Source organism: Hemiscyllium ocellatum, chromosome 1 (assembly GCF_020745735.1).
Source record: "Hemiscyllium ocellatum isolate sHemOce1 chromosome 1, sHemOce1.pat.X.cur, whole genome shotgun sequence".
In the NCBI taxonomy this organism is placed as follows: domain Eukaryota; kingdom Metazoa; phylum Chordata; class Chondrichthyes; order Orectolobiformes; family Hemiscylliidae; genus Hemiscyllium; species Hemiscyllium ocellatum.
Genome location: NC_083401.1, coordinates 67,868,105 through 68,156,462, shown reverse-complemented (window position 1 = coordinate 68,156,462; position 288,358 = coordinate 67,868,105). Strand labels below are relative to the sequence as shown.

The window sequence follows — 288,358 nt, the reverse complement described above, 5'->3', positions numbered from 1 at the left end:
TATTGTACTCTTTGCTACCTTTTCCACCCCCCCCCTCCATTTATCTCTCCACTCTGGAGACTCCCTGCTTTTGCCCGAAACGTTGATTTTCCTGCTCCTCGGATGCTGCCTGACCTGCTGTGCTGCCTGATCACTCTGATCTAAACTCAGTCAGGGAGGTGGGCAGAGGGGGTGGGATTGCCTTGTTAGTTAAGAACAAAATTAAATCTATGGCACTGAATGACATAGCGTCGGATGATGTGGAGTCTGTGTGGGTAGAGTTGAAGAACCACAAAGGCAAAAAATACCATAATAGGAGTTATGTACAGGCCTCCTAACAGTGGTCAAGACCAGGGGCGCAAGATGTATTGGGAAATAGATAGAGCATGTCAGAAAGGCAAGTTCACGATGATCATGTGGGAACTTCAATATGCAGGTGGGCTGGGTGAATAATGTTGCAGGTGGATCCAAAGAAAGAGAATTCATGGAATGCTTACAGAATGGCTTTTTGGAACAGCTTGTGATGGAGCCCACAAGGGAGCCGGCTATTCTGGACTTTGTGCTATGCAATGAGCCAGACTTTATAAAAAATCTGAAAGGAAGGGAACACTTAGGAGGCAGCGATCATAATACGGCAGAGTTCAGTCTGCAGTTTGAAAGAAATAAGGCAAAATTGGACGTAATGGTGCTACAGTTAAATAAAGGTAATTACAGGGGCATGAGAGAGGAATGGACAAAAATCGACTGGAAGCAGAACCTAGTGGGAAGACAGTGGAGCAACAATAGCAGGAGTTTCTGGGTGTAGTTGAGGACACAGTACGGAGGTTCATCCTAAAGAAAAGAAAGATTATCCGTGGGGGGGTGGGGGGGATTGGACAGCCATGGCTGACGGAGGAAGTCAGGAAATGTATCACAGAAAAAGAGAGAGCTTCTAAAGTGATCAAGAGCACTGGGGAGTCAGAAGATTGGGAAGACTACAAATACAAACACAGGACAACAAAGAGGGGAATACGGAAGGAGAGGATCAAAAATGAAGGTAAGCTAACCAGTAATACTAGAAATGATAGTAAAAGTTTCTTTCAATACACAAGAAACAAATGAGAAGCAAAATTAGACATTCTGCGGTTCCAAATTGATTGCAGGAAGGCTAGTGCTGAGAGATAAGGAAATAGCTGAAGAACTTAATAAGTACTTTGCATCAGTCTTTACAGTGGAAGACAGGAGTAATATCCCAACAATTAAGGAGAGTCGGGGCAGAGTTGAGTATGGAAGCCATTACAAAAGAGAAAGTGCTAGAAAAGCTAAAAGGTCTAAAGACTGATAAATCTCCAATGGGCTACATACTAGAGTTCTAAGGGAGGTGGCTGAGGAAATAGTGGAGGCGTTGGTGTGATCTTTCAAAAGTCACTGGAGTCAGGGAAAGTCCCAGATGAATGGAAAATCGCTGCTGTAAACCCCTTATTCAAGACAAAAGATGGAAAATTATAGGCCGATTAGCCTAACCTCGGTTGTTGGTAAAATTCTAGAATCCATCATTAAGGATAAGATTTCTAAGTTCTTGGAAGTGTAGGGTTGGATTAGAACAAGTCAGCATGGATTTAGTAAGGGGGAGTCGTGGCTCACAAACCTGTTAGAATTCCTTGAAGATGTAACAAATAGGTTAGACCAGGGAAACTCAGTAGATATTATCTATCTAGACTTCCAAAAGGCCTTATATAAGGTGCCTCACAGGAGGCTGCTGAGTAAGGTGAGGGCCCATGATGTTCGAGGTGAGCTACTGGCATGGATTGAGGATTGGCTGTCTGACAGAAGGCAGAGTTGGGATAAAAGGTTCTTTTTCGGAATGGCAGCTGGTGACCAGTGGTATCCCGCAAGGTTCAGTTTTGGGGCCGCAGCTGTTCACTTTATATATTAGTGATTTGGATGAAGGGACTGGAGGCATTCTGGCGAAGTTTGCTGATGATATGAAGTTAATTGGACAGTTAGGCAGTACTGAGGCGGTGGGGAGGCTACAGAAAGATTTAGATAGTTTAGGAGAGTGGTCCAGGAAATGGCTGATGAAATTCAATGTGAGCAAATGCGAGGTCATGTGCTTTGGAAAAAAAACAGAAAGGCATGGGCTATTTCCTAAATGGTGAGAAAATTCATAAAGCCAAAGTAAAAGGGTTCTGGGAGTGCTTATCCAGGATTCTGTAAAGGTTAATTTGCAGGTTGAGTCTATGATTAAGCAAGCCATTTGTAGCCATTTATCTCAGGAGGGTTGGAATATAAATGTGCTTCTGAGACTGTATAAAGCTCTAGTTAGGCCCCATTTAAAATACTGTATCCAATTTTGGGCCCCACACCTCAGGAACGACATAGAGTCATAGAGATGTAGAGCATGGAAACAGACCCTTCGGTCCAACCTGTCCATGTCGACCAGATATCCTAACCCAATCTAGTCCCACCTGCCAGCACCCGGCCCATATCCCTCCAAACCCTTCCTCTTCATATACCCATCCAAATGCCTCTTAAATGTTGCAATTTGTTCAAGCCTCCACCACATCCTCTGGCTGCTCATTCTAAACGCATACCTCCCTCTGCATGAAAAGGTTGCTCCTTAGGTCTCTTTTATATCTCTCCCCTCTCACCCTAAACCTTACCCTCTAGTTCTGGACTCCCCGACCCCAGGGAAAAGACATTGTCTATTTATCCTACCCATGCCCCTCATAATTTTGTAAACCTCTATAAGGTCACCCCCCAGCCCCGCCCTCCAGGGAAAACAGCCCCAGCCTGTTCAGCCACTCCCTGTAGCTCAAATCCTCTAACCCTGGCAACATCCTTGTAAATCTTTTCTGAACCCTTTCAAATTTCACAACATCTGTCAACAGGAAGGAGACCAGAACTGCATGCAATATTCCAACAGTAGCCTAACCAATGTCCTGTACAGCCGCAACATGACCTCCCAACTCCTGTACTCAATACTCTGACCAATAAAGGAAGTGGAATGTATCGAGCGGAGATTCACACAGATGATCCCCGGAATGGTAGGCCTAACATATGGTGAATGGCTCAGGATCCCGGGATTGTATGCATTTGAGTTTAGAAGGTTGAGGGGAAATCTAATGGAAACTTATAAGATAATGCATGGCTTCGAAAGGGTGGAGCTGGAAAAGCGCAGCAGGTCAGGTAGCATCCAAGGAGCAGGAGAGTCGATGTTTCGGGCATGAGCCCTTCATGCCTGAAACATCGATTCTCCTGCTCTTTGGATGCTGCCTGACCTGCTGCGCTTTTCCAGCAACACATTTTCAGCTCTGATCTCCAGCATCTGCAGTCCTCACTTTCTCTTCAAAAGGATGCATGCTGGGAAGTTGTTTCCATTAGGCGGGGAGACTAGAGGAGGTCAATTTAGAATGGAAATGAGGAGACATTTCTTCAGTCAGAGAGTGGTGGGTCTGTGGAATTCATTACCACATAGCGCAGTGGAGGCCAGGGTGTTAAATGTCTTCAAGGCAGAGATTGAGAAATTCTTGATCTCGCAAGGAATTAAGGGCAACGGGGTGAGTGCGGGTCAGCCATGATTAAATGGCAGAATGGACTCAATGGGCCGAATGACCTTACTTCCACTCCGATGTCTTATGGTCTAAGCTGATGTCAAAGTGCTGGTCCATCATTGGAAGTAGTGTCAAGATTTTCCAATCAACAAGAACAACCATTGAGAAAGAACAGCAAGACAGACAACAAAAAGAATGGGCAACAATTTGTGTCAATGATCTGCCATTATCTTGGTTGATATCTGATGACCTCATGGTAGCAAAGCCTCTTTGACAATACAATAGGAGATAGTGAGGACTGCAGATGTTGGAGAGTCAGACTTGATAAAGTGTTGCGCTAGAAAAGGCACAGCAGATCAGACAGCATCTGAGGAGCAAGAGAGTCAATGTTTCAGGCAGAACCCTTCATAGGGCTCATGAGTTATTTCCAAATTCACAACAAAAGCTGACACTTCCCTTCCACCCAGTCATCTGCTAGGAAGAAACATCCTTGAAACAAGTGAATGCTGATGATGATAATGGAGGAGGTAAGGAAATTTTTGAAAGGTAGTTGGAAGGACTTCCTTGATCGTGTATGTTGTTGGTCCAGTTAGGAATGAGGTATGAATAAGGAATGTACAAGATTAAGTTAGGTTAAATGTTATAATGACCAAATAGTTTACAACCTTTTACTCAACTCTATGCAGAACTTCAAATTCAAATCCTGTCTACAATTAATCAACTGTATTAACCTCTTGTCAACATCTGCAGCATCGTGCACCTCTGCTTTTACCTCAACCCAACCTTTGGTTAAAGCTTTTATTTGTACTTTCTTTAGCATCAGACTTCAGTTATGATTAGTCTCCAGTGATTCACCTGACATAAAACTCCACTTTTTCCCCTAAGCTCTGTTGAACACATCCTATCCTGTACTATCAATCATCTTTTTGACTGTTTTCAGGTGCTTCTGTTTGATAGCTATTGCTGTTTGCAACAGTCCAGATGCACCATCTAGATGTAGAAAAATAAGCAATATTACCTCATGGTCCCCTGTTCAGAATTGCAACTTAGATTAATGGCTCCCATCATTATGCAATGACATACATTACAATTTGTTGAGGCAAGTTCTAAGTCTTTATAAACCATCTTCCCTGAAAGCTGTCATTCCTGGTTAATTATGGCATGACAAATGATATTGTGAATGAGCCCCTTGAAATGGGATATTTCCTTCACAAACATCAAATTATTTACATCCTAGCTGATAAACAATAATCCTGATCTCATCCTATTTCATAACTCAAACAGTCGTCACTATTGTAGAAGTCCAAACTAAGGTGGATTAATATACCACTACCTTGCTTATGGCAGGCATGGTGTCTCTTTCCCAAAACCAGAAATTATATTGCTGTAAAAATGCAAAAAAAAATTACTGTAAGCATGTGAAATTGATTTCTCCCATGGGATTGAAGCAGACAGAGGGATTTAAATGAACAATATCTCTGCCTGAACAAGTTGCCATTTGCTGCAGGTTGGTAGCTTGCCTCAGCAAACATTTTCTCCTGCTGACAAGAAATATGCAGAGAGAGTTGAAGCTAACACAATTGAGAATTGTATTCTCCTTCTGCAAGGAAATACATTACAATATTTTATCATCTAATGCAGTCAACCTACAACTACAACACAGTCTCAATTCTTTCATCCTAACATCTGTACTTCCACAGTATCTCATTTTTTTGGTTATTCTGTGAAACCAGTCAACAGCAAGTAACCACAACTGTACTTCTATTCACTGGATTTGCAACAACAAAAAAAATTGTCAGCTAAATTGTATCATGAAATATTAAACTCTTAAAAATTCTGGAATAGGCAACTTTATTTAATTACTTTTCACTATGGTAAAAATCTACAAGCCAACTATAAGCAAAGAAAAACATCTTCAATCAAACATGAGGGATTAAATTAAATCCTAATCCTATCAAAATACAAGAAAATTAGATTAGAAGATTGTCATATAATCCATCAAGTTTACACTACTATTCCACACCATAGATTTACTCTTACGTCAACAATTTCCTGCCCAATCACCATATCACTTGATTTCCTTTGTGGCAAAATCTATCAATCTCAGTCATGAGCACAGGAACAAATACACAAACATGAATAAACTACTCAGCCTGTCGAGACTGCCCCACACCTCAACACAACCATAACTGATCGACACATCAATGCGTTTTACTCACCCCGTCCAAATAACGCTACTGAAAATCAGAAATCTGTCAGTCTCGATCTTCAAAATATTCAAAATCTGGACCTTCACAACCCTCCTGTGATAGAGAATTCTAAAGATTCACTCTGCTGGTAAAATAATTTCTCCTCATCTAAGTGGCTTCCCACTTAATTTTAAATTATCCCCCCAGATTTTAGATTGCTGAACTAGGCAAAACATCTTTCTTGCAACTACCCTTTCTAGTCCTTTGAATATTATAGGTCATCTCTCATTTTTTGGTCAGTCTTCTCTGTGTGTGCATGTCTCCATTGCTGAAGATGGATTATAATTATTTGTTAGTAGAAAGTGAGGACTGCAGATGCTGGAGATCAGAGTCGAGAGTGTGGTGCTGGAAAGCACAGCAGGTTAGGCAGCATCTGAGGAGCAGGAGAATCGACGTTTCGGGCATAAGCCTTTCATCAGGAATAATCATCTACTGCAAAAAGATTCAACATGCTGCATGAAGAGCTTTGAATATCTTATCTTTCAAAACGTATTTCTGGCAGCAGAGGCCATCCTTAATGTCAATCAAATAAAACAAAGAACTATGTTTGGTTCAGATCTCCAGCATGCAAAGTGCCAGAGAAACTCAGCAGGTCTGGCAGTATCTGTGAAGAGAAAAACAGAGTAAATATTTCAAGTCCAGTGTTCCTTCATCGGAACTGAAACTGGGAAAGTGTGGTAATCATGCTGATGACAAGGTGTGGGGAGAGAATCAAGTACATGGAGACAGGGCCCAAAGAGAGAGAAAAAAATGGGGTATGCAAACAAAGAGATGGTTAATGATAAACCAAGAAAGATAGAAATATTAGGTAGAGTTCTAACAAGCAGCATTGCTACATGGTTGAAAATCGATTGACTGCGCTTGAAGCAACCCTACAGAACAAGACCTAGGATGTTAAGTGGAAAGTAGTGACATAGACAAAGGTATTTTTTTCTTTTTATTCACTCACGGAATGTGCGTATCACTTGGACTGACTCGGAGGGGAACTTGCTGGTGGTGGTATTCCAACAGATCTACTGCCCTTGTCCTTCTAGATGGAATTGGGCGTAGGTTTGGAAAAAGCTGCCTCAGGATCTTTGGTGAATTTCTGCAGTACATCCCGTAGATGGTAAACACTGCTGCTTTTGAGTGTTGGAGGTGGAGGGATTGGATACTCGTAGATGTGATGCCAGTCAAACAGGCTGTTTTGACTTGGATGGTGTCAAGCTTCTTGAATCTTGTTGGAGCTGCACCCATCCAGTCAAGTGTGAAGTATTCCATCACACTCCTGACTTGTGCTTCGTAGATGGTAGACAGGTTTTAGGGAGTCAGGAGGTGAGTTACGCACTGCAGTCATCCTAGCCTCTGACCTGCTCTTGTAGCCACTGTATTTATATGGAAGTCCAGTTGAGTTTCCAGTCAATGGTAATCCGCAGGATGTTGATAGCTGGTAATTTGGTGATGGTAATGCCATTGTGTGTCAAGGAGTGCTGGTTAGATTGTCTCTTATAGGAGATGGTCATTGCCTGGCATGTGTTTTCTTTTATTCACTTGTGGGACGATAGCGCTGGCTGGCTAGCATTTATTGCCTGTCCCTTCTATCACAAATGTTACTTGCCACTTGTCAACCCAAGCCAGAATGTTGTCCAGATCTTGTTGCATTTGAACATGGACCTGCTTTGGCATCTGAGGAGTTGTGAATGGTGCTGAACATTGTGCAGTCAGTGGCAACCATCCCCACTTCCAAATTTATCATGGTGGGACAGTCATTGAAATTGCTGAAGATGTCCTGGATTTGAGATGACTGACCTCCAACAGCTACAACAATCTCCCTATTTGCCAGATATGACACCAATCTGCAGAGTTTGCCCCCTGATTTCCACTTTCTGAGCTTAACAACTTTAATGTTGTGTCCTGAAGGTTGTAAGGTATCCAGGGAGGTGATTCAGGGCCATTTTTCTGAAGGAAGTGTTAACTGTTCATTCAGCAAAGCTGTCATCCAGTCTGTATTTTGTCTCCTGAATGCATAGAAGATCCACGTTGTAAGCAGCAAGAACAGCTGATGAAATGGAATGAAGCGCAGATAAATTGCTGCTTCATCTGGAAATTGTGCTTGAGGCCCTGAATAGAGAGGCAGGGAGGAGGTAATTAGACAAGAGTTGCACCTTCTGCAATTGCATGGAAAGGTGCATTGAGATGTTGGGAGTGGACCAGAGTGGGAATAGTCAATGGGAATAGTCTTTGAGGAGTACTGACAAGGGAAAGGAATATGTGTCTGTTGATTGTATCCCAATGGAGACGGCAGAAATGGTGGCTTATGATGTTTTGGATATGGAATCCGCTGATGTGGAAAGTGAAGACTGGGAAACCCTATTGTTATTGTGGGGGACTTAAAAGGTCAGAAACAGAAAAAAAATAATTTTGTTATTAAACAGATGGAAAATCCTAACAAAGATTATATAAACTAAGTTCATCATCTTCATGATAACATATTTGTAATTGAGGGTATTTTTAAGTTTTAATTCATCCGTTAGGTTAGTTGAGAACACCAACTAATTGTTGCCAACAGGCTGACAGCTTAACATAAATATGCTGACCAACGGTATTTGTACAGATGGTTGATCTATTTTCCATTACAGTAAACTGGAGTTGCAGGATGGCCACATATGGTATGACAACTCAGCCAATTTTTTTCTACAGAAAATCAAGGGCACAGCAATGTACATAAGATATTCCATATCTGGTAAAAATAAATCATTGGTGTTACACAGTTACTGAACACCCTAACTGTTAAGGTAAAAATGCAGCAGAGAAACAAATTTGAAGTCATCGGATATGAGCAGAGCAAATCTTTTGATAGTTTCATTAGTTCTGATCAGCTACTGTTTATGTTCGATACACAGTTGTTCAGCTATAAAACCAAAACATATCCCTATCTAAATTCTCAGCTTATAACAACTTTTCTAATTTTAGCTTGTTAAGTTGTTAAGATGATCACTATTTCTTCTATTACATGTCCTTGTAAATGCAAACATTTACTGTTGTAAATATATTACGTAGCATAAAGTTATAGAGAATTTACAGCACAGGCCCTTCAGCCCATCATGTCTACACTGGCCATTCAACATCCACCTATTCTCAACCTATTTGCCAGCACTTGAAAGTTATGAAATTTCAAATGTGCATCCAAGCACTTTTAACATGTTGAGATTTCCCACCTGAATTACCCTTCCAGGCAGTGTATTCTGGATTCCCCACACTTGGGTGAAAAAGAAATTCCTAAAATCCACTCTAAACCTGAACAGCTGAAGCAGATATTCCAAAGAAAATCCTCTGTGCAACTAGCAGAGGGCAACCTCCAGAGAGTGGAGTGTGGTAGTTTGGTATGTATGGGAGTTTGAATTAATCAGAGAATTTAGTACTAATTGCTGCTAGTTCCTGGATAACATGAGCTAATTAGACCTTAAGACCGATGAACAAAATTAGGCCAATCGGCCCACTGAATCTGCTCCATTCAATTAGATCATGGCTAACCTGATTACCTTCAACATCACTTTCTTGTCTTTTCCCTATAACCCTTGATTTCCTTACAAACTAAAAATCTGTCTATCTCAGCCTTGAATATATTGAACAACACAGCATTGACAGCCTCTACAGTAAAGAATCCCACAGATTGACTACACTTTGAAAGACTTCAAAAACAAAAGCTGGCACCTCAGAGTGGTCCAGGATGCAAGATTTAAGATAGATTACTTGATATTTAGTGCATAGCTTCATTATCTGGTTATTGTGGTAACAAATGATCTGTATGTTAAGGGAGTAGAATCCTTTTCTATCGATGGAAACCTTGAAAGAGTGCTTTGTCATGTATTCAATTGCATCCAGCCCCTGTGGAAAGGTTTAGTAAGGTTTACTTCTAAAGGATAGACAGCTTTAGGGTTGAGAAGCAAAAAACAGCCTCATCGTACTGCTGTAGCTGGGATGGATAACTGGGGTTAATATTTAATCTGGTTAAAACCAGTTCCTACACAAGCTGAGGTGGACCATTTTAAAAAAAGGCTCTGTACAACCAGCAAAAAACCAGAAGTCACATGACAACAGGTTATAGTCCAACAGGTTTAATTGAAAATGCACAAGCTTTTGCAGGAACTTTGTCAGGACAGACTTAAGAAAGCAACTTGCAGAGTGGTGACGAAGTTCAGTAACTGGGAGTAGCAGGTGTTTCTTTGTATCTGCTCTTCTGTTTTCCTAAATATTTTCACAGAACAGTCTGGGCAGGAGAAGACCAAAGGCCAAGAGCTGGAAAATTAAGGGATTAACTGGAAAATCACAAGATAGAAGTAAATGTCAGTGAATTAGAGATTACAGTTAATGGAAAGGGAGTATCCTGAAGATTAAGTCATTAGAAAACATAGCAAGACTAAATAAATTATGATTGGGGTCAGTTGAGTGCAATTTGTGACCTGTCACATGTGGGATGTCATGGCCCTATCAGAATTCTTGATAACTCTGTGTGTGTGTATGTATGTATGTATGTATGTATGTATGTGTGTGTATATGTGTGTGTGTATATGTATGTGTATATGTATGCAGTAAGTGCTCCTAACTGCAGAAATTTGAGCTCCATGTTTCGGAACTGGAGCAGCAGCCGGAGAAATGTGGCACATCTGTGAGGTTGTGAGTTTTGTGGACAGCACATTTAGAGAGGAGGTCATACTACAGTTCAAGGAATTGAAGGAAAGGTGGTAATGAGTGACCACTGGATAGTCAGAGAATCAGGCAGGTAGTTCAGGAGTCTCTTGGAATCCTGCTTTCAAATCGGTTTTCTATTTTGGAAGCTGACTAGGGCACTGGTTGCTCAAGGGAGTGCCGAGAAACCGAAGCTTCTGACACCGAGTGTCCTGACTGTACAAGCAGGGAGGAAGAAGGAAGCAGGAGCAATAGTGATAGGGATTAATTGGTTAATGGAACAGATAGGTTCCATGTTGGGAGGAATTTAAACAAGTTCAGCATGGGGAAGGGATGCTGTATTAGTACAATAAAGACAGAGCATAGTTTAGTAAAGGAATCCAGGCAGTCATGTGGATTCACAAGGGAGTAGGGCAAAGCTGGATGGCCTAATCTATAATACTCTTAGCGTTAAACTAAAGATGTCGATTGGTGCTTGTACTACTACCGATGTGTGGTTAAGGGAAGTGCAAGTTTGGCAACTGTACATTGAGAATCTAAGTACAGTCTTCTGGCAAGACAGTAAATCTACAGAAAAATGAGGGGGCGTTCAAACTGGAATTAGCAAGTACAACCCAACATGTTCCCTTTAAGATGAAACAGGGAAAGCAAGCGCAGAAAACCCTGGATATCGAAGAATACTCAAGACTGGATAAAAAGGAAAAGAGGGGCTTTTAGCAGGTATAATGTGAGCAAATCATCGGCCACCCTAACAGGAAGTGCATGTGGAAAATAGTTAGGAGAGCAAACACTAGGCCTTCTTATTACTGCATCTTTGGGTAAAAAATGAGGTCTGCAGATGCTGGAGATCACAACTGAAAATGTGTTGCTGGTTAAAGCACAGCAGGTTAGGCAGCATCCAAGGAACAGGAAATTCGACGTTTCGGGCATAAGCCCTTCATCAGGAATGACTCATTCCTGATGAAGGGCTTATGCCCGAAACGTCGAATTTCCTGTTCCTTGGATGCTGCCTAACCTGCTGTGCTTTAACCAGCAACACATTTTCAGCTTATTACTGTATCTGCCTATTGTACCTACAGAAGAATATTAAGATGTTGGAGATGGGTTTCCTTGACTAATACCAGGAATGAATGAATTATGGGGAAAGGCTGGAGAGGCTCAGCCTGTATTCTTTGGAGTTTAGAAGAGTCAGACAGGTCTTAATTGCAATATACAAGACCCTGAGTGGACCTGACCTGGTGGATGTAGAAAGGATGTTTACTCTTGTGGGAGAATTAAGTACTAGGCATCATAATTTAAAACTAAGGATAGCCCATTTAAGACATATGGAGGAATATCTTTCTCCTGGAATGCTGAGTATCTTTATAATTTCTTCACTGAGAAGGCATTGAATGCAGAATCTTTAAATCTTTTAAGGCAAAAGTAGGTAGATTCTTGATTAAGAGAGATGCAAGATAATTGGGGATATAGAGTCAATCTTAAAATCAGATCAGCTTTGCTTTTATTGAATGACATAGCAGGGTGAAAGAGCCAAATGGCCTACTCTTGTTCCTTGTTCATATGTTTGTCCAGAAGGTTACATTGGTTAAATGGCAAGAAACAGACTGTGTTCCTACCAAAAAAAACCATGTTGGCGCTGTCACTCCACTTGAGCCTCCTCCAGTAAATTGATCATCTTAACTTTTCAATCATTCCCTACTCCCTGTAGTTCAGATAGAAAACTCTGATGCAGATACAACCAATAGTGTTCTGTTGAAAGCTTTGAAGGTTAGGGTCCAAAACTGGATTGTTATCCAAGCTTTGGGCCAATTAACTTGGGTCAAGAAAATTGGAGAATTAAACACAATGTTCAAAGAATTGTGTTGGAAGTTGAGATTTTGATCCAATTGAAAGAGGGATACATTTTGACAAGATGGGCACCACTTAAATTGGGCTGGGATAAATGGTCCTGATGAATTTTGTCACGAGGAATGTGGAGAGGGTTTAATCTAAAAGAGCAGAGGGAGTTCAGATAGAGGAAATGTTCAAATTTAAAGAATAAAAGACAAGGCATTATTCGCAAAGCCTTCAGAAGGAGGGGGGCACTGCAGAGGCTAGAGTGCATTATTTCTCCCTTCAATTCCATTTTAATTTAATCCCTGTCCTCTTTTTCTCTACCCCATATTTGTTATTGCTGCACCGCCTTGGTAGTTCGTACTTGTTAACTGTTCTTTTAATTTGTAACACTGGTGATTTACGATGATTTGATTAAAATAGATCAAAGCAACAGATCAGTATAATGATGAGCAAAGCAAACAGGGACAGATATCAACAGCAATAGTACACCAGCAAATATCATCACAATGAGATAGATAGATCAATTGGTGACATGAATCAAAAGAAATGGTTTAGGTCAGATCACTGTTAGAGTCATAGAGATGTACAGCACAGAAACAGACCCTTCGGTCCAACCCATACATGCCCATCAGATATCCCAATCCAATTTAGTCCCACCTGTCAGCACCTGGTCCATATCCCTCCAAACCCTTCCTATTCATTTACCCATCCAGATGTCTTTTAAGTGTTAAAGTGGCTCCACCACTTCTTCTGGCAGCTCATTCCATGTACCACACTCTGAATGAAAAAGTTGCCCTTTAGATCTGTCTTCTATCTTTCCCCTCTCACCCTAAACCTGTGCCCTTTAGTTCTGGACTCTCCGACCACAGGAAAAAGACTTTGTCTATTTATCCTATCCATGCCCCTCATAAGTTTGTAAACCTCTAAAAGGACACCCCTCAGCCTCCGCGCTCCAGGGAAAACAGCCCCAACCTGTTCAACATCTCGCTATAGCTCAAATCCTCCAACCCTGGCAACATCCTTGTAAATCTTTTCTGAACCCTTTCAAGTTTCACAACATCTTTCCAATAGGAAGGAGACCAGAATTGCACACAATATTCCAACAGTGGCTTAATCAATATCCTGCACAGCCGCAACATGACCTCCCAACTCCTGTACTCAATACTCAGACCAAGGAAAGCATACCAAACGCCTTTTCACCATCCTATCTACCTGCAACTCCACTTTCAAGGATCAATACACCTGTACTCCAACGTCTCTTTGTTCAGCAATACTCCCTAGGACCATACCATAAAGTGTATAAGTCCTGCTAAGATTTGCTTTCCCAAAGTGTAGCACCTCGCATTTATCTGAATTAAACTCCATCTGCCTCTTCTCAGCCCATTGGCCCATCTGATCCAGATCCTGTTGTAATCTGAGGTAACCTTCTTTGCTGTCCAATACACCTCCAATTTTGGTGTCCTCTGCAAACTTACTAACAATACCTCTTATGGTCACATCCAAATCATTTATATAAAAGTAGAGGACCCAGCACCGAACCTTGTGGCAAACCACTGGTCACAGGCCTCCAGTCTGAAAAATAACCCTCCACCACACCCTCTGTCTTCTACCTTTGAGCCAGTTCTGTATCCAAATGGCTAGTTCTCCTTGTATTCCGTAAGATCTAACTTTGCTAACCAGTCTCCCAAGGGGAACCTTTTCGAATGCCTTACAGAAGTCCATATAGATCACATCTACCGCTCCGCCCTCAACAATCCTCTTTGTTACTTCTTCAAAAAACTCAATTAAGTTTGTGAGACATGATTTCCCACACACAAAGCCATGTTGACTATTCCTAATCAGTTCTTGCCTTTCCAAATACATGTACATCCTGTCCCTCAGGATTCTGGCTCACTGGTCTATAGTTCCCTGGCTTGTCCTTACCACCCTTCTTAATCGGTGGCACCATGTTAGCCAACCTCCAGTCTTCTGGCACCTTACCTGTGACTATCGATGATATAAATATCTCAGCAAGAGGTTCAGCAATCTCTTCCCTACCTTCCCACTGAGTTCTAGGATACACCTGATTAGGTTCTGGGGATTTATCCACTTTTATGCATTTCAAGGCATCCAGCACTTACTCCTCTGTAACATGGACATTTTTCAAGATGTCACCATCTATTTCCCTCCATTGGATATCTTCCATGTCCTTTTCCACAGTAAATACTGATGCAAAATACTTGTTTAGTATCTCCCTCATTTTCTGTGGCTCCACACAAAGGCCGCCTTGCTGATCTTTGAGGGGCCCTCTTCTCTCCCTAGTTACCCTTCTGTCCTTTACGTATTTGTAAAAACCCTTTGGATTATCCTTAATTCTATTTGCCAAAGTTATCTCACACCTGTCCTCTTTTTGCCCTCCTGATTACTCTCAAGTATACTCCTACTGCCTTTATACTCTTCTAGCTTGCAATCAGATCCTGCCATCTCTCAATCTCAACTGAAAAAAACAATGCAGAGCCTGCCCGTGGGAAGGATGGGTGTTCCACAATCATTTAGTTGGCTTTAGCTGGGATTTCTGCCCATTCTGCCCATCTGCCCATCAGATCTGCCTCCATTTGACTAGGTGGAAGCTGAAAAGCCCCAGCAGTGTCAGACAAGTACAATGACCACTGCTGGGACTAAAGAGAGGCTATTGGAGCCAAACACCAAGGTAAGGGGAAAGATGGTTTTTGCTGACTGCGGGCTGGCAGGACTTAGATGAGATGGATGGAAGGTTGGGTTTGAGATACCCTGGCATTGCACAGAGGTCAAAATGGGAAACCAAAGGTGCTAGCTTATCCAGTTGGCAAAGTTGGATCTCCCCTTGCTATAATAATGACAGAGGAAGGTGGTGCCACCATTTAAATGGCCAAATTAATTTTTAGATAGATATGAAAAGGAACTGTTTTATTTTCCATAGATGCTACCTGACCTGATGAATAGTTTTGTTTTATTAGATTAGATTCCCAACAGTATGGAGACAAGACCTTCGGCCCAACAAGTCCACACTGACCCTCTGAACAGTAACCCAACCAGACCCATTTCCCTCTGACTAATGCACCTAACGCTATGGGCAATTTAGCATGGCCAATTCACCTGACCTGCACATCTTTGGACTATGGAAGGAAACCGAAGCACCCCGAAGAAACCCATGCAGACAAGGGGAGAATGTGCAAACTCCTCACAGATGTTCCAGCCCAAAGCTGGAATCAAACCGGGTCCCTGGTGCTGTGAGGCAGCAGTGCTAACCCCTGAGCTACCAGGTACGGTACCTCTTTTTAAAAAAATAATGTTTTGTTCCAAAGGCTTACTAGTATTAATACCCTCCAGCACACCCAATTAAACACATGACCCTTTCAGTCTGTTGTACATTCGACATGATCATGGTTGATCTGTGTGTTTTGAATTCAACATTCCCATATACCCCAAGAAACTTCAATTCCCTTACATAATAAGAATCTACTTCTGCCTTAAAAATATTCCATGGTCCTGCTTCCACCACCTTCCAAGGTAGAGTTCCAAACTCTTGCAACACAAAAGAATTTCCCCTATTTAGTTCTTGAAGGGCAACCACTAATTTTAAAACTGCAGCCCCCTAGTTCTAGACTCACTCACAAGAAGAAAAACACTTCTGTTGAGTATCCTGTTGAGATTATTCAGATTCCTGCACATTTCAGTCAAGTCACTCCTCATGCTACTAAATGGAAACAAGCACAACCTGTCCAACCCATTTTCATAAGGAAAACCTGCTCATTCCAGATATCAATCGAGCAAACTTCTCTGAATCATCTTCAATTAATTTATTTGCTTTTATTTAAAATAAGGAGACTAAAACTGCACATAGTATTTGAAATGTGGTCTCACCTGTACTCTATATAACTGAAGACAACATCTTTAATTTTATGAAAGCATAATACAGCATACTCTAGAAATCTGAAATAAAAAGTAAATGGAGATACCTAACAAGTCTGTGGACAGTTATTATGTTGAGTTTGATATGACTTCAGAACTGAAAGCTGGAAAATTTATGCAGTTGACATGGGATGGGGGGGGAGGAGGAGGAGAGAGTGGAACAGATGGACAGAGTGCAAAGAGCAAAGGACAATTTTTTAACAACATAGATGATGACACAAACGCAGTGGGAAACTAAGTCATTAATGTAAATTGTAAAAGGTTGAGACTCATACTTTTGTGGGACTCCACTTGCTATATTTTCAAAGTAGTCTAATAATTTGATTATATATGTTGTGATTGTAACGAGGTGAGCCAGGTCAATGTCATAGAATGAGTTCCCTGATTGGACCAGATTAACAGCACCAATCGGGGAACCCTGGCTGACAAGAGCAGGAGTGTCAGATATCTTGTTCACTCTCAGAGTTGGCTTTCAGGGATCAGTGTATTCATTTACACCTAGAGTGGTTTGTTCACAGGATACCTGCCTCTGAATTCTCTTACTCGAGTCTGCATACCAGCAGCAACTACAATGCCTTGTTGGCCCATATCCTGAAGAAAATATTAACTGCTTGGCTTTGTTTTGGATTTTTGCTGTGGGCTAACCTCTAGTTCCTCTATCCAGGATATATCCGGAGTGAGGCTATATGATTGCTTTCACTCAAGCGGTGTTTCCCAAGTAAGAACCAAAAGAAATTGCAGCTGTTGTAAATCAGAAACAAAACAGAAATAGCTGTAAAAGCTCAGCAGATCTGACAGCATCTATGGAGTGAAATCAGAGTTAAATGTTTTGGATCGAATGACTCTTCTTCAATTAATTCTGAGGAAGGGTCACGGAACCCAAAACATTAACTCTGATTTCTCTCCACAGATGTTGCCAGACCAGCTGAGCTTTTCCAGCAATTTCTGTTTGTGTTGTTGGTGGTTCCCAAACTCAGTTGGATTGCTGAGGTTGTCTACTTCCATCAGAATACACTGCAACTCAGATGCTCCACTTGGCATATTTTCTCATGATAAAGTGAGCTGCAGTGTCTATTTGAGGTTTGTGATTTTTGAGAGAATTTGTTGCTCAGGTTGAGGTTCAGGTTCTAAGTTTGCTCACTGAGCTGGTAGGACTGTTCTCAGACATTTTGTCAGCATGCTTGGTAACATCAGCGAGCCTCCGTTGAAGCACTGGTGTTCTGTCTTGCTTTCTATTTATGTGTCTTGGTCTGTTAAGGTGGGTGATATCATTTCTGTTTTTTTTCTCAGAGGTTGGTAAATGGGGTCCAAATTGATGTGTTTATTAATGGAGTTTCAGTTTGAATGCCAGGCCTCTCGGAATTCCCATGCATGTCTCTGTTTAGCCTGTCCTAGGATGGATGTGTTGTCCCAGTCAAACTGGTGTTTTTCTTCGTCTGTGTGTAAGGATACTGTGATAACTGGTCACGTCCTTTGGTGGCTAGTTGTCTCAAAAATAAGAGGCAGCTTGGATTTGTAATATTCCTTAACTAAATCCATCAACTCTTGAAATGTTTTAGTATCTGGTGCCTCAGGGAAGGTTAATAACTGAAAATACTGTGGGTCCACAAGCTATCAGGAGAATTACTTCTTGCATTTCATCTGCCCCCAGTGTTATTTACCTGGAAAGAAAAATGCATTCTTTCCACAATTGATCCTGCTGTCTAAGACTGGGCCCAAAGTCAAGTTTCCCAAATGAGAGCCTGATGCTGGAAATGCTGACCCTAACTCAAAGATGGCTGTTGTGAGCAAATTTCTTCAGGATCGTGCTTTTCTCTTGTCGCTAGTGAAATAACTCCACAGCTGCTGGTAGCCTGTCACCAAGTCACCCTTATTTACATGTGGAGAGTCCTTGACACTGATCCAGCTCTCAGAATAAACAGGATGTCTGACACTCTGTTCTTATTTGTCAGTCTTGGCTCACAGCTCCAAAGAACTCATATTCTATAATGTCTATCTGGCTGACCTCATCACAATCATTACAGATGTCTCTTTCATTAAACCTCGCAGATTCTCCTCAATTGGCTTGAATGTTTCTAAGTGTGTGGCTATAATCTCATTAATGACCGATTCAACATCTTCCCAAAACCGACATCAAGCTCACTGGAATATTTTAAATATCCTCTTTAATGAAAATGGAAGCACAGTTTTTGTTCATTTCATCCACCATTTCCTTATGTACCATCAATCCCCCATTCTCATTCTCTACAGAGGCTAAGACAGTCATTTTACATAGTCTTTTTCTATTCACTTGTAAAAACTCTTGCTATCCATTTTTTGTTTCTATTCTAATTTCATCCTCTTGGTTAGCCTTTTAGTCACTGTCTGACATTCTTTAAACTCTGACCTGCCACTCCTCCATTGTGCAGTTATATGCTATTTCCTCCAGTTTGATGTTTTCACTCGCTATTTTAGCTAACCAAGGATGGTGGGTCCTTCCTTTAGAAATTTTTCTTCAGAGTAGGAATGTACTTCTGAAATAACTTCTTAAAATGTTGACCACAGCATCTCTCTGGATCTATCTTCTAGTCTAATTGTTTAACCTACTAATTTTAGATCTAAACTTCTCCCTTTCAACCAGTATATACTGTGATCACTGCTACTTTGAAGTGTCTTTATTCGAGGTTATTAGTTATCCTAATCACACAAATCTAATACAACGTGTTCTCTGGTTGGTTTCAGAATGTACCACTCTAATAAATTCTCTCAAAACATTGTGTAGATTGCTCATCCAGGCTACTACTGCTAATCTGAGTTTTCCAAGCTATGATGTTTGAGTCACATGTAGGCCAGATCAAGTGAAGACCGCAGATTTCCTTTGCTGAAGGATATTAGAGAATACATGGCTATTTCTGGCAATGGTTTCATGGTCATCATCGAATTAAATAAATATCTGTAATAAAGAATCTAAATTCCACTATCTGCTGATGTGGGATTTAAACGTGTGTCCTTTGGGCATTAGCCGAGTTTCCAGATTAATAATCTAACAATAATATCATCAGACTATTGCCACCCCATCACCATTGCTCCAGATATCCATTTTGCTTTAACCTGTTTCCTGCTTCTTGCTCTTTGCATATTTGAATAACAATCTCTTGGACACTGGAGTGATTTTATTTGAAATCTGTAATTTGTTTTCTTTTTCAAATCTTTGAAAAAGATTTATTTTATTTAATCACAATTACAAAATAATTTATTTATATAAACTAACTTTGTTATTCAATAAAATGAAATGTCCAAATTAAACTACTGTACTGTTGATAAATACAACTTAAGTTTTTGAAAAATGTTCAGTCAAAATGCAGTTTATTCTTTAAGAATTAAGATACAGATGGAAGTATTGAAACAGTCAACAATTTATAGGTTTGAAAAAGTATCCTTGTGGATTTTTCTACTTTTGAAAGTCTTTTTAGAATTAAAAAAAGTAATATGCAGGAAAAGAATTTCACATTTTTTTTCTAGCAGTACCTGTACTGCTTCCATTATTTTCCTACTTGTACAATACAATGGAATTTTGTAACCAAAACTAGTGTCAGCTCTACTTCTCATCCACAAAGTAAAGTGAGAAAGGCAGATTCAGAAAACTTATCCAGCATTAGCAATGCTCTCACGTTCTTTATAAGTATTTTTTTAAATGAATACTTAAAGAGACTTGCATTGCCATGTTTTACATTTAAACAATTGATTAGACATATAAAATGCAGGAAAAAAAAGGATGAAGCATTGCAAAACTTCTAGCCAATGCAGTTTGCATTTTCCCTTAGGAAGTAAATGTGGTTTAACCAAATGAGGATAAAGGAGGACAGGGGGATAGTAAACAGAAATGTTGCTTAATAATTTTGTATTTTGATGAAACTAGAAAATGTTTGTGTAATCCCCTAAAGAGATAAATTTACCAGATTATAAATGAAAATAATTGTTCCATTTAATGCAAAGTTTCATAGCAGCAGATATACTCAGCAAAAACATGCAACCCTAGAGTTAGAGTGCAAACACAAACACTTCCCCACAGCAATTTTTCAATATCAATTGAAGGGGTCCATAAGAGACCACCAAAACAAACCCCCTCCCTTGGCTCTCGCATGCTTACATAGCTTTGTTTAAGATTGTGAAACTGCACCAACTTTGACCATCAGAATAGCATAAACAAAGCACAATGCCCTATTTTAAAAAGTGATGTGAATTAGAATATGAGTTTCAGCATACTGAGAGCCAAACAAGAATAAATTGTTTGGCTAGGCTGCGCAGGAAAAGCATGGTACAATAATATTACAAAAACACTGATAAAATAATGAAGATGGTCAGTAATTGGAAAGTGAATATGAAATCTAATTTAATCATAAAATTTGTGGTGATGTTGGGAAAACTGGATGAATTTAAAATGTGATATAATTCAAATATTGAAAAGAAAAGGAGATCAAAAATGACTCATACTTAATCAGTTATTAGGACTGCAGTGACTGTTAGCAGAAAGTAGAAAATTTAATCATGACATTATAGAAAGGAACTCACAGAAGAAAATACAAAGTTGAACATTTGACATGTGAGAAATATTAAACGGAAATTTTTTGCAATTGATCAGAGGGTAAGTCAAGAGTATACCAGTTTTATTAAAATGCCTTAATGTAAATAATTTCAGCATTAAGAAACTTGGTTCAGTTCTAAATTGAGAAATTATCAGCCTCCAAAGCTACCTGTTCTGTTGCTTACAGATGACTTTACAAGACACTGCTAGTTTTTAGTATGTAAAATCTTGAATTGTGCACACAGTTTATTATTGTCATAACCAATTAGTTTAAAAACCACTTCATTTTCTCACTATTAATGGTATGCCAAATATACATTGTTTCAAATAAGCTTGCTTTTAAGGAACAATAGTTCCTCTACGTACAAGGGTTGCTTCTGCCTTCACTATTTTCATTGTATAGATCCAAATGTAATTCTGATTGCTGACTTAACCTCTTAATTTAACTCCTTGTGGAACAAGTTAAAAAATATAAATCAATACTGCTGCAAGTTTTTATAGCTTTACAAGACTTGAAACTTTTGATTCAGTGGACTTCTATCAACCCATACAGCTATTCCATGGTTCCAACAAGCCCCTACCATTTTATGGCACTGTGATGACTTGTGCTTCCAAACTACTAACCAGAGTTAATCTAGTTTAAAATTATTCAGTGTTTTTCTGGAAGAATAATATTTAAAGCTCATCTCTCAAACTGCCACCTCTAGTTTATTATGCAGGTACTTCAGTTTCTACATAATTACTCTATATTGACAAACCCAGCTTTAAAGATGTAGCACTGCACCATATGTTTTCGAATACAAACATATTTAAAATAGGTTTACCACATCTACACCTGCATACCCACCATGACAGTGGTGAATTTCAGTATGCATCAAGATTATTATTCCACTAAAACAGATTCAACAGTTCTTTTTCACACTTACCATTGTTATCATTACAAGGCTCAGCATACAAAAGAACTGAAATGCTCGGACTTAAAATAATTTTCTTTAAAATGGATTACATTATATTAGAAAATGGATGATCCTTTTGTTCTCCTCTTCGAACTTCTGGCACTGTATTAAATATTGCTTTGATTTGAGTTCTAAGAAATTGGAAGATGTTGCTTCAGGATTTCTTTTGTTGTTTGAGACATTTTGTCAGGAAATTTTATTTGAAACTCTGCTATATAGTCACCGCGTTGAGTAGGTGTCTTAGGAAACGGTAAACCCTCTCCTCTCAGCCTCTTCACAGTCCCAGGCTTGATAACATCATTGCAAGGTAGGGGAATCACTCTGCCATCAATTGTAGGAATATTAACTGTACAGCCACACAAGGCCTATGAAAGTAAACAAATGTTTCATTATACTAAGATATTAAAATCCACTTTTTTCTGACAAAAAACGTAATACAAACAAGTACATAAAATGGAACAGGAGAAAATCAATGTATAGTAACAGGGTCTTTTTTTTTGAACAGAAAGGGAAGTTTTGTGTTACATTACTAAACAAATAACAAGGCATCTTTAGTGATCAGGGAGATTTGACAGATATCAGATTCACATAAAACAAAATTTAAAAGGAGGTGGTTTGTGACCAGAATTATCTTTTATAAATCATTTTCTTAAAGCTCTGTATTCATAATCAGGCATACCTGTAGAGATTATTTTCTACATCATTTGACACAAGTTGGATCAAGGTATGCTAATGATTGTATCTGATAAAATGGTATAATCCAACCTGAAGTTATAGGTAATTGGACGATTGTAGATGTTATTAAAATAAAGTGCAAGAAGACATTTTATTTAAATTGAAATAACAGTCTTTGGATTGTTTAGAAAACAAATTAAACTCAAGAAAGACAACATTTTTTGCTTGGAGAAGAAAAATTTTGCAGCTATCCTGGATTTGATGATAAATTTCACTTAATTATTCTGAGCTGTGGGGACAGGTTAGGTACTTTCCCAGATAGGATGGCAATGTTTGAAAACTTAAGGGGAAAGTAAATTATCCCAAGTTCTTGTGAACTAGAGTACAAAAGATCACAATGCATCACACTATTTCCAATCTGGTTGGCCTTCAATAAGTTGAGATGTGTAGTTTTAGGCCAAAGAAAATCTAGTCAAATTAGAACAAATAACAATACAGCACGGGATCAGGCCCTTTGCCAACACATTTTGCCCTTCCATATTAAAACTGTCTTAATTTACAAGATCTCTATCCCTCTATTCCCTTTCTCTTCATGTATTTGTCCAAATGCTTCTTGAGTACTGCTATTGTCTGTTCCTACCACCTGTTCTGGCAGCACATTTCAAGCACTCGCCACTCTCTCTGTGAAAAATTTGCCTCACATATCTGTTTTAAATTCCTCCCCCACCGACGATTCTCACATTTTTTCCCCTAGTACTTGACCCCTCCATCCTGGAAAATGCCTTATACTGTTCACTCTATCCATGCCATTCACAATCTTATAAATTTCTATCAGGTTGTCCCTCAACCTCCTGCATTCCAGTAAAGACAAACCCAGTCTAGCCAACTCTTCTTCATAGTTAAAGTCCCCCATATCAAGCAACATTTCGGTAAACCTTTTCTGCACTCTCTCCAAAGCATTCACATCTTTTTTGGCAATCAGAATTGTACACAATATTCCGAGTGTGGCCTAACTAAAGTTACGCTGCACGTTTATAGAACTTTCCTATCCTTATACTCAATGCTCCTTCCAACAAAGGCAAGCATGCCATAGGCCTTTTTTACTATCTTATCTACCTGCACTACCATTTTCAGTGATCTGTGGACCTGCACACCCAGATCCCTCTGCATATCAATACAAGTGTTCTGCCATTCAATGTATAATTTCCACCTGTACTTGACCTTTCAAAAAGCATCACCACACATTTGTCCAGATTAAACTCCATTTGCCATTTTTCTGTCATTGCCATCAACTGATCTACCCTGCTGTATCCTCTGACAATCCTCCTCACTGTCCGCAACTCCAATCTTTGTATCGTCCATATACTTACTAATTAGACCAGCCACATTTTCCTCCAAATGATTTATGTAGATCACAAACAGAAGTCCCAGCACTGATTCCTGTGGAACACCACTAGTCATAATCCATCATTCCAAAAAGCAATCTTCCACCATGACCCTCTGTCTCCCATGACTGAGTCAGCTTTGTATACGTCTTGCCAGCTCATCCCTGATACCATATGACTTCATATTTTGTACCAGTCTGCCATGACAGACCTTGTCAAAGGCTTTAATGAAGTCCATGTAGATAACATCAACTGCTTTTCCCTCAATTATCTTTGTCACCTCAAAAACCTCAATCTGGTCAGTGAAGCACAATCTTATATACAAGTATTGTCAAATTGACTCCATGGATAGAAATCTGATGAACCATGTCACAATATTACCATGAAAAAGGCTATTTAGAAGTGTACTGGTAACTACCTAAATGAAAAAAAACTTTCCTAGGCTCACCAAGTTCTTAAATACTTGTAAAGTTCAGTACCAGTTATCAATATGCGAAGCACAGAGAAAGAAAGTTATTGTCTCCTATCCAGTTTTTTGATGCTATATAACTGAGCACTGAAGTGCCAACACCTTTATTAATATTAAAACCAGTCCATCAACATTCAAGTATCATAATATTTAATACAAACTGCATCATCAATTCTGAAGCCACAATGCACTGAATTCCTTTATTTACCATCCCACAAATAAGAGCAGCCCAACATGTAACTAACACAAATTTTCAACTCTGAAATAATGATGTGGGAGCAGAAGGCTATTCAGCCCATTGAGTCTGCTCTGCCATTCAATGGGATTGTGGTTAATCCAGCAATCCTCAAATCCACTTTCCTTCATTTTCCCCAAACCAATGATTCCCTCAGTGATTAAAGAGCTGTCCATCTTAACCTTGAATATACCTAACGACCCAACTTCAATAGCCCTGTGACAAAGAATTCTACATCTATCTGCTATGTCCCTGAACAATATTTCAGAAATGTCTCTTATTCTAAATTCCAATGAGTACAGGCCTGGCCTACTCAACCTCTTTCATAAGACAGAGTCTCTCCATCTGTGGTACAAACAGAATGCTGGAGAAACTCAAGTCGGCAGCATCTGTAGTGAGAGAAGCAGGGATAACATTTCAAGTCCAGTATGATTTCTTCAAAACAGGATCCTCAAAAAGAGTCATGCTAGACCCGAACTGTTAATGGTTTCTCTTTCCACAAGTACTGCCAGATCTAAGTTTCTCCAGCACTGAGTGCTTGTTTCAGGTTCCCATTATCTGCAATATTTTGCCTTCGTATGTATTATCAGCTTAGTGAATCTTCTCTGGTTCATTGCCTCCAAAGTCAGTATCTGATTCCTTAGAATAAAGGGACCTAAAACTGTTCTTCATATTTCACTATGGCCTGACTAGTGCCTTGTATTGTTCTAGCAAACCTTTTCTGCTTCTTTATACTCTATTGCCTTTGAAATAAAAGCTAACATTTCCACTTGCCTTCCCTTTCACCTACTTAATTTGGATGCTAATGTTTTGTGATTCATGGATGAGGATTCCCAAACCCCTTTGTTTTGTAGCTTTCTCCATTTAAATATTCAGCTCATCTACCAAGTTTTTGCCCACTTATTTAACCTGTCTATACCTTTTCAAAGACTCATGTATCATGCTCATCAATTATCTTCTAACCTATTTTTGTGTTTTCCGCAACTTGGCTATTGTACATTCACTTTCCTCAGCCAAGTCATTAATACATATCATAAATAACTGTGGCCCCAGCACTAATTCATGGGTCATACCCTTAGTTACAGGTTGTCATCCTGAACGATGAGCCCCTTATCCCAACTGTCTTCTATTAGTTAGCCAATCCTCTATTTAATGTTATTTCCAATACCATGGACTCCAATCTTAAGTAGCCTAATGTGTGGAACTTCATAAAATGCCTTCTGAAAATCTAAATATTACATCCACTTTTTCTCCATTATCTACCCCTGTTTGATACCTCCTAAAAAAAATTCCAGTAAAATTGTCAGTCATGGTTTCTTCTTCATGAAGCCATGCATATTACGTATTCTGAATGCTCTGCTGCATTTCCTTGTAATAGACATGAAGTGAACCAGCCTTTGGTTACCTGTTTTTTTGTCTCTTTCCATTTTTAAATAAAACTGCCAACACTAGCAGTTTTACAATCCTCTGGAATTTTTCCAGAACTTAAAGATTCCTGGAAGATTATTACAAGTGCATCCACTCTCTGCTGTTACTTCCTTTAATATCCTCGGATGCATCCCACTGGGTTTAGTGGTTTTATTAGTTTTTTAGCCCCATTACTTTTCCAAGCACCTTTTCTCTAACAATATCCTTTTACCCTTTGAATAAAAATTCAGACCATTTATTCCAAACTCTAAAATGAACAATGCAATTTAAAAACAGCGCAGAACATACTCCATATATTCAAGTGTGCAAATTAAGGTTTTAAATCCTTCTAGTCATCATTTACATGTGAGAGAAGAAGAAATGGTGAGAAGTGGACAAGTTTGGGATAAGAAAAACATTTCAAGCCACTAAAAGGAAAAATATTCTTATAACTGAAAAAATACAATTGTTAAAAGTGACATGGGCATTCCAATAAGAGTGATTTTTAAAAATTCATTCATGCGCATCACTGGCTTGGCTAACAATTACTGCATATCCCTAGTTGCCCAAACAGCAGTTAAGAATCAGCTGCATTACAGTGGGTCTAGAGTCTCATGTAAGCCTAGACCAGGTAAGGATAGTAGTTTCCCTCCCGAAAGAGTATTAGTGAACTAGACGGGCTTTTCCTGACTATCGGCAATGGTTTTCTGATTATCATTATACTCATAATTCCAGATTTTTTAAAAAAAAATCACTATCTGTCAGAATGGGAGTTGAACCTAGGCCACCAGAAAACCATCCGGGTCTCTAGTAATTATACCAGAAGGCCACCTTAAAAGATGAGCAAAAACGTTTCAGTCTTTAAAGAAAAAAGAATATGTCAGAGTATGTGGTCCTGAAATGGTTTAGAATGAGTTAAGAAGATTTTAACTATAATAACACCACAAGTGATTAAAATAAACAAAAGCAAAATACCAAGGTCTAGCAATATACATCCTAGGATACGGAGGAAGCTGCAAGGATCCTAGACATTGTATTTCAGGAATTGGAAGTATTGGTGTGTGCTGCTGGAATGGAAACAGCCAATGTATTGTTGAGTTTTGCAATTGAAGTACAGAGGGAAAGTGAGGTTTGCAGATGCTGGAGATCAAAGTCATGAGTGTGGTGCTGAAAAAGCACAGCAGGTCAGGCAGCATCCAAGAAACAAGATAATCTATGTTTCAGGCATAAGCCTTTCATCAGGAATTCCTGATGAAGGGCTTATGCCTGAAATGTCAATTCACCTGCTCCTCGGATGCTTCCTGACCTGCTGTGCTTTTCCAGCACCACACTCTCGACAATTGAAGTACAGAACTAACATCTCATTTACAAGCCAGTAGTTTAACAGTCTGGCAAAACTTGGAACATGCTTCAAAATATGAAATGCTCTTTTTCACTGGCAACACCTTATATTCATATAGAACCTTTAATGCAATGAAAGGTCCCAAGGAACATCACATGAATCTAAAAATTATGACATTGAGCCACATAAGAAATACAAGTTAGATGATGATTTTAAAACCTACTTCTTTAATCAATTTTTTGGAGTGTTTTAAAGGAGGAAGGCAAGATAGAAAAGGAGAGAGAGGCAGAGAAGGTATTCTTTGGAGCTGAGACAACTAATGATAAATAGAGAACGATTAAAGTTGGGAATGTGCAAGAAGCCAGAATTAGGGGTACGGATAATGTTTGGGATTTGTGGCTCAGGTGCTTGTTGTTGTGGCTCTGTTCGCCGAGCTGGGAATTTGTATTGCAAACGTTTCGTCTCCTATCTAATAATCTTGGAGGGTTGTGGGTTTGGAAGACATTAAAGAAAGAAAGAAGGGTTGGACTAGAAAAGTGAATTAAAAATAAGAATGAGAATTTCATAATCAAACCTTTGCTTGGGGGAGCCAACATAGTGAGCACAGGGACAACAGGGGAACTTGGAAGTTAAAACTCGGGCAGCTGAGTTTCAGATGACCTCAAACCTTAAGAGGGTAAAATGAGAAGTCCACTTGAGTAGATTAGTCTAAAAGCAATAACAGGCATGAATGAGTGTTTCAACATGGAAATGAGCTGAAATGGGGCAAAGTTCAGCAATGTTCTGGAGGGGAAAATAGGTGGTCTTAGTGATAGCAATGAAATGAGGTTGTAAGTTCATATTTGGATCAAATGTGACACCAATGTTATGAACAGATTGAATTCATCTCAGTTGTCAGGAAGAGGGATGAAGGCAGTAGTTAGGAAATGGAGTTTGGAATGTGGAAGTAAAATAATGGCGTGAAATTTTTGTTCATCCAGTACTGACAAGTTCGCTAAAGCAGAGAGGTGCTGGTGTGATAGAACTGGATGTCTTCTATATACAAGTGAAAACAAATGCTGTGACTTCAGATGATGTCACTGAGGGGGAAAAGAGTGTAGATCAGAAAAAAGGAGGAGCCAAGGCTAGATTCTTCTGGAACAGCAGGGATTAATGCAGGAGCAAAAAAGATTCCCTGGCTGCAATCAGATAGATAGCAGGTGGTGAGAAGCTAAGTTTATGATTATAAATCATTCAATACTGGACTAATGCTCTGGAGACAAGTTCAAATTCCATCAAGGCAGCTAGGTAAAATTTAAATTCAATTTATGAATCTGGAATAACATGTTCATTTTTTTAATAATGACTGTGAAACTTCCAGATTGTCAAACAAAAAGGCATCTAAAGTCTTAATTTCTTTCAGAAGGAAATCTGTCACCCTCACCCAGTCTGATCGATATGCAAATCCAGTTTTTCAGCAATTTGGTTGATTCATAACTATCCTCTGCAATGGCCTAGCAAACAGACCACACTATTCAAGAGTAATTTGGCATAGACAACAAATGCTAGTCTTTCCAATGACATATTCCATGATAGACAGTCAACTCCTTACTTAATAGTTTAACTGTCCAACTTCATTCATGATTGGATGTGGCAGGACTACAGAACTTTGATCTGATCCTAAATAAAAAAGTTCTATAGAAACTCTGCAGTATGGCAGCAGCTGTGGAGAGGGAAACAGAGTTAACGTTTCAATTCCAGTATGAAGTTTCTTTGTTACTCATTATATAGTTGAATATAATTTCATAGCTGGTAATAGCTGGCATTGAGTTGCAAGCTTCTAAATCTACTCCATATCTACATAATTTTATAGAGTGTTATAGAGTGCTTCTTCAGTCTGAAGAATTCTATTTCCCTATGGACTGTGCAATGATTAGTCTTACCAATATTGTCACAGAAAGATGCATGTTCAGGTAGATGGATGAAGGTCAAGAGGCTCTTTTTCTTTTAGGTTATCTTATCACCTCCTGCTAACCCCATCTGGCAGATGTGTCATTAGCAGATGTTTCAGTCATCATCAGTAGTGATGTTACACAGCAACTCTTGTTGTTGGGCATTAAAACCCTCCACCTGAAGGACATTCGGAGGCTTTGTTACCTTTAGCGTTTTTACGAAGTGAGAGTGGTCAACATGGAGGAGCACCGATTCATCAGCTGAGAGGACGGTAGATGGTAATCAGATTTCCTTGCTGCAAGTCTGACCTGAGGACTGCCAGAGTCCAACCTTTGAAGCAGCTTCCAAACGCACACCTGCGTCTGTACCTGCTACCCTTATTCTTCTAGGTGGTGCAAAAACATGATCTGCAATTCCCTTGCCATGTCACTGACACCGATTCAAAATTCTGAAACTCTGTCCCTAAGAGCCCTTTAGTCTACCTACACCTAATGGACTTCACGGCTTTAAGACAGCATTCAGCATTACCTGCTCAAGGCCAAATAGAAATGAAAAGAAATGGTTGCCTTACCAACAATATTGACATCTCAAGAATGAATTAGAAAGTGTCGGGATATCTCATCAGCCCATATTAAAACAAGGATAGAACCAGGTATGAACTAATAATAGAATTCATAGTGTGCACGTGTACAAAAGAGATGTTAAATAAAGTCCAAGCATTACTGTGGATCAAAGATGCACTGTTATGAATTAGTCAGCTCTTCAAAATGTGGGCAGACTTCATGTAGCCTCTATTAAGTTGCTATTGGGCAGGAGTGTTTCAAGTATTTGTAAATATTGTATACATTTTTGAACTCACCAATCTGAAGCTTTATAAGCAAAGGCAATTGTAATGATTTTAGCTCAAAACTATACTACTACCAATGCATTTAGGAGTAACTGACCTGTTAAAACAAAATCTGGTGTCAGATTCACCATTCCATGAGGAAATTCAACTTTTATAGATGTGTGAAATGTTATTATTAGGAGGAACACAGTCGATAACAAGTACAATTCTAGCTTTTTACTATAAATATGGGATAACTAAAACAACTAAAATATAGCTGCATTATACTTTAAAACTGCTATAAAAAAGCACAACAGTTTTAATTTTTAACATTATGCTTGGAAATAAACAAAAGCCAAGCAAATCAATAGGTGAATATCACCAAAAGGTAATAACCTAGCTTGCACATTACTTATACAATCAAATTTACAAACAGAAAGAATGATCACACTTACGAAACTGGGCAGTGAGCAGCCAAATTATTAAGCATTTTGGTTTACACAAATATGCCTTTATCAGCCAACTAAAACTGATACATATTAGCCTAATGGTTATATGAACAAGGAACAGGAGTCGGCTAGTCAATGACTTGAGCCAACTCTACCATTTATTAAGATCATGGCTGACCTGATTGGAAATCTACATTCTTGCTCTGTTGTCCCAATAAGCCAGAGTTGAAAGGTTATCACAATTTTATCTACCTTTTGTGATAACAACATTCAAACAAGTGGTAAGGACAAGCCAGGGAACTATAGACCGGTGAGGCTGACGTCAGTGGTGGGCATGTTGTTGGAGGGAATCCTGAGAGGCAGGATTTACATGTATTTGGAAAGGCAAGGACTGATTAGGGATAATCAACATGGCTTTGTGCACGGGAAATCATGTCTCATAAACTTGATTGAGGTTTTTGAAGAAGTAACTGACAGGGCTTCAGTAAGGTGTTTGACAAGGTTCCCCATGGGAGATTGGTTAGCAAGGTTAGATTTCATGGAATACTGGGAGAACTGGCCGTTTGGATACAGAACTGGCTCAAAGACAGAAGACAGAGGGTGCTGGAGAGTTGTTCTTCAGACTGGAGGCTTGTGGTGGAGTGCCACAAGAACTAGTGCTGGGTCCACTAATTTTCATCATTTATATAAATGATTTGGATGTGAATGTAGGAGGTGTAGTTAGTGAGTTTGCAGATGACACCAAAATTGGAGGTGTAATGGACAGCGAAGAAGGTTACCTCAGAGTACAAGGGTATCTTGATCAGATGGGACAATGGGATGAGGAGTGGCAGATGGAGTTTGACTTAGATAAACACGAGGTATTGCACTTTGGGAAAGCAAATCTTAGCAGGACTTATACACTTAATGGTAAGGTCCTAGGGAATGTTGCTGAACAAAGAGACCTTGGAGTTCAGGTTCATAGTTCCTTGAAAGTGGAGTTGCAGGTAGATAGGATAGTGAAGAAGGCGTTTGGTATGCTTTCTTTATTGGTCAGAGTATTGAGTATAGGAGTTGGGAGGTCACGTTGCGGCTGAACAAGACATTGATTTGGCCACTTTTGGAATATTGCATGCAATTCTGGTCTCCTTCCTATAAAAGGATGTTGTGAAACTCAAAAGGGTTCAGAACGTTGCCAGGGTTGGAGGATTCGAGCTCTAGGGAGAGCTTGAATAGGCTGGCGCTGTTTTCCTTGGACCATCAGAGGCTGAGGGGTATTCCAGATTGTGACCTTATAAAATCATGAACGGCATGGATAGGATAAATAGACAAACCATTTTCCCTGGGGCGGGGGGGGGTTCCAGAAGTAGAGAGCATGGGTTTAGGGTGAGAGAGAAAATATATAAAAGAGACCTTTAGGGGCAACTTTTTCACACAGAGGATGGTGTGTGTGGAATGAGCTGCCAGAGGAAGAGGTGCAGGTTGGTACAATTGCAACATTTAAAAGGCATCTGGATGGGTGTATGAATAGGAAAGGTTTGGAGGGATATGGGCTGGGTGCTGGCAAGGGAGACAAGATTAGATTGGGATATCTGGTCAGCATGGATGTGTTGGACTGAAGAGTCTGTTTCTATGCTTTATATCTCTATGACTCTGCTTCCACTACCTTTCACAAAGACAATTCTGAAGACTCATGACACTCAGACAAAAAGAATTCACCTTATCGGTTTAAATAGGTAACCCTTTCATCTTAAAGGGTGACCACTAGTTTTTGCTTCTCCCATAGAAGGAAACATCCTTCCCAGTCCCTCAGGATCTTATGTTTCTGGTGTTGATGAAAAAAAAGCATGACTAAAAAGACAAAAATTAAAAGTGGTCCTATAACATGGACTGGAAAGATAGATCAAAGCCAAGAGATCCTCTGTTATGCCTGTAGCAAATTAAAGTCTCTTAGTATATCTCCCACTGCCTCTCTTCCCAAATCTCTCACACTTGCTGACACTTCGACTTGCTATTTCCGTCAAATTAAGACCACAAGAAGTAGGAACAGAAATAGGCCATTCAGCCCATCGAGTCCACTCCACCTTGATGGCTGAACTGATTACTCTCAGTTCCATGTTGCTGCCTTATCCCCGAAACCCTTGATTCTCTTATTGATTAAAAATCTGAACACCTCCACCTCGAATACTTCATGAATCAGCTTTAACAGCTGTCCGTGGTAAAGAATTTCATAGATTCATAACCTTGCCCATTTTTATTTCTTCCTTTAATGCTCCTGCTTTCGACATTTCTTCCGACTTTGTCACTTGCCACTTGACCAATCTTATTGAATTTTTTTGAAAAGGTAACAGTAGACAACTGTAAACAACTCTTGCAATTCCTCTGAATTTTCAGAAAGTTGCCCCAGTTGGCAAATTAACAAGGTCAGAGAACACGCAGTCTGGCAAAGGATTGCTAGCTGGCTTCAAGAAGGGAAGCAGAGAGTAGGAGTACAGGTCAGTGCTCAGATTGGCAGAAGTTGAGAGGTGTCATTCTACAAGAATCAATGCTGGGACATCTGTTACTAAAGGAACAGCAATTTAGATTTTGAAATCAAAGACACAAATTTCTAGATCTATAGAAGAAAATATTTTTGCTGCAGGGATGTGTTGGAAGTCAATAAAAGAAGGAATCAAATGCATTACAGAGGAGAGTTTGAAATTTCTTTCAAGGTATTCTTGATTTGCTGGTGTGCTATTTTCTTGAACTGCTGTAGTCCCTTTGATGTCAGTAGGTACACAATTGCTGTTAGGAAAGGGAATTTTAAGTCAGTGATACTAAAGGAATGGCAAATATTTCTAAATCATGTTGGTGTGTGGCTTGGAGGGGAATTTACAAGTAGTGATAGTACCATACATCTGTTGCATTTGTCCTGAGAGGTCAAGGTTTAGAAGGTACTGTTGAAAAAAACCTTAGAGTTACTTCAGTGCACCTTGTAGATGGTGCACATTGCTGCCACTGCCACTGACTGGCTGGGTGCCAATCATGCAGCTGCTTTGTTCTGGATGGAGTCAAGCTTCTGGAGTGCTCTTGGAGCTGCATTCATTCAGACAAGTGAACAGTATTCCATCACATTTCTGACTTTGTCTTATGCAAGGTGGACAGGCTTTGGTGAGTCACTGGCTGCAGAATTCCTAGCCTGTCAGTTTAGTTTCTGGTCAATGATAACCTCAAAATGGTGATAATAGGAAATTCATTGATTGTAGAGGGCAGTGGTTAGATTCCCTCTTTTTGAAGCTGGTAATTGCAGGCTTGTATGTCAACATTATGGTGAAGGTCAATGATGAAGCAACTGCAGCTTTAGAATATTAGAGGACAGCCAAGTCCTGTGACTGAGATGATCAACTTCCAGCAGCTACAGCCATGTTCCTTTGTGAAGGATATAACTTGGACAAGCAGAGGCTCTCTATCTGTCTGTCTGTCTGTGTGTGTCTCTCTCTCTCTCTATTCCCACCTCAACCCTCTGCCTGATGACCAGTTTTGCTCATATTCATTGATGCTGCAATGATATCAAAGGTGGTCAATGTCACCTTTAGAGTTCTATTCCTTTGTTCACATTTGGACCAAGACTGTAATGAGGTCAGAAGCAGAGTTGCCTGGCAGAACTGAACTGACCATCAGTAAGCAGCAGGCAATATTGCCGAGTAAGTGCTGATTGATAACACTGAACAATTCCTCCCATGGCTTTGCTGATGATAGATAGTAGACTGATGTGATAGTAGGTGGCTGAATTAGATTTGTTCTGCTTTATGAGCAGGACATAAGTGGATAAATGTCTATATTGTCAGGTAGACGTTAGAGTTAGAGCTGAAGATGGGCTGGGAAAATACATTCTGGATCAGTGGTGCTGGAAGAGCACAGCAGTTCAGGTAGCATCCAATTTCGCTGCTCGTTGGATGCTGCCTGAACTGCTGTGCTCTTCCAGCACCACTGATCCAGAATCTGGTTTCCAGCATCTGCAGTCATTGTTTTTACCTGGGAAAATACATTGAAGAGTTTAACAATATTTAAACAATGGATCAAAAGTCAGTCAACCGTAGCTAACAAGAGAGTCAAGGAGTGTGAATGATTAGAAGAAAAGGCGTAAAAAACTGCCAGGAATAGTGAGAAACAAGACGATTAGTAGGATTTTAAAATGTAGAGCATTTTAGACCTAGAAACAGATAAATTAGGGGACAATAAAATGAGAAAATAAACTAGCAAAAAAAACTACAAAAGCTTTTGAATGCCTGCAAAAAACCTCCCCTTACACTCCTTTAGTGGGAGCATCGGGATTTTAGCTGGGGTGACAGATGCTACATTTAAAACTTGAAAGTTCAGAGGTATCTCCTGCTTGGGAGACCTGTTCAATGGGAAGGTTATGATGTCCTTTGAGCAGTTGCACCAGAAGTTTGGATTGCCTATCAGGGACCTTTCTTGGTATTTCCAAATTCAAGTCTATATACAAAAGAAGACCACACTGATAATTAATCCCTACAAATCAGATAGGGAAAGGAGAGTGTTGTGGCCGATAGGGCCCCCCCCTCGGTTAGTACTCTTTATCACTCATTATATAATAAAGTATCCAAGGACATGGAACGACTATTGAAAACCTGGAATCAAGAATTAGGGTTGGAAGTCTCATGAGAAATGCAGGAGAACATCTGGGAAAATGCCAGAAAGATCTCTATTTGTAATAACTCAGGCTATTCAATTAAAGATACTCCACAGGGCTCATATGGCACCTGAACGACCTGCAAAATTCAAGGGAGGAGCATCCCCAATGTGTCCTAAATTTAAAATTGAAGTTGGCATGGAGAGAGTGAGGACTACAGATGCTGGAGACCAGAGTTGAAAAGTGTGGTGCTGGAAAAGCACAGCAGGCCAAGCAGCATCCAAGGAGCAGGAAAATCGACGTTTCGGGCATAAGCTCTTCTTCAGGAATGAGGCTGGTGTGCCAAGCGGGCTGAGATAAAAGGTGGGGTTGGGGTGGGGCGCTGGGAATACAATAGGTGGAAGGAGGTGAGGGCGAGGGTGAGGGTGATAGGTCAGAGAGGTCAGGAAGAAGATTGCAGGTCAAGAGGGCAGTGCTGAATCCGGGGGTTGGGACTGAGATAAATTGGGGGGAGGGGAAATGAGGAAGCTGGAGAAATCTACATTCATCCCATGTGGTTGGAGGGTTCCTAGGCGGAAGAGGAGGCATTCTTCCTCCAGGTGTTGTGTGGCCAGGGTCTGGCGATGTAGGCGGCCGAGGACCTGCTTGGCGGAGTGGGAGGGGGAGTTAAAGTGTTCAGCCATGGGGTGGTTGGGTTGGTTGGTGCGGGTGTCCCAGAGGTGTTCCCTGAAACGTTCCGCAAGTAGGCGGCCTGTCTCCCCAATGTGGAGGAGACCACAGCGGGTGCAGCGGATACAGTAAATGATGTGTGTGGAGGTGCAGATGAATTTGCAATGGATATGGAAGGATCCATTTGGGCTTTGGAGGGAGGTGAGGGGGAAGGTGTGGGCACAAGTTTTGCACTTCTTACGGTTGCCATAAGATCTGCAGGAATTGAGATAGAGTAGCGAATGCCTTACAGAGATCTTGGGTACGGAGATTAGATTGGATCCAGTGTCCTTGCTTTTGGGCTCTTCAGATTTTCCCTCCCTGGATGTGTACGGGAAGAAATTATTTTCCATGCTTTCTTTTTGTGCAAAGAAAAATATTTTAGTGAATTGGGTTGTTGAAGGCCCTCCAGGACTTTCGAACTGGCACAGGTTAGTCATGGAATATACCCCCCCTTGACTTCCTCACAAATATGGTGCACCAAAAGACGGAATTATTCTATAAAACATGGCAGCCCTTTTTGAACTACATCGACACAGATATTTCGGCCGTACGTCCAGGGTTTTGTCTGGTGGTGGAAATGGTTCTACCTGGTTTGGGGACCCCCGGGAGGAGGAATCCCGTGTAAATACGGGTTTTATTATGACTTGGTGTAAATCTATTTTGAACGTTTATCTAGTTATTTAATTATTTTGTTGTTTATTGCTAGTAATGTATGATATTCTATTTTATGTTTTGTAAGATAGATTAGTAGTTAGTTGGGTTTTTCTTTCTGATTTTTTTGTTTTTTTAAATTATTTATTTAATTTTATATTAACATTTATACTTTTTTGTATTACTTTTGTAATTGTGTAAAAAAAATCTTAAGTTTTATTTTTTCAATAAAAATACCTATTTAAAAAAGCTTCTGAATGTATATGAAAAGGAAACATTTGATTAAGACAAATGTGGGATCCATTAAAAGGAGCGTTGGGAGAGAAGCTAAATGATTACTGTACATCTGTCTTCACTGAGGAAAAAGTGAGCACTGCAGATGCTGGAGATCAGATTTGAAAAGCGTGGTGCTGGAAAAGCACAGGCAGTCAAACAGCATCCAAGGAGCAGTGGAGTCGATGTTTTGAGCATAAGCTTTTCTTCAGGAATGGGGGTTGGGGGCAAAGGGGCTGAGAGATAAAAAGGAGGGAGTTGAGGCTGGGAGGCAAGGTAGGAATTCAATAGGTAGATGAAGGTCCCCACCTAGATGAAGTTAATGGTGATAGGTCGGAGAGGACAGTGGATGAGTAGGTGGGAAGGAAGATGGATGGAGACTCTATGGCATATCAGAGAAGATCTGTGAGCCTGATAAATTGTTGGAGGGGATTCTGAAAGATAGGATTTACATGATTTGGAGAGGCAAGGACCGATTGGGGATAGTCAGCATGATTGTGTGCAAGGAAAATTGTGCCACACAAATTTGGTTGAGTTTTTTGAAGAAGTAACCAAAAACATTGATGGAGGGAGAGTGATAAATGTTGTCTATATGGACTTTAGTAAAGCCTTTCACAAGGTTGTGTGTGGTAGACAAATTAGTAGAGTTAGATCGCATGGAATTCAAGATGAGCTTGCCAATTGAATACAAAATTGACTTGATGGTAGGAGAAAGTGTGGTTGTGGAGGGTTATTTTTTGGAATGGAGGACTATGACCAGTGGTGTTCCACAAGGATTGGTATTGGTCCATTGTTGTTTGTCATTTATATAAATTATTTGGATTAGTAAACTTGCAGATGACACTAAAATTGGTGGTATAGTGGCAATGAAGAAGGTTATCTAAGATTACAAAGAGATCTCGATCAATTGAGTCAATAGGCTGAGGAGTGTCAGATACGTTTAATAGAGACATACAAGATAATCAGAGGGTTAGATAGGGTGGACAGGGAGAGCCTTTATCCAAGTATGGGAACGGCAAACATGAGGGGACACAACTTTAAAGTGAGGGGAGATAGGTTTAGGACAGATGTCAGTGGTAGTTTCTTTACTCAGAAAGTAGTATGGGTATGGAATGCTTTTCCTGCAACGGTATAGATGCGCCAGATTTAAGTGCATTTAAGTCGTCATTGGACAGGTGTATGGACGTACATGGAATAGTGTAGGTGGGATGGGCTTCAGATTAGTACGACAGGGCGGCGCAACATCGAGGCCAAAGGACCTGTGCTGCCCTGTAATGTTCAATGTTCTATGTGTTTGCATCAGATTCCCCTTTATGCAATAATCCAGTTAGAATAAATCCATACTGTACGTACATATAGGGTATATTAAATATTGCAGGCTTATATCTAACTTTCTGTTTCCAAGGATATTAGATGGGTTTCAAAATGACCCTGGCAACCCTCAGAATCTTTTTGACTGCTACCCATTCCACTCACAAACTTAAGTCTTGGTGAATTTTATCGTTATTCTGACTGGCAGATGATTTAGAAACAAAAGCGAAAACCTCAAAAGGGGAAGAAGGGACAAAGAAAGCTCCAGATGATATACAAAATGAATGGGACACGCAATAGAGAAATACAAAGGAAGGAGTGTGTGAAAGAGAGCAAGTAGGTAGTGACTACTGAAAGGTGTCAACGTCAGAGATGAAAGTTGCAGAAATACATCTGAAGCTGCTGTCATGAAACAAGACTTTTCAGGAACGTTGTAGTGTCACTCCCTGCAGATGCAGCAGAAACGTACATGGTGACAAACAGTCCTGGCTTTGTCTTTTCTCAGAACGTTTTCATTGAGAAAATGGGGTGGTACGGTGACTCAGTGGTTAGCACTGCAGCCTCACAGCGACAGGGATCTAGGTTCGATTCCAGCCTTGGGTGACCGTCTGTGTGGAGTTTGCACAATCTCCCTGTGTCTGTATGGGTTTCCCCTGGGTGCTCTGATTTCCTCCCACAGTCCAAAGATATGCAGGTCAGGTGGATTAGCCATGCTAAATTGTCCATAGTGTAAGGTGCATTAGTCAGAGGGAGGTGGGTCTGGGTGGGTTGCTGTTTGGAGGGTCAGTGTGGGTGTGTTGGGTCGAAAGGCCTGTTCCCACACTGTAGGAAATCTTAAATCTAAAAAAAAATTTGGATAAATGGACTTGTTACTGCATTTTGGGAAAACAAACAAGGGCAAGACTTATACAATTAATGGTAGGGCTGAGGGTAGTGTTGTAAAACAGAGAGGCCTAGGGGTTCAGGTGCATAATTCTTTGAAATTTACACCACCCAGGTAGACAGTGTGGTTAGCACGCTTGCCTTCATTGCTCAGACCTTGGAGTGTAAGAATTGGGATGTCCTGGTGTGGTTGTGGAGAACATTGGTGAGGCTTAATCTGGAGTACTGTGTGTATTTGTAGTCTTCTTATTATGGAAAGACTATTATTAAACTGGAGAGGGTTTAGAAAAGAATAACCAGGATGTTGCTAGGAATGGTGGGTTTGAGATATAAAAATAAACTGGAAAGGCTAGGACTTTTTTCAGTGGAATGTAGAAGATTGAGGGGTGACCTTATCGGAGGTTTATAAAATCATGAGGGGCATAGATAGGGTGAATGACAAAAGTCTTTTCCCTAGAATGGGGAGTTCAAAACTAAGGGAAAGATATTTAAGGCAAGAGGAGTAAAATTAAAAAAGGATATGAGGGGTAACATGGAAAGTGGTTCATGTGTGGAATGAACTGCTAGAGAAAAGTGTTGGATGTAGGTACAGTTCCAACAGGTAAAAGCCATTTGGATAAGTTTATGAATAGGAGAGGCTTGGAGGGATATGAGCCAAATGGGAACATGGTTGGTATGACTAATTAGACTGAAAAGTCTGCTTCCACGCTGTATGAATTTGACTCTCAGAGATAGATGGATAGCACATTCAGAGAGGTCACATCATAGCTTAAAGTGTCGGGAGGGAGAAAGGGAATGGGTGACTACCAAACAGTTCAAAGGAAGAAGACAGGCACTGCAGGAGTTGCCTGGAGTTCGATTCACAAATAGTTTGTCTGTTTTGAAGCTGATGAGGAGGCAGTTAGAATCACATTTATGGTTTTAAGAATGCCTCAGTTGTATGGGATGGGAGGGAAAAAAAAGGAAGTGCAATAGTGCCAGATGTTTCAATAATTAAAGGGAACAGGTAGGTGTTTGTGGCAATAGACATCATGATCTCCCCATCAAATAAATCTTCCAAACAAGAGACTCCCAGAGCTTAAAGCCAGAGTCCATCGACCCTGGCTGGAATCCTAACATTCCTATTATGGGAGTGAAAGAGGAAGTTTTTTTGAAAGTTGCCCTCACCTTGTCGCATCATTCTCCATGCATTAACTGTGTTAAGGACAATTGGGTTTCTGCAATGGTCCATAATGGTCATCTTGTCCATAAACAACAAACTGATGAGGGGGCATTTTGCCTGGGAAGCCTCAATGTCCAACAGATTGGCTGCAGTCCTGTCAAGCCTGGTCAGCCACATAGGATAGTAAGGAACTCAATTGATATTTCTTAAAGTCTGGGAAATCCAAACCTCCCATCTCCTGCGGAAGCTGCATTTGGCCAGCTTAATAAGAGGCCGCCTATGGTGCCAAATGAAAGATCCAAGCCAACTATAAAGCCTCTGTAGTGCTTGCCTAGGCAGCATCAAGGAGAGCATTCGCATGGGATATAATAAGTGAGGAAGAACATTCATTTTGACCAGAGCTATTCTACCCAACCAAAATTCCCTCTTGTTGGAAGATCCTTCCAGCACCGAAAATCCTGCCTTATCTTCTCTAGCAACTGCACAAAATTAGCTTTATATAATTGATTGAAGGCTGGGATGATAAAAGTACAGGAAACCTTCCTGTGACCATCTGAAAGGGAAATGGGTTCCATCCCCAAGATCGGATATTCTAGTAAGGCCCCCCCACAGGCATGGCCTCTGTCTTCACTAAATTAATTTTATACCCCGAAAACGAACCAAATAGATTATTCACTTGTATTAAACGGGGCACAGATGTCATTGGATCAGTTAAAACGAGAATAATGTCATCATGTGAAGGGTGATCTTATGCCTGCCTGACCCTACCTTCGGAGCAATTATATTGGGGTCTCTCCGGATGGCCTCTGCCAGCAGCTCAATCACTAGTGTACCTAATAGCGACGAGAGAGGGTACCCTTGTCGGCTGCCTCTGCCGATACTAAAATGATCTGACCGTATACCATTAGCAAGAATCGCTGTTCTCAGGTCACTATGTAACACTGCCACCCACCTGGCAAAAACACCTTCAAGACCAAATCACTCCAGTACATAAAAGAGGTACAGCCACTCCACCCGGTCAAACACTTTCTCTGCATCCAGGGAGACTACCAAGCTTGGAATCAGCCCTTGCTGGCATATCTGGACTATATTTAATACTCTAATATTATTAGTAGACCTATGACTCTTAATAAAACCTGTCTTGTCCTCCTTTACAATGAAGGGCAAAACCCTCTCCAGCCTTAACGCCAGCATTTTTGTCAGAATTTTAAAATCCACGTTCAGTAACGATATGGGCCTGTATGAAGTGCAATCCTCTGGGGCTTTCCCTTTCTTGAGGATCAGAGAAATATTTTCTTCTCTCAGAGGATGGGAGGCAGTCCTGACTGTATGAGCAGTTGTACATATCCAACAGTAGCTCGGCCAGCATGTATACAAACTCCTTATCAAACTCACTTTGAAATCCATCTGGGCCATTCGCTTTACCATGCTGGAGCTGTCTCACCGCCTCCTGTATTTCTTGGATTGTCAGGGGGTATTCAGAACAGATGCCTGCTCTAAAGTTACACCTGGAAGGTCCAGGGTTTTAAAAAAGGACTCCATCTTCTTAAATCTGTTTTCACAGCCCTCCGACCGGTACAGCTCAGAGTAGAACTTCCTAAATGCTGCATTAATCTTTTTGGCATTGCAAGTCAGAGTACCAGCACTCTCTCTGATGGATGTGATAGACTGGGGGGGCATTCTTCTTTCTGGCAAGTTTGATACCATACTCAAATAACCTCAGTTTCACAACAGAGATTTCCCTCTTTGCTGTCTGGGTGAACGCAGCATTCAAAGTAGCCCTGAGGACTGTAATCCACTGCATTTTGGTTACAGACGGTCTGTCGAAGTATGCTGTCTCAGGTGCCTTCAGATGAGCCTCGAGCAAATGCTGCTGCTCTCCCCTCTGTAGTTTCTGGGTCACTGAGTAAGAAATAAACTGCCATGTGCATAGGCCTTGCCTGTCTCCCAGAGCAGACAGATTACTGGCTGTACCCAAATTAACATCCCAAAAGATTTTAAATTCCTGCAAAAAGTACTCTGTAAATTTGCTATCCTTCAAGAGGAAAGGATCCATGGGCCAGTGCCGCGAGCCTGTCCTGTTACTACCGGCCTTGACCTCCATGTACACTGCTGCATGGTCGGAAATGGCGATGTTCCCGATTCTGCGAGATGGCACCGAATTCAAAAAAGTCGATGGGATAAAAAGAAACATATCAATTCTGGTATAACATTTATATGGATTAGAGACAAAGGTGAAATCCCTATCTTCGGGGCGAAGACATCTCCACACATCCACCAACCTCAGCTCCCTGTTCAGGTCCACCAACTGCCTGGATTGCGGGGACATACCCACAAGGCCCCTAAGGCACCATGTTCACTGCTGGGTCAATAAGTCGATTAAAGTCTCCCCTTTAATTATATGACACACCCCAAGGCCATCAACCTGGAAAGCATATCTGTTAAAAATTTGAGGGGATTGCTGGGGTGTGTGTATGTGCGCGCATGTGTGCGCGCATGCGTGCGCACAGAATATACATTCACAATCCTATATTCCTCTCCATGTATTAAAGCTTTACAAATCATAGACCAAATTAAGGATGAATATGGGTGGTTTAAGAGTTGAAATGGGAGATTCTGGATGAGTGTAGTAATTCCTCTACTTTTCAAATTAAAGGATGAGAAAAACACCTCCCTGCTGTAACTTCAACTGCTCCCTATTGGTTAAATGTGTTTCTTGCAGCAAGGCTACATCGATCCTTTCTTTTCTAAGGCTCGACAGGATCTTTTTTCTCTTAACTGGTGAATGACTTTCCTCAACATTCCAGGTGCACCATTTAAATGAATGGCTAGCCACAGCCATCTAAAACAGTCCGTGACCCCCGGGAGGAAGAACCCCACTCATAGCACGCTGAGTGAAAACAGGAAACAATTCGTATAAATTTAAAAATACAACTACCAAAACTACCAAATCAAAATTTCTAACATCCATTTCTACAACAGACCAGCATATAACACAAATGAAAGGAGGGGGAGCTCATACTACCCACTAACCCCACCATGGCTCCTTCTAGCTAAAGCCGCGTCCCGGCCCCAGACAATATAAAGTAAGAAAAAAATTACACACATCTTATAGCAAATTAAAAGTGGGCACTCAACCCGTCCTATCTATACTGTAACGCTAGGAACTTCTGGTAGAACAGAAATATATAGCCTGCCACTGCCTTCCCCAACTGCAACAGCCCCCACCCCATCCCCTTCCAGGAGAGAAAAATGAAAAGAAATGATAAAAAAGAACAAAGGATAGCGGGAAGGAAGAAAGAGAAAAAGAAAAAAAAACAATTATGGCCCCCAAAAATATTTTAAAAAGTCCCCCGACAACCAGGGTAAACCAGGCAAATTATAGAGACAAAGTAAAAATTACTGTCCATATTAGTCGATCCAACCAGTCTATTTTAAAGCATCCAGGAAGTTCCTTGCCTTTTCCGGTGAGTCAAAATTAAACATGGACCCTCCGTGGGTGAAACGTAATGTTGCCAGATATCTTACGGAATACTGGATATTCAAGTCCCTCAACTGCCTTTTTACCTCAAAGGTCTTCCTCTTACGAATCACGACTGCAGAAAAGTCTTGGAAGAGCCATAATTTGTGATCCTTTTCATATCAGAGCCTGTGGATCCTTCCCAGTGTTCTAGAGGCTTCCAGCACCATTTGCTTATCTCTGTAGTGCTGGTGTCACACCAGGCTGGGGTGCTGGTCCAATCTGGGCCTGCAAACTGTGACCCGGTGGGCCCACTCGACCCACACCCAGTCTGCCTCAACTTCAAGCTTCAAAAGCTGCAAGAGACTGACGAGCTGGTCTTCCTCCTCTCATTCCGGAAGCCCCACCAGCCGGATGTTCTTCCGACAGCCTCAATTTGTGATTGTCAACCTGCTCCTCCAAGGCCCATTCCAGGGCCTGGACCCAACCCTGTCAAGGATTCCATTGCTCCACCTCCACGACAAGCTGCCAGAGACACAGGATCTCCTGGTCATGCTTCTGCAGCAATACAGAGATTGGTTTTGGCCTGGTCCGGGTCTCCTCTATCACTGAATCGATCTTTTGTTCTGCGTTTTCAGTTTCACAAACTCCGAGACCAGACCTTGATCCACTGGTAAGTCACCTGGGGCAATCGTGGAGGCCGATGCTGGACTGTGGGCCTGTCCATTCTTGCAGCGGGGGTGCCCTGCTTGCTGCGATCCTTGCGGTCCCTTCCCTTTCGTCAGTCATTTTCCTAACTATTTTAAACTATAACTGAATAATTCTGGGGGTCAAAAAGTACCTATTTCTAACACATTGGTTAATAAAGGGAGGGTGAGTGCACCACTCTGTCTGGGTTCCGGTTCAGAGTTCAGCAGTGGAGACTTACTAGGTTGCCACCATCTTGAATCCCCCATCCTGATTCCTTTTAAATGTCGCAATCATACTAGAGTCATACAAATGTACAACATGGAAACAGACCCTTCGGTCAACCTGTCCATGCCGACCAGATATCCCAACCCAATCTAGTCCCACCTGCCAGCACCCGGCCCATATCCCTCCAAACCCTTCCTATTCATATACTCATCCAAATGCCACTTAAATGTTGCAACTGTACCAGCCTCCACCACATCCTCTGGCAGCTCACTCCATACACGTACCACCCTCTGAGTGAAAAAGTTGCCCCTTAGGTCTCTTTTATATCTTTCCCCTCTCACCCTAAACCTATGCCCTCTAGTTCTGGACTCCCTGACCCCAGGGAAAAGACTTGGTCTATTTACCCTACCCATGCCCCTCATAATTTTGTAAACCTCTAGAAGGTCACCCCTCAGCCTCCGATGCTCCAGGGAAAACAGCCCCAGCCTGTTCAGCCTCTTCCTATAGCTCAAATCCTCCAACCCTGGCAACATCCTTGTAAATCTTTTCCAAACCCTTTCAAGTTTCACAACATCTTTCCGATAGGAAGTAGACCAGAATTGCACGCAATATTCCAACCGTGGCCTAACCAATGTCCTTGTGGCACTCCACTGGTCACAGGCCTCCAGTCTGAAAAGCAACCCTCCACCACTACCCTCAGTCTTTTATCTTTGAGCCAGTTCTGTATCCAAATGGCTAGTTCTCCCTGTATTCCATGAGATCTAACCTTGCTAATCAGTCTCCCATGTTGAACGCCTTGCTGAAGTCCATACAGATCACATCTACTGCTCTGCCCTCATCAATCTTTTACTTCTTCAAAAAACTCAATCAAGTTTGTGAGACATGATTTCCCATGCACAAAGCCATGCTGACTATCTCTAATCAGTCCTTGCCTTTCCAAATACATGTACATCCTGTCCCTCAGGATTTCCTCCAACAACTTGCCCACTACTGAGGTCAGGCTCACCGGTCTATAGTTCATGGCTTGTCTTTACCGCCCTTCTTAAACAGTGGCACCACGTTTGCCAATCTCCAGTCTTCCAGAACCTCACCTTTGACTATCGATGATACAAATATCTCAGCAAGAAGCTGAGCAATCACTTCTCCAGCTTCCCACAGAGTTCTTGGGTACACCTGATCAGTTCCTGGGAATTTATCCACCTTTAACCGTTTCAAGACATCCAGCACTTCCTCCTCTGTAATCTGGACATTTTGCAAGATGTCACCATCTAATTTCCTACAGTCTATATCTTCCATATCCTTTTCCACAGTAAATACTGATGCAAAATATTCATTTAGTATCTCCCCCATTTTCAGCGGCTCCACACAAAGGCTGTCTTGCTGATCTTTGAGGGGTCCTATTCTCTCCCTAGTTACCCTTTTGACCCTAACATACTTGTAAAAACCCTTTGGATTCTCCTTAATTCTATTTGCCAAAGCTAGCTCATGTCCTCTGTTTGCCCTCCTGATTTCCCTCTTAAGTATACTCCTACTTCCTTTATACTCTAAGGAATCACTCGATCTGTCCTGTCTATAACTGACATATGCTTCCTTCTTTTTCTTAACCAAACCCTCCTCCCCCACTTCCTCTGGCAGCTCACTCCAGCACACGTACCACCCTCTGCGTGAAAAAGTTGCCCCTTAGGTCTCTTTTATATCTTTCCCCTCTCACCCTAAACCTATGCCCTCTAGTTCTGGACTCCCTGACCCCATGTACCAACCTCTGCATCAAAAGGTTGCCCCATACATCTTCATTTTGATTACAAATGTGGCATCATTAATTATTGGAGCAAGTAAAACTTCGCCTTAAAAGTATCAAAGAACAGCGAGAATTTGAAGTGATATACTCTTCTGCAAACTGGAGGGTTAAACACTTTAGATTTACAGCATGCAGTTAGGAAAACAAATGGATTGTTGGTCTTCAGTGCAAGAGGGTTCAAGAACAGGAACAAGGAGGTACAGGGCCTTGATGACAACACATCTGGAACATTGTGTGAAATTTACATTTTTTATTCAAGATAATATATACTTGCCATCAAGGGTCCATAAGATTCAAGACTATTAGATATAGCAGCGGAACTAGGCATGCAGCCTCCTCCATCTTTTGATCATAGTTGATGTTTTTCAATTCTATACTTCTGCATTCTTCCCATAACGCTTGATCCCCTTATCAAATTAATGTACACTTTTCCTATCTTTTTAGACTGTTCATGTCTCAACTATTTATTAAGAACAACTCAGTAATTTAAAATGGCTCGAAATCTCAACAACCTACTTGAGTGATTTGTGATTCCCAGATATCTCTTCCAAGTCTTTTCTCCCTCTCCTTACTTAACACTGATGGAGACATTTGTAGTATTGCGCACTAAAAAGAAATCTAGTATCAAGTGAAGCTCATTGTAGTTTTCTATTTCACATTCTGGGTCTCAAAAGTATAAAGAAGTAGCAGAGAGTGGTTGCCTAAGATAAAGATTAGAAACCAAGAAAATGTTCTCTCGCCCATCAAAAGATACAAACTGTAACGAGTTACTCAAAACAAACATGGCTGAAAACAAGTGTAAATTGTTAGGGCATGATTACCCACCAATATTCTCCAAATTAAATCTTATGACTGTGGAACCATGAAGCATGTACAAGGACAAGGATATGGTTACATTCTTAACAAAAGGGAAAAGAAGGTATACCTTAGGCACTGTCACTTCTTAACAAAAGTTCAAAGTTTGTGAGAAGATTTGTAGCTCGGGTGTTCGTTGTTGTGGTTCTGTTCACCAAGCTGGGAATTTGTGTTGCAGACGTTTCGTCCCCTGTCTAGGTGACATCCTCAGTGCTTGGGAGCCTCCTGTGAAGCATTTCTGTGATCTTTCCTCCGGCATTTGTAGTGGTTTGAATCTGCCGTTTCCAGTTGTCAGTTCCAGCTGTCCGTTGCAGTGGTCGGTATATTGGGTCCAGGTCGATGTGCTTATTGATTGAATCTGTGGATGAGTGCCATGCCTCTCAGAATTCCCTGGCTGTTGTCTGTTTGGCTTGTCCTATAATAGTAGTGTGGTCCCACACACGCAGATGATAAGCAACATGAATTTGACTGGGACAACACTACTATTATAGGACAAGCCATACAAACAAAGGCCAGGGAATTCCTAGAGGCATGGCACTCATCCACAGATTCAATCAATAAGCACATCGACCTGGACCCAATATACCGACCACTGCAACGGACAGCTGGAACTGACAACTGAAAACGGCAGATTCAAACCACTACAAATGCCGGAGGAAAGATCACAGAAATGCTTCACAGGAGGCTCCCAAGCACTGAGGATGTCACCTAGACAGGGGACGAAACGTCTGCAACACAAATTCCCAGCTTGGCGAACAGAATCTTAACAAAAGTGAAATCAAGCATTTTGCCAGCTGGATACCAGTCATTTAGATGCTGGTAAAGCTTTGGATTTTCTATAAGCTTCATGGTTCAAATTTACAAGAAAGATGATCAATGAACCATGACTTTGAAACATGGTCAAACTTATATAAATATATCATGGACAACAGTAGTGCAGAAAAACCTGGGTAGGGTGGTGGGAACAAAAAAATCAATTTAGAGATAGCTGGTGTTCATATTTGCATTGCTGGATTATTCAGGTGTCACTTCGAGATCAGGTGCTGGTCTTAACTGCAGTGTCAGCAAACAAAAATAATTTCCAGCAGCCTTATTGGAGTAAATGGGACAGGTGGCTTTTCAAAATTTTTCAGGTAGGGGTTGGTGACATCAATTCAACAAAAAAGGTGACATACTGAATGAATCAAGATAAAATCAATTTTAAAATATGATAAGACAAGATTGGATCAATAAAAACAGACTAATAAACCTCAGGGTTGTCCATGGGACAATTGACAGGTGTTTAAATGTAATTCAAAATATGATTTTGAACATTATGATTTGTCCAAAGTGGAACAGCAGGGTTTTTGAAGTGATGCAAGACACAGAATTTGAAAGTTGATTATGACAATGATCAATGTTAAGGCATTATACTAGTTACAAGAAGCTTTATTCTGGTAATGACAGGATTAGTCATGGATTCATTTAATCTTGATATGGCTGTAAAAAGTCACAACCACTGCATGTGGAAAAGATCAGTAATACAAAGTATTATTTAGACTCCGTATTAAGGATCAAAGAAGAGATTTTCTAATTAACCTGTTCAAAGGTGGTAATTCACACCTCTGGGCCTCCTAGTGTCATTATCTCTAGTCTATTGCTGTATCACAAGAAATCCTCATTAAGGATCAAAATAAAATTTGAAGGTTCAATTATTTCAGGATTGGGGATGAAAACACACTGAAGTCATTAGGAGTGGGGATTCCATGCAAAGTATCTGGAGTACCCCACTTTCTTAGTGCTAATGTAGTCTATAGTGAAATGCCATTGTAGTCAAGCAGCTTTACATGGAAATTAGACAAAAGGACATGATAATATAATTGTTCTCTCAATCACAGCATTATTACAACTTTCAATAAAATATTCTAATATTCTAAGATTGTGACAAGTGTTAATGGCATTGGGTAAGAATGAGACTATAAAACACCGATTATCTTAATATCAGAGAATATTTTCACAGTATCACTAATTAAAAATTCTACTAAAATGAAGCAAGTGTGATTAGATTACTTACAGTGTGGAAACAGGCCCTTCGGCCCCACAAGTCCACACCGACCCGCCGAAGCGCAACCCACCCATACCCCTACATATACCCCTTACCTAACACTACGGGCAATTTAGCATGGCCAATTCACCTGACCCGCACATCTTTGGACTGTGGGAGGAAACCGGAGCACCCGGAGGAAACCCACACAGACACGGGGAGAACGTGCAAACTCCACACAGTCAGTCGCCTGAGGCGGGAATTGAACCCAGGTCCCTGGCGCTGTGAGGCTGATGAGTCTATGATGGTCATTGAAGAAATGACCTGGATGGGGCAACCACATTAAGATGATAAGGCATGGTAGCAGAAATCATTCATTCAGCCCATGGGGTCAGCTTGACTGGTAATGGCTGATCTGATAATTCTCAATTTTAATTTCCTGCCCCCAAACTCTGACCCAGTTATTGATCAGTCTGTCTCTCTCAGGCTTGAATATGCCGAATGACTCAGCCTCAACAGCACCCTATGATAAAGAATTCCACAGCTTCAGTACCTTCATTACCACCTTTGAACAGATTTCATCATTTATATTCAAATCTTAAATTTGTGACCCTTTGTTCTGAGATAACACCCTCTGGACCTGGATTCTCCCACAAGGGAAAGCAGCCATTCTGCATGTACCCTGTCTTTAAGAACCTTAATTCAATATGGTAACCTCTCATTCTTCAATGCTTCAATGAGTACAGACCAAATCTACTCAACTTCACCTTGTAAGATGGTCCCTCTATACCTGGCTTCAGGTCATCTAAACTTCTTTGGATTGCCTCCAATGTCAATACATTTTGCTTAGATAACGTGCCCAAAGCTGTTCACAATATTCCGGTGGAGATTTTTGGCAAAACTCCCCGACATTCATTCTCCATTCCCTTTGAAATAAAGGCTAATGTTCTGTTGCCTTCCTGTTAACCCATCAAACTTGGATTGTAGCTTTATGCGATTCATGAACTTTAACTGGCACAAGGTGTAATGAAATTCTAGACACTGATTTGAAGGTGGTAAATCATGCCTCATGAACTTTTTTTTTTAGATTAGACTTACAGTGTGGAAACAGGCCCTTCGGCCCAACAAGTCCACACCGACCCGCCGAAGCGAAACCCACCCATACCCCTACATTACCCCTTACCTAACACTACGGGCAATTTAGCATGGCCAATTCACCTGACCCGCACATCTTTGGACTGTGGGAGGAAACCGGAGCACCCGGAGGAAACCCACGCAGACACGGGGAGAACGTGCAAACTCCACACAGTCAGTCGCCTGAGTCGGGAATTGAACCCGGGTCTTCAGGCGCTGTGAGGCAGCAGTGCTAACCACTGTGCCACCATTACTTCTTAAAACCTCAATCAAGAGGTTTGATGAGGGCAGAGCAGTGGATGTGATCTAGATGAACTTGAGTAAGATTTTTGACAACGTTCGTCATGGGAGCCTGGTTAGCAAGGTCAGATCTCATGGAATACAGGGAGAACTAGCCATTTGGATACAGAACTGGCTCAAAGGTAAAAGACTGAGGGTAGTGGTGGAGGGTTGCTTTTCAGACTGGAGGCCTGTGACCAGTGGAGTGCCACAAGGATCGGTGCTGGGTCCACTGCTTTTCATTATTTATATAAATGATTTGGATGTGAACAGAGAAGATATAGTAAGTCTGCAGATGATCTAAAATTGGAGATGTAGTGGACAGCAAAGAAGGTTACCTCAGATTGCAATGAGATCTTGATCAAGTGGGCCAATGGGTGAAGGAACGGCAGAGTTTAATTTAGATAAACGTGAGGCGCTGCATTTTGGAAAAGCAAATCTTAGCAGGACTTATACACTTAATGGTAAGGGCCTAGGGAGTGTTGCTGAACAAGGAGACCTTGGAGTGCAGGTTCATAGCTCATTGAAAGTAGAGTTGCAGGTAGATAGGATAAAGGTGGTGGTGTTTGGTATGCTTTCCTTTATCAGTTAGAGCATTGAATTTAGGATTTGGGAAGTCATGTTGCAGCTGTTCAGGACATTGGTTAGGCCACTCTTGGAATATTGCATGCACTTCTGGTCTCCTTCCTATCAGAAGGATGTTGTGAAACTTGAAAAGGTTCAGAAAAGACTTTCAAGGATGTTGTCAGGGTTGGAGGATTCGAGCTGTAGGGAGAGGTTAAATAGGCTGGGTCTGTTTTCCCTGGAGCGTCGGAGGCTGAGGGGTGACCTTAGAGGTTTATAAAATCATGAGTGGCATGGTTAGGACAAATAGACAAGATCTTTTCCCTGGGGTGGGGAGGTCCAGATCTAGAGGGCATAGGTTTAGGTGAGAGGAGAAAGATATAAAAGGGACCTAAGGAGCAACTTTTTCAGACAGAGGGTGGTGCGTGTATGGAATGAGATGCCAGTAGCAGTGGAGGCTAGTACAATTGCAACATTTAAAAGGCATCTGTATGGGGATATGAATAGGAAGGGTTTGGAGGGATATGGGCCAAATGCTGGCAAAGGGGTCTAGAGATTAAGCCTAACATATGATGATCAGCTGAGGATCCTGGGATTGTAATTATTAGAGTTTAGAAGGTTGAGGGGAGATCTAATAGAAACTTACAAGATATAATGCATGCTTAGAAAGGGTGGACGCTGGGAAGTTGTTTCCGTTATGTGGGGAGACTAGGACCCATAGGCACAGCCTTAAAATTAGATGGGGTCAATTTAGAACAGAAATGAGGATACATTTCTTCAGCCAGAACAAGGTGGGCCTGTAGAATTCATTGCCATGGAGAGCAGCGGAGGCTGGGATGTTGGGTGTCTTCAAGGCAGAGAATGATGAATTCATGATCTCGCAAGGAATTAAGGGGTATGGGGAGAGTGCAGGTAAGTGGAATTGAAATGCCCATCAGCCAAGATTAAATGGCGGAATGAACTTGATGGGCTGAATGGCCTTGCTTCCATTCCTATACCTTATTGGGTTATGAGGTTAGGATATCACGTCAACATGGACCAGTTGGACTGAAGGGTGTGTATCTAAGCTGTACATCTCTATGTCTCTAAGGTGTGGAACAAAGACTAACATTTTCATTTTACACTTTACAGATATAGCAACTAGGGTCAGTTTCTCTACAGTATAGATGCCAAGGACAAAAAGGGTGATTATAGATACAGTCATAGCAAATAGATGGGGACTAGACTTGGAATACAAGCTAAATTTCTGACTAACAGTTTGGAGGTGGAGGGAACATGTTGGTTAGTGACACATTTGGAAACGTGAAAATTTGAACATTGTGGTCATAGAGTCATAGAGATGTACAGCATGGAAACAGCTTCTGCGGTCCAACCTGTCCACGCCGACCAGATATCCCAACTCAATCTAGCCCCACCTGCCAGCTGCCAGTCCATATCCCTCCAAACCCTTCCTATTCATATACCCATCCAAATGCCTCTTTAATGTTGCAATTGCACCAAACTCCACCACATCCTCTGGCAGCTCATTCCATACACATTCCACTGCGTGGAAAGGTTGCCCCTTAGGTCACTTTTACATCTTTCCCCTCTCACCCTAAACTGATGCCCTCTAGTTCTGGACTCCCCGACCCCAGGGAAAAGACTTTGTCTATTTATCCTATCCATGCCCCTCATAATTTTGTAAACCTCTAAAAGGTCACCATCAGCCTCTGATGCTCCAGGGAAAACAGCCCCAGCCTGTTCAGCCTCTCCCTATAGCTCAAATCCTCCAACCCTGGCAACATCCTTGTAAGTCTTTTCTGAACCCTTTCAAGTTTCACAACATCTTTCCAATAGGAAGGAGACCAGAATTGCATGCAATATTCCAACAGTGGCCTAACCAATATCCTGTACAGCCACAGCATTACCTCCCAATACCTGTACTCAATAGTCTGACCAATAAAGGAAAGCATACCAAACGCCTTCTTCACTGTCCTATCTACCTGCGACTCCACTATCAAGCAGATATAAACCTGAACTCCAAGATCTCCCTGTTCAGCAACACTTCCTAGGACTTTACCATTAAGTGCAGAAGTCCTGCTAAGACTGGCTTTCGCAAAATGCAGCACCTCGCATTTATCTGAATTAAACTCCATCTGCCACTTCTCAGCCCATTGACCCTGTTGTAATCGGAGGTAACCCTCTTTGCTATCCACTACACCACCAATTTTGGTGTCATCTGCAAACTTACTAACTGCATCACTTATGCTCGCATCCAGATCATTTATGTAAATGACAAAAAGTAGAGGACTCAGCACCGATCCTTATGGCACTCCTCTGATCACAGGCCCCCAGTCTGAAAAACAACCCTCCACCACCACCCTCTGTCTTCTATCTTTGAGCCAGTTCTGTATCTAAATGGCTAATTCTCCCTGTATTCCATGAGATCTAACCTTGCTAATCAGTTTCCCATGGGGAACCTTGTCGAATGCCTTACTGAAGTCCATATAGATCACATCTACTGCTCTGCCCTCATCAATCTTCTTTGTTACTTCAAAAAATTCAATCAAGTTTGTGAGACATGATTTCCCACGCACAAAGCCATGTTGACTATCCCTAATCAGTCCTTGGTGATGTAACCTGCAGCTGCAAATCCTTTCAACAATGTGCTTGTGAATGAAATCATGGGGCAACCCACGAGCTGGTCCATAGCCGAATAACCAAGTTACAAGTTAATAACTGTCTCGGTTGGGCTAGTGCAGGGAAAGATGATAGCGTATTGGGATGAAGCAAGGGACAGGTAACAAACCAGCTTCAAAAGGATGGGTTTGTGATAATGACCTTGTGTGCCTTACTGAATGATTGGGTGGCAAGTTATAATTCAGCTTCTGGCTTTTCAATTCACTGGCTCACGAATGGCTCAGTGGTTAGCACTACTGTCTCACAGTAGTCAGGGACCCAGGTTCAATTCCACCCTTGGGTGACTGTGCAAACAACAAACACATTCTTTCTGTTTTTGTGTGGGTTTCTTCCAGGTTTTCTCGCATAGTCCAAAAATGTGAATGTTAGGTGGGTTGGCCATGCTAAATTTCCCAGTGTCCAGGGATGGGCAGGCTAAGTGGATTAGCCATGGAAAATGCAGGCTTACAGAGATTTGGGGAGGGGTGGTGGAAAGCTCCTCAGAGGGTTGGTAAGGATTTGATGTAGCTATTCTATGATTTCAAGATAGCCTCTAAATCATAGGTTTAAAAAAGAAAGCGTATTTGTACTTACTTCCCTAAGAGTGACTTTCACGACATAAACTACATTGGATCCATCTCTCTTGAAATGGAGATGAGGTTTGTCTTTCAGAATAAAGACAATATCAGCTGGGATGTTGTTTGCTGTTTCATCACCTTCCCGGGGAAAAGTGATTTTTGTGCCCTCTTTCCAACCTTTTTTAATAACAACATTCAGAATCTTGTCTTCGGTCCTTGTGGTTCGGCCATCTGGGTTCAGCCGTCTACGTGTGATCTTCATTCTTTTAGTACAACCATGGTAGATTTCTTCAAGGGATACTCTAAGTTCATGAATGACAGGGGGATCCTGTATTTTTCTCCGAGTATGGAGGGAGCTTGGATGCCGCCGGTGAAATCCATTCATTCCATTGAAACCAAAATGGTTAAATGCATTGAAGGGATCATGGTCGTCATCATCATCATCAATGTCCATGTCGTCATGAATAAAGTCAGTAGTCATTCTAGAGCGTCCTGGAGCGCCGAAGAAAATATCAAACGGACTGGAACCACCAAAAAAGGATGCAAAAGTGGCATGGGGATCACCATGGAAAGTGTAGTGGAACGTATTGCCAGGGCCACCTGTGGAGGTTCCTCCAGCCTTCAGACCTGTCACATAAAACAGATTACAAACAAGTTAAAGACAATCCATAGATTACCTCATAATTACAATGTCATATAACTTAGAATGGATTCAGCAATGAGTAAATGATGCAATGCTTAAAGTACTAGAACATCCTACTGGATGAGTTATTACACATACCTTTGTGATTAATGGAGTAATACAGGAGGAGAATAGTGAACCTCATAGGAAACTAGTCTAATGTTCTATGAAGATAACAGGACATTCAGATGTTTTGTAGCTAAAAAAATTTTAATGAAAGGACTATGGAAAGTCCTCTTAAACAGGTAATTTAGAAATCCCTTTAACGCTCAAAACAGACTGCTAAATTCTAATTATTTGCATAATGTTTGTACATTTCTGTATTTGATTGTATAAATTTGGTTTTATGAAATTCAGCAGCTAACTGTGACATTTAATGTATATTTATGAACAAATGCCAAAGAGCCAAAATAATTGATTCTCAAAATTTTTCCAAAACAGATTGACTGCCCCACTTTTATATCATGAAATCTTTTGGATTCTGGACAGTTACTATTATATTACAATGTCTGACAACCTTGATTAAGAACAAATTAATTACACCATAAGCAAAGGATCACAAAGTCACTTTAAAGCTATACAGCTTTAATCATATCAACTGAAAGACTGACCAAATTGTTGAGTCCCTAAATGGTTTTACCGATTTATGCTCAGCACCCAAGTTCAAGAGAACCAACTATTCCTAATTTTATATGCAGAATTAAAACATTTAAGTTGAGTGAACACTAACACAGCCCACTCCTGCTGCCACGGTCAACTGGGTTATATTGTGAAATCCAAATGCATTTTGATTCACGCGCATTGGCCTGGGTCTGATCAACACTTCCAGTGAACTTACATTCAACAAATACACAATAATTTTTCAGATAAATAGCGATGATAATTTTTACCATCACAGCATAGCTAAAGTTATTATTTAAGGATTACACAACAGCAAAATTGAATATTTACATGACAGTGTATTAAATATAAAATATTGAGCAAACCTCTCAAAGCAAGTTAACTAAACCATGATTGAATATAAATGCTTTCCTTGAGCAGGTATGAACCCATTCTACATATTTATACTTCATTATTGGCTTAAAAGCTCTGACCAGCTTAATAAACAATAATACCAAAACTTAATATAGATTTACTTATTAGAATTAAATAGAAATTTAAAATTATGATAAAGGGAGCAATTAGTTTCATGGAGGAAAGACTAATTCTGACTCATTTCAACATGGGTTAACAAACAAATCATGCCCAGTGCAGATGGATTTCTTAAAAGTGAAACATCATTTTATTCTTTTGCATTAATTTTTCTCTTTTCCCTTTCATCTGAAATCCCTCTTCTACCTTTCTTTGAATTAGAGAGATATCTTTTCCTCAATATAAGCATTATGTAGTCCATTTTAAATTATCTGCAGCCTTCAAAAAAGAACTTTTCAAATTCTCAGTGATCACAAAAGTTCTCTAAATATTCGACAAATGTGGACAGTTTTGACAATTATCTTAATAATTTTAATGTTAAATTATTAAAATAAAAAGGAAATTCACAAGAGTCTGGAAATCTGAAACACTTTAAATAGAATGGGCAAGTGGTTATTGTGTATCTACAGTTTTGGGGGAGTTAAAAAGATTCTTGTCTGCTTCCTAAAGAAAAGAAAATGATTTCCATAAGACTCAACTTGTTGCATCTGTCAAAGGAGATCAGAAATTTCTACAAATGCTCAGTCTTCACTAATTAGCTGGCACCCAAATATAGTTCGTTAATTGCTTTCATTGAAAAGTCAGCTGAAATCAAGACTTACCCCTGTGGTGCAAGTGAAGTTTTATATAAAATTATTGGAAAATACAATCAATAACAAATATCAGTATAATAAAAAGAAAAAACACAAATTACAATACAACTACTGTCTACTAACTATTAACCTACCCTATAATCAAATCAAACCCTAACACTGTGCAAAGCAACACCAAATAACTAATAGATTAAAAAAAGCAAAACAGAAAACCCCAAAAAATAGAATACAGAACAGGTATAATCAGCACAAAGTCCCCAAACATAGGAACAGAAGCATTGTATATACCTGTATTAACTCGGGATACCCCCTCTAGGGCCCAGGGCTAAACAAACCTAACCATCCTGGTTAAACAAGTGCCCTAGTTAAGATAGCTGACAAATCTATATCCAAATAACTCAAGTAGGGCTGCCATGTCTTATAAAAGTGGTCCGTTATGTGATGCACCATGTTTGTAAAAAGGTCCAAGGGAATGTGCTCCATAATTAATTTCTGCCATCCCAGCAAACCCGGCGGGTTCTCAGACACCCAATTCATTAGAATATTTTTCTGTGCACAGTATGCAAGAATATTAAAATAGTTTCTTCTCATGCCAGTCTAAACATTGTAAATTCGGAAGACTTAAGAGGAGACATATTGGATCTACTTTGACTTCAGTCCTCTATACCCTTCCTATCTCTCCCGCTACAGTGCTCCAATAAACATGGAGCCTGTGGCACGTCCAGAAGCTATGGGTAAGAGTACCTACACTTATTTTACATTTAGGGCACACTGAAGATGCCCCTTTTTAAAACTTCACCAGACGGTCTGGACCCAGATGAACACTGTGCAGAACTTTTAATTGCGTAGCGCATGTCCTATTACAGATGGAGATCTTTCGAGCATTCTCCCATATACAGAAGAGATCTCCACTCCTAGCTCTTGCTCCCAGACCTCTCATAACCTGTTAACATTCTGCCAGGCCTTGCCACCCAGCAGGCGATAGAGGGCACTAACCAAAAGGGTGCTTGTGGAATGTAGCAACAACCTCTCTGTATCGGGCTTATAGGGTTTAGTGAGAAGCATAGTCTTCTTCTGGATGAAATCCCTAACTTGAAAAAAATGGAAAAGATCTCACTGGACAACTGTGTTTGCGGCTCAGTTGCTCAAAAGACATCATAACCTCCCGCTCAAACAAGTCTCCCAAACTAGAAACTCCTCTCGCTGCCCATGGTTTCAACCCTGAGTCCAATCACCCCTGGTCGGAACCCTGGCATGCCAACTATAGGCATAAGTCTTAGATAAGCAACCCTCATTCTGACGCATCGCCCTCACGCCTTGATTGGACTAATGACAATGGGGTTCCGGTAGTGGTCCATAACTGTCATCATCTTATCCATGAGCAACAGGTTAATAAGAGGGCACTCCATGTGGGAGGCCTCGATATCCAGCCATATTGAGTTCAGATCATTACCTACCGAATCACAGACAAAGGACAACACGGAACTCAATTGATACCTCCTGTTGTCTGGGAAATGAATTCCTCCCCCTCCTTGAGGCAACTGCAATTTAGTAAGTTTGATGAGGGACCGCCCACGATGCCAAAGGAACCAAACTACCCCATAAGCTTCCATAGCGTTGACCTGGGAAACATTATAGGGAGCATATGCATGGGATAAAGCAAATGAGAAATAACATTCATCTTAATGAGAGATATTTGGCCCAGCCATGAAATTGGAAGAGCCTCCCATCTCTGGAGATCTCGCCTAATATTGTCAAGCAAGTGAACAAAGTTTGTACGAAATAACAGATCAAACTTGGGGGGTAATAAAAATGCCTAGGTATTGGAGCCTTGCCTGTGACCACTTAAAAGGGAACTTAGGGCCACCTTCAACTCTGGCACATCCTTGAAGTTTCCCCAAAGGTTTAGTCTTGGATTTTGCAAAGTTGACCTTATATCCTGAAATAGCCCCAAATGAATTGATACATTGTATCAAATGGGGTACGGAGGTCATCGGGTTCGATAAAAACAGAAGGACATCTTCCGCATACAGTGTAATCTTCTGTGCCCTTGATCCCACTTCCGGAGCGGTTATGTGGATGTTCTGACGAATGACCTCTGCCAGCGGCTCTATCACCAACGTAAACAACAACAGTGAGGGGGGCAACCTTGCCGATTACCCCTATCAATCCTAATGGTGATGATGGCCACAGCGTGGCGATATAAAACCTCCACCCACTCAATCCAAACTGTTCTAAGACATAAAAAAAAGGCCATTCCACCCAATCAAATACTTTCTCTGCATCTAAGGAAATCACCAACTCCTGAATTGATCGTTGCTGAATATGGTCCAAATTTGTCAGCAACGTTCTAATATTATTAGAGGACCTATGCCCCTTATAAAGCCTGTCTGGTCCTCTTTAACAATATGGGGCAACACCTTTTACAATCTCAGCACTAGGATCTTGGACAGAATCTTGAAATCTGAATTAAATAGAGAGATGGGTCTTTATGAGGCACAATCCTCAGGAATCTTCCCCTTCTTAAGAATTAAGGAAATATTAGCTTCTCTCAAAGATGGTGGTAAGCATTCATGCATATAGGAGTGATTGTACATCTCTAACATCGGCCCTGACAGAATTCCTATAAACTTCTTATAAAACTCACCCGGGAGACCATCAGGGCCAGGCCCTTTCCCACTCTGAAGTTGTCTAGTTGCTTCCTGTATCTCCTGAACTGTGAAGAGGACATTAAGGAGAGAGGCCTGTTCCAAGGTTACCCCTGGGAGGTCCAGGTTCTTAAAAAAAGGCCTCCATTTTAGCCTTCCTGTCCTCGTAAATTTCAGACCAATACAACTCAGAGTAAAAACTCCAAAAAGCCTCATTAATCTTTTTAGCATTGTATGTAAGGACCCTGCACTTTCTCTGATTGCAGTAATGGATTGGGGAGCACCCTTTTTCCTGGTCAGGTATGCTAAATACTACTCTGGCCTATCCTCATATTCGAACAGCCTTTGTCTAAAAAAGAAATTCTTTCTTTGCGTTTTGTATCAGTACTGAATTCAAGGCAGCCCAGAGGGCCGTGATCCGCTGTAGCTTAGTCACCGAAAGCCACACAAAATGTGCCGCTCAGCAGCTTTCAACCGTGTCTCAAGTAGACGTTGCTGTTCCTCTGTCTGTCAATTCCAGCTAGATGAATAGGAAATAGTTAATCCCCAGCAAAGGCCTTAGTAGCATCCCATAGCATAGACGGACTACTAGCCGTGCCCGAGTTGATAGTCAAGAATTCCTGAAACTCCTTCGAAAAGTATTCCATAAATTTGGAAACCTTAAGGAGAAAAAGGTATAAACGCCAGTGCCGCAAACCTAGCCCCTCACTCTTGGCCTGAACTTCCAAAAGTACCGTCGCGTGTTCGGAGATAGCTATATTCCCAATTTTACAACCCATAATCGAATCCAGAAGGGCTGAGGGAGCCAGAAAGAGATCAATCCTTGTGTGACATTTATGTGGGTTTGAAAAAAAGGTGAAGTCCCTGCCGGTAGGGTGAAGACATCTCCAAATATCCACCAGCCCAACTCCTCACATAAGTCAGCCATCTGCTTAGCCTGTGAAGAAATACTTGGGGGCCCACGAGGCATCCTGTCCACTGTTGGATCCAAAAGACAAATCACCCCTACTTGTGACTAAAAGAGAAACAGAACAAATAAAAAATAAAAGGAGACAACAAAGGACATCCCCAAATTTTCCCGTTATAAAATCCAATTTAAAAAAAAGGAACTTATTCCAAGTTTCTCTCCCCCTTTCCAAAAAAGAAATTATTAGGGAGAAAGAAAGGGTTAAAAAAAAAGGGAAAACATGGGGAAAGAAGGGAAAAAGAACGAACATTAACCGTATTCTTCAGGCCAGTCCGTCTATTTAAAGTATCTACAAAGCTTTTAGCTTTATCCGCTGAGTCAAACGTATAAACGGAGTCCTCGTGGCTGAAATAGAGCACTGCAGGATTCCTCAGAGTACTGGATGCCCAGGTTCTTCAGCCTCTTTTTAAACTTCATGGAAGGACTTCTTCTTTTGAATTAAATCTGCTGAGAAATCCTGGAAAAACATGATTTTTGACCGCTTGTACAGCAGTGCCTGCAGATCATTTCCCAATAGTCTGGAGACTTCTATTACTTTTTGCTTGTCCTTATATGAGTGGAAGTGCACTAGGAACAGGCGGGGGTGCTGCACCGGCCCTGACCTGTGCACTGTAACCAGATAATTTTGCTTCGCCCTGAAGAGCATTTAGAGAACTTGGACATAGTGCTTCTCTAAGGCAGGTATATGGTTAAAGGCACCCCAAATAACCAACTTGGGCTCAGAGTTGACAAGACTGGATATATCCATTGGAAGATGAGGGCTATCAAAAGATGCTCCAGTTCCCATGTCGTCGGTCTTTCCTTAGGTCGGTGAATTATTAGGGAAAATTCATACATAACCTTGCCACCATCCTGGCATCCTTACTTATGCTATTGAAAAAGGGTCAGTCTTGGAAATGGTCTTGTAGCCAAGATGCAGTCTTTAGGGAAATGAAGAAGCACTATTGTCGTCAAAGGTGTTAGCACACTATGACTTCAAGTGAGATGTGGTACTGACATGCAATGCCTCCTCATACGGTATCAGGATAGTACTGGCTCACCAGTGGTCCATAGAGGAATGCTTCCTGGACTTTGGCTGATGCTGAACAAAACATGCCCAGATAGAGAATGTTGGTTTGGCGGTTATTTTTGGTGTAAGGAAGTTCCACCAATACCTTTATGGTTGTAAATTCTTACTTGTCATGAACTACAAACCCCTGTAAGGACTCTTATTCAGTGTATACAATTACAAGTTGGAACAGCATCTGGGAGGCTAAGTGGCAAACGCAGATGCCTTGAGCTGCCTCCCACTGGCGGAAACACCACCAGTGGTGCTGTCACTAGAAGAGTCCGTACTGGTATTAACCTTTCTGGATACCCTTATTGTTAGCGGTGACAATATCAGACTGTGAAGATCCTGGTCTGGCAAAACCGAAACAGCTGTTGGTGATAGGGGGAGCAAAACAGCTATCACAACCAGGATCTAAACCTTTCTGAATCTGGCGAGAACAGATCACTATAAAGTATGACATTATTATAGGGAGCATTAGTGATTGTCCCAAGCAAAGGTTACCACCAGATACTGGCTGAACGCCACCAGAGGTTTCCAAAATGTTGGTGAGAAGTTATATCTGGTGGCCAGGATTGGATTCTGAAATAGCCGCATTGGTGGTGCAATGCTAACAAGGATAAAAATTAACGCTAGCAGCTCCCCCCCATTCATGGAAATGGCTGGGTAAACCTCAGACTCATTTAATGTTTTTTAGTGAATGACACAAGATGCACAAATCTTTATTCAAGTTTCCACCACCAGGAAGAAAGGAATCACCCGAGTGGCCTGTGACAAGTAGTGCCCTTCACATCAAAGGGCAATGCTGTGTGATCAAACACTGAAGGGGAGGGCAGGAATCAAATCAAAATAGAGTTAGAGAGGGAAATAATGCACTCCACTCCCTGTGAGCAATTCCAGGGTGTTGGTGGACACCGCGTGCTCCTTTTCCAGAGATACCCGGACTCTAACATAACCGTGGAAGAGGGGCAGTCGGCCTAACGCACCCTCCACAGCCCACTGCCTGGACCTATTTATGGCCAGTCTGGCCAGGCAGCCTCGTTTAATTTTTTTTAAACTGGTCCAGCTCCCTCAGAGCCAGCTCTGAGTGAACAAATCTATGATGCTGTTATTTATTTTTTTTCTTGTTTAATTTTTTTTCTTTTTTTCCCAACACTACTGTCTAACTGCGGTAGTGCTTATTTTCTCCCCAGCACCCATGTTGTGTGTGTGCAAATGTGAGACACAGTGAAAGACACAAGGTGCACGAATCTTTATTCAAATTTCCACCACCAGGAAGAATGGCAACACCCGAGTGGCCTGTGACAAGAAGTGCCCTTCACATCAAAGGGCAATGCTGTGAGATCAAACAGTGAAGGGGAGGGCGGGAATTAAATGAAAATAGAGTTGGAGGGGGAAATAATGCACTCTACTCCCTGCAGTGTCCACCTCTCCCTGAGCAACTCCAGGGTGTCGGTGGACACCGCGTGCTCCTTTTCCAGAGACACCCAGGCTCTAACGTAACCGCTGAAGACGGGCAGGCAGTCGGCCCTAACGACCCCCTCCACAGCCCACTGCCTGGACCTATTTATGGCCAGTTTGGCCAGGCAGACACGTTTAAGGTTGACAATGCCAGTCCTTTCATTGGCTGTAGGGTCACAGTCATTGAGGACACCCATTCAATATGGTTGGACGTGCACAGACTTCATTCATCATTCATCTTTTTTCCCACCTATCTGCTCCACCCTCCCCTCCGATCTATTACTATCAGCCTCCACCCACATCTACCTATTGCCTTCCCACCTATCTATCTCTCAACGCCCCCCACCCCTGCATTCATGATGAAGGGCTCATGCCTGAAACAATCAATTTCTCTGCTCCTTGGATATTGCTTGATGTGCTGTACTTTTCTAGTGCCACACTTTTCAACTGTGGTCTCTAGCATCAGCAGTCCTCACTTTCTCCGTAGAGTTCATTCGTCAAACATGTGGACGATTGAAAAGTGATAAGCATCTTTTGCAAAACACGAACTGCTGAAAGTGTTGGTCACTGATAATGGGTCATTATCTACCAGTAGGGAATCTGAGTATTTCCTAAAATCGAATGGCATTTGGCAAGTAAGGACAGTTCCATATCATCCATCGTCCAATGGTCTGCTGCAAAAAGCAGCCCGAAGTTTGAAGGCAGGCTCGAAGAAACAGCCTACTGTTTACTCTATACCAAACAGTCCCAGTTCCTGTGTGATTGTAGGACTACCCCTCACACAACTATAGGGATAGCTTCACAGTTGCCAACGGGGAGACTATTCCGCACTAGGTTAAACCTGATCTTCCTGGATCTTTGGCAGATGGCTGAGTGAAACAGCATCAGAAGCAGGGTAGGAGCAAAACATACCTGGCGTCTCAGAATACCTGGCAAGGCTGTCAGAACCTAAGGGTTCACCCCTTTTCTAGGCATTAAAGAAGCCTCCTAGGATGCAGCCATCTCTGAGCTAGCAGGGTTAGTGTCATGTACTATGCACATGCAAATAAAGGGTGACTGGATGATGGCATGCCGGCCTTCGTGGAGTCATTTCAGGTCCAGGTCCATTTTCCTGTCAGTATCCCAAAACCCTTGACTGCCTTCTTATTCAAAAATCTAACTTAGCCTTGAATAAAATTTAAAGACTCAACCTCCATTACATTTTGCAGAAGATAATTCCACACTTAGCAGCATTCAGAAAGAACATCTCATCCATGTCTTAAATGGCAGAGCATTTATTTTTAAACTATTAACCCTAGTTTTAGTCTCTCTCACAAAAGGAAACAACTTCTGGGTATCCATCCTATTCTGTCCCCTCAATATCTTCTTTCAGTAAGATCACCTCTATTTTTTTTAACTCCAAATGGGTATAGGCCATCCAATTTTCCTGCATCAACCATCTCTGAAGTGTTTCTAAAGCCATTAAGGCATTTTGTTTCCTCCAAAAGGAAGACCAAAATTGTACAAAGTACTTTAGCCTCAGCAATGATCTGTACAGATGTAGAGAAATGTTCCTAGTCTTATATTTCATTCCTTTGCAATAAATAAGGAGATGATACAAACATTCGAGGTGTGCCTAGGACAGTGGTCACATAAGATGGAGTTAACGATGGAATTCGAACTGGAGACACAGTCACTTCAACCACTGATATTTAGGTGGAGGAAACTAGCTCTTTCAAGACTGGATGCTGAAGGAGCAGGCAGATAATACAGTGGAGTTAAGAGATGTACTGGATCTGTAAAAAAAGTGATGAAAATGAACAAAGACATTTTGGGGAGGCTCCAGCCTAGTGGTATTATCGCTGGACTACCAATCAAGAGACATGTAATAACCTGGGGACCTGGGTTTGAATACCACCGTGGCAGATGGTGGAATTTGAATTCAATAAAAATCTGGAATTAAGAGTCTAATGATGATCATGAATTCATTGTAAATTGTTAGAAAACCTTCCCTAAAAAGGACATTAGTGAACCAGGTAAGGAAATTGCTATCCTTATCTAGTCTGGCCTAACCTATATATGACTCCAGACCTACAGCAACGTGGCTGACTCTTAACTGACCTCTATGCAATTATGAGTGGGCAGTAAATGTTGGTTTAGATCGCAATGCCTCAGCCCATGAATAAATAAGAAAAATGCTCAGTTTGTTTTATGATAAGGAACCTTGTAATTATAGCACATTATGTAAAATGTCTAGGCCACCAAATGTTTGGAATTATAAGATATTAAGCAGGTAGAAACATTAGCATTCCCTTTACATATCTTCCATTACAATCAAGACTGAGGACTAATGAACATGTATAAAATCAAAGTGACCTTAGAATTCAATGTTCAGTTAGTGCATGTAATATAGATTGCAGTCTATCATAACTTGACTTTGAGGCCACGTGTACATGAAAAGACTACAGCAATGCTTCATCAAGTTTTTTCTAACGTAATCCTAGTTTAACTCTCCAGTACCTTTAAGTGTAATTAAAGATGAGCAACAAATGATGGCTTTGCTAGAGTACCCACATCCCAAGAATGAATATATTTTAAATATATTTTTTTAAAAAAAGTGTTCTCTACAAAAACTGAAACAGTATCATAACATTCAGTATATAATTAAAGTTTGTGTCAGGTCAACATTCATCATCAATATGAATTTTAAAATATTTTGTATACTTACACCATTTTAGTTAAGCTTTCCATATTTCCCGATGACAGAAGAATCAGTGAAGCCCCTCTGCCTATGTACAGATATAGGGTCCCCCTGCACCCTATATCTCCCCAGTTCACTCAGCAACCCCTTTACATGTTCCTTGCCCCAGGGTCTTTCACACTTTTGTAGTCTGGACTTTTTCCAAGAGCTATACAGCAATATCAGGTTTCTCTGGGAGACCAGAGGTTGCTTTATGGCTAGGTCCCCATGACTGAAAGCCACTGCTGAAACAATGTGACAAGGTGAGACTAAAGTCATCAGGTGAACCCTGTCAACAGATCAGACTTCAACATCTAATAGCATGAGATATAGGTCAAGGTTGAGATCAGAAAATCACTTCCAAAGGGCAGAATTCCATCCTTGGAAAACTGGAAAATCATCAAACGCTGAAAATCTATCATGCTAAAATTGGTAGTAGTGTGGACTGAGAAGAAGGTTACCGAAGAATACAACGAGATCTTGATCAGATGAGCCAATGGGCTGAGATGTGGCAGATAAATTTAGATAAATGAGAGGTGTTGCTTTTTTAGTAAAGCAAATCAGGGCAGGACTTACAGTTAATGCTAGGGTTCTGGGGAATGTTGTTGAACAGATGCATCTGGGGATGCAGATTCAGAGTTCCTTGAAAGTGGAGTCGCTGGCAAACAGGATAGAGGAGGTGGCTTTTGGCACGCTTGTCATCACTGTCAGATTATTGAGCAAAGAGTTGGGACATCTTGTTGTGGTTGAACAAGACATTGTGAGGGCATGTTTGGAATACTGCATAAAGTTCTGGCTGCCCTAGCACAGCAGGGATGCTATTAACCTTGAAAGGATACAAAATAATTTACAAATATGTTTATGGGATTGGAGGCTTTGCGCTATAAGGATAGTCTGAGACATTCTGCCCTGGATTGTCAGAAGCTGAGGAGTGGCCTTAGAGGTTTATAAAATCATGAGGGGCAGGACAGTGTGAATAGCCAAGGTCTTTTCTGGAGTGGGTGGGGGTCAGCTCCAAAAGTCGAGTGCATAGTTGAAGGTGAGAGGGAGAAGGTTTAAAGGGGACCTGAGGGGCACCTCTTCAGGGTAGTGTGGTATGGAATGAGTTGCCAGAGGAAGTGGTAGAGGTCAATACAATTACAACATTTAAAAGACATTTACATCAATACATGAGTAAGAAAGGTTTAGAGGGGTGTGGATCAAATGCAGGCAAATGGGACTAGTCGGTTTCCATGCTAAATGGCAATGACTAAATCTTGACGTACACAGACGTTTACCAATTGTCTGAAGATAATGCTAAGGGGTAACACAAAGTGTGGCCAAGGCTTAGTCCTTAGTAGACTCCAGAAGTTATTGTGCAGGTAACTATTTCTAGATCTGTTCTAAATACAATAGCACAGAACATAGTGGAAACTTATTGCCTACTCCCATCGAATTCAATGCATCAAAAGGTCCTGTAGAAGTCAAGAAAGGATAATGCATCATAATCAATACAAACAGAAATTGCTGGAAAACTATTTGCTGGAAAAGCAGCAGGTCTGGCAACATCTGTTGAGAAAAAGTAGAGTGTTTATGTTTTGGGTCCAGTGTACAGGACACTGGTTAGACCACTGTTGGAATACCGCGTGCAATTCTGGGTCTCCTTCCTATCGGAAAGATGTTGCGAAACTTGAAAGGGTTCAGAAAAGATTTACAAGGATGTTGCCAGGGTTGGAGGATTTGAGCTATAGGGAGAGGCTGAACAGGTTGGGGCTGTTTTCCCTGGAGTGTTGGAGGCTGAAGGGTGACCTTCTAGGAGGTTTACAAAATTATGAGGGGCATGGAGAGGATAAATAGATAAAGTCTTTTCCCTGGGATCAGGGAGTCCAGAACTAGAAAGCATAGGCTTAGGGTGAGAGGGGAAAGATATAAAAGACACCTAAGGGGCAACTTTTTCATGCAGAGGGTGGTACGTCTATGGAATGAGCTGCCAGAGAATATGGTGGAGGCTGGTACAATGGCAACATTTAAGAGACATTTGGATGGGTATATGTATAGGAAGGAAGGGTTTGGAGGGATATGGGTTGGGTGCTGGCAGGTGGGACTAGATTGGGTTGGGATATCTGGTAAGCGCGGACAGGTTGGACCGAAGGGTCTGTTTCCATGCTGTAAATCTCTTTGACCCTTCTTCAGACACAGCGTTTTTCAAGCAACATGATTTTGTTTCTGATTTCTAGCATCTGCAGTTCTGTTTTTATCGTTTTGTTAATGCATCATAATGTTCATTACTTTGGTTAAGATTGTAGCATATATGTTGCCGTCTCAGTTGTGCAAACAAGAGTTAAGAGTCATTTTGTGACTACTTTGCTGGAACCATCAACACCCTGTTTGGCCATGTACATCTTTCCTCCCAATAACAGCAAATATCACTATACTAGTCAATATGGACTAGGCGAAAGTGAAGACAGCAGATGCTTGAGATTAGAGTCGAGAGTACAGTGTGGAGAAACACAGCAGGTCAGGCAGTGTCCGAGAAGCAGGAAAATCGACGTTTCGGGCAAAAGCCCTTCATCAGGAATGTGGTTTGGAGCCTCGGAGGTGAAGAGATAAATGGGAGGGGGTGGGGCTGGGGAGATGGTGAGGTAGCAAAATTGCAATAGGTGGATGGAAATGCGGGTAAAAATGTGATAGGTCAGAGGGAAGGGTGGTGCAGATAGGTGCGAAGGAAGATGGACAGATGAGACAGGACATGAGGAGATTGCTGAGCTGGAAGGTTTGAAATGGAATAAGGTGGGGGGAGGGGAAATGAGGAAACTGGTGAAATCTACATTGATGCCATGGGGTTGGAGGGTCCAGAGGCGGAAGATGGGACATTTTTCCTCCAGGTATCGGGTGGCAAAGGGGTGGCAATGGAGGAGGCCTAGGACCTGCATGTCCTCGACAGAGTGGAAGGGGGAGTTGAAGTGTTCAGACACTGGGCTGTGGGGGTTGATTAGGGCAGGTGTCCTGGAGATATTCTCGGAAGCGCTCTGAGTAGGCATCCTGTCTCCTCAATGTAGAGGAGACTGCATCGGGGGCAACAGATACAGTAAATGACATGTGTGGAAGTGCAGGTGAAACTTTGATGGATATGGAAGGCTCCTTTGGGGCTGTGGATGGACGTGTGGGTGGGGGGTGGAAAGAGATGTGGGTGCAGGTTTTGCAATTCCTGCGGTAGCTGGGAAGGTCCTGTGAGGGGAAGGATGGGTTGTTGAGGGGGGGGGGGGGCGGGGCATAGACCTGACAAGGTAGTCACGGAGGGAACAGTCTTTACGGAAAGCGGATAGGAGTGGGGAGGTGGTGGGGTCAGTTTGTAGGTGGTGGAAACGGCAGAGGATGATGCAATATATATGGAGATTGGTGGGGTGGAATTCTGTCCTTGTTGCGGTTGGAGTTCGAATGTGGAGGTCCAGGAAGTGGATGAGGTGCGCTAGAGGGCACAATCAACCATGTGGGAGTGGAAAGTGCAGTTTAAAGAAGGAGGCCATCTGGTGTGCTCTGTGGTGGAAATGGTCCTCCTGGGAGCGGATGCGGCAGAGGCAGAGGAATTGGGAATCAATATGGAGTCAGCCACTTAGCTCACAAGCAAAAAGCACATCTGCTATTCAGAATCAGTGATGCTAACAGCACAAATCACATTTTTCCTTTGGGTAGCATTCAGAAACCACTCTACCCAACTTTAAATAAAGAGAAGACAAATTGGGGGAATACTACCTTCAATTTTTGCATCCTATTAACCTAGATCAGGTTTCCTGTAACCCTAGGAAATATTTTATTTTGCAGCCCAAGACTGATTCAATCATGTTTCTTTTCTTTACTGACTATAATTATGGTACAAATCAAATTCAGATAAAAATTGGCAATAAGCATTAAATAAAAATAAGGTTATTAAGTATTTGTGCATTTGTGACTAACACTGACACCAGATAGAGCACTGTACCTTATATACAAAATTGGAGCAACAATTGGTAATGACCAAACAAACATTAACAATAATTTCATTTAACTTACACAGCTTAATACGGTTAAAAGTCACAAGACACCAGATTATAGCCCAACAGGTTTATTTGAAATCATAAGCTTTCGAAGCACTGCTCCTTTGTCTGGTGAGGTGAGAGAAGTGTGCGAACACAGAATATAACGTCATTAACTCTCCACCAACATATTCTGTGCCTGTGCACTTCCTTCCATTTCACCAGACAAAAGAGCAGTGCTCCGAAAGCTTGTGATTTCAAATAAACCTTCTGGGCTATAACCTGATGTTGTTTGACTTCTGACTTTGCCCACTCCAGACCAACACCAGCACCTCCATATCATAGCTTAAATGGTAACAGTTGCACCATATCAACAATCATTTCCTTCTCATTATTATCGGATTTAAAAGGAAATGTTGATATCAGATTAGAACAGACCAAATGTGGCTGTAATGTGCACCTTGGGCTCAGTAGTGTCAACATTCACAGTGATCATGATCAGACATTTGGGTGGCCAAACTAATCCACTTGGATTAGTGATGGAATCAGATTGGCTGCCAGATTTCACTGCATCTGGACACTGCGTAAATTTAAAGCTTTATTAAATGTATGTTTAGAGCATTGAAGTAACTTAAATGTTTTGCAGGTGTTCCTGAAAATGTCTTTCTAACGAATGATTCTTTACAGCTGTAGAAAAGTCAATTAAAAACTACACTTTGTGAAAATAGGGTATGGACTTTCCATAATGTTCTTGGTTTCAGAAAAGTACACTCTTCAGAACTTTGCAAAAAAAAAAGCAGAGCCCACACCAATTGGGTGACATCACAGATGCAACTTCACATGCACAAAATGATTGTGCTGGCTGTTTCTAATGGCTGGGCCCTATCTCCTGTTTGTATAAATTATCAGAGCAATCGTGTGCATATTACATGACGTTTAACCACCTCTGTACAAGGCAATGTTGCCAAACCTGCAGAACAGTGTATAATTATGGTCATTGCAATACAAGATATTCAGGGAGCATAGCCACAAAAAAAAAACTACATTGATGCCTAGCTTAAAAGATTCAAGCTAGGAGCCTGGGTAAAATTACTGTAAATGACTTGGGGACTCATTTTAAAATAAGGTATTCTGGGACACAAATTAGATGGACTGTCTACTTCCAATCTCACTCCTGTTCCTTTCACATTCTAACTTACAAGCCATTCATTTTTCCCAGTCAGTTGCCCAGGACGTAGATATGATATTACATTTACCTCCTTGTATATGCAAAGCACTTTCAAATGTCTTTTCTAAGCATCTCTTCATTTTGATCAATGTTAATGTTCTCTTATCACATTTACCAGTTAAAAGATTACACTTTTGTAGCATATTGAGTTATTAAACTCAAATGGATTTATCGACAAATCTCATTACAAATAGACTTATAAAGGGTACGACTTAGTGATGGAATGCACAAGAGACCTCATAAGAGGGTGATAATGGACAGTTGCTTTTCAGACTGGAGGCCTGTGACAGAATTGGTGCTGGGTCCACCGCGTTTTGTCAATTGGATGTAAACATAGGAGTATGGTTAGTAAGTTTGCCCATGACACCAAAATTGGTGGTGTAGTGGACAGCTAAGAAGGCTACCTCAGTGCAATGGGATCTTGGTCAGATGGGTCGCTGGGCCGAGGAGTAACAGATGGCATTTAATTTAGATAAATGTGAGGTGCTGCATTTTGGAAATCAAGACATGACTTACGCACTTAGTGGTAAGGTCCTGCAGAGTGTTACTGAACAAAGACCTTGAAGTGCAGGTCCTTAGTTCCTTGAAAATAGAGTTGCAGGTAGATAGGATATTGAAGGAGGCATCTGTATGCTTGCTTTTATTGGTTAATGCAAAGAATATAGGAGTTTGGAGGCCATATTGCAGCTGTACAGGACATTGGTTCGGCCACGTTTGGAACACTGCATTCAATTCTAGTCTCCCTGCTACAAGAAGGATGTTGTGAAACTTGAGAGGGTTCAGAAAAGATTTACAAGGATATTGACACAGTTGGGTTTGAGCTATAGGGAGAGGCTGAATAGCCTGTGGCTATTTCCTCTGGAGCAGAGGCTGAGGTGCGACCTTATAGAAGTTTACAAAATCATGATGAAACTTGATTAACTTAGGTCGACATGGACAAGTTGGACTGAGGGGTCTATTTCCATGTTGTATAATTCTATGACTCTATAACCTGTACTTGCCAAAGGACGTCGATGAACAGCAATCAGCAAATGGAAACTGAAACAGTCCATGGCCAGGCTTGAAATGACAAGTAGCAAATAAATTTGTGCCATGCAAATGCCAAGCAATGACAGTTTCCAATAACAGAGAATTTGACCATCACCTCATGATATTCATTAGGCAGCACAGTGGCTAGCTAGTACTACTGCCTCACTAGTCCAGGGACCTCGGTTTAATTCCACCCTCAGATGACCGTTTGTTTGTGTGGAGTTTCCACATTCTCCCTGTGTCTGTGTTCTTTTCCTCCGAGAGCTCATGTTTCCTCTTAATGTCCAAAAGATGTGTAGATTAGGTGGATAAGCTATGAGAAATTCAGGGTTAGAGGGAATGGAATGGGTCTGAGTGGGATTCTCTTTAGAGGGTCGGTGTGGACTTGATGGGCGAAATGGTATTCTTCTATACTGTGGGATTCTGTGATTCGATGCCATCATTGAGTCACCTACTATTAATATCCTGGGAGTTAACAGAGACAGTACAGCTCTATGACTAAGTTAAGATGACTGGCAGAATATGTGATTTTGGGGTAACCCTTAGAGATACTGAGACACCATCTGGATTAATGAAATTGAACATGCCACATAAATGCTGTGGCTTCAAGAGCAAATCAGAGGCGAGAAATCACATCTACAAACATTCACTCTTCACCAATGCACAGTAACAGCAGTACGTACAGCAGAAATTCATGAAGGCTCCTTACCCAGCACTTTCAAACCTATCATCTCAAAAGATAGACTGGGACTGCCATAGTGTTAAGTGCTTGGATGGAGAGGAATTTGTTAAGTATGTACAAGAAAATTTTCTTTTTCAGTCAGTGGATGAACCTACTAAAGAAACAAAACTTGACCATCTCCTGGGAAATAAGGCAGGGCAAGCGATTGAGATGTCAATGGGGGAGCACTTTGGGGCCACTGATCATAATTCTATTAATTTTAAGTAGTTATGGAAAAGAACAGACCTGATCTAAAAGTTAAAGTTCTAAATTGGAGTAAGGCCAATTTTGATGGTGTTAGGCAAGAACTTTCAAAACTTGATTGGGAGAAGCAATTTCCACGTAAAGGGGAGGTTGGGAAGTGGGAGACCTTCAAAAATGAGATAACGAGAGTCCAGATGCAGTATGCTCCTGTTAGTATGAATGGCGAGGCTGGTAGGTGTAGGGAATGCTGGATGATTGGAAAATTGAGGCTCTGGTCAAGAAAAAGAGGGTTGCAGATGTCAGGTTTAGACATCTGAGATCAAGTGAATCCCTCAAGGAGTGGAATAACAGTAGGAGTATACTCAAGAGAGAAGTCAGAAGGTCAAAAGGGGTACATGACATACCTTTGGCAAATAGGGTTAAGGAGAATCTAAAGAGATTTTAGAAATACATTAAGAGTAATTAGGGTGAAAATAGAGAGAATAAAGATCAACAAAACCCTGTGTGGAATCCAAGGAGATGGAGAAGATATTAAATGAGTATTTCACATTAGTATTTACTGTGGAGAAAGATATGGAAGCTAGAGAACTTGGAGAAATAAAAGTGATATCTTGAAAAGTGTCCATGTTACAGATGGTGGGTGGTGCTGGATTTGTTAAAAATGCATAAAGATGAATAAATTACCTGGACCTGATCAAATGTACTCCACAAATTTATAGGAAATTAGGGAAGTGATTGCTAGGCCCCTTGCTGAGATATGTGTATTATCAATAGCCACGGCTGAGGTGCCAGGAGACTGAAGGGCGGCTAACGCAGTGCCACTATTTTAAAAATGTGGTAAGGAAAAGCCAGTGGTAAGGATAGATCAGCGAGTCTGATGTCAGTGGTAGTTACGTAGTTGGAGGAGATTCTGAGGGACATGATCTATATGTATTTGGAAACGCATGGACCTATTTGGGATAGTCAATATGGCTTTGTGTGGGAAACTGTGTCTCACTAACGTGATTCAATTTTTGGAAGAAGTGACAAAGATAATTGATGAAGGAAGAGCAGTGGACATTGTCTACATGGATTCAGCAAGGCGTTCAACAAAGTTCCACATGGTAGACCGGTTAGCAAGATTAGATCACATAGAATACAGGGAGAGATAGCTACTTCAGTTATCGGAGTACAATGACACCTTGATCAGATGGGCCAATGAGTGGCAGATGGAGTTTAATTTAGATAAATATGCATTTTGAAAGGCAAATCAGGGCAGGGTTTATACTGATAATGATAGGGTCCTGGGAGTATTGCTGAACAAAGAGATCTTGAGGTGCATGTTGATAGTTTCTTGAAGGTAGAGTTCCAGGTAGAGTCACAATTAGACTGAGTAGTGAATGCAGCATTTGGTACCCTTGCCTTATTGGTCAGTGCATTATGTATGTATAAGAGTTGGGATGTCATATCGCGGCAGTACAAGATATTGGTTAGGCCACTTTTACAACAGTGCATTCAATTCTGGTCTCCTTTCCATAGGAAAGATGTGAAACTTGAAAGGGTGTAGGAAAGATTTACAAGGATTTTGCTGGATTTGGAGAGTTTCAGCTATAGGGAGAGCCTGAATAGGCTGGGGCTGTTTTCCTATTTTAGCCTGAGATTAACTAATGGAAAATAGCTTAACTAAGGATGAAATCTGAGACTTCATGCTCTCTACATGGACTCATTTTGATCTTGATGGTTTAGATTGAAGATCACATCTGTTGGTAGGCAGTGCCTGGTACACACGGCATAAGAATGCAACCATTGTGTTATAGAAAAATTGACTGTATACCATTTGCTCATTGATGTGCTTATTTGGCACTGCCATGTTTTTTCAAAACAAATCCATTCAGAAAATGTTCCTCCTCATCTCTATCTTAAATAGGTGATCCCTCACTCTGAGATTATGTCCTCTAGTCTTAGAATCTCCAACTAGGGGTAAACAACCTTTCCACATATACCTCATCAAGCCTACTAAAAATCTTGTGTCTCAATAATGTCATCTCACATTCTTCTGAGTTGCAATGAGTACAAATCCAATCTACTCAACCTTTTCTTGTTAGAAAATTCTTCCATACCTAAAAATCAACCTAGTGAACCTTCTCTAGACTACCAATGCCAGTAAATCTTTCCTCAGATAAGGCCAAACTGTTCTCAGTATTAAAATGTCTTACAGCTACGCAACTCCTCCAATAAGGCGGCAGTGGCCAAGTGATATTGCTAGACTACTAATCCAAAAACTCGGCAAATATTCTGGGGACCTGGGTTCAAATTCTGCAATGGCAGATTTCATTCCAGATTCTTTATTGAATTCAAAGAGTCTAATGATGACAATGAAACCATTGTCAATTGTCAAAAAAAAAACAGGTTCACTAATGTCCTTTAGGGAAGGAAATCTTTCATCCTTACCTGGTCTGGCCTACATGTGACTGCAGGCCCATAACGGTGAGCTGACTTACCTGCCCTTTGGGCAGTACAAGATGGGCAATAAATGCTGGAGACGTCCACATCCATAAGTAAATTAAAAAATATTCAATTTTATTTTGAAATAAAAGCCAAACATTCTGTTTAAACTCACTATAACCTACTGAACTTGGAAACTACCTTTTTAGTGATTCAAATCCCTCCATGTTTCAACTTGTTGTGGTCTTTTCCATTTAAATAACATTCACTTTATCTGTTCTTCCTGCCAAAGTGCATAAACTCACATTTTCCCACATTATATTCTACCTGCCAAGTTTTTGTTTGCTTAACCTAAAGATATTTGTTGTAAAGTATTTCTTTCGTTCTTCACTTTTTTCACGTTGTTGCACACTTTACTGCCTAAATATCTTTCAGGACTGGTATACAAAATATGAACAAAATCATCAAATCAACTTTGAGACAGTCCAAATTTCAAGTGGGTTGATTCAAGGCCAAAACAAATAGGACTGAAAGGCAGCATCCATGTTATGACTGAAATTTAATCCTCTTAAAAAGCCCACATGATGCTATCTTATCACTGGCATGTGCATTTTAAACATCTTCACAATAAAACAAAATGTCCCCGCAAAATATCCCCTATGCAATGTTGATTTATAGTGTAATTATATTGCAAAACAATCCACTTAGAACCACCACAATTGTTTATAATACTAATTAGGAATGCTTATTTAGTTATGCAGTCTGCATCCCTTTCATGGTCAAAAAAAAACTTGCGTTTCTGGTTTTGTTGCAAGATCTCAAAATTCTATTTCGCTTGTAGACCAAAAAATCCTGACACTGAAAGTGCAAATATAGAAGGCTGCAATAAAACAGCATACTGAAACAACAAAATTGAATGATAGCAATAGCACTAATAAAAATGTAAAAGTAGGTATATGATTTTTTGACTATAGTCATTTGAATCATGAACGCACATATAACAGAATACAAGGTTTTTTTCAACTTCAAGCTTTCAGCTGTATCAGCTGTGCGATGAAAAAAATTGCCTTGTTCTACATTGTAAAAAAAAAACACATATTTAGAAATTTAAACCTGAAAAATAGAACTTTGGGTTATTAGTTTTTTTAAAAAAAGAATCTCTAAAGAAAAGTGGTATTGTTTTGCTGGAACTTGGATTTAGATATTTTTGTGGGAGAAGTGCATCAAAATGTGTTTGAGGAAAGAAAAGTAACTGCTCAGCAATAGCTAATGGATTAGTTGTAAGTAGAAGTTTTGTCACAATGCTACCAGGAGAGAAGGCAGATGGCAATCAGACCTACAAGCCTGCCAGCAAGTGAAATTGCAGAAAGTAATAACATTTTTTCCCAAAATAAATTAAAGTTTTAATTCAAGTGAAGAACTGATGTCAAACTGACCGGTTACCAAATTGAGAAGTAATGTGAAAACAAAACAAAATTCAGAAAAGAGCCACCTCAATCCACCCCTTTGGATTAGGCTTTCATTCAGACTCTGTACCTCTTTGTCTATATTTTTCACCCACAATATTCCGAAAAAGAACTGCTTGTCTGTCCTTTGCATGAATAAATGTACGTAAGAATTTTAGAAAAAGGTTTTGTTTAAGTTTTCATATTAGTAATTAATAATCTCTTTGCCATATTTTAGATGATATGGATATCTTTATTAAAATAAATAAGTTTTTACTTTTGTATGTGAATGAAACCTGCAGTGAGTTTATTTTACATAGCAGTCACAGTCTGACATTAACTATATTATAGATTATATTAGTCATGTCTCACACTTAGAACAGCGGGATTTGAATTTCAGGGACTGCAGATGCTGGAAATCTTTGTTTTTACATCGCTGATTTTAACCCTACTGCGAATCCTCTTGCAAGGAGGATTGCCTGCCTTGAAGAAGTTTAGCTCCTCTCTCTTCAAGAATCTCAGGGAGTCCCTCTCCCACTGCAACCTCCAGGTCATTTCCTCTGCCCTGGAGCTATTCCGCCTCAGAACACTTTAACCCCAGGGCATCAATGTGGACTTCACCAGTTTCCTCATTTCCCCTTCCCCCACCTCATCCCAGTTCCAAACTTCCAGCTCAGCACTGTCCTTCATGACTTGTCCTACCTGCCTATCTTCCTTTCCACCTATCCACTCCACCCTCCTCTCTGACCTATCACCTTCATCCCCACCCCCATTCACCTATTATATTCTATGCTACTTTCTCCCCACCCCCACCCTCCTCTCATTTATCTCTCCACCCTGCAGGCACTCTGCCTTTATTCCTAATGAAGGGCTTTTGCCTGAAACGTGATTTTCCTGCTCCATGGATGCTGCCTGAACTGCTGTGCTTTTCCAGCACCACTCTAATCTAGGATTTGAATTTCAGTACACTATGCCTGTGACCTGACACCTAAGAAACAAGTATTCCAGATCCCTCTATATCCAAATTCTGCAACTCTCCTGATTTAAATAAATAATAATGCTACATTTTTATTCTTCCTACTTGATTCTAACATATATTCCTGTCCACCTTTGTGCCATCAATAAATCATATCAGGTCCCATCATTCAAATTATCAATACAGATTTAAATATTTGAAGCTCCAGCACAGATACCTATGGAAACCTATTAGATATACATCTTAACATGCCAAAAATAACCCCTTCATGCCTTCTCTTTTCCATGATTTAGCTTATCCTTTATCCATATTTTCTGCTACATCATTATAATAACCTTATTATGCGAAACCATGTCTTCATCTGAACCATGCTGGGAATACAGTCCTAGCGGAGATAGGAAAGATGTGTAGGAAAGTTACAGTGATCATGGGGGATTTCAATATGCAGGTGGACTGGGAAAATCAGGTTGGCAGTGATTTGCAAGAAAAGAATTTGTGGAATGTGGGATGAGATGGTTTTTTTTGGAGCAGCTAGTGGTGGAGCCCACTAGGAGCAGGCAATACTGGATTTCCTGCAATTAGGCATACTTGAGAAAGGAGCTTAAGGTGAAGGAACCCTTAGGAGACAGTGATCATAATATGGTTGAATTTACTCTGCAATTTGAGAGGGTAAGATAGAATCAAGGTAATGGTATTACAGCTGAATAAAAGTAATGACAGAGACATGAGGGAGGAGCTGGTAGAATTGACTGGGAGAGGAACCTAGCAGGAAAGATAGTGGAACAGCAATGGCAGGAGTTTCTGCGAGTAATTCAGGAGACACAACAAAAATTCATCACTAGGAAAAAGCAGGAAGGTACAGGGAGGATGAGGCAACCATAGCTGACTAGGGAAGTCAAGGGATAGCATATGAACAAAAGAGAAAGCATATAATGTGGCAAAGGACAGTGGGAAACCAGAGGACTGGGAAGCTTACAAAGACCAATAGAAACAAACAAAAAACATGAGGGGGAAGACTAAATAGGAGGGTGAGCTACCCAGTAATATAAAGTAAAACTGTAAGAGTTTCTTTAGATATACAAAGGGCAAAAGAGAAGCAAAAGTGGACATTGGACCACTGGAAAATGACACTGGAGAAATAGTAGTGGGGAACAAGGAAATGGCTGAGGAACTGAATAATTACTTCACGTCAGTCATGGTAGAAGACATGAGTAATATCCCAAAAATTCAAGAGAGTGAGGGCGCAAAGCTGAGTATGGTGGCCATCACTAAGGAAAAGTTGCTACAAAAACTAAATAGCATGAAGGCGGATAAATCACCTGGACTATACCCCAGAATTCTAAGGGAGATAGCTGAAGAGATAGTGGAGGCGTTAGTGGTGATCTTTCAGGAATCACTAAAGTCAGGGTGGGTCCCAGAGGACTGGAAAAATTGCTAATGTGACAACTCTGTTTAAAAAGGGAGGATAAAGAAAAAGACAGAAAACTATAGACTAATTAGCCTACCCTCGGTTGTGGGTAAGATCCTTGGATCCATTGTGAAAGATGAGATTTCTGAATATTTGGAAGTGTATGGTAAAATAAGGCAAAGTCAGCGTGGTTTCATCAAGGGGAGGTCATGCCTGGTAAATCTGCTAGAATTCTTTGAGGATGTAAGGAGCAGATTAGACCAAGGAGAGCCAATGGATATTATCTATCTGGACTTGAAGGCCTTTGACAAGGTGCTGCACAGGAGGCTGCTGAATAACATACGGGCCCATGGTATTACAGGCAAGGTGCTAGCAAGTATAGGAGCTTGGCTATCTGACAAAAAAAAGTAGAGAGAGAGGATAAAAGAATCTTTCTCAGGATGGTAAGTGTTGTTCCGCAAGGCTCAGTATTGGGACCATAACTTTTCACTTTATACATTAAAAATCTAGATGAAGGAATGGAAGGTATTCTGGCTAAGTTTGCAGACAATACAGAAGATAGGTAGAAGGACAGGTAACATTGAGGAGGCAGGGAGTCTGTAGAACGATTTGGACAAATTAGGATAATGGGCAAAGAAGTGACAGATGGAGTACAATGTGGGAAAGTGTGAGGTTATGCACTTTAGTAGGAAGAATAGAGGCATGAACTATTTCCTAAATGGGGAGAAAATTCAGAAATCTGAAGTGCAAAGACACTTTGGAGTTCTAGTCTAGGATATTCTCAAAGTAAACTTGCAGGTTGAGTCAGGAGTTAGGAAGGCAAATGCAATGGAGATAGTAAAGGGTTAATTTGTTCTGCTGACTTGCAGGAAATTGGATGTCCCAAGGCTAGAGCGGTATGTCTATGTCTTACAGGTAGAATGTAAGGAATTTACATTCCCATCCCTTGCTATTCACAGCCATTTGTATGGCCATTTCCTAGTTATTCAGAGTAAAAGAATTACATTATCATCCCCTATTCAGGAATCAATAAGAACATTGCAACTAAAATTCTGACTAAAAAATGATTCACAACAGATATGGCCATTAAGTGATGGTTTACATTCACATCATTTCCAGAAATGATGTAATCGCTAAATTGTGTATCGAGCTGCTTGCGACTATGGGGGAAATAGCGGGGGGGGCGCATCTTGTTGGCATTCTTGACTGTAACGTGAAACTCTTGTACTGTACAAAGAAAGAACTGTCTCTTTGTTCAGAGAGATCTTTGACACGGTTCCATAAGCCCTGCGAATTGTGTTAACGGTTCCTCCAGAAAGCTTGTACTTGCCTAATAAAATTTTGGTTGTTCACAGATGTTGGCATGTTGCAATTGCATCAAGTGAACAAGAATCTCAAGAAAGAGAACCTAACACAATGATGGTATTCATTTTGAGAGGACTTGAATATAAAAGCAGGGATATACTTCTGAGGCTCTAGAAGGCTCTTGTCAGACCATATTTGGAATATTGTGCAAAGTTATGGGCCCCATATGTCAGGAAGGATGTACTGCCCTTGGAGTGAGTTCAAAGGAGGTTCATGAGAATGGTGCCAGGAATGAAAAGCTTAACATATGAGGAACATTTGAGGACTCTGGATTTATACTCAATAGAGTTTAGAAGGAAGTGGAGGGGGTGGGCGGGGGAGGGGGAATCTAAATGAAACATACAGAATACTGAATCGCCTGGACAGATTAGATGTTGGGTAAATGTTTTCATTGATAAGAGATACTAGGACCCAAGGGCACAGCCTTAGAGTAAAGGGGAGACTTTTTAAAGAGATAAGGAGAAACTTATTCAGCCAGAGAGTGGTGAATCCACAGAATTCATTACCACAGAAGGCTGTGGAGGACAGGTCATTGAATATATTTAAGACAGATAGATAGGTTCTTGATTGTCAAGGGGATAACAGATTATGGGAGAAGGTGATTGAGAAACCTATCAGCCATGATTGAATGGTGGAGCAGACTAGGTGTGAATGGCCTAATTTCTGCTCCAACGCTCCCCCTTTATTGTGATCTATTTGGACTTCAGAAAAGTCCCACTAGGAGATTAGCATGTAGGGGGGTGGGGGTCGTGGGTGGTGTTGGAAAGAGGGTGTACTGACATGGACAGAGAACTGATTGGGAGACAGGAACCAAATGCAGGAATATATGCATCATTTTTAAGAGTGGCAGCCAATGACAAATGATGTGCCACAGTGGTCAGTACTTGAACCCCAGCCATTCATAATATGAATGAATGATTTAGATGAGGAAACTAAATGTATAAACAATGTATCTGAGATTTTTTGGAGCGGTTTGTGGCAGATCCCATGAAGGAACAGACAGTTCTGGATCTGGTGATGTGGAGCAGCAATGATTTAAACTAGTACGGTGAGGGAGTGGGACCCAGGGAGATAGTGAGGAAAGAGATCAATCCGAGACTGGTACAGTTGGGAAAGAGAGTGAGTCAAACAATCAGGTCAGAAAGGAACAAAGCAGAGAACAAGGTAGGACTGATAAATTAAACTGCATTTACTTCAATGCAAAAGACCTAACAAGGAAGGCAGATGGACAGGACTGGCAGCATAATGTTCCAGGATACAAATGCTATAAGAAGGATAGAAAGGGGGGGGGGGGGGGGGGAGGTGCAAGAGAGGCGTGGGAGAGGTGTTTTTGATAAGGAATAGCATTAATGTTAAGGATCTAAGCTGTAACTTTTGTTGCAATATACTTAATGCTTGGATGCCTCTGCTCTGTCTAAGTGCCAAGAATAGGATCTGCAATAAAAAGTGTTGTCAGAGTAGCTACTTTCAATATTACCCAATGGCTTGTAGTCAAAGAATATATAGTTCAATATCTGTAATAGGACAGAAAGAATGGAATGGGTCAGGAATCTAACTTCATGCACAGTGGTTAAGGGGACAACTATGAGACAGGATGTGGTCAACACAGGACTGAGGGTGTTGTACTTAATGCACGCAGCATATAATATAAAAGTATATGAGCTTGTCATGAGGTTGAAATTGGTGGGTATCATGTTGTGTACTTAGGGAGGATATTCCTGGGAATATATCCAGGGAAGTTATTTTGGTGGAAATGAGAAATAAGAAAGGGATGATCACCTTATTGGGATTGTATTATAGACTTCTAATAGTCAGAGGGAAATTGAGAAACAAATCTGTAAGGAGATCTCAGTTGTTTGGTAGGGGATTTTAACTTTCCAACCATAGACTGGGATTACCATAGTGTTAAGTGTTTAGATGGAGAAGAATTTGTTAAGTGTGTACAAGAAAATTTTCTGATTCATTATCTGAATGTACCGACTCTTGGGAAATAAGGCTGGACAGGTGACTGAGATTCAGTGGGGGAGCACTTTGGGGCCAGCGCCTATAATTCTCTTAGTTTTAAAACAGTGATGGAAAAGGATAAACTGGATCTAAATGTTGAAGTTCTAAATTGGAGGAAGGCTAATTTTGATGGTATTAGGCAAGCTGTACAGGTCATTGGTTAGGCCACTGTTGGAATATTGTGTGCAATTCTGGTCTCCTTCCTATCGGAAAGATGTTGAAAAACTTGAAAGAGTTCAGAAAAGATTTACAAGGATGATGCCAGGGTTGGAGGAATTGAACTATAAAGGAGAGGCTGAACAGGCTGGGGCTGTTTTCCCTTGAGTATCGGAGGCTGAGGGGTGACCTTATAGAGGTTTACAAAATTAAGAGGGGCATGGAGAGGATAAATAGACAAAGTCTTTTCCCTGGGGAAAAGGAGGAGCCCAGAACTAGAGGGCATAGGCTTAGGGTGAGAGGGGGAAGTTATAAAAGAGACCTAAGGGGCAACATTTTCACACAGAGGGTGATACGTGCATGGAATGAGCTGCCAGAGGAAGTGGTGGAGGCTGGTACAATTGCAACATTTGGATGGGTATATGAATTGGAAGGGTTTGGAGGGATATGGGCTGGGTGCTGGCAGGTGGGACTAGACTGGGTTGGGATATTTGGTCGGCATGTACGGGTTGGACCAAAAAGGTCTGTTTCCGTGCTGTACATCTCTATGACTAACTTTCAAAAGCTGATTGGGGGCAGATGTTCTCAGGTAAAGAGACAGCTGGAAAATGGGAAGCCTTCAACAATGAGATAGAGTGTCCAGAGACAGTATATTCCTGTTAGGGTGAGAGGAAAGGCTGGTAGGTGTAAGGAATGTTGGATAACTAGAAAAATTGAGGCTTTGGTTAAGAAAGAAAAGGAAGCATATGTCAGGTGTAGACAGGAGCGATTGAGTGAATCCTTAGAAAAGTATACTCCTACTGCCTTAATACTCAAGAGGGGAATCGAGGGCAAAAAAGGGACATGAGGTAATTTTGGCAAACGTTAAGGACAAAAAAAAGGGTAACTAGGGAGAGAATTGAGCTGCTCAAAGATCAGCAAGGCAGCCTGTGTGTGGAGCCACAGATGTGGGAAATACTAAACAAATATTTTGCATCAATGTTTACTGTGGAGAAGGACATACAAGATAACAATGTGGGGAAATAGGTGGTGACATCTTGAAAAATGTCCATATTATAGAGATGGTGGGGCTGGATATCTTAAAACACATAAAAGTGGATAAATCCCCAGGACCTGAACAGGTTTACCCTAGAACTCTATGGGAAGCCAGGGTAGTGACTGCTGGGCCCCTCGCTGAGATATTTGTATCATCAATAGTCACAGGTGAAGTGCCGGAAGACTGGAGGTTAACAAACGTGGTGCCACTAATTAAGAAAAGGTAGTAAGGAAAAGCCAGAGAGCTATAGACCAGTGAGCCTGATGTCAGTGGTGGGCAAATTGAGAGAATCCCGAGGGACACGATTTATGTGTATTTGGAAAGGCAAGGACTGATTAGTGATAGTCAATTTGGATTTGTGTATGGGCAATCATTTCTCACAAACTCAATCGAGTTTTTTGAAAAAGTAATAAAGAGGATTGAGGAGGGTAGAGCGGTGGATGCATTCTATATGGATCAGTAAGGCATTCTGAACAACTTCTCTTTCCAATTCTCCCACTTGCTCCAAACCAAAGGAGTAGCCATGGGCACCCGCATGGGCCCCAGCTATGCCTGCCTCTTTGTCGGATATGTGGAACAGTCCATCTTCTGCAGCATTGGCACCACCCCCCACCTTTTCCTCCACTACAGCGATGACTGTATTGGTGCTCCCTTGTGCTCCCACTTTACTAACACCTTCCACCCCGACCTCAAATTTACCTGGACCATCTCAGACTCCTCCCTCCCCTTCCTCGACCACTCCATTTCTATCTCAGGCGACTGACTCAACACAGACATTTACTATAAACCGACCCACTTCCACAGCTACCTAGATTACACCTCCTCCCACCTACTCCCTGTAAAAATGCCATCTCATATTCCCAATTCCTTCACCTCCGCCGCATCTGCTCCCAGGACCAATTCCAACCCAGATAGCCTCCTTCTTCAAAGACCGCAATTTCCCCTCAGACGTGGTTGGCGATGCTCTCCACTGCATCTCCTCCACCTTCCCGCTCCTCCGCCCTTGAATTCCGCCCCTCCAATCGCCACCAGGACAGAACCCCACTGGTCCTCACCTACCACCCTACCAACCTCCAGATATATCATATCATCCTTCGTCATTTCCACCACCTCCAAAGGATATATTTCCCTCCCCTATCAGCGTTCCAGAAAGATCACTCCCTCTGCGACTCCCTCGTCAAGTCCACACCCCCCACCAACCCAACCTCCACTTCCGGCACATTCCCCTGCAACCGCAAGAAATGCAATACTTGCGCCAACACCTCCCTCCTCACTTCCCTCCAAGGCATCCTTCCATATCCGTCACAAATTCATCTGCACCTCCACACACAAATCATTTACTGCATCCATGGCACCTGATGTGGCCTCCTCTATATTGGGGAGACAGGCCGTCTACTTGCGGAACGTTTCAGAGAACACCTCTGGCACACCCGCACCAACCAACCCAACTGCCCCGTGGCTGAACACTTCAACTCCCCCTCCCATTCCGCCAAGGACACGCAGGTCCTTGGCCTCCTCCATCGCCAGACCATGGCAACACGACGCCTAGAGGAAGAGCGCCTCATTTTCTTCCTAGGAATCTTCCAACCACAAGGGATGAATACAGATTTCTCCAGCTTTCTCATTTCCCCTCCCCCCCACCTTATCTCAGTGCCAATCTTTGGACTCAGCACCGCCTTCTTGACCTGCAATCTTCTTCCCGACCTTTCCGCCCCACCCCCTCTCTGGCCTATCACCCTCACCTTAACCTCCTTCCACCTATCGCATTCCCAACACCCCTCCCCCAAGTCTCTCCTCCCTACCTTTTTTCTTAGCCTGCTTGGCACACCCTCCTCATTCCTGAAGAAGGGCTTATGCCTGAAACGTCGATTCTCCTGCTCCTTGGATGCTGCCTGACCTGCTGCGCTTTTCCAGCAACACATTTTTCAGCTCAGTAAGGCATTCGACAAGGTTCCCCATGGGAGACTGGTTAGCAAGGTTAGGTCTCATGGAATAAAGAGAGAGCTAGTTATTTGGATACAGAACTGACTCAAAGGTAGAAAACAGAGGGTGGTGGTGGTGGAGGGTTGCTTTTCAGACTGGAGGCCTGTGACCAGTGAAGTGCCACAAGGATCAGTGCGGGGTCCACTACTTATTATCATTTACATGAATGATTTGGATGTGAGCATAAGAGGTATAATTACTAAGTTTGTAGATGACACCAAAATTGGAGGTGTGGTGGACAGTGAAAGTGGTTACCTCAGTGTACTACGGGATCGTGATCAGATGGGCCAATGGGCCGAGGAGTGGCAGATGGAGTTTAATTTAGATAAATGTGAGGTGCTGCATTTTGGAAAAACAAAATCTTAGTAGAACTTATACACTTAATGATAAGGTCCTGGGAAGTGTTGCTGAACAAAGACACCTTGGAGTGCAGGTTAATAGTTCCTTGAAAGTAGAGGCACAGATAAATAGGATAGCGAAGGCAGCATTTGGTATGCTTTCCTTTATTGGTTAGACTATTGAGTATAGGAGCTGGGAGGTCATGTTGCGGCAGTGGAGGACATTGTGAGGCCTTTTTTGGAACATGGCATGTAATTCTAGTCTTCGTATCGGAAGGATGTTATGAAACTTGAAAGGGTTCAGAAAAGATTTAAAAGGATGTTGCCAGGGTTGGAGGATTTGAGCTACAGGGAGAGGCTGAATAGGCTAGGGCTGTTTTCCCTGGAGCATCGGAGGCTGAGGAGTGACCTTGCAGAGGTTTATAAAATCATGAGGGGTATGGATAGGATAAATAGACAAAGTCTTTTCCCTGGGGTGGGGGAGTTCAGAACTAGAGGGCATAGCTTTAGGCTGAGAAGAGAAAGATATAAGAGAGACTTAAGGCAACTTTTTCACGCAGAGGGTGGTATTGTATGGAATTAGCTGCCATAGGAAGCATGGAAGCTGGTACAATTGCAGCATTTAAAAGGCATCTGGATGGGTATCTGAATAGGAGGGGTTTGGAGGGATATGGGCCAAGTGCCTGTAAATTGGACTAGATTAGGTTAGGATATCTGGTCGGCTTGGATATGTTGGACCAAAAGGTCTGTTTCCGTGCTGTACATCTCTATGACAGGAGTTTCTGGGGGTAATTCAGGAGGCACAGCAGAAATTCATCCCAAGGAAGCAGCAGCATATTATGAGGAGGATTAGGCAACCGCGGTTGATAACAAAAGTCTGGGATAACGTAAAAGCAGAAGAGAAAAAAGTATACAAGGTGGTCAAGATTTGTCAGAGGATTGGGAAGACTTAAAAATCTGCAGAGGACAACTAAAATAACCAATAAAGAAGAGAGAAGATGAAATAGGGTAAGCCAGCTAGTAATATAGAAGCTTGCACTTTTTTCTGGATATCTAAAATATGGTGACAGTCAGGCAAGAGTTGACATTGTACAATTCGAAAATGAGGCTGGAGAAGTAATTGGAACAAAGAAACAACAGAGAAACAAAATCAATACTTTGCAACAATCTTCACAGTGAAAGATACTAGTTGCACACCAGAACTTCAAAACAGTTGGGGGGTAGAGATGAATGTTGTAGCCAGCACTCAGAATAAAGCACCTGGAGAATTTGAAAAGTTATGAAGATGGATAAATCACCTGGATTGAATGGACTACATCCCAGGATCCTGAAGGAGGGGATTGTGGAAGTATTCATGGTGATCTTTCAGAATCACTGGAGTCAGGGAGAATCTCAGCAGACTGTAAAACGGCTAATCTAACACCTTGTTTAAGAGGGGAGGGAGGCAGAAGATGGGAAATTAAGGGTCTAAGTGGCTGCACTTATTAGTAAGAGTTTGAAGTCCACTATGAAGGATGAAATTGCAGAATATTAGAACAGAATTGTAAAATAGGACGCAGTCAGCATGGTCTTGTCAAGGTGAGATCACGTCTGATAAATCTAGAAATCTTTGAGATTAAATGAAGGAGAACCAGTAGACATGATCTATTTGGATTTTCAGAAAGCCTCTAATGTGTTACTAAATATATAGCTGCATGGTGGTTCACACTGCTGGGAGAGAATAGGACCAGAGGGCACAACCTCAGAGTGAAGGGACGACCCTTACAACTGAGATACGGCAGAATTTCTTTAGCTAGAGTGGTGAATCTATTGAACTCATTGCTGTAGAAAGCGGTGTAGGCCAAGTCATTGAGTATCTTTAAAACAGAGATACACAGGCTCTTAATTAGTAAGGTGACGAAGGGTTATGCAGAGAAGTCAAGAAAATGGGGTTGAGAAACACATCAACTGTGATTAAATGGCTGGGCAGATGTGGTTGGCTAAATGGTTTGAGAGTGTGGTGCTGCAAAAGCACAGTAGGTCAGACAGCATCCGAGGAGGAAAATTGATGTTTTGGGCATAAGTCCTTCATCAGAAATGATGAAGTGCCCTGATGAAGGGCTTATGCCCAAAACATCAATTCTCTTGCTCCTTGGATGCTGCCTGACCTGTTGCGCTTTTCCAGCACCACACTCTCAACTCTGATCTCCAGCATCTGCAGTCCTCACTTTCTCCTAGTGGTTGGCTAAATGGCCTAATTCTGCTCCTACATATCGTAAGACTCCATTTTCACTTTGCTACTCTTCAGGGTTTGGCCATAATACAAACAAATAACGACAAACTTATTTCCCAAAGCCTCTGTCAGGGGTTCAAATTTCACTGCAAAGAATTGAGCACAAAAAAATCTAGCCAAAGCATGAATGCAGTAGGAAGGGAGTGGGGCATCTGAGCTTGCAATTTTAAGAAATGAAACTGAGATCCTGTCTACCTTTTTGGCTGTAATAAATCCCATGAAACTATTTATAAACAGCAGGAGTGTTATCCCTGGCATCTCGACCAATATTTATCTTCCAACTAACATCTCTAAAAACAAAACTAGTCATTAGCAGATTGCTGTTTGCCTATAGTTGCTGCCACATTTCCTATATTACAACAGTGATGACACTTCAAAAATACTCATTAGCCTGTAAAGTGTTTTAAGACATTCTGAAGTCATGATGAGTTCAATGTAATTGCAAGTCTATATTTTATTACTCTTCAATGAACTGTTGAAATGCAAACATTATTCTTTATAATTTGATCTGATTTTAAAAGTTACTGGCTCTCTTAGGAATTGGCCTCATGTGTGAAGAGTTTGATAGTTTTAGACACTTCAAGAAACTGAAGAATATATATAAAACTGGTTACTGTCACAATCAGTTGCTCATATTATTTCCCCAGGTTAACTGTTTATACAGCAAACCAAGAAAAAGCTAACAGTGAATTGACAACACACAACATAGTGTTAGACTAAACAAGTAGAAGATAATTCATAAATAAAATCAAATAATGGCAGAATAGTCGTACCACTAATTCCAAATATAACAGCAAATACTAGAATAACTTCACTCCAACAGAGGCTGTACCAAACTGCTTACTCTGCCGTTTAACGTTAATTGGCAGTAGTGCCCTTCAGCCTCGTTATTTTGAGTCCTGGTCATATATCAATGACAATGACAAACTTCTCTCCTTCAAAAATCAAACAAAATCTAAAAACTTCTGTTTAAACATAACGGAGTGCAGGCATTGGAAATATAAGTATAAATGTTCATTAAAAATTAACTGCACTGATGAGAACAATAATCATTCTGTGATAAAATTTGGAGGCAGGCTTTTCATTTTTATACATTTTCTTTTTCTCACTGCAATGGATTGCAACATTCAATTGTCACAGGCAGATGGTTCCAAGCTGCCGCTGCCAGAGAATGCCTAAATGCAGGAAGACACAGGTAAATGGTCAGCTGTAAGGACACTCACCTTCTTCCCCATACTGATCATAAACAGATCTCTTCTTGGGGTCACTGAGTACTTCGTAAGCCTCGGCCACCTCTTTAAATTTCTCCTCGGCATTAGGCTCTTTGTTTTTATCTGGGTGAAACTTCAAGGCCATCTTCCTGTAAGCTTTCTTAATTTCATCGTCACTGGCTTCAGAGCTGATACCAAGGATAGTGTAGTAATTTTTACCCATGACTTTGTTTTAATCTGAAACGTTGACCAGCCAGTCGCGATTTTTCTGAAAAAGGAGAGAAAAAAATCAGTTTATTAGTGCAAAAATGCATAGATTTCTGTGCTTTAAAAAGTAACAAGTTCCAGCCGGGGACTAGCGCATGCTAAAACTAGAAACACGCATCAAAACTTTACTTTGAACTCAAAGATCTTGAGCCCAAATGCCAAAATTTATTACCGTTAAATAATGTTTGTTTTCTCCCTTTAAGCCAACACGTCAACCAGAACCACGCTACCGTGCTACCTAACTTGTCAGCCGCTTGAATGCCGGTGGATGCGTCATAAACCCCGCCCACTCAACTGTTGATTGGACCATCTTCTCCATCACCTCCCCAAACGTTGTTTTCATTTAACTGGGCCACCCGCCGCTATCCGCAGATGATTGGTGAACGCTGATGTCGATCATTTGACTTTTTTTAAAAAATCGGCGGACAGCAGGTTCGGCTGCAGAGGATGAGTCATAGACTGGAATTAGAGCGGAGTGCTCACGGCGGGTGGGGGAGGAGGCAAAAGGAGAGAAACTTCCAGAAACATTCCGGCAGAGCAGCGCTTCCGTTCTGAACTCACCCGCACAGGGAAGATAGCTGATGGTTGGATGATTTTCAGTCGGTCCAGTTAAACTGAAGGAAGACCAAATAGCTGCTTTTTAAAAATTGTTATTGACTTACTTTGATATTACGATGTTCTGTTACTTTGAAGGGCAATAAGGATAAGTATCTGGATTAGTGGTGCTGGAAGAGCACAGCAGTTCAGGCAGCATCCAAGGAGCAGCGAAATCGAGGTTTCGGGCAAAAGCCCTTCATCAAGAATGGCTATTTGATTTCCAGCCTGCTTCCTTTGCGTCTCGAGCTACTTTAGTATGACATATCATTTTTCTTGCCTGAATCTACCATAACCATCCATTCAAATGTGTGTAGGTTCCTGAACTGCATCTATAACCATTGCCCTTGATAGCATACTTACCTTTTGGGTGGACAAAGTTAGAAATCATCGGGTAAAAAATCATCGGGTCCTGATGAAGGGCTTATGCCCGAAACGTCGAATTTCCTATTCCTTGGATGCTGCCTGACCTGCTGTGCTTTAACCAGCAACACATTTTCAAAAGTTAGAAATCATACGACAACAGGTTCATTTGGAAGCACGAGCTTTCAGAGCACCGCTCCTTCATCTATGGTGGCTATGTATCTTCTGAATTCCCAGTTTGATTTCCGGCAATTGGAAATTTTGGCGAGTGATGTGTTCTGATGTTGAGATTTCAAGAAAAAAAATCTACCAGTTGGAATTTATGAGACAATTCACTGACAGCCGTTCCGAGTAAACTTTGCATTTTCGGATAGGTGGATTTCTGGCCAGTCAGTTCTACACAATCAAAACTCTGTTTCACTCTTTTTTTTTACTTTTAAAATAAACTACCTTTTCTCAAAGCTGAACGCTCTCAGCAATTTAGCTGCTACTCTCCAATCCAGCTTGTTTGTAAATCCTAGAGTCAGAATGGAGACAAACACTTCAGTCCAAATCGTCCATGCTGATCAGATATCTTAAACTGATCAAGTGCCATTTGCCAGCTTTTGGCCCACAACCTGCTAAACCTTTCGTATTCATGTATCCATCCAGATGCCTTTTTAAATGTTAAAAAATCACACAACAACACCTTATAGTCCAACAGGTTAATTTGGAAGCTGCTCCTTCATCAGGTGGTTGTGGAGAATAAGATTGTAAGACACAGGCAGGCAACAATGAAAAGTGACCAAGCAGAGGCTGAGAGCTAGGTTCGGTACCCATGGGAATGGCCTCAACTGGGACCTTGAGTTCATGTTACACTACAGGTGACCCCATTGCACTCACTATATGTCACCTGTAGTGTGACATGAACTCAAGGTCCTGGTTGAGGCCATTCCCAGCTTCTGCTTGGCCACTTTTCATTGTTGCCTGTCTGTGTCTTACAATCTTATTCTCCACAACCACTTGATGAAGCAACACTCTGAAAGCTAGTGCTTCAAATAAACCTGTTAGACTATAACCTGTTGTTGTGGTTTTTCACTTTGTACACCCCAGTCCAACACTGGCATCGCCAAATCATTTTTAAATGTTGTAATTGTACCCGCCTCCACCACTTCCTCTTGTTCATATACTTCCCATCCTCTGTAAAAATGTTGATGCTCAGGTCACTTTTAAACCTTACCCCTCTCACCTTAAACCTATGCCCTCTAGTTTTGGACTGCCTATCCTGGGAAAAAAGACCTTGACTATTCACCTTATTGTAAGGGTAAAAAATGAGGTCTGCAGATGCTGGAGATCACAGCTGCAAATGTGTTGCTGGTCAAAGCACAGCAGGTTAGGCAGCATCTCAGGAATAGAGAATTCGACGTTTCGAGCATAAGCCCTTCTTTATAAACCTGTAAAAACTCACCCTCCAGATTGTGAGGTTGGGGGGGGGGCGGTGGGGGTGGGAGGAGGAGGCTGTTCAGCCTCTCCCTGTAGCTCGAACCCTCCAACTCAGCAACATCCTTGTAAATCTTTTCTGAACCCCTTCAAGTTTCAAAAAAATCTTTACTATAGCAGGGAAACAAGAACTAAAAGTAGTAATTTACATGTCTTGATATAAAATCAATTTGGTGGATTTGATGTCACCATCCTCGTTCATGGGAAGGATCCATAGGGCCTTCTTGATCTGGAGTGGTAGAGAAAATCATTTAGTAATCTAATGTGATGAGGCTGCCATCTAAAACCATATGTAGTTTATGACTTGAGACCAATAATGTGAAAGTTACAAGAATGCAACTTTTAAAAAAAAGTTTTATGATTTACACATGAAAGAAGTGAAACTATCATGATATTCAAACAGATGAAAGACTCAACAGACAATCAAGGCATTTTTCAATGTATAATTTCAGATACATCACACTGTAAACTTTTGCTGTAAATTCTGTGCCTTACAATTGTGTACTCCACAACCACCTGATGAAGGAGCGGCGCTCCAAAAGCTAGTGTGCTTCCAATTAAACCTGTTGGACTGTGACCTGGTGTTGTGTGATTTTTAACATTGAGAGTATAGACATTGTTATGGAAGCCATGAGGGAGACCTTACTCTCGAGTCACAAAATTGAGATTATTTGTAGGGCAGGGTGTTAAGCATTCCTCAACATTAACCCTTTCAGACCTCTACAGCCTTATATATAAGCTTATACAGCATTCCCCATGTAGTTTTTCTCCATGTAGTTTTTGACTTCCTGGCTCTGTATCAAGCTTAACTTAGAGACATGTTCACTGACATAGATATCTTCTTGCCAGTTCTGAGTTATTATTTTTCATAAAGTCACAGAGGTGTAGAGCATGGAAACAGATGCTTCAGTCCAAATTGTCCATGCTGACCAGATATCTTAAATAAATCTAGTCCCATTTGCCAGCATTTGGCCCATATCCCTATAAACCCTTCATATTCATGGAACCATCCAGATGCCTTAGAAATGTTGTAATTGTACCAGCCTCCATCATTTCCTCTGGCAGCTCACTCCATACATACATCACCCTCTGTGTGAAAAAGTTGCCCTTTAGGTCTTTTAAATCTTTCCCCCTCACCTTAAAACTATGCCCTCGAGTCTGGACTCTGCTACCCTTGAAAAAGACCTTGGCTATTCACCCTATCTATGCCCCCCATGATTTTATAAACCTCTATAAGGTTACCCCCTCTGCCTCCAATGCTCTAGGGAAACAGCTCCAGCCAATTCAGCCTCTCCATATAGCTCAAACCCTCCAACCCAGGCAACATCCTTATAAACCTTTTCTGAAACCTTTCAAGTTTCACAGCATTCTTCCCACAGCAGGGAGACTAGAACTGAATGCAGTTTTCCAAAAGTAGCCTAACCATTGTCCTGTACAGCAGCAACATGACCTCCTAACTCTTATACTCAATGCACTGACCAATAAAGGCAAGCATACCAATCGCCTTCTTCACTATCCTGTCCAATGGCAACTCTACTTTCAAAGAACTATGAAACTACGCTCCAAGATCTCTTTGTTCAGCGACAATCCCCAGGATAGAGTCAAAGAGATGTACAGCATGGAAACAGACCAACCCGTCCATGCCGACCAATCTAGTCCCACCTGCCAGCACCCGGCCATATCCCTCCAGACCCTTCCTATTCATATACCCATCCAAATGCCTCTTAAATGTTGCAATTGTACCAGCCTCCACCATATCCTCTGGCAGCTCATTCCATACACGTACCACCCTTTGCGTGAAAACGTTGCCCTGTAGGTCTCTTTTATATCTTTCCCCGCTCACCCTAAACCTATGCCCCCTAGTTCTGGACTCCCAACCCCAGGGAAAAGACTTTGTCTATTTATCCTATCCATGCCCATCATAATTTTGTAAACCTCTATAAGGTCACCCCTCAGCCTCCGATGCTCCAGGGAAAACAGCCCCAGCCTGTTCAGTCTCTCCCTATAGCTCAAATCCTCCAACCCTGGCAACATCCTTGTAAATCTTTTCTGAACCCTTTCAAGTTTCACAACATCTTTCCGATAGGAAGGAGACCAGAATTGCATGCAATATTCCAACAGTGACCTAACCAATGTCCTGAACTCAATATTCCGACCAATAAAAGAAAGCATACCAAATGCCTTCTTCACTATCCTATCTAACTGCGACTCCACTTTCAAGGAGCTATGAACCTGCACTCCAAGGTCTATTTGTTCAGCAATACTCCCTAGGACCTTACATTAAGTGTATAAGTCCTGCTAAGATTTGCTTTCCCAAAATGCAGCACCTCACATTTATCTGAATTAAATTCCATCTGCCACTTCTGAGCCCATTGGCCCATCTGGTCCAGATCCTGTTGTAATCTGAGGTAATTCTCTTCGCTGTCCACTACACCTCCAATTTTGGTGTCCTCTGCAAACTTATTAACTGTACCTCTTATGCTCGCATCCAAATCATTTATGTAATTGACAAAAGATAGAAAGCCCGCCCCGATCCTTGTGGCACTCCACTGGTCAGAGGCCTCCAGTTTGAAAAACAATCTTCCACCACTACCCTCTGTCTTCTACCTTTGAGCCAGTTCTGTATCCAAATGGCTAGTTGTCCCTGTATTCCATGAGATCGAAGCTTGCTAATCAGTGTCCCATGGGGAACCTTGTCGAATGCCTTGCTGAAGTCCATATAGATCACATCTACTGCTCTGCCGTCATCAATCGTCTTTGTTACTTCTTCAAAAAACTCAATTAGTTTGTGAGACATGATTTCCTACGCACAAAGCCATGTTGACTATCCTGAATCAGTCCTTGCCTTTCCAAATACATGTACACCCTGTCCCTCAGGATTCCCTCCAACAACTTGCCCGCCACCAAGGTCAGGCTCACCGATCTATAGTTCCCTGGCTTGTCTTTATTGCCCTTCTGAAACAATGGCACCACATTTGCCAACCTCCAGTCTTCCAGCACCTCACCTGTGACTATAGATGATACAAATATCTCAGCAAGAGGCCCAGCAATCACTCCTCTAGCTTCCCGCAGAGTTCTCGGGTACGCCTGATCAGGTCCTGGGGATTTATCCACCTTTAACCGTCTCAAGTCATCCAGCACTTTCTCCTCTGTAATCTGGACATTTTGCAAGATGTCACCATCTATTTCCCTACAGTCTATGTCTTCCATATCCTTTTCCACAGTAAATACTGATGCAAAATATTCATTTAGTATCTCCCCCATTTTCAGCGGCTCCACACAGAGGCCGTCTTGCTGATCTTTGAGGGGCCGTATTCCCTCCCTAGTTACCCTTTTGTCCTTAATATATTTGTGCTCCCCCACTGACACCTCAGTCACCTGCCCTGCCTTATTTCCCAAGAGTAGGTCAAGTTTTGCACCTTCTCTAGTAGGTACATCCACATACTGAATCAGAAAATTGTCTTGTACATACTTAAGAAATTCCTCTCCATCTAAACCTTTAACACTATGGCAGTCCTAGTCGATGTTTGGAAAATTAAAATCCCCTACCATAACTACCCTATTATTCTTACAGATAGCTGAGATCTCCTTACAAGTTTGTTTCTCAATTTCCCTCTGACTATTGGGGGGCTATAATACAATCCCAATAAGGTGATCATCCCTTTTTTATTTCTCAGTTCCACCCAAATAACTTCCCTGGATGTATTTCTGGGAATATCCTCCCTCAGCACAGCTGTAATGCTATCCCTTATCAAAAATGCCACTCCCCCTCCTCTCTTGCCTCCCTTTCTATCCTTCCTGAAGTATTTGTATCTTTGAACATTAAGCTGCCGTTCCTGCCCATCCCTGAGCCATGTCTCCATAATTGCTGTGATATCCCAGTCCCATGTTTCTAACCATGCCCTGAGTTCATCTGCCTTCCCTGTTAGGCTCCTGCATTGAAATAAATGCAGTTTAATTTATTAGTTCTACCTTGTCCCTGCCTGCCCTGACTGTTTGACTCACTTCTGTTCTCAGCTGTACCCATCTCAGATCGATCTCTTTCCTCATTATCTTCCTGGGTCCCACCCCCCAACTTACTAGTTTAAATCCTCCCAAGCAGTTCTAGCAAATGTCCCTGGCAGTATATTACTCCTCTTCCAATTTAGCTGCAATCCGTCCTTCTTGTACAGGTCACTTCTACCCCAAAAGAGATTCCAGTGATTCAGAAATGTGAATCCTTCTCCCATACACCAGCTCCTCAGCCATGCATTCATCTGCTCTATCCTCCTATTCCTTCCCTCACTAGCTCGTAGCACTGGGAGTAATCCAGTGAGGACCTCCTCTTTAAATTTCTGCCTAACTCTCTGTAATCTCCCTACAAAGTCTTAACCTTTTCCCTTCCAATGTCGTTGGTTCCAATGTGGACAATGACCTCCTGCTGGCTGCTCTCCTCCGTGAGAACATTCTGCACCCTCTCTGAGACATCCTTGATCCTGGCACCAGGGAAACAACACACCATTCTGATTTTTCTCTGCTGGCCATAGAAACACCTGTCTGTACCTTGGACTACAGAGTCCTCTAACACAATTGATCTCTTTGAAGCTGATGTACCCCTCGTAGCATTAGAGCCAGTCTCAATATCAGAAACTTGACTGTTCGTGCTACGTTCCCCTGAGAATCCATCATCTAAATCCATTTTCCTAAACAGCATACCTGTTTGAAATGGGTATATCCACAAAAGACTCCTGCCCTAGATGCCGACCGGTCTCACCCTTCCTGGAGTTAACCCATTTATGTGACTGTATCTGAGACTTTCCCCCCTTCCTATAACTGCCATCCATCCCATACTGTTGCAAATTCCTCATCGCTTCTATCTGTCTCTCCAACCGATCCACTCGACCTGATAAGATTCGCATCCAACAGCATTTATGGCAGATATAATCTGCAGTAACCCTTAAACGCTCTTTAAACTCCCACATCTGACAAGAAGTACATATCACTGAAAAGGCCATTTTTGCTCCTTCACAATCTACAGATCCAGAAAATAACACCATCTTATTCCTCTACAAACACTGCCCCAGGTTAAATTAATAGCTATGGCTTATATTTTAAGTTTAATCAAGAGACTTATCTCAAAAAACATATAGCCAAGAAAGAGTCCACTATCCTCACTCCTGTAGCCTTTCTCTTGGACAGACTTAAAACAACAATTAACTGATCTGATTCTGTGTTGTGAACTTCGCCCAACAGGTCCTCCAAGATTAGTTGTGAATTTCACTGTTTGTTAATTTCCCCAGATGCACTCCGATGTCCAGCGATACACGAATTCAAACAGCAAAGACGGTAACTGTGCAGATGTTCTCTTTCTCTCTCTCTCTCTCGCTCTCTTGCTTTCTCGCTCTCGCTCTCTCTCTCTCTCTCTCTCTCGCTCTCGCGCTCGCGCTCTCTCTCTCTCTCTCTCTCTCTCTCTCGCGCTCTCTCTCTCTCGCTCTCTTTCTCGCTCTCTCTCCTGCACTGTCCTCAACATGTGCTTTCTTTGTCTGCTCTTCTCCCTTTTAAACTGGTATTGTTTTGACTTTTTTTTCCAAAGTTCCAAAACAATGCAACAGCATATAAAATAGTAATTGCTGCTCCTGGAATTTGAGGGAATCACCTCCAACACCTAAAATACCTCAAAAAAAGGAGCAGCTCTTACAGCCAGAAATTTTTCCCGTCATCCATCTTGGATTACCCAGAATCCTTTTGTCTTACCATTAAGTGTATAAGTTTTGCTCTGATTTGCCTTTCCAAAATGCAGCACCTCACATTTATCTTAATCTTCATCTTCCACTCCTGGGCCCAATAGTCCACCTGAGCAAGGTTCCATTGTACTCTTGAGGTAACCTTCTTGGCTGTCCACTACACCACCAATTTGGTATCATTGGCAAACTTACTAACCATACCTCTGATGTTCACATCCAAATCATTTATATAAATGACGAAAAGCTGTTGACTCAGCACTGATCCTTTTGGCACACCGCTGGTCATAGGCCTCCAGTCTGAAAAGTAACCCTCCACCACCACCCTATGTCTCCTACCTTTGAGCCAGCTCTCTATCCAAATAGAGAGTTCTCTCTGTATTCTATGCAACCTAACCTTGCCAACCGGTCTACCAGATGGAACCCTTTCTTAGGAATATCTTTGGCTTATCTTCTATTATAACCAATTTAACCTTGGTCTGTCTCCTGTGAGAAGCTTCAATGACACTTCTTCTGAAAGCAACCTAGTGTTTAACAGATCAAACATTATTTTCTAAAGTAGATGGCATTTACTTGTGCCTGTGAATTAACCTTGTTCTACAGCATCGGCACTGATTCTTTGTATCTCCTGGAAGAGAAATGACAGTGAATTAAACACTCAAATAAAATCAAAATACTGCGGATGCTGGAAATCTGAAGCAGTCATAGAGAATATTAGAGAAATTGGCAGCATGTGCGGAGAGAGAAGAAAAGTGTAATAACTCAGGAAGTCCAAAGGAACATCCTTTATTATTGAATATAAAGATTGTATTACTACTCATAGCATACATAGGCTTATCTGAATCCAGGTTAAAGACAAAAAAAACGCAGAAGCTGGAATCCAAACTAGACAGGCAGGACGCTGGAAGAACACAGCAAGTCAGGCAGCATCAGGAGGTGGAGAAGTTGATGTTTCAGATGTAACCCTTTTGAAGAAGGGTTACACTCAAAATGTAGACTTCCCCACCTCCTGATGATGCCTGTCTTGTTGCATTCTTCCAGCTTCCTGCCTATTTTGTCCGAATCCAGAATAGGCAGTTCTGCAGACCATACCTGGATCAGCTTTATAATTTTTAAAAATTGTATTTAACCTATTTTTCTAATCAACATGTTCAGAGATGTTATTATGCAGCTCTAGAGGTTGTGGAACTTGAACTCTGGCTTCCTGGTCCAGGGGTAGTGATGCTATCACTGCACTCCAAGAATCCCTTTTAAATTTAACTATCTGCCATGGCAGGATTTGAACCCAGTTTCCCAGAACATTACTTCAGTCTGTGAATTTACAGTCCAGCAATAATAATACTAGGCCATTGTCTCCCAAAATAGTTTACCTGGCTTTCACATCCTGATTGACAAAGTATTCACTTAACAAGAACTACTGTTTATTACAAGTAAATAGACTCTAGCCACAGGTAAAAACGTATGAACTGTCAGCATATATTTCTACCAGTGAAACTGTGGGAGACTGGTTAGATCTCATGGAATACAGAGGGAACTGGATACAAAACTGGCTCAAAGGTAGAAGACAGAGGCTGGTGGTGGAGGGTTGTTTTTCAGACTGGAGACCTGTGACCAGTGGAGTGCCACAGGTATCCGTGCTGGGTCCACTACTTTTCATCTTATATATATATATATATATATATATATAATGTGTGTATTGGATGAGCAAAAGAGATATAGTTAGTAAGTTTGCAGATGACACCAAAATTGGAGGTGTAGTGGACAGCGAAGGAGGTTTACCTCAGATTACAACGAAATCTTGATCAGATGGGCCAATGGGCTGAGAAGTGGTAGATGGAGTTTAAATTAAAACGAGGTGCTGCATTTTGAGAAAGCAAATCTTAGCAAGATGTATACACTTATTGGTAAGGTCCTAGGGAGTGTTGCTGAACAAAGAAACCTTGGAGTGTAGGTTCATAGCTCCTTGAAAGTGGAGTTGCAAGTAGATAGGATAGTGAAGAAGGCATTTGGCATGCTTTCCTTTATTGGTCAGAGTACTAAGTACAGGAGTTGGGACGTCATGTTGCAACTGTAAAAGGACATTCAAAGTTTGGGAGAAGAACAAAGTAAAGGACATTGATTAGGCCACTGTTGGAATATTGCGTGCAGTTCTGGTCTCCTTCCTGTTGGAAGGATGTTGTGAAACTTCAAAGGCTTCAGAAAAGATTTACAAGGATGTTGCCAGGGTTGGGGGAGGATTTGAGCTATAGGGAGAGAGTGAATAGGCTGAGACTATTTTCCCTGGAGCATCAGAGGCTGAGGAATGAAATCTGTTTAGGGATTAGGAAGGGGGTTCCAAGATTTGGATCAAGCAACAGTAACTAAAAAATAATATATTTCCAAGTCAAGGTGCTGAACAGTGTGGAGGATGCCTTGCAGTTATGGTTTTCCCAAGTATTTGCTGCCCTTGTCCTTCTAGATGGTCATGACTGTGGGTTTGGAAGTCGCTGTCTAAGGAGCCTTGGTGAATTTCCGCAGTGCATTTTGTAGTTAGTACACAGCTGCTCCTGAGGGTTGATGATGGAGATAATGGACATTTGTGGGTGTGGTGGCGATCCAGTGGGCTGCTTTGTCTTGAATCATGCCAAGCATCTGGTTGTTTTTGGATCTACATTCATCCAGGCATGTAGGAAATATTCTATTACATTCTTGATGTGTAGATAGTGGACAGGCTTTGGGGAGTAGTGAGGTAAGCTACCTGCTGAAGGATTTCTTGACTCTGATCTGCTTTTGAAACTGCAGTTTTTCTGTGGTTAGTCCACTTGAGTTCCTGGTCAAGGATAATCCACAAGATATTGATAATAGCGAATTCAGAAGTGGTAATGCCATTGAATATGATAGTTAGATTTCCTCTTGTCATTCCCTGGTACTTGTGAGATTTGAATATTACTTGACACTTGTTAGCTAAACCTGGATGCTGCCCAGACCTTGTATCTTGAACATGGAGTGACAGTATCTGGGGAGTTACAAATCGCGCTGATTGTTGGGCAATTATCAGTAAAGATCTTTATGTCTGACCTTATGATGGAGTGAAGATGATTGGAACAACTGAAGATGATTGGGCCTAGGGAACTACTCTGAGCAATTTCTGCAGTGATAACCTGAGGCTGAGATGACTGACTTTCACTACCACAACTAAATGTTGCGTTAATTATTACTAGAACATTAACAATTCATTGGTTGCCAACTGTAGTACATATACCAATACTTAAAATCCACAGTTATGCATGCAGTTCATGATTATAAGCATAACCAATCTGAACTTAGGAATTCTTGAGGACTTTGGAATCTTGTAAAAAACAATTCTGAAGTCTCAAAAGTCTCTTGTATCTAGCTGACATTCTGAAATCATGTAATTCTGATAAATACTGGGATAACCTCTGGGACAATTTTCTGAACAACACTGCAGCTGGACCTGCAGCAGATGGACTGCCATGTTTCAGTAATGTGGAACATTTTCACTTTCTTAAGGGCAGTTAGAAATAGGCAACATATGCTGGCCTGGTCAACAATGCCCATATCTCATGAAAGAATAAATAAGAACTAATGCTTTAAAAAAATATTTAATTTCCAACCTGACAAAAGAACATCCAAGCTCAATCTATCCAGAAACAGATGTATACCAAACTATCCACTTATTTAGCATGATGGACATTTCTATTTAAACACTGCTGATCACCTCTTGCCTTGCAGTAAACATAGTACCACTCAGACCTCCTCCTTAGTTTTTCTTGGCATTCTATGCTAAGTACAATTGGAATTATTTTTTATTCCTTTAGTTTATCTAGATTTTAAATTTGTTTATCATTAAATCACTTATTATACTTGGAATATCTTTGAGGTAGCTTATTGCTTATGTCCTATTTATTGATTATTTGAAAATGTGTTGGCTGTCAGAAATTTTACTAGTTTGTGCATATTCTTAGTTTTATGCGTTTTTCTGGTTATCCTATCTACTTTGCTACTGTTATGCTACTGAAATTATCATGAAAGGTTACCTTTAGCCCCAGTTCCTATGCTATTTACCAAATTTCTCTGGCCCTGTCAATCAATAGTTTAGAAATATTTAAGCATTGTGTTAAATTCATTTGGGTAAACTCTTTCATCCCTTTTGCTGAAGATTTGTATAGGCCATTTTCCTCTTATCTTACTTTTAATATGTGTTTTTTTAAAAATCCACTTTCAGTCTTAGAGCGTCTACTCATTAGTACCTTCACCGTCCCTTTCAGAGCCTAACCTCTTGACTTGCTACCTTTATTCATTCTCATTATTCACAATTTCCCATCCGCACTCCATTCAACTTCAAATCATGGGTTAGACTGAAGCTTCCAGCCAGGCCTGCTTACCTTAACTTTGACCTGATTGTACTCTTGGAGTAAAGGTATGTATGATTTTTAACAAATATCAGTGTTGCATTTTTTAAAGAAAACTTCAATTGCTTGAGGAATGAGAAAACAATTGTAACAGGTACACTTTGTCATTTGATTGCAATGTGTGATTATTATTTAGACTAATTACTAAAACACAGCTGTGCATCTCATTAAAACTGTTGAATTGTTTCAATATTTACCTAAACAATGTGAGATTCATCTGGAAATCTCAAAATAAGCTTGAGATTAAATCCTACTTAACCAGTGTTTTGAGTAGGATCTGATGACATAATTTTGGGGAAATCTCATACATGTATTCCCAAAAGTCATTGAGAAGGAGAATCTCTACTTTTGTGTGGACAGTCAACAGCTTTTTACATTAAACAGAATTTACTATTCTGCTCAGTTGGGCTATTTAACTACCTTTGCAATGTTTTGTTGTGGTCATCTAGCTTAGTATCATCTGAGACTTGCTTATATTCTTTTTCCAAATTAAAATCTTTATAGGTAGAGTGAATAAATAGGACCACAACACTGATAACTGGGGAAGACAATTTGTTGGAGAATGTTATTAGCATTTTGCATTAAATCTTTTTATTCGCAAACACTTTCTTATCCATGTTTCAACATTACAAGTCAAGTATTCTACCCTTTTAGCTTTTGAAATTTTGTTATGTATGACATCTGTTTCCTTAGTCTTATTTTTCTCATCTGCCCTAATCTTGTTGATTAAGCATCATAAGCCTTTTAATATAGTGAGGATGTACCTCACAAGACTTTTATTTCTGTTGGTTGCATTGAGGTAAATATTAATTTACGAATGATAATTTAGTTAAAGAGAGAAAACAACATGCAGGCCTACAAGACATAGGACCGTAAAAAATGGGAACAGAAGTAAGCACCTGACTGATCAGAAAATGAAAGAGTTGGGGAAGTACAGCTAACTGAATAGCTCTTACTGACAGCTGGCATGGACACTGTGAGCTGAAGGTTCTCTTTCTGTGCTGTAACCATGTATAATTTATTATATAGTTTTAATTGGTGAGGTTAATGGTTTAATAGACATTGAGGGAACTGAATTAATCTATCCATTTAAAATAACAGCACTAAATGGGTCATAGGAAAAGAACTTGGAGGAAGAGTATGAAATAGTTAATTATAACGTTACTCTGTCTTTCTTTCTTGTCATGAGCTTTCTTGTCTCAGCTATATGTCTATGAGCCTGATGTGCAGCCCCAAGCCTTTACTTGATGTCTTTTAAGGCTGTCAACACTTTGAATTAACAGCAGTTCAGAATAGCACGTTTATTTATACCTGAAGATGATAATTTAAATGCTTCAACTCGTATGGGCAAGACCTAGGAGTTAAGGGACAGCTGAGTTGCCCTATCTCCTGTGATAAATTGCTGTTCATAGTTGTTCAGCATTCTGGAACCACTTAAGCTACAGAGGTCTTGAGATGCAGTGGTAGTGTCTCTATTTTGGCCGATCATCCATCTGCTCTTGATGGTGTATCGTAACATCTCCAAAAAGAAGGAAGCATATGTCAGGTATAGACAGGATAGATCGAGTGAATCCTAAGAAGAGTATAAAGAAAGTAGGAGTATACTTAAGAGGGAAATCAGGAGGGCAAAATGGGGACATGAGATAGCTTTGGCAAATAGGATTAAGGTGAATCCGAAGGGTTTTTACAAATATATTAAGGACAAAAGGGTAACTTGGGAGAGAATAGAGCTCCTCAAAGATCAGCAAGGCGGCCTTTGTGTGGAGCTACAGAAAATGGGGGAGATACTAAATGAATATTTTGCATCAGTATTTACTGTGGAAAAGGATATGGAAGATAAACTATAGGGAAATAGATGGTGACATCTTGCAAAATGTCCAGATTACAGAGGAGGAAGTGCTGGATGTTTTGAAACGGGTTAAAGGTGGATAAATCCCCAGGACCTGATCAGGTGTACCCGAGACCTCTGTGGGAAGCTGGAGAGATTATTGCTGGGCCTCTTGCTGAGATATTTGTATCATCGATAGTCACAGGTGAGGTGCTGGAAGACTGGAGATTGGCAAATGTGGTGCCACTGTTTAAGAAAGGCGGTAAATACAAGCCATGCAACTATAGACAGGTGAGCCTGACCTCGGTCGTGGGCAAGTTGTTGGAGGGAATCCTGAGGGACAGGATGTATATGTATTTGGAAAGGCAAGGACTGTTTCGGGATAGTCAACATGGCTTTGCGCGTGGGAAATCATGTCTCACAAACTTGATTGAGTTTTTTGAAGAAGTAACAAAGAAGATTGATGAGGGCAGAGCAGTAGATATGGTCTATATGAATTTCAGTAAGGCCTTCGACAAGGTTCCCCATGGGAGACTGATTAGCAAGGTTAGATCTCACGGAATACAGGGAAAACTAGCCATTTAGATACAGAACTGGCTCAAAGGTAGAAAACAGAGGGCGGTGGTGGAGGGTTGGTTTTCAGACTGGAGGCCTGTGACCAGTGAAGTGCCACAAGGATTGGTGCTGGGCCCTCTACTTTTTGTTATTTACATAAGTGATTTGGATGCGAGCATAAGAGGTACAGTTAGTAAGTTTGCAGGTGACACCAAAATTGGAGGTGTAGTGGACAGCAAAGAGGGTTACCTCAGATTACAATAGGATCTGGACCAGATGGAGTTTAATTCAGATAAATGCGAGGTGCTGCATTTTGGGAAAGCAAATCTTAGCAGGACTTATACACTTAATGGTAAGGTCCTAGGGAGTGTAGCTGAACAAAGAGACCTTGGAGTGCAGGTTCATAGCTCCTTGAAAGTGGAGTCGCAGGTAGATAGGATAGTGAAGAAGGCGTTTGGTATGCTTTCCTTAATTGGTCAGAATATTGAGTATAGGTGTTGGGAGGTCATGTTGTGGCTATACAGGACATTGGTTCGGCCACTGTTGGAATATTGCGTGCAATTCTGGGCTCCTTCCTATCGGAAAGATGCTGTGAAACTTGAAAGGATTCAGAAAAGCTTACAAGAATGCTGCCAGGGTTGGAGGATCTGAGCTACAGGGAGAGGCTGAACCTGCTGGGGCTGTTTTCTCTGGAGCGTCGGAGGCTGAGGGGTGACCTTATAGAGGTTTACAAAATTATGAGGGGCATGGATAGTGTAAGTAGACAAAGTCTTTTCCCTGGGGTTGGGGAGTCCAGAACTAGAGGGCATAGGTGTAGGGTGCGAGGAGAAAGATACAAAAGAGACCTAAGGGGCAACTTTTTCACACAGAGGGTGGTACGTATATGGAATAAGCTGCCAGAGGAAGTGGTGGAGGCTGGTACAATGGCAACATTTAAGAGGCATTTGGATGGGTATATGAATAGGAAGGGTTTGGAGGGATATGGGCTGGGTGCTGGCAGGTGGGACTAGATTGGGTTGGTATATCTGATCGGCATGGACAGGTTGGACCAAAGGGTCTGTTTCCGTGCTGTACATGTCTATGATTCTATGAATCACAGCATTACTACTTAATTAACTGTAAAATTCCCTTTGAACCTGAGCTTTTCGTCTTGGTCTCTGGGAAATGTGCAACATTAGCATCAAACAAGTGCCTTGCTTGCCAGATCTGACAGCTTACTTCTGTTGCCACTAATGTCAGGCAACAACATTAATAGGGTCCCTCTGCAAAATGATAGGATGTTGTGGCACCCCATAATGTTCCTGCAGATAACAGATATATAGTTCTGAATAACGAAGGCTCCTATTACCGACAATATGCAAATTGTCTGCCGCCATCAACATAAGATCATGTGTCTAAACCCTTATGTTAGCTAGTTATGTGACAATTTAAATTGGTGCATCATTTTGTCATTTTATGTAAATGCAAGATACTTATTAGGAGAACATGGATATCCTTTTGAATCCGAACTCATGACATATTTGCAAGAGCCACAATCACATATATTGGAAAAAAATCAACTGATAAAGTACCAGAGTAAATGCCTTGGCAGGTCAGGAATGTACTTTACTCGTTTCATGAACATAACTGTTAATGTTTGTGCCAAGTGAAACAAATGAAGTATCTAATCAGTCACATCAAAGAGATATCCAAAAGGGGCAGGAGGAATCAAAAGACCCTGTTCTTGATTTATCTATGCTGACTCTTAAGGAAGGAAGAAAGGAACAGGGAACTACCTGGCAGTTAAGCTGATGTCAATTATTAGAAAAAATCTGGAATCTATTATTGAGGAATTTGATCCAATGCATTTAGAGAACCATATTATAATCAAGTAGAATGAAAAAGGTTTTACAAAGAGGAAATTGTATTTCTTAAGATTTTTGAGGATATAACTCATGTTTGATAGAGGACAACTAGCAGATGTTATATACTTGAACCTCCAACAGATATTCAATTAGATATCACGTAAAATGTCAATGAACTGGGAATAAGAGCTCATGAAATTGGGGAAATATTTCAGCATGGATGGAAGTTTGGTTAATGGACAAGAAGCAGAGACTAGGGACTTCAAGGACAGATTTATTTACAATCTTTCTCAATGTTAGACAAGGAGACCAAGAGAAATTTTGCTGATGATACAACATTGAATGGGAATGTAAGCTGTGAGGAGCACAAGAGTTTGCAGTGATTTTTAGGTAATTACGTTGGTGGGTATTGAGGTGGCAGTGTATAATGTAAAGAAGTGTGAAATTATTCACTTTGATACTAAGAATAGAAAAACAGAATTTCTTTTTAAATTGGTCCATAGGAACAGGATTTGGGCCTGCCCTAATATTTGATACAATTGTGGCTAATCAAACACTTCATTGCCTTTTACAGAACTTGTCTCCAGGAGCCTGTATGCCATTGGTAATCAGAAATCTACTTTAAACATACTCAAGAATTGACCTCCCACAGCCTTCTGTGGTAGAGAATTCCAGAGGTAAACACTCATCTGAGTAAAACAATTTCTCCTTATCTTGAATCTAAGTGGCATCTCCCTGATTTTTAATTTGTGCCCCAATCTACACTTTACAGCCAAGTTCAACATTTTAGCTTCATCTATCCTACCAATCACCGGAGCACCCAGAGGAAACCCACGCAGACATGGGGAGAATGTGCAAACTCCACACAGAAGGACACCTGGGTTTCACTGTATTGCTACAATGAAACTATGAGTTACTTTACACATCCAATTCTCATAGCAAATTGGTTAACTTCATGTTTCACCATATTTCTGCTATATTTTTACACTAAACCTGTCCAAATCTTCCTGAAGCCTCTTTACATCTTCGTCTCAACACACATTCTCACTTAATCAAAAAAACGTGTGGCGCTGAAAAAACCAGGCAGCATCCGAGGAACAAGCAAATCAGGATTGTGGGTCCCTCTTCCTGATGAAGGGCTTATGTCCACAGCATCTATTCTTCTGCTCCTCGGATGCAGCCTGACCTGCTGTGCTTTTCCAGCGGAACACTTTTTGACTCTGATTTCCAGCATCTGCGGTCCTCACTTTCTTCTACACATTCTCACTTAGCTTTGTCTCATCCACACATTTGGAAATATTACAGTTTCCCCACCTCCAAACCATTGATACATATTGTGAACAGCTGGGGCTCAGGTACTGAAGTTTGCATAATAAAATACATGTGACAATAAATAAATAACCTGTGATTCTCCTTCCTAAATATCAAATATCCTTGAATATTCATTTCTCAGTTCTGGACTAAACTGGTATGATTCTCTACTTATGCCTTTCGATCAACTACCTTGTTGTGAATACTATGTTTATTCAGGAAGAGTGCTTTTTACTTTGTCTTTGTGACATAATTCCATTTTCTATTGATATTTGGCTTTATTTCTCCTGCCTTCTAGTCTCCCTATACTTCCTGTTGACAACTTTACTTCCTTCCAATTTGGGTTGCCCCTCAAGTTCCCATCCTTTATAGCATGAAACATCTTATTGTTGTTGCTCCAAAACTCTTACAGGTACTGCCATCAGGAAGGATGACAAATACCATCTTGGCTCATATTGCAAGGGAATTGGGGGATAAGAATAAGGAAACTTGTCACATTTGCCTGCCAGGAGGTTTCAGAGATTCTGTAATTGTGACCATCTTTAAGAAAGTTGTCAAATCCGATTGCATTAACTACAGAAAACTCATATTCTGCCTGTGCTTCAGGATCTTCTTCCAGATTTCTGATGTGGATTACACTCTCAAAGGGACACAACAGACATGATCTTTACTGCAAAGCAACTATAAGAGAAATGTAGGAAACAGCACTAATCCTTGCACATGTTCTTCTTTGACCTCACAGACACCTTTAGCTCTATCAACCTCAAGGGTTTATGGAGTGACCTCCTTTGTTTCAGCTACCCCCAAAAGGATCCTGGATCCATCACAGACCAAATTTATATTTGGACTGGGATCAGGCATACTGTGTGATTGCACTCAGATATAGAAGCACAGAAAAAGGCCCTTCGGCCCATTGTCTGCCTAACTATTCTAATAACATTTACCAGCATCTAGCATACAGTCTTGTATGCTTTAACATCACAATACATATTGAAATCATTCTTATAAGGGTTTCTACCACTAGCATCTTTACAGGCAGTGAGTTCCAGATTCTACTACCCTCAGTCCTCACATCTCATCTAAACCTCCTGCCACTTAAATGTATGCCATCGGGTCATTGGATATCCTATCAAGGTGAAACGTTCCTTCCTGCCCACTGTATCTATGTCCCTCATAATTTTATACATCTCTAACATATCCCTCCTCTGCTCCAAAGAAACCAACCCCAATCTATCTCTTCATAACTAAAACTTCCCAGCCTAGGTAACATCTCAGCAAATCTCTTCTGCAACCTCTCCAGTGCTCACAGTCCCTATAATGTGGATTCCAGATCTGCACATAATATCCTAGCTGTGTCCTAACCAGTTGTACAGTTTCAGTATAAAGGCAAATGTCCCATATGTCTTCTCAACCGTTTTATTTGCCTATTAGGGGCCAATGGACATGTACACCAATGTCCCTCTGATCCTCGGTGCTTCCCAGAGTCCTACTGTTCATCATAGATTTCCTTGCCTTGTTTGTCCTGCTCAAGTCATCTCACATTTATCTGTATTGAATTCCATTTGTCATTGCTCAGTCTGTCTGACCAGTTCATCTGTAACCTTCTGTAATCTGAGGCTGTCCTCATCACTATTTACCTCACCATCAATTTTTGTCTCATCCACAAACTATACTGATGAACCCTTCAATATTCTAATCTAAATCATTATATATCACAAACAGCAAGGGGCCTAACACTGACCTCGGTGCTACCCCATTGGTCACAGGCTTGCAGACACAAAAGCATCCCTCAACTGTCACCCTCTGCTTCCTACCACTCAGCCAATCCTAGATCCAATTGGACAAAATTCCTTGGATCCTATGAGCTTCATACCAATCTCTCATGCATGAGCTTATCAAAAGCCTTGCTGAAGTCCAAATTGACTGTTAAATGCATTGCCTTCAACTGTACACCTGGTCACCTCTTCAAAAAAATCCAATCAAGTTAATCAGATATGATCTCCCCTAAAGCCATGATTGTTCTTGATTAATTCATGCCTCTCCAAGTGCAAATTAATTCTGTCCCTTCTGAAAGAATTGCTTTCAATAGTCTGACTAGCCTGTAGTTTCCAGGTTTAATCCCCTTTTTCTTTTCTTGAACAATGGTAGCACAGTGGCTGTCCTCCAGTCCTCTGGCACTTCTGCAGCTAGAGATTACAAATGAAAGTTTTTGTCAGCGCTTTGCTATTCTGCCCTTATCTCATTCAACAGCCAGGAAAACATTTTATCCAGCCTTGGGGATTATCACAATTCTATCCTTGATTTATATACCTAATTCATTCCTCTCTGGTGAACGGCCACACAAAATATTAATTTAGAATAAAGTTTGGGAGAAGATTTGTAGCTCGGGTGCTGGTTGTTGTGGTTCTGTTCATTGAGCTGGGAATTTGTGTTGCAGACGTTTCATCCCCTGTCTAAGTGACATCCTGAGTGCTTGGGAGCCTCCTGTGAAGCGCTTCTGTGATGTTTCCTCCAGAATTTGTAGTGGTTTGAATCTGCCGCTTCCGGTTGTCAGTTCCAGCTGTCTGTTGCAGTGGTCGGTATATTGGGTCCAGGTCGATGTGCTTATTGATTCGGCGAACAGAACCACAACATTAATTTAGAACCTTCAGTTCCACACATAAATGACCACTCTGGTCTTTAATGGGCCCTACTTTATCTGTAGTCATCCTTTTACCCTAAATGTACTTGCAAATAACTTAGGATTTTATATCTGTTTAACATGCCATTATCCTTTCATGTCTATCTTCTGCTGTCCTAATCTCCTTTTTAAGTTTCCCCTTCCACATTCTGTATTCTGCTGTTTTGAATGCTTAGTATCTGCTATAAGCTTCTCTTTCTCTTTTTATTCAACCCTATATATCCAAGATTCACTGGATTTATTGATCCCACCCTGTATCTCTATTGGAACATATTGGTCCTGTACTCTCCCTATTTACTTCTTGAACACTGACCTGCTATCTAAAAGTATCTGCTCCCAGTCCACTCTGGCCAATTCATATTTGATCTTATTAAAATAGGTCTTCCCCTAGTGGAGAACTTCGATTTTTGGCTCATCCTTCCTTGTCCCTTTCCTTACAATCTTAATTCTAATAGAGTTATGATCACTGTCTGCAAAATGTTCCCCACTGATACTTCAACCATGTGCTCAGCTTACCTAAGATAAGTCCAAAACTGCCCCACTCTTCTATGGCCTTCCATATACTGTCTTAAGAAAGCTCACTTCAATACATTTTAAGAATTCTGCTCCCTCTAAAGCTTTCTCACTGTGACTGCCCCAGTTAATATTGGAGAAGTTGAAATCACCCACTATCTATTTCTCTAAGATTTGCCTACATACCTGCTTTTCTATTTATCAGGCTGTTAGGCAGCAATGTGATTGTTCATTTTTGGTTTAAAGTTCCACCAGTTGCATTTGAGGAACTTTTTAAAATGTCATCTTTCCTTGTAATTGATTCTCTGATCAATATTTTGAAAGCATTTCTCTTTTACTTCGTATCCTGTTTCACCTGAAGATCCTGGAATATTGAGCAGCCAATCCTGGCCCTCTCTCAGATATGTCTCAATGACAGCAAAGACATCATACGCCCTCGTTTTAATTCATGCCCTTGCCTTGTTCATCAGACTTCTTGCATTAAAAGAAGTATCATCCAACCTTGCCAAACTCCCTTGAGACTTAAATGGTCTATAATTTCTTTGCCTTCCTGACTCACTTGCTATCTATGTTCATTTGCACATACAACCTTCTCTTGAGATCCCAGCTCCTATGCCAAGTTAATTTAAACCCTACCGACAGCAAGAGTGAACATGGTTTGTTTACTTATATTACTTTATTATATTGGCTCTGACTTCCATTTATTCCTGTTGTTTCTCAGCTAATCCCTTCTTTCAAAAAAGTAGATTTTTAAAAATCGTGAACCAATCAACACAATTCCCTGTGATATCACTGTTTGATTTGTTTTCCCAATCAGCAGTACCCATGTGCTGCAGTTGTGAAATTCAAGCGCCCACCACACCTCATTTCAAATGATTTTGAATGAATGAATGATTTTATTGTCACATAGGTCTAGCAAGATACAATGAAAAATGTTTTATTGCCACAATCCAGCGCCATTTTGAGTTATGAAAAAGATTACTTTTCATCTTTTTTTCTTTTTCTTTCCTTTCTTCATCTTCAAGGCCATCTTCAGTGGGACAGTAGCTGCAACATCGGTGGTGTGGATCAGCACTTCTGATGGCAGTGGCAGTGCCCAAAGCAGAAACTCTTAGTGGCAGTAGGCCCGGAGTCTGGACATTAGCGGTGGCTGTGCTCAGAGTGGGGGACTCCTGACTGAGGTTTATTGTATTCAAATTGGGTCTCAAGCCCAGGTCCAGTGCTTCTGCAAGGTGTCTGGGCCTCAAGGAATCCCCTCTTGGGAACAGCAATAATGATGCTGATGCCCCAGGAAACCCCAGCTCCGCTGCTCCTGCCGCTGCTTTGCTGACATCGCCAAGAGTCCTCGCTCTAGGCCTTCCACAGCCAGGATTTTCCAGTCCAGGCACTACAACAACCAGATGTCCCCACTTCACCCATGAAGTGAGATTGGACAAACTGGGACTATACTTTCTAAAGTTCTGAAGAATTATGTCATTGAAACTTACAACATTCTTACAGGTATAGCCAGGGTAGTTGAAGATTTTTTTCCCTCACTGGGGAATCTAAAACCAGGGCCACATTTTAAAAATGAGAGATGGCACTTAGGTTAAGATGAGAAGATCTATCTTCATTCAGACAGTTGTGAAACTTTGGAATCATGTGCCACTGTTAGCAATAGAAATTTAGTCTTTGAGCATGTTTAGAATAGAGATTGATTTCTGATTTATCAAGGTCATACAGAGTTATTTATAGAGATAGATTGGGTAAAAGATGTAGGAGATAGTCAGGAAATTGGAGTTGAGAATGCCTTGATGTTATCAGATGGTGGAATATGAGAAGGGGGCTGAATAACTCACTCCTACTCATAATTTATATGATTGTTCACATCTTCATTTGAACCTTTCAGAAGTTAATGTCGGAGATTTAATTATTTTGTACATTTTCAATTTGTTTCCATATCTTCCCAATTCCCAAATTATTTCCCAAATCTTTTCTTTCTGTGCATGATTTTAATTTAATTGAAACTTCCTTTTTTCACAATTTGCATGTTACAGCAAAGTAGACTGCTTTGACTAGGATGGTGCAGAGCTTCTTGAATGCTGTTTGTGCTGCACTCGTCCAGGAAAGTGGAGAATATTTCATCACACACCTGACTTGTGCCTTGTTGGCGGTGAATAGGCTTTGGGGAGTCAGGTGTGAGCTACTTTCTGCAGAATTTCCAGGCACTGACGTACTTATGTCGACACAGTAATTATATGGCTGGGCCAGTCAGGTTTCTCATAAGTCATACTCCCGCCACCTTGATGTTGGGTGATTCAACAAGGTAATATTAAATGTCAGGTTTGATAGTTATTGCCTACATTTGTGTGGCATAAGTCACACTGCTATTTATCAGCTAAGGTTTGATTTTGGCCCAGAGTTTGCTGCATCTTCATAAATGATAGGTGACGTGGGGTGTCAAACTAGTATGGCAGAGAAATGGGAACCAAAATACCAACTTAGATGGGTAAAATTCAGATCAGGAAACAGGAAATAGAACATTAGTTAGTGATGTGGTCAGCGACTCAAAGACAAAAAAGATTAAAACATGTCCAGCAAAGGAAATTAGAGTCATAGAGATGTACAGCATGGAAACAGATTCTTCGGTCCAATCCATCCATGTTGACCAGATAGCCCAACCCAATCTAGTCTCACTTGCCAGCACCCGGCCCATTCATATACCCATCCAAATGCCTCTTAAATGTTGCAATTGTACCAGCCTCCTCCATTTCCTCCAACAGCTCAATCCAAACATGTACCACCCTCTGCGTGAAAAAGTTGTCCCTTAGGTCACTTTTATATCTTTCCCCTCTCACCCTAAACTTATGCCCTCTAGTTCTGGACTCCCCCTCCCCAGGAAAAAGACTTTGTCTATTTATCCTATCCATGCCCCTTATAATTTTGTAAACCTTTATAAGGTCAACCCTCAGCCTCCGACACTCCGGGGAAAACAACCCCAGCCTGTTCAGCCTCTCCCAATAGCTCAAATCCTCCAATCCTGGCAACATCCTTGTAAATCTTTTATGAACCCTTTCTGGGGTGGCACTGTGGCTCGGTGGTTAGCACTGCTGCCTCACATTGATAAATTGATGACCATTGATTGACCTTGATAAATCAGAAATCAATCTCTATTCTAAATATGCTCAAAGACTAAGTTTTCATTGCTAACAGAGGCACATAATTCCCAAGTTTCACAATTGTCTGAATGAAGATAGATCTTCTCATCTTAACCTAAGTGTCATCCCACATTTTTAAGGTTTTACATTCCCCAGGGATCCGGGTTCAATTCCCACCCCAGGCAGCTGTCTGTGTGGAGTTTGCACATTCTCCCAGCATCTGCGTGGGTTTCCTCCGGGTGCTCCGGTTTCCTCCCACAATCCAAAGATGTGCAGGTTAGGTGAATTGACCATGCTAAATTGCCCGTAGTGTTAGGTGAAGGGATAAAGGTAAGGGAATAGGTCTGGGTGGGTTGCTCTTTGGAGGGTCGGTGTGGACTTGTTGGGCTGAAGGGCCTGTTTTCACACTGTAGGGAATCTAAGAAGTTTCACAACATCTTTCCGATAGGAAGAAGACCAGAATTGCACGCAATATTCCAACAGTGGCCTACCCAATGTCCTGTATAGCCGCAACATGACGTCTCAACTCCTGTACTCAATACTCTGACCAATAAAAGAAAGCATACTATACGCCTTCTTCACTATCCTATCTACCTGCGACTTCACTTTCTAGGAGCTATGAACCTGCACTCCAAAGTCTCTTTGTTCAGCAACACTCTCTAGGACATTACCATTAAATGTATAAGGTCTGCTAAGATTTGCCTTCCCAAAATGCAGCACCTTACATTTATCTGAATTAAACTCCATCTATCACTTTTCGGCCCATTAGCCCATCTAATCAAGATCCTGTTGTAATCCGAGGTAACCTTCTTTGCTATCCACTACACCTCCAATTTTGGTATCATCTGCAAACTTACTAACTGTACCTCTTATGCTCGCATCCAAAACATTTATGTAAATGACAACAAGTAGAAGGCCCAGCACCGATCCTTGTGGCACTCCACTGGTCACAGGCCTCCAGACTAAAAAACAACCCTTCACCACCACCCTCTGTCTTCTACCTTTGAACTAGTTCTATATCCAAATGGCTAGTTCTCCCTTTATTCCGTGAGATCTAACCTTGCTAACCAGTCTCCCATGGAGAATCTTGTCGAATGCTTTACTGAAGTTCATATAGATCACATCTATTGCTCTGCCCTCATCAATTCTCTGTTACTTCTTCAAAAAACTCAATCAAATTTGTAAGACATGATTTCCCATGCACAAAGCCATGACAGGATTGAGCTGTTTAAACTTCAATGCAAGAGCATTGTAAACAAAGCAGACGAACTAAGGGCAATAATAGACACATGACAACACAATGTTATTGCTATAATGGAAACCTGGCTAAAGGAGGAGCAAAATTGGCAGCTTAATATCCCTGGATATGGAGTTTTTAGATAGGATAGAATGAGTGACAAAAAAGCGTGATGGGGTAGCAGTAATGGTTAAAGACTCAATTACACTATGAGAAGGGATGATATAGTAAATGGGTTATCAAATGAGGTTTTATGGGCTGAGCTTAGGAATAAAAAAAGAGGAAGTCACACTACTAGGAGTGTATTACAGACCCCCATTTAGTGAGAGGTAGATAGAAGAACATACATGTAGACAAATTTCTGCATGTAAGAATAAGATGCCAATACTAGTAAGAGACTAACTATCCCAATATAAACTGGGTTTCAAACAAATTAATGGGCATTGAGGATAAAAAATTCATGTTCTATATCCAGGAAAATGTTTTTAAACAATCCATGACAAACCCAACAAGAGCAGAGACAATTCTGGATTTAGATTTGGGAAATGAAAATAGGCAAGTGGGTGATGTGACAGTGGTTGACCATATCGGTGATAATGACCACAATTTGGTCAGAAATAGTATTAATATGGAAAAGGACAGTGGTAAATCAAACATTTTTTACTTGGAGAAGCAAATTTAAAACTCTTTTTAAATAATAGCTGGATCTGCACCTTAAGTGCTGTAGCTATAGGCTATGGGGCATGTGCAGGAAGATGGGATCAGAAAGATCATCTGCGTGTCTTTGAGTTGGCATGGACAAAATGGACTGAATGGCCCCCTTCTGTGCTGTACCATTTCTATGGTTCTATCCTCCTATGATACTGTCCAATTGGCAGTGATCACTTCTGCATCTGACCTGATATAAGAAGATCATTAATGAAGTAGTTTAGACCCAATTTACTACTCTGAGGAACTCTTGCAATGACGTCCTGAGATGATTGAACTGCCACAACTTTCTTTTTTGTATATTTTTTGGCAATGATAATGATATCAAATTTGGAGGAATAAGAAGCCAAGAGAATTACAGAAATACTAACTGTTCAAAATTTTTACCCCCATGGAATGCTTGGGCAGTGACATTGCATGAGATATTAGGGGAAGTGATTATGGGGTCCAAGTAATTGGCAAGACACTCAATTATTTTAAGAATGGAAATCCCAAGGCCGTAAAGCACTCTGACATCACTATTGAAAAGGGAAAATTCATGATTCCAAGTATGGAAGAATTAAATACTTACAACATGCCTTCAAGAATTATGAGAGAGTTGTGGAATAATAAAATAAGAAAGATAGGATAAATCCATGAAAATCACTTTGGAATCACTCCAGAAGTACTCCAATGACAATTTTGTTTTTTGACAAGTGATGGAGGAATATCAGGAAGGCTAAAGCAACACGAAGAACATTATAATTGAGCTAGAGGAGTGCTGAGGGAGGCAATTTGAGAATGTCTGTATGTCCCTGACAAGTATGTACGACTATTACTGAAAATATACAAAGTGTACCACTCAAGCAATGTGGGAGAAGAGTGAGTGTCTCAATTGGAAGAAGTGCAATTGAGTGTGACCTGATAGGAAAGTACTACTGTAACTTCTATAAAGTTACAAGATAGTTGAGAGACTGGCCTTCCAATGTAGTGTAGAAACATAGGCAAAATGAGGAGCAATTTACGAGGTATAAATAATATGTGGATGTATGGATGAATGTGTGAAGTAATTAAAAACAGGAAAAGAGCGGAAACCAGTACACCAGGGGATCAATGATCATTGTGGAAGCATTGTAGTAAATGCTGGGAAGATATTGAAATTGAATCGTGTTCGAGTATGATTACATGAAGTGTTGGAGATAGCAGTATCATGAAGAAGGGGAAGCCCTAAGATCAGATGGAAAGGTCTGATGATGAGAGACATAAATGTAATGGGATTGTTATAGGAGCAAACAGAGAAGGGTGTCCAACCAATATTTTCATGATCCCAAACAAAACAGGAGAAGCTAAAAGAAGGAAGCAGTGTTTAGGCATAGGATCTGTTGTAGATACATGGTTCTAAGTATCAGTCTAGCTGTTGTTCTCTTGTAGCAACATATGTTTCTCACTTTGAAGAGTCTGCAATACTCCAGGTTTACACAATTTATTTTTGGGAATACTTTGCTACTATCATCTTCTGCTCTAGCAGCATGATTACTTTTCTTTATTCATTCATGGAACGAGGCTGAGCCAGCATCTATTGCCCATCCCTAATTGCCCAGAGGGCGGTTAAGAGTCAACCACATTGCTGTGCATCTGGAGTCACATGTAGGCCAGACCAGGTAAGAACAGCGGTTTCCTTCCCTGAAGGAGATTAATGAACCAGATAGGTTTTCCCCATCAATCAGCAGTGGATTCACGGTCATTAATCATCTCTTAATTCCAAATTTTTATTGAATTCAAATTCCAGCATTTGCCATGGCAAGATTTGATCCCAGGTCCTCAGAACATTACATGTGTCTTTGGATTAACAGGCCATTGATAATATCACTAGGCTATCATCTCCCTCTTAAATTACTCTGCATTAACCTGAAAAATACTTGGAAGTAGCTTGAATCACTGGTCTGATGACCAAAACACACAGCATACATTTCTGTTTACAATGCTGAAAGGTTAAAAAAAATCTTTAATACATTCATCTTTTCAGTGGATAAAACAAAATTCATATAACTGCTTTTCTACATGCAACTACATGCTTTTCTGATTAAAGAATGCTTTTAAGAATTATGTTAAAGAAACAAGTTGTATTCCTAGTTGAAAGAAAATTTAATGAATCTGACTACTATCTTTGACCTGTTTCTAATCCCTCATATTGATATTGTCAAATTTAGCTATGTCTTTTTTTGGTATTATTCTGCCCGATATATATTTAAGAAATTGTTGAAAGTTCAATTTACTGCACAAAGACAATAAGGATACATAAAATTGAAAGTAAATTTTACTTTAAGAGTAATTTTTTAACCTTTGTGAAAAAATCCACCTTGACATATACAAAACCAACCCTGTTTTCACACTTAGTAACATGTTCAAGAATTGGTGCAAGATTTGGCAGCATGAATGCTTCTTTGAATTGCCAGATTGAAGTATCTGAGATTTATTTAAGTGGCCATGTGGTGACTGGTTCACTGATAAATCAATTTTCTGTCAGCAATAGGGAAGGAAGGCACAGCCTAACAACAATGGGGAGATGAAATTACCAGCATTTGTTTAGAGGTCTTAAATGATTCTTTCAAACTTAAATTCTATGTTGTAATTTGTTCTGAAATTTAGAAACAGGAGAAACCTGCTTCACCATTTAATATAATCATGATTTCATTGCCTTTTACTCACAATCTTTTATGCCATTGATAAACAAAATTTATCAATCTCTCCTTTAAATATGCTCCAAAATTGAGCTTCCACAGTCCCTGGAGTAGAGAATTCTAAAGATTCACCAACTCATAAAAAAAAATCATCTCAGATCTAAAAGGTATCCTCTAATTTTAAATTATGGCTCCTGGTTTTTGACTCCCCACCAGTGAAATAGCTTACCTGCATCTATGTTGACTAGACCTTTAAGTATTTTGTAAGTTTCAATGAGATCACCTCTCATTCTTTGAAACACTACAGAATACAATTTGCCCAATCTCTCTTCTTAGGACAGTCCCACCATCCCAGGAACAAGTTCTAATGAACCATTATTGTACTTCCTCCTGAGATAAGGAAAACAAATTTGCACAAATGTACTCTAATTGCAGACTAGTCAAGTTCCTATACAATTGAAGATAGACTTAAAGAGTCATAGAGATATACAGCATGGAAACAGATCTTTAGGTCCAACGTATCCATGTCGCCCAGATATCCTAACCTAATCTAATTCCATTTGTCAGCACTTGACCCATATATCCCTCCAAACCCTTCCTATTCATATAACCATTCCGATGCCTTTTAAATGCTATAATTGTATCAGCCTCCATCACTTCCTCTGGCACCTTATTCCATATGTGCACATCCTTTGCATGAAAAAGTTGCCCCTTAGGACCCTTTTATATCTTTCGCCTCTCACCCTAAACCTAAGCCCTCTAGTTCTGGACTCGCCCACCAGAGGGCAAAGACTTTCTCTATTTATCCTGTCCCTATCCCTCATGATTTTACAGTCTCTGATGCTCTAGGGAAAAGACTCCCAGCCTTTTCACCCTCTCTCTAAAGCTCAAATCCTCCAAATCTGGCAACATCCTTGTAAATCTTTTCTGAACCTTATTTTCACAACTTCCTTTCAATAAGGAGGAGACCAGAATCGCACACAATATTCCAAAAGTGGCCTAACCAATGTCCTGTACAGATGCGACATGACATCCAAATTGCAATACTCAATACTCTGACCAATAAAGGAAAGCATACCAAATGCTTTCTTCATTATCCAAGCTCTCTGCGACTACTTTCATGGAACTATGAACCTACACTCCAAGGTCTCTTTGTTCAGCAACACTCCGCAGGATCTCACATTCTCTTCTGATAAAAGCTAACATTCTATTAAACTTCTGAACAACTTGCTGGACCTGCATATTAACCTTCAGTAAATTATCAAGAGCATTGAGGCCCCATGGCACATCTACACTTTTCAATCTCTTACCGGTTTTCAAATATTCTGCCTATATGTTCTTCTTACCAAAGTGGAAAACCTCACATTTTTCCACATGGATGTTCTATCTGCCATTTTTTTTCCACTCCAGAAGTTTGGCCAAATCCTCTTAAATTCATTCCACATTTTCCTGACAACACATATTCTTGCTTAGCTTTATGAGATCTGCAAATTTGGTAATATTGTATCTGGTTAGACATCCAAACCATCGATATATATTGTGAGCAGCTAAGGACCAAGCATTGATTATTGAGGCATGCATTAGTTGCAGTCTATTAAGACAAGATAGATCCATTTCTGCTCAGCCTACTTTCCAGCTGTTAGCAAATCTTTAATGTATACCAGTACAATATCTCTCATACCGAGTTCTTTAAATTTGCTATCCCAATCTCCCGCAGGTGTCCTTTGCAGACCTGTCAACTCTTTATCAATTTTACTTCATCAGTAATGTTGTCACTTTACATTCTACGCTTCCCTTAAGTTTCTTCATCCTCCATTGCTGGGATACAAAAAGTTCCCAGTCCTCATTTTACAATATCAGCCTTTTTAAACTTCTACAAAAAGTTTTGGCTATAGGAAAAAAAACACTTCATATGGAAAATTGAGAACCAACTTCAAGTCCAGAACTCTTCAAATTTTAAACCTTCTGTAAACTTCAGAACAAAAAATGAGATGTGGTTATTTTTGGAATGAATATTTTTCTTGCACTCTCAGCCTGTGAAGTTTACCCAAACAAATCTTTTGAAAGGTCATTGTATTTGAAAATTGAAAATTAAAAACACAGGCAACTTGGGTAACATTGCATGAGTTGGGCTGTCTTAATTCTCTTCATACATAAAGTGAAATAGAACACACTGAACTCATTCAAATTGTAGGACTTGCTTTTAGTGAACATAATAACAGCTGTCACAACCACCTGATGAAGCAGCAGTGCTCAGAAAGCTAGTGCTTCCAAATAAACCTGGTGTTGTGTGATTTTTAACTTCATACACCCCAATCTAACACAGACACCTCCAAATAACGTCAGCAAAATACAAAGCAAGATTTCGGGGTAACTTAGATTAAAAGTTAATAAAGATAGCCATGAACCCAATGACAATTCCAAAATTAAATGTAGCCATTGTGATGAAATCTACAAGTTTTAAAATTTCAGCTGCTTAGAAGACACACTGACTCCCAGTTGGGGAACACTTCAGTGGTCCAGGACATTCAACCTTGGACCTTCGGGTGACCATCCTCCAAAGCGGTCTTCGGGACAGGCAGTAGCGAAAAATGGCCGGGCAGAGGCTGATAGCTAAGTTCCATAGCCATAGGGAGGGCCTCAACCAGGACCTTGGGTTCATGTCACATTACAGGTGACCACCATTGCACTATACACACACATACACAGACACTCACAACTCCCCACCCCAGACACACATACTCCCACACTCACACATGCACCCCCTCACAGACTTAAGGCACACTACATTCACTACACACACACACATACGCACTCAACCCCCAACCCAGACAGACACACAGACCCACATATAATTTGTGGGGTGAATTTGTACTTGTAGAGTTACATTGTACTTCGCTCAAAAACTGCATGAATTCATGTAAAACTCTGATCTCACTTTTTAGATTAGAATCAATCTAAACATCATGGCATAGTCAGAGACCACAGGGGGCCAATACCTTCAACATATTGTCTAGCTAACACCAATTGTTACAGATAACCTGAGAATGCAACTTAAAAAAAAGGTTTTGCGATTTACACATGAAAGAAGTGAAACTATCATGGTATTCGAACAGATGAAAGACTCAACAATCAAGGTATTTTTCAATGTATAATTTCAGTTATATCACACTAAATTTTTGCTATAAATTCTGTACCTTACAATTGTGTCCTCCACAATTACCTGATGAAGGAGCGGTGCTCTGAAAGCTAGTGTGCTTCCAATTAAACCTGTTGGGCTATAACCTAGTGTTGTGAGATTTTTTAACTTTATTTACCCCAGTCCAACACCAGTATTGCCAAATCATACCGAAGATCAGCCATTTTCAAAGATGATCATACTGAATGGCACGTATGGCAGATTGTAACAGCCACATGATTGATTTCTTAAATTCATTTGCATATTCTTCTTCCTAAGTAATTTTATTGATTTAAATTTTTGATGGGTTGTTTAAAGATTTAGAATTGGTGGTTTTCATCATTCTTAATACTTATTGCCAGTTTCACGTTTTTTGATTCACAAGTTCCCTACTTCCTCAGTTCTAGGTTGTACTACTGAACTAAATGATGATATTTGTTATTCTCTCATTGTAATAGAACGTGGCCAGCAGAAAACAGATGACAGACAAGATTATCCATGTACAATTATTTGTTACTCAATCTCAAGGTGGCACATAATGAGTTTGAGAATACCTAGCTTCATCTTTCCTATAAGTGATCCTTGTATTGATTGTAATGACCTACCCCTAGAGGAAATGCAAGTTGAATAAAATTCTAAAATCATGTGTAAGATTATTGATATGAAACAGTCTTAGTTTATTGAGGGAATGAATCAATGCTACCTATATGTATAATCATTCCTCCATATGTGATGGTTCTGTTTCTGAGAACACCCATGAATGATGAAATTTGAGTGTTAAAACACAGGTCAAAAAACACAGGAATGAGAGTGTGGCTGCAAATGTTGAATTTAGTTGCTACTTAATTTCCAGTGCAGATAGACAAATTTGCGAGTTGTGAACTCACAGATGCAGGTCGTTCTGCTGTAATGTGCTTTTTATTAATGCAAATTCTCTTATAACACAATTGTTGAACTGGGGACACTGTTTCTAAAGCTCAAACTTTTAAAGTGTGTATTGGTTATAACATGATTCTGGCCCCATTAGTTTAAATGACGTTGCTATTACATGATGTTTTTATGACACGGGATTGCACGAAAATGCATTATAGCAGAACCAACTATACAGTAAATTTTCTGAATGATTTATTGTCAGATATATCTGGGAGATACAATGAGAAGTGTTCTGTCGCCACAATCAGGGTCATTTTGAGACAAAAACAAGAAGGAAGTACTTCACAGTTCATCGTCCTTGTTTGGGGTCCCAAAGATTACTCCATGATTTCTGCAAGGTCTCTGCTCCAGGCAGAGAAAACAATATTTTGTTTTTAGCTCTGAGAATTCAGAATATCAGAATATTCTTAAGTGGTGCTTCCCAAACTGTTTCCCCTCTCTGATACCATATTGAGGATTGAAAATTGTTGGGATACCTCAGTAAAAAGTATGAGAATGGGTAGTGAGAATAGGGACCTATTAGAGCAGGGGTACTGCTATTATAAGCAAATTGAAACCCCTTGGCATTGCTGCCTTGGAGGTCAGGAAACCACTTGATATTCTGACACCCAGTTTGGGTAGCTCTGTTCTACTGGATAGCCCTAATGCTGAAGAGGGCTATGGCAATAGAGAGATTGGTCAGATTGCTGCAAACAAGTTGTGAGTAAATACAAGCTTACAATTCTATACTGTAACTAAGTGATGACTATCATATGTATAAAAGAATGAATCACTGTCAATAGACATTTTACATGAAAGTATAATTAGAAAATACTGGAACAACTCAGTGGGTCTGGCACCATCTGTAGAGAAAGATTTGGCGGTTACGGGGTTGGACTGGGGTGTACAAAGTTAAAAATCAAACAACACCAGGTTATAATCTGACAGGTTTATTTGGAAGCACCAACTTTCGGAATGCTGCTCCTTTATCAGGTGGTTGTCCACCTGATGAAAGAGCAATGCTCCAAAAGCCAGTGCTTCCAAATAAACCTGTTGGACTATAACCTGGTGTGGTGTGAGTTTTAACTTTGTAGAGAAAAAAGCAGAGTTAATGTTTTGAGTAAAAATACCTAATTCTACCAAACTAAAAATCCTTTACACTGCAGAAATACGCTTTGAATCATAAGGGAAATGCATTGATACACTTAGAAAGGAAATAAGTTTATTTTTTTCTGTATTTTCATACTGTACATTAACAATCAAGATTCAAAGTTTAAGAACACAAAAGAATAAAAGACCACAATGTAGCTTATATACAACACTGCTCAAAAATAAAACCACACTTGATAAAGATTATTGTCAATGTACAGCTATTAAATATCAAATACACATGTACTTCCAATTTCATAAAAAACATTTTTTACAGGAAGAGCCACTTTAGAAGCATTATATTGCACATTTTAAGTATTAACTGAATCTTACTTGACACTTCAAACATCAGCCTAGCAGTAGCTTCCATCAAAATAATACCAATGTAAAAAAAAAAGACTTTGAAGTTGAATGTCTAAAGAAAGAGTGCAAGAAATTCTTCACATTGTGGAAGGTACCACTGATTTCACTTGAACTCAATTTTACTCAGTTCTGTAAAGTGAAGAGCATCACATCACGAATAGCAGCATCCAATATGTGCTTTCAATAACTTGAATCATACAGATTAAATCACTTAAACAGCTCGACTTTTAAACAAAAAAATTATTCAATTAGAATTAGATATTTTAAAACATAAGTTTGTGACATAAAATGCTTTCCTGCATTCATTGAGGAATATTGTAGTTGCTGTACGCATTACTATTTGGTTCATGAAACGTTTATTAAACTAATTTACCTAATTTAGATCTTGACTGTTGTAAGTTTACTATTTCTTGTTCCATAACGAATAGTATCTGAGATTCACTATCATTAACAATTCATCAATTAACTTGAATGTCATTTTAACAAAAAAGGTATAGTTTGACTAACATTAGATCATTTTCCCAGGTGAATATGCATACAAGTTCAGTTTGCCACTGCACATTCATTATGTAATAATGAAAGTCTTCAACTTTATTAGTATAATATTCAATATATTGAATTTTCAGATGATATGGCACCTATAATGTCACAACATATTTTGTTAAATAATCTTGATACCATCAGCTGAATGTCAAAATATTTATGAAAAGTAAAAGTACATTATAGTTTATTTGCATCATGTGCTTACATGTGAGAAGATAAAGGCACTCACAGAAAGGCTGTGGCTACTTTCTGATTTCAAAGTGCTATTTTATAGAAGCCCATTTTAAAAAAGAATGCACATAAATGGTTTCACATTTAAAATAGCAGAGATCTGGATTCCAAGAGCATATATTAATTACTCATTGCATTTCCATAGATAATTTTAAGATTAATGCTACTTAACTACAGAATTCCAATTCAAGCAACTGATAATTGAGAATAAAAAATTGTTTGGTTTATCTCTTTTATCATTTCAGATACCAATAGAAACTAAATGACAGGAATAGGTCACCAGCTAAACTAGGACTGCTAACTGTAGCAAGATTCCATATTCTTGACTGACAATTGAGTCTAAGAGTATATGAGCAAGACAGAGTAGAGATCAGAATGGCTACTCCTACTGCAAATTGAGTACACACAGATGCTTTGCAAGTTTTATACTGAATTAAGAAAATATCATGTAACAAAATGTAAGTTGTTTATTCCATTCAGAAAACAAGTTTCCTTCAAATATAATTTCAATAAATTACAAATATGTGATAGAGGCATTTAAAATTAGAAAGGAATGGAATACAATACATAAAAAAAACTACTTCCAGTGATTCTTGGGTCCAAAACAAGGTTTAAGACTAATTGAAAAAAATCAAAGATGGAGAACAAGAGTTTTGTTTCTTTATACTAAGGGTTACAAGGCTGTGGAATACACAAGCAAAATTAGCAGATAAAAGACAGATCACGTGAACATTTAAGAATGGGTTCAATAGATGATTGATTACTTTTAAAGTCAAAATGAATGCACATAAATGGTTTCACATTTAAAATAGCAGAGATCTGGATTCCAAGTGAATATATTAATTACTCATTGCATTTCACATTACCACCTTTCTGATTTGGCTTTGTAATTTCAATTATAACCAAAACTTCACCCGAATGTCTGTTGCTCATATCCTTACTTGCACAAGTTAATTTGTTTTTCTTCATTTGTTGGATGCAAGGTGCAATATTTAATTGATTATTGAACTAATTTATTAATGTAGTGATTTACTTAAAATTCCATCAGTGGAGATACTGTTTCTCCATTTTTCTTATGAATTCATTTTAATGAAAATATTGGACTTGCTGCTGTGGCAAAATATTTAGCGAATAATGTCCAGATAGTGTGTGTCAGGGTAAAGGAAATTCAGAAGAATAGCTAATAGTTTGTTGCCATCCAAAAGACAATAGTTTGGGTTCTTGATAAATAATGTAGCCTGTGAAATTTCTTCTTGGTAATCTGCATACTTGCTCAATGACATTGAGTCAAGTCCATTCAGGGCCTGAAATAGAGAAAGAAAAAGAAAAATAATTATTTGAAGTACAGAATAACACCTTTCACAATTGAGAAATATTGCCAACTACGTAGTTTTAATATAAGCAAAGTAAAAATGGTTAGTAGTGATTTTACAATTTTATTATTTGTTCAGTGGATATGGGCTTTCCTGGATGAGGGAGCATTTATTATCTATTGGTAGTTCCCTTGGGAAGCTGCCTTCTTGAACTGCCAGAGTGCTGATATAGAGTGAATTCCAGGATTTTAACACACTCTAGTGCAGGAACAACGACAGATTTCCATATCATAATAGTGACTGGCTTAGAGGCACATTTGCAGCAGGTGCATGCATTTGCTATCCTTTTTGGATAGATAGGGAGTGGACATGGATTTGGAAGGGAGAAAGTGAGGACTGCAGATGCTGGAGATCAGAGCTGAAAATGTGTTGCTGGAAAAGCGCAGCAGGTCAGGCAGCATTCAAGGAGCAGGAGAATCGACGTTCTGGGCATGAGCCCTTCTTCAGGAATTTGCCTGGATTTGGAAGGTGCTGTCTAACAAGCCCTGGGGAATTTCTGCAGCACAGAAGCTACAGGAAGCTACTACTGAGTTCTGGTAGGAGAGGGATTGAATTTTTGTGGATGTGAAACCTACCAAATGAGCTGCTTCGTACTGAATGGTACCAAGCTTTAGAGTGAGACCTAGTCATCCAAGTGCTGAAAAATCAGGATTAGGATAGTTTGCTGACTGTTTTTGATCAATATGGCTATGTTGGGCCTCCTTCTACATTGTAAATCTCTAAGCCTTTTTGACTAATCCAGGCTAGTGGGGAATATTCCATCATATACTGCCTTGTGCCACGTAATTATGGACAGGTTTTGGGGATCAGCTGGTGAATATACTTTGTTAAATAGGTGAACTCTTGATTGCATTACATGAAAACAAAATGCCTTCAATAGCTGATATGGTAAGTGGAATACAATTAAACCTTTTGCTTGCATATATTAATGGGACCACTACAGCTGAATAAAAAAAAGTCCAAAAATGTTGGGGAACACAGGATCTAGTGAGAAGGAGGAACTGAAGGAAATCAGTATTAGTAGGGGCATGGTGTTGAAAAATTGATGGGATTAAAGGCCATTAAGTCCCCAGGACCCAATAATCTACATCCCCGGTTACTTAAGAAAGTAGAGAAATAATGGATGCATTGGTGTCATCTTTCAATACTCTATAGACTCTAGAACAGCTCCTATGGATTGGACTGTAACTGGCTGATGTAATACAATTATTTTAAAAAAGATAGATGAAATATGGAATGTTGAACTGGTTAGCCTTACATTAATTGTAGTGAAAATGCTAGAGTCCCTTATAGAAGATTTAATAGCACAGCACTTGAAAACAGTGACAGGTTTACAGAGTTGCCAAGGATTTGTGAAATGGAAATCAAATTTGATAACTCTACTGGAATTTTGAGAGGATGTAACTAGTAGAGTTGATAAGAGGTAGCCAGTCGATGTGGTTTACCTGGGGTTTCAGAATATTTAAGAAATTAGCATGTTAAAATTAAAATGGATAGGACTGGGGTAATATACAGACATGGATTGGGAACTGGATGGCAGACAAAAACAAAGAGTAGGAATAAACAAACCATTTTCAAGTGACAGCCAGTGACTAGTGGCCCAGTTAATAGGTTAATTGGGTAATTGTGAATTGTTAATGGACTGTTAATGAGTAAAGAAAAAGAGACATGTAAAATGGGTTAAATTAAGATGTGAAAGGGACCTTTCCACTTAGTGCAAAGACACAAACTATACAAGTATAAAACAAAGAACTGTGTATGTTGAAGATCTGAAACAAAAACAGACATTGCTGTAGAAACTCAGCAGGTCTGGCACCATCTGTCGAGAGAAAACAGAATTAATGTTTGAGCCCAGTGACCCAATTCTGAAGAGGTTTACGAGCATTATTATTTACACTGTGATAATATCTCAGACATAGCCTGGGTTTCATACTTACTGATTACATACATTGGAGATACAGTAACTACAAGCAGGCTACTTTTTTTTATTTGTTCATGGGAGGTTAGGATTGCTGGTTAGGTCAATGTTTATTATCCATCCTTAACTGTCTAGATGACAGATCCAGTAAGGATGGTAAATATCCTTGCCTAAAGGAAAATCTATTACAGTGGTTCTTAGTATTAAGCTATGTTTTAAATGAAATTTTTACTGAATTCAATTTCACTGTCTATCACTGAGAGATTCAAACTCATGTCTCCAGAACATAACTTTGATTTCTGTCCATGGACACTGCCAAACGTGCTGAAATTCCAAGCAATTTCTGTTTTTGTGACCCTAGAACATAACCCTGGTTTATGGATTCTAGTCAATATCTTTATTAATGAGGCATCGTATCTTCCTGTACTTAGTTTCTGCTGTTACTGAAGGTGGAAGTGACCAAGGTATTGTGACAATGCTGTCACTTTAAAAAGGTTATTTTATCCTTGCGTTTTATTCAATAGAGGTCATAAAAGCAGAGGTACCGAAATGTCTAATTTAACAATGGCAGGGGAGTGGCCAGTTCTCTCAGTTCTGGGTTTCTTCTAGTTTGGCTTAGTTGTAACATTGAAAATCTGCTAGTTAAGTTGTAGCAGAAGCTGCTGAAGTCCAGAGAAAGGTTCCAAGCTTCAGCAGATGATTCTTGACTGACTTTGTCTCGGAAATTTTTCCTGCCTATAAGAACCTGTGTTTGAATTTATCTATTGTCAAGGGGTGTGTTTGTGGGATGTTACAGGAATTGGAACAGCTCCTTAGTTAAGTTGCTATGTCGGGTCAGTTAAGTTTGCCAATAGGAGACAGTGAAGTCTGCAGATGCTGAAGATCAGAGTTGAGAGTGTATTGCTGGAAAAGCACATCAAGTCAGGCAGCATCCAAGGAACAGGAAGATCAATATTTCGGGCTGGAGCCCTTCATCAGGAATGAGGCTGTGGAGATAGCTGAGAGTGAGGTGGGTGGATGGAGGTGGGGGTAAAGGTGATAGTTTGGAGAGGAGGGTGGAGCTGATAGGTGGAAAGGAAGATGGACAGGTGGGATAGGTCATGAGGGCGATGCTGAACTGGAAGGTTTGAACTGGGATAAGGTTGGGGGGGGGTGTGGGGTGAACTTAGGAAACTGGTGAAGTCCACATTGATGCCCTGGTGTTGAAGGGTCCCGAGACAGAAGATAAGGCATTCTTCCTCCAGGCATCGGGTGGTAAGGGAGTGGCGATGGAGGAGGCCCAGAACCTGCATGTCCTCGGCAGAGTGGGAGGGGGAGTTGAAATATTTGGCTACGGGTCGATGGGGTTGGTTGGTGGCAGGTGTCCCAGAGATGTTCTCTAAAGCGATCTGCGAGAAGGCATCCAGTTTGCTCAATGTAGAGGAGACCGCATCGGGAGCAACAGATACAATAAATGACGTGTGGAAGTGCTGGTGAAACTTTGATGGATGTGGAAGGGTCCTTTGGAACCTTGGATGGAGGCGAAGGGGGGAGGTGTGGACACATGTTTTGCAATTCCTGCAGTGGCAAGGGAAGGTGCTTTGGGGGGGGGGTTCGTTAGGTGGTGTGGACCTGACCAGGTAGTCGTGGAAGGAACGTTCTTTGCAGAAAGTGGATAGGGGTGGGGAGGGAAATATATTCCTGGTGGTGGGGTCCGTTTGTAGGTGGCAGAAATGTTGGCAGATGATGCGATGTATGCAGAGGCTGGTGGGTTGGAAGGTGAGGACCAGGGGAGTTCTGTCTTTGTTGCAGTTGGAGGGATGGGGTTCGAGGGCGGAGGTGCGGGACGTGGATGAGATACACTGGAGGGCATCTTCAACCACGTGCGAGGGGAAATTTTGGTCTTTAAAGGAGGAGGCCATCTGGTGTGTTCTGTGGTGGAACTGGTCCTCCTGGGAGCAGATACGGTCGAGGCGGAGAAATTGGGAATAAGGGATAGCATTTTTGCAGGAGGTAGGGTGGGAGAAGGTGTAATCCAGGTAGCTGTGGGAGTGGGTGGGTTTGTAAAAAATGTCAGTGTTGAGTCAGGAGTAAATGTAGGGGAATGGATTTGGTTAGGGGATTCTTCGCAAGGTCGGTGTGGACTTGTGGGAACGAAGGGCCTGTTTCCACCCTGTAGAGATTCTAAGTGGGCCGTAGAGTCTTTGAGGTGTTAGATTTGAAAGCAGAAACCATCGTTGATTTCATTGTTTACTTGTAGATACATCAGTAGCAGAACCTGTAAATATTTTTGAGTCTTCTTCACTAATTGCTTTTTACAAGATGGAGAGAGAGAGAAGAAGAGAGAAACTATATACAAGAATTAATTAAATAGGAGATGTGAATTTCTTAATGTTAATTCAGTTGTCAGGTTTTGATATCCTTCAATAAAGCGGTTATTTCAGTGCAGACAGGTTAATTTAATCCACATGTGCCTCACAAAGCTTGCCTCACTTTGATTCCTACAAACATTTTAGGTCCATGTTTCTTTCTTTTACAAAGCCATTTTAAATCTGTGAAAGTCTCAGGTCTAACAATCAGCTATCAACATATGGAGCTGACTCCTGATACAGTATAATAAAGGAAAATCATTCACTAATTACATACTACAGTTTTAGGGTGGATGATAGTGTAAAGCACTTCTCAACAGCAGAATTCTGATGGGGTGAATTGCCTTCCTTAACTGTTATTATTTATGAGAAAGAAAATGCAATAGTGAATTCATTGTGCAGGTTCTCAATACCTGCTGTGCTTTGGGAGAGAGCTGCAGTTCTGAGCTAGGCTTTAATCGAATGCGGTTTTCTGCAGGAAGCTGTACCAATAGGAAAGCTGACATGCATCGTGCCACCACTCGAAATCTGTAAAAACAAAACAATCAGAAATCTTAATTCAATTCTTGTTTTGTGCGGGTTTTTAAACTCACATGAAATTGAATCTTTTTGTCCCTGTGACAATTTGTAGAGGATAACACACCAATAATGCTCAAATAGTTAATGTTTGTAAACCTCAGAATACAATGTCCAATATTGGACGTGAGTTTGTGAATCGAATGATATTTACTCAATAGTCCTGACTGTGAAGAATCACACCAAACACTAATTCAGTATCATCAGTTAGGTGTGGAGTATGATGCATTGGATTTTGAAGCTCCATATTAACGTAGTGGATCTGGTTCTATGTAGGCAAAAGAGTTTGCCATAGATTGCACCCTTTTCATTGATGAAAGAGTCACAGAGAAGGTCAATCTTAGCTGCATTCCCCCAGGAAACATCCTGACTAATTAGAGTGTACCTGTCAAGTCTGAGGATTTTCAATTAAGATTGATCGTTAACAATTCCTGCTGCATCTCCATGCCAACCATGCTCAACCAATCAGCACTTTCTTCTCATGCTGTATAAATTGGTGTTCCTCTTCCATTTTGAGTATCAGTCTTGAAGAATGCAAGACCAAAAGCTTTGACATAGTATCTCTTCAGCAATGTTTACATCCTGTGGTATCCAACAACTATTTAATTAGAAAGACTGCAAACTTCACATTTTGAGAATACAGATATGTAAAGAGAGTCACATTTCATATATATGTAAAGTGAAATACTGCAGATGCTGGACATTTGGAATAAAACACAAAGTGCGAGAAATACTAAGTAGGTCAGGCAGTTTCTCAGAAGAGAAACTGAGTTTCTATTTGTAGACTGATATACAAATTTACTTTCAGCTCCTTTACTGAATATTTACAACATTGTTTGGTTGGTAAGGGTTACAAACATATATACAATCATTTCACATGTTCCTATTTAAATTCACAGTGGACTGGGCAATGCCAGCCACCTCTATTAGCATTAGAAAAGAGACAAGCATGGAATGAAAACATGAAATGTTGGAAATATGAAAGCATGGAAGTGATTTATATCAAACTGTGTAAATGTTGACTGAATGGTTTATAACTCATTTGAACTTTATCTGTCTCACTGAAATGAGACATTCAAGAAAACAATTGTTAATTAGAATTATAACTTGCAAAATATTTCATAGCTGTTATGAATTCTATAATCCTGGAATATCAAATAGACAATTTGAAATATTATTCAGAAAACAGGCTTAAAAAGCACACTAAAGCAATTACATTTATAATATATATGCTACCTTTTCTCAGTGAAATATATTAAACATTTCTAGTTTTGAACACAGCTTGGTAAAATATTATTTATATAAGAATTAAATAGTAAAAGATACATTCTTGAACCTAATAGGTTATGACTGATGCTGAGATCTTTCCATTCCTAAAAGAATTGATTTATACGTTTGTCATTGAAGACAGAGGCAAAAATTACAATGCAAACGTATATTTTTTAAACTTTAAACAATATGCCCACCTGTTTGAGAGGGGAGATTTCCTTCCAAGACCAATAGCTCCCAGAAGTCCGGAAGAGAGCTTCTCCTCTGCCAGATGACTTTGCTTCATTTGAAATGTGCTTAGTATCCTGATCAAAATTTCCAATGCGGTTACATCGTTCTGCTCAAGCTGAATTAATGCTAATTGCAAAAGTTTATGCCACCACAGGAAGAGCTTAGCCTCATCATTTGTATTGCTGTTTGAGAAAGAAAACAATGTTAACTTTCAATAGAACGTAAAATCTCACTTGAACATCTACCAGATTAGTAGCCATAATTCCTAAAGTTTGAAATAGATTTTTTTTTGTATTAAAACAAATCCATCTTCAATTAAGTGTTATCAGATTCCCTTTTGTGTGTTTTCAGCACCAACACTCTCTCCCAATAAATTTCAAGCTGCACTTGTGTCAACAATACTTTAGTTGTTGTAGTATCAACTCTAAGCAACTTACAGATTTACACATTGCACATAATTTCATCCTCAAACTTCTACTTGCATTTGTCTCAACACCTTTGATATTTCATTCAGATTTTACTCTTTCCTATAGTTACCCTAATTTTAAATCTTTCTTTTGGCATTTTTGTTTGATGTTTATTCCATATCTATTTGACAGTGGGAATAACAAGTGTGTAAATTGAAAGGCTGTCACAATCCACTTCAGGAGTACAGTCATTCTCAGGTCTCATAACTCCAGGTATCGCTTCAAACGTTAATGATTTAATCAAAGCACACAAAGTCCCCAATCCACCTGTCTGATGGCATCAAGTTAACAGAAAACATTGACCCACATTCCTATCCTGAACAAAAATTACTATTTATTACGATAAATAAGTTCTAGCCACTGGTAAAGAAAACTGAACTAAGAATGTGCTGTACACTTCTATAACTCTACTAGATGAAACACACAAATGGACAGACACAGAAACCCAAAGAAAGGGTGCTATGGATAGAGGGAAAAACAAGCTAGGTAAAAGTAGTTCAACAGCACCACCCCACAGGTTTCGATGAGATGTTTCTTTTGCTTCCCAAACCTTCAGTCCTTTGATTTCTTTTCTCCAGGTTCTTTCATTTTGTTTTACAGGTGGCACAGGGTGATTAGTACACTGATTACACAATCTCTAAGATAGTGATTAAAGGCAACAACTACAGCAATTTGTGAAAGAAAACATGTGGCTTTCTTCAGGCTTTGGTTATTTTTACTGCAGCAAGCTAAAGATATAGAACTTGCTTTTCTAGCAGTCTGGAAACTTCTCCTACTGTACTCACACCCATAAGCTGTTCACTTCCCAGCTGCCAAAGACCTGTCATCAGACTGATAACCTCTGGCATCCACAACTGTGACAATTGCACAAATCAATTAGCTACCTGTTGCTGGCTAAATCTCATATGTCTCACATGCATACCCAGGTGCCGTACTTTTTTAACCATCCTCCTCCAAAGCTTTCTAAACAACAGTGTAAATGCAACTGACAGAGTTCCAGTAACGTGTTTGTGAAAATGCAATTCATTTCCCAGTCCTTGGTTTTAAAATCAGTCGTTTTTCATTTTATACCACAATCAAATATACAGAAAAATTATAAGGTGCAATTTCTCAACTACTCAATTAAAATGAATTGGAAGATGAGAGAGAGTAAGTGAGAGAGGCTGGCTTGCAAATCTGATACACATATTTCATACAAGTTTCCTGACACAATTATAGTTCTGTGCAAATTAAAACACCTTTACATTAGTCTGAAGTTTCAATTATAATTCGAAAGAAAAACCTATGAAAGTTCTCTCAAAATTACTTGAAACTTTTAGATTATTTAAATAATTTAATAATCAAATCAATATTACCAAGGAAAGACTTGTTCTATCCATTTGTTAAGCAGAACCAGCATTTTCATTTCATTGGATAGAGTCTGCTCCATGTTCAAACGCTGAAGAATATACACATAAAGTGTCAAGTAACTTCCTAAATTCAAGCACTCTTTGAGAAATTCTTCTGCTGTTAGCTCTGGTACTTGAAGTGATACCAAAATTGGTCCCCATCCAAAATACTGATCTTGATGTGCTCCTAGATAATAAAAAAAATTAGTTACTGAAACAATAAAAAAAAAGTTAAAATAAAAATCTAATTTGTTACAAATCAAGTGTACAAATATGTTGCTCATGTGGAATTATTTTCAAATTAAAAGTTGGGATATATTAAATAAAATGAAAACTGCTTAGTATTAATTGTAAAAATGCTGGGAACAACTAAGAGTTTCCCAGGCTTTGTCTGGAATTGTAGATACAATGTTGTGGATAAATGGAGCTAACGTATACTCTTACAAGAAATATTTCTAGATGAAATATTAAGCATTTGTGCAAACAAAAAGTGTACTCCCATTTAAGACAGAGTTGAGATTTATTTCTGAAGAGTTTCAGTCTGTGGAACTTTCTTCATCAGAAGCAGTAGGTTCACTGAACATTTTTAAGGATGAATTAGAGAGATTATTGATCGACAAGGGAGTCAAAGGATAAAGCAGGTAGACAGGAAAATACAATTAAGGATTCAATCAGATCAGCAATGATCTTATAAATTGGTTGAACAGGCTCAAGGGGTCAAATGCCCTACTCGTGCCATGTATCCTAACGTAGCACCTTTAACATAATAAATACCCAAGGTGCTTCAGAAGACCATTAAAAATAAAGTGACATTTGGAAATATCAGGTCAGATAAGTTTTAAGGAATTTTTCACAGTAAGAAAGCATAACAGAGAAAGGTAAGGGTGGTATCCTGAGTGTGGAGCCTAGCCCCTCAAGGTAAAATCATCAACACACAACACAATGCTGTGTTGGATATTGGGATTCCTTAAAACTGTATTTTTCTACTATTTACTGTGTAACATGATATGTAATTTAACACCTATTACAGCCATCTGTACTTTACAAAATTCTAGCATGGCAAGACAGAAGAGAAGAATTATGAGGAACAGAGGTCAAGATGTGTATTGATCTAGAATTAACAGTTTAACTGGTGCCAAATATACTCTATTATCTGTGTATTGTTCTAGAAAATAAGGACGTTTTGTTATTAGAAGGAATGAAATCGAATCTTCAAATGGATTAGATTCCCTACAGCGTGGATATAGGCCATTTGGCTCAACAAGTCCACACTGACCCTCCGAACAGGATCCCACCCAGACCCTTTCCCCTACTCTATTACCCTACATTTACCCCTGACTAATGCACCTAATACTATGGGCAATTTAGCACAGCCAACTTAACCTAAGCTGCACATCTTTGGATTGGAGGAAACTGGAGCACCTGGAGGCAACCCATGCAGACATGGGGAGAATGTGCAAACTCCACACAGACAGTGGGCTGAGACGGGAATTGAACCTGGGTCCCTAGTGCTAACCACTGAGCCACCATGCCGCCCAAACAAATAGAATAAAATAGCGAGAGGTACAGATAGAATTAATGGTAGTTGCCCTAGGATGGGGGAATCTAAAGAGCACAATTTTAAGGTGAGAAGAGAAAGATTTAAAAAAAGACATGAGAGACAAATTGTTTACACAGAGGGTGATTCAAGTGTGGAATGAACCTCCTGAGGAACTTCGATTTGGAGGTGGGCAAAGGGGCGATGATCATGAGTAGTTGTCCCATGTCCAATGGCCAAAGGGTTCAGACAGTTGATTGACACAGAGAAAATAATCTACCCCTATAAGCTTGATATAACAATAAGTGCTGAGGGGCAAGGAGCAACTTCCATCAAGAACACTTGGCATTCTCCAGACATTTTTCATTGAGCGGTACTCATCACACAGATGGAAGACAGATCAGAAGAAGAGGAGGAGGAGGAGGAGGAAGACCCAGGGAAAAGTTCCCTAACACTCAGATGCTGCTCCCAACACTTAAATGAGGTCAGCATATCCCACAGCAAATGCCTCTTTGTCCTCTGGTATCAGTGAACCATCCCCAATTATCATGGCTGCATACTTTCTTTATCCGTTAACTAATGTACCATCTTCTCAATAAACTATCTGAAAATTCCATAAATTGTTGATTACTTACATTGGGCACTGTGATTTCGAACTCCCTAAAATCAAAAGTAGCCCACCTGATTGTCATGCTATCCATCACCTTCAACAATCAATCCTCGTATCACAGATATGTAGTGGCAGAAGCGAGGACCATCTGCAAGATGCAGTGCAGTAACTCACTAAGGCTCCTTTAACAGCACTATCAAAACCATACTTCCACTAGCTAGGCGGTCAAGGGTAGAAGATGCATGGGAACACCACTAGTGAGTTCTCTCCAAGCCACATACCTACCTGACTTGGAACTATATTGCTATTGTGTCAAAATCCTGGATTTACCTCCTAATCAGAATTGCAATGCACCTACACATCAAGCACTGCAGTGGTTCAAGACGACCGCTCACCACCACTTTTTCGAGTGCAATGAGACAATGTGCAATTAATGCTCGCCCAGCCCAGCCTGTGACACCAACTCTTCATAAACAAATACTTTTATAAAATACCAGAATGGTTAAAACTGGGGATGAAGAAGAGACTAGAAATAGAGTGTAGGAATCTTGGTGGGTTGTGGGGCTGGAGGAAATTACAGACAGGTAAATGTGTGGTCATTGTGCGATCTGGAAGGAAGGATGACTATTTTTAAAGCTGTTATATGACTCGAAACCATTACAGGTCAGTGAGTGCAAGGGTGACAGGGAACTGTCGAGGAGAAAGTGAGGACTGCAGATGCTGGAGATCAGAGCTGAAAATGTGTTGCTGGAAAAGCACAGCAGGTCAGCCAGCATTCAAAGAGCAGGAGAATCGACGTTTCGGGCATAAGCCCTTCTTCAAGAATCATCACCTTTGATGCTGCCTGATCTGCTGCGCTTTTCCAGCAACACATTTTTCACCTCTGATCTCCAGCATTTGCAGTCCTCACTTTCTTTTTACTTAGAACATAGAACAGTACAACTCAGGAACAAGCCCTTCAGCCCATGATGTTGTGCTCAATATGATGCCAACTGTCGTAAGGGAGGATAGATTTAGTATGGAATGGAATTTGGAGTGGAAAATGAAAATATCCTTCAAATCTTTGTTCATGCAGCACTGAAAATGATGAGCACCAATTAATTCAAGTAGTAGTAAACTTCATTAAAATGAAGGAGCCAATTGCAAAGTATTTTTAGGTGAAAGACATGGAAATGTTATTACGTACTAATCCTTAGAAAAGATTATAAAATGCAACAAACACACATATTAACATAGGTAATAAGTTTAAAAGCAGTGTGTGTCTTGTACATGCAGGATGAATAAAGCCCACACAAATCAGAAGTCCTTATTAGAATCATTTAGGTCCTAAAGTTTTTTTTAACCTGAGATCACCATCCAATGCTGCCCCTTCTATCTACCATGGGAATTTACTGCTGCTATACTAACTGCTGAGTACACACTGCCAGAAGCAAAGGTTGAGGAAGCTCTGCATGTGCTGTACTCCACCATTAACACCCTGAGACCCTTTTATTGTTGCTGAAAATGTGTTGCTGGAAAAGCGCAGCAGGTCAGGCAGCATCCAAGGAGCAGGAGAATCGACGTTTCGGGCATAAGCCTTCTTCAGGAATCATTTTATTGTGACTGGTGACTTCAATCAAGCCAATCTAAGAAAGGTGTTGTCCAAGTACCACCAGAATATTACCTGCTCCACCAGGGGCCTGAACATTTTAGACCACTGCTACACCACTGTGAAAGATGCCTACCACTCCATTTTGGGAATTCTGACCACAATGCCATGCTTCTTCTCCCGACTTACAGGCAAAAGCTCGAGCAGGAGACCCCCTTGCGGATACAGGTCCAGTGCTAGGCAGAGGAGGCAGAGGATCAACTTCGGTGCTGTCTGGAATCAGCTGAATTGGACCATGTTCAAACAGTCTGCAGGTACCTTGGATGAGTACGCCACCACCGTCACAGACTTTATCAGCAAGTGTATGGAGGACTGCGTACTGAGGAAGTCAATCCATGAGCTCCCCAACAGGAAACCTTGGATGAATCAGGATATACAGAACCTGCTGAAAACCAGGCATGAGGCCTTCAGATCAGGAGACCCACTCAAATATAAGGAATCCAAGTATGACCTTCACAGAGCCAATAAGACAGCCAAGGACCAATACCAATCCAAACTAGAGACCCAGACAGACACCTGGCAACGATGGCAAGGACTGAATGACATCACAGGTTCTAAAAAGAGACGTGCAAAATAGCAGACGATGACACATCCCTTCCAGATCTTCTCAACGCCTTCCATACTCACTCTGAACAGACTTTCGATAGAGAAGTAACACCTATTTCAACAAGTCTTGACGAACCTATTCCAACAGTCACTGCATCAGAGGTCAGATCAGTTTTCCTGCGTGTGAATCCAAGGAAAGCAATAGGACCAGACGGAGTACCAGGCTGTGCACTCAGAGCATGCACAGATCAACTGGCAGAAGTCTTCTTGGAGATATTCAACTTCTCTCTGCAGCAGGCCATTGTCCCTGCCTGTTTCAAGAGGGCCAACATCATCCCTGTGCCTAAAAAGGCTCACGCAGCATGTCTCAATGACTACCGCCCAGTGGCCCTAACTTCGGTGGTCATGAAGTGCTTTGAAAGGCTGGTCATGGCATTAATCAACTCCAGTCTCCCCACTACTCTTGACTCACTCCAATTTGCCTCTCAGACCAACAGATCTACGTCAGATGCCATATCACTTGCCCTTCACTCCTCCTTAGAACATCTTGACACCAAGAGCAGCTATGTAAGAATCCTATTCATTGACTCCAATTCAGCCTTCAACACTATTATCCCCTCAAGACTAATTATTAAACTTGGTGATCTCAGACTAAGCCCCACTCTGTGCAACTGGATCCTCAGTTTCCTGACCCACAGGCCACAGTCAGTGAAGACTGGGGACAATATTTCATCCTCACTAACAATCAACACTGGAGCCTCCTAGGGGTGCGTACTCAACCCCCTACTGTACTCACTTTATACCCATGACTGCGTTGCCAAATACCAGACTAATGCCTTTTACAAGTTCGCTGATGATACCACCATAGTCGGTCGAATCTCAGATGGCGGCAAAACAGACTACAGATAGGAGTTGGAAGACCTGGAAAAATGGTGCACTGAGAACAACCTAGCTCTCAATGCCAGCAAAACCAAGGAACTCATTATTGACTTTCAGCGGGATGTTACTTATGCCCTCCTACACATTAACAGCATAGAGGTAGAACAAGTGGAGAGTGTCAAGACCCTGAGAGTGGTCATCCACAACAAGCTTTCTTGGACTCTTCATGTGACTGCACTGGTTACAAAGGCCCAACAATGTCTCTTCTTCCTCAGGCAGCTGAGGAAATTTGGTATGATGGCGAATACCCTTGCCAATTTTTATAGGTCCGCCATCAACAGCACTCTGTCTGGATGTTATCACTATCTGGTATTCAAGATCGGAGCCGGTTACAGAGAGTGATTAACTCGGCCCGGACAATCACAAAGACCAACCTCTCATTCACAGAATCCATCTCCAAGGCCCGCTGTCAAGGAAAGGCTGCCAGCATTCTTAAAGATCCATCCCACCCTGACAATGTTTCTCTACAACCTCAACCATTGGGGAGAAGGTACAGAAGCCTGAACACAAGCACAAATCAGTTTCGTAACAGTTTCTACCCTACTGTTGTTAGAATACTGAATGGGTTCTCAAACTCTTAGCATTCACCTATACCTGTGTTTTTGTTTTGCTGCAGTTTACCTATTATTTACTTATCTATGCTACTTAACTCTGTGATCTGCCTGTATTGCTCGCAAGACAAAGCTTTTCATTGTGCCTCAGTACAAGTGACAATAAATTCAATTCAATTCAGTAACTGTTGTTTAATTATAACTAAGCATCCTCAGCAATGGCAAAACTTGTAGATAACTTTAAGTCCTCATCAAACATTTTGTCCCACAATTCACTTATTAATTGGGTGTTGTCTTCAAAGATGATAAGGAGCAAGTTATCAATCCATACACTTTTTTCTCTTCTACTACTCAAATTAGCCATTGGAATCGTGTTCATTTGCAGACTCTGAGTCCAGACACATTGTCTTTCAAAGCTAGATAGCTTGCAGGCAAGCCTTTTTTCTCCCAATGTGTGAAATTATTAAATAAGTACGAATTAAGCAAGAGATGCAAATGTTTTGATGCTTTATTGCCTGGTTTTGAAATCTTTAGATAATGTGGTAACTTTGGTGCAGTTTCACTGAATCCACATGTGACTCTTGAACTTGTTTCAATCTATGGTCAGGTGATCACAGTAGTCATTTTAAGCCTGATGTCTGTCCCAAGATGGCTGGCAAAGGTTGAGCATGTGCACATTACAGCAAAGATGGCCTCAGCCTGCACAGATGGCATAGGTGACTTGACATTAGATGCCTTTGTCCATACTCTGAAGCAGAAGGTGGCTATGGTAGGTTACAGTGAATGAAAGGCTGTAATAAAGAACGCTTTGCTGGCAGTGGGATTGATGTGGAAAGGTCTGGTCTCAAAAGGAAAGTGGAGAAGGCCTATCCAGTGCAAGCAAACAGATAGTGTATTTCTGGCTCCTTAAAAAGCACTAACAAGGAAATGCAGGATAAAGTGGTAACAAAGATAGATTAACCAATAGTAAAGAAACAATTAATGAGGAGATCAACAGTAAAAAAAATCAATCTGTGAAGAAACTTGCATCCAAGAAAGTTGTAAATATCAAAACCTGAAATCAAAGGCCCTTCTTAGAGTCATAATGTCTCTCTTAACATAGTAAACCCACAATAAAGTTATCCCTATCCTACAGCCATGCTCATTCACAATAGACACTGTTTTACTTTAATACAATAGCCAAATACTGCAGCTGCTGAAATTAATTTGAATTTGACAATTGTTTAATTTCCATTCTGTCTTAATAAAGGTACCTGGTGAATATATCACTTCTTTGCAAATGTGTGCTCTTTGCACCACCTAGTGGAACATCTGGAACATTTCCTTCTAAAAATTTGTATGTATGGAATCAATTGAAAATTTCAATATGTGAACAAAAAACAAGAGTAAGCAACTCGAACCTTCAAAGCTGTTCCTTTTAAATAAAATCATGGCAGATCTGATTTTAACCTCAATTCTACATTTCTGCATATCCCTCATCATCCTAGATAATCAAGAATCTATCTACCTCTGCCTTGAAAATATTTAAAGATTCTGCAACCACTGCCTTTTGAGAAAGGAAATTCCAAAGACACTCAATCCTCAGAGAAAAATAGTTCCACTTCTCTGCTTTAAATAGGTGACTCTTTATTTTTAAACTATGACCCTGAGTTCTAGATTCTCCCACAAGAGGAAATGACCTTTCTACATCCACCAATGTCAAGTCCTTTCAGAATCTTATACGTTTTAATTATGTCACGAGAGTAGTATTTATCAGATTCACTGCCTTTTAGACCAATAATTATTTTAGTCCTTGAAAGGTTTCAGGTATAACAATGAGATGACAGAAATTAAAATCTGTGTAGCCCATCTTTACAACTATAATAATAACCCAAAGAGAGAGCTATTTCATCAGCTACCATCGGGATTAAGGGGGAAGCTGGGTAAGCAGCAATTTAGTGGAAATAGGATCAAGAATATGAAGTGGATCTCAAGGATTTGATGAACTCAGAAAAAAGTATGAGGGAGGTATGAGAAAAGTAGAGAAAGATACCAGGGCAGAACTTAGATAAGGAAGGAGTACTCTAGGAGGTTTGCCCAATGAGTTCGTGGACGGGAGGGATGAAGTAGTGACAGCTATTGAATGATCTTAATATCAGTGTCAAATGAGTCTACAGTCTTGCACTAATTGTAGGAGATAAGAGTGAAGGGACTTGGAAGCGGTATTTAAGAAGACAATTTTTCTACTACAAACTAAGACAGAGGTTATATTTGCAGTCCAGAACGTCCTGGAATAATGAGTAACTTTTGTAGACAAGAACAGAATCCAATTGTATTTTAATCTAAGTTCAATTAAATTCAAACATACAAAAATTGCTTACCCTCTTTGAAATAAGCCATGATGCACCCTTCAGTCGTTTCAGCCATATGTTTAACAGATGCTAGACTTTGACAAGTTGCAGTCAGTAGTGGTAGTGATAGATTATAGCACACCTTAGTCTCAATCCATGACCGCAAGCTCTCTCGCAATGACTCAGCTGATGTAATACTTGTGTTATTCAGCATCATTAACACTTCCATAAAAAGGCTGGCTATTGCCATGTGACGCATTTGACTGTCCACTTCTGGGAAAGGAATATTCAAAATAAACTATCCATGAAAAATTTATTTTCAAATCAATGCATTTAAGGAACAATAAAGCAATCATTAATGTACTATAAGATACAATTTGCTATTTCTTTTAAAAGTATATTTCTAATGGTGACATCTGGATCATTCCTTTCTAAAGATCTATAATTACTGAATCAATTGAAAATGTCAACATATGAGCAAGGAACAAGGCTACTCTATCTGTCAAGGCAGTTCCCTATTCAATAAGATCACAGCTGATTTGATTTTAACCTCAACTTTACATTTCTGCATATTCCCAATAATCTTACATTCCCCCACCAATCAAGACTGTTTATTTCTACCTTAAAAATATTTGAAGGTTCTGCATCCACTACCTTTTACAATCATAGAGATAGACAGCACGGAAACAGACCCCTCTGTCCATGTCGACCAGATATCCTAAATAAATCTAGTCCCATTTGCCAGTATTTGGGCCATATCCCACTAAACCCTTGCTATTTATACACCCATCCAGGTGCCATTTAAATGTTGTAATTGAACCCGCCTCCACCAATTTCTTTGGCAATTCATTCTATACACACACCACCGTGTGTGAAAAAGTTGCCCATTAGTTCCCTTTTAAATCTTTCCCTTCTCATCTTTAACAATGCCCTCTAGTTTTGAACTCCCCTACCCTTAGGAAAAGACCTTGTCTATTTACCCTATCTCTGCCCCTCATGATTTATGAACCTCTATAAGGTCACCCCCTCAGTCTCCAATGCTCCAGTGAAACGTGCCAGCCTATTCAGCCTCTTCCCACAGCTCAAATTGTCCAACCCTGGCAATATGCTTGTCAATCTTTTCTGGACCCTTTCCAGTTTCACAACATCCTTCCTATGGCCAGGAGACCAGATGAGAAAGGAAATTCCAAAGACTCTCAATCCTCAGAGAAAAACAGTTCCTCATCTCTGCTTTAAATGGGCCACTCTTTATTTTTAAACTGTGACCTTGAATTTGAGATTCTCCCACGAGGGGAAATGACCTTTCCACATTTGTCTGGTCAAGTCCTTTCAGGATCTAATATGTTTTAATTATGTCACCCTGACTCTTCTAAACTCCAGAGGACTGACCTGTCCAACCTTTCTTTATAATCCAATTCACTCCTTCCAGATACTAGTCTTGTAAACGTTTTCTGAACTGCTTCTAAAGTATCAATATCCTTCTATAAGGATGACAACCAGTACTGTACTCAGTACTCCAGATGCGGTCTCCCCAATGTACTATATAAGAGAAGCATAACCTCTCTACTCTTGTATTCATTTCCTCTCTCAATAAACAGAACATTCTATCGGTTTTCCTGATTACATGGTGTACCTGCATACGAACCTTCTGTGGTTCTTGTAGGACACCCAGGCCTCTCTGCATCCTCTCACCATGTAGATGATATGCTTTTTCACCCTTTCTGTCAAAATGGACAATTTCATACTTGCCCACACTATACTCCATTTGACAGTTTTTTGTTCTTCTTTCTACATCTCTTTGGAGGCTTCTGATGTCCTTTTACAATTCATTTTCCTACCTATCTTTTGGTCATCAACATTAAGGTTGATTTATTACATATAATATTATAGAGTTATTGTTCTATTAAGAGATACAGGGATGTGAATCAATGGCAGGTAAATTAATTTGTAGAATTAACATGGAGTCCAATATGACACTTCTTTGGTCCAAAGAAGTCATATTAAGCTCAAAAACGTTAAATGTTTTCATTATATTCTCATGTACTTACTTCACTGTCTTTGTCAATCTTAGGGCAATTTCATAGCTCTTCATAAATTGATATAGAGAAGATGGGCAAAATGTGGAGATAATAGATGTAGGCAGCAACATATCAGAATGCCTCAATTTGTCATTCCTCATTTTGATGCAGAGCGGTGCCTGAGCAACTCAACTCAACATTGCTCCTGTTCCATTGACATGGACATGCTGTGATAGTGGAGCTGTCCTACTCTTTCTCAATTTCATCATACACTAAAGTACTTGAGATGTTGTGACAAGACGAAAGAGCAGATAGTATGTAATGTAGGAAATATTAGAAATAGGCTTTACAATGACATCAACAACTCTCACCTAAGTAGTTTTCAGATTGCACTTACCTGGTGGGTTAAAGATAACAATATCATCCAATAGTGTTATCATTTCATGTTTTAGTTGAGCATGGACTATTTGACCATTCTGATCCAAAGCGAGGAGGCACTGGACAACTTGGTGGACATATACCTTGGATTTATGTGTAGCATCCTAGAAAAACCACATATATAGTATCAGCAACTATAGTACTCACAAATGTGAGATTAAAATAAAATTAAATTCCTCAGAGGAACAATTTATTATGTGACCACAGGAAATTTAGAAATATCTGATATAATATCTAAACCAGATGACTAGAAGGTTGAAATTGGTGCATAGGCATCATATCGTTGAAATGAATCAATCTGATTTTTCTTTGCCTCTTTGTAATTACTGTTAAACCAGTTGTACAGTGTTTCTTTTTGTGCATGCACCAGCTGTAGAGTTCTGCTTCAGAATCTGAGGTTATTCTGTAATATTACATTCAGAAACTCTCAGCACCCTTACTAGCAAGGATTTCAGGGCAAAGCAAGTGAGAGTCATTATTTAGCCTCAATTTTTCGTTGTTTTCCAACATTTACATGAATTTGTGTAGTTTGTGTCTAATGTCTCATACAAAATGCTGAATAAAGATACAAGCTGATTTGGAATATTTGCTCAGAGATGCATTTCGTTCGTGAACATTGTTCAAAAGCAAATATATCTCGGTGTATCATGTACTGGAAATATGAAATAGAAAAGCAATCAGATAAATTCAACACAAATTCCTGACCAAATAAATATTTTAAACTTCTACATCTACTTACACTGTGTACATCCAACGTTTCACAAAAACCCGCAGCAATTTTTAAAAGCTTCAGTATCAGCTCAGTTGATGGATCTTTTAGAATGACAGTGGAGGGAGGGTAATGGGTACTGAAGTAGCTAATGACATTTTGATATGATGCTATGTCCACAAAATGCCAGGGTATTGCACTTGATTGTCCAAGAAGGCTGTGTAATGAGGATTCCTAAAGAGATCAGCAGTGATGGTTGGGTTAACAAAACTTTAGTTCGAAAACAATTAAATAAACATTCAACATTTTCTGAAGCTTCCAAAATGCACAGTAAAATTCTTCTAAGTCATTTAAGAATTAAATATATGCAATTATTCCTATATGGCTGAAAGGATTTCAAATCTTCAAGTAGCAATACTTTTCAGAAATTAAGAAATAGGAGCACCTCACTCCACCATCCATTACAATCATGGCTGATCACACACCAAATATTTGTCTATCTCAGTCTTAAATATATTAAACAATGATATATCCACAGTCCTTTAGAATACAGAATTCCAAAGATTCACAATTCTTTGTCTAAAGAAATTCCTCGTTATCCTCATCCTAAATGATTGGTAATTTATCCTGAGATTGCTACGGCATTTTCTAGATTCCCCATGCAGGGATACCAACCTATCACTGTCCACCTTATCTAGTCCCTTCAGAATCAAAAAGATCACCTCTCATTCTTTGAAACTCTCAATAGTATGGGGCCAATTTACTTACCCTTTCATCAAATGGTAACTCTCATCCGAGCTACCAACCTAGTGAACTGATATAATAATATACATTATTAGATGTCCATTATATATACATTATACATTTGGGCGGCACGGTGGCACAGTGGTTAGCACTGCTGCCTCACAGCGCCTGAGACCCGGGTTCAATTCCCGACTCAGGTGACTGACTGTGTGGAGTTTGCACGTTCTCCCCGTGTCTGCGTGGGTTTCCTCCGGGTGCTCCGGTTTCCTCCCACAGTCCAAAGATGTGCGGGTCAGGTGAATTGGCCATGCTAAATTGCCTGTAGTGTTAGGTAAGGGGTAAATGTAGGGGTATGGGTGGGTTGCGCTTCGGCGGGTCGGTGTGGACTTGTTGGGCCGAAGGGCCTGTTTCCACACTGTAAGTAATCTAATCTAATCTAGACAGCGAAAATAAGAATTTTCTATGCTAGTGACACTTTTGACTCGTAGTCAAAAATACCATCAAATCAGACTGTGGCTATCGACATAAATATACTTTATAATACTACAGTCACAATTAATATTTTCTGTATTATTTAAGCTGATTACATACTTACATTTTGGAACCAGAAAAATCACAGATTGCCTCCTTTCACAATGCTTTTTATAATGTCTCTTTTGCCTCAGGTCTGCTACATGACATTTACTAATATCATTTTAGATATTAATCCTATTTTCCCATCATTTACATTTTGAGATGATGCATCAGGTTGACATCACTTGCTTATCTTCCTTGCTGCTGTCTTTGCCCCAGCAAAGCACTGTCATGTCCTGCCCTTTAAACCTCTGTGGCTGTATGATGGTCTCACAGCAAAAGTATCAAACAACTTGTAACATAGATCAGCTTGATTCTTTTTTCAACCTTGGTTGCGCAGACAGTTATATCTCAAGTACAGATTTGAAATTATATGTCGTAATTCTGGATGTTAAAATCAATTATGGAACCGCATTAAGTACAACAAACAAATGACAGTGATAGTCAGGTTATTCAAAGAATTAATAAACTTGTTGCTTTTATGAAGTATCACAGTCCCTCCCAATAGTAAGAAAAAAATACAAAACTACTTACTGGTTTACGTATAAGTTTGTCTTCTTTTGATAGAAAAACCATCATAAATAACAAATAGACAATCATATTCCGTGTCTGCAAATGAGGCTGGGGATTCCAAGCATCAGAAAGAACATTAACCCAGTTAACTTCACAAAGCAAAGACCCCAAAAACAGGAAACAGCTCTTTGGGCTTCCTCTCTCCACCTGAAAAATAAGATCAAGATTAAACATCGAGATTGACCACTGTCTACGCCATGGGTTTATGTAGAACTAAACTAAGATTAAACATAAACACTGAATGGTAGAGTGTTTCTCTGAGACTATAATGTATCTCCACAAACAGAAGAAATAGAAAACCTTGCACCTGAAAGTCAATTCTGTTATGCTCTCAACATCTCTTCGGCAGCTGTACTCTACTTACACAATTGCTCCATTTCAGACAGCCTATGCTTGGTCATATATCTTCTTTTACTGAATAATCTAAAAGGGAACCAATCCATGCTTACATTATCTGGCAAAGATCTATTTCATTGTTTTAGGAATGAAGTTATTACTTATTACACAATCAAAAGTTTGACCAAGAGTGCCAGAAAGTACTCCATTCTTCCATTGTAAAGATGCCAAACTGCTAAGTGAATCATTTCAATATCAAGCAATTTTCAATACTGTTCTTTTATTTCATCAGCTTTAACTGTTGTTTCAAAAAATCCAACAATGGAAACAGATTCGCAATTAGAGTCTGTCAAAAAATCAGGAAGTATATTTAATCTTTTTATTCACTTATTCATTTCATTATAAGATACACATTATAGTGCAGAATAAGCTTTTACATAAAAAGACATTTAGAAATAGAATGAGCGTATCTAGAAAATTTAAAACCGCTAAAACACTAGTATTTTATACAGATACATAGAAAAGTACAGCACATAACAGGCCCTTTGGCTCATGATGTTGTGCTGAGGTTCAATCCTAATGTAAAATATAATAAGCTGAAAATGTGTTGCTGGAAAAGCGCAGCAGGTCACGCAGCATCCAAGGAGCAGGAGAATCGACGTTTCGGGCATGAGCCCTTCTTCGGCTCATGCGCGAAACATCGATTCTCCTGCTCCTTGGATGCTACCTGACCTGCTGCGCTTTTCCAGCAACACATTTTCAGCTCTGATCTCCAGCATCTGCAGTCCTCACTTTCTCCTCGTAAACTATAATAACTTACGCACCCCTCAACTCACTGCTATCCATGAGCATGCACAGCAGTCGCTTAAATGTCCCCAATGACTCTGCTTCCACCACCACCGCTGGCAATGCATTCCATGCATTCATAACTCTCTGCATAAAGAACCTACCTCTGACATCTCCTTTATACCTTCCTCCTAATATCTTCAAACTAAGACTCCTCGTAGCAGTCAATCCTGTCCTGGGGAAAAGTCTCTGGCTATTGACTCTATCTATTCCTCTCATTATTTTGTACACCTCGATCAGGTCTCCTCTCTTCCTCCTTCTCTCCAGAGAGAAAAGTCCGAGCTTATTCACCTTTCTTCATAAGGCAAGCCCTCCAGTCCAGACAGCATCCTGGTAAACCTTCTTTGCACCCTCTCCAAAGCCTCTGTATCTTTCCTATAGTAGGGCAACCAGAACTGGACACAATATTCCAAATGTGGTCTCACCAGGGACATGTAGAGCTGCAGCAAAACCTCGCGGCTCTTAAACTCGATCCCCCTGTTAATGAAAGCCAAAACACCATATGCTTTCTTAACAACACTATCCACTTGGGTGGCAAATTTGAGGGATCTATGTACTTGCACACCCAGATTTCTCTGTTCCTCCACACTGCCAAGAATCCTGTCTTTAATCCTATATTCAGCATTCGAATTCGACCTTCCAAAATGCATCACTTCACATTTATCCAGGTTGAACTCCATCTGCCATTTCTCAGCCCAGTTCACAAGTGTAAGTATTAATCTCACAAGCATATGCATCACAAAACATAAGTATTAATCCCTGATGAAGTGACCTTCAAACACTGCAAAAGGTAACTGAGCAATTTTCACTAGAAGGGTGAAAAAAGGTGATTTGGATACAAGATTTACAAACTTAGACAAATTGTTTTGTTAAAAAGTTCTTAATACATTTGGTTAAATAGTTTGAGATTCACCACCATCTTTGAAAGCTATTAGCGACGGGCAATAAATGCTGCATCATTTTAAAAACATCAGTAGACTAAATACTGCACTCATCCCTTTGCTGATGTGTAGGACTGGGGTCGACAAAGTCAGAAGTCACATGACACCAAGTCACAGGTAGGATGAATTTAGTTGCTGTTACAAAGCCTGCCGATATGTCAGACCAAGTCGACTCCTGTGCTGTGACCATTCTACAGTTTGTTCAGAAAAGGGCAAAAGCAAAAGTTACATGAGACCAGATTATAGTCCAACAGGTTTATCTGAAATCACAAGCTTTCGGAGCACTGCCCCTTCGTCACACGAAGTAGACTTCACTTCAGAGAAGACTTCACAAACTGTAGCATGGTCACGGCTCAGGAGTCAACTTGGCCTGACATATCGGCTCGCTTTGCAACAGCAACTAAACTCAGCCTACCTGCCCACCCGTTCCATGTAATCCTGGATTTATTTTCGAGATAGATCATTATCCAATTTCTTGAAGCCATGATTAATCCGTTTCCTCCACCCTTACTTCTCACCACATTCTCGGATGCATTTGATCTGGTTCTGATATCTTGATAACTTCTAAGTACAGTCAATTTTGCAAGTGCATTCATTAGCAATAATGGTCCATCTGATGTTTTAGCTATTTCCTCTTTCACTATTTTGACCCTGGTTCTCATTTGTATCTACCGTATACACCTCTTTTGTCTTCTTCTTTCTCCCATTGTCATCCAGGGAGTTCTGGCTTTGCATACCCTAATTTGCTTCCACTTCAGTACGCCCGAATAATCTTCATTTAATGGCAGCTCATTGGCAGGCAAAACACTAACTGAACAATCTTTGATTCTAATTAGCTGTACCAGATCTATCGTCACTGCACTGAATTGGCCCTCCAATTATTTTGTTTTGTTCAGATTCTTCCTTAGCTGATCTAAATCTTATGAAGACTGTTCATTTAATGTTCCCACTCTGAGACTTTATTCAGATCATTCTCTAGGACCAGGAATGTCTTGTTAGGCTAGAAACATCATGATCTAAAAAAATTTACTTGAACACACTTCAACTTCTTTCCATCTCAGACCTTTACAGTGTTTCTATGCAGCTTACACGAGCATAATAAACTCCTCCATAGGCTTTGCAACCTGTCTAATTTCCTTAAACTTCCTTTGCTTTATCTCTTTCCCTTAATTTGGTATTTATAGAACACACCCAATAGTGTGTTGTACCTTGATTTTTAAAATATATTTCTAATTAAATCCATTATACTCTTGATCTTTCAGAGACACCATCTCTCTTGCGCTGTAATATTATTATTAGTCATTACTGCTACCTATTCTCCTTTCTTTTCTTCCCTATCTTTCAAGAAAGCATGAGGTACTCAGTCCTGTCCTTTAAGTCAGAGATATTAGAACAACTTTTCACAAAGTGACCTACTTTAAAGAATTCTTCCATTACGGCTTGGTCGGGGTACAACTCGTTCCATGGCAGATTGGAATATTCTGAGTGGTAGGTATACAGGATATACTCTGGCAATTTGGGTATTGTGCAAGTTTCACAATAATGCATCAAGTGGAACCAAAGAGCCCCTCTTTGGCCAGGAATGAGTTTATCTGTAAGAAAAGGAGTGAAAAAGACAATATTGTGGATAATGAAGAAAATGACAACTGTAATGATTTTAAATATTTGTGTTGAGGCTAAAATGGAAAAGCAAACTTATGTTTGCTTTCTTTTAATAATTATTACCTTAGTTTTATCCAATTAACGTAAAAGTTGCAGCTCAAAGTATAGCTTACTGGGTGTGGAAGCACTTTGGAAGGATCTAACAATCACACAAACGCAAAACTTTCTCTCTAATATTATTGTGTTGCAAAGTACTTGAAATTAACATTGAACATATTGATACAATTTTAAAAAATCAGTCACCCATCTTGCATCCACCATTCTACAATTTCTGAATTTAATACACATTGCTTAAAATCCACCTTTCTTTCCAGAATTAAAGACTTAAATAAATCAGAAATTACCTTTAAACTTTTGGTGCAGATAATCAACACATTTAGTAAATAACTTCACCACGCCAGATGCTACCGGAGTGTCAATCTCTAGCCAAGGATATGAACGACTATTGCTTTATAAAAATACAAAATTTGGATGATCAATTAAATATAAGCATTGTTACAATTTGCAATTAACTGTTAAAAAAATCTTGCTAAAGTAATAATCATTCAAAATCATTTAAGTTGTTGAATTAGGAAGAAACCACAATAACTTGCATTTAATATAGCAAAACATCTCAAAGCACTATACAGAAGGGTGATAACAAATGTGTAAATAATTTAAACGTAAGAAAAAACTGGGGCGGATGACTAAAAGCTTGGTTAAAGTGGGTAGGATTTAAGGAGATTCTTAAATGAGAGTGATCACTGCTAAGAGATTTAGGGAGCTAATTCCAGAATTTATGGGCTGGGTAACTGAAAGCATGGCCACCTGAAAACATGACCACAAGGACACGATTAAAACTGTGAATGCATGAAAGACCAAAATTGGAGGAACATGCAGTGAGAGGAGGTTACAGTATTGTCAGCAAGGAGGTGAGATAGAGACAGGGTGGGAGAGAGAGGGTCTGTCGGGGAGAGGGGAGGGAGGGAGGGAGGGGGAGAGAGAGAGAGAGAGAGAGAAAGGCGCTGTGGAGAGAGGGAGAGAGATTGTGGGGGGCTGGAAGATAGAGAGAGAAAGACACAGAGAGAAAGAGAGAGAGACAGAGCGACAGAGAGAGTTATGCTTTGGCAAGTAGTTGACGCCTCATATTCCGCCTTGGGAGCCTGCAACCACACGACTCTGATCTCCAGCATCTGCTGTCTTCACTTTCTCCTACAGAAATTTCAGGTGTAATAGGGCAGGAGTAAGAGAGGTGGGGGTGTTGCATTATTGTTAAAAGAAACCATCATTGCAGTAATGAAGGAGGACATCTGAGAGTTATATGTGGTTTACTTGGACTTCAGTAAGACCTTTGACAAGGTCCTACATGGAAGACTGGTCTAAGAGATAAAAGCCCAATGGGATCCAAGGTAAGTTGTCAAATTGGATCAAAAACTGGCTTACACATAGGAGGCAAAGGGTGATGGTGGAGCATTATTTATGTGATTGGAAGCCTGTGACCAACAGTGTACCATTGGGTTCGGTGCTCAGGCCCTTGCTATTTGTAATGTGTATTAGTGACTTGGACATGAATGCAGAAAATATAATTTGCAGAGGACATGAAAATTAATGATCTTTTTGATCATGAGGAGAATGATCTCAGGCTCCAGGCTCAACGATAGTGATCAGCTGATAAACTGGGCAGAACAACGGCAAATGGCATTTAATCCCGAGAAGTGTGAGACTATTTGATTTGATTTATTGTCATGTATACCTAAGAACAGTGAAAAGCCTGGTTTGCAAGAAATACAAGCAGATCATAATAAGCAAGGTCATACAGATCGTAGGGTGAAAAAACTGGACAGAATGAGGCATAGAGATTACACAGCAAAGGATATACATGCGGCAAGAACAACATTTACAAGATCTACATTATTTGAAGTGGGAGTGTCCATTGGTCAGTCTAATAACAGTAGGTAAGAAGCTGTTCCTGAATCTGCATGTGTTCAAGCTTCTGTATCTTCTGCCAGACAGAAGAGGTTGTTGGAGAGGAGTAACGGAGGAGTCTTTGATGATGTTGACAGCTTTTCTGCAGCAACAAGAGATAATAGAGTCCATGCATGGGAGGTTGATGGTCTGGACTGTGCACACAATCTTCTGTAGTTTTTCAAGATCCTGGGCAGAGCAGCTGCTGTACCAGGTGGCTATTCATCCAGATAGTATACTTCTGTGGAGCATCTATAAAAGTTGATGAGGATCCTTTTGAACATGCCAAATTTCCTGATCTGCTTGAGGAAGAAGAGGCATTGTTGTATCTTCTTGATGTTGCAACCGCTTGGGAAGTCCAGGACAGGTTGTCAGTTATTGTCACTTCTAGGAACACGACACTCTCAACCTCGGCTCCGTTGGTGTAGACGGTGGCATGTTCTTCTCCTTTCTTTCTGAATTCAATGATCAGTTCTTTAGTTTTGCCAACCCTGAGAGAGAACTGTTATCAATGCACCACGTTACCAAGCCCTCTATGTCCTGTCTGTATTCTGACTTATCATTTTGATATCCCTCCTATCAAGGTGGTATTGTCAGCAGATTTGTAGATGGCGTCCATTTGGAATTTGGCTGAACAATCATGGGGGTACAGGGCATACTTTGGGAGTTGAGAAGGCTTCCCTGGGGGGGCTCTAGTGTTGAATATTATTGTGGAGGAGGTGCAGTTATCTACCTTCACTGATTGCAGTCCATGGTCAGGAAACTGAGGATCCAGTTCCAGAAGGTGAAACCGAGACCTGGATCTCAGAATTTTGAGATCAATCTGGATGGGATAATGGTGTTGAAGGCAGATCTGTAGTCAATGAGCAGGAGTCTGAAGTAGGTGCCCTTGTTGTCCAGATGTTCCAAATTATGCACTTTGGAAGTTGTGATAATGGAAGGATACACTCAATGAATGGTAGGTCCTTAGGGAGTACTGAGGAATGAAGGGACCTTGTGTACAAGTCCATAGATCCATCAAGGTGTCAGCACAGTAGACAGGATGGTGAAGAGCTTATGAGATGTTTGCCTTCATTAGCCGGATTGTAGATTATAGGAGCAAGGAAGTCTTGTTACAACTTTATAAAACGTTGGTCAGGCCACAATATCAGAAAAGCACAGCAGGTCAGGCAGCATCCGAGGAGCAGGAGAATTGACGTTTCGGGCATTAGCCCTTCATCAGGAATGAGGCTTGAGGCCCTGGGGTGGGGGGGAGCGAGAGTTCGGAGAGCTTAGTAGGCTATAGCCCAAATGCACATAAATGGGATTAGTCTACTTTACTGTTTGTTGGTCGAAATAAACATGCTGGGCCAAAGGGATTGTTTCTATGCCATGTGACTCTAAGACCATTATTACAATGCCTGCCCTGTTGAACGGGGAAGACTGCAGAAAGCTGAAGCATAAAATGGATTTGGGGTTCCTCCTATATAAATCACTGAGAGATAACATCCAAATTCAGTTGGTAATAAGGCATGTTATGCCAAGCCTTTATTACATGGAATGGGGAATAAAAATAGGGAGGTTTTGGTAAAACTATACTAGGATTGGTCATACTACAACTGGAATACTGTGAACAGTTCTGGCTCCCTTTCCGAAGGACAGATATATTGGCATCGGAGACAATCTATACAAGTTTCATCAGGTTCATCCTGTTTAAGAAGGGATTATTTTATGATAAGAGATTGAGTAGGTGTGTCTTTTACTCACTGGAGTTTACAAGATTGAAAGGAGCCCTTATTAAAACATTTAAGATTCTTAGCAGGCTTGCCAGAGTACATGTGGAGAGGTTGTTTCTCCTTGTGGGAGAATCTAGGATCAGAGGGTATAATCTCAGAAGTGAAACTGTGGAAATTTTTAAAGCAGAGTGCTGTCAGGACTGTTTCATGATGCATATTCAAGGCTCAGACACATAGATTTTTAATCAGTACAGAAATCAAGGGATATGTAGATTTCACAGGAAAGTGGAGTTGAGGATTATCAGATCAGCCATTATCTCATTGATTGGTGGAGCTGACACAATGGGCTGAATAGTCTACTTTTGCTCTTACATTGTATAGTCTCAGTGGCTGAAGGTGGAGATCAAAGTGTCAAGTGCATGAGCTCCTTGCAACTGTGTGAATTCAGTGAATGGGGGAAACACAGATGACAGGAACTTTCAAAGTGCTGGACTGATTATTCGGTAATAGGAAATGTGGCCAGAGGTTACTCTACTGTTAAATTGTTGCAATTGTAATCTTGCTTGGTACATGAGGAATTAGAGATTCAGATGTGATTAGGTCATATTAACATATCATATCAATAGATGAGGTCACGCATAAACAACATCTAACACGAAACAAAACTGGAGGAAATGGCAGAAATCGGAGGCATGTGTAACTGATGAAAATACTAGCATTATAGAAACCGTGAGTTCTATAATGTTGTTTGATGGGTACAGAATTTTAAGATTGATCCATTGTACGCAACAAAGGAGTTGTGTTATTGGATATGGGAAAATATATAAATGGCCCATTAAACATCATAATAAAACCTGCAACACCAAGCAGAGATCTGAACACATCAGAGGACAAGTTGTAAAAGTTCACTTTTGAGGTGCGCTGTAAAGTTAAGCAACACATAGTTAAGCAACAACGTTGTGGAGGCAGGGACACCCAAGTGGAACAGATGGGAAAGGAAAAGGGAGTGCTAATGTTGGTAGAAAAATGAAGGATGAAGAGAAGGTGTTAATGATAGATGTTAATGCAGAAAATGGGTCGACTCTACTGAGAACAAAATTATGTAAATGTGGCCTTGCAGTTGGGTGGTTAGTCATAGTAGTGGCCTTTACAGCACTTTCTATTTCAGATCTCCAGCATCGATGTTGCTTTGTTTTTACAAGAATAGTTACCTTGCTTCCTCTGTATTTAGTACCAGTAGCCACGGCCTGAAAAGTCCCACTAGTTTTGCATATATCATTTTCAAACCTAAAATGAAATAAACCCAAATTATTAAGGCTGGATTAATGAATCTAGATTAAATAGCTGAAATAATGGACAGTTTTCGTTTATTATTTGTAAAATGAATAAAAGAACTACTCTAAAGTAATATGTTTTGCCACTCAATTTACAACTGAATTTTACAACCAATGCAAAAACCACATTTTGTATTATGCTTCATAAGTGATAAATCAGATGTAGGACATTAATACAGTAGTTAACCAGAGGGCAAATGATTATTCCCATTATTTGGAATGTATTAAATCACAGCCTAATTTATTTTCCTAACAGCAAGCTGCTTGATAATTTATCTCCTCATTATCAATTAAAATAATTTAGGGAAACTCAAAAAAGTAACATATTGTTAGAGATTGTTAATATTACCAAATTTTAATATTAAGTAAACAGAGTTTTCCACAAATCCTACTGCATCAAACATTCTCCCTTCTGCTGTGACTCAATTGATAGCATCCTTCCCTGAGTAAAAATACCCCCTCCAAAGGCTTGAGTTTGATACTCCATTGTAATAAAGGCTAAACTATCAGAGGGCTGAAGAAGGGCTCATGCCCGAAACGTGGATTCTCCTGCTCCTTGGATGCTGCCTGACCTGCTGCGCTTTTCCAGCAACACATTTGATCTCCAGCATTTGCAGTCCTTACTTTCTCCTAAACTATCAGAGGTGCATCTTTCGGATTAAATTTAAAACTGAAGTCCTATTAGCCTTCCCAGATGGGCAGAAAAGATCTTTTGGCACAATTTAGAAGTGGACAGTTATTCCAAGTCTCCAAGACAACATTTATTCCTCAATCAAAGAAAGAAACCTGGTCATCATCATCATCATCATCATACAGCTGTGCAAAAATTGCCTGCCAAGTTTCCCAGATTACAACACTGACTATACATTAAAAGTCTTCTTTAGCTGTAAAGTGCCTGGACACATTCAGAAATCATGAAAAGCACTAACATATGGATGTCTTTTGTTCTCTTTCAAAATACTTATTCAGTTACTTATGGTTGAGGCCAGACAACTCTGATGAGGCCAATCACATGCCAAATTAACTTGATTTTTAATCACATCATTAGGCCTTCACCGAAATACTCCCATCCAGAGAATTCTTTCAGACGTATAGTCACTTTTATGTCACATTTACAGCCGCAACTTACCAGTAGCTATACAAAAAATAAATACCCTAATTAAATCAATTTTGGTGGCATTGATTGAAAGAGAAATATTATTTAAGACACCATGCAAACTTGACACTCTTTTCAAATAGAGCTGTAGAGAGTGTTTATACCCACTTACATCAATTAAGCTTACAGATGGAATCTAGCCTTAAAACTTCATCCAAAAAAAAGGGTAGCTGCAAAAATACATTATTTGCATGTTTAATGTCGAAAGTGGAATTTGGGTTCCCAACATTTTCACTTAGAAGAGAGCTATATATTAAATCAAATGACATGAAACACATCACATTGTCTCACGAATGAAAAAGACCACCTTAAAAGGTGGATTTGGACAGTTAACATGAATCAAAATTCATTTCTGTACAGAGCGAAATGCATTTGAACTTGGTGTCTTACAAAGTAGAGTATTGACATATTAACTGATGTTGTGCTCATTTTCAGTGTAGATAGAATTGGACTTACAACAGTGAATGCAATTTGTTTACTTTCAAGGGTATTTGTTTTAAAGTGCACTTTCAGTGCAACAGGCATTTGTTAGAGTTCCTGTTAGAATCTAGGGTCAAGCTTTTAACTCAGTGATTGATCAATTGGTTAATTTACAAACGATTACAGCATTAAGTAACTTCATTAGTTCAAAGTAATATGCATATTTCATATTATCAGTTATATTGTTAACACTAACATTTTAACACCATATTTAGTCAGTGAAAAGTACAATGCAATTTTTACTTAATTAAGTATCAAATGCTGATTCATCAATCCTATCCTTCAGTTAATACCTGTCACATTTTTGATGCTGGATGGAGGTTCTTGGGCAAGTTTGGCAATCTCTGAATCAATAAGAAACCTAACAAGAAACATCAATAATTTCTTCACTTCATTCATATATGGAGTCCACTTTGAAAACAGACCAAAGCTCCTTAAATCTGTTTTTGAAAGGCGTAGTTTGAAGAAGAAATCAGACAGCCACTGTATGGTTTCCAGTACCTGTACGGTGAAACAGAGTTTAAACGGTTCATAATATGTATTTTTCTTACCGTTTCTATCTCAAAATATTTAGAGTAAAAAAAATCAAACTTTTGCTTGAAATTGCTTTATTCAAAAAAAAAGACAAACCGCAACTCCTCTAAGTAAAGTAAGGTTTTAAGAGTGATTTGAATTCTGAGTCACTTATTCTCAACCTAACTTTCAGAAAAAGGGGTAGGAATTTTAGGACCAAGATAAGGAAATATTTTTTCATTTGCTACTACAGAAAGCAGTGGTCATTCAGCATATTCAAGAAAGATATTGATAAACATTTAGATATTAAAGGCATCAAGGAATATGGAAATAAAGGACTATGGCTTTTAAGATAGAAGAAAGCCACAATCAGGTTGAATAGAAGAATGGGCTTGAAGGGCTGAATGGCGTACTCCTATTCCTAGTTTCTGTCTTACATTCTTCACAATCTTTTTTTAAAACACGTTTAAACAATAAAGAATCAGACGCACTAAATTTCACTCATTAGGAATAACGGTCATTTTGAGCTTCTTTTGTTTTCTGTAAATATATTTTTGGAACACATTTCTGACTACATATAAGTAATAGGAGGTAAAAACGTTTTGGTTCATTCAGTTCTGGAGAGTTCTCTTTGCAAAAGTGTTCTCACCTGCAGTATTAACAAAAGTTTAACTTCTAAAGAAATAGGAAACAAATTATTTAATTTCAGATGCAAAATCTACTGAAACTAATGGAAATTACTGATGTAAATGTGTTGTGCTGTAAATACACCCTCTCATCTGAGCACCTACACACTTATAAGGCAGTTTATAAAAGTGGAAAAACACAACTGTGTGCGGAGTTGTAGGTCTTTGTTTCAACTTTACTGTACTTGAAGACGGAAAGAGTTTAATTGTGAAGTAATAATTAAAACCTAAAGTTGAGAGACATCATTTCGTGTGTGCGTGCGCGTGCGCAGGGGGGTTGCAGGGAAGAGAAGTTAGACAATATTAAAATTGAAGTGAATGCAAGAATGATAAAGAATCTTTAAGAAATACTTACTTTAAGAAAAACAATGCAAGCAACTCCAGTAACAATGTCAAATGCCTTTTTTTAGATTTTCCTGAGGTGGGATATTCAATTATTTTTCTCATGTTGGAAAACAATTGATAGACTGTGTTTTACCTGTTCATATGATAGTCTGATCTGAGGACGTTGGTGTGTTTCTGCATGTTTTACAATTGGGGGTTCATGTTCATCTTCAGAGATACAATTTAAGGTTTTCAAAGCAATCTTCCAGCAGTCAAGGTTCAATCTCTGTTCTGAAGAGCCTTAACCAGAGTGAAAAAGAAATGAGGAGACATTTTTTTCAACAGCTCTAATAATTCGGTGCTGCCTTGTATTAATTATCTTGCATGTGTAAAACAACATTATGAACTATCAGAGATGTTGGTAAAATTTTACAAAGTGATCTTTTAAGCCTCAAAGACTCCATCCAAAATCTTTGCATATGTGCTAAATGCCAGGTCATTTTTATCATTTGGGGTAATGGCTCTATTGTGTATGGATCTGACAAAACTAACACACATCTTTCAACACACTGTCTAACCTGCTTGGTTCCCTTGCGCCTAGTTAAAAGGACCACTGTGGGTGGAAAAATTGAGGTGGATTAGTAACGTGAGTACAGCATGTTGTGGCTAAAAAGGTGTTGAGTATATCCAAAAAGATGATTTTAAGTTAAACTTTCAACTTACATAGAGCAATCTACTGTATACTGTAACTGATGCAAAAAAACACACAATGCAATAGCCAAAACTGAAACTCCTGGCAATTATCTTTATTCATTTTATGGGATGTGGGTTTTGCTGGCTGGCTATATTTATTGCCCATCCCGAACTGCCCTTGGGAAGGTGGCGGTGAACTGCTTTGTTGAACTGCAGTGCTTAACCTGATGCTGTGAGATTTTTAACTTTGTCCACCCTAGTCCAACACTGGCTGCTCCACATCACAATATATTTCTATGCCAGGATGGGGAGGGCTTAAATGGGAACCTGTAGTCAGGTTCCCCTATTATTTTGCTGCGCTTGTCCTCCTAGATGGAAGTGGTCATGGGTTTGAAAGATACTATCTGAACATCTTTGGTGAATTTCTGCAGTACATCTTGTAGATAATGCACAGTGGTGCTACTGAGTGTTGGTGGCGGAGTGAGTGGATGCTTATGGATGTAGTGCCAATCAAGTGGGCTGCTTTGTCCTGGAATGTGCCAAGTTTCTTGAGTGTTGTTGTGGCTGCACTTATCCAGGCAAGTGGGGAGTATTCCATCACACTTCTGACTTATGCCTTGCAGAAGGTGGACAGGCTTTGGGGAGTCTGCCTCAGATTTAATGATAATAAAAGTTTATCTGATCCTCAGCTGAAAGAGGGAAGTAATTAAACAAAAAGGATATTCAGAGTGTGGGCACAGTATTTTTTTTCCCAGGAGCCTTTATCAGAGGGTGGTATGGAGATTGGATGTTTTTGCAGGCAGGCATGTGGGACAGGAGGAGAGAGGACTACCATACTTTAGAAACTAACACAAGTTTAGAGGAATTAATGTTCATTTAAGATTGATATGGGATTAAAGAATATCATACTTATAAAAACAGGAAAATACTTCCAAGCAAAATCATTGTCTGTGTAACAATCCATATGTTTCTGTCTATTTAAGGTAACAGTTTTCTATATCGTTAGAAAATATTAACTAATTCCTGAGTGAGCCTAGCTGGGTAGCAAAAATATCAATGAAATTAAAAGAATTCAATTAGACAAATGTGTCCTGGGTTTGACAAGTCAATTGGATAAGCAAATCTAAATTATGCAAATTTACCATTTAAAAATGTTATCTTCCACCTTTATGAAAATTCCTGTTGATAACTACTTACTCTGCATCAGAAGTCTGAGGAAGTCACTATAGTGATCAGGGAATTGATACTGTAGAACATACATCCAGTGTTTGCAAAAAATGTTAAAAGCCATTTGAACTTCTTCCTCTGGTTGAAAGCCACACAAAGTCAGAGCTGAATGAATGGTCTCCAACAGCCGCGTCCGTTCAGACATAGCTGGCTTGGTAGAATTCAACCACGAAATAAGGTCAAACTGTAAAATAAAAATAGAAATCAACTTTTGAGATGCTCAAAATCATGAGTGTTCTGGACAGAGTAGATAGATGAACTATTTAAACTGCCTAAATCGTCTTTTTCTATGCTGCAGGCATTCTAGATTCTGTGACCACTGCCATGACTGCAGATGTGCAAAAAGAAGACTTGAGATAAGTTATGATTGTTGAGAAAACTAGAGAAGTTACTTTTCTTCTGTTTAAGTAACAATCTGATGGCAGTGAACATATATTTCTCATAAAGGAAGCAAAAAAAGACTTCTGTATTACCTCTCTAGTAAACATGGAACATAATCACACAAGTCATTAAAAATTGTTTTGCTTGAAAGTCTTTTCCTGTTTTTATAAGCATAATTATGTGTTCTGTTATGCAGATTCTTTTCAGCCAACATTGGTTCAGATCATAAGACTGTTTTGGTATCAATAAAATAAGACAAGAATTGTGTGAAAGCATTTAAAAAACTGAAGTCCAGACAACTTGAAATAACCCAATATCAGAAAATAGTACAACAATATTGAGCATTTTGGTGATAGTGACCATACTTCGGTTATGTTTACAATAGCAATAGACAGGGATAGGTATATACCGCAGGGAAAGAGGTATAACTGGGGTAAAGGTAATTACGATGCAATTACACAAGATTTAAGATGCATAGGATGGGAAAGGAAACTGCCGGAGATGGACACACTTGAAATGTAGAGCTTATTCAAGCACCAGTTACTGTGGGTCCTTGATAAATATATACCGATCAGGCAGGGAGGTAGCTGTCGAGAGAGGGAGCCATGGTTTACTAAAGAGGTTGAAGCTCTTGACAAGAGGAAGAGGAAGGCTTATGTGAGGATGAGGCGTGAAGGCCCAGTTAGGGGGTTTGAGAGTTATAAATTAGCCAGAAAAGATCTAAACAGAGGGCTAAGAAGAGCCAGGAGGGAACATTGCGGCACAGTGGTTAGCACTGCTGCCTCACAGCGCCAGGGACCTGGGTTCAATTCCCACCTCAGGCGACTGACTGTGTGGAGTTTGCACGTTCTCCCCGTGTCTGCGTGGGTTTCCTCTGGGTGCTCCGGTTTCCTCCCACAGTCCAAAGATGTGCGGGTCAGGTGAATTGGCCATGCTAAATTGCCCGTAGTGTTAGGTAAGGGGTATATGTAGGGGTATGGGTGGGTTGCGCTTCGGCGGGTCGGTGTGGACTCGTTGGGCCGAAGGGCCTGTTTCCACACTGTAAGTAATCTAATCTAATCTAATCTAATCAAAACATGAGAAGTTGTTGGCGGATAGGATCAAGGAAAAGCCTCAGGCCTTCTATAGGTATATCAGGAATAAAAGAATGACTAGAGTAAGATTAGGGCCAATCAAAGATAGTAGTGGAAAGTTGTATGTGGAATCTGAGGACATAGGGGAAGCACTTAATGAATACTTTTCATCAGTATTCACACTGGAAAAGGGCAATATTAGTGAGAATATGGAGATACAGGCTACTAGATTAGATGGAATTGAGGTAGACAAAGAGGAGGTTTTAGCAAATTTGGAAGATCTGAAAATAGATGAGACCCCGGGACTGGATAGGGAAGCTAGGGAGGAGATTGCAGAGCATTTCGCTTTGATTTTTATGTCATCACTGTCAACAGGAGTAATGCCAGAAGATGGAGGATAGCACATGTTGTTCCCTTGTTTAAGAAGGGGAGTCGGGACAACTCTGCTGATTACAGGCCAGTGAGCCTTACTTCTGTTGTGGTTAAGGTGTTGGAAAAGGTTATAAGAGAAAGGATTTATAATCATCTGCAAAGGAATAATTAGGGATAGTCAACACGGTTTTGTGAAGGGTAGATCATGCCTCACTAACCTTATTGAGTTCTTTGTGAAGGCGACAAAACAATGGATGACGGTAAGGCGGTTGATGTGGTGTATGTGGACTTCAGTAAGGCGTATGATAAGGTTTCACACGGTAGGCGATTGTACAAAGTATGGAGTTTCTGGATTGAAGGTGATTTAGCGGTTTGGATCAGAAATTGGCTGGCTGAAAGAAGATGGTGGTTGATGGGAGGTGTTCATCCTAGAGCTCAGTTACCAGTGGTGTGCTGCAAGGATTCTGTTTTGGAGCCAATGCTGTTTGTCATTTTTATAAATGATCTGGATGTGGCCGTAGAATTCTTTGCCTAACAACATTTGGAAGTGTATCACCTAAGAACTGCAACATTTCAAACAGGCTCATCTCAACTTCCTAATGAGTGATAAATGCAACGAAAATAGAAATTGCTGGAAAAGCTCAGCAGGTTTGGCAGCATCTGTGGAGAGAAATCAGAGTTAATGTTTTAGGTTGAGTGAACCTTCCTCAGTTAGTTCCGAGGAAGGGTCAATTGACTCAAAGCGTTAACTCCAATTTCTCTTCACAGATGCTGCCAGACCTGCTGTATTTTGCCAGCAATCTCTATGTTTGCTTCTGATTTAAAGCATTCACAGTTCTTTCAAGTGATGATTGCAATTCTGTCAGTGTTACCTGTAATCCAAAACAAAATTTATGAAACTTAGATATGCTAACTAAAAGAATGCAGACAGACTTGCAACATATCACTGACATTGAATTCTGCAACTTTGATACAAAATTTGATTCAGTGAAGGGGCAAGTTTAAAATAATTAGTTAATTAACTGGACAATTAAAGTAGCCAGATTTCAATGGTTTCTAAAAAGAACAATTTTACCTTTGTTAGTAACATGAAGATGACATCTCCACTATCTGTGTGGAGGACTTTGACAACTTCTTCATAAAGATTGACAAATTCATCTGGAGATATATTTGGAGTGAAGTATGGTGACAAAAGATTGCATAATCTTCTGTTCTGAAGAACTTTTTTCAACAAAGTTTTGCTTTCTGTTTTAGCACAACTCAGAAAAACCTGCACAAATCATAGAAAAATATTTAGATTTACCTTTAATTGTAATAGTTTGAAATTTTACTTGCACCAAGTGAAAATGTAATAATCAAAATATGGAGCAAAATAATTCAATAAATGCCTTAAGTTGTTCCAAGAATTATAGAATCATAGAACATACAGGATGCAAACATACTTTGGTCCAATTTGTCCATGCCAACCAGACATTCTGAATAAGTCTAGACCCATTTGCCAAAGTTTGGTCCATATTCCTCTAAACCCTTCCCATTTATATACCCATTCAGATGCCTTTTAAATGTTGCGATAGTACCAATCTCCGCCACCTCTGGCAGTTCATTCCATATGCACACCACCCTTTGCATGAAAACGTTGCCCCTTAGGTCCCTTTAAAATCTTTCCCCTCTCAACCTATACCCTCTAGTCTTGGACTCCTCTACACTAGGAAAAAGACCTTCACTATTCACTTTATCCATGCCCCTCATGATTTTATAAACTTCTATAAAATTACCTCTTAGCCTCCGACACTCCAGGGAAAATGGCCCCAGCCTATTCAGCCTCTTCCTATAGCTCAAACACTCTAACCTGGCAACATCCTTATAATGTTTTTCTGAACCCTTTCAAATTTCACAACATCCTTGCTACAGCAGGATGACCAGAATTGAACACAGTATTTCAAAAGTGACATTACAAATGCCTTGTACAGCCACAAAATAACCTTTCAATTCTTATACTCAGACCAATAAAGGCAAACATACCAATCCCTTTGCTTAAGTACCCTCCCTACCCGCGACTCTGCTTTCAAGGAACTATGAACCTGCAGCCCAAGGTCTCATTGTTCGGAAACACTCCCAAGACCTTATCATTAAGTGGACAAGTCCTACTCTGATTTGTCGTACCAAAATGCAGCGTCGCACATTTATCAAATTTAAATTCCATTGGCCACTCCTTGACCCATTTACCCATCTGATCAAGATCCTGTTGTAATCTTCTTTGCTGTTGAGTATACCACCAATGTTGGTGTCATCTGCAAACTTACTAACCATACCTCCTATTTTCACATCCAAATTGTTTATATAAATGACAAAAAGGCAGAGGATCCAGTACCGATCCTTTCGGCATGTTGCTGGTCACAGGACTGGAGTTAGTTGAGTAAATTAGTAAATCCTTATGATGTGATATGTTCAAAGTAACCTTCAAGTAAGATTAAATTTACTCATCTAAAAAACTGATAATTCCTTCAAAAGGAAGATGTTACTGTTTTTGTCCAATAGTTCGATGGTTGTGCTAAATTTCAAATTACAAATTGGTAACTAATTTAACCTAAATGGGCTATTACCTTCATTCAAACAACGAGAAAATAATTTTGCACAGAGTCTGATAAGAGATCTGCTCTCAATAATTCACTAATCCCATCCAATATTATCAACACTACCCTATATCATTTTCTTTTTTGTCTATCTAACCTAAATGATGATATCTTTTAATATTCGGTTCGCAGTCTAGATCATCCTGCAGCCAAGTCTGTATAAACATTCAGACAGCGCGCTCGAAGGTAAATTACGCTAGTGACAATATTTGAACATTTTTATGCCTTGTGTCGATAGACAGTTTTTGACCAGCGGGAAGGGCAATGCAACTTTGCTTCAGGATCTTTAGGAGGGAAATAAAATTAGCTGAAACTCTTGTTCTCGAATGACACCTTGTAACCTCAGTTGGTTAATGCGAGCGCAGTTTTTTGTTTGCTTTGCTAAAATTGTTTGAGAAGAATTTCACCCAAACCACAATCCAGATGACATCAAGATTGGATTGGTTTTAACATCACCAAAATACTAGCCACTGGATTTACACCTTGTGCACTTATTTGGTTTATATATCTGTAATGTGTGAAAAAAACTTCCATACCTGTCCAAGAATTTCAATACATGATGTAAAAAACTGCCTTGTTGGTGGATGACGCTGTGTTTCATCACAGACAAAAGACACAATCTCATAGAACAGAGCAATGCCAACTTTCTGAAAAGTTTCTGTATGGTGCAACTTGAAGGCATTTACCAAGGCCCTAGAAACAATCATAACTTAAATGAGGAAGCCAACAAACAATGATGGTAACTTAGAAATTATGCAGTTAACAAAAGATCAAAAATAACACTGATGTATATATGTCTTCTTCACACAGAAACACAATTGGAAGAACACTTTATACAGTATGCATTTAGAAAAATGTTTTTGTTAACTGACAATTCAAAATTTAGAAATATCACCAAGAATAAAATGAGATGTGAAAGTATTTTTAAGAATAATAATAGAGAATATTTGGACGGGTTTATCCTGGGAACAAATCAGGGTGTAATGGTATAATTTTCTTATGGGGGAAATGCAGTTTCATTTCAGGTGATTCATCCAAATTAGATGATCCAGCAAAGGACTGCTTTCATTTTGTCAATGCAACAGAAGAGTGATTGACTTTGGCTAAAATTGTCCCATGTTGGAATGACTTAGCACCTATGAAATTTACCTCAATGTAGTATCAGAAGTTGACCAATCCCAATAGAATCTTTAAGACCTGAGGCAAAATCCTGAAGGGTGTGGGTTGGAGGCAATGACTGCCTAAAATCTTCAACATTGTGGCACAGGAGAGAAACCTTTGTCTGCACCATCAGATTTGAAGTTGACAACAATGGGCCAAAAAATAAACTGAAAGGAACATTGCAGAAAATATTACAAAGTGGAAGTCAATAACTTCGACCGAGCAATGGATAGAAAGATGCCATGTTGGCGGAAATGCCGGTTCAGGGGTTTCAGAGGGTTCAGACAATGTCAAATTGAATAACACAATGGTAAAAAAATTAATATAAATACACTTGTGTGGATATAATACAAGTCATTATTTTGATAAATTGTTATTTCACCAGTGATTCAACGTATTAGGGTTTTAATGCTTCAACCTTATTAAAAAAATGTTAAAAATCACACATTTGTCCAGGTAAACAAAAAGTAAATGAAATATAGAAATGGAAATTTCAGAAAATATTTGCACCTTCCATAAGGGAGCTCAATGAAAGCATATTTGACTCTTTGTTTAATGTGAGAATTAGGTTGTCAAATAAACCACACATCAATTTTTAGTATCTAGTACACTTGAATATATGTTGTGAAAACTTTTGACTTGCACCCATTAGGACAGGTACAACAGTGCCAAATTTCAAAGGGAGTAAGAACTGTGCATTCTCTAAGGCACTGCTTTGACGACAGTCAACATGTCAACTGATTAGCACACGTTTCCATGCAGTATGAATTGTTGGCATGTAAAGTATTGACAGTGCATCTACTATTTCTCAGTAGCAACTTTATTTCTTTTTGGAGTATTAACTTACGTTATAAAGTTTTCCACATAGACAGCAGCTTCAGCAATGGTTTGAGGTGGTGGTTTTGCAACATCAATTTGTAGCTGCTTAATGTCTTTCACTAAATCATCAAGTTGTTTTTGGATGGCAGAATTCTTGTATAATTCTTTACACTGAAATTTGAACAGAAATTCATCATTTAATTATTTTCAGATAATTTAGTTATACACAACCCAACCAGCATACATTTTTAAATTTTAATTCTCTGCAGCAATATACTAGATATTAATATCCCAATACTATTGTGTGTGTAAAGCTTAGGACAAAAAAGTCTATTTAGTCTACATAATGTGCACTAATATTGATGTTTCACAATGCCTTGCACCTAAGTCATCTCAGCATAACCTTATACCTTTCTTACATACATATTTAGCTTCCCTTAAAGTCATCTACTGACCTCAAATACTTCGTGTTGTGGAACATCGCATATTCTAACCACTCTCTAGGTAAAAGACGTTTGACCTGAATTCCTTATTGGATTTATTTTCCAGCAACCTGTTCTGAAGTATTTTTACACACTTCTGGAACAGTTGGGACATAAACCTAGATCTCTCAGGTCAGAGGGATGGACGTTGCCACTGCACCATAAGAGCCCTTTTTATTGGATTCATTAATGATCCCTGATTTTGGTCACTCAATGATATTTAATGTGCTTTCCGATGATATTTGCCTTTTTCACATCATTAATCAATAAGTATGAAATACTGAAGCAGTTTTCTTGTCTTATTTAAAAGAAAATGAATGTTATGAACTATATGTGTCTGGGATTTGCAACTATGCAAAATAGTAACACAAGGTTTGTGAAGGTTTGTAGCTCAGGTTGAGGTTTAGGGTGTAGGTTTGCTCGCTGAGCTGTAGGTTTGATATCCAGACGTTTCATTACCTGGCTAGGTAACATCATCAGTGGCGACCTGCAAGTGAAGCAAAGCTATTGTCTCCTGCTTTCTATTTAGACCATAAGACATAGGAGTGGAAGTAAGGCCATTCGGCCCATCGAGTCCACTCCGCCACTCAATCATGGCTGATGGGCATTTCAACTCCACTTACCAGCATTCTCCCCGTAGCCCTTAATTCCTTGTGATATCAAAAATTTATCAATCTCTGCCTTGAAGACATTTAGCGTCCCAGCCTCCACTGCACTCTGCGGCAATGAATTCCACAGGCCCACTACTCTCTGGCTGAAGAAATGTCTCCGCATTTCTGTTCTGAATTGACCCCCTCTAATTCTAAGGCTGTGTTCACAGGTCCTAGTCTCCTCGCCTAACGGAAACAATTTCCAAGCGTCCACCCTTTCCAAGCCATGTATTATCTTGTAAGTTTCTATTAAATCTCCCCTTAATCTTCTAAATTCCAATGAATACAATCCCAGCATCCTCAGCCGTTCCTCGTATGTTAGATCTACCATTCCAGGCATCATTCGTGTGAATCTCCGCTGGATATGCTCCAGTGCCAATGTGTCCTTCCTGAGGTGTGGGGACCAAAACTGGACACAGTACTCCAAATGGGGCCTAACCAGAGCTTTATAAAGTCTCAGTAGCACAACGGCGTTTTTATATTCCAACCCTCTTGAGATAACTGACAACATTGCATTCGCTTTCTTAATCACGGACTCAACCTGCATATTTACCTTTAGAGAATCCTCGACTAGCACTCCCAGATCCCTTTGTACTTTGGCTTTACAAATTTTCTCATCTTTAGAAAGTAGTCGATGCTTTTATTCTTTTTTCCACAGTGCAATACCTCGCATTTGCTCACATTGAATTCCATCAGCAATTTCCTGGACCACTCTCCCAAACTGTCTAGATCCTTCTGCAGCCTCCCCACTTCCTCAGTACTACCTGCTTGTCCACCTAACTTCGTATCATCCGCAAACTTCGCTAGAATACCCCCAGTCCCTTCATCTAGATCATTAATATATAATGCGAACAGCCACGGCCCCAACACTGAACCCTGCGGGACACGGTGGCACAGTGGTTAGCACTGCTGCCTCACACCGCTAGAAATCCGGGTTCAATTCCTGACTCAGGTGACTGATTGTGTGGAGTTTGTACATTCTCCCAGTGTCTGTGTGGGTTTCCTCCCACAGTCCAAAGATGTGCAGGCCAGGTGAATTGGCCATGCTAAATTGCCAGTAGTGTTAGGGGAATGAGTGGGTTGCGGGTCGGTGTGGACTTGAAAAAGTGGGCGGCACGGTGGCACAGTGGTTAGTACTGCTGCCTCACAGCGCCAGAGAACCGGGTTCAGTTCCCGCCTCAGGTGACTGACTGTGTGGAGTTTGCACGTTCTCCCTGTGTCTGCGTGGGTTTCCTCCGGGTGCTCCGGTTTCCTCCCACAGTCCAAAGATGTGCAGGTCAGGTGAATTGGCCATGCTAAATTGCCCGTAGTGTTAGGTAAGGGGTAAATGTAGGGGCATGGGTGGGTTACGCCCCGGCGGGTTGGTGTGGACTTGTTGGGCTGAAGGGCCTGTTTCCATACTGTAATGTACTTGTCACCGCCTGCCATTCCGAAAAAGAACCTTTTATCCCAACTCTCTGCCTTCTGCCAATCCATACCAGTAGCTCGAACACCATGGGCCCACACCTTGCTCAGCAGCCTACTGTGTGGTACCTTATCAAAGGCCTTTTGGAAGTCTAGATAGACCACATCCACTGGGTTTCCCTGGTCAACCTACTTGTCATCTCTTCAATGAATTAAATTTATATCTTACTCCTGGATGGGGTTCCTGGGGTTTGTGGTGATGTCATTTCCTGTTCATTTTCTGAGGGGTTAACAGATGGCATCTAGATCTATGTGCTTGTTTATGGCGTTGTGGTTGGAATGTCAGGCCTCTAGGAATTCTCTGGCATGTCTTTGTTTAGCCTGTCCCAGCATAGATGTGTTGTCCCAGTCAGACAATCACACAATTCCGGACAATTAAATAAGATGGAATTTCAAAAAATGAAACCCGACGGGACCAACACCCCACGATTCTACGGACTACCAAAAATCCATAAACCAGGAGCTCCCCTCAGACCTATAGTCTCACTACCCGGAACACCAACTTACAGACTGGCCAAAGAACTACACACGAGACTGAAGTACCTAGTAGAAGAGTCATAGCACTCCTTCCACTCCACCCAGGAATTCCTAAAAATCATCAAAAACACCAAAATAGAGGAAGATGAAGCAATGATCTCATTCGACGTAACAGCACTGTTCACCTCAATCAATATCGACCTAGCAAAGGAAACACTCGCCACACTTTTAGAACAGACCATCACACACACACAAACCATCAATCACATTACCAATGAAAACATCATGAAGCTAGTGGACCTGTGCCTCACCACCCACTTCACTTTCAACAACATAGTCTACAAACAAACCAACGGCATACCCATGGGATCTCCGCTATCAGGATTCATAGCAGAAGCGGTAATGCAAAGGCTAGAACAAACAGCCCTACCAATCATCAAACCAAAATCTGGATTCGCTATGTAGATGACACCTTTGTCATCACAAAACGAAACAAGATAGAAGAGACATTTAACATCAACAACAACACCCTCACAGGCATTAAGTTCACCAAGGAGGAAGAAACTGACAACAAACTTGCATTCCTGGACATCACAGTAGAAAGAAAGGACAAGGGTGAATTACAAACCTGCGTATACAGAAACCGACAAACAATGACCGAATACTCAATTACACCAGCAACCATTCCAACACACACAAACGAAGCTGTATCAGAACACTATTCCAATGAGCCACCACACACTGCAGCACAGACGAACTTCGAAAAACAGAGGAGAACAACCTATACAACATATTCAAGAAGAACGGATACACAAAAGGCACAGTGCGCAGATTCCTCAAGAACAAACCACGACAAGCAGACAAAACACAGCCAGAAACCCTAACCACCTTACCATATATCAAAGAAGTTTCAGAAATGACCCCAGACTACTAAGACCCCTCAGAATCCTAGTAGCACACAAACCCACCAACACTCTCAAACAAAAACTAACAAACTTAAAAGACCCAGCACAACCCATGGACAAAACCAAAGTCATCTATAAAATTCCATGCAAAGACTGCCACAAACTTTACGTAGGACAAACAGGAAGAAAGTTAGCCACCAGGATACATGAACATCAGCTAGCCACAAAAAGACACGACCCCCTCTCCCTCGTAGCCCTACACATGAATGAAATAAAACCATCATTTTAACTGGGACAACATATCTACCCTGGGATAGGCTAAGCAAAGACATGCCGGAGAATTCCTAGAGGCCTGGCACTCCAACCACAACGCCATAAACAAGCACATAGATCTAGATGCCATCTATCAACCCCTCAGAAAATGAACAGGAAATGACATCACCACAAACCCCAGGAACCCCATCCAGGAGAAAGATATAAATAGAAAGCAGGAGACAACAACTTCGCTTCACTTGGAGGTCACCACTGATGAGGTTACCTAGCCAGGTAATGAAACGTCTGGATATCAAACCTACAGCTCAGCGAGCAAACCTACACCCTAAAATAGTAACATGGGAGCAAAGTTAGGCCATTCAGCGACTCCACCATTCTAGATCATGTCCGGTTATTAACGTCAATATCCTTTTAGATTACTGACAGTGTGGAAACAGGCCCTTTAGCCCAACAAGTCCACACCGACCCTCCGAAGAGCAACCTACCCAGACCCATTCCCCTACATTTACCCCTTCACCTAACACGGCAATTTAGCACGGCCAATTCACCTAACTTGCACATTTTTGGATTGTGGGAGGAAACTGGAGCACCCAGAGGAAACCCATGCAGACATGGGGAGAATGTGCAAACTCCACACAGGCGTGAGGCGGGAATTGAACCCGGTTCTCTGGCGCTGTGAGGCAGCAGTGCTAACCACTGCGCCACCGTGCCCCCCCTCAGTGCTATCTTCATAGTCCTTGATGCCACCAGTGTGTAGAATTCTTATCGATCTGTGATTTGAACATAACTCCTGAACATAATGAACAACCGAGCTCTCAATGCCACCAAAACCAAGAAACTCATTAATGACTTTCGGCCGGATGTTACTCATGCCTCTCTCCACATTAACAGCAAAGATTGGAACGAGTGGAGAGTGTCAAGCTTCTGGGAGTGGTCATTCACAAGCTTTCTTGGACTCTTCATGTGGACGCACCGATTACAAAGGCCCAACAACACCTTTTCTTCCTTAGGCAGCTGAGGAAATTTGGCATAATGGTGAATGTCCTTGCCAACCTTTATAGGTGAGCCATTGAGAGCATTCTGTTTGAATGTATCACTACTTGGTATGGCAACTGTACCATTGAAGATTGGAGACGATTGCAGAGAGTGGTGAATTCAGCCCAGACAATCACAAAGGCCAACCTCCCATCTACAGAATCCATTTACCAGGCCCGCTGTCAAGGAAAGACCACTAGCATTCTCAAAGATCCATCCCACCCTGGTAATGTTTTTCTACAAGCTGTACCATTGGGGAGAAGGTACAGAAGCCCGAACACACGCACCAGCTGGTTTCGTAACAGTTTCTACCTTATTGTTGTTAGAATACTGAATGGACTCACAAACTCTTGTCATTCGCCTGTACCTGTGTTTTTGTTTTTGCCGCTGTTCACCAATTATTTACTTATCTATGCTACTTAACACTCTGATCTGCTTGTATTGCTCGCAAGTCAAAGCCTTTCACTGTGCCTCAGTACATGTGACAGTAAATTCAATTCAATTCAATTAATAACTCAGTTTCCATTGCTCTCTGGGGTAGAGAATTTCATGAATTCGCAACCTCAGTTTTAATTGGTGTGATGTTGGTTCACGACATATTGTTACTGTCATTTGCAAATTTGGATTCTGAAGTGAAGAAATTATGTATAGCTTTAAATTTTGATTTGTATTTCTATATTGTTGTTGTGAGTGATTTTAACTTGCCCCAATATTCCTTTAAGGCCAGAATCTTGGATGGGGCAGAATTTGTTTGGTTCATTCAGGAGGGTTTCCAGAAATAGTATGCAGATTGTCCAACCAGGGAATGGCTTGGAGATAGTGAGGACTGCAGATGCTGGAAAGTCAGAGTTTATAAAGCATGAAGCTGGAAACAACACAGCAGGTCAAGCAGCAGAGGAACAGGGAGTTGACATTTAAGGTCACAACCTTTTATCAGGACTGGGGACAGGGAATTGGGCTGAGAAATAAATAGAGGGAGTGGCTGAGGCTGGGGGAAATGTAGATAGGATGGTGATAGACCGATGCAGGTAGGAAGTGATTGCGATTGGTCAGTGGAAGGGTGGAGTGGATAGGTGCACTGGGGAATGAGCCTGGCCAGGTTATTGAAGTTTCAGTAAGAGAACATTTTGGGAACAGTGATCATAATTTCATAAGTTTTAAGTTAGTTCCGGATCAGGGTAGGATTGGTCCCCAGGTAAAAATGCTAAACCGGGGGAAGGCAGGAGCAAGAGAAATTAGACTGGGGGCGGCTGTTTGAGGGTAAATCCATAACTGACATTCAATTTATAATATGGCAAGCAGACCCTGCTTAGTAAAAACTTCAGGAAATTCCATTTTCAAATGCCTACACATTACATATTCTACTGACCATTAGGGAAACAGCAGTAATCAATGAGTGTGAGACCTAACATTGAATGGCATTAAGGCTAGCTAGCTCTTAAAGCTTCACTCAGTATATAATCTCCAATGGCTGTATAGTGAACCTCTCTTGACATCCAACAGGTTGACAGGATCCTCAGGATTCTTTTGACCCTTCTATCATCCAGTAATCCTTCAATATCTCCGAAAGTGCACATACTGCTAAGCTGCCCTCAAATGCTTTAGAATCTTGAAGGAGAGCACTGAACCTACAAGAGATGGTGTGTTCTCAGTAGACCACTACACTGAAAGAGAATGCACATGAAGAGCCGTGTGCTTCCTTCAAAGGTTCATACACAGGATGGAATGTACACAGAAGCATTACTAAAAACCAGGCTCAGTGTTCTCCACATCAAAATGTAATGCCATGACAACTGTCATCAATGTCAAAGTTCAAGCATCTCTGATGGCTTGAGGTTATCTGCAGTGAAAGGGTTGGTAGTTTGACCATTATAACTTCTTTCATCAATGAGACATCTGAAGAGACTGAAAATCTCTCAAACTGTTTGAACGCAAACCATTCCTCTCGCTCTCTCCTAATATATTGGAGTGTGATCTCGAGTTCCACAACTGATGTGGAGGGAACCTCTTCTATAGCTATCCCCGTCAGCCAGGAAGATTTGGGCAGGCTTCCTGGGGCAACTTGGGCCTACAGGGTCTTGTCTTGATGCAGCACATCATCTTCAGCTTATTATTCTGTAAACTTTGTGATCATAAGTGGTCCATGTGAATGAAAACATAATTAGTGGATATTTTGATTGCAGGTACCATTGAAGTGTCCTGAGAAGAAGCTTCTGTGGGTTGTGTGTGTGGGATTCCTCCTCCCTACTGGCACCTGCTAGAACCCTGAGAAGAAGTTGCACCTTGGAGTGAGGTTGAGGCTTCTTGTTCCTCTCTCACCTTGCAGGTGGTACTTACAATTGTTACTTACGGTCAGTGGTAGAGCAACTGCTTGGGGCTATGGTGCCAAGAGGTGTGCTTTCTCCTGGACGGTGTCAAGCTTCTTGAGTGTTGTTGGAACTGCATTCATTCAAGCAACAGGCAGTATTTCATCACACTCCTGACTTGTACCTTGTAGATGATGGACTGGCTTTGGAAATCAAGTGAGCTCCTTGTCGCAGGTTTCCTAGCCTCTGACTGTGGCTGGTTCAGTTTAGTTCAATTTCTGATCAATTGTAACCCTTAAGATGTTGATATTGGGGGAATTCAGTGATGGTAACATCAATGAAAGTCAAATGGTCATAGCTTGATTTCTCTCTTTTTGGAGATCATCATTGCCTGCCATTTGTGTGGCACAAATGTTACTTGCTACTTGTCAGCCCAAATTTGAACACTGTCCAGGTTTTGCTGCATTTGGGCATGGACTGCTTCAGTACTGCATCCAAAGAGGTGTGCAGCTGGGCTTAAGATATTGATAGTGCTAGTAGAATGCCTGTTGGAACAACCCAAAAGTGGTGAGCACTTTTACCACTTTAGCTGCACGATTCCACGGCAAGGATGTCAACAAGTCTAGATGCATCATTTAGTGAGGTGAAGAACAGAAGATTTCATGAAATTAGTCTTCCTTTAAAACTGGTAAATGGGAAATCTAACTCAGGCCACAAAAATAAAATATTTATATGGTTTCCACTTATACTGTATACCATTAGTTAGCTATTGGACAGTAATGGCAGATGCACAGCAAATAAATGTTTCCTTCTCTTTGCTCTTATCACTTCTTGATTTTTGTTGTTTCATGCGACATGGACAATGCTGTTAAGTCCAGATTTTGTTGTCCATTCCTAATTGTTCTTGAACTGAGTAGCGTGTCAGACCGTTTCAGATGGTAGTTAAGAGTCAATCACATTGCTGTGGGCATGAAGTCACATTTAGGCCAGACCAGGTCAGGTTGCCAGATTTCATCATTCCCGTTAAGGACATTAGTGAACCTGATAGGATTTTCCAACATTCGATGATAGTTTTATGGTCATTATTATGGATGTTAATTTTATATACCAGATTTTATAAATTGAAATGGAAATCCAAGCAGTTGCTCATGGATTCCAGCCCACTTCCCAGAAGATTAGCCTGGACCTCTGGATTTCCAGTATAGTGATATTACCACAATTTTGGCTTGCTCATCTCAAAATCTCCTTCAGGTCGACAATTCTGAGATAAATGCACTTCTCCAATTCACTTCAGCATACCTAATTTTAGTTGTTTCACTATTTGTTGTGCCTGCAAATGCTCTCCCAAACCAACAGGGGTCAGGAAGTTGGGATGAGATGAGGAGGGGTTGTCAGAGCAGAGCTTCAGAGGTGATATACTTTAAAACCTATACACAGCTACTTTGGAATTCTTTTTTGATGTTGGAAAAAGACTATGAAACATTTACCTGTCACTGAGCTAGCAAAAACTTCAAGGAGGTTTCAGCTTATGACTTTGCTTTGCTGGCAATGTACCATAACACTCAGCCTACCTAGAGGCTTCACAATTGGACCCATGCAGCAGGTTGGGACAGCAGGTTTCCAATTCAGCTGATGGCCAAGATAAAGTTGCAATTGTTCAAACAGTCAGCAGTGAATGCCTCCGTTTCGATACTGACTGCAATTGCCATTGCTGTGTGAAGGAACCCGGATGAGGTGTTTTTCACCTTTATCTTCCGCCTGGGCCCCTACAGCCAGGAGGACTCAACATTGAATTCTCCAATTTCAAATAAACTCTCTCCCAGACTCTCTTCCCAGCCCCTTCCTTCCACTGCTCCCTGCTACCAACTGGATTCACTCCTCCCATTGACCAACCTGGTCGTATCATCCACCTATCTTCACCAATCCCACTTCATCACCCTGCCCCCGCCTCCCCCAACACCCAAACCTAGTCTGGAAGAAGGGTTACACCCGAAACATCGACTTCTGTATCTCCTGATGCTGCCCAGCTTGCTGTGTTCTTCCAGCCTCCTGTCTGTTTACTGATAGAACCTGAGTCAGCCTGAGTTAGGAAATGTTATTGTATAAAAGTTTTGTTTCTTTCTTTACAAAATGAAATACCATTCAACGTGAGGTGGTTTGTAAAGTACCAAAGATGGAAACTATGTTAAAAAAAATGCAAAAATGTATTCCTTTGCATTAACCCATCTACTTCAGCTGAAAGTTTTCTATGTCACAACGAACATTATAGAGGCATGTTTGGAATGGTTTCAAATCTAGTCAATTCAGAGTTCCTTCAAGTATTGAAAGTGAGAATGTTCAGGTCAAGGCAATAATACCCTCATTTCCATCATAATGAAAGATACTCTAGCCTTTGAAGTACCACAATTGATTGGGTCAATTTTTTCATAAGCTAAAGGCAATGAATTAAATATTAAGTTATAGTTAATTTTACATTTGGTCGTTTAGTTATGTAGCATAAACATGTGGAAATAATTACAAACCTTCACAGAGATTTTTGCTGCTCCTTGGCATACATGGTTTGAAGAGCTACCACGGCATTCTAGTTTCTTAGTGATTTGTTCCTCTCGATTGCTGTACAATTTAGGTAATGTTTTCAAAAGTTCACAATCCAGCCCCGTTTGCTGTGATTCCCAATGGGCTGCAATTCTGAAGAACAGTAAAGGTTATTTTGCATTCCTCCATGATCCACGAAATATTTTAAGTCAATTTTATCTAGTGAAGTTTGCCGATGATACGAAGTTAGGTGGACAGGCAGGTAGTACTGAGGAAGTGGGGAGGCTGCAGAAGGATCTAGGCAGTTTAGGAGAATGGTCCAGGAAATGGCTGATGGAATGCAATGTGAGCAAATGCGGAGGTCTTGCACATTGGGAAAAAGAATAAAAGCATAGACTACTTTCTAAAGATGAGAAAATTCGTAAAGCCAAAGTACAAAGGGATCTGGGAGAGCTAGTCGAGGATTCTGTAAAGGTAAACATGCAGGTTGAGTCTGTGATTAAGAAAGCGAATGCAATGTTGTCATTTATCTCAAGAGGGTTGGAATATAAAAGCACCGTTGTGCTACTGAGACTTTATAGAGCTCTGGTTAGGCCCCATTTAGAGTACTGTGTCCAGTTTTGGTCTTCAGACCTCAGGAAGGACATACTGGCCCAGCGGAGATTCACACGGATGATCCCTGGAATCGTTGGTCTAACATACGAGGAACGGCTGAGGATCCTGGGATTGTATTCATTGGAATTTAGAAGATTAAGGGGAGACTTAATAGAAACTTACAAGATAATACATGGCTTGGAAAGGGTGGACGCTAGGAAATTGTTTCCATTAGGCGAGGAGACTAGGACCCATGGACACAGCCTTAGAATTAGACGGGGTCAATTCAGAACAGAAATGCGGAGACATTTCTTCAGCCAGAGAGTAGTGGGCCTGTGGAATTCATTGCCGCAGAGTGCAGTGGAGGCTGGGACGCTAAATGTCTTCAAGGCAGAGATTGATAGATTCTTGATGTCACAAGGAATTAAGGGCTACGGGGAGAATGCTGGTAAGTGGAGTTGAAATGCCCATCGGCCATGATTGAATGGTGGAGTGGACTCGATGGGCTGAATGGCCTTACTTCCACTCCTACATCATATGGTCTTATAGTAATATGTTGTTTTAGTTTAGATTAGATTTACCAATAGCGAATTTATCATTAATTAACAAATGTGGCTGTTATTGGTGAATATTATTTCAAGAGATGGAATAATAGATTGATGTACACATCAAGGTGAAAACAGTTCGACATATCATCACTCCTCAAGAGACATCCTCACTCCAGCATCTGCAGTCCTCACCTTCTCCTGTATCATCACTCCTGAGGAACTATTCATCAGTCATTAGCTCTAAGTAACCAAGTGTTGCCAGATACAATTTGATTTGAACCACCAAAAATATCCTTTCCTCAAGCAACAAAGAGACTAATTAATGTGGCTAGTCACTTACTTTGCTTGCTGCCGTAAGATGTTAAGATTTTGTTGAATGAGTTTAATTGCCACCTTTTTGTCTGATAGACTAGCTTCAATAATATCCGGAACAGGAGCTTTCACACGTTGTATGGACAGAGTAGGTGCAGGGACATCATGGGTCTTCAGATTGCTCAAGATTCTGTTTTTTGCTAGAATGGGAAGAAAAACTACAGTCACCATAATGGCTGTGGGAAAAAACCTCGTCATTAGTAGAAGGACCAATTAGTGGTGCCATTATTTTCCACAATTTGGTGAATCATGGCACAGTCTCCCAAGTTTAATTCCCTTGATAAAAACCAGACCTTCACATTTGTTTCATAAAACCTAGATGTTAGTATCTGTTTTTCATACTGGTGTTTTTTTAAACATTAAATTCTGCTGTCTGATGTTCAACTTCCTGCTGGTCTGCCAAGTTACAGATGATTTCCATCACAGAAGCATGGTAAAGAAATACACCATATCGTACATACATCAGCATGTTTTCAATTATAGCCTTTATTAAATGTATACACTTTACATTTGTTAACATTTTTATTTACAATATAGCATTTTGAAAACTTGCCTGAAAGTGGATTAAAAAAGTTATTCAAATTTGAAGTCCTATATATTGCAGAAGGCTTTTGGTGGAGCTGGATCCAGAGATTCGATGTCTCGGTGAATTCATGCTTAATACGCTCATTATCAACGTATTCAGTCCAAAGATCCTAAATAAACATTAGAAAAGTTAAACGCTTGTAACAAGGAGACTGAATTAGGCTAATTTTATTTCATGTCTCTTATTTAATGATTAGGGTTCTTGTGGAGCAATGATACTGTGCTTGGAGCCAGAAGTCTTTTCCGCTTGATTTTAGGACAAGCCCAGTTGTTCCAGAGGTATGTTATAATCCATCTGAACAGTTTGATTAAAAATAACTTACTTAATGATCTATTTGGGTTAAAGCATGATAAGCATGAAGATTTACCTGCTGGTTCTGCATAATCTTTGCCAATCTGTGCGTATCATACTGCACTGGCAGAGAAGGCAGATAAAGATCAGTCTTTTGTAGATTCATATCATCCAGCCAAATGGCAAAAACATGGAAAAGCCTATTAAAAGAACAATCACTCATTTATGTAGCACCTTCATCCCAGAACAAAACTGTTCATACAATTAACTGTTTTAGAGTTGCACGAATTGACATCAAGTGGATAATCATAGCTCGATCCCTGTGCCAGTCAGATTCCAGAGAAGTAAAATCACTAAATAATCTCTCTCAATCAGATCAATAATCTTGACTTGATAGATATCAAAGTATTTAAATATACCAACATAAGAGCATGGTATTTATTCCCTTGAACCGGTTCAACAATTGGTCTATGATGTAACTCCTTAAAGCCATCTTTGCCTGAATACCTTTGATTAAGAATGAATCTCAGATGTAAAACTGAGCATTTACTGCTGTTTGTGGAAGACTGTTTCAAAGTTCTACTATACTTTGTGCCCAATAAGTGTTTCTTCATTTCTCTCCTGAACAGTTTGGCTCTAATCTATTTTTAAACTCCCCAGCCAGTGAAAAGGAATCTGCTCTAAATTCAAAGCATTTGAAAATTATGTAAGCACCAGGCTTATACTTCATCAGTTAGATTGCTTGCTATATTTGTTGGACAGTAAGGTGGACTGGAACATAAAATACACGAGGACTTCTAAAAGGAAAACTCCAAATAAATATTTCAGTCATATAGAGGTTTGCTGTCATAGAACAAAACAACACAGTACAAAATTTAATTACTAACACTTACCAACAGTGCAGCATTGAGTCTTAATTAATACAGAAGCCCAAACATTCCTTATTACTGCTCTTACGTGATTTGTCGTTGCCTCCACCTTCACTGTTGCCTAGGGCACTGCTGATCTTTCCATTTTTGAATGACTTAACAATGAATGTTTTCACAATTTGCCTCAAATTTCTCACTCACTCACACACATCTAATAAATGGACCTATGCTTCATTTGCTCTGTTAGCAATCAGTCATGTTTTGGAGCCTTCATCCATTCCTAATGTATAAATGTTTCAAAAGTTTGTTTACCATAAAAGGTTTGCAATTCCACCTGTGTCTTTTAATTCTATATAGAGTGGAACTGGTCACATGCTAATAGGGTTGTTCTTCTTAAGGCAGTGGCCTACCTGGTCAATTTGTCTACAGGTTCCTGAGCCACAACTGTATACTTTCTTCATTCAGTCATCCCTTAGAATGAATGTGAAGAATTCTGCAAAATTTTAAAGTTGCGTGTGGGTTTCCGCCAAAAGATGCTTATAGTTTTTTGTCATCAGAACATGCCAAGGTGATGGTCCTCTTAGGACCAGATATTTTTAAATTTACTGTTTTCGCTCTTTTAATGTACTGCTTTGTTTGATGGAACATCAAAAGAAATTTAACTATTATCCTAAGTTCAAAACACGGCAGCTCAGAGGTTAGCACTGCTGCCTCACAGTGCCAGGGACCCTGGTTTAACTCCAGCCTTGGGTGACTGTCTGTATGGAGTTTGCACATTCTCCCCGTGTCAGCGTGGGTTTCCACTGGGTGCTCTGGTTTCCTGATGAAGGGCTTATGCTCGAAATGTCGAATTCTCTATTCCTGAGATGCTGCCTGGCCTGCTGTGCTTTGACCAGCAACACATTTGCAGCTCTGGTTTCCTCCCATAGTCCAAAGATGTTCAGGTTAGGTGCATTAGTCAGGGGTAAATATAGGCTGGGGAGTGGGTTTGGGTGGATTACTCTTCAGAGGGTTGGTGTGGACTTGATGGTTCGAAGGGCCTGTTTCCACACTATAGGGATTCTATTTTTCAGTTTTTCCTTGCAATAAACACAAACTGGTGAAATTTAAATATCTTTGCTGTTTGAAATGTTCTGTTGTAATCATGTTTTAATGAATATGTTTAGCCCCTACACCTTCACAAATCTGTAACAGTAAGATACAGATGCACCAAAATCAGTAATCCCACTTGCGACTGCTATTTATCATGTTTCACACACACTCATTTTGGTGGCTCCAGAAATTCCATTGTGTCAATGGTCTAATAACCAATTTTTAAACTGCTTTTCCAGCTGTGGCCATTGTGCAGCATGCCTATGAAAAGTGTACTTGTGTATTTTCACTGGTTGGTCTTCTTGCTACTTTCAGTCATGCAAAACTTTCATGTGTAAATATAAATTTATGTATAGTAACATTTGTTCTGATGCAGGGTCACTAGGCTCAAACACTAACTTTGTTTTTCTCTCTACAGATGCTACCAGACTTGCTGGAATCTTTAGCAATTTGTGTTTTTATTTCAGTTTTCCAGTACCCACAATTCTTTGTTTATACTTATTGTCTTAGGCTCATTGGATTCAATGAATGATGTGTTAATCATCTGTGCGACAGGATAATGCTCAAACCACAAGGCACATGGTAATATTAAGCAACCTTTTTTAAAAGAAATGTGAACTTATAGTCCACCAAGTAAGGCAATTGAAATTATTAGACATTTTAAATTCCTTTGGTTCAAAAATAATTTCACATTACCAGGGATTGATTACAGTACCACCTGTGAGAAAGGGAGGAATCGAAAAGGTCGGAGCAACAAGGGGAGAACATTAACTTTAAGAAATGTGACTTGGAATTGCTGTATGTTCAGTTAAAAGTCAGAAAAATCAAATTCCTGATTCAAACACAACGCTAACCTGCCCATGGGAGGTTTTAAGAAGCAAGAAGTTGGATGGACAATTAATCTAATTCAAAGAAGCAGACTGCAACTTTAAATATGATAAAGTGAATGTGCCACATTGTCATACAACTATGGAAATTTAACAGCCATCAAGTGCCAGTTAACTCAACAGATTCCTTGAGGCAAAAACATTGGAGATTTGCAGGGTAAGTACCTCCAGATTCCTGCCTGAGCAATCTCTGAGATTACTAATCATCCATCTTACACAAGATCTTCAATCTCCCCTGCACAGTTCTACCAGGTCGTGATCTCCTCAACAGAACCAAGCTCTAATCTTTGTATCCCTCAGAACTGTTGACCTCAAATCCTCCTCTAATACCTAGCCCACAAATCTTCCCAATTCCACTGGCTCAAATCTCTAGTGAACATCTATCTCACCTAACCCTAAGCAACTTATGGCCCCTGTCAAACTTAGTCTCTGAGGAGAGAACTAATATCAAATTAGTGGATTCAGTTAAAAAATAATCATATACAATATCTTAATACTATTGCAGAACAGCCCAAACAAAGTTAGTTCAGAGTAATCAAATGATATATCAGACACACCATACCTGACAGAGGAAATACAGAGATGCAACAGACAGGCTAGTAAAACCATCTGTCCTTCTACAACCCCATTTTGGTCTTCTACATTCTGCCTAAATGTTTCTAGATTCAAAATTCAATTTTACTTAATTCATTCTATTCAATCCGGGACCGTTATCCTCTCATGGTAAGCTTTGTCTTATGGATTGTACATCCTACCATAAATAGACAATGCAGTGATTTTAGCTGCGGGAAATGTTTTCTATTTGTCATGTAATGGCAAGAGTTGCAAGTAAATAAATTGCAGAAGTTATTTTTACCTGAGCAACTCTTTATGAAGCTCTGGAGATGTCATAGATTCAGGCAGATGACTTGCATTGTTCTCATTCAATGTTGAGGCATTGTCTCCATCTTTCCAGACCTTTACAGCCTTACCAGCTGCATGATGAAAATCTGCTATTTCGACAAGGCGCTTTTTCATTTCTTTCAGTAAGTTAGAGTGCGAAGTTGTATAAAAATAATGTTTTCCAATACAGCCACTTACTGGCAAACTGAATAAAAGATAAGCTTTTGGAATTTTCTTTCAAGTACAAATATTACAATTAAAATTACACCAAATTATTGAGATTTCATATACATTGCTGGCTCAAAAGTGACAGATCTGTACCGCAGAAAACTTTTCAGCATTTCAAATCATATCCTCAATTGTTAGACATAAGAATTTCTATCATTTTACAATACCAATCAACTGAGTAACCCTGCTCTGAAGTAGTCAAAAAGAAAATCTAAATCAGTGGCTCTTCATAAGTCTGATACTGAATGTGCATTTGGTTTTCGTTCTCTCTATGTGAAGTTGAAGAACAGTGACAATTTTATTCATAGCTGAGAAAAGGGAAATCTGAAGCTGTAAAAAAGGGACTAGAAACATAACTCTAGCTGAAGGAGAGCAGGAGACTGCATTTTCTTTACAATCAGGAGTGTAGTGCTAGAAAAGCACAGCAGGTCATACAGCATTCAGGGAGCAGGAAAATCAATATTTCAGGCAAGAGCCCTTCATCAGGAAGCCTCATTGATGAAGGGATCTTGCCTGAAACACTGATTCTCTTGCTCCCTGGATGCTGTCTGACCCGCTGTGCTTTTCCAGCACCCCACACTCGACTCTGATCTCCAGCATCTGCAGTCCTCACTTTCTCCTGCATTTTCTTTATAGTCAGGTCTCGAGTTACAGGAATGAGTGTCAAAGAAAAGATGTTAAATGGGTAGACCTTCAGGCTACTGATATATATTTTCAAATTTTAAAAACCGTTTTAACATTTCTGAAATGAAATTAAAATGTAGCCAATTTCTGCATGCTACACTTAAGAAATGAAAAGGAGATATGTTTGGCAAGATTTCACTTAATTATTAAAGCATTAATGACAACAGTTACATTAAAATTAAATGGGAAATTTTGCCTCAATAATTTATAAAAGCTGACAGACTAATCAATGACAAATGCTGGCAGCAAGAAGTAAGTTTTTTTTAAGAACAGGAAATACACACTTTATCCCAAGTTTTAAGTGATTCTTTTAATATATAAATAGACTGTCTGAAATGACTCAGCAAGAAAAGTAAATCAAAAGTGTTAAAAAGTTACCCAAACTCTGGCCCAGGCCGATGTAGATAGAGAATGAAGAACTTCTGCCAGATGAGAGGGAGAAGTGGATGATCTGCAGGAGTAGCTAAAGCTTGATGGGCCCAGCGATAGATCATTAGCCGCTGAATGGATGGAACAACTGGCAATTTTAAGTGGCTTTGTGCCTTCTGTAAATAAATTAGACAATGAATGATATCAATTCTCCACTTTTCTAAAGTGTAAAAGCACAGCTTGATACTTCTGGGGTCTGTAAGACTGGTTAAAAAAAAGACCATTTGTTGTGGTAATTTTGTCGTTGAAAAAGTAAAAATATAAGAATAAAATTTGACTTTGTCTCTGATTAAGCATGATCTAAAACCTTTTTTTAACATAAGTATTTCCTGGTTTCTGGAATGGTATCAGTCCTTGCTTGCTTGGGGTGGATGAAAGGTGAGGTGAGTGGGGAGGGGGGGGAGAAGATGAATGATTATTTAGCTACCTTCTACCACATATCCATTAGATAGTAAATTTTGTAATATTTTGATCTAAAAGAACTTGAGCAAGAATGAATTTCCATGCATTATGGGAGACAGAAACTATCTCGAGGAATGAATGCTTATTCAGCTCTATTGTAGAGATAAAGGAGTTTCTGTGCTGGTATGCATTCTGGTCAAAGAAATAAATCTGGGACTTGAATATTGATTAGGTGGCGCAGTTACTAGTTAAGTGAACTGCAATTGTGGGACAGCAAGAACAGGAAGTGTGAATATTGGACAGAAAATAAATCAATTAATTAAGTAACTGCTCTAAACTAGTTCAGTAACTGCCAGACAATAGACTCCTCTGGATCTCAGTTGTATAAATGAGAGATTTAGCTTAGTGGGACAGAGTGGAGAATTGCTGCCAGTTTGTTGAGTAAGGAATAGAGAGTTCCTTTTTCAAGCAAGTCAGCCTCAAGGAATTCAGGACTTCAAAAGCTGCACAAGAGGGCAGGGTTTTAAAAATCAAAATGATACAGATAATGGTAAATTCATTAATCTCTAATCTTCAGTTTATAATTAATACTGTAAAAGTAAGCTTAAGTTACAGCAAACCAACTCAGCCATGTGGACAGTATATCCCGTGGCATTTGGAGAATTGTATACACTTCAGTGGAACTAGATGAATATGTGCAGAAAGTGTTACCACAGGCAGAAATATGAGCTTTGGTTTTGAAAGTTGAGCTGCAACTGGAGTCATTGGTGCATCTGTAAAGCTGAGTTGTGTGTCACAGGGTCAGCACGGAAACAGACCCTTTGGTCCAACTCACCCATGCCAACCAGATATCCTAACTTTAATAGGTCCCATTTGTCAGCATTTGGTCCATATCCCTCTAAATCCTTCCTATCCATAAACCCATCCAGATGGCTTTTAAACATTATTGTACCAGCCTCCACCACTTCCTCTGGCAGCTCATTCCATACATGTACCATCTTCTGCGTGAAAAAAGGTGTCCCTTAGGTCCTTTTTAAATTTTTCCCCTCTCACTCCAAACCTATGCCCTCTAGTTCTGGACTCCCCCACCTCAGGGAAAAGATCTTGTCTATTTACCCTATCCGTACCCCTCGTGTGGGTAGAGAGATGGTCACAATGCAGGTAAGGAGCATGCAGGCAGATCGGGAATTGAAGGCTTATATACCTTCAATAGGGGCAGATAGAGTGACTGCCAGACAGCCCAAGAGAATCTAGCAGTTAGTGCAGGAGTCCACAGAACTCATGCCCAAGATTCAGATTTTTATTATGGATACTGGTGAGGATGATTACTAGAGGAGAAGGTGAGGGACTGCAGATGCTGGAGATCAGAGCTGAAAATGTGTTGCTGGAAAAGTGCAGCAGCAGGCAGCATCCAAAGAGCAGGAGAATTGACGTTTCGGACATGAGCCCTTCTTCAGGAATCTGAAGAAGGGCTCATGCCCGAAACGTCGATTTTCCTGCTAGTTAGATGCTGCCTGACCTGCTGCGCTTTTCCAGCAGAGGATGGTGACTCCTCAGTCCAATGCAGCAAGTTCCAGTCTGGTACACCATTGGTGGACTAGCTATACAGAAGGGGGAGAAAAATAAAGCAATAGTGATAACAGGTTCATTAAATCAGGGAACAGATAAGTATTTCTGTAGCTCTAGATGTGACCCCAGGAATTTAAAAAAATTCTTTCGGGGATGTCTGGAAGGCTGGGCCTCCCCCATTACCTTCAAGGAGGTAGTGGTGACTGACTTCATGTCTGGCAGGGTCAGTTGACTCTGCAGTCCAGTTGGTCTCAGTACAGATGGCTCAGAGCACCTCAATCTCCAATTTTGGGTTGCTAGGTCAGTTTGACATATATCCCAATTGGTTCAATGATAATATCATATAACTTGATAGAAGGTATCTTAAATGTGAAGTCAGGACTTCCGATGCACCTGTAGGAAGCAGTCTGGGAAGCATGAGATCAAGTTGTTTTCTCCTTTCTGGTTGTTCCCTCACCACCTGCCACAGACCCAGTCAAGCTGTTGTGCCCTTTATGACTTCACTAGTAATGGTGCTACCAAGCTGCTATTGGTGATGGCCACCCAGTATATCTTCTGCATCCTTGCCACCCCCAGTGCTTCTAATCAAACATTCAACATGAATTCATCAATAGTAAATGATAATTATAGCAGGAAATTTCCTTGACCATGTTTGACTTGGTGTTTTCACTCATTAAAGGGTCAGGAGTTAATGTTGAGGACACCCAGAGGCAATCCTTCCTAACTATCTAGTGGATTGCCACCTCGACTAGGTCTGTCCTGATAGTGGAGCAGGACATACCCAGAGACGGTGATGACAGTGGTGTTTGGGACATTGTCTCTGAGATAATACTCTGTGAATATAACCATATCAGGCTGTTGCTCAATTAGTATGTGTGACTGCTCTCCTAACTTTTCTTTTTTTTGTAGATATTTTTATTGAAATTTAACATTTTTGCAAATTTACAAAAATAAACAAAACTCTCAAATACAAACATTGATGTACAATTAAATCATATATACAATAGTCAAAATTTAACAAAGAAAAGAGAAAGAAGAAAACAAAAAAAAACGAAAAAAGAAAGAAAAAAAAACTCAACTTTCTACTAATCTAACCTATAACTAACCAGAGTGTATACCTAAGTCTCTTACATGCTCGGAATGTATAAACATCAAATATAATAAAACCCGTATTCGCGCAGGATTCCTCTCCCAAGGGGCCCCGGAGCAGCCCGGTCTGAAATCTTCACTAAATAAAAGCCCTTGTTAGGATAACCGAAATATCTGCATTTATATAATTCAAAAAGGGCTGCCATATTTTATAAAATAATTCAGTCTTTCGGTGCACCATATTTGTGAGGAAGTCAAGGGGGATATATTCCATAATTAATCTGTGCCAATTTGAAAGTCCAGGGGGGCCCTCAGCCACCCAGTTCACCAAAATATTTTTCCTTGCACAGAAAGAGAGAATAGAAAATAGTCTCTTCCCATGCATATCCAGAGATGAGAGGTTCGAAAAGCCCAAAAGGAGAGATACAGGGTCCACCCTAATTTCCGTTCCTAAAATTTCTGTCAGGGTATTTGCCACTTTAGTCCAGTATCTGCGAATTTTCTGACAAGTCCACAGACAATGTACAAGAGTACCCACCTCTATTTTGCATTTAGGACACATTGGAGATGCTCCTGCCTTAAATTTTGCCAGTCGAGCCGGAGCTATATGGGCCCTATGAAGTATCTTTAGTTGGATAGCCTGAGTTCTGTTACAGATAGCAATTCTTCTAGCATTTTCCCAAATGTCATTCCACATATCCTCAGAGATTTCTAGCTCCAAGTCCTGCTCCCATGTTTTAAGCAGGTCATCCATGTCTCCTGAGACTCCATCATGTAGCAAATGGTATATAGTACTAACGGAGGATGCCCCCGCTGGTCGTAAGACATTACGTTCTCTGTCTGATTTATAAAGACTATCTATTAATGTAGTCTTCCTCTGTATATAATCTCGAACTTGGAAGTATCGAAAGAGATCCCCATTAGGTATTCCGAATTTCAGACGCAGCTGCTCAAAGGACATCAGGATCCCATCTTTAAATAGGTCCTCTAAGCATGAGATGCCCCTGGATCTCCAGAGTTTAAAGGTGGCATCTGTAATCCCCGGTTGGAATCCCCATGCGCCTACTATTGGTGCATGGGGGGATGTTTTATGTGAGTTACCCTCATTTTGCCGCATTATATTCCAGGCCTTGATTGTGTTTAATATTATGGGATTTTTACAGTGGTCTGTAATGATTTTCCTCTTATCTGAAAATAAAAGGTTAATAAATGGGTATTTTACTTGGGAGGCTTCGATATCCAGCCAAATTGATTGTGGATCAGATGAAACCCAATCAGCTATGTAACTTAGTAGGGAGCTTAACTGATATTTCCTAAAGTCTGGGAAGTCCAGTCCTCCCCTTGCCTGTGGAAGCTGTAGCTTCTTCAGCTTAATAAGGGGCCGTCTATGGTTCCAAATAAAGGAGCCCAACCAGCCATATAATTTACGTAGGGCTAGCCTTGGCAGCATCAGCGGGAGCATTCTCATAGGATATAAGAGACGGGGCAGAACATTCATTTTAATTAATGCTATTCTCCCTAGCTAGGAAATCGGAAGGTCTCTCCATCGCTGGAGGTCCTGCCTTATCCTTTCCATTAATTGTACAAAATTAGCCCTATACAGCTGATCAAATACTGGCGTGATAAAAATACCTAAATATAAGAAGCCCTCCAGGGACCAACGGAAGGGAAAAGGGGATCCGTCCATTAAGTGGGGTATCATAGCCAGACCACCCATTGGCATGGCTTCCGATTTTGAAAAATTAATTTTATAGCCTGAGAATGCACTAAATGTATTAATAACTTGAATTAGACGAGGCACTGACATTAAAGGATTACTGAGGAATAAGAGAACGTCATCTGCATAGAGGGTAATTTTGTGTTTACCTGTACCAATCCTCGGGGCCGTTATATTAGGATCAGTCCGGATGGCTTCTGCTAGTGGTTCAATTATCAGTGTAAACAACAATGGTGAGAGAGGACATCCTTGACGGCAGCCCCTACCCACACTGAAGTCATCCGATCTTAACCCATTAGTAATAACAGCTGCTTTGGGGTCATTATACAATGTTGAAACCCATTTGGTAAACACCTGTCCAACGCCAAACCTTTCCAATGTGTAAAATAAATATGACCATTCAACCCTATCAAATGCCTTTTCCGCATCCAATGAAATTACTACTCCTGGTATCTTTCCCTGATGACAGGCTTGGATCATATTCAAGACCCTTCTGATATTATTGGATGATCTGCGGCCCTTAATAAATCCCGTCTGGTCCTCCTTTATAATATATGGCAGTACCCTTTCTAGTCTTAGTGCTAACATTTTTGAGAGAATTTTAAAGTCTACATTTAGTAAGGATATTGGTCTGTAAGATGCACAATCTTCTGGGTCTTTTCCTTTTTTGAGGATAAGAGAAATATTTGCTTCTTTCAGCGTGGGCGGGAGACAGACCTGACTATGCGCAAAATTATACATATCCATAAGTGGGTCAACCAATATTCCTGTAAATTCTTTATAGAATTCAGCTTGGAAACCATCCGGGCCCGGTGCTTTTCCGCTCTGAAGTTGCCTAATTGCCTCAAGTATTTCTTGGACTGTTAAAGGGGTATTTAGGGCCAACACCTGTTCCGGAGTCAGGCCCGGGAAGGTCAAATTTTTAAAAAATGACTGCATCCTCCTAATCCTATCTTCACAATCCTGCGATCTATATAGTTCAGAATAAAATTCTTTAAAGGTCGCATTGATCTTTTTATGATCATGAGTCAGGGTACCTGTACTTTCCTTGATGGTCGGAATAGTTTGAGGGGCTTTCTTTTTCTTTGCAAGAAATGCTAAGTATCTACCCGGTTTGTCGCCATATTCATATAATCTTTGTTTCGCAAATAATATTTCCCTTTTAGCCGTTTGAGTAAGCGCGGTGTTTAAAGCTGTCCTAAAAGCTGTAATCCTCTGCAATTTTGTGATAGAAGGTCTATCAGCGTATGCTGTTTCGGCTGCTTTTAGGCGAGCTTCGAGCAGACGCTGTTGCTCTCCCTTCATTTTCCTCTGGGTCGCTGAATAGGAGATGATCAAACCTCGTGCATAAGCTTTGATGGTCTCCCACATCATTGACGGATTGCTAGCCGTACCAGTATTAATTTCTAAAAAAGTTTTAAGTTCTTGGGAGAAGTACTTTAAAAATTTGCTATCTTTTATCAGGAAGGGGTCCATACGCCAATGCCGAGCAGATGTCCCATTGTTCTTTACCTTAGTTTCCATGTATACAGCGGCATGGTCAGAGATTGCTATAGTACCTATTTTACAGGTTGCTATAGAGTTTAGAAAAATCGATGGGGCAAAAAACATATCAATTCTTGTGTGACATTTATGTGGATTAGAGTAGAAAGAAAAATCTCTACCCTGTGGATGGAGACATCTCCATACATCTACCAATCCTAATTCTTTATTCAGGTCCGCCAGTTGTCTAGATCTGGGAGATACTCCAGCGGCACTCTTGGGAATCCTGTCTATTTCCGGATCCATAATACAATTAAAGTCTCCCCCTATAATTGTATAACGGGCACCAAAGGCCATCAGTTTTGAAAAAGCTTCCGTTATGAATTTAAAGGGGTGTGCCGGGGGGCAGTATACATTTAAGATCCCATATTCCTCTCCATTTATGAGGGCTTTAATCAAAATATATCGTCCAGATTCGTCTTTTATCTGATTTAGAATTTTCAAAGGGAAGTTCTTCCGGACAAGGATAACGACTCCCCTGCTTTTTGAATTAAAAGAGGAAAAAAAGGCCTGATCAAATCCGCCCTGTCGTAATTTTAAGTGTTCTTTATCCGACAGGTGTGTCTCCTGTAGGAGAGCTATATCAACTCTCTCCTTCTTAAGCTTTGATAATATTTTCTTCCTTTTAACTGGCGAATTACTCCCCCTGACATTCCAGGTGCACCACTTAACCGACTGTTCAGCCATAATCATCTGGACAGATCCGAGACCCCTCGGGAGGGGAAACCCTATCTAGAACATCCCGAGCATGGAGCATACAAGATTTACAAAAGTAAAGACTCTCTGATACACTCAAAACAATATAACAAAAAACTCTTTCTAAGTATAAAAAATATAAAACATTCCGAATTGGAGATTTTCTCCCTTGTTCCCAGGGAGCGTCACTTCCTCTCCCACAGTCTATCTTACCCTCTTCCAACCAGTGCCCCACCCTTGACCCAGGTGTTCCTCAATAAAATGAGGAGAATTCAAATATAATATAAAGCTAGAGTTAACAGTGAACACCCCACCCCCACCCACACCCACATCTAAATATATTTGGGAATATTAATACCATATATAACTATAAGATTACAATCTCAACATGTAATACTTAAATATAATACCACAAAATAACAGGGGAAAGAAAAACAACCCCGCTCCTAAAAACAGAAGTAAAATAGAATAAGGTAACCACCTCTCCCCATCAACATTAACCAAACGCCCCAACATTTATATATATATATACACATACACACATAGGGGGAAAGGTAAGAAAAGATGAAGGGATGTAAACCAAAATAATGGGAAAGGCAGACCAGCGTCCACAATCCCTTACAGTTTATTTAAGAGAGTCCAAGAATTCCTTAGCCTTCTCCGGTGATCCGAAGTTATATATGGATCCTTCGTGGCTAAGGCGTAGCGTCGCTGGATATCGTAAGGAGTACTGGATATTTAAGTCCCTTAAACGCTTCTTCGCCTCATCGAATGCCTTCCTCTTTCGGACCAAAGCTGGGGAGAAGTCCTGGAACAGCAAGATCCTGGATCCTTTGTGGGTCATAGCTTGGGGATCTTTTCCCAGATTTCTTGAGGCTTCCAGGAGCATCTGCCTCTCCCTATAGCTCTGCAGCTGGAACAGGACCGGGCGTGGGCGCTGGGTTGAGCCGGGCCCACGTACTGTGACCCGGTAGGCCCATTCTACCCTTACCTGGCCTGATCCAGCAGGCAGATTTAAAAGTTGTGGCAGCCAATGCTCTAAGAATGCTATCAGCTGACCTCCCTCTTCCTGCTCAGGCAGGCCCAACAACTGAATATTTTTTCTACGACATCGATTTTCGAGGTCATCAATGTGGTTTTCTAGGTTCTGGACTCGATTCTCGAGAAAACGGATGTGGTCGGCTGTTGATTTTATCCCAGTCTCTGAGGCTGCGGCCTTCGACTCCACCTCTCTGACTCGGCACTCCAATTCCTGAATGTCTCTGCCCTGCTTCTGCAGCTCGGCTGATAGTGCTTCTCTGCTCTGCCGAGACTCATCGATAAAAGCATCAATCTTCGCCTCCCACCTGGCAAACATCTCCTCAAAGCTCATCTTCATTGGTAAATCTCCTGAAGTAGCTGAAGACACCTTTGTTGCAGCTGAAGAGGGAGAGGGTGGGGGAGGGGTCCCTGCTTTCTTAGAGCCGCCTGTTCCCTTCCCTTTACTCATTTTCCAGCTAGTATTAGACTATTTAAATGTACTAATAGGTAACTATTTAAGGTTAACAACTATTATAAATGGTTTAGTGAGTGTGGTGGGGATGGATAGCCCACTTTTCCCAAGTTTTGGGTAGAGCACTGTGGACTCAGTCTTGCTGGGTCGCCACCATCTTGGATCCCCCTGCTAACTTTTCTAATGTCTTCAGATGATAGTAAGAAGAACTTTGCACCATTGCCAGGGCTGATTTCACCATTGTCATTTCTGGTACCCAGGCCAACGCTAGGTGGTCTGTTTTCAGCTGTTCAGATGCAGTCCACTTCAAAGAGTAGTTAAGAGTCAAATACTTTACTGGGGACTGGGGTCACCTGTGGGCCAGGTCAGACACAGATGGCAGATTTCCTTCATTAAAAGGGCATTAGTGAATCAGATGGATTTTAATGGCAATCAACAATGGTTTTATGGTCATCATCAGAGTTTTAATTTCATATTTTTTTACACTAGGATCCCTAAGCATTACACCTGGGTGTCTGGCTTACTGGGCCAGCAACAATATCACCATTCCACTGCTTCCTGCTAAGGTGACTATATTGATATGTTGGCTCCCTGGTATCAACGTTAAAAATGTGTCAGATTGGCTGCAGGACATTTTTGTAGAGGAAGATTATCAGCCTATGGTTGCAGTCTGTGTTGATACCAAGGATATAGGTTGGGAGGGGATATAGTTTCATAGTCAGAACATAAGAAAGATTAGCAAGCAGGAATTCAAAAGTAAAAATCTCACAGTACCCAGTACCACATCTAAGTGAACACAGAAATAAGAGGATATGGATAGATGAATACCTGACTGAAATGATGGTGAAGGAGACAGGGCTTTAATGAAGCATGCAGGTGCAATAGGTAGTGAAGGCAGCAAATGATATGTTGGCCTTCATAGTAAATGGGTGAGAGTACAACAGCAGACATCATGTTGCAATTGTATAGGGCCTTAGTGAGACCACATTTGGAGTACTGTATACAGTTCTGGTCTCCCTATTTGTGAAGGGAGAGAGCGCAACAAATCTAAGTATAATGGTAATATCATGCAACATGGTAGAGGGTATCCTCAGTGTGAAGACAGGATGTCAGTTGCACCTACAGGAGGCAGACTGGGCAGCATGAGATCTGGTTATGGACAGAGTGCAACAAAGCTTTACCAGACTGATCCCAAAGATGGCAGGACTGACATATGAACAGAGAGTGGACTGGTTAGGATTATCTTCACTACAATTTAGAAGAATGAGGAGACAGGTAATCTTTCAGAAACTAAAAAATTATAACAGTACAAGACAGAGAAAGTATAGGAAGGATGTTTGTGATGACTAAGAAGTCCAGAACCAGGGTCACAGTTTAAGAATATGGGGTAGAGCATTTACGATTGAAATGTGGATGAATTTCTTCAGAGACAGGTGGTATTGCTGAGGCACTATATGAATAACTTGCTTCTGTCTTTACCAATAAAGCAGATGGTATTCAAACCATGGAGACAGGAAAAGGAATCTCAGTTAATCAAGTTCAAAATTGTTAAGGAAGATATTTATTAATGACTTGGATGGGGGGATTGAAGAGTGGGTCAGCAAGTTTGCAGACAACACAAAGGTTGGAGGTGTCGTTGACAGTATAGAGGGTTGTTGTAGGCTGCAGTGGGACATTGACAGGATGCAGAGATGGGCTGAGAGATGGCAGATGGAGTTCAACCTGGATAAATGCGAGGTGATGCATTTTGGAAGGTCGAATTTGAAAGCTGAGTACAGGATTAAGGATAAGATTCTTGGCACTGTGGAGGAACAGAGGGATCTTGGTGTGCAGGTACACAGATCCCTTAAAATGGCCACTCAAGTAGACAGGGTTGTTAGGAAAGCGTATGGTGTTTTGGCTTTCATTCACAGGGGGATTGAGTTTAAGAGTCGTGAGATCTTGTTGCAGCTCTATAAAACTTTGGTTAGACCGCACTTGGAATACTGCATCCAGTTCTGTTTGCTCTATTATAGGAAAGATGTGGATGCTTTGGATAGGGTTCAGAGGAGGTTTACCAGGATGCTGCCTGGACTGGAGGGCTTATCTTATGAAGAGAGGTTGAATGAGCTCAGACTTTTTTCATTCGAGAAAAGGAGAAGGGGGACCTAATTGAGGTATACAAGATAATGAGAGGCATAGATAGAATCGATAGCCAGAGACTATTTCCCAGGGCAGAAATGACTAACACGAGGGGTCATATTTTTAAGCTGGTTGGAGGAAAGTATAGAGGGCATGTCAGAGGCGGGTTCTTTACACAGAGAGTTGAGAGAGCATGGAACGTGTTGCCAGCAGCAGTTGTGGCAGCAAGGTCATTGGAGACATTTAAAGAGACTACTGGACATGCATTTGGTCACAGAAATTTGAGGGCGCATACATGAGGATCAGTGGTTGGCACAACATCATGGGCTGAAGGGCCTGTTCTGTGCTGTACTGTTCTATATTCTATATATTGAATATGTTGTCAACTTAGGAGTTGACAAGGCAACAGGACCAAGTGACAGTCATTCTCAGGTGCTAAAGGATGTGAAAGTACCAAGTGCGGAGATAGAGGCCGTGATGTTTCAGTTTTCCCTGGATTCAGCAGCGGAACCAGAAATGTATACATTAAGCTCTGCTGCAAGGAAAAGCTCAGCAATTATAGTCCAGTCAATTTAACTTTCGTAATGGGGTAACTTTTATAAATAATAATTTAGACAGATGTACAGCAAAAAGTTATAAGTTATGGAATAAAAAGGACAGCGGCAACAGAAATGCAAACTGGCTGGATAAGAAACAAAGTAATATTTCACATACTTTTCAGTTTGGAACAAAATTTGTCATAGAGTACTCCTGGGGTTGGTATTGGGAGCCTTGCCTGTCCTAACATATATCAATTATCTACACATGGAGTACAAAGGATAATTTTTCAAATTTAGAATGATAAAATATTTGGGAAAATTATAAACTGTGACGTACACAGTGTAGAACTTCAAAACAATATTAATGAGTTTGAGGAGTAGATGGATAGCTGGCAGACATAATTTAATGTTGAGAAGTGAGAGGCAATACATTTTGCTGCAAAAAACAAATAGACTTGGGTGTACATGTGCCTAAGTCAATAAAAGGTAGCAGGAGATATAGAGAGTGCAGTTAATAAAATATACAGTATCTTAGACTTTATTAATAGAGGCATTCAGTATAAGAGTAAGGAAGCTATGCCATGTGCACAATGGGAGACCAGTGAGACCTCAACTGCAGTATTACGTATAATTCTGTGTGGCACATTAAGGATGATGTGAATGCACTGGAGAACGTGCAGGAGAGCTTTACAAGAATGGTAAGTTGAGAATCTGAAAAGAGATTGGCAAAGTTAGGACTGCTTTACTCGAAGAGGAGAAATCCAAGAGAAGATTTTGTTTTCATTTATTCTTGGGATCTGGGCAAGATAGCCCAACACTTATACCATTTCCAGTTGTCTGTGAGAAGATGCTGATAAGTTGCCTGCTTTAACTGCTTAAGTCCATGATAAGACCATCAGATATACAAGCAGAATTGGGCCATTGAACCTATAAAGTTTTCTCTGCCATTCAAACATGGCGGATATGTTTCTCAAACCCGTTCTCCCTGTAATTTTTAATCTGCTTTAATCAAGAATCTATCGCTGTCTTAAATACCCTCAGTGACTTGCCCTGCACAGTCTTCTGTGGCAATAGGTTCTACAGGTTCACCACCCCCTAACCAAAGAGATTCCTCTTCAACTCAGTTCTGAATTGTTGTCCCTTCATTCTGAGGCTTCAATAAGGTGCCCCTTATCCTTCTTAACTCAATTGGGTACAGACCCAGAATCTTTAATTGTTCCTCACATGACATGCTCTCCATCCCTGGGCTTATTCTTGGATACATCCTTTGGAACCCCTCCAAAAGCAAGACATCCTTCTTTAGATATGGGGCCCAAAACTGCTTGTTATATTCCAAATGTAATCTGACCACAGCCATATACTGCCTTAGCAGTAAATCGCCATTCTCGTATTCAAGCCGTTTTGAAATGAATGTTAACTTTACATTTGCTTTTCTAACTGCCAAGTAGACCTGCATGTTAACCTTAAGAGAGTCCTGGACTAGGATGTCTAAAGTCCCTTTGTGCTTCAGATTTCTGAAGCCTTTCCCCATTTAGAAAAGAACCCATGCCTATATTCTTGCTACCAAAGTGTATAACATCACACTTCCTCACATTGTATCCCATCTGCCACTTCTTTGCCTGTTCCCCTGTCCAGGTTCATCTGCAACCTCCCTGACTCAAAACAACTTGTCCCTCCACCTGTGTGTCATCTGCAAACTTAGCAACACCATCCTTAGTTCCTTTGTCCATATCATTCATGTATCACATGAATAGTTATGGTTCCAATATGGGGCTCTGCAGAACTCCATGAGTCACTGGCTGCTATTCTGAACAAGACTCCTTTATCCCCACTTTCTGCCTGTCAGCCAATGCTCTATTCATGCCAGTACCTTGCCTCTAACAGTATGGGCTCTTATTTTATTTAGCAGCCTCCTCTGCAGCACCTTGTCAAAGGCCTTCTAGAAATTCAAACAGATCACAGGATTTCCTGTGTCTAACATGTTCATTACCTCCGCAGAGAATTCCAACAGATTTGTCAGGGATGATCTCTCTTTGATAAAGTCATGTTGATTCAGCTCTATTTTACCATGCTTTTCCAAGTGCTCTGCAATCTCATCCTTAATAATGAACTCTAAATCTTTCCAACGGCCAAGGTCAGGCTATAATTTTCTGCAATGACCTCCTCCTTAAACAAGGTGTTACATTTGCCATTTTCCAGTCCTCTGGGGTCATCTCTGACTCTAGTGATTTCTGAATGATGACCATTTCTGCATCCACAATTTCATTGAGGGGTAATGAGTCCAGTGGTCTGTGATTTATCAATCTTCTGGCCTTTCACCTTCTTTAGGCACCTTTTCTTAGTGTTGGCCATTACATTCACTTCTGCCCCCAACTCTGTTGAAGTTCTAATATCCTACTGATGTCTTCCATTATGGAAGGAGTTCCAGGATTTTAACAACGAATAAACAATAGGTAAGGTTGGTAAGTGGCTTGGAGAGAAACTTGCAGGAGGTGGTGTTTGCGTTTACCTGCTGCCCTTGTCCTTCTCATTGGTAGTGGGTTTGGAAAATGCTGATCAAGGTGCCATGGTCAATTTAATCAAATAATGTTGTAAATGGCTCACAATGCTGCTAATGTGTCCTAATGGTGGAAGAACTGAATGTGGATGTGGTGACAATCAAGCAAGCCTTACTTTGTCCTGCAAGGTCTTGACTTTTTTGAGTGCTGTGGGAGTTATACTCATTCAGGCAAGTGGGAGTCAGTTGGTGAGTTACTAGCTGCAGGAGTCCTACCCCCTAGCCTGCGTTTGTAGCCAAAGTACTTACAGAGGTAGTTCAGTTCAGTTTCTCATCAATGGTAACCCCAGAACATTGATTGTGGAGGAATCTGGTGATGGTAATACCATCGGGTGTTAATGAGGGATGGTTAGATTCTCTTTTATTATTAATGGCCATTGCCTAGCACTTGTGTGAATGTTAATTGTGATTAGTCAACTCAAACCTGGTTATTATTCCAAGCCTTGCTGCATTTGAACACGGACTGCAACAGTATGAGGAGTCCAGAATAGTGCCGAACATATCGTAGGCATCAGCGAACATCTCCACTTTCGCTCTTGTGATAGATGGACGTAACTAATGAAGCAGCTGAAGATAGTTGGGCCTACGATACTACCCTGAGGAACTACTGAACAGATGTTCTGGAGAGATTCTCAACCTCCAACAACCGCAACCATCTTCCTTTGTGCCAAGTGTGACACCAACCAGCAGATAGCTTTCCCCTGACTCAAGTTTTGCTGGGATTCCTTGATGGTACATTTGGTCAAACATAGCATTGATTAGTTCACCTGACAAATTCAGCTCTTTGACTGAAGCTTTCAAAATCTTGAGGGGTCTGTTTCTACCAGTAAAAGAATCATGAATGGGAGGGCACAAATGTATTTAAATGTGAAAGTAGTAAGTGTGATGTGAGAAAAAAACTCTTTCACAGAGCAAACGGTTCTCATTAGGAATGCACTGCCTGGAAATACAGCGGATGGAGGTTCAAGAAGGCATTAGACAATTATTTGAAAATAAACAATGCATAGGGTTATGGAGAGGACTAGGAGATTGCCACTAAATCGTTTGGTTCATTTGAAGAGTCACTCCAGATACAATGGGCCGAATGGCGTCATTTTACATTGCAACACAGTTGTGTGGGACACTAGGTTCAATTGCTGCAGAAATGCTGATTATCTTGTCTGTTTAATATTCCATATCTTCCCACTTAGACCTGTTCATGGGTGGCCTCCTAAATCTTGGAACTTGTTACAAAAGACATTGTATGAACCCACAAATAATGCAAAACTCAAGGGTCCAAACCTTTATTTGTTGTGGAATTTGTCTTCTAAAGAAATCATGTGAGTGGATTTCACGTAATCATCTACATGACCTAAAATGCACGAATGACTCAAATAAGTGTTGATAGCTCTACATTTTCTTTATTCTTTCACAGGATATGGCATCACTGGCAAAGTAGCACCAGTTTCCCATCCCTAATTATCCGAGAGACGATTGAAATGAATCTACTTTGTCAACTATTGCACAGTCACGCACAATGCTCTAGAATTCTGATCCAGTGACAGTGAAAGGAACAGTGATTCCAAGGTAGGATGGTGCACAGCTTGTACAGGAATTTAATAAATGGTGATCCTATGCATCTGCTACCCTTTGACCTTCTCGGTGGTAGAGATTGTGGATTTAGAAGATGCTGAAGCAGCTGAACTTATTTACTGAAAATCATCCTGTCTACAGCACACACTGTAGTCACTGTGTGTTGATAATGAATGATGTTAATATTTAAGATGGCGGATGGGGTTCCAATCAAGTAGAGGTTGTCCAGGACATCACAGAATTATTATCATGCAGAAAGAGGCCGTTCGGCTCATCATACCTACACATGATCAATTTTGTTGAGTGTTGATGGAGCTTACTTATTCAGGCAGGTGAAGAGTATTCCATCATACTGTTGAATTGTGGCTTGCATGTTTTGGGTAGATTTTAAGGTGTCAAGAGATGAGGTGTCTGCCTCAGAGCTTCTGACATGTTCTTGCAGCCACAGTATTTGTATGGCTAGTCCAGTTCAGTTTCTGGTCAATGTAACCCAAAAGACAGTAATGGTGCGAATCACTGGTGGTAATATGATTAAAAGTCAAGAAATGCTGATTCTTGTTTGTTGTAGATGGTCATTGCGATGGTTTGTGACATGAATGTGACCTACCATTTACTCATTCATGCCTGAATATCGTCCAGGTCTTACTACATATGTAAATTGATGCTTCAGTATTTGAGGAGACATAAATGGAATACTGTGCAATCATCAGTAAACATCCACAGTTAAGACCTAATGAAGAAGGGAAGGTAATTGAAGATAACTGGACCTTGGCACAATCCCAGAGAACTCCTGCTACTATGACTTGGAGCTGAGATAACTGGCCTCCAACAACCATCGCCATCTTGCTTTGTGCTATGCATGATTAATCAGAGGAGGGGTTTCCCCAATTCCAACTGACTTCAGTTTTGCTCCCATTGGCTTGACGGCACATTTTCTCCTCTGAGCCTTGATGTCACTCTCACCTTACCTCGAGTTCAGTGTTTTTGGTTTGCATTTGTTCAAGGCTATAATGAAGTCAAGAACTAGGTGACTCTGGCTGAATCCAAACTGAATGTCAGTGAACAAGTTATTACTGATTAAAAACCAGGTAACACTTCTACTGATAACACTTTTCATCACTACACTGGTGATCAAGAATAGACTGACAGTGGATTGCATTTGTCCTGCTTTTATGGATAGGACATACCTGGGTAATACCTCAGACTTTTGGGTTATGCCAGTGTTGCAGTTGTACTGGATGAACTTGGCTAGGGGAGTGGCATGTCTTAGAACATAAATCTTTGGTACTACATTTGAAATATATCTAGACTCAGTCTTTGCACCCTCCAGTGCCTTCAGCTGTATTTTATCACAGATTGAATGAAATTGGCTGAATACTGGCACCTGTACATTGGGGCCTGCCAGAAAGTCAGTCACTTATGATCTGCTAACAGCCACCTCCTTAGCCCAGCACATCAAAAATTAGCTACAGCACATTACAGAACAGAGAAAACATCAGTACAGGAACAAGTCTGTCAGACTCCATATCTATGTCGACCATGATGCTATTCTAAACTAATTCCATCTGCCTGCCCATGGTCCAGATCCCTCTATTCCCTACATGTTGTCATGTCTGTTTAAATGTTTCTTAAACCTTGCTATTGTATCTGCTTCTACCACCTTCCCTACCACATGTTTGAGGCACCTACCATTCTCTGTGTAAAAAAACTTGCCTTGCACATCTTTGTAAAACTTTCCTCTCTCATTTTAATTCTATGCACCCTAGTAACTGACATTTTCAACCTGGGAAATAGACTCTGGCTATAATCTCCATCCAAGCCTCTCATCATTCAATACATTCACTCCCTCAGCCTCCAACACTTGCAAAAATAATCCAGGTTTGTCCAATCTCTCCTTATAGCTAATATACATCACACCAGGCAACAACCTGGCAAATCTCTTTTGCACCCTCTCCAAAACCTCCATATCCTTCCTATGGTGTGGGGACCACAACTGCATACAATACTCTAAATGTGGCCTACCAAAGTCTGATACAGCTCCAACACAATTTGCCAAATGTTATATTCAAACCCCTGATTGATGAAAGTAAGCATGCTATATGCTTTCTTTACAACTTATCCACTTGTGTTGCCAATTTCAGGGAGCTATGGACTTTCAAGATCACTCTGCATATCAAAGTTCCTAACAGTTCTGCCTCATTGACAGAAGAGATCCCAAATAGGGTTCTGAAAACCATTACTAGACACACCCTCCCCCATAGGCCCAACACAGTTTGGTTGGAATGCCTGATATTCTGATCCATAACAGCCATCTTTCCTCTCACTGTGATGTTTGTAAATATATTAGATTTTACAACAACCTTCCTTAATTAAGCACACTGTAATCCAAATAAATTACAAGAGACAAATGAAAAAGACATCAAATTCCTATCCTGCTGATCACCAGAAGCAGAAACAATTCCAGGTGAGGATGAAAGAAATGCTGTTAGAAGGGCAGCCAATACTGGTATATTTGGCAATTGTAAATGATAAAAGCACCAAATTTATCAATAACCAAATTCACCAATAAAAGTACCTTCCGGTTATCATATTTTACGAGATCATCCTGTTTGGACATGTTATAACACACACCACCATGGGTACGTGGGACTTGAATCTGGACCTTCTGTGTCACAATACACATAAAGTCATCAGATTTTGGCTAAATTGTACGCATTCACATAAAGTAGTCTTCATACTAAATTAGATTGGTCAAGACACGATAAATCGCATTATACACAATTAGCTTACGTAGAGTTAATACATACTCTTAAGGCTTGATCTGGAGTAACTGATGGTTTACTGATTAATTCAAATTCCACGTATCTACGGAGCTGAGAATCTTCTTCGAAGATTGCCTCCATGTTAAAAATGATCCAGGAGAACCACACCTATTTAGAAGAAGTTGGTAAAGCATTGTGATACTGAACAGATATCTAACCTCGGCAATTCAGAAAATGAGACTTTTTTTTTGCTTTGGTACAATAGCCTCTACGTGCATTCAATGCTTAAAAAACAATGAATGCACAAGTACCCAGTTTTTTCACCCATCCTAAATGTTAAACATCAGCAAGTCATTACACTTTAGAAGAACTCTGCCAAGCATTTATCCAATACCTCCTTTCACAGTAATTTTGACTTCAATTGCTGCACTGTTGGAGACAAGACATTCTCACAGTTCCCATTTTAAAGTCACCCATTGTGTTACATCTGTGTTGTATTACTGTTCGTTTTTGCCTTATGGTGCCTGGGGCAGAGATGGAACTATTACTCGATGGCAGAAATTTTCTTTATAAATGTAGACATTGTTAAAGAATGGTTGATCACATTATTATAGTTTGTTAATATAATTGTTAAGGTTGATAGAAAAACATGTGGAAATTAATGGTCTGATCAGTAGGGAGCAGAGGGCTCTTGTGGAGCAGTCGCAGTCTCCGTCTCCCTACCTAAATGCCAGGAAGAACTGGGTTCAAATCCAAACTTGTCCAGAGGTGTGTAATAATATCTCCGAATAGATTGATTACAAAGATCTCCATCAGGTTTTGGGTCCTCTTCAGGACCTTATACCTGAACCAGGAGGCCCACATTCAAGTGTCAACTGCTCCAGAGGTAAAAACATCTCTGAATAAAATGAATAGAAAACTAGGTTAAATTTAAAAAAAACAAATAGGGAGCAGAGGACTCTTGTGATTCAGTACTATTTCTCTTACCTGTTAGCCAGGGGACCCAAGTTCATGTCCCATCTGCTTCAAAGGTGTGTAATAACATCTCTGAATAGGCTGGTTAGAAAATATCGCAAAAAGGAAGTAGCAGGGATGCCAGTTGAGGTGAGGATGATTAGACTGGGTAAGTTTTTAAACTCTCTCCATGAAGATCTGTATCTTGGTTTCTTTCCTGGCTGTGTTGGTGCAAACACCATTTCCAAGTTATGCAAAGAACATGCACGTGCTCTGACATGATCCGACATCACAGAAGTGAAGAACGTGAACATCATAGAATCAATGGACAAGTAGGTGGTACCAGGAGTATGAATAATAGAATTCAGAACACAGAAGTCTGAATCACTTGAATCCCACATTGATGTTGAGTGATGGGGGTCAGAGGGAAGTAGGAGGAGGGGCAAGAGGAGAAACACACATCAGCAGTCTGTGACATCAATCATCCAGGATGGGCAGTGGTTGGATGGCCGAACAGGCAAGTGGCGAGAAACAGCAGATAGGCTGAGTGTTGTTGGAGCTACAAATGGGGAATTTTCCATCACATCCTTGACTTGTGCCATGTAGATCGACAGGATTAGGGGAGTCAGTTGGTGATCTATTTACTGAAGGATTCTCTACCTCTGGCTGGTTCTTGTTGCTACTGTATTGATAAGGCTAGACAAGTTCAGTTTCTGATCAAATGTAACCCTTGAATGTAGTTAATGGAAGATACAGTGATAACAATGCCATCGAATATAACGGGCTAGATTCTCTCTTGTTGGACATGATCATTGCTTGGCACTTGTGAGACGCAAATGTTGCTTGTCAGTTGTCAGCCGAAAGCCCAATATACAAGTTATTAAAAATATTTAAAGCAGGCTGTCTTGTTAGTGGTGTGATTAGAATTTTAATATATATATATGTGTGCGTGTGTGCTTGTGCGTGCGCGCGTGTCGTATAGAAAAGGATTTACCTCAGTTGAAGTAGCACTGCCTTCAATAAATGATGGAGTCAAGTTGCCAGCTAACATCCAGCTCATGAATGAAGTGAACACTCCACGATCACCATGGTATCCAAGGGCACTCTAAACGTTTTATTCAAATAAGAATACCTTTTTAGATATTTATAAGAAACAACAAACCATATAACTGGATTTATGCAAATGTAACAGGCTTCACTATTATAAATCAGAATTGTAAATGAGGAAACAAATTGACACATTATATGGATAGGCCTAAATAAATAATTAATTTTAATACTGCGCCTATTTTAATATAAAATGTAAATATGTGTTAAATGTTTTTAAATGAAAATTCTTAGCTAGTTTATGGTTTAAATTCTCTTACTGAACAGTGATCAATGAAGAAAGTTTTTCTCATGATATTTGGCTACTCTCTCATCTACATGAAACCACGTGTGTTCCATGTTCAGCTGTACTAACAGTTTTTTGGCTAGTTTGAAGGTTTCTGCAAGATACCTTGTGCAGTTGATAAAGGGACTTTTGCAAACAGTCTTCTTGTTGATAAAGAAATGCCACCTTACAAAGGTTATTCATCAAATACAAAACACTTCTGTCTTTGTGCCAAAGCTGTTGGCTTGTCAAGACCTGAGTCCAAAATTCCAGAACAGCAGCTGCTCCAACTCGGTCAGGTTTATTGTTTTCTGAGACGTGAGTCTGTAAACATGAAAGGCAGTTAATTGATTTTTACAGCATCATATCCAAATGCATTAACTATTGTACTTATGTGAACATAAAAAGTAGTTCTCTGAAATATATCATATAAATGTCTTTCATGACCACTACACATGCTAAATCACTTTATGCCGATTAAGCACTTTTGAATAATCATTGTAACAACATAAGCAGCTCGGAGACCGATTTTTGCAGAGCAAATTCCAGCCACGTGATAAAGGCCACGTAATCTGTTTTGTATTGCAAAATGAGGAATTAATATTATCCATGACGCCAGGGATAGCTGCCCCATTCTTCTTTGAATGAGTGTCAGGATTTCTGTTATATCCATCTGAGAAGGCAGACCAGTCTACTGTTGCATCTCTCATCTAAAGACATTACTTCCCTATTGCATCAGTGTCAGCCTCGATTTTTGTGCTTATGTCCTGAAGTGAGACTTGAATTCATACCCTTCTCAACCAAACAGAATGTGCTACCACGTGAGCCATGACTGCACTTTTACTTGAACATTATCTAGCATTCTTTGTAATACTCAATTTTGACACCATCCTTTGGAGAACATACAGAAAAACAAACTTGACATTAAAAATTGTATTTTGAACCATGTGAAACCTCAGCCATCTTAAAGCTAATTCTAGGCAGTTCAAATGATATTTTTAAACCAAATGATTCTGATAGGTCTGATCTAATTTTTTTTATTTGTACACAAGATGTAGGAGTCACTGTTGGGCCAGCATTTATTACCTACCCCTACTTCCCCATTTACTGCAAGAGTCCACACTTTCAATAAATGCTCAGGGATGCCATTTGGGAAGAAGAAACATCCAGGAACGCCTTAAAGAAAAGTCAGTTTGATCTTGTGTTGTCTAGCATATCATTTTTAATGCCAGGGAAGTGTTTGCCAGCTAATGAGTATGACCTTATTTGCTAAACAATTAAGATTCTCATTATAACTTGTTACATCTGTGTTTAAAGTGATTGAAACTTAAAAGATAGACTTTTGCTTTTGGAGTCCATATTAAGTAAACGCAAAAATTTGGAAAAACCTAATGATGCGCTGAAAAAAATGAGAGATTAAGAAGCTAATTTTCAAACTGAAAATCTACTCAGAATAAAACATGAGAGGTTAGGATATTTAGAGTAAGAGGGATAAAACTTTCATGTGGATCACGTGTGAAATTATTAAGATTTGTTTATAAATTAGTACATCCAAATACAATTATTTCTTAGAATACAGTAGTAGCAACTAGTCTAAGTGGAAAGAAATCAGACTTTGTATGGAGCTATCCCTAGAACTGAATAAATATCCTCAAGTAGCCAGATTCACCCATCTTGGCACAGTAGGATCTGTTTGCAAGAGATAAAGTAGAAATACTATCAAAGCTGTCAAGTGACTGTAAATGTCTACGGGATATAGGCATTACTGACCAATTGACTATCTATTCCTATCTATTCTCAAAGATAATGGCAAAAGTCCATCTCCTTGTTCTGCCTCAATTCATGTGGTGAATGCTGTTAGGGTAATGGATTACTGATCCAAGTTAGGATGGTTGTGTGCCTTGGAGGAGACCTTTGAGGGAGAAAATATCCAAAGTGCTATATCTTCTTCCTCGGTGGTGCAAGCTGTAGTTTGAGGAGGTTATTAATTCTTCCATGGATGTGGACGTTATTAATTCTTCCATGGATTGGTAGTGTCCTTGGCCTTTTGTCACCTACTCCTCAATGCCCTCAAACTGTCTGGCTTACTGGACAACTCAGAGGGCAATAAAAGTTAACAAGATATGATGGTCTGGAGTCAGATGCTGGCCACACCAAGGCTGACTGGCAGATGTCCTTCCCTAAAGAATAATTAGTTTATCGGACAGGATTTTATAACACTCAATGATAGTGGTCACAGTCACCATCACCGAGACTAACTTTATAATCCAGATTTATAAAATGAATTTAAATTTCCCCAGCTGCCCAGGGTTTGTGTACTTCCCCAGAGGATTAGCCTAAACCTCTGGATTACTAGCCTTGTGACATTGCCATTATACCAACATCTCTCCAGTTTCTGTATTTGAGGAAGACCTATTTCAAAATCGCTGCAGTATATTTTGTAGCTGATACAACCTGAAATTTATTGCAGTGTGGTGAAGAGATCTAATGCTTAACATTGAGGAATGGGTGTTGATCAAGCCAGCTACTTTGGCCTGGCTGGCATCAAACTTCAAATGCCTTTGGAGCTGCAGTACACCAGGAAAATTGAGCACAGAATGCCGAGCTTCTAACCTGTTGTTGTAGCCATGGCATTTTTGTTCAAAGATATCAAATGTTCAGCTACACAAGAAATCTAACTATAAAATAGTGACATAAGTGATTTTCCACAATGCATGTAAAGTTATTCTTATTAAGTAACATCCAGCTGATATTGTGTTAACAATAGATCTTGTTCAATTGGGATAAATGCTTTATAAGAGTGCAACTGGAATAGGATCACACATAGAAGTCAGCAGCAATGACCATCCTAAGAAAGGTGACCACAAAGATTAGTGATCTCTGGCATGGATTTTCTCTTTCCTGACAGTTGTATAATTTGGTATAGATCAAAGTGGTTGTTCCAGCTACAGTAATGGCATCAAGCAATCAATCACACTGAAGTATTCTCTCACACACAAAACCAGGTTAACTAATCTGTTTAATCTCCACTTTAAATTTCATGGCGAGTGAAACAGATGTTCAGGGTGTAGCAGTAGTATGAAAGTTGAAGGTGAAATGTCAAACATTTAAAAAAATGAATATTTATAAACAAAATGGATAAATCTGACAATCTATAAATATAGTATTCATTTTCCACAGCCAGAGAGGTTTCTCAATGGTGATAATGAACTTAGCATGTTATTAAAAAACTAATTATATGGCAAAGTTTTCATTTCAGCAGCTCTGTTTCATGCTGGATATGGTTGTATGCCTTGATGGTAAAATCTGCTTGTTCAAAAGGTTCTACTGCAAGACTGATCATGTGGAAGAGCAATTTCTTATTGGCTTAGTAATTTCTAAATAACTGCAGTCTGAGGGGGGATCCTTTGGAGAACTAATAGCAACTTTTGATTTCTGTGTTTAATTGTACTTCTGTCCTTTTCAGAAGAGAAATGATGGTAAGCACAGGCAGTTTTGAGGCTAATCTAATCCTGGCTGATTACTGGTTAAAAGTGGCAGTGTTTGCATCTATGGCAACATGTGATACAAGTACATTACAACAATGATGACACTTCGGAAAACACTTTGAGACATTCTGATGCCAGTGAAGGGTACTACATGAATGCAAGTCAATGTTCTTTGTTTAATAATTTCTTGTATCAATCCTTTTAAGCATTATCTAATTAACTATACCTGGATCATGCTGTTTAACAATTTAATGTTTTCTCCATAGCTGACGCCAGTCAAATGTTGTGCTACTTTCTGGGTCACTTGCTGAGTCATTCCCTGAAGTACACCACTATCAGTCTGCAGAAAAAGCTGCATATACATTAAAAACCTGAAGTAGAGGAAGAAAGAAAGAAATAGTGAGTTTTTAAATTTGCTTAATATTAAGTTTCCTCATCATAATTCAATACTACATTTGGTGTTGAGACAGAACATAACAGATATTGTAATTAACAGATAATACAGAGGTTTTAGAAACTGAGAATAATCATTACTAGGGAAAATGTACAGAGCAAACTTTTCAGATCGAAGACAGACAAATCGCCAGGTCCTGATGGTCTAAATCCAAGTATCTTAATGGAAGTGGCAGCATAGAGAGTGGATTCATTATTTATAACATTCCAAAATTCCCTGGATATGCGAAAGGTTACAGTGGATTGGAGAAGTATTTGTGTAACACCCTTATTCAAAAAGGAGGAAGACAAGAAGTGGGAAAACTATAGACCAGTGAGTTTAATAAGTATGGTTGGGAAACTGTTAGAATCCATTGATAAGAAGGTTATAAAAGGACTTTGGAAAGTCAAAACACAATGTACCATGGTTTTATGAAGGGTAAATCATATTTGACTAATTTGCCTAGAGTTTCTTCAAAGATGTAACAAGACAGGTGAATAATGGGGATCCTGTAGATGTAATGTATCTGGACTTCAGGAGGCATTTGATAAGGTGCTGCACAAAAGGCTAACACACAAGGTTAAGATCACACATGGTTAGGGATAATTTGTTAGTGGTGCTGTTACATGATTAGAATGGAGAGCTGTTAAAAAGACCCAGGGAACGGTGTGCTTTGTTCAACTCCACTTTTGAGCTCTCCTCCACCCCCCACCCCAACTTTATGCTACCGTCACTCCCCACAGGTGTCCCTTCATGATTCCCCTTTATTCAGGCTTCACATACAACCCCAGACACCCAGCTGTGTGGAGAGCTGCGACACCTCAATTTGGGGAACCGCCCTCCCCATTTGGATTGAAATGAAGATATAATGCTCAGACAGAGTTAGGCTCCCCAATAATGAGTATTAGCAGACAGCCCCTCCCTTGAAATGGAAAGTGAGAAATTGAGGAAGCAAAAAGAACTATTGGAGATGAATCCTGTGGTCTGAATATGCTAGTTTAGAAAAAGAATTAAAAAAACTTTCATAATATTCAAACAATTTGAGTGATTTGTGATAGTCTAATTCTTTCAGTATTAATTAGTTAATAAATATCAAGCAATTTTGTGACCTTAATCTTCACTGATAAATATAACTTTTAAAAATGTAATTTAACAGTTAAGTTGCACCATTCAAATCTAGGTGATGATAAATATGACTCAAATAAGAATTTAATTCAAAATTGTTAACAAATGCATTACAAAAGAGTATCAAGGAAATGTAACATCCAAAGTCAGTATGATGCACACAAACGATACACAACTTTAGCAATTAGCTGTTCTGTCTTTCAACACTGAGAAAGTTTAAAGCATTTTGTTATTTGTTGTGGAATCGTAAGTCATTACTCTCAACAAGCATATTCTAAAGAAGAATAGAAGAGTTTTATTTTTGAAGCAGAATGTAAGTTAGCTTCTACTTAACTGTTCATTTTTCAGAAGATAATATTGGCATCGGTAGAAGAGTGGCAAGATCTTATCCAACACGTGGACTACTGCTTTGAGATGTTTTGACTGCACAAGTACACCCAGCAAAGGTATTCCTTCAGAGCAGAACTTGTCAATGCTAAAAGATATTTTAAAACATGAGCAGATTCAGACAATCATAAAATGGACTTTATATCTTTAATTAAAACCTGTAAGCATTTAAGCTGCCAGCTGAACTGCTTTATGGGCTACAGCATGCAACAATTAATAGAGGATTCCAGGAGAAAATGCCATGAAATATGTTAACATATTGCCATGGAGATGAAGGCCATGGCACAATGTGTTTCCCTGTCACACTAAAATATAAAGATGAGTTACTTGTCATTTGAATGTGTCTCAATTATGACTATTAATTTCCATCTTTCACAGTATGCAAATGTATAAAATGATGCTACAGCTACATCTTTTCAAATGTAGCTCACTCACGGTTTAGGAAACAACATTATTTAACTAAGAACCAAGTAATAAAATAGAGATGCAGGGCAAGATTTTGTGTTGCACCCTGCATTTGGGAGCTGTAGATCATAGTGACCACTTCTGCAGTAAGCTTTGGTTGCTTGAAGAACTCAACTGTTCAGAGTTGATGATCTGCGGTCTGAGCTTCAAACCAGAGTGCTGTGTTTCAGGAGACAGTCACACCCCTCAGAATAATTACCTCAAATTTAGTCAGTGGTAAGGGACAGAAGGGTGTGTCAACAAGGAGTCCAGGAGGTCGTGCTGAAGAGGCCTGAGTCCTTGAGCTTGTTTAACAGATTTAAGACTTTTGGTCCTTAAATGGACGAGAGAAGGGAAGAGTAGGGAAGATATGCAAACTGATCATAGCACATTGGTACAGATAACCATTCAAGAGTGTTGTCACCTAGGGGTGGTATGGTGGCACAGTGGTTAGCACTGCTGCCTTATAGCACTAGGGACCCAGGTTCAATTCCCATCTTGGGTGACTGTCTGTATAGAGTTTGCACATTCTCCCCATGTTTGCATGGGTTTCTTCCAGATGCTCCAGTTTCCTCCCACAATCCAAAGATGCACAGGTCAGGTGAACTGGCCATGCTAAATCGCCCGCAGTGTCCAGGGATTTGTAAATTAGTTACGTTAGTCAGAGGTAAGTACAGGGTAGGGGAATGAGTTTGGGTGGATTACCCTTTGGAGGGTCAGTGTGGAATTGTTGGGCCAAATGGCATGTTTCCACAGTGTAGGATTCTATGAAGTGGGGAGAAAAGAGAAATTATGTTGTAACTGGGCTTAGTATAGTTTGGGGTATAGTTCCCATTTCTCTGTGGCCAAGATTGAGAGTCTTGAGTGCTGCCTGCTTGGTGCTCAGGTTAAGAATGTTCTTCTGCAGCCCAGATGAGACAAAGTCGAAGAGGAAAGATCCAGCCGCTATGGTCCACATAGGTACCAATAATACGACAGAAAGAGGAAGGAGACTAAACTAATCATTGACACTTAGAAGAATGAGGTGATCTCATTGAAACATAAGATTTTTAAGGGGATTGACAGGATAAATGCTGAAAAAATGTTTCCCTGCATTAGAGAGTTTAGGACCAATGAGTATAGTCTCAGAATAAAAGGGTGTTACTTTATGACTGAAATGAGGAGGAATTTCTTTCCTCAAAAAGAGTTAAGTGTCTTTGGAACTCCTTGCCACAGAGAGCTGCGGGAGATCAGTATTTGTGTATATCTAAGGCTGAGATAGACTGATTCTTGATCAGTGGGGGAAATCAAGGGTTATGGAGAAAGGACAGGAACGTGGACATGAGGAATGTTGAATCAGCCATGATCCTATTGAATTGTTCAGCAGACCTGAGGGGCTGAACAGCCTACTCCTGTTCCTATTTAAATCTTCTAAAAAGCTGTATAGTAAGAATTATTGCCCTGAATGACATATATATGTGGACAGGCACATGGAGAGCAGTGAGTTGAGGGGTGCGTAAATTAAGTTACTATTTTTTACATTAGGATTAAACCTCGGCACAACATCGTGGGCCAAAGGGCCTGTTCTGTGCTGTACTTTTCTATATACTATTTATTGGATACTGTGTACAATGCGAGAGGATAGTATCATATCCAGTTTTAACAGCATCCACGATCAACATCTTGCTGCCCAGATTCACACATGTAGAGTTTCAAACTCCAGCACAGATTCTTGCCTTTGGAGCAGGAGCAGTAAGGCGAACAAAACTAAGGTGAGGGTCATCAGTGACCTTCACTCCATTTTAAGGTCAGAATTTAGCATGTCAGCTGGGAAGTGTAAATTGCTTAGCACCATCTGCGCATTCGTACACAGTGTCCATAATCTAGTAAAACCTGGACAACAGTTGGGCTTAGGCTGATTTGTGACAAGTTATAGTTATGCTCCACAAGTACCAAGCAATGACTTGAAAATATATTGTTATTCCTTTACTGTTGCTATGTCATATTCCTGAATCTCCCTTCCTTACAGCACTGGTTCAACAATATCCTTTAGGGAAGAAAATGTGCCATCCTTACAATGCTTGGCAATATTTGACTCCAGACCACAGCAGTGTTTGATTCTTAACTGCCCTCAAGGTAATGAAGAAGGACACAGCAAATTCTGGTCTAGCCAGACTTGCCTAAATCCCACGAACAAATAAAAAACAAACATCAACTTGCTGTAGTTCAAAAAAAAAGCAACTTACCATCAGCTCAAGGACCTATTAAGAATGGTTAATAAATTCTAAACCTTATCCCATGGAAAGAAAAAAGAAACTCTGCACAAATAATTCCCCAATGTCAAACAATATGACAGTATTATTGGCAAGAGAAAATAACTGAAGACAAGTTCAGCGTTGTTGTATTACACAACCCAAAGGTGAAGCAGGAGACCTGGAAGCCTTCAAAAGAAACTGTTTCTTGACTGCCCCCTTTTGAGTGATATAGGAGTTGGATTTGCTGGAAAATTATTCAATTAAACCTGTTGGACTATAACCTGGTGTTGTGTGATTTTTAACTTTGTACACCCCAGTCCAACACCGGCATCTCCAAATCATTACTCTTTACAGTAACCTCTTTTTTTCAAAGATGCATAGCTAGTTTTACTCTTGAACATGACATACACTATTCACATCATACCTGTGACCTATTGATGTCATTGATAATGCAAGATAACAACCAATAGGAATGCCAGCTTTCACAGCTTTAGAAAGAGGATGGAGGTTAGGCGACTCATTCAATTCAGGCGCAGTAAAAGAGCTGTTAAATGGAGACTGATCCTGGGTAGTGCAGGGTTGATTATTGCACAACTTCAGCCTAACAACCAATTCCCATGCCCAGTGATTAAATAATGCCTCAGGAGTCTGATTCAGGCGAACAACATTAGCCAAATATGACACCTATAATTAAAAGATCAAAAGTGTTAATATGTAGTTGAAATACAATTCAAATGTTTAATTAGCACATGATTGTTACCAAGCAAAAGTTTGGCTCACTGCATTACAAATGACCGAAGTATATGGCAAAGTTTTAATATCGTTATATTAGGAATAATATGATGACATTTCTTCATTTTATTTAAAAGAATTTCTTGATCCTCAATAATGTCAATACAAAAGACTTTGCACAAATATCCCAAGGTGGCTAGTAATACAAATGTCAGTCTTTAACCATTTTGATTCATTCCATTTGATATCAAGTTGGCTGAGTGCATTTGATACGGAAACATCAATGGAGCGCTTACACCATCCTAGATGTTGTGCAGAAGACTCCAAAACTAGTTGTGCTAGTAGCCATGGTATTCCAGTATAACTACAAAAAACAGGCTGTTAGTGTGGGAATTGCTCATGTACAACCAGTCCACAAACAAAAGGACAAATTCAACCACTCTCTGTTCACTTCACTCTGTCTAATCTCAAGTATCAGCAAAATGACAAAAAGTGTAATTGACTATTATGATCCATGATTTCCAGGATTGTTATGGAAATATTAACATTTATTTATGAGCACAGATAAAAATTTGAAATTTGGAAACCAGGTTTAAACCCAGCTGGACTCTGCAATTACAAACTGCAGAGCAGGAACAAACAGCATTCATGCAGCCTGGCCTTGGACAACCAACTTCCTGTCAAAATCAGACAGGCATGAACTGCCTGACCAGGTACTAACTGTTTCAGAAAGAATTGTTCTTTCTACGTCCAGTGAACCTGCTTTGTTAGAAGAATGCTACGCAGACGTGGTGGCACCCAGTTTAAGGCCACGCTTTGCGATCTACAAATATGGAAGATAATCATTTCATTGAATCCTCTTGCTCCTGCCCAGGTTAGTATTGGACACAGGCCACAACATCTTCAAGAGCATGAAGAGGGAAATAAAAGGTGCAGCTTTGAGTCTCAGCATTCTGCTTTTGCGTCCTAAACGACAGCATCTCCAAAGAGCGCCTTTGACTGGCAGCCGAGTTACACTGCATCCATCTATTTCAGTCTTACCACTTGGCTCACAAAGCACCCTGCGTTGCTGCATTCTTTAATGCTAACATCCATATACAGAGGAACCTCGATTATCCGAATAACAATTATCCGAAGGAGATCTCGAGGTCCCGATAGAAACATTACATCAAAGATGTATTTCCAACAGTGATCGCGTCTTTTGTTTACAGTGATTAAACAGGCACCATCTTCAAATGACTGACCTCCCGCCATCTCTCTCTCTCTCCACACTTTCCCTGGAGGTCCATAGAGGAGTGTACTCTTCACCTCCGCAACCACCCCCAACCCCCTCCCCCCCACTTTCCCAGATAATCTCTTCAACATTGTCCTGTACAGGGCAAACGTGGAACACATCAAAACGTTGCAGTAAAAAGTTGTGTGTGTGCTATTTAAACACTTACTGTACAAAGGCAGCTGTAGTAGCAGCAGCAGCCTTGCTGTTGGTGTACAGTCCGGCTGCCCTGGAGAAGGGGTGGGGGGTAGTGTTGGATGGGGTTCTGGGGGCGGGGGGTGCTTGTGGGCTTTGTGCTGGGACATTGTTGGACCGGGTTGGGGAGCTGGGGGGGGCGGGCAGTGTTGGATGGGAGTCTGAGGGCAGTGTTGGGGGCAGGAGCTCACGTGCTGTGTGCTGGGGTCAGGAGGCCATGTTGGACTGGGTTGGAGGGTGGACGGTGTTGGAAGGGGTTTGGGAGGGATGGGGTCTCATGCGCTGTGATGCTGCCTTATCTCCTGAACAGGGAGCAGACTTTAAAAACTCCAAGCCTCAGGGGAAAAGCATTTAAATCAATTAACCAAATATTTGATTATTCAAACGAAATAGTGCTGCCCATCTTGTTCAGATAATCGAGGTTCCCCTGTACTTATTTTGGAATAATATGCAGATGAATAAAACTGCATTTCTCACATCTGACAGGCATTACAGTCAGCAAATGCAGTCACTTCTTTATTTAGGCATTTTATTTGATAACTTTTATAATAAAAATATGCAAAAATATTTTGAAATATTTCACACATACTATTTCATAACATTGTTCAACTAATGGGATTCTTGCATGTGTTACCTGTTTTATACTTTCAGAGATGAATCCACTGTAAGGCTTATCAGTGAGATACTTCTGATATACTTCCAGAACCATCAATGCTACTTCTGTGTGAAGGGAAGCATCAAGTGCAAGGGTTGATTGCTATAAAATAAAACAAAATAGTACTTCAGAGATATTACTCTGTGTCAAAACACCTTAATCTGCATAGCAGTTTTAAAATTTTCAGGTAAAATGTTTCTTTAATGCTCTAATAAAATTACTTTCATACTTTTTGTAATTGTGCCCTATTTTTGGAATATACTTTGAATTAGTATACTTTTTATTCCCAGAAAGGTCCCTTGTAATTCTATTTTAGTGTAGTTTGGATCCAATATACCCAGGACCAGATTGCCTATATCCGAGGGTCTGAAAGGAAGTGGCAGCAGAAATAATCCGTAACTTAAAATATTCCAAAATTGCCAGAAAGGTTCCAGTATATTGAAAAAATGCTAATGCAACACATTTATTCAAAAGGGAGGGAAGCAGAAAGTAGGAAACTGCAGACCAGTTATTTAACGTGTCATGGTAAATTGTTAGAATTCACTATTATGGAAGTAATAACAGGACATTTAGAAAGTCAAAATACAATCCATCAGAATTAGCATGGTTTTATGAAGGATAAATCATAATGACTAAATTGCTTTGAAGATATAATAAGCAATATGGATAATGCGGATCCTGTGGATTTATATATCTGGACTTCTAGAAGGCATTCGATCAGGTACCACATAGAAGATTGATGCAATAAGTTAAGATCACATGCAGTTGGAAGCAATTTATTACCTTGGATACAGCATCAGCTAACAAACAGAAGGCAGAGAGTGAGATAAATGGGTCTTTTTCCAGTTGATAAGACGTAACTAGTGGAGTATCACACGGTTCAATCCTTGGGCCCAAACTACATACAATCTATATTAATGATTTTGTTGCGGGGATAGATTTATAGATGATACTAAAATAGGTGGGAAAATAAGGTGCAATGAAGAAATAAGAAATTTACAAATGGATATGGATAGGTTTAGGGAATGGGCCAAAAGTTGGCAGATGAAGTCTAAAGTGGATAAGTGTGACGTTATCCATTTTCATTGGAAGAATAGAAAGGCAATTTATTATCCAAAGAGAGACAAACTCCAGCGAGTTTCAGTGCAGACAGATCTGAATGTCCTTATGCATGAATTGCAGAAAACAGGTAGTTCTCCTATAATGCTGTAGTTGCATTCCAGCAAGATCTCACTTAATACAAAATTAAGTAAAATGGGGCCTATGGAAAAGTGGGGCTGGGGCAGAAGAGCAAAAAATATCACTTACGATAGCTTAAAAATCACCCAAAAGTCTAGTGCAAAGTGTAGTACAGCCTGAATGAAGGTTGAAGTAATAGTCATTAATTAAACAAAAGTAAATGTAACATAGTACATTTAAAAAATGTAAGAAAACTCTTCTCTTCAGTACTTCTCACACAAAGGTGCTCTGATGGCAGCTGACATAGGCTCATGCGCAGAATGGCATGATGACCAGTGCTAACATCAAGCATGCGCAGAATGGCGCAGACACTTCAGCATATGTGCAGTACAGCACGAAGGCTAGAACTGATTTTGTGCATGTGTGGAACAGCATGGACACTGGTGCATGTGCAGAACGGCACAGAGATTTTGGCATGGTCATTGGTGCATTTGCAGAATGAACCCTTATCATCGCTGTTGGGAAAATGTTAGAATCAATTATCAAGGAAGCAATATCAGGACATTTGGAAAGTCAAAACACTAAACATCAGAATCAGCATGATTTTAGGAATGCAAATCATGTTTGACTAATTTGCAAGAGTTCTTTGGAGATGTAACCAGCGAAGTACATAATGGGGATCCTATAGATGTAATATATCTGGACTTCCAGAAAGTGTTTAATAAGGTGCCACACAAAAAGTTAATTCAGAAGGTTGGATCCTATGGGATTAGGGGTAATTTATTAGCTTGGATAGGAGACTGGCTGATTGACAGAAGACAGAGTGTCAGGATCAATAGGATACTTTCCGAATGACAACAAGTAATTAGTTGGTTGCCACAGGGTTCAGTCCTTGGGCTCCAGTTGTTTACAATCTACATAATGACTTGGATACAGGGATAAAAGGCTCAATAGCCAGATTTGTGGATGACGCAAAAATAGGTGGGTTGGTAAATTGCAATGAAGAAATAAGAACCTTACAAATGGATATAGATAGGTTAGGAGAGTGAGTCAAAATGTGATAGATGGGGTTGAATGTGGATAAGTGTGAGGTCATGCATTTAGGTCAGAAAAATGGAACAGTGACCTATTATCTAAATGGAGGGATACTTCGGAGTACTAAATTTCAGAGAGATCTCGGTATCCTCATTCATGAGTCATAGAAAACTAGCATGCAGGTACAGCAGATAAATAAAGCGAATGGAATGTTGGCTTTTATAGTTAAAGGTAAGAAAGCATTGTTGCAACTATACAGGCATTGGTGAGACCACCTTGGAGTATTGTGCACAATTTTGGTCCCCTTATTTGAGGAAAGATGTAGAGGCATTGGAGGCAGTTTAGAACTAGATTGATTCCAGAGATGAGGGGTTTGTCATATGAAAAGAGATTGAAGTGTTTAGGCCTATACTTTGTGGAATTCAGAAGAATGAGGGGTGATCAAACGGAGTTATTCAAGATGATAAAAGGTGTGGATGAAATAGACGAGGAGTGGATGCTTCCTCTTGTGGGGCATTTTAGGATGAGAGGTCAGAGTCTTAGGATAAGGGGTAGCAAATTTAAACATCGTTGAGGAGAAACTACTTTTTCGAAAGGGTTGTGAATTTGCAGAATTTGCCATCCCAAAGTATGCTAGATGCTGGATCAGCGAGTAGATTTAAGGAGGAGATGACAGATTTTTAATTGATATGGGTTAAGGGGAGAAGGCAGAAAAATGGGGTGGAGGAGCATATCAGCCATGGTTGAATTGCTGAACAGATTTGAACATAGAACATAGAATAATACAGCGCAGTACAGGCCCTTCGGCCCTCGATGTTGTGCCGATCCAAGCCCACCTAACCTACACTAGCCCACTATCCTCCATATGCCTATCCAATGCCCGTTTAAATGCCCATAAAGAGGGAGAGTCCACTACTGCTACTGGCAGGGCATTCCATGAACTCACGACTCGCTGAGTAAAGAATCTACCCCTAACATCCGTCCTATACCTACCACCCCTTAATTTAAAGCTATTTGAATAGGCAAAATAGCCTAATTCTGCTTCTCTATCTTCTGAACTTATGAAACTCTCGAGTTTAGGAGGATGCTTTGTTATGTGGGGCAATCTAGAATGACATGTCATTGTCTTAGGATAAGGGAGTTTTAAACAGAGATGAGAAGAAATTACTTTGATGCTGGGACAGGAGTAAATTTGAGGAGGAGATAGACTTTTACTTCATAATGGGTTGAAGGGTTATGAATGGTGGGCAGGAGAGTGGATTTGAGGCTGAATTGAGATCAGCCACGATTGTATCAAATGGTGGAGCAGGCTGAACTGCTGACTCCTGCTTCTAGTTCTCATATTCTAATGTTAATGCTGCCTTTTCTTAGTATATAAGTAGTATAGAAGTAGCTGAGGGTAATTCATTAGATGCAATTTGCTTGAGTTTTTCATCTAGAAAAATAGTATTAGGGCTCATGGAATAGGAAAGAAAATAGAGTAGATATTTGAGAATTGGTGCATGGAGTTCGAGGAGATGGGGAAGTGCTAAATGAATATTTTTCGTCAGTATTCACACTTGAAAAGACAATGTGTTGAGGAGAATACTGAGACACAGGCTACTGGATTAGACTGGATTGAGGTTCACAAGGAGGAGGTGTTAGCAATTCTGGGAAGTACGAAAATAGATAAGTCTCCTGGGCCGAGTGGGATTTATCCTAGGATTCTCTGGGATGCCAGGTACGAAATTGCAGAGCCTTTGGCTTTGATCTTTATGTCGTCATTGTGTATACAAATAGTTCCAGAAAACTGGGGTATAGCAAATGTTGCCCCCTTGTTCAAGGAGGCAAGTAGAGACAACCCTGGTAATTATTGACTAGTGAGCCTTACTTCAGGTGTGGGTTAAGTATTGGAAAAGGTTATGAGAGAGGATTTATAATCATCTAGAAAAGAATAAGTTAATTAGGGAGAGTCAGCACAGTTTTGTGAAGGGTAGGTCGTGCCTCAGAAACCTTATTGAGTTCTTTGAGATGGTGACCAAACAGGTGGATGAGGTAAAGCGGCTAATGTGGTGCATACAGATTTCAGTAAGGCATTAGATAATGTTCTTCACAATAGGTTATAGTACAAAATATGGAGGCATGGGATTGAGGATGATTTAGTGATTTGGATTACAAATTGGCTAGCTGAAAGACAGAGGGTGGTGGCTGATGGGAAATGTTCATCCTTGAGTTCAGTTACTAGTGGTGTACCACAAGGATCTGTTTTGGGCCACTGCTATTTGTCATTTTCACAAATGACCTGGATGAGAACATAGAAGGATGGATTAGTAAATCTGTGAATGACACTAAGGTCAGTGGAGTTGTCGATAGTGTTGAATGATGTTGGAGGTTACAGAGGGACATAGATAAGCTGCAGAGCTGTGCTGAGAGGTTGCAAATGAAGTTTAATGCAGAGATGTGTGAGATGATTCACTTTGGAAGCAGCAACAGGAATAAAAACTACTGGGCCAATGGTGAGATTCTTGGTAGTGTAGATGAGCAGAGAGATCTCGGTGTTCACATACATAGATCCCTGAAAACTGCCACTCAGGTTGGTAGGGTTGTTAAGAAGGCATATGGTGTGTTTACTTTTATTGGTAGAGGGATTGAGTTTCAAAATTACGAGGTCATGCTGCAGCTGTACAAAATTCTGGTGCGGCTGCATTTGGAGTATTGCTTACAATTCTGGTCACCGCATTATAGGAAGGATGTGGAAGCTTTGGAAAAGGTTCAGAGGAGATTTACTAGGATGTTGCCTGGTATGGAGGGAAGGCCGTACGAGGAAAGGCTGAGGGACCTGAGGCTATTTTCGTTCGAGAAAAGGGGGTTGAGAGGTGAATTAATTCAGACATACAAGATAATCAGAGGGTTAGATAGGGCGGACAGTGAGAGCCTTCCTTGGATGGTGATGGCTAGCACAAAGGGACATCGCTTTAAATTGAGGGACAGATGTCAGAGGTAGTATCGCTACTCAGAGAGTAGTAGGGTCATGGCTGCACTGTCTGCAATAGTAGTAGGCTCACCAACTTTAAGGGCATTTAAATGGTCATTGGATAAACATATGGATGAAAATTGAATAGTGTTGGATAGGTAAGGTCTAGATTGGTTCCACAGGTCTGTGTAACATTGAGGGCTGAAGGGCCTGTACTGCTCTGTAATGTTCCATGGTTAGAAGAAACGCGGGATAAAGAAAGATGGTATCAGAGCAAGTGCATGGGAATAGGACTACTATAATATGAAGGATAAATAAAAGTCATTAGGCCAAATGGCCTGCTTTTTTGTTGCAATCTTATAGATATCTGTTTTGATACACAACCGATTTGGCAACAGTGGGAAGAAAAGAGGTGATAAATGAAGAAAGTTCTACTTTTGAACAAGTAACCAGCTATGAAATAGGATGTCTCCAGTTTTTTATTAAGTTTATTGCTATCATATGCTTACAGAACACTTGCCAAGTAAAAAGGAGCCAATCTTGAGAGACTTTGATTAATTATGTAGATATAAACCACTTAAAATAGATCTGATTGTCAATCCATCTAAAATAGCATATTTAGAAAGACCAAAGGAACTCACTTCAACAGCACCTTTCAAACCCACTACCTCTACCACCTAGAAGGATAAGGGCAGCAGATCCATGAGAGCACCATCACTTGCAAGTTCCCTTCCAAGACTTCTGCCCACACCTGCTGCACATCTTATGACTAGAGTGTCTTATATCGAGAGTGTTATGCTCCTAGGAGTGACGATAACCAACAATCTGTCCTGGTTCTCCCATGTAGATGCGATAGTCAAAAAGGCAGAACAATACCTCTTGTTCCTCAGGAGGCTTAGGAAATTCAGCATGTCCATAAGGACTCTCACCAACTTTTACAGATGCACGACAGAAGACATTCTATGTGGGTGCATCACAGCTTGGTATGGCAACTGCTCTGCCCAGGATCGTAAGAAACTACCGAAAGGTATCTATGCAGCCCAGACATCACACAAGGAGAAAGTGAGGACTGCAGATGCTGGAGACCAGAATTGAAAAGTGTGATGCTGGAAAAGCGCAGCAGGCCAGGCAGCATCTGAGGAGTAGGATTCTCCTGCTCCTCGGATGCTGCCTGGCCTGCTGCGCTTTTCCAGCACCACACTTTTCAAGACCATCACACAAGCCAACCTCCCATCCGTTGACTGAATCCACACTTCTCAATGCCACAGAAAGACAGCCAACATCATCAAAGTTAAAAATCACACAACGCCAGGTTATAGTCCAACAGGTTGATCAACCACCTGATGAAGGAACAGCACTCCAAAATCTAGTGCTTCCAATAAACCTGTTGGACTATAACCTGCTGTTGTGTGAATTTTAACTTTGTACATCCCAGTCCAACACTGGCACCTCCAAATCATAACATCATCAAAGACCCCCTCCCACCCGGTTATACTTTCTTCCAACTTCTCCAGTCAGGCAGAAGAAACATAAGCTTAATTCTCTGTGACCTGCCTGTACTGCATGTAAAACAAAAATTTCACTGTACTGAGGTACATGTGACAACAATAAATCACATCACATCAAAACAACTATCTGGGAACTGGAAGATCTGGACCATTATTTTGAGGCATGTTATATGATTTTAAACATAACTGAAAATCTCATGTCAAACCTAATCTTTACTGTCTCCGAAATGGACATTTTATTCTCCCAGAACAAATCTAAAACTATTCTCCACTTTTGATGGCCTGTTTTCTCTTCCCCTTCTCAGAACTGACTTTTACTCTGAGGGTACCACTTGATATTTCTTCACTATGTTTCAAGCTAAGTCATTTTACCAGATTCCTTCAAATCCTCATGAACTCTGTCTTCAGTCAGAGCATGGTGTCTCATCCACATTCTGCAGGCCTCTGTCTGTCTTTCAGATTCACGCAGGCTCCCTTAGGTTTCTGAAGTTGTAACCAGATGCTACGTCAGTTTGCTTTTGGCTTTACCCCAATTATCACTTACACCCATGGCAACATGAATCATATAAGCCTTACTTATAGTTAATTGGCATTTTTAACTATATCCTATACTCCCAACTCTTAGAATTAAGAGATTAAAACACAACTATAAAACCTAATATTCTCAACACCCCCTGTGATAAGACTAGGAAAAGATAAGAACTGCAGATGCTGGAGATCAGACTCAAAAAAGTGTGGTGCTGAAAAAGCACAGAAGGCCAGGCAACATCCGAGGAGCAGAAGAGTTGATATCAGAGCATAAGCCCTTCATCAAGAATGTGCTCGATGTTTCGGGCATAAGCCCTTCATCAACAATGTTTATGCTCGAAATGTGACTCGATGCTGCCTGACATGCTGCGTTTTTCCAGCGCTACACTTTCTGAACCACCCGTGATACCTGTAGTATAGTAGTTTACCCATAATTAGCATAATCCTCATCATCTACAAGCACCTTGCTGCGCTTTAATCTTTAAGCAAACAAGACTGACGGTTTGCAAAGTATGTCACATGACTGTCTTCATTGCTCCACTTTAGCAAATTAATGTTCACCCCAAAACAGACTAATTTAAAACAACTGCATCAGATTACATGCCAATATACATTAAGTAATATTTACCAATGCCAATGTACCAGAGAAAGGCTTGCATTTATATAGCACTTTGTATTTCCTCTAGATGTCTGAAAGCACTTTCTAGCCAATTAAGCATTTGAAGTGCAGACATTGTTATAAAGTAGTAAAGCATGTGCTTTTCATGGCAAACTCAGCTATACATCTGTAAAGATGCATCCAAGTTACAACTCTAATTGATAAAGTACAGTCTAATTTGAAATTTTTCCAAACTAAATAATAGTCAGTTCTTCTATAACAAGATGGTTGTGTTCTCCTACAACCCCGCATTATAGAAAATTTGCACCTTAGAAACAGCGCTTAAAGTGTTGGTGATGGAATTGCATTGCAGCCAGCAGGTTTTAAAACTTTGCGCTCTAAAAACAGCACCCCCAACTTGTGGGTGTACAGCAAATCTGCATTGATGAAACGTGTGTTATATCAAAATGACCTGTCATTGAACACCATGACTCCAGACTGTGACTCATTTCAACTGTTGTTTCAGGTGTTAAGAGTTATAATCCAGTTTAAACAATCTCTACTGTGGTTCTGGCTGCGTAACATGTACTAGATAATATAAAGTTACTTTAAACAAAAAAAATTCAAGATTCTCAGCATTAAGAACCAATGATAAAGTTTTGGTAAATGGTTAGCAAAATGTTACTTTTTTGCCATTTGTAATTTCAATAACCTACCTGCTCATCAAGACCCCAGTTCAGTCCTTCAAGTATGATGCAAGCCAACTTGTTCTGCACAGTGGATAAACTGTAGTTCAGAAGCCACTCACGAACTATATCAATTTCAGTTGAAGTGATTTTCCATAGGTGCAGGGGTAGTTCTTTAAATAGGTATAGAGAAACCTACAACAAAAACTTCGTTGAGTTTCTTTCCTCCAAAAGAAACAAAATGCTTCCAGTATTGTCTCTAAGACCAACATTAGATTGTAGATTTTGTAAGTTCACATCTGCTTCCTTGTCTAAATTTCTAATTTGTGCCCAGATTGCACAAAACTATTAAACGATGTGCAGATCATAAAGTCTGCTTTGTTACACTTTTCCTATACTCTCAACCCCACTCTGATTGCTTCATGCTTAATCATCAAATTGCTATTATAGTTTTATAGGGTCTTAGAAATGACAATATCATGCTGCATTTTGAATTTATTCTATTCTTGAATTTATCTCTGTGCTGAAAGCTGCAACATATTCCCAATATATATACTACATAAAATAGCAATAGAAACAATATTAATAACATTTCTAAAGCAGAAATAGATATCTGTCCATTAAATGAAAAACCAAAAGAACTGCAGATGCTGTACATTAGAAATAAAACAGAAATTGCTGGAAATGCTCAGAAGGTCTGGCAGCATCTGTGGAGAGAAATCAGAGTTAACGTTTCAGGTAGAGTCATTCGATCCAAAACATTAACTCTGATTTCTCACCACAGATGCTACCAGACTCGCTGAACTTTCCCAGCAATTTCTGTTTGTGTTTCCATCCATTAAATTTATGTTGTCATTGTAATAATAAGTTTAAAATGTTGAGATAAAATTGTTTGCAATGTATTTTGAAATACACGCACAGTGATTGCAATTGGTATCATTTTTCAATGGCTGTTAATTTATTTTAGTAGAATAATAAACATGCTCATGGAAGGATTTTATTAACACTTCAGTAGTAATCTAAATACCAAATTGAAAGTATCAAATGTACAGGGGTAAAAATTTCTCAACATTTTACCTTTTGATCATTTAATTTTAAGAACAAAATGTACATATATAGGTATACACATATTGCCTATCTCTTTGAAATGTTAATAAGATGCTGCGTGTTTTAATATTGTCAGATTTCATTTCATATTTTTTGCATTTAAGTAATTTGTTCTTGCTTCAACATTAGGTCAGAAGGGATACGGAATAAAACCTTCAACAATTCTGACTCTATTAAATAACTCAAAACAACTCTTTATACCACCAATTTTATTTCAAAATAGCATAAATATTTTTTACTCCTCGTGTTAGCCTTTGTTGTGATCTGTTTATTTGGAAACCCGTGATCTGTATATCATTTCGCATGGGACCTGACTTGTTAGCAGAGGAAGCTTTCGCCAGAATGAGCCAGATATTAGTTTATTAAGGAGAGAATGTATAATTATTTATCATTCAATCCCAGTTGCAATATGGTTAATACAGTTAAAATGTGCAGCTGAATCAATTCAAAGTCTGCATCATTGCTACCTTAGCCAGGGATCTTGTGGGACAGTGGTAATGTCCCTACCTCTGGACTAGGAGACCCAGGTTCAAATCCCATGTGCTCCAGTGGTGTGAAATAATGCTTAAAGAGGTTGATTAAAAAAAAAGCTTACTGTCTTAGCTCACCTGCAGCTGAAACCCAACTTCATGCCTTTGTCACCCACAAACTTGATGGCTGTGCATTAGCTTGGCTGGTTTTTCATCTTCTACCCACCAGAAACTTCTGAAATTGCTTATAATCTGATTCCCACCAAGTTGTATTTACTCAGCTCTCCCACACTCACTGAACTACAATGGTTCCTCGTTCAGTAATGCTATTTTACAATTATCATTTTTGTTTTCAAATCCCTTGTCCACTGTATTTCTAATTTCCAAATCTTTTTGCTCCTTAGATTCTTGCCTCTTGGATATTCCTGATTTTAAGTTCTCTACTTCAGCCATGTAGATCCTAAGTTCTTGAATTCTTTCCCTAACTTCTTTATCTTTCTAGCTTTGACTCTTACATCTTAATGATCCTTACAACTTCTTCGACCAAGGATTTGACTATTTAACCTAACATTTCATGTCAAATTTTGTATGATAACGTTTCAGTGAAGCATCTTGGAACATTTTTACTATGGATACTATAAGTTATTTATATATTAATCGCTGTTGTAACAGAAAAAGGTTATACTTTCCTCTTCATAGTAAATATATTTTGTACTTCACTAAGAATTAGTAGTTCACAAAGTAAATTACATTTCTTCAACCTAAAATTAACTAACTGATTAATGATCAAAGCTTTGACATCTTATTCAATGTTAAAACAGAACATACCATGCCAACTGTTTCAATAGTTTCTCGGACCCGATCCAGAAGTATAGAGATAATATCAGGATTAGCTGTCAAAATTGTGACCAAAAGTTCGCGGCCAACTTTGGAAAAGGTTTCTCTCGTGCAAAGACTTACAAAAGCTACCTATAAAAGACAAATACATATCACACATTTTATATATGCACAAAGAAATGTATCACCATATTGCATTACCTTAGTTGGCAACTCCAAGGTGGTGGTGATACTATTTCTGTATTGCTGAATTTACACTTTTTGAAGTGAGTTTGAGCAGGCATCATAACCACAAAAAAAATTACAATAAAATGCTCTCTCCTATTTGAGTACCCAATTAATCAATAAAGCACATTTTCCTCAATGTTTACCTACTCCAATTATGATTTTTCACACCATATCCCTTTCAATGATAAGCCTCTGGAACAGGAACTTAATTCAACACTACTTATGGCTTATAAGCATCCTCATTGACATTGTCTACCCTCAGAAATTTGGCACAATCTTTTACCTCTTCCATAACAACATTTACCATGTGAAAGTCCACAAGAACCACCACAGACCTTTCAGTGAAGGGTGGGGTCAAACATAGCAGTATCATCACATCAGTCCTTTTCTTTATCTTCCTTGCTGCAACATTGCCCCATACCACCAGAAATTTACTCTCAGGCATGGAAATAACTGCCAGAACAGATGGGAAATTGCTCAAATTATACTGCCTTAATCCAGAAAATGAGAATTACTCTAACCCCAGTCATTGAGCATCAACCAGCAGATGATGTTTACTCAGAAACTGATACTAGGTCATTGTTGACTCCTTCACAAATAAATGCAAGAACGTCATCCCACAATTCTTGCTCTTTCCCAACACTGATTGCTGGCTATTTTCCAAACCTTGGGACTCTCCTCTCAACAAAGATAAAAGTTAACGCAAAATGATTAATTCCAGTGTGAGAGCTGTATTCAGCTGACTGAGGAAGAACATTAGAGGACCACAATCCCAAAACAGAGACAATGGCTATGGTTTACTAGTCAGCAGTGACCCTGCATTCATATATGCTTTAGAGATTTGGACAAACTACAGCAGACACCACCTTCAAAAATTATACCAACTGTGTCTTTTTAAGATTGTATAAACATCAATGTTGCCTCTCAAGTCCACACATGGTCAGCATTGAGGCATTATTCACTCAAAATCACCTCTATTGGGCAGAAGATGACATATACACATAAACATACAAAAAAGACCAATTGATATTTGATCCCTCAAGAAGTCTGTTCTGTCATTTAATAAGATCATGGCTTTTCTGATTGTAACCGCAAATCCACATTTTCACTTATTTCTGACAGCCTTTCATCCCCTTGCTTACCAAGAATCTATTCACTTCTTGTTTAAAAATATTTGAAGTCTGTACTTATATGGCCTTTCCAAGAAAAACGCTCTCAATGTACAGAAAAAAAATTCTCATCTCTGTCTTAAACTGGTGAGGCCTTCTTTTCTATTAATGACTTCTTGTTTGAAATTTTCCTGAAGAGGAAACATTCACTCCATGTCTCCACAATCAAACCCCTCCAGATCTTAGAGGTTTCAACTAAGTCTCCTCTTACTCTTCTAAACACTGTCCTAGCCTGGTCATCCTGTTGTTGGACCTGTTATTCAGCTATTTGACACCACTCGATGCAACTCCTCTACTCAAAGCTCAATTGGGCATATACTCCCAGCAATCCAATGGAAGGATTTTGGTAATAACCTTAAAACAGTCTTCAAGAGGGTAAACGTCCCTTCCACCTTATGAGTATCTCAAGCACATGAAGGAAAATGGAATAGGGTATGTTGATGAAGAGGTGTGGAACATAAACACTGGCACCAACCAATTAGGCAGAATGGCCTACTCTTCTACTGTATATAGTTCTTGAAAAAGTTGTCTTCTACTTAGTCCTTGGGATTGAGCATCACTTTTTTTTCCACACAATAGAAACATAGTGCCATGTGCAGACTCTGCCATTTGTAGAGCAGATAATGGTAGGGAGTTTGGAGATATAAGTTCTTAGGAGATATGTGCACTCTCTCAGATGCCTTAGTTGCACCTTGCTTTTTCCCAGTAAAGTTTCTTAATGAGTTTGATGTCATTTGGGAAGGCATCAAACTCATTAAGAAACTTTACTGGGAAAAAGCAGAGGTGCAGCCAAGGCATCTGAGAATGTGCACATATCTCCTAAGAACTTATATCTCCAAACTCCCTACCATTATCTGCTCTGCATATGACACTATGTTTCTATTGTGTGGAAAAAAAGTGATGATCAATCTGAAGGAATAAATAGAAGACAACTTTTTCAAGTACATACAGTAGAAGAGTAGGTCATTCTGCCTAATTGGTTGGTGCCAGTGTTTATGTTCCACACCTCTTCATCAACATACCCTATTCCATTTTCCTTCATGCGCTTATGTAGCTTTCCTTTGAACGTACGTATGTTTTTCACTTCCTTATGGTCATGAAGTTCACATCATAATCACTCTACATAAAGAGACTTTGCCTGAATTCTTTATTTACCAGTGACTATCATACATAGTTTTGGTCACTTTCTCGACATGTATACTATTTCAACCATTTCAAAATCTTTATCAGAACATCCATTAGCCATTTCTAGAGAAAAAGAGTCCAATCAATTAAATCTTTCCCAATAAATATAACCTTTTAGTTCTGACACTATTCTGCATATATCTTGCATTATATTTAGTGCCTCCAAATCCTGCCTGTAATACATGGCTAGAAGTGCTCACTGTACATGTGTAGTCAAACTAAGAATCTGTACAAATTGAACAACTAGAGTGAGATAATTCAAATGCTAGACAGCAGGCTTCAATGGGACAAGAGCAGAGATGAGCAGGATTGACAAGAGTGAAAGGTTGACAGGAAAACTGTATAGTGACTGAACAATGGGTTACCTTCAAAGAGAAGATGGTTCAGGTATAGTCAAGGTACATTGCCTCAAATGGGAATGGTAGAGTAAACAAAATCAGAGCTCTGTGGAAAGCAAAGGAGATTGAAATGAAGATAAAGAGGAAAATTGTGCTTATGACAAACAGGTGGAAAATAAAATTGAGAACCAAGAGGAATATCAAAGATTCAGAGGGAAGGCGAAAAAACAAATAAGAGGAGCAATGAGGAATTATGAGAAAAGAGTGGCAGCCAACACAAGAGGTGTCCCAAAGTTTCCTATGACCATATAAAGTGGACAAGGGTGAGAAGAGAAGGACTGATTGGGGACCAAAAAGATGATGTACTGCTGGAAGATTGAAGTAGTTGTGACTGTTCTTGTTGGAGAGAAGTGAGAGATCTGACAGATGTTTTCAAAATTGAGAGTGGCTGGATCAAGTAATAGAGAAACAATTTCTGCTTGTAAATAAATAACAGGGCATAGATTTAAATTGATCCGCAAAAGGAACTTGGGTGAAGTGAAGAAAATCTTTTTCTCTTAGCTTATAGTTATAGAATGCACTGCTTGGACATGTGGTAAGAACAGGTTCAATTGAGGTATTCAAGACAGCATTGATGATTATTTGTACATAAAGAATTTGCTAGGCATAAGGCAAAAATAAGGTGATTGGCATGAGGTAATGTTGCTCATTTAATAAGCCATTGAAGGCACGATGGGCCAAATGGTCACCTACTGTCCTGTAACACATGACTCTATGAACATGACTACTGGAATTGATAATTCTGAACTTCTAGAAATAAACCTGCTGTTTTTTGCTAATTATATTTAAAAAAACCTGAGTTCCTACTTTTAGTTATCGCTAGTTCCTTTGATTCTCTACCCTACTTAGACATATTTTTCAGTACTGTCAAACATTCTTGTTCGCCCTACAAAAATGTATAACCTCAGCCAGTTCTGCATGGAAGTTAATTTGTCAATTACACACTTAGCCCAAAAATTAATTGAGGTCTTCCTGCATTTTAATGTTAAAAGAATTATCAGAGGATAAGCTAACATATATTCAATACAATCTTCCAATATCCAACACTAAGATATCCATAAGAAAAGGCAACTTCAACTCCTAGATCATATCACTTAAAGTTGAATTTATTTATGGTGAACATTTTATCTATGAACATATTGCAATTTTAACAAAGTATATTGAATTGTTTTTATTTGTTTCAAGTAACACAGTAGAATTTCACAAGATTCACTGAACAGCAATCAGGAATTGGAACAATCTTCCTCTTTCCCCAGTTTAGGTCACAAAGGCTCAATTTGAATGGGGAGGTGATGATCTCATTGTATTTTCGACAGATGATTAATCCCGAGACCCCAATAATGCTCTGGAGACCTGGGTTTGAATCCTGCCTTGGCAGATAGTGGAATTTGATTTCAATTATTATCTGGAATTAGGAGTCTAATGATGTCCATGACATCAAACCAATAAGCAGATTTTGAAGAGTGGATTGTTTTTGTTTACTGCAAATAAGACAGTTGTTATTGTTGATTGTCCAAAGACAATGTCCATTGTTGATTGTCAAGAAGAAGCTCTCTAGTTCACTAATATCCCAAATACATCAAACACTTTGGGCAGGAATTTAATGTTCAATGTTGACGAGGAGAAAGGTGGGCATAAAAATACATGCCACTGACTGGGACAATGATTTTCTGTCACAAGGTTGTCTTTAGGCCACTTGCCTGAAGGCAAGACAGGGAGCAGTTGGGCTCACAAATGCCAGATAGCTGCTGAGAAACACTGAGAGGTAACTTAAGTATAATTGGCAATAGGTAGCTCTCAGAGGTGTCAGGTATAAGGCAGTTGCCTCAAAGTGGTTTTGGGACAACAGACCGGCACACCCAATAGATTTGAGGCCTATCCCCCTACCTACCTTCAGATGCAACTGCAGGTTGTTCTCTGCAGTGGATCCTTAACTTCAATACCTGGTCTACAATTGTTTATTTTTGTTAAGAGTTTGAAAAATTGGGGAGAACGACTCCACCTTGAGGGTCAAGAGGCCACTCTTCATCATTAAATGGATAAGAGCACACCTTCTGACCACTAATTGGACACTTTGGAGGAAATCACAGAGTGAGAGCTTCTGACGCCAATTTAACTAAAACTACAGTCCTAAAAAGCTACATGAAAAAAATTTGCACTCTAAATCTAACTACTCATCTTCAATAAAGCTAACTGACGGTGAGAAGTACACTCAAGCATTTCACGTACTCCCACACAGTCCAATGATATGCACCAATTCAAGTTTGTGGAACAATAATCATTAATGACGTGCAGCCAGTGGCATTGAAAAATATTAATCATGACATTTTAAGGTGATGAACTTTTACACAAGCTTATCGTTGTCTCTTACAACTCAACATGAATACTACTAATTGAAGAGGGTTTCAATTTTAAAATTATTTGCGTACCTCGTATATTTCTAAAGCAACTGTCTTCACAAACTCTTGATCAACATTTCCTTGCTTTGGTTGAGTCATATGTGCAAATGTGGTGAGAAGGCATATTCCTTCTGAGTTGGTAATGTTGGACAGACATTGTTCAAACATTTGTTTATGTTCAGGGTCTGAATCAAAATAGAGATAAATAATTTAATGGGTTTCAAAGCAGAGCTATTAACATGTACTATCAAATAAATTGGAAGCAATGCACCTTAAAAAGGATTTTTCACAGTGAAGTGTAAATGGCTTGGGCCAGCAGATCCATATTTTTAAAATGCATTTCTCCTATAAATGTGCTGCTTAGAAATTTAAATGCAAGTTATATCTACACCATTTTCTTGAAAGAAATAAATTACAAGTGACAAGTTTCTTTTGAAAGGATGGGATGCTTTATACTGCGGGGGGGTGGATGTGGGGTAGTTCACTTGCGGTGTGCTGCTGCCTAATCTCCTGAATGGGAAGCTCGCTGTGTCAATCCCATTGAACTGATGGGGCTGGAGGGGGAGAGCTGGAGGCTTCAGCAATGCTGCAAGTCTCTTCCACACAAGTGTGTCTCTGCTCAGAAACAAACACCGAGTCAGAGAGAGGGAGCAAGGCAGGCGGAGTGAGAAAAAAAGGAAAATTCAGAAAACTCCGCGCCCCAGAGGAGAGACATTGAATGAATTAACTGAATAATCAATTATTCGAATGAAATATTGCCCACCATCTCATTCAGATAATCGAGGTTCCTATATATTGAAGACGGTTGGGTTTGAGGGAGTGAGAGAACAGGTGGAGATGGAGCCCAAAGGCCAGAAAAATAGTTAGGCAAACAAAAGAATGGATAAAGGTATGCCAGGGAAGGAAGAAAGCTGATAATGGGGACCATAAGTAGGTGAAATGGGTTGGCTCTGCTGAAAGCAACCCATGTGATAACACCTGTCCTGCTCGCATGTCCACATGTCTGGCCCCCTCGGCATACTACAGTGTTCCAGTGAATCACAGCATAAACCGGAGGAACAACATCTTACCTTCAGACTAGGTACTTTACAGCCTTGTAGACCTAATATTGAGTTCAACACCTTCAAATTGTGAACCATTTCTTCCTTTTATTTTAGCTTGTTGTCATGTCCTGTTACCCCTCCCCCCAAGCCAGTGTCTGTCCTTTCAAGTGTGGCAGGAGACATACTGTTGTCCTGCCATTCTCACAGTTTGATCACTTTATTTGAACTATCAAAATCTTTTCTCCACCAGCACCCTAAGCCTACTAACCCCACCCCCAACCTATAGCATAAATGCTGTCTTCTTCACACGTTACTTCAGCTCTGATGAAGAGTCACAATATCATGCTGCAACTATACAAAAAGCTAGTGCGGCCGCACTTGGAATATTGTGTACAGTTCTAGTCGCCATATTTCGGGAAGGATGTGGAAGCATTGGAAAAGGTACAGAGGAGATTTACCAGGATGCTGCCTGGTCTGGAGGGAAGGTCTTATGGGGAAGGCTAAGAGACTTAGGTCTGCTCTCACTGGAAAGAAGGCTAAGAGGGGATTTGATAGAGACATACAAGAAGATCAGAGGATTAAATAGAGTAGACAGTGAAAGCCTTCTTCCTAGGACAATGATGTCAGCTTGTACAAGGGAGCATAACTACAAATTGAGAGATGATAAATTTAAGACAGATGTCAGAGGCAGGTTCTTTACTCAGAGATTGGTAAGGGTGTGGAATGCCCTACCTGCCAATGTAGTTAACTCAGGCACATTAGTGAGATTTAAGCAATCTTTGGAGAAGCACATGGATGACGATGGGAGAGGGTAGGGGGACAAGCTGAGGATAGTTCACAGGTCGGCGCAACATCGAGGGCCGAAGGGCCTGTTTTGCGCTGTATTGTTCTATGTTCTATGAGAGTCATCTAGATTCTAAATGCTAGTTTGTTCTGTCTCCATGGATGCTGTCTGAACGACTATGATCTCTAGCATTTGTTGCTTTCAGTACAGATTCCAGCATCTGTATCTAATTTGCTCCTTCATATGATGACAAGGCCTGGGGTGTAGGGGTGGGTCAAGGACAATGAAGGAGAGTTCAGACCCTAAATTATTGAGTCCTGAAGGTTGCAGGGTCTTCAAGTGGAAAATGAGACGCTGTTCTTCGAGCTTCTGCTGTCTTGCTGCGGACCACTGCAGCAGGCCTGACATACAACTGTTAGCCAGGGAATTGAAATGGCAAGCAGGGTTATTTTTATGGTACTTGTTCTCCAGCTATTCACAATATATATCAATGATTTGGAGATGTAGTCCGAATATAATACCAATAAATGTACAATGATACCAAACTATGCAGGAATGTGTGTTGTGGGGAAGATGTGAAATGTTTTCAGGAGAATTTTGACATGCTTAGTGAGTGGGCAAGAACATGGCAGATGGAAAATAAATGCAAAAATGTGAGAGTATTCACTTGGGTAGGAGTACATGCTTGAGTATTTCTTAAATGGTGACAGGTTTGACAACTTATCTAATCAAGGAGTTTGGATGCCCTTGGCAACAAATCACTGAAGACTAACTGAAGATTTTGTGCAAGCTTTTAAGAAATCTCATAAAATATTAGCCCTTATCGCAAAAGGATTTGAGTTCATAAGTAGTGAGGTCTTGCTTCAATTGTATTGGAGTTAGGTTAGACTGCACTTAGAGTAGGAGTAGTTGTGATTTCCTTATCTCAGGAAATATATTATCACCATTGAGAGAGTGAAATGAAGTTCACTAGACTTGCTTCCGGGATGGTGTGACTAGCTTATGAAGAAAGATTGGGCTTGTATTCTCTTGAATTGCAAAAAATGATGTGATCTAATTGAAGGTATTTAAAAAGATAGTGTAAATGTAGCCAAGATGTTTCTCCTGGTTAGGAAGTTTAAAACCAGGTTGCACAATACATAAATATAAGGAAGAATGCCACCTAGGACTAAGATGAGAAGCAATATTTTTACTTATGCAGAAGGTAATGAATTCACAATTCTGTACCCCAGAGATCTGTGGAAGCTTAGCCTTTGAGAATGATACATTTTTGCTTATCAATGGCTTAATGGATTATTTGGATAGTGTGGGTAAAAGGCACTGAAGTCTTTAGTCAGCTGTGATCATATTGAATGGTGCATTACGCTTGGTTAGACCGAACAGCAACTCCTGTTCCTATTTTTCTAAGTTATGCCAACAATACTTTTGCTTTCCAGCACTGTTGTCTTCATTTCAATGCTCAATTTCCTGAGTAACTTATATTACCTGAATTGTTATTTAGCTGTTCATTTAAAACTTATGAAATGATGTAATTCATTGTGCATACAGGGAAATGTATACTGCTCGTTTCTGAAAATAAGATTTATATTAACAGATACTAATTGATGCAAGGGAGATCAGAACAAGGTAAAAAAATTCAAGTGCAGTCAGAGAAGCAACATTGAGACAGCCGAGAAAAGGCTAAGTTTGAAATATCAATACTACTTCACAGAGAAGATGTTTCTCCTAATCATTCTTACCCACATTATTTTTAAGTTAATTCTCATAATCAATATTGCATACACGTAACTATATGTGAAAAACATGTTCATACCTTTAAGTTTACTTTTGCATTCATCAGTATGCAAAGATGCACACAACCTCTCAATATTTTCACTTTCTGCACAGTGCAGAATGTAGAAGAGTTTCCAAATCATCTGAGTTGATAATGTTTCAAAGGGCATCTCAGACATGAAAAACCAAATTCCCAACCTGTTACAGCAAAATACATTTAGGTTTATTTCTTTCTTAAAATAATTGAGATCTATTATATATACATTAATTTTTTTTTTGTTTAGGCCAGCCAGATGTATAATATATACAATAAATCATGTTTAAGATTTTCCAAAGCTAGCTACTTTGAAAAGTCATCACCAATGAAGGCTTGATTTTCCCAATATTTCAGTGTACAATCACCGTTCACTCTTCTCAACTCCACTATCCAGTTTGCATTGATCTAAAGTGGTATGGAATGATTGAAACAAAACAGATGTTGCTGGAAAAGCTCAGCAGGTCTGGCAGCATCATTGAAGAGAAATCACACATCATCTCTTTCACAGATGCTGCCAGACCTGCTGAGTTTTTCCAACAACTGTTTTTATTTCTCTTTTTTAGCATCCTTAGTTTTTTTTTTGAGTGTTTTTCTGCTGTACAAGAGATTTAGCCCATCTTTCTCCCACCCTGCCAATTGATTAATAGGTGGCAGGTATGAGGAGCCCATCATAGTTAGCATAGTGAACTGGGCTGAGTGACTGCCTTTGACATCAAAGCAGCTTTTGACTAAGTGTGGGCATCAAGGAGCCTTAAACAAATTGCAGTCAATCCACTGGTTGGAGTCATACCCAGCACAATAGAAGGTAGTTGTGATTATCGAAGACCAATATGCTCAGCCCCAAGATATCAATGCAGGAATTCTTCAGGGTCTTTAGGCCCAATCACCTTCAGCTGCTTTATTAATTATCTTCCCTCCATCATAAGATCAGAAATTGGATATGTGCAAATTACCACAGTATTCAGTGGCATTCACAACTCGATTACTGGAGCAGTCTGTGCCCATATGCAGCAAGACATGGAAAACATTCAGGCTTAAGCTGATAAGTGACAAGTAACACCCATGCCACACAAATAGAGGGCAATGGCCATCTCCAACAAGAGAAACATTCAATGGCATCACAATGGCAACAGTCAAGATTTTTGACATAGGCAAAACAAGGCAGCCCTTTTGATTGGCATCCCATCCACATTATAATCCACATACGCACATGTGAACATTTAACCATAATAATTTCTCTATGAGGAGGCAAATGTTTAAAGAATGCATTAAAACTGTAATGGCTCCAGAACAAAACTGATTATTGGTATATACAATACTTTGACATCAACACACCTTTTAGCTTTCAGCACATGAAGTACTGCCCGAAGAACCAGCTCATCAAATTCTATTTGCAGCTTTTCGAGAGAGTAAAACTGGTAATACATCTTAATTTCATTCTCTTTATGAAAAGTGACATATTGAGCCCAGTGGTCACTTACGTAACAAATCGTCCTCCTAGTAATTCAGTTGAAAATAGAACAGTTTAAAAACTGAGAAAAGATGAATTATCTAAACAAATCATGTTATATCTCCTCAGTGTTTTCTACATCCAAGCAACTGTTTCCTTGCTGCAAATATTATGTATTTGTGCTTTTCAATTTCTCTTTATTACACATTTTAAGTTTAAAACATTTGTTTGCAAACAGACAACATGCAAAATGGCCTTTGCATGTAATAATGGTGAAAAATTGTTTTAAGCACATTTTAAAAATGTAGACTACCAACAGAAGAATCTGAGAATTGAAAAAAATGGTATAAACAAGCAAAATACTTCAATAGGGCTTTAAAGAGGGCTATGATTTAATCAGGATGAACCTTTCCCAATCTAGGTAGTCAATGATGATTCTTTGATGCTGACTTGCTCATCATGCAAATAAAGTTGTTCATTATTGCAGATTGCCTTCTTAAAGACATATTTAAAGGAGATTTTGGTGAGCAAGGATTGAATATCTCAGTTAATTATGGTTTCAATCAACAGATGCCAGGGTGAAATGTCAAATTTTCTAGTTTTAAAAATTTTCAAAAATTTAAAAAGTTTTAAAATGTATTCAGTCATCTTGATTCCAGTAACAAATCTATATCATTAGCAAATATTGCAATTTAAATTCATATTTATGCATGCAATGAACATGAAATCGACATTTTGTGCTGGTATAAACCATTTTAGTCCTCTAATCCATTTATCTGAGCTCTCTTTCCTTATAAAACAATGTATAGAAGATTTTCTGAAAACTTACAATATGTGCGATTTTTGAAAAGATTTGTAGCTCACATTGAGCGTCAGGTTGTAAGTTTGCTTGCTGAGCTGGAAGGTTTGTTTTCAGATGCTTCATCACCATGCTAAGTAACATCATCAGTGAGCCTCCGGTGAAGTGCTGGTGTTATGTCCCGCTTTCTATTTGTAGAAAGGACGCTCACTGATGATGTTACCTAGAATGGTGACGAAATATCTGAAAACAAACCTTCCAGCTTAGTGAGCAAACTTACAACCTGAACTTAGAATATGTTACATTCATTAGAGACTTTAATTATTACCTGCCAATACTTCATAAACAGTATTAAATTTACTTTAAAGTAACTGGAGGAAGGAAATGTGATCTAGGTTCGGTGGGAAGGGGTTAGTAGTCAGGAATGGACTTTAGCAACAAGAAAATAATTGATTGCAAGAGTCTGGGGTTTTGGAGATGTAGTGAAGAGAGAAGCCTTGACCGGCAGAGGAGTGGCCAGAAATTTCCCTGAATACCCTTGCTCATCCTATCCAATGAAAAGCTACATAAAAGGCATTTCTTGACCCATCACCTCTAGCAATTTAGTGCTGCTAGGCATCATGAACTTGGAGAAACCCACATGGCAAACAAATATAAACCAGATGTTTAACTGCACTGATACAACCTAATTTAGACAGCATGCCAGAAAAGCTATTGCATTAAAAAAATCAAATGGGTAGCCACGAGGAAAATTGAAAGGCTGTCCAAACTTCCAAATTTTTTCTACATATTCTTCCTGATCTGCTGTGGTGAATTAATATTGAAGTCAAAGTGATTGCTGACAACTGATGTTAACAACTGGTATGCAGTTACCGGAAACCAGTTCTTCTTGAACATAGCTACATTTCTACAATACTATAATAGGTAGTAAAGGAGTACTAGAAAATTGCAGCTCATGCCTATACTATCTATTCTTTCACTTCATTTTAATAATTTAGGTATATGCTATTAGGAATGCGTCACTTAGTTACCAGAGGCCCTAATAAGTTTTCTTTTGAAAGAACTAACACTCTATGACCCTAGATTTGTCCCATATCTGACAATTTTATTTCCACTTACATAAAGAATTTAGAAGTTCTGCCATACCTTCATGCTCTGCTTAAGCAGAGGATTCTAACTTGTGACTTTGCCCCAATCTGTGTGTTTGGTGTAAAGAACACTCAAAAGTGTACCCTCAGCTTTTCATTTCTTAACCATCATCGCCAATTCTATCAATGCAATCCAGAGGCCAACTGCACAATTCTATCCAACACTACCTTTATCTCACCTGATCATCTGACCAATCCTCTTCACAAATTGCCTGTATCGTACTCTGTTAAAAGTCTCCAAACCCACTGCCAGCAGCTCCACCAATGAGGATGCGAATCCAATGATCTTCATCATTTGCTCACTTGTGGTTTTTTCTGGATTGTATTCACCTATTGAACATGAAAACTTCTGTAATGACATTTATAAAATCAATCTTGAAACCACATTCAACGACATGGACGGAATAATCATTCTGTAAGATAGCTGTAAAATTCTCCCAAGTGCACAGTCACTACACTGGACGAATTTAATCATTTCTTATATAACAAGGGCAGAAACAAACTGCTACTTTCTTTTATCTGGATGAACACAGTGAAAATTACAAGTCTCTTAAAATCTCATGACACCATGTAAGATTTGCAGACCACAATAATATGGTCCCCTTGTGTCAATCATGCAAATTCATTACCTATTTGTAAATTCCTATTTGTTACCACACAACTGCTGCAACACTGGTATCTACGCAACATTGTGGTAAACTGCTCTGGTATATCCTGCTTGCCAAAAGCAGGACAAATCCAATTCAGCCAACAATCGGCTCATCAGTCTATTCTCCATCATCAGAAAAGTGATGGAAAGAATCATATCTGACACCCAGTACTGGCTTGTCCAAGGCCACATGACCTCATTATAGCCTTGGTCCAAATATGGAAAAAAAAAGAGCTGAACACCAGATGCGAACAGAGACTGACTGACCTTGCCATCACAGGAGCTGATGACAGGAACTATGCCTGAGCAAAATGAAGTCAACTCTTATCAGACTGAAAACTGTTAGTTGGAGTCATATCTAGTACAAAACAAGATGGTTAAGATTAATGGGTCCATCTATTTCAGTATCAGCACACTGCTGTGGAGAGTCCTTTGGGTACTTCCTTAGGCCCAATTTTATTCAGCTGCTTCAATATCTTTCTCTTCATCTTAAGGTCTGAAGTGGGTATATTCATTGGCAATTACACAATGTTCAGTACCATTCGTAACTCCTCAGATAGTGAAGTATGCCCTGACAATATGCAGCAAGATTTGGACAACATTCAGGCTCAGTCTGATAAGTGATAATATTCACCCCACCAACATTCCAAGCAATGGCCATCTTCAACAAGAGAGAAATTTTTCTTGATAGTCAATGGGATTACCATCACTGATTCCTACACTGTTGACACTCTGGGAGTTGTCATTAACCATACTTAATTTAAATCAACCATACAAATATTGATTCTACAGCAAATAATTCTGCTCTCAAATCCTGTCCAACATCTGCAACTCAAGTCAGGATATGGTGAAAAACTCTCACTTATTTGGAAGCTCAATACCATCTAGAATAAAGCAACTTGCTTGATTAGCACACTGTCCAGCAACCGAAAGCATTCAACCCTTCTGCTAATGATCAAAGCCAACCCTAGAGGGGTGTGGGCCTCAAGAAAAATCACACTGTTTGGTTCCCCCTTTCTCAGTTTTATTCATTTATGGGATATGGTCATTGACAATGAGACCAACATTTATTTCCTATCCTTAATTGTCCATTGGGCAGTTAAGAGTCAACCACATTTATGGCGGCACAGTAGCTAAGTGGTTAGCACTGCTGCCTTGCAGTAGCAAGGACCTGGTTTTAATTCCAGCTTTATATGACTGTCTGTGTAGAATTTGCATGGTCTCCCTGCGTCTGCATGGGTTTCCTTCTATAGTTTAAAGATGTGCAGGTTAGGTGGATTGGTCTGACTAATTTGCCCCGTAGTGCACAGAATTTGCAGATTAGGTGAATTAGCCATGGTTAATATGGAGTTTGGGGATAGATAGAGTGGGGTCTGGGTGGGACATTCTTTGGAAAGTTGGCGCAAATTCAATGGGCCAAATAGTCTTTTTCTGCACTGTAGGGGATTCTACGCTCCAAACTGTAAGTCTGGAGTCTCATGTATGCCAAATTGGATAAGGACACAAATTTTCTTACCTCAGGTACATTAGTAAATCAAAAGGGCTTTTATAATGATCGACAGTGGTTACATAGTTGTCACCAGGTTGAGGATGCAGGTTTGTGACATAAAAGACCACACGGTACCAACTCGTGTATTCAAAGTTACCCCTCACTCTGATTTCTGTTTCTTCCTAAGTGGCTATATTCCCAGCACAAGGTCCCCAAAGTACAGAGTTGTCACTGTGATTCCAACTTACTCTCGGGGCAGCCCCTAGGTAAGAGTGTACACTATACAGCAAAATGCACTGCAGTCACTCATTAAGCTTCCTCTGACTACATCTACCAAACCAGTGGTTTCCAACATGTAATAGGACAAGTGCAATAGACGCACGGGAACAACATGAACTACAAGTTCCCTTCCATGCCACATAACATCCAGATTTGGAGCTATCACAGTGCTGGAACACAGCTGTTGATATACTTATCACACACAGGACTGCAGCAGTTCAAGATGGCAGCTCACCACCACTTTCTCCAGGGCAATTAAGGATAAACAACAACATAATGAAGTCCACTTCCAGTGAAAGTAAATAAGTAGTTCTTGTGTGAGAAATGCTGAATTACTAAATGATTCAGTGAAAAGAAATGGTTCCAGACAGAGGAGACAGAACTGTGAAAAAGGTACAGGAAGAGATGGAAAACACTGTCAAAATCCTGTTTCCAACAGTCACAAAAGTATGACTCTTATCCCACTGTCTCAGTACTGGTTCTTTGCAAGAGCAAATCAAATCTAATTTTATTACTCACTGAAACACTGACTACTGTAACAAATCCTGATCCACATTTGTCAAAAAGGATGAAATGCCTCCCTCCCCTACTGTGTCAAAGCAGACTATGCTCCAACAATGCAGACAGAAATGAATCGTTACTCTTGCTGACTATTTTAAATTGGTGAAGCTCATCAGCGCTGATTCTCAATCTCGAACTTTTGTTATACATCATCATACCCCATCATTTAAAAAAAATCTATAAATTAGCCTTCTTCATTCTAGAGGAAATGCACCACATATCATAAATTGTTCCTCATAATCCTATAACCAATCTTGCTTCCTGGATTCATCTTGGTTAATCTATGCTGAACATGTTGTAAAACCTTTTGCAATGCAGCACCCAAAACTTCCCAGGGTACTTTGACCAAAGCTTTGCATAAATTGGCTGTTCACTCTTGTTCCTTATGGAAACTGAAAATACAAACAGCAATTTTTAGTATTTAAAAGCATTTATAAATCCAAGATTTGCAACTTTTACTCTTTCCCCAACATTCGTTAACAAAACACTATTGTGCTTTGCCCGGCATGATGCTCGTGTAATTATAAAAACATTCAAATTAGTGGTATTACCCTAGGAAATTTGCTGTCTAGAAAAGTCATAATTACCTTTTACAGTTATCCCAAGTAATTGCTTAAATAGTTTATCAAAAGGAAACTGTGACAGAAGCATAATAAAGTCATCCTCAGATAATAGTAGCCAGCTGGTTTCAGGATCTTCATCCTAGATTAGGAAGCAATATGAAACATGGTAACAATGATACTTTAATTTAATAAACTTGTTTCAGGATATATGACACATTTTCCCAGAACTTCACTCCTATTAGCCTCCGAGTTGCAGCATAGTATCTGCACAGCTTTTGCTTTCTTTATTGTTTCAAGGGATATGGATGTCACAGCCAAGCCAGCATTTTGCAGTCTATTTCTAATGAGTGACTTGCTGGGCCTTTCCGATGATAGCTAAAAGTTAACTTGTATTGCTGTGGGTTTGGAGTCATATGTAGACTAGACCAGATAATAGCAGTTTCTTCTATAAGGGATATTAGAACAGTTCAGCATAGGAATGGGCCCTTTGGCTCATGATGTTGCGCCGAACAGGGCGCCAAATTAAATTAATCCTTTCTGCTTGCCCTTGGTCCACATCCCCCCTATTCCTTGTATATTCACACACTTATCTAAAGTCCCTTAAATGCCCCTATCACTTCCACTACTACTTCTGGCAATGCGTTCCAGACTCCTACCACTTTGTGTAAAAAAAAACTTACCCCTGACATCTACTTTTAACTTTCCCTCTCACCTTAAGTGGCCCATAGCATTAGACATTTCAACTCTGGGAAAAAGAATCTGACTGTCAACCTTATCTATACAACTCATAATTTTATAGACTTCTATCAAATCTCCCCTCAGCTCTGCCACTCCAGACAAACAAGCTGAGTTTTTCTAGCCACTTCTTATAGCTCATACCCCCTAATCCAGGCAGTATCCTGGTAACCAAAAGAGAAAATGCTGGAAAATCTCAGCAGGTCTGGCAGCATCTGTAAGGAAAGAAAAGAGCTGATGTTTCAAGTCTAACTGACCCTTTGTCAAACCAGCATCCTGGTAAGCCTCTTTTGCACCCACTCCAAAGTCTCCACATACTTCCTGTAATGTGGCAAACTTGAATTGAATGCAGTATTCTAACTGTGGACTAACCAAAATATTATAAAGCTGCAACATGACATCACGACTCTTGTACTCAATTCCCTGACCATAAAGGTGGCCAAGTCATACACTCTCTTTATCATCCTATCTACTTGCATGGCCACTTTCAGGATGCTGTGGACTTGAACCATAAGATCCCTCTGTACATCCATGCTGTTCAGGATCCTGCCATTAACTGTACATATTTTCTGAACATTTAATCTCTCAAAGGGCAGAAACTCACTCTTACCCAGACTAAACTTCATCTGCCATTTCTCCACCCATGCCTGCAACTGATCTAGTCCCACTGTATCAACCTCGTAGACAACCTTCTACACTATCTACAACTCCACCGATTTTCGTATGTTCTGCAAACTCACTAGTCCACCCATCTACAGTTTCTTCCAAGGCATTTGTATGTATCACAAACAGCAGAGGTCCCAGTACCGATATGTGTGGAATACCACTCGTCACGGATCACAAGTCAGAAAAACACCCTTCCTCTACACTCTCTGCCTTATATGGGCAAAACAATTCTGAATCCACGTAGCCAAGTGACAATGGATCTCATGCATCTTAATCTTCTGGATGAAGCTATTGTGAGGGACCTTGACGAAAGCCTTATTAAAATCCATACATTCAACATCCGCTGCTCTACCCTCATCAACCTTTGTCACCTCCTTGAAAAATTCAATCATGTTGGTAAGACATAACTTGCCCCACAGAAAGCCATGCTGACTGTCCCTAATTAAGCTGCGCATTTCCAATGAATATAAATCCTATCCCTAAGGATTCTCTCCAATAGCTTCCCAACCACTAATGTGAGACTCACCCATCTATAGTTTCCTGGATTATCCCTATTTCTCTTCTTGAACAGAGGAACAACATTAGCTACTCGCCAATTCATGCCTACTTGCCAGTTAACCAGATCTTTGTTTACTCCAATCAATGCTAGCTCATGGTCACCATCACCTAGACAAACTTTCACTTTCAGAATTTTTTGTTAATTGAATTTAAATTCCACCAGCTGACATGGTATGAATTGAACTTATGTCCCTATGTGATTAGCCTGAGCATAAAAATAAATCAATTGATAATAAAGTATGCAAAAAAAAAGAACTGTACCTTTATAGTTCCTTTTCAAAACTGTGAAACATTGCTTCACAGACCATTAGATAGAGGATTAGGATTAGTCCATTTGGCCCATCAAGTCTGGTCCTCCTTTGATTGTGGCTGATATGTTTTTCAACCCCATTCTCCTGGCTTCTCCTAACGTCCTTTCATTCCCGTTACTAATCAAGGCTTATCTATCTTTGTCTAAATATAATCAAAAACCTGGCCTTCACTGCTTTCTGCAACTATAAGTTCCACAGATTCACCACCCTTTGAAGTAAATCCTCCTCATCACAGTTCCAAAGGGTCATTCCTTCACTCTGAGGCCCTTGGATCCTAGTCTCTCTTAATAGTGGAAACATCTTTGCCAAATCTATTCTACTCAGGCCTCTCAGCATTCTGTATGTTTCAATGAAATACCTCCCTCATCCTTCAAAACTCCACTGAGCACAGAACCAGAGTCCTCAATTGCTCCTCATATGACAAATCCTTTATGCCCTCATGCCAGTGATTAGTGGAGTTCCATAGAGGCTCACATTGGGACAACTATTCATGTTAGACACTAACAATCTGGGCTCCCTCCAAGGTCAGCATATCCTTCGTTCTATATGGGGCCCAAGATTGCTCAAAATACAGAGGAACCTCAATTAGCTGAACATCAATTATCTGAATATTGGATTATCCGAAGGAGATCTTGAGGTCCTGAAAGAAACATTTAATCAAAGATGTGTTTCCAACACTGATCGCATGTTTTGTTTACAATGACAAAACAGGCACTGTCTCCAAATGACTCACCTCCTGCCCTATCTCTTTCCCCACACGTTCCCTAGAGTTCTACTCTAAACCCCCGTCCCCCGATAATCTCTCCAACATCGCCCTGTACAGGTTAAAGGTAGAACCTGTCAAAACGTTGCATCAAAAAGTTGTTTTGTGTGTGTGTGTGTGTGTGTGTGTATACACCCATGCTGATTATTTGGAGAATTACCCCACAAAGACATTCAGCAGCAGCATTCTTGTTGTTGGTGCCCAGTCTGGCTGCCCTGGAGAAGGGATGGGAGTTGACTGGGTGGGGGGGGGGGGGGAGCGCAGTTTTGTTGGATAAGTTGGGGGGGCAGGCAGGGGGCAGTGTTGGATGGGGTGTGGGGGTGAATGGGGGTGAGCGTGTTGGACAGATTTGGGGGCGCGGGTGGGGGGGATAGTGTTGGATGGGGTGGGGGGGGTAGATGGGGGGTGAGCATGTTGGTCAGATTGGGGGGGTGTTGTGGGGTTGGGGCAGGTAGGGCTGGGTAGAGAGTGGTGTTGGACGGGGGCGAGGAGCTGTGTTGGATGGGGGTGGGGGTGGTGTTGGACGGTGCAGGGGGTGGTGTTGGACAGTAGGGCGGGACTCACGTGCGGTGCGCTTCTGCCTTGTCTCCTGAATGGGGAGCAGACTTTAAAAACTTTGAGTCCCAGAGGAAACGCATTTAATCGATTATCCAAATGAAATAGTGCCTTGCTCAGATAAACGAGGTTCCTCTGTGCCCCAAATATGGTCTGACAAGAGCCTTATACAGCCTCATCAGCACATTTCTGCTCTTGTATTCGAGACCTCTTGAAATGAATGTTAACATTGCATTTTCCTTCTGAAGTATAAACTGAGCCTGTATGTTATCCTGAACTAGGACTTCTAAGTTCATTTGTGCCTCAGATTTCTGAAGCCTTGCCCTATTTAGAAAAGAGTATACGCCTCTATTCTTCCTATCAAGGTGTACATGTGTACTCCATCTGCCATTTCTTTGTCCATTCTCCTAGTTTTTCCAAGTCCTTCTGTAGCCTTCCCACTACCTTTCCATCCATCTTTGTGTCATCAGCAAACTTAGCAAAAGTGCCATCTGTTCCTTCATCCAGACTGTTCATGTATAATGTAAATAGTCATCAATCCAGCATGGAATCCTGCAGAACTCCACTAGTCATTGGGTGCCATCCTGAAAAAGACCCCTTTCTACCCATTCTGTCTTCTGCCAGTCAGCCAATCCTCTATCTGTGCCACTACATTGTCCCTAGCATTATGGGCTCTTATCTTATTTAGCAGCTTCATGGAATGCACCTTATCAAATACTTTCTGGAAATCCAAATATATTACGTCCACTGGCTCTCCTTTGTCTAACTTGCTCAATACTTATAAGAATTCAGGCATGACCTCCCCTTGACAAAGCCATGTTGACTTAGCCCTATTTTAGCACTCACTTCCAAGTACTCTGCAATTTCATCCCTAATAATGGACAAGAAAATCTAACCAACAATGAGATCAGGCTAACTGGCCTATAAGTTCCTGTCTTCTACTTCCCTCCCTTCTTATAAAAGGGTACAAAATTTGCCATTTTCTAGTCCTCTGGGACCCTCCCTGACTCCAGCGATTCCTGAGGAATTCCTACCAATGCCCCCACAATCTCTTCAGCTATATCCTTGAGAAATTTGGGGTGTAACTCAATTAATCTGTTGATTTATCCAACTTAAGACCTTTCAACTTTCCTGGCACCTTTCCTTAGTGACGGCCACTATACTCACCTCAGACCGCGACTCTTGAAATTCTGGTATGCACAACTAATTCATTAATTGCTGACAGGCAACTATATACAGTAAGACCCGACAAACAGCACAGGTACAGCCGGCTAATCTGTTGTTGGTTTCAATTCTGGATAGGAATTTTGGCCTGAAAACTAGAACAACTTCCTTTTTTCCCCATGTGTAATTATTTTGGCTCATGAATAGCATGCTCATCTGAGTCAGAACTCTTATGACATGAGTTTATATCTCACTCCAGAGATTTCTCAGCACATAATCTAGGTTGACACTGCAGGGTAGTACTGAAGTACAAAAAGTCCCTGGGCACTTTCCCAGCTCAAGTCATCTCCTCTTCCCATTTGAGCTCTGCAACAGGAGACTCCCATTTTTGGTTTCAAAACTTGTCAATTCCAATGATCCACATGAATTCTTCAATTGCTTTAATTTCTTTCTGTAACTTTTACTACTCAAACAGCTCTTCCTAAAAATTTCTATTTTCTTTAATGGTAATGTTTTGCATCCCACTTCACAAACTCCAACTCAGTACCAGTAAACGTCCTCAGGAAATTGCTCTTGGGTTCGACAAATGTAAGTGAATAAGAAGTGTGAAAACAAAAAATAATTCATGTAGGTATAACAGACCTGGACAAAAAAGTTCTTTGAAAATTCCTATTTCAATTTCCAAAAGAAACAATTAGCTGGCCATTTGACTCATCTGAAATTTGAGAGCCTGTTGTATATAAAATTATCAACTACATTTGCTTACACAAACAACATTTAAAAAATTATCCTAAAAGGTTCATATGAAGTATGATTTTTCTTTTAAGATGAATATAAAATAGTTAATTTCATTGTACAATAGGTACTTTGTGACTAAATCCTGTTACTTATGAACATTAAAAATTAGAAGTAGGAATGGAATGTATGACTCTTTAAACATTTTCATTCAATGTAATCATGTTTGATCTTCTGCCCAAACTTCACCTTGCTGCGAGTTCCACATATTCCTTTAGACACCAAAATTCTGAATATATCGAATGGAGTATCCAACACATTCTATTAATTTGTGTGAAGAGACCTTTGAACTCAGGTGTGAATGACTGATCACTTATTTCAAGTCTGCTCTTTACTACAAACTGATGCTTAATTTTAAACAGCTTTCTAAAAATTCATAGATTATCACAAAGTCTCAAAAAAACTTATTAGATCTATCATAGCATAAAATTTTCAGTCGCTGGCTCTGGCACAAAACATTATTTAGATTCTCAGACCTTTCTCATAATTAGGGGCCATAAAATCAAAATTTAAGTTGTGTGTCATTTTTCAGCCGTAACTGGATGAACAATGTTTTGCTCTGTCCATTATGGCTTATATCAATTAATCTAATTAATTCAAACAAGTAACTTTGGTTCAAGCTGCAAAGCAAATTTTTAATATCTTAATAATGTTTAAGGAGATCATAGACTTTATTTTTCTTCGAGTAATTTTTAAAAATTAGTCACAACATACGACTACTTATTTTTGAACACTATCAAAATAACAGGAAAGCTTTTTTTGTTTGCATCAACCTATTCAAGATAAACAAGTTAAAGTAAATACCTCTTCCCCAGCTTCATCTACCAAGGTCCAGTTCTGTATGTCTTTTGCTTCTGGTGTAGGTGGTGGTAGCTTTTTGTTCGTTGGCTTTATGTTCACCAGAAACTCAGATCGATGCCTAAGATTATTTGACCAAAATATATTTTAAATGACTATGTAAAAATTGCAATTAGTTACAATCTATATTTTAAATATAATTTCAGACACAAAATGTTGCAAAATTATGAAGTTCATCAAGACTTTGTGTTTTAAAGCAATTTACTATTAGAAGGCAATAAGAATTGTCAAGCATCAAAAAAATAGAAACTGATGTTGTGACTTAAGACTGAAGGTAATACTAAATCTTCGAGTAGTGTCAGCCTCGCAGGGCTGCACCAAAATTGAGTTAACTCAAGAAAATAAAGCACTTAACAAGGCAAGAGTGGAGATGTAAAAACTGTATGTCACAACAGCATAGCACACCTCCCTCAACAAGTGAAGGAATGGCATGAATGACAATGAGAAAGTGAGGACTGCAGATGCTGGAGATCAGAGTCAAAAAGTGTGGTGCTGGAAAAGAAGAGGAGAGTCAGCGTTTCGAGCGGTAGCTCTTCATCAGGAATGTTACTGCAAAGCCTCTTTCAAGGATGCCTACCATGAAGAAGTTCTCCTCCTCCAACATTCCTGATGAAGAGCTTGTGCAAATGGAGTTCAATGTAGCTAAGTGTGAAGTCATTCATTTTGGTAGGAGTAACAAGAAGATGGATTACTGGGCTAATGGTAGGCTACTTGGTAGTGTGGATGAGCAGAGGGATCTTGGTGTCCATGTACACAGATCTCTGAAAGTTGCCACCCAGATAAATAGTGCTGTGAAGAAGGCATATGGTGTACTGGGCTTTATTGGTAGAGGAATTGAGTTCCGGAGTCCTGAGGTCATGTGCAGTTGTATAAGACTCTGGTGTGGCCTCATCTGGAGTATTGTGTGCAGTTTTGGTCGCCATACTATAGGAAGGACGTGGAGGCACTGGAAAGGGTGCAGAGGAGGTTTACCAGAATGTTGCCTGGCATGGTAGGAAGATCGTATGAGGAAAGGCTGAGGCACCTGGGGCTGTTCTCATTGGAGAAAAGAAGGTTTAGGGGAGATTTGATAGAGGTGTACAAGATGATTAGGGGTTTAGATAGGGTTGACAGTGAGAACCTTTTTCCGCTAATGGAGTCAGCTGTTACTAGGGAACACAGCTTTAAATTAAGGGGAGGTTGGTATAGGACAGATGTCAGGGGTAGATTCTTTACTCAGCGGGTTGTGAGTTCATGGAATGCCCTGCCAGTATCAGTGGTGGACTCTCCCTCTTTATGATCATTCAAGCGGGCATTGGATAAGCACATGGAGGTTATTGGGCTAGTGTAGGTTAGGTAGGCTTCGGTCGGCGCAACATCGAGGGCCGAAGGGCCTGTACTGCGCTGTATTTTTCTATGTTCTATGCTCGAAACATGGACTCTCCTGCTGCTTGAACACTATGCTTCTCCAGTACCACAGTTCAGATCTTAGTGCCATTTAAAGGAAGGCTAGTTGCAGCAATATCAATATAACCTTCCTACATTCGGCATTAACACCTTTTACCCCAAAGGAATACTTTTTTTTCCAATTTACTTGCTAGAAGTAGTACCTACTCCAAGGAGTCACTTTGGTAGGATCTACTAAAATTTTCCAAATAAGGGTAACAAAAATTCGAGTTCAATATTCAATGCAATTCATAGATCAAAATATTTCAATGAAGACCTATCCATAGCTTTTAAAAATTTTGTATGGATGGCAGTGGAAAGGCATTCCCTGGTGTCCAGAAAAATGTCACATGAGCCAGTGCATGTCGGTATAGCCCAATCAGACTTTAGTGACAATCTGGTAGTGTTAGTGCATAAATTTCCAGATAAAGAAATCAATTCTTGTAGGAGTTGCACCAAATCTCTGGTTTTCTGGTGTAGACCCTTAACTGAGTTAACACATAATTTTTAAGAAACTACTTATTTGATGTGGGCATTGCTGGGTATACCCACATTCATTGCTCATCCCTAATTACCCAGAAGGCATTTAAGAATAAAATACATTACTGTGGGTCTGGAGTAGTCACACATAAGTCAGGTGAGGTAAAAATGACAGTTTTTATTCCCAAGGACCATTAACGAACAATTGACAATGGTAATGAGGGGTAACTTTTTAACATTTACTGAATAACGCCATTCCCCAAGCAGTGAGAACTTCACATAACAATTGAAGGAGAGCTAGATACTTCTCTAGAGGAGGCTTAATTTAGTGATATGGTGAGGTAGGCTGTCGATTATCTGGAATTCGAATAACTGAACCAAATACAGCCCGCCAGTGTCCTTCGGATAATTGTGGTTCCTCTGTATACAAGCAGGGCAAGGATGAAAAATATATTGTATATTGAAGAAATATTGTCAAGTCAAAGATGCTTACATGATTGGTGACAGAAGTAAGGCTAGGGCTTGCATAAAGAGGAAGACTCCTGAAGGATTATTGAATACTGTTATCTGAAACAGAAAAAAGCTGGATAAATTGCCTTCATATATTTCATCACAGGAAACATGCACTGTACTACAAGTACATACCAGGTATGACACATACCATGTTGTCCCACAGCAATTTCATGATACTATACATACGAATGCGTCAATTATCATGAGAACTACCTTCCTTCTTGGGATATGAACTTACTTGGCAAAGCAGTCATTTATTATTCATTCATTTCTTGGATAAGGTGACAGGTTGCATTATTGAACTGTTGCCATGTGATGAAAGCAGCTGCACAATACTGTAAGGGAGATACTTCAAGGACTTTGGGAAAACAATATGCCCCACTTCATAGTTGAAGGATTAGGAATTGAGCCAGACATGTGCAACCAAACTACCTCTTGACTGACATTATGAAGGGGCAGCTAGTTGCAGATTGCTAGCATGAAGACTCTACTCTGGGGAATTTTTTGAGGCAATGCATATCCCAGTCCAAAGGCAGTCTCCAATAATAACTACCTCCATTTGTGTGATTCCACTTATTTAAGAGTTTTTTTCCACCCACCATTCTTCCAAGAATCACTGAAATATTATTTGGGTTTTTGGTTCCACTCAGTAGAATGCTTCTGTTATGTCACAGAGATAGCAATCCGAACCAAATCAGACTTGTTAACACTGTGAAGCCTGTGAAATTAAAACATTCGATGACCCATAAAAGTGCTCAATTGTTTCTAACCAGACTTTATAAATAACCGATTTGGACACCAAGTTTATAACGCAAACAAAAAATTAACAATTTATTATTAATAATAACGTGACTTTACCATAACATCGATGAACTACAAGGCAATTTAATTAATATCTACAATCTAAGACCAATCTTTGTTCACCAACCTTACTCGCACATGGGCAGATGGAGTTATGGAATAAATTTAACTCAAGGAATCATAAATTGCCAGCTTGATAACCGTTTTAATGATGAATAACCAGCCTTCGTGTAATCTGATGGTTGTATCACAGACACACAGAATTGTATCTTGATTGAATTTGAAATATCTGGACAATGCAGATCCCCAGAGACCTTTTCTGAATCCTTATAGATCAGATTCTTAACTGAGATGTTCATGAAATAACTGGAGAATAACCAGAGAGAACAAAACCAAAAAAAACTAATCCAGCATCTTCCAAAGCAACAATGTCTCCTGCCCAAATACCAAGTCAAACCAGTTCACCTTTTAACTTTTCTTTCTCTCTTCCCCCCCCCCGCCCCCAATATTCCGTGGCTAGCTGTCCAGCAGCCAGTCCTCCCTGGACTGACCAACAAACTGCCAGTACTGAGTGTAACCACATCTTGGTGTTGGTTCATTGATAGCATCTTTTGGAGAAGTACTTGAACTGGGTTATCTTCCTGGCCAGTTCTCAAGAGCAAATATCTATCTTTTGTTTGCTCCTTCTTTAAAAACAAGTTGCTGTTCACAGTTCAATTCTCAGCTCCAAATCAAAAATGAGAAAAAGAAGAAAATTAACGATGGTCTCAATCAATTTCAACTCACCATTCGACAATATAAATGTACAGTTTTGAAATCGCTGACAAATATTCAAGTCAGGACTCATTGAAAAACTGAATTTATTAGCCAAACAAATAAATCAGGCTTTAATTTTTACCAGCAATACTTTTCTTGCATATCACACTGAATTATGCTACAAATACCTTGGAAAGATATCTACTACATATGCCCTTGCATTCACAGATTTGCTGACTGCTGGCCTACTCAAACTATAGATTCTAATACTAATCAGTTTCCTTGTCATAGTAACCTAAATTTTCTTTGCATACAAGTTAACAACAAAAATGTTTTTCTAACCGCATTTGCTGTACTCTAGATGTTCAAATTCTCTGCCATTTCTTCCATCTCCGTCAGGAAACCCCACACAACATAATTTCCTCTTCTATCCCTGGTTGACACTCTACAGGGAACCATTCCCTTCATGACATCCTGATCACTCTGGACACCTTCATACCCTCTATGGCCCATGCAATAACTAAAAGTGTAACATTTGGTCTTTAACCTTCTCTTTGCCATCTAAAGCCTCAAATACATCTTCCAGGTGAAGCAGGGTTGTGCTCGTACTTCTTTAAAATCTAATCTACAGTGCTGACTGCTCACAATGAGGTTTCATCAATATTGTCAACACCAAATTCAGGCTGGACAACCACTTGGCTGTCACACTTGTCTTTAAAAATAATTATGACTTCTAGTTGTTTGTCATTTCATTACACCACCCTACTCTCAAGTTAACATTTCCATTCTAGGCATGCTGCAGTGCAGTGCTCCAGTGAAGTTTGACACAAGCTGGGGGAACTATAGCTCATTTTCTGCTTCAGCAGTTTACCAACTTAAGGACTCAACACTGATTTCAACATCTTCACAGCATGAACACTGTCTTTCATTTTGAAAACACTGTTTTTCCTCAGTGTCTTGCTTTCTTGGGTTTGCTCTTTGTAAAGCCTACCTGTTTTCTACAACTCACAAAACAATTATCAGGCCATAAGACTAGAAACCCAATAGACATTGAGAAATTGAGAAGCAAATATCCAAGGACATCTCAGATATCTCTAAGAAAAATATGGTTGTAATGATAAGGGATTTTAAATTTCCAAACATAGACTTGGACTGATACACACCATATATATTTATGCACAGGCTCATGTTTGACCTAATGCCGTGAGATTTCAAATGTGTATACAAAATGTCCCGCTCTACAAGGGAATTTGAGGTTTTTTTAATATATCGGAATTCCATTTATAATCTTGTGCTTTATAATTTTATTGCTCCATCTATATTGCTTACAATGCCACCTGTCATCAGCAAACATTGCCAGGTGATGAGACAGAGAAACACTAATTGTTAATAAATATGAATCTTTGATGCACACAAATCCTTGAGAGATGTTGAGAGTTACATGTTGCCAATTAATCAGAATCTGTCTCCTGCCGCTCAGCTAGTCTCACCAGGCCAATAATTTGCCTTCAGTCCCATGAGTTTTATTTTCTGCTAACAGTCTCTTATGAAAGAGTTCAGCAAATGCATCCTGCAATGCCATACAATTAATATCTACTAATATTTTTCTATCTATTACTTTAGACATGTCTTCAAAAAATTCAATTGGGTTTCTCACGCAAGAAGAGCTTTCACCATCTTTTACCATGTTGACTTGCTCTGATCATCTGAAAACTTCAAGGTGTTTCATCAGTCTGTTCTTAATTAGAGGCTCAAATAATTTCCTCACAACTGACACTGGTCAATAGATTGTTTATTCTCCCTTTGCCTCTCCTTAACAAAGAATGACCTGCGCAACTTTTTAATTCAAAGAAATGGCTCCCAAACCAAGACCATTTTGGAAAATTGCAATGTTTTCACATACTCACTTTTAAATTCCAGGATCGAAACCTTCTGGCACTCATTTTTTACTGCCAATATTTTTAGTGATAAATTAACGTTGATGAATCATCAACTCTAATTCAATATTCGCTCGTATTATGCCATTATCATGTTGAATTCCAGTTCTGTGTTCACTTTTACTCATTAGCATGCATAGCTTTTTTATACACAGAATTAAAATTACCAAACAGGCATGGTGGGAGTAGAATTCACATTGTCTGGCTTATTAGTCTACACCTCTACATTACTAATCCAATAATTAGTCACCAAACTTTTTAATATCCTCAAAACTTCTATATTCCACCATAAGGTGCTGTCAGCTTATCATTGAAAAAAATTAACAATTGTCCTACAATGTAGTTATTGACAGCAATTATTAAAAGTGATTGGCAGCAGTGGAAACCATAGTAATGATGTTATTTTTGAGTTTTTAAAAAAATTCTCAAACATTATACAATTAGATAAATAAAACATTAACCACAATAAGTGGACTCAATTGCTAAAAGAAATTAGGAGAAATCTCTACAACATTTATGAAATGTATCTGTTCCTGATACAATTTATAAAGCATGATGAAATTCAAATGTTAAATACCGTGTGTCAGATTTAAAAAGTTTTTCAAACTTATAAACCACAAAAAAATTCACTGTTGTATTGGAAGGTGCTATAGTATTATTTTATCATAAATTAGAATAGTCAAACATTACAGAAATGGAAAAAGTAATTTTCTTTAAGAATATTACATTCAAAACATCAGTAAGGCTGTAGTAGTTTCATGCACTCAGTAAAATCATACCTTTACAAGTGGGGCTGCCCATTTGCTCACACCTGCTGGGCAGTGAAGGATGTGATTCAGAATAAAGAGTTGATCAGCAGCAGAGCCAACTCGGTGTAATACTGCAACCTAAAAGGATTAATTATTAATAACTGAGTTTCAGAGCACATAAAGTAAGGTGTTTTGTAATAATCATCATTTTCCACCACTTGTAAGATGAAAATGTCACAAAAAATGACTTTTCCCATTGCTTACACCTCTGACAAGGATTTTTGAGTCTGTTTTGGAACCTCAGCTTTTCACCATATATATGAAGTAGCTGCACGCAGGTAAAAATAATTGTATATTGTGGTGAAGGTTGATGATATATTATTATTACTATGTGAAAACTTGGGTTTTAAAGTGGGGAAATGACATAAGTTTGAGCTTGATTTGTGTTTCGATATTAAGTATGAAGAAGGAAACATAGAAATGCAGAAGTAGGCTATTTGACCTACTAAGTCTGTTCTGCTATTCAACATTAGATAGTCATTAAGATCGACATTACAGAAAAAGGTCCTTCAGCCCATTGCATCTACACTGGCCAAACCAACTAACAATGCTAATCCCATTTACTAAGTCTTGGCCCAGAGCCTTATTCACGTTACCATGACAAGTGCACACATAAATATTTAAATGTTATGAGGGTTTGTGCCTGTACCACCCTTACAGGCAGTGAGATTCCCACCATCCTCTGAGCGAAAAGGTTTTCCCTCACATCTCCTCTGAAGCTTCTACACCTTATCTTAATGATCATGGCCGCGAGCTCAACATCATACTGCCACTCTCTCCCCAAACCCCAGCACACCTATAGCTTCTAGAAACCCACTTGTTTTTCAAACATATTCAGTAATTTTGCTTCCACAGCTTTCTGTGGCAGAGAATTTCTTAGGTTCATGATCTACTGAGATATGAGATTTCTCATCTCAGTCTGAAATAGTCTGCCGCATCTCCTGAGACTGTGACCCTGTTATGCACCACTAGTCAAGTAAAGCATCACCTCTGCATCCAGTCCGTCCAGCCCTGTCAGAATTTTATTCACTTCAATAAGATCCAATTTCATACTTCTAATCACCAGAGAATCGAGGCCCGGTTGACTCAGTCTTGGTGTTATGGTGGTCAACTTGGCAAATTATGAGGACTTCAGCGAAACAGGACAATGATCATTTATATCATATGTAAATAAGGAGAGGAAACGTTTCAACACTGAAGTTTAAAGCTCACTTGGGAGGTTTACATCCAAACTTTATGCAGATTCCAACATGCATGCTACAATCTCCAAACTTCATTGTCCATTAAAAACCGAAAGAACTGTGGATGCTATAAATCAGAAACAAAAATAGAAATTACTCGAAAAGTTCAGCAGGTGTGGCAGCAATTGTGAAGAGAAATCAGTGTTAACCAGTGTCACCAGACCCGACATGTTAACTCGGATTTCTCTGCATAATTGGTGCTAGACCAGATGAGCTTTTCCAGCAATTTATGTTCAATGTGCATTATCTTAGTTTTCCTCGCAGTTTTTCGAGGCATTGTTTATTCTTCATCCAAGACCTATGATAATGTGGCTTCTATGCTACTAGCCTAGATAGTCTGAATGTCTTGTTTGTCATTCACTTTTCTGTACAAGCTTTGTTCATTACTGACAATATGGCTAAAGCTATAACCCTTAACTAACCAAAACAGTTTCAATCCTTCCATTCTTCACATGAGAGACGAGTCTTTCCAAGAGTCTGTCTGGTGAAACTTGACTGCATTCTCTCTACTGCAATTATATCTTTTCTTGAGTGAGAAAACCAAATGGGACACAATGTTCTGGCTGCAGTCTCATTAAGGCCTTGTACAGCTACAGTAAAACTTCCTAGTCCTTGTATTCAAACCCACTTGCAATGAAGGCCAACATACCATTTGCCTTCCTAAATACTTGCTTTGTCTATATAATTGCTTTGAACAACTGGTGTATGAGAGTTGCCAGGTATCATTCCCAATCTATCATTTAAATAATACTTTGCCATTCTGTTTTTCCTTTCAAAGTGGACAACTTAACACATAGACAGCAACTATGTATTTGCCTCTCACTCAACTTATCAAAATTTGTCTGATGCCTCTTTATGTTCTCCTCATCACTCATTTCTACCTAGTTTTGTGCTGACAGCAAACTTGGAAATTTTACAGTTGATTGCCTTATTCTAATTATTGATAATACACTGACTACAGCAGCCTAGACAGAGATCCCTGCAGTGTCCCATTTGTCAGTTCCTTCCACTCTGTAAATGAGTCATTTATTCCAACTCTGTCTGCTGCCAGATAAGCAATTCTCAATCCATGCTAGCACATGACTACCAATGTCACATGCTTCAATTTTGTACAATAACCGCTCGTGGTACTTTATCAAAATAAAAAAAAACATATTTTACTTCATAGCTTATTTTTAGATACTGAATTTGAAGAGTTTAGTGACAAATTCTCTGGAGTTTGTTTACATGTATTTGAATGAGGTCTTTAAAAAAATCTTTGACATTGATAGTTCAATGCTTTAGAAAGTAAAGGTAGAAGAGAAATTAAATTGGGCCATCGGATAGCAGCAAGACGCTGTGAAACAGGGGGAGATAGAGATAGAAACAAGTTTCCGTTTATAAAGGCAGAATCATTAAGGTTACTGATGGTTCAGTGACTGTGACAGTGCAGGTAAGTCGTCTCCAAAACAATTGGGGAAGATAAAAACATTATGCTGCAGCTGTACAGGATATTGGTGAGGCCACTTTTTGAGTACTGTGTACAGTTCTGGTCTGTCATAGGAAGGATATTATTAAATTGGAAAGGGTACAGAAACGATTTACAAGGATATTTCAGAGGGCTTGGGTTATAATGAGATAGTCTGGGACATTTTCCACTGGAGTGCAAGAGGTTGAAGGATGACCCTAGAGGTTTATAAAATCATGAGGGGCATATAGTGAATAGCAAAGGTCTTTCTCTATGATAGAGTTCAAAACCAAAGGGAATAATTTTAAGGTGAGAAAAGATAGATTTAAAAGACAGCTGAGGGGCAATTTTTTCTCAGAGGGTGCATCTGTGGAATGAACTGCCAGAGGAAGTGGTAGATGCAGGTATAGTTATAACATTTAAAAGACATTTGGACAGGTACATGAATAGGAAAGGTTTACAGGGTTATGGGCCAGATGCAGGCAAATGGAACTATTTTAGTTTGGGAAATCTGTTCAGCATGGATCAAAGGATTTATTTCTGTGCTGTACGACTCTATGACTCAAGTCCAGAATGGCTTAGTAATTACTTAGAGGAAAGCTCCAGAAACAGAAGGCTCTAAGGCACCAGACTGGAAGTCATCCTACAATCCTAGTAAATGCATGAGTTTAAGCAATACATGTTAAGGAGTAAGTGAAGTAAAATACAAAGTGCTGGGGAAATTCAGAGGCTCTGGCAGTATCTGTAGAGAGAGTAACAAATTAATGTTTAGAGTCCAAATTCTTCTTTTGCACGTTGAAATGTTAATCCTGTTTCACTTTCCATAGATTTGGCCATACCTGCTGACTTCCTTCAGCACTTCATGTTTCTATTTCACATTTCCAGCATCTAAAGTACTTTGCTACTTTATATATAACATGTGCTGTGTTGGCAATTCGATTAAGGGCTTCATGAAGCCAAATGAACTAAATGCTAGCACTGAATGACATGCAGAGGTTTGCCAGACAAAAACCAAGTAATGACATGCCAAATGAAAATGGCATCATAATGTTAAAATAGGATTACCCCTCACCGATGTTTGAGTATATGGATTTCAGTAAGGGTTAAGGGATAGATTCCTTTATGGTATTATGGAATTATAACAATATTTGCATTTGCATATGATACCACATTGGGAAGTATCATAAGTTGTGTGGATAGATAAAGTTGTGTTACTTGATGGCAGCCAAATGGAGTCGATGTACACCAATGAGATAATTAAATTGCAACCATTGCTGTAGTTCCAATGGAAAGCTATTTCTTTGATTTTCAGCTAGTTTTTCTCCACATAACGTCTCCCCAAAATTGCAGCTGTGTGACACCTACATGTACAGAATGGTGAATGACATTTAACAGGTAAATTATGTGAAACAAGCGCAGGTCAAAGGTGTTGAATGTTGAACACTAATTACAATTGAAACTATGAGGGTTTAGTGGTGATTTGAGTGAAAACAATAATGAAACAAATGCACCTAGATACACCCACAAAAGTATACTTTATGAATGGAAATTTAATAACAAGGCCCAACATTGTAATTCCATACCAATTTCTGTAGCCAGAGAAGAATGTCACTGTGGAATTGACCATCTTCAATTGTTCTTCGAGTAAAACCAAAGAGTACACTGATGTTTTCTTTCAAAAGTTGCAGATCCGAATGACTGCAGTCTATTGCTTGATCATCTGCACAAAATAAAAAGAAAACTGACAGATATGATATTAGTGGGTTAAACACTGAACGAAAGAACTGTGTTCGGAAGATGGGTCACTAGATCGGAAATGTTGACTCTGCTTTCTCTCAAGAGATGATGCCAGACCTGCTGGGCGTTTCCAGCAATTTCTATTTTTGTGTATGTTATTGGTAGGTTTTGTTTTCAAAAAAGTATCCAGTGTCATAAAATTGAACTTTCACCATGTTTATTATTTCAACATAAAATCATTTTTGAAAGGGAATTCCATCATAAAAATGAACAATAGATTTTATTTTGTCTTTATTTTTATTTCTCCATTATAATGGGAACAATAATGACAGTTAAAACACTAAAGTTGTACTTCTCAGATAGGTATGATAGAATTCTAGAAAAATGTTCCTCCTAAAGTTGGGATGAGTGTTGCTAATAGCCTAAACAACTGGCTGAACTGCTAACATTTAACAGCTTGACCATGTAATTTCCATAAATAGTAGTGAAAAATATTATCAACTGAAATCCTACCCTTTGTTAAATGGTGAATATCAAATGCTGCTAGTAGTTTCCGCACTTGGGATTGAAACAGAACTCCATTATGTAAAGTTATAATGTTAAGGTAAAGGCAAGATAAGATTCTTCATCTGTCTTGGTGTAAAGGGGCAAAGATGAAAATAGGGCAGTGATATGTGCTCCTCCTGCCAGATGTGAGAGATCAGGGAGCCGTCTAGTGTTCCGACGACTACGTCTGCAGGAAGGTGACCAGCTGCACTCTTCACAGACTGTGTGGTTCAGTTGAAATGACAGTTAGACACACTGAGGAGCACACAGGGGGCAGAGAGTATGACAGACACAAGTTACGGGGGAGTGGTCACACCACAGAATCAGTTACGTAGATGGGTGACTGCCCAGAGAGGCAGATTGTGCAGGATTCGCCTGTGATTATTCCCCTTTCTTACATTTTAGGTACTGTTGGGCTAGATAGCCTCTCAGGAAGTATGGTAGCAATAGCCAGACCGGTGGCACCAAAACTGGCTGTGCTGTAGAGCAGGGTCAGGCAAAATCCAAGAGAGCAATAGTGGTTGGAGACTCACTAGTTAGGGACACAGACAGGTGTTTCCGTGGCAGTGTTTGAGACTCCAGGATAGTGCATTGCCAGACCAATCATGTCTCTGAATGGCTGCATGAAATTCTTAAGGGGGAGGGTGTGCAATCAGAGGTTGTTGTGTACATTGGTACCAATGACATAGGTAGGAAGAGCTATGAGATCCTGCACAGTGAGTACAGGGAGTTGGGAAAGAGACTGAAAAGCAGGACGTAGAGGATAGTAATCTCTGGATTACGACCAGTGCTACGTGCTAGTGAGGCAAGAATAGTAAGATAGGACAGATGAGTTGGTGCAGGGAGGCAGGGCTATAGGTTCTTGAATCATTGGGACCTCTTCTGGGGTGGGGGTGACCTGTACAAGAGGGATGGATTGCACCTAAACTGGAAGGGAACCAATATCCCCTCAGGCAGGTTCATTAGTGCTACTTGGGAGAGTTTAAACTAGAGTGGCAGGGGGCTAGGAAGCAGGGCAGCAGGTCAGCAAGTGAAGGGATTGAGGGGAAAGTAGATGTTAAGACTGGTAAGTCTGAAAGAAAGGACAGCAGAGACAGGTAAATGAACACAATGGGATTGATTGGCTGCTATGTGTTTATTTCAATGCAAGAAGTATTATGTATAAGACAGATGAATGTACACTACAGATGTACAATAGTGTTGTGGCCATTACAGAGACTTGGTTGAGAGCGCGACAGGACTGTCTGCTGAATGTTCCGGGGTTTGGTTGTTTTAGACAAGATAGAGAGGGAGGTAAAAGAGATGAAGAATTTGCTTTACTAAGCAGAAAGCATGTCACATCTGCACTCAGAGAAGACATACCGAAGGACCATCCACTGAGGCTATATGGGTAGAGCTCAAAAATAAGATGGGTGCAATCACTCTGATGAGATTATACTATAGGACTCCTCACAGCCACTGAGACACTGAGGAACAAAGACATAGGCAGATTATGGAAAGATGCAATAACAATAGGGTTGTCAAAGTGAATGTGTTTAACTTCCCCAATATTGACTGGGACTTCCTTTGAACAAGAGGCATAGATTGGCAGGATTTGTTAGGTGCATCCAAGAGGGTGTCTTGAAACAGTATGTGGATAATCCAACTAGAGGAGAGGCTGTACTGGACTTTGTAAGGGTTAATGAGCCTGGCCAGGTGGAAGAGCATTTTGGAAACAATAATCACAAATTCTCAAGTCTCAAGATAGCTCGGAATAAGGATAAGTCAGGACCTTGAAGGAAACTACTGAATTGAGGGAGGGCAGATTATGTTAGTATTAGGCAGGAACTATGGAGAGTTAATTGGGAACAACTGTTATTGGGCATGTCCTCTTTCCTCATTCCTGAAGAAGGGCTTGTGCCCGAAACGGCGAATCTCCTGTTCCCTGGATGCTGCCTGACCTGCTGAGCTTTTTCAGCAACACATTTTCAGCTCTGATCTCCAGCAACTGCAGACCTCACTTTCTCCTCCATGTCCACATTTGACAAGTGCGAGTTGTTTAAAGACCTAATGATCAGAGTTCAGGACTGGCATGTTCCAGTAAGGAAGGAGGACAAGGCGGGCAAGGTAAGAGACCCTTGGATAATGAGAGAGGTTGTGAATTTAGTTGAAGGAAAAAAAGGAGCATATGTAAGGTTTAGAAAGTTAAAATCTAACAAGAGGAATATGAAGAAGACAGAAAAGAGCGGAGACCAAGGAGGGCCATGAAATAACCTTGGCAAGTAGGTTTAAAGAAAATCCAAAGGCATTCTATACACATATTAAAAACAAGAGGATAAATAAGTAGGATGACTCAAAGACAAAGGAGGGAACTTGTGCTTGGAGACAGAGGATGTCAGCGAGATCCTAAATGAGTACTTTGCATTAGTATTCACCCAGGAGAGGGATATGAAGGTTATTGAGATTAGTGTGGAGCATGCTAACATGCTCGGGCATTTCGAGATCAAGAAAGAAATGGTGATGGGTCTTTTGAAGAGCATTAATATGGATAAGTCCCCAGGGGTTCATGGAATCTAGCTGAAAATGTGTTGCTGGAAAAGCGCAGCAGGTCAGGCAGCATCCAAGGAACAGGAAATTCGACGTTTCGAGCATGAGCCCTTCATCAGGAATGAAGGGCTTATGCCCGAAACGTCGAATTTCCTGTTCCTTGGATGCTGCCTGACCTGCTGCGCTTTTCCAGCAACACATTTTCAGCTCTGATCTCCAGCATCTGCAGACCTCACTTTCTCCTCGTTGATGGAATCTACCCCAGATTAGTGAGAGAGGCAAGAGAGGAGATTGCTGGGGAATTTACCAAGATCCTTCTAGCCTCGCTCAGCATTCGAGAAGTCCTAGAGGATTGGTGAATAGCTAAAGTTGTTCCTCTGTTCAAGAAGGAAATATGGATAATCCAGAAATTACAGACTGGTGACTCTCACATTGGTCATCAGGAAGCTGTTGGAGAAGATTCTGAGGGATAGGGTTTACGTGCATTTGGAAAAGCATAACTTTGCGAGGGGCAGGTCATGTCTTGGTGTACCAACGTGATGAAAGTTTGAGGTGATGACAAAAGTGATTGGTGAGGGTAAAGCAGCGGATGTTGTCCAAATGGATTTCAGTAAGGCTTTCAACAAGGCCCCTCAGGGTAGGCTAATCCAGAAGATTGAGATGCATGCAATCCACTGAGTCTTGACTACATGAATTCAGAATTGGCTTGCCCATATAAGACAGAGGGTAATGGTGGAAGGTTGTTTTTCTGGCTGGAGGTCTGTGACTAGCGGTATTCCACAGGGATCCTATTGGGACCTCTGGTGTTTGTGATATATAAGTAACTTGGATTAATATGTAGATGAGTGGGTTACTAAGTTTGCACACAACACAAAGGTTGGTGGAGTTGTGGACACTGTAGAAGGTTATCAAAGGATACAGCGGGATATAGATCATTTGCAGTCACGGGCAGAAAAATGGCAGTTGAGGTTTAATCCGGGAAGTGTGAGATATGCCCTTTGGGAAATCAAATGTTAAGGAAACGTATACAGTTAATGGCAGGATGCTTAACAACATGGGTGTACATGGGGATCTTGGGGGGGATTAAGTCCATAGCTCCCTGAAAGTGGCCACACAAGTAGATAGAGTGGTAACAAAGACGTATGACATTCAGTACTTGCCTTTATTGGTCAGAATAGTGAGTACAAGTCAGGATGTCATTTTACAGCTTTATAAAACTTCGTTTAGGTCGCACTTAAGAATATTGCATTAAATTCTGGTCACCATATTACGGGAAGGATGTGGAGGCTTTGGAGAGGGTGCAGAAGAAGTTTACCAGGATGTTGCCTGGATTAAGGGGTCTGAGCTATAAGGAGAGGCTAGAAAAACTAGGGGTGTTTTCTCTAGAGCAGTAGAGGCTGAGGAGAGACTTGCTAGAAGTCTATAAAATTATGAGATGCATAGATAAGGTTGATGTCAAAAGTTTGGAAAGTTAATATGTGGCATGAAAATTACAATTAGATTTACTCGATTAAAGAGGATAGTTTAGTTCCAATTACAATTTGTACTTACTTAGTACATTTTCCTTGGGGGCAAAGAAAGTTCCAAGATACTTCACAGAAGCATGATCTGATAAAAATGGCACCAAGCCATAGGGAATATTTGAAAGGTTAGCTAGTTGGTCAAATAGTCATTATTTTTGAAGGATGGTCATAAGGATGGTTGGGGCAGAGTTAGGGAGAGAAATCCAAAATGTGGGGTCTTGATGATTGATGTGGTTGCCAATGGCAGAATGAAGACCGTAAGTATCAGTCCAAGAACAGTGTCTTATGGGAAATTGTAGAGCTCAAGACATTTGCAGGAAGAGGAAGAGGTGAGCTCATGTGGGGATTTAAACATGAAGAGGAGATTGTTAAATTGGCAGAGTGGTGAACCAAGAGCCACTGCAGGTCTGTACAAATATAGACAGATATGGTTTAGACAAATTGGTGTTTACAGAGCATGTGAAGCGAAAGCACTGGAGCAACAGGTTGACAATGAAAGCAGCAGATGCAATAGTTGAGATTTTAAGATTATGGTCTCAGATCAGGGTCAAATATGATGTATCGACTGCGTATAGTTTGGGTAAATCTAGGATGATGGCCAGGAATAGGAATGATCCAGTAGCAAGAGAATAGAATTTGTGGTTGAGATTGAAGACAATGTTTCAATCTTCTAAATGTTTAACTGGAGGATATTACAGTCATCTTAGACACGATATTGAAAAAATCGTCCAGTAGGAGTATAATAGGTATCGTATAAGTACAGATCACAGAAGAGTCTTCAATGATATGCTAACATTTCTGGCTTGTACCTCTTCTTACGTCTTTTTCATATCATGATTAGACTAATAAGTTATATCTTCAACCTAATCATATGGTTTTGATTAAAGATTCAAACCCAAAGCTAGCAAGCTATTAGTTTAGGAGACAGTTTGACCTCATTCATTTCCATAAGTTTAGTTTTTTGTTTACATTTTCAAGATTATATTCTCCAGAAGACATCTGTCCTTAAGTCAAACAATCAGAATGTCAAAAAAGACTATTTATGTATTCCAATGATAGGAGGTGCACTTAAGATTCCATGCTAACTGAAAACTTCCTAGTGGATTGAAATCAAATAGAAGTATTCACTTGCTTATTACTTTAGCCCTTAGTCAACTGGCTTCTGGAAAAATTTAAGCGAATTTTATCACCAAAATGCAAAATATTAATAAAATATCTGGAAAGAGAGAGAAATAAAGACAGACAGTACCAAGAATATATAATATATATAATATATTCTTACGTGAAAAGACAGATTAGTATTTTGGTGCAAATACTTTACTACACTGAAGATCCACATTGAAAATAATGAGCTATCAACTCAAGGTATACTAACCTTGTCTACGTAGAATTGCCACTGTTCTAAATACTGTTGAGCTGTTTAACAACCTGTAGATGTAAGATTCCACCTGCAGTCGAGAAAGCACTGAAGTATAGGCATGTAAAGCCAGTGTTTGATGCAAGTGATCAGCCTTAATACTCAAAATCCGTTGAAGCTCTGCAACAACTGAATTGTTCATCTCCACAGTCTGATATCGATGATAGGCTGTAACTTTTGTTTGATCAGCACAAACTCCCTATAAAAAAAGCAAAACACATGGCCATATGTAAACCGAAGGAAAGGTGATGTAAATCTCCATTTAGATGGTGAAATTGTGAAAAATCAATTTTGCACTGGATATTGTAAGTCAAATGTATTAAACAAAAAAAATTAATGATGCCACTCAATCCTTAAACGTATTAATTGTAAAAACCATATACACTGTTTCCCTTCTTTACAGCAGCAAACCATTGCCATCTTCAAACTTCCTTTATACCTCAACCTTCCAGAATTGGTAGAATAAAAGGTGTACAAGTTCTGGGTATTCACGGAATATTCTCTCTTTAAGAATATATCAACAGTTCAGGATCTGTAAATGCCTATATATTGTGGAAAATTGAATAGATTCTTGACAATCTTATGAGTAAACATTCAATCCATTCATAAAATACTATGAATGAGACAGATTGACAAGGCATAAGAACAAGTGGGTTTAATATATTCTATTTCATCTTAAACAAGAAATGGTCATACTGAGATTCAGTCACCCACTGTCATGACAGTGGGCCATAACCCTAATTTAATTACAAATTTTTAGGTGCACAGTTTTAAAAGGGCAAAGCAGCCAAATGATAGTTGAGAATATAAATTTAATGGCTATCTGGAATATTCCTGCATGAGTTCCAGAGAGTAACAATGGAATGTTGCACCTGAAATATGTCTAGGGAACTTCAGACAGCAACACTTCCAAGTAGATACATCATTCAAAAGAAAGCTGATCTGTGGCTATGGAGATAATGAGGTACTGACTATTCCCCTTAGAAAAAAGCCATATGCTGTAGGTTCTGTCCTAGATTACGAATAGGAGTTGAAAAAGACAGCTCGGGGAGAAAGAGATGTTCGTTTTATCAAGCCAGCAACACACGAGAGAGAGAGTTAAAAACCAACTACAACCCCTGGTTTCAATGTGCAAGTATAATGAAAAAGTACCTCTCTTTCTGATTTCTGAAAACAAGTCAACAAAACCAAGGTTAAGGAACATGGAAAAAAGCTTTTTGGATAACTGCAGAACCAAGAATCCCCAAACAACCAATCAGCTGTCAAAGTCAGCAACACCAGAATCACCATCCTTGATTATGAAGTGTTTTACAGTCCATTTGTCCTGGCAAGTCAAAGACTAACTTCCATGCTTTTTTTAAAAAAAGTTTTACTTTTTGGACTCACTGATCATTTCTAATCTTTGTTTGTGTGTCACGTTTTAGTATTTCTTCCAGCATTTAAAATTGCTTAAGAATCCAGTCAGTTCAAGAACAGTTAAGGGATGTCAAAAGTGCATGCCTTGCCAGGAACACCCACTTCCTATGAATTTTTTTTAAAATCACATTTCCAGTTCAAATGCAAGTTCTATGAAGCAACAAAAATTTCCTATTCTTGGTTTCATTTAGGTGAATCGTTGTTGGATGCTTTCTAAATCCGTGTAGAGACGTCTACTGACGTTCTTACATTATGTTGGAACATGAAGCTGAAGATTTTGCAACAGAGTCCAATTCTGCATTACAGGTCAGCTGCTTCCTGCTTCAAAATTAAATTTGCAACCAAGAGCAGCTCCATATGTAGGGAGACAACATTTGTATGGAAAGAATTAAAATCTTACTTTTTAAAGATGCCATTGCACTGGTTTAACAGTAATGAAACTGGCTCATTTTACCAGCTACATGAAGAAGGATGCTAGCTTTTATCAACAAAAATCTTAGGTGGAGAAACTGGAAAACAATAAATGCTCATATTCCATGCTAAAATAATTAATTAGACCTTCTCTTTTGCTTCAAACACAGAACACTGGAGAAGCTCAGGGGATCTGGCAGAAACTGTGGTGACAGAAACAGAATTAACATTTACAGTCCAGTATGACTTTGTCAGAACTGCATTAATTCTGTATCTCTATCTCTCCATAGATGCTGCCGAACCTGTCTAGTTTTTCCAGCAGTGTGCACTTGTTTCAGATGTTCAGCATGCACAGTATTTTGCTTTTCTTCTTGCTATTTTTTCTTTCCCACTCATTCACTTGTTTAGAATCATTTATATATCGAGCATTTCTCAGTTTTGATGGAAAGTCAAAAACCTCAAACACTAATTATTTCTCTCTCCACGATAGGATCAGACATGTAAAGCATTCACAGTGTGTTCCAATAAAACATGGACAAAATAGTCTGAGCCTAGTAAGAACTAAAAAATTAATTTTGTGAGATGCTGTGCGAATTGAGCCCTTTATCTTTTTCTTAGTTCTCTAATTCCAATTTTTATGTTTAAAATTCAGTAGGGACAAACATTGTAAGAAAAACCAATGGTCACAGTTTAAAGGATACAGGGCAGGCCATTTAGAACTGTCATGAGGAAAGTTTCTTCACCCAGACGGTGGCAAGCCTTCAGAATTTCCTGTCACAGAACTTGAATGTATCAAGGACGAGTTAGATCTGGTTCTTTGGGCTAAAGGGATCAAAAGGGTCTAGGGAGAAATGGTGAACAGGATACCAAGTTGGATGATCAGCCATGGTCATATTGAAGAGTGGAGCAGGCTGCTCCTGCTCAATTGTTTGTACTTCTATGGATTTTTTTTATGGTTCCATGACTGTTAGCAGAATAATCTAACATTTTGCTTTTTAGATGTGGAAATAGAAAACTATAGTCCAGTTCTTCCCATTTCTATGTTGATCCATATCCATCAATGAACTAAAATGCTGTGATTTTATGTACTTTGTGCAATCTTACCACCATCTTGCAAATTCCACATTAAATTTATGATACTATTTCAGTCTTTGGCACGGAGATCTAAAATTGAAATATCTCCACTTATGTAATTATCAGTCCAATTAATTTCAAGAATACTGAAAATTCTAAACACACATAGAAATATGAAACTGGACTTATAATTCATGCTTAGATCATGATTTATGCCAGACTAACTGTATGAACATGCTGTCTTATTTGCAGCAGCTTACTGAATTTCATATAGATCAGGCAAGTCCTTCCATCCCACCTTTCCCACATTTCAAATTAAGTGGTATGCTTTCAAACTTCCTGCATGAAATAAAGAATATTTTGGGTGCATGGGGCAGATCAAATACTACTGACGCTGACAAAATCCCTGCTGAGTTTCTGGAGAATGTTCCACCATATGAATGGTCAGATTTGGGTCTTGTGTCTCAAAAGAATTTTTTTGAGCAATTTTTGTGACTAAACGAGATGACAAGAAAGAGCTGGTCCATAATAATAGAAAACTTAAGCCAGCCAAGCTGCTAAGATAGCTTTGACAAAGCAATCTACACAATAGCTTTTGCCTTATTTGTGAAAAAACGACAAGCTTAACCTATCAATTACCATCCCAATCACTACTTCCACTCTCTACTGACTAGTTATAACACAAGCTGGTTATAGCGAGTTTTGAGAAGATTTGTAGCACAGGTTGGAGGTTCTGGATGTAGCTTTGCTCACTGAGCTGGAAGGGTCATTTCCAGACGTTTTGTCACCCTATTAGGTAACATCTTCAGTGGACCGCAGACGAAGCACTGTACATGATTTCTGCTTTCTATGTTTGGGTTTCTTTTGGGTGGGTGTTGTCATTTCCTATGGTGATGTCATTTCCTGTTCTTTTTCTCAGGGGGTGGTAGATGGGGTCTAACTCGATGTGTTTGTTGATTGTGTTGCGGAACTCTTCGAGTTAGACCCCACCGACCACCCCCCGAGAAAAAGAACAGGAAATGACATCACCACAGGAAATGACAACACCAACCTAAAAGAAACCCAAAAGAAACCCAAACATAGAAAGCAGAAATCATGTACAGTGCTTTGTCTGAGGCCCACTGAAGATGTTACCAGTAGGGTGATGACACGTCTGGAAATGAACCTTTCAGCTCAGCGAGCAAACCAACATCCAGAACAAGCTAGTTATGACAAGGTTCTAAAACACTGGAATTATTCCTTGCATTTGCAAAAGCTTACAGGTATAGGTTTTAACCCAACTAGGTGCAATGACATACCAGCAGTAACGAAAGCTACTATTAAAGGATAACCTATGTTACCAACTGAAATAGTAAATGTGAAAAAAACATTGGTTAGGCCACTTTTGGAATATTGCATGCAATTCTGGTCTCATTCCTATCAGAAGGATGTTATGAAACTTGAAAGGGTTCAGGAAAAGATTTACAAGGATGTTGCCAGGGTTGGAGGATTTGAACTACACAGAGAGGCTGAATTGGCTGGGGCTGTTTTCCCTGCTGTGTCGGAGGCTGAGGAGTGACCTTATAGAGCTTATGAAATCGTGAAGAGCATGGTTAGGATAAATAGACAAAGTCTTTTCCCTGGGGTAGGGGAGTCTAGAACTAGAGGGCATAGGTTTTGGGTGGGGGGGGGGGGGGCAGATATAAAAAGGATTCTGAGCCTATTCAACCTCTCCCTATAGCTCAAATCCAGAATTGCACGCAATATTCCAGCAATGGCCTAACTAATGTTCTGTACACCCATAACATGACCTCCCAACTCCTGTACTCATTATTCTGACCAACAGAGGAAAGTATACCAAACGCCTTCTTCGCTGTCTTATCTATCTGCGACTCCACTTTCAAGAAGCTATGAACCTGCACTCCAAAGCCTCTTTGTTCAGCAACACTCCCGAGGGCCTTACCATTAAGGTATATAAGTCCTGCTAAGATTTGTTTTCCCAAAATGCAGCACCTCGCATTTATCTAAATTAAACTCCATCTGCCACTCCTCAGCCCATTGGTTCATCTGATCAAGATCCCCTTTTAGATCTGTGGTAACCTTCTTCGCTGTCCACTACACTTCCAATTTTGGTATCATCTGCAAACTTACCAACTATATCTCTTATGATCACATCCAAATTATTTATATAAATGATGAAAAGTAGTGGACCCAGCACTGATCCTTGTGGCACTCCACTGGTCACAGGCCTCCAGTCCGAAAAACAACCCTCCACCACCACCCTCTGTCTTCTACCTTTGGGCTAGTTCTCCCTGTATTCCATGAGATCTAACCTTGCTAATCAGTCTCCCATGGGGAACCTTGTTGAACACCTTATTGAAGTCCATATAGATCACATCTACCGCTCTGCCCTCATCAATCCTCTTTGTTACTTCTTCAAAAAACTCAATCAAGTTTGTGAGACATGATTTCCCAAGCACAAAGCCATGTTGACTATCCCTAATCAGTCCTTGCCTTTCCAAATACATGTACATCCTGTCCCTCAGGATTCCCTCCAACAACTTGCCCACCACTGACGTCAGGCTCACTGGTCTATTGTTCCCCAGCTTGTCCTCAACCACCTTTCTTAAACAGTGGCACCACGTTAGCCAACTTCCAGTCTTCCAACATCTCACCTTCCGACTTGATGGTCCAAATATCTTAGTAAGAGGCCCAGCAATCACTTCCATAGCTTCCCACTGAGTTCTAGGGTACACCCAATCAGGTCCTGGGTATTGATCCACTTTTATGCGTTTCAAAACTGTGAAATTTGATGAGTTGTAGAGAAGCCTGTAACCTGATCTCAGAACAGTTTCTTCAGCTGTCTTCGCGCTGCCATGAAACGTAAATCTTCCATCTTGGCAGAAATGCTAATTAGGTGTCTTTGATCCTATTCCGCTTTCAATTAAAAGTAAATGGACAGTTAAAAGCCCAACTATATATAACCCAATATCTAAAACATTTTTCAACGATTTCCAGAGACTCAAGGTTTGTCTCTAATTATCTTCTTCCCAGCAATACAACCTAAATCTTCTTTTATTCTCTAAGAATCAAACCACTCAGTTTGACTTCAGGAAAGCTCATATGATCCTAATCATTCAAAGATGTAGTTTTGAACATCACCTTCTCAACCTCACGAATGCAACAAGAGGATGCAAATGCAGTTCCAACTTCACTACTTTGCGTTTATATTGAACTGCATGTGTCACGAGTGGCCATTCTCCTAATTCACTCAAGAGATCACTCCTGCAGTCTTCCATATTCCTCAACGTGCCATATTTTTAAATGTGATATTATCTAAATTTGGAGACTTGCCTCCCAGCTGTCTTTGTTTGTGACTAAAGATAGAACCTTGACTTGATTAGCATAACTCCAAATCTGTCTGAATTTTTCTCTAAAATATTTATGTGGTACCAACTGCAAAATTTTACCATTAACGCTGTTCAGAAGCTAATACGTGGAAAGTGGAATCAATGTATATCTGGTCAAAACAAAATAATCCCAAATATTGGAAATCTGAAAACAGAAGTGTAGGAATTCATCATTAAATAATTTAACAAATTAAATTAGGAAAGACAGGTACATATACAGACAGATAGATATATTCTGGCCAATGATTCTAGCTCCCACACTTGAAACAGGTGCAACAAAATGACAGAAAAGAAAATTCAAAACGAAAATCCAAAAGCTTTATTGCTTATCCAGATGGTTTTACAAACAGAACTCAAACTGCTGCTGTAGTTTCAGTATGGGTTTTTAGTCATCAGCTTTGAAAGCATATTCTTCAAGTCTCAGCAGCTGCATCCAAGCAAATAAACAAACTTCAGATTCTATTAAATCTTGATATACCAGTATTGATGATTTCATAATACTAGCCAGACAGGCAACAATTGATAATGCGATAGAGAACCAAAAATAAATAAAGAAGTAACATACTGCAGATGTTTTAAGTCTGTAGTAAAAATCAGAAAATGCTTAAAAAGTTCTATGGTCAGGTAGTGGCTATGAAGAAAGAAACAAAACCATTATTTCAGGCTGATGATTTTCCATCAAAACAATACAATTCAGAGTCTACCTTTAATCTCCAATTCTGTATTAGTATGTCACAAAGTGAGCGAAATGTGATTCTCTTGACTACAAAAGATATCAATAATGAATAAATTCTGTTTACAAGTTGCAAGTCTAGGATGAATTGAGCAGAAGTAAAAACAAACTGACCTGAAGAGTCAGTTGCTCTTCATTGAATGTCCACAGCCTTTTTTCGATACTCTCATAATCACACATCATGGTCTGCAATTCTGCTTCAGCCTGCAGAAGTTGTTTCCTACATCGCCCATAGTTCATAAGAAGTTCAAAAAGGTCATTTTTATCCTGAGTGGCCACAGAAAGAAATTCTTCAACATATGTATCAACGTTTTCTAGCCATGAACCTAATGAAAACATTTTGAGCTCTTCTTTTGAAAATGGCACAATTTCACTTGGAATAATTGGATACAGTGTTCCAGAATGAGATGAAACCGGCTCAGTGAATGCAGTTCCAGTGTCTTCCTTAACCTCTAATGGCAAATCAGGGTACAGTCTTTCTACAGTTAACTGTACTGGAAGATCAATCATGATACTTTGCAGCTTCATATCCACAGTCTCTTTCTCACAATTATCCAGTATTAAAATAGCAGGGTTTTTAACATTCTTATTCTGAGTGACCTCCTTTTCCTTCAAATCAACTGTTACGTTCTGTATAGTACTACTTCTGGAGCATGACAGAAGTTGGTCCGAAACACTGCAAACAGCAGATTCAACATCACTAATAACCTGTAAACGTTCTTTGTTTTGATTAGTAGTAGTCTTACTAGAACAAGATAGTTCATTAGCCTCTGGGATCCCACATCCCTCTTGGAGTACAGTGTTACCATCAGGGGTATGATGATGTTTTAATTTTTTTGTGTGGTCTACATGATACTGTTGATCTTGTCTGTCCAATCCAACATCTTGTTTGGAATAAATTTCAGTTTCTGCAATTGCAGTGGACACCAGTTCCACAAATGACCCAGACTCTTGAGTATTTTTTACAGTATTATCAGCTTCCAGCAAATCTGGAAGAACCTGGTGATCTTCAGTTTGGCCCTCATTAGGTTTTGAAGTAATTTCTTTTTGGCTTTTATTGGCTTCAGTAGAACTGGATGAGGAAATCTGAGTTTTTGTTATTTCTCTAGAAACTGATTCTTGATCTAATTCAGGTTTGGAACTTTTTTTCTTAATTTCTGTGGTAGCTTTTTTCTTTTTGTCCTGAAAAGAAAAAAAAAGAATATTAGCCATGAACCTTTATATGGTTTGATATATCAGTTTCACTTTCCATAAACCATAACTCAACACTGTTATCATTAAATGCTGTACTTTCTTGTAGACATACAAGGTTCCCTTCCATCTAAGAGCAGAAAAACAATAATGCCTTTCGTTGTAAGACAAATGGGGAATTTTGAATTTATTTCGGATCATGTCACTGGTAGATCATGTCACTGGTAGCTGCGAAGAAAGATTACATTTGATAAGAAAACTATTTACTTGCTGCTGAGATAAATGATTTTATTCAGTCGTGCCAAATATATGTGGCAGTTTTATTCAAGTACACAGATCTTTATTTAAAAGACGTCTGGAACAGAATTGCATAAGATTTAGAGATGTCAATGAGACTCCATGAACAGAGAATGCGACAGAGCAGTATTACTTCCAGGAAAAAAAATGACAGATTCAAAACAACCTAGAGATATCTCCCCAGTGCCACCTCTCTGGCTTCAACCCCCAAAGCGGGCTCGGCCTGAGCCTCCACTGCTCCTTTCGTTGTTACCTCCAGTTTTGCTGAGTGCCTAGACTTCTTCGGGCGCACCGCTTCCGCCATCAGAAACCACAGATCCCAACGCAAGCCCGAGGCCGAGACTGAGAAGAACGGCCACTCGGCCTTCACCGGTCACAGGTCACAGGTCACAACCGCCCACAGTGACCTGAGAGTCTGAGCATGCGCCAGAGGAGGGGGCGGGATTTGTGATTCCCGGAAGAGGATGTTCACAGTGTGTACTGCAGCTATTTGCAGTCGTCTTCAATTAATTGCGGATGGTGGAAATCAGGAACTGCGGAAAATTTCAGCAGATCTGGCAGCATTTGTGTAGAGAAATCAGAGTTAACGTTTCGCGTCCAGTGACAATTCTTCAGATGTTTTTTCTTTTGTTTTTGATTGCGTTAAATATCCAGCTCTTCTTCCCGCCCAATTGCATAACCTCACATTCATCTGTTTTGGTCCACGTGTATATCCTGTCTCAATCTGTCTGTACATTGTTTGTGTCACCCCTTCCACCTAAATTTGTCTTGCCTGCAAACGGGGTGATAGTACATTCACTTCACTCATCCGAGTTATTAACCACCTGATGAAGGATCAGCGCTCAGAAACCTAGTGCTTCCAATTAAACCTGTTGGACTATAATTGTATGATTTTTAACCTAGTTATTAATACATATTGTAAGTAACTGTCCAGAACACTGATCTGTGTGGCACTCTGCTAATACGGGTTGCCGATCTGAAAATGTTTAGTTTGTTCCAATTTTTGTCTTCTACTAATTAGCCAATTCTCTATCTATGGAAAAAATGGGGACTGCAGATGCTGGAGATCATAGATGAGAATGTGATGCTGGAAAAGAGCAGCAGGTCAGGCAGTATCCGAAGAGCAGGAGAATCGACATTTTGGGTAAGAGCCCTCTCTGTAAATGTGCTACCTAAATACCATAAGTTTGACTAAGTTGCCTTATCAAACACCATTTGTAGAACCACATTTGGATGGGTATATAAATAGGAAGGGTTAGGAAAGATATGGGCCAGGTGCTGGCAGGAGGGACTAGATCGGATTGGGATATCTGGTCAGCATGGATGGGTTGGACCGAAGGGTCTGTTTCAATGCTGTACACCTCTATGACCATTTGGAAATCTAAATATGTTATGTCTGTGTGTGTTGCCTGAAAGAATTCTAATAAATTTGTCAGGTTGATTTCTTCTTCATGAAGCCATGCTGACTTTGCATGATCATATATATTCCTAAATGCCCTGCTATTACATTTTTAAAATAGATTCTAACATTTTCTCAATGACAGATGTTAAGCTAACTAACCTATAGAGCATTAGATTGGTAGTTTTCTAATCATCTGGGACAGAATCCAAGGATTCCTGGACAATTACTACCTGTGCATCTTTCTTTCACCAACTACTTTCTTTAATACCTCAAGATGCATGCCAGATTCGAAAATGGTGGCGCTGGAAAAGCCCAGCAGATCAGGCAGCATCTGAGGAGCAGTAGAGTCGATGTTTTGGGCATAAGGGCTCCAACAGGAATATGGAGGGGAAGAGGGATGAGCAATAAATGGGGGTTGGGTGTGGTTGGGACAAGGTATGTGGGAAGGCAGTAGGTGGACACGGGTGGGTGGTGATTGTGATAGGTCGTTGGTGAGGGTACCCTCTTGTCGTTAAGGACACAAATGCCTGACAGCACCAATTCTGATAGTAAGGACAGCACCCTCAAACTGGTAGACCTGTACCTTACAACCCACCACCTTCAATGACAAGATCTGAAAACAAATCAATGGGATGGCTGTGGGATTATCAATATTAGGACTTTTAGCAGAAGCAGTTATGCAGAGGTTAGAATGAACAGCCCTTCCCATGATACAGCCCACGTTTTGGGTATGCTATGTGGTTGACACCTTTGTCATCACAAAACACAATAAATTAGAAGAAACCCACAAACACATAAACAATATCCTTACTGGTATAAAGTTCACCAAAGTGGAAGAGAACAATAACAGACTCCCTAGACGTCACAGTAGAATGAAAAGCCAATGGAGAGCTGCAACCCAGCATCTATAGGAAAGCCGAGTAAAAAATGAGGTCTGCAGATGCTGGAGATCACAGCTGCAAATGTGTTGCTGGTCAAAGCACAGCAGGTTAGGCAGCATCTCAGGAATAGAGAATTCGACGTTTCGAGCAGGGCTTATGCTCGAAACGTCGAATTCTCTATTCCTGAGATGCTGCCTAACCTGCTGTGCTTTGACCAGCAACACATTTGCATCTATAGGAAAGCCACACACACAGACCAGACAGTCAACTACAGGAGCAATCAACCCAACACCCACAAACGGAGCTGCATCAGGACATTATTTAATTGAGCCACAACACGCTACAGCACCCACGAACTACAAGAAGCCGAGGAAATACACCTATACAACGTGTTCCAGAACAATCGGTACCTGATAAGTGCAGTCTACTGATTCTGCACCACAGACAGGGAGACACAACACGCCCAGACACTCTAGCCACCCGATGTATATCAAAGATATCTTGAAGATACTGACCAGACTACTCTGGCTCCTAGGTATCACGGTAGCCTGCAAACCTATCACCACACTGAGAAAGTTCCTGATGAATTTAAAGGATCCCGTACCAACAACCAGCAGAAAGAACATCATATACAAAATACCCTCCAAGGACTGCAACAAACATTACATTGGAGAAACGGGCAGGAAACTAGCCTCCAGGCTATAAGAGCACCAACTCGCCACCAAAGGAACTGAACAACTATCACTGGTGGGACTAGATTGGGTTGGGATATCTGGTCAGCATGGACGGGTTGGACCAAAGATGCTGTACATCTCTATGACTCTAATTAAGTTGCTTAGTGACACCCAAATAGGAATCAAATATTAATTTTAATCAAATAAATGGTCATCCAGTTCCCATACAGGTTACAGCTGTATGTGTGGTTGCAGAATCTGTCTTGAACAAGATTCACTCGGGATTCCTTTAAGCTTGTACAAGACCCAGTTATGCTATGTACATGCTCTGAGGAACCATTGCAGATTAAGGATACAACTTTGGTTCTGGTCTCCTATGACAAGCAGTTGGTGCAGTTACCACTGATAGTAGTAAAAGGCTTGGTCCCAAGCCTATTGAGCAGAATAGGTTGAGAAAGATTTACCTAGATTGGCTTAACATTATTCAGTTCTGAAATGACCACCTCAGTGAAGTCCGAATGAAATACATGGGAGTTTTTCAAGAAGGGCTTGGGAGTATAAAAAGGGCAAAAGTCACTTTACATGTTGGCCAGGAAGCCATTCTGAGATTTTGCAAGGTCTGCCCAGTGCCACTTATCTTGTGGGCAAAAGTAGAGCCAGAAATCAAGAGGCTGAAAAGTGAAGAAATCTAACCAAAGCGGTTTACAGAATGGACAGCACTGGGTTTGGGCGGCAAGGTGTCACAGTGGTTAGCACTGCTGCCTCACAGCGCCTGAGACCTGGGTTCAATTCCCGCCTCAGGCGACTGACTGTGTGGAGTTTGCACGTTCTCCCCGTGTCTGCGTGGGTTTCCTCCGGGTGCTCCGGTTTCCTCCCACAGTCCAAAGATGTGCGGGTCAGGTGAGTTGGCCATGCTAAATTGCCCGTAGTGTTAGGTAAGGGGCAAATGTAGGGGTATGGGTGGGTTGCGCTTCGGCGGGTCAGTGTGGACTTGTTGGGCCGAAGGGCCTGTTTCCACACTGTAAGTAATCTAATCTAATGGTTGTACTGATTATGAAGCCTGACAGTTCACTTTGCGTTTGTGGTAAAACGGTAAACCACCTCTTGCAACTGGATTGGTAGTCGATCCCATGCGTAGAGGACTTGTATACAAAGACTGGGGGACTGCCCTTTACAAAGCTGGACATGAGCCATGCCTACCTGCAATCGCAATTGGATGAGGGGTCACAGAAGTACTCAACAACTAATGCCCATCAGAGTTTATATCAGCATACAAGCCTGCCATTTGGGATGTCATCAGCCTGCACTCTTTTCCAGCAGACCATGGAGAGCGTTTTACAAGGGCTACCTCAGGTTGCCATTTATCTGGATGACATACTAAAAACAGGGACGACACTTAGAGAACTTGAACATAATGCTTAAATGTTTCTCCCAGGCAGGTGTATGCCTTAGACAGGAAAAATGTGTTTTCCAGGTGTGCCAAGTGACCTATTTGGGTTATACAGTTGACTATAATCAGTCCTTGATGGTCCTGGTCATTGTGGATGCCCTTCAAAGTGGTTGGACGTGTGTAAAGTTTGGTCAGCAAACTCAGGGATGACAACTGAGAAGCTTGCAATACACTGTTTGCAATACACTGATTCCTGGAAGTATTGGTCATGGACAACGAGATGTCATTTACCAGCGTGGAATTCAAATACTTCCTAAAGTCCAATTGCATTCGGCAGAAAAGAATAACTCTATATCATCCACCGTTCAATGGGATAGCAGAAAGAATGGCCAGAATGTTGAAGGCAGGCTTTAAGAAGCAGACTATAATGTCAATTAATACCAAACTGTCCCGTTTCCTGTTTGATTATAGGATCACCCACACACAACAACAGAGGTAGCTCCAGAAGAGTTGTTGATAGGGAGAAGACTCAGCACCAGGTTAAACCTGAAAGTTCCAGATGTGTTACGTCATAATGGGGCAAGGGAAAACCATAACTGGCCCCTCAGAGCAACAGAGAGCCTGTCAGAACCTGCAGGTGCTCCCCCTCGATCTAGTGGCAAGGAAACCTCAGAGTCTAAATAGATGCAGCCTTGATACTGGTACTGCCAGAAGAGAGGAGGAAACTCTGCTGAAGCATTCCAGATACATGGTATGGGCCACAGTCTGGGACACGCCGCTCATGTCTGAGTCTAAGTCAGAGGAATGGGACCTGGGGCAAACATGTTACAAGAGAATCAACAAGCAAAAGACCAGGCCCACATCCCTGGAATTAAGGTGCAGAGGGGTGTAATGATTGGAACTAGATGGACCTTGTTAACTATGAGGCTCTTGATTGGAGTTGTTACTCAGGGATGCCTTGACTGACCAATATAACTGGAGATTAGAATCTCCTCAGTTGAGGACTGACTCCGAGCTGGCTGACCACAGCTAGTGTACCGTGTACTAGTAAATAAAGGGTGATTTGGTGATGGGTACTGGTCTCTGGTTATTTCACTATTGTTGGATGAATCCTTCATCCTCCCTGTTATATATCTTTGTTTTGATAATTATTTTCTTCAACAAACGTCTTTATCAACTGTTCTTTCTTTTAAACTCTCTCCCTCATCCATTCCAGCCAACTCTGACAAATTGATTTTCTTAAGCTATGGGAAGATTAAAGTCACCCATGATTATGCACTGTTTTATTTACATGTTATGATGTGGAGGTGCTGATGTTGGACAGGTGTCAACAAAATCAAACGTCACACAACACACAGTCCAACAGATTTCTATAAAATCACAAGCTTTCTGACCACTACTCCTTCGTGAGGTAAACACTTCACCTGATGAAGGAGCTGTGCTCCGAAAACTTGTGATTTTAAATAAGTCTGTTGGACCATAACCAGGTGTCTTGCGACTTTTGACTTTATTCACATGCTGTCATTATCTCCAGATTTATTTTCTGTTCTGCAGTATAGCTAATGTTAGGTGGCTTATCAACTACCCATACTGTGTTGTCTCCTCTTGTAATTTCTTACCTCCACTATTAAGAATTCTATACCTTCAAATCCAAGATTATTTCTCGCTATCATTCTTATTCCATCTTGTCCTAAGAAAAGTACCCATCACACTTTTAGTCCAGCCTGAACATTTGTTTTCCAAATTTGATCTGTTTGTGAACAAAACTTGATTGAGTTATTTTAAGAAATAACGAAGAGAATTGATGAGGGCAGAACAGTGGACATGATATATATAGATTTCAGTAAGGCAATTGATAAAATTCCTCATGGTACACTGGTTAGCAAGGTTAGATCACATGGAATACAGAGAGAACTAGTCATTTGATGCAGAACTGGCTTGAAGGTAGAAGACAGAGGGAGGTGGTGGTGGGTTGCTTTTCAGACTGGCGGACTGTGACAAGTGGTGTGCCACAAGGATCTGTGCTGGGTCCACAACGTTTCGTCATTTATAAAAATGATTTGCGTGTGAACATAGTTAAAAATCACACAACACCAGGTAATAGTCAAACAGGGAAGCACTAGCTTTGGAGCATTGCTTCTTCATCAGGTACCTGAGGAGCAGGGATCAAAAGTCACAGAATTTATAGCAAAAGATTGTAGTGTCATGCAACTGAAATGATATATTGAATACCCCTAGATTGCTGTTAAGTCTTCCATCTTTTAGAATGGGTTGCAGGTTTCAGTTCATTAATATCTAAATCACAGAACTTATTTTAAGTCACACTCTTGAGATAACTTAAGGTTTTATAAAAAAAGGTGACAGCTCAGACAATGCATTAAAGGTGTGAGGTTAGAGTCTGTTTGTAACCCAATCTTGAGTCAGACCGGTTCTATTTCCAAAGTAGGAATTTATAAAATTAGATTGGCTGCTTGCACTGACTGCCTGCAGATTGAACGCTTTTTGACCAAAATAGAATGTATCTGCAAATATAATTCTGCACATGCAAATTCACCCCATAGACTTATATGTGCATGTGAGCATGAAAGAGAGAGTGTGTGAGTGTGTGCATGTGAATGCACTTGGGAGAATGTGTTTGCATGTGTGCATGCTTGGTAAAGTGTGCATGTGAGTGTGATGGAGTATAAGCCTATGAGAGTGTGTGTATGAGAGAGAGCATGTGTATAAGAGAGGGTCTGCATGAGTATGTGAGTATTCAAGCATATATATATGTGTGTGTGTGTGTGTGTGTGTGCGCGCGCGCGCGCGCCTGTCTGAGAGAGTGTATAGTGTGGTGGAGTGACATAGCCTGCAGTGTGACATGAACCCAAGGTCCCGGTTGAGGCCATTCAAACTTGTTTATCATCTCTGCTTGGCCACTCTGCGTTGTTGCATATCCCAAAGTCCGCCTTGGAGGACTGATGTGAACATAGGCAGTTAGTAAGTTTACAGACGACACCAAATTTGGAGGTGTAGTGGACAGTGAAGAAGGTTACCTGAGAGTGCAATGGAATCTTGATCAGATGGGCCAATGAGCCAAGGATTGACAGATGGAGTTTAATTTAGATAAATATGAGGTGCTGCATTATGGACAGGCAAATCAGGACAGCGTTTAAACACTTAATGGTAAAGTCCTGGAGAGTGTTGCTGAACAAAGAAACCTTGCAGATTCATATTTCGTTGAAAGTCGAGTCGCAGGTAGATAGGATAGTGAAGAAGGCTATTGGTATGCTTTCCTTTATTGGTAGAGCATTGAGTAGAGGAGTTGGGAGGTCTTGTTGCAGCTGTACAAGACATTGGTTAAGCCACTTATGGAATGATGTGTGCAATTCTAGTCTCCCTGCTATCAGAAGGATGTTGTGAAACTTGAAAGGGTTCAGAAAAGAGTTACAAAGATGTTGCCAGATTGCAGGATTTGAGCTACAGGGAGAGGCTGAATAGGCTGGAGCTCTTTTTCCTGGAATATCAGAGGCTGAGGGATGATCTTATAGAAATTTATGAAATCATGCAGGGCATGGCTAGGGTGAATAGTCAAGGGTAGGGGAGTCCAAAACTAGCTGGCATGGGTTTAATGTAAGAAGGGAAAAGTTTAAAAAGAATGGAAGGGGCAGCTTTTTCACACAGAAGGTGGTGCATGTATGGAATGAACTGCCAGAGGAAGTGGTGGAGGTGGCACATTTGCAACATTTAAAAGGCATCTGGATGGGTATATGAATAGGAAGGGTTGGGAGGGATATGGACCGAATGCTGGCAAAAGGGATTAGATTTAAAGTTAGGATATCTGCGTGGCATGACCAACTCTGTTTCCGTGCTGTAAATCTCTATGACTCGGTAAGTCTCTGAAATGGCTGAAAGATTACACCCATTAACATTTGGATGTTAATTGTAAAATTTTTTCCTAAGTATCACGTGTTTAAGAAAAGAGCCAGTAACTTTATAGTTTTATTTAACCATTCTTTTCCCTTTGATCTATTTGTTGATGTTTATTCATGTTTGTACACTCCATTCTTGACACACTTGTATCATTACCCAAATAATTGCCACTATATCCTTGTGTTTTGTATGCTGAGATAATCCCTCTTCACAAACCTCTGCCCTTGGCACTCTTTAAAGCTCTCTCTACTTCTCTGTTTATTTGATTCACTAAGAGATTGGTCCCAGCACTGTTCAAATAAGTTCATCCGAACAAAACAATTCCCTTCTTCATCAGTACTGGTGCCAGCGCCCTGTGAACTGAAACTCCATTCCTCTCACACCAATCATTAATCTGCATCTTCAACTCCTTGGGAGAAGAAAGGGATGGATGAAGGAAAGAGGGAGGAAGGAAGGAGAAAGGGAGAGGGGACAGTGAGATAGGTATGGAGCATGGGCAAGTTGAAAGAGAGAGGTAGGAGAAAGTTCAGGGAGAAAGAGGGGAGGAAGGTTGAAGGAGGTGGACAGAAAGAGGCAGGGAGAAGGAGAGTAGAGAGAGAGTGAATGGAAGAGAGGAAGAAGGAGAGTGGGATTGGAAGAAAGTGGAGAAGGGAAGAGGGGGTGATGGATGAAGGAGAGGGCAATAGGGGTAGAGGGCATTAGGAAAGGATGGAGTGATGGAAGTGTGTGGTGACAGGGTAGGTGTTTGAGGAGAAGGAAGGGATGAAGCTAGAGTTGGGATTGTGAGGAAGTGGGGAGGACTGGGAAGAGGAGGGAGAAACTAGAGGAAGGGCAGGATGCATGGGCAAGGGGATTAAGGAAAGGCTAATGCTGGAGGGAGTGGGAGAGGATTGGTGAGAGACAATTTAAGAAGGAGTGAAAAGTGGAGAGGGATGGGTGGGATTGAAGAAAGATGGAAGGGCCTGTAGAAAAGTTGGAAGGAAAGGTAGAAGAAAGAGGGGAATAGGATAAAGCAAGGTGGAAAATGAGCATGATTGCTGATTAATGTGTGGAGGACATATAGGTTGCATAGGGAGTGGTTGGATGAGGGAGGAAAGGGGGCTTATTGGGGAAGAGATTGGTTTAGGGAGGAAGGGAAATGAGGGGAAGAGGGAAATCTTTTAAGAGCAAAGCCACAAAAACAAGGAGAATGAAGCAAAACTAGGGTGATGGATATAGAAGAGAACTAAGAGGAAGAACTTTGATTTCTGTCACTCTGAAATTGCACTGGTGCATTCATCTGAACTCATCTTTCCTTTTCGTCCTGTCCCTTCTCCTCTCTTCTCCAATATTCTGAAGCGAGCATTCCTTCTGTGAGACCAGGTGAAGTAGTGATTTATATGTATTGCTTTCAATTTTGTATCCTATATTAGCTGATCACGTTGCAGTCTCCTCTACATTGAGACCTCCAACCATAGATTTGCTACTGCTTGCAGTTTACCTGATTTTATTTTGTAAGCATCACTATGATATTCTGGTGGTGTTTCACTTTTAATTCTCCACCTTGGAGAATTATGCTGACCTTTCTGTCCTTTACCAGTAAAGCTCAATGAAAGTATGTGGAACAGCACCTCATCTTTTGATTAGATTCTCTACAACCTTCTGGTCCTAAATTTAATAATTTCAGACTGTAACCTCATTTGGTTGCCTGTGCATAGTTTGCTTTTTTTTCTTTTTCTCGTATTTTTGCTTTCTCACAGTATTGCACCTGCTTTAGGCATATCTTCTGTTTCATTGTTTCCTTTTGCCCCATAGGAGATAGTGAGGACGACAGATGCTGGTAAGTCAATGTTGATAAAGTGTAGTGCTGGAAAAGCACAGCACATCAGGCAGTGTTTGAGGACTAAGAGAGTCTTAACCCTTCATCAGGAATCTTTTCCACTCATCACAATTCTCCATGGCCCTGAAAGAATAGTTCAATATCTTCTATCTTCTACAATATATTACACCATCCTTCTATCCTTTTCCCACCTAACCCCTGGACAAAACCTATCATACCTCAAACTTATCCCAGTCTGTGGGCAGCACGGTGGCACAGTGGTTAGCACTGCTGTCTCACAGCGCCTGAGACCCGGGTTCAATTCCCGACTCAGGCGACTGACTGTGTGGAGTTTGCACGTTCTCCCCGTGTCTGCGTGGGTTTCCTCCGGGTGCTCCGGTTTCCTCCCACAGTCCAAAGATGTGCGGGTCAGGTGAATTGGCCATGCTAAATTGCCCGTAGTGTTAGGTAAGGGGTAAATGTAGAGGTATGGGTGGGTTGCTCTTTGGCGGGTCGGTGTGGACTCGTTGGGCTGAAGGGCCTGTTTCCACACTGTAAGTAATCTAATCTGATGAGAGGACCTGGACTTGTAACATTAATTTTGTTTCTACGCTATTTGCCTGACCTAGTCAGTGTGTTTCTGGCATTTTCTCTTAAGATTTCAGAAAACTGACTTATGGGAAATCATTTCAGATCATGCTCTGAAGCTTCTAATGAAATAAAGCCGACTAAATCAAAATTGTTAATTATAGATTAAAATTATTGACAAATTTCTAATATTACAAAATAATCCCAGTGTGAGTCAACTTTCAAAGTTAAATATATTGTTACATTTAATAACCAAATAAATAATGTTTAATTGTGAAAAAGAGATTTGTTGCTATAGCATTGTAAAGTGCTGATATATGATTATTGCAACCATCATTTCTAATAAATTTGTTTTTGTATCTAGGTGTATCTTCATACATAATCAGAATATTATGGTAGTTACTATTTCTTAACTGTTCATTCTCCCAAAATTACACATGGTGAATCAACAGAAAGTGTAGTTAGAGTATTTAGAGCAATGTTCAGGTTCCATTGTTGTTTCGAGGTTAGATAATTTAGAGAGGTTAGGTAGAACACAATTAAGTGAGATGGAGACAGAATAGAATGGGAGGAAGATCAAGGTAGTGAATGGGCACATTGTTAATGATGCCAGAGGGCCAATTAGTGGAAAGAAGAAGAAAAGATCTCAATCTTGACTGAGGAATTCCTCCAAGATATGTTCAAAATGCATATTGATATTTGTGAATGTTAATTGAGAAAAGCAAGTTAGACAAGTGAAAATAGAGTCAAAGGCTTGTATGCAAGACATGATAAATGTGGAGATAGAAGTGGCTGACACAGGGATGGGCTCACAGGCCTGATCATTTGGTCCTTTGAGTCCATATCAACCCTCTGACAAGCATCCCACCCAGACCCAAGACCCCTACCTGTAAGCCTGCATTTCCCGTGGCTAACTCACCTGGTCTGCACATCTCTAGACACTATGGGCAATTTACCATGGCCAATCCACCTAACCTGCACATTTTTTGACTGTGGGAGGAAACCCATGCTGACATGGGGAGAATGTGCAAACTCCACACAGACAGTTGCCCAAGGCTGGAATCAAACCCAGGTCCCTGGCACTGTGAGCCTACAGTGCTGACTACTGTGCCACCCTGACTTGTGCCTTGTAGATGGTTGTCAGACTTTGAGGAAACAGAAGGTGAGTTACGTATCATTCAATTCCCACCCACTGACTTGCTCATGTCAAACAGCATATGTATGCTTGGTCCAGTTTAGCTTCTCGTCAATGATAACCTCCCAGTGATAACCTCCCAATAATATTGCCAAATCAGTCAAAATTGCTTTGATGTCACCTCTCTTCCCCATATTTGGACCAAGGCTGTATTGAGGTTAGGAGCTGGGAGGTCTTGATGAAACCCAAACTGAGCATCAGTGAATGGATTATTACTGTGTGATTGCCCCTTTATGGCACTGTTACCATCACCTTCCATCACTTCACTGTTTGAGAATAGACTGATAGCACTGTGATTGGCCACATTGGATTTGTGCTGCTTTTTGTGCACAGATGCCAGTGTTATAACTACTTGACTAAGTGTGTGGCAAGTCCTAGAGCACATCTTCAGTACTATTGCTGAGTATTACCAGGCCCATAAAATTTGGAGTATCCTGTGCATTCTCGGCATCATGTGGATTGAATCAAGTTGACTGAAAACT

General features: G+C 40.1%; 2 protein-coding genes across 2 annotated transcripts; both read right to left on the bottom strand.

The window, feature by feature from the left end:
- Nucleotides 1-19,523: 19,523 nt before the first annotated feature.
- dnajb5 (DnaJ heat shock protein family (Hsp40) member B5) lies at nt 19,524-89,923 on the bottom strand. The gene is made up of 4 exons (XM_060829793.1): nt 89,842-89,923; nt 89,415-89,670; nt 54,318-54,928; nt 19,524-22,080 (listed from the first exon to the last, which is right to left on the bottom strand). Exons 2-4 carry the CDS (start codon nt 89,623-89,625, stop codon nt 21,847-21,849), a joined length of 1,056 nt encoding a protein of 351 aa, XP_060685776.1. The 5' UTR covers nt 89,626-89,670; nt 89,842-89,923; the 3' UTR covers nt 19,524-21,846.
- A 34,209-nt stretch (nt 89,924-124,132) lies between these two features.
- epg5 (ectopic P-granules autophagy protein 5 homolog (C. elegans)) lies at nt 124,133-276,394 on the bottom strand. Its single transcript, XM_060821832.1, has 44 exons — nt 276,290-276,394; nt 274,663-275,730; nt 267,484-267,724; nt 261,360-261,496; nt 257,059-257,166; nt 252,766-252,839; nt 250,314-250,428; nt 243,987-244,101; nt 240,601-240,751; nt 238,360-238,521; nt 237,028-237,185; nt 233,418-233,572; nt 228,000-228,140; nt 225,625-225,789; nt 217,087-217,209; nt 214,677-214,936; nt 211,522-211,662; nt 209,856-210,000; nt 206,268-206,465; nt 205,764-205,874; nt 203,861-203,983; nt 185,707-185,873; nt 184,391-184,621; nt 180,763-180,886; nt 180,363-180,504; nt 179,778-179,949; nt 178,283-178,448; nt 168,197-168,339; nt 166,725-166,881; nt 164,631-164,825; nt 161,700-161,913; nt 159,964-160,109; nt 158,580-158,787; nt 156,528-156,603; nt 152,002-152,105; nt 151,412-151,587; nt 147,834-148,019; nt 146,013-146,216; nt 145,233-145,377; nt 142,848-143,090; nt 134,624-134,843; nt 132,768-132,983; nt 131,139-131,253; nt 124,133-126,390 (listed from the first exon to the last, which is right to left on the bottom strand). Exons 1-44 carry the CDS (start codon nt 276,338-276,340, stop codon nt 126,211-126,213), a joined length of 7,872 nt encoding a protein of 2,623 aa, XP_060677815.1. The 5' UTR covers nt 276,341-276,394; the 3' UTR covers nt 124,133-126,210.
- Nucleotides 276,395-288,358: the final 11,964 nt, after the last annotated feature.

Coding starts and splice junctions, on each gene's coding strand:
- dnajb5 (XM_060829793.1), bottom strand. CDS start 89,625: ATGGGTAAAAATTACTACACTATCCTTGGTATCAGCTCTGAAGCCAGT. Junction 54,929..89,414: donor TGATCAGTATGGGGAAGAAG/GTGAGTGTCCTT, acceptor TTTATGTGACAG/GTCTGAAGGCTGGAGGAACC. Junction 22,081..54,317: donor TGAAAGTCACTCTTAGGGAA/GTAAGTACAAAT, acceptor TTACTTTCATAG/GCCTTGTGTGGCTGTACAGT.
- epg5 (XM_060821832.1), bottom strand. CDS start 276,340: ATGGCGGAAGCGGTGCGCCCGAAGAAGTCTAGGCACTCAGCAAAACTG. Junction 267,725..274,662: donor AAGAGCAACTGACTCTTCAG/GTCAGTTTGTTT, acceptor CTTTTTTTATAG/GGAGTTTGTGCTGATCAAAC. Junction 228,141..233,417: donor TTGCTTTAGAAATATACGAG/GTACGCAAATAA, acceptor TGTCTTTTATAG/GTAGCTTTTGTAAGTCTTTG.